At 41.9% G+C, this 222130-nt stretch overlaps 3 protein-coding genes and 1 pseudogene across 7 annotated transcripts; 2 read left to right on the top strand and 2 right to left on the bottom strand.

Annotated features, from left to right (window-relative positions):
• Positions 1–2038: 2038 nt before the first annotated feature.
• ATM (ATM serine/threonine kinase) lies at positions 2039–126172 on the bottom strand. Of its 5 annotated transcripts, none has more exons than XM_046017361.1 (65): positions 126079–126172; positions 125411–125580; positions 123980–124093; positions 121555–121652; positions 121360–121472; positions 119789–119934; positions 116067–116231; positions 104349–104514; positions 103442–103680; positions 101464–101627; positions 100565–100734; positions 98654–99025; positions 97426–97620; positions 96332–96427; positions 94609–94834; positions 92923–93048; positions 91851–91976; positions 90844–90933; positions 88804–88975; positions 87815–88014; positions 86054–86136; positions 85802–85957; positions 84600–84675; positions 84338–84468; positions 81697–81817; positions 74188–74361; positions 72510–72679; positions 71403–71649; positions 63081–63196; positions 62125–62251; positions 61274–61473; positions 54790–54964; positions 54080–54244; positions 53124–53256; positions 51705–51800; positions 49598–49769; positions 48177–48330; positions 46994–47170; positions 44536–44713; positions 41580–41667; positions 39492–39647; positions 35729–35816; positions 34041–34129; positions 33842–33944; positions 33216–33364; positions 31776–31880; positions 29951–30070; positions 28699–28933; positions 28086–28253; positions 27176–27289; positions 26275–26492; positions 25593–25800; positions 24541–24654; positions 24028–24186; positions 23479–23617; positions 22407–22489; positions 21066–21206; positions 20222–20338; positions 16913–17062; positions 14712–14877; positions 12962–13048; positions 9807–9921; positions 9081–9144; positions 3844–3980; positions 2039–3747 (listed from the first exon to the last, which is right to left on the bottom strand). In XM_046017361.1, exons 4-65 carry the CDS (start codon positions 121624–121626, stop codon positions 3564–3566), a joined length of 9186 nt encoding a protein of 3061 aa, XP_045873317.1. In that variant the 5' UTR covers positions 121627–121652; positions 123980–124093; positions 125411–125580; positions 126079–126172; the 3' UTR covers positions 2039–3563. The 5 variants fall into 5 exon arrangements, with proteins under 5 accessions (XP_045873317.1, XP_045873316.1, XP_045873319.1 ...); XM_046017360.1 differs by having other exon boundaries at positions 125994–126114; XM_046017363.1 differs by lacking the exon at positions 126079–126172 and adding an exon at positions 125686–125827 and having other exon boundaries at positions 48189–48330.
• Positions 15699–15847, top strand: LOC123950089 (annotated as a pseudogene).
• Positions 126173–126403: 231 nt separating the features above from the next.
• LOC123949524 (protein NPAT) lies at positions 126404–178551 on the top strand. The gene is made up of 18 exons (XM_046017042.1): positions 126404–126545; positions 144896–145014; positions 149259–149319; positions 150805–150877; positions 153789–153829; positions 154887–155150; positions 156031–156112; positions 157751–157838; positions 158368–158459; positions 158544–158631; positions 165106–165202; positions 165836–165964; positions 168417–170081; positions 171172–171287; positions 171363–171471; positions 174377–174437; positions 174603–175740; positions 176943–178551. Exons 1-18 carry the CDS (start codon positions 126509–126511, stop codon positions 177018–177020), a joined length of 4338 nt encoding a protein of 1445 aa, XP_045872998.1. The 5' UTR covers positions 126404–126508; the 3' UTR covers positions 177021–178551.
• Positions 178552–189049: 10498 nt separating this feature from the next.
• ACAT1 (acetyl-CoA acetyltransferase 1) lies at positions 189050–215180 on the bottom strand. The gene is made up of 12 exons (XM_046015680.1): positions 215040–215180; positions 205326–205373; positions 203575–203692; positions 203118–203213; positions 202791–202891; positions 196075–196218; positions 195507–195657; positions 194610–194705; positions 193224–193337; positions 192245–192309; positions 191020–191177; positions 189050–190662 (listed from the first exon to the last, which is right to left on the bottom strand). The coding sequence occupies exons 1-12, from the start codon at positions 215109–215111 to the stop codon at positions 190542–190544; spliced, it is 1284 nt and encodes a 427-aa protein (XP_045871636.1). The 5' UTR covers positions 215112–215180; the 3' UTR covers positions 189050–190541.
• Positions 215181–222130: the final 6950 nt, after the last annotated feature.

A 222130-nucleotide genomic window follows, 5' to 3' on the forward strand; every position in this document is an offset into this window, starting at 1 on the left:
ACAGCCACATTCATAGCATTATTCATAATAGCCGAAAGGGGAAAGCAGTGCACATGTCCGCTGACGGATAAATGGGTAAAAGTAACGGTGGTGTACACGTACAATGGGACATTCAGTCTTGAAAAAGGAAGGAAATTCTGACATACATGAATGAAACTTAAGGTCATCATGTTCATGAAATAAGCCAGTCACAAAAACACAAATATGGTATGATTTTACTCATAGGAGGTAGCTAGGGACAGAAATTAGAATGGTGGTTGCCAAGGGCCACCCAGAGGGGCGATATACTGGGGAGCTGTGGACTGGTCGTGCGGTTTCAGTTGTGCAGGGGGGAAGGGCACAGGAGACGAGCTGCACGACACCGAATGCACTTAGCACTACTGAGCGGTACACTTAGGAAATAATAAGGCTGGTCAAGTTATACGTATTTACCAGTTAAAAAACAGTGAGCCACACGTTATTTGTAGACCAGCAGTGAACACACACTTACCACATGGCAAGAGCCAAGGAGAATCATGACCATTTCTCTCCTACGCGTTTCTGTCCCAGTTTGGAAACACTGACCTTCACTTTCAATACTGTGTGTCCGTGCTTCGTGCTCTCACCATGCCAGTGACAACACAAAATCCCTTCAGACACGTGACGTGTCTTCTGTGAGGGTGTGGAGCCAGGAAGCAAAATCACCCCCGAGAAACACCGCTTCGGAACCACAGACGGTGCCCGTCCTGCCGCGTAGAGCTCTTCTGCCCGCTGTACCTTACGGGCAAGTTACGGAAGTTTTTAGGAAATACTTTTCAGTGTATAAGATTGTCACCTCCTCACCAAATTCTGAATCTAAATTTTATAAAAATCTGACTCAATGGTATTTCTGCAAGATTCATTTTTACAGAAATGAGAGCCTGAAACTCTGAAGGACTGAATCTATGTAAAAAATGAAAAGTATTATGGAATGTTTACTTCACATTTAGAACATCAGGACCTTTGTGGCGGGCATATCCCAGAAGGTATCTTTCAGACTTTGGAAATGTCAACTAGATCCCTCTCTGGGCCCAAACAAGGAATCTTTATTTGCCTTTTTGTGATGGGGTAGGTAAGAAAGACCAGCAGGCGAGTTCGATGAGACGCAGCCCACCAGGCTGGTTGTGGGTAGCAGCTTCGCAGCTGGCACGGGACTGGAAGTGGTGGGTCTGCCCCAAAACGCAAACTCTTTTAAGGATCGACTGCTCCTGCCTTGCTCACCGCTGGCTCCCTGGGAACCAGCCTGGGCCGGGCACACAGAACACTCAAACTTCCGAATCAAATAAATGAGTCTTAGCACATATTTTCTTTTACAATTATTTATTCAAAAACAGGGAATAGTGTAACCAGATTCTGGTGACAGTGTAGTAAAGAAATACAATCAATGGTACTAAAATAAATCTACAGAAAATACATAATTTCATTAAAGTGCAAACAAAATATTTGAAATGGCACGTTTTTCTATATTTTAAGTCCGTTTACTTTCTTACTTTTTTAAAGAACTGCCTATTGCAAATAAGAAATCCAGACTTTTTTCTCTCTGCTTTGACTTCCTTTATACCATATTTAAATCGTCAGCATTTCTAAGTGCCTATATTTTAAATGTGTACTGGAAGGAGACACCATGCGGTGGTATGACCAGCAGAGAGAGATGTCAGGGCGAGGATCTCCCTTAACCCAGACAACACTGTTCTTGGTCTACGATGTATCAGCCGATCCGGGAGCTGCTTTACTTGGTTCGCACTGAACTGACTGATGACGCCTAGATTCTTTTCCTGATTACACGTGTACCTTCAGTGTACTATATTCTGCTCTTGGACAAGTTACTTACTTCTCTAACCTTCACTTCCTCCAGCTGCAAGCTGGAATAACTTCACTAACGTGCTGCGATATGCTACAGAGAAGGTATGGGAGGCACCCAGCCTACAACACATTGTATAATTAATACTTTAAAAAACTATCCATTTCTAGACTGTGTTCTTGTCAAAATCTTTAATTCTATCACCTGTGATTAGCTATTCCTCCTAGATCTGTTATCTGCAAATTTGGCCAACTTTTCAAAACTATTATTAAGATTATTGGAAATAGGACAGGAAACTTACAGCATAGCTCCAGGCTGATGAGAAGATTAATGTTACAGAACTGCGTACATCAACTAACAAGCAGCTACAAATTCATATACCTGTATTGTCATCTAACTAGTAATTTCTTATTCCATCTACAAAGATTTCAAGGCTTTCTTCAAGACTTTGTTTATTACAATCCCTGATTTACTCCAGTAATAAAACTTCCTGCACATACCAAATCTTCATTTAGGCAGTGTACAAGAAAAAGATATACCAGGATAGGTTTATAATTTGAAATGCAAAATAATAATTTTAGGAAGAGTTCTCCAGAAAACTTCTCTGGAATGAATTCTTCTTAACCCAGGTCACTCAAGATGTCCACAGAGAAAGCCCTGCTAAAGCTCATCCTCCAAAATTACAAAATACATGGATAAACATTCCACCAAATACAAGACTGGACAGATACAAACAATAGGAATTTGATATAATGTAAAGCTCTTAAAGAGAAAAGCAATTTTTTAAAAAGATTTTATTTCTCTCTTAAGAGAGAAACCATGAGCGGGGGGGAGAGGGAGGAGCCCAATGTGGGGCTTGATCCCAGGATCCCAGGACCATGACCTGAACCGAAGGCAGAGGCTTACCCAACTGAGCCATGCAGGCAGGCACCCTGAAATGAAAAATCATCTTTGAAAAAAGAAACATGTGAACAGTCTAAAAAGATTATACCCAGCTGACGAGAGAATTCATAAACTAGAAGAGATACAAAATCAGAGAGAAAGCACAGAAGGGTTTAAAAGACAGAATAGAAAAAGAAGACCCAATATCCATTTTTACGAAGAGAAACCATACTATGTCTTCGTAATGTAACAGCTTCATCATTCAGTAACAATGGGGGATCTTCCAACTGAAAATCCAGACCTATTTCTTAAGTACTAACTTGCTTTCAACATTGTCTATTTTTAATGTGGCTTTAGCATGAAATATAGATGGTTACAATTTTAAAGTTTTTCTTCCTTTTATAAATTAGTATCAAATAATTTATCATTCGTATACAATACCTGGAAAACAAGTGTTAATTAAAAGCTACCTCAACGCAGCAGTTTCTGTATCCGAACTCACACTCGAGCACACACTGTCCGTGATGCTCTGCCCTCGGCTGCTTCCGTTTTCGGCTGAAGCCTCTGTCCGGGTGTCCTGAGAACAATACGAGCACGGACTGGAGAAGAAAAAGCAAACGCCTCGCCTAGAAGTGCGGCAGGAATGCCACTTATCTCGAAGATTTCAGAGAGAAGAGCTTCCTTGAGACTTTCAAGTCCTCTCTATGTGACTGAGTCAAGTATTGAACAGTTTTTTAAAAACAGGGTAAATAGTTCACTTGATTAAATATTAATACCTATTCAAAGTCTGCTGGTTGGGTTAAAAATGAAAGCCACAGTATAATGTGGAAAGACTGAGCGGAAGGGAAATTCATATGCTGGATCACACCCAAGCTTTCCATCCCGGGAAGAGGCGGCTGAGATTCTTGGGGTCCATGGCTTGCTGGATGAGCAGGTTCACCTGGCCGCCGACACTGAGCACCGTTCCTTCCTCCACGCCTTTCAGTTTCTCTTGCAGTCTCATCAGGACGCGTTCTGCTACTTTGTTGAAACTCTGGTCAGTGTCACTAAGGACAAACACACAGGTTGTGGTGAGGTGAGACAGGCCAAGGGCCTTGGGGACAGGAAGGACAGCAGGGCCTCGTTGGTAACAGACGGCTCACCTGAGATTGCGTTTGCATTCCTGGTCCTCTCCAGCGGGAGTGGACTGCAGCTCCGTGTCGTCCTCCGGCCTCTGCTGCAAATACAGAGCCTTCAGCGGGTTCATGGTCCAGTCAAACAGGGGGTCGTAGAGGAGAACCTAGACAGAATGTATCAGAAGACCGGTGTGCTTTCCAATGACAGAGACAGAGGAACCAGTGTGATAAGAAATCACGGGCTAGTCCATTGGGAGGTGACTGGGGGGATGGGGATGACCCAGTGAGGTACTCTGTTTCCTTGTGGAGGACACTGGGCTAGCATAATGCTCTGGGATACTTCTCCCTTTCCGAATCCATTCCCCTCCTTGAGTGGGGGTGGTCACGTCCCCTGAGCTCAGTTTCCTGACTAGTCTATTAAAAAGAGCTAAGGACTAGTCCTTTCCTTCTCTCCTCCTCTTCACCACTAGGGCCCTGCGCAAGGGTATCCCTCTGCACGCTGTCTCTCCCGCAGGAAGGCTGTGCAACTGAGAGCGCGGCTGTGGGAGCCGGACAGCACCAGCAAGCCTAGGCCATCTTCAGCCATCGTTTTACCAGTAATAAAGCTAACATTTTGATTCCTATTCTTAAGGCTTTTTCTTCTTCTCTCAATGAGTTCTAAATTCCACTGGTGAAAACAAAGGGTATACTCTATTGAAAGCTCCTCCCAACCCAAGGTCCCTTTTGTGGGTGACCCTGGTCTGGCTCTCTCAACTCTAAAGCCATGTCCCACAGTAACCCTGGAACTTAGGCACAAAGTGCATATATTCGAAGGCAGATTTTGGTACTGCTGATGCAGGACACGTCCTAGAATGAAACATGGTCCCAGCCGATGGAAGTACTGAAGAAACCCAAAAAGGGCAGCAGCACAAAGTGGAACATCTGTGCACCTGCAGATTTCTGCACAGTGACTTTGTGTCCTGCGACTTTACTGAATTCATTTATCAGCTCTACTAGTTTTTGGTAGAATCTTTTGGGTTTTCTGTTTTTGGTATCATGTCATCTGCAAACAGTGAAAGTTTACTTCTTCCTTACAAAGTTGGATGCTTTTCTTTCTGTTGTCTGACTGCTGTGGCTAGGACTTCCAGGACTATGTTGAATACAAGTGGTGAGAGCGGGCAGCCTTGTCTAGTTCCTGACCGTAGAGGGAAAGCTCTGTTCCTCCCTACTGAGGATGATGTTTGCTGCGGGTTTTTCCTATCTGGCCTTTATTATCTTGGGTCTGTTCCCTCTAAACCTACTTTGCTGAGGAATTTCATCATGAATGGATGTTGTACTCTGTCAAATGCTTTTTTCTGTGCCTACTGAAATCATAATGGGATTTTTATCCTTTCTCTTATCAACGTATCACTTTGATTGATTTGCAATACTGAACCACTCTTGCATACCAGGAATCAATCCCACTTGGCCACATGGGGAATGATTTTTTTTTTTTTAAAGATTTTTATTTATTTATTTGACACACAGAGATCACAGGTAAGCAGAGAGGCAGGCAGAGAGAGAGAGAGGAGGAAGCAGGCTTCCTTGCTGAGCAGAGAGTCCGATGCGGGGCTCGATCCCAGGACCCTGAGATCATGACCTGAGCCGAAGGCAGTGGCTTAACCCACTGAGCCACCCAGGCGCCCCGGGAATGATTTTTTTAATGTAATGCTGGATTCAGTTGGCTAATATTCTGTTGAAGGTTTCTGCCTCTATGTTCATCTGGGATATTGGCCTGTAGTTCTCTTTTTTTAGGTTGTGTTCATCAAGTTTTGGTGTCAGAGTGATACTGGCCTCATACAATAACTCTGGAAGTTTTCCTTTCTTTCCTATTTTTTGAAATAGTTCAAGAACAGGTATTAATTCTTTTTTACATGTTTGGGAGAATTCCCTTGAGAAGCCATCTGGTCCTGGAGTTTTATTTGAATCAGTCATCAAAAACTCCCAACAATTTCTTGCTGGTAATTGGCCAAATTTTTTTCTTCTTCCTGCTTCAGTTTTGGTAGGTGCTTCTAGGAATTTACCCATTTCTTCCAGGTTGTCTAATTTGTTGGCATAGTTTTCGTAATATTCTTATAACTGTGTTTCTGGGTTGTTATTTCTCCTCTTTTATTTGTGATTTTGAGTCCTTTCTCTTTTTTCTTTTGATGAGTCTTGCTAGAGGTTTTTCCATTTTGTTGATCTTTTCAAGGAACCGGCTCCTGGTTTCACTTATCTTTTTTATTTTTTTAAGCTTCTATTTCATGTATTTCTGCTCTACTTTTAATTATTTCTTTCTTTCTACTGGTATGGGTTTTGTTTGTACTTTTTCTAACTCTTTTAGGTGTTAAGGTTAGGTTGTTTGGGATTTTTCTTGCTTCTTGAGGTAGGCCTGTATTGCTATAAGCGTCCCTCTGAGAAATGCTTTTGCTGATCACAAGATTTTGTACCATTGTGTTTTCATGTACTTTTTGATTTCTTTGATTTTTCTGGTTAACCCATTCATTGTTTAGTAGCATGTTACGTAATCTCCACATATTTATGGCCTTTCCAGATTTTTTCTTGCGGTTGACTTTCAGTTTCTTGGCATTGTGGTCAGAAAAGAAGCATGGTATAACCTCACTTTTTAAAAATTTGTTGAGACTTGTTTTATGGCCTAATATGTGATCTGTTCTGGAGAATGTTCCATGTGACTTAAAAATAATGTGGATTCTACTATTTTAGGGTGGAATGTTCTGAATATATCTGTTAAGTCCATCTGGTCTAGCTGGTCATTTAAAGCCACTGTTTCCTTGTTGATCTTGTTTCAAAGGCTGGTCCATGAATGTAAGAGGGGTGTTAAAATCCCCTGCTATTATTGTATTACTATTGATTAGTTCCTTTATGTTTCTTATTAACTGTCTTATTTATTTGGTTACTCCCATATTGGGTGCATAAATATTTACAATTTTGTATCTCTTCATGCTGGACTGTCCCCTTTATTATCATCATTATTTTTAGAAGATTTTATTTATTTGAGACACAGAGAGCACAAATGGAGAGGAGGACCAGAGGGAGAGGGAGAAGCAGACTCCCCACTAAGCAGGGAGCCCGATACAGGGCTCATTTCCAGGACCCTGAGATCATGACCTGAGCTGAAGGCAGATGCTTAACTGACTGAGCCACCCAGGCGCCCCCTGTGCCCTTTACTATTATACCATGTTATTCTTTGTCTGTTTTTACAGTCTTTGTTTTAAAGTCTATTTTTTCCAATATAAATATTGCTACTTCCCCTTTCTTTTGACATTCATTAGCATGAAGATGGTTGTCCATCCCCTCACTTTGAATCTGCAGGTGTCTTTAGGTCTGGAGTTAGTCTCTTGTAGGCAGCATATATGGATAGGTCTTTTTGTTTTGTTTTTTTTTATCCATTCTGTCATCCTGTGTCTTTTGATTGGAACTTTTAGTCTATTCACATTCAAAGTAATTACTAATAGATATTTATTGCCATTTTATTTACTTGTTTTTGTAGTTTTTCTCTGATCCTTTTCTGTCTCTCTTTCATGGTTGTTAGTTTAATGATATGCTTGGATTCCTTTCTTACTTTCTGCATGTCTGTTACTGGTTTTTGATTTGTGGTTACCGTTAGGTTTGTGTGTGACGTCTTCTGCCTAGAGCAGTCTATATGAAGTTGATGATGGCTTAGATTTGAACCCATAGGGAGGTACATTTTATTAATCAAATAATGAAAAGGAATGGAGGCCTCTAGGACTACAAAGAGCCTAGATGGCCATCTTGGGTTTCAGTAGAGAAACAACACAAATTATTTCAAACCCTAGGGGTTCTGTTAGGAGTCATATTTGTAAATTTGGAATTCAAGTAAGAACGCGAGTACTTCAAAAAATGATTTTAGTCTTACTATCAAAACAGAAGCTGAATGAAAACAATGAAGGACTACAGACTGATGAAGCTAGCAGGGTCCTTATCGCCGGCACTAACATTTTTGGCTGACTACTACTTCGCTGCAGGGGCTGTCCTGCATGTGACAGGATGGTTAGCAGCATCCCTGGCCTCCACCCAGTGGATATCAATAGCTTTTAAAAAAACACAAATGTCCCTGCCCTACCCCTGGGGTACGTTTGAATATGGTCAGCGTGTGTATTTGTTAAGAGCTGTGCAGGTGATACCCGCCGAGCACCAGGGGTTAGAGGATAAGGGCTGAGGCTGTAAGTGAGGGAGGCCGGCCCGTGCTCCGCCGCCCACGTTTCCTTGTGCAGGAAACACCTGATCTCTTGCCCCACACACCAGCGTGGTGAGTCATCGCTTTAAGGGACAGAATTCTCTCTGGGGTAGAGCTAATACCATTAAGCACTGGAAATCTACATCACTTCCTTTTCTTTCTTTCTGACCAACAGAAGGCAGTGATTACACATTCTGAACCTGGGTTGGGGTAAAGGCGATACAATTTACTGATTTCTCTCAAAAACCCAATGGAAACCATTCTGAGAGCAAGTCGTGCCACAGGAGAGAGTGAAGATGTCAAAATGCTGGTTTATGAATTAGAGATGAGTTACGATGCTGTAACATGCCCCCAAACCTGGAAGGGCTGGAGGCATTTCTAAACCACTCCTTCCTGATGTGCACGCCCCACTCCCTCCTGCCGCCCAGCGTCATCCCACATGAACATGAAGCACCGATCCTCAACTCGGTGACATCCTAACAAGATACACAGTCTAACAGCAGAGAAATAAAGATTTCAGGGTGGCTGGGTGGTTCAGTCAGTAAGGCAGCTGCCTTTGGCTCAGGCTGTGATCCTGAGGTCCTGGGATCGAGCCCCGCATTGGGCTCTCTGCTCACTGGGGAGCCTGCTTCTCTGTCTCCCTCTGACCCTCCTCCCTCCTTGTGCTTGCTCTTTCTCAAATAAGCTAAAAAAAAAATTTTTTTTTATTGGGCTCTCTGCTCACTGGGGAGCCTGCTTCTCTGTCTCCCTCTGGCCCTCCTCCCTCCTTGTGCTTGCTCTTTCTCAAATAAGCTAAAAAAAAAATTTTTTTTTAAGATTTTATTTATTTGATGGAAAGAGAGATCACAAGTAGGCAGAGAAGCAGGCAGAGAGAGGGGGAAGCAGGCTCCCTGCTGAGCAGAGAGCCCCATGCGGGGCTCGATCCCAGGACCCTGAGACCATGACCTGAGCCGAAGGCAAAGGCTCAACCCACTGAGCCACCCAGGCGCCCCAGTAGGTTAAAAATTTTTAAAAGATTTAAAATATTCAAGATTTCCTTTTACTTTACCTCCACAATGGTCAGCAGGGTTTCCTGAGAGCTTCTCATGACCTCCATGGTTTTCTCGCAGCATCTACAAACACATTACAAATATGGATCACACACCAGTGTTTCCAACATCTCTTCATCCTTGTTATTTGTGTATACTGAGCCGAGACTGTTCTTGTTAGTGATTCCCAAGTTACTATCAAAGAGCACGATATTGGGCAGACTGAGTTTTCAGTAAATGTTTTTGAAAGGAATGTAATTATCTATGTGAATGTAAGCTAAGCTTTATAAGAATAACACACGGTACTACTATGAAACATGGCTTTTGGTCACTGACCACTGTTAGTTCACGCTGACTAGAATCTCCTCTAGTAAAAGCTGAGCACATGGACCAATCCTGGGAAAAGACAGGGACTTACGAAGTGCATTCAGCAGGAACTGAGTCATCATACGCTCCTCTAGCCGAGCTTATCTGCCCAGCAGTGGGCGCCCAAGGAGCTCTGAGCAGTGGACAGAGGCATGAACAGTAGAGGCAAGCTGTTTCCAGAGCGGGCGAGGAAGGACAGCTCTGTATGGGATGCAGGGTGAGGTCCCAGATGGCCTGAGGAAGGGCAAACTAGCACCGTCTTTCCCCGGGGTTTTCCTTACTGCCAGTCAGGCACTGACTTAGCAGCGAACCCTAGAATCTATAGAAATCAATAATCCAAATAATGCTGACATGAAATACCATCTGCTTTAGACACTTACCTTCTAAAGACTCCTTCAACACCAGTAATGCCCATCCCGTCCACAATATCTCTGGTGAGTCTGAAAGGAACCGTTTCAGGAGTCGGGAGGATCTTCCCCTGCTCAAAAGCAACCCCTAAAGTAAATAGTAGAGCACGGTCAGGTTCCGGAGCAAACCGACTGCCCTCCCTTGGGGCCTTCGAGCTGCGCAGAGGCCCCAGATCACCTGCCTGCGACTGTGCACAGGACCAGAACTCACGGGGGGTTTTTCTGTTTCTGCTGGGCCACTGTTAAGCACCTCAAATTTAAAAAGCATAACTACTTCTAGACAAGAGAAGTTCTAGATTAAAGGGTGATTTCTTAAAATGAAATGTGATGAAGATTTAAAATGCAAAATATGCCTATAATCTTAATTTCTATATATTTAAGTATACCCGCATATTAGGTATAAAAATTTTTATTAAATGAAACTTTTTATTCTGAGATAACTATAGATTGATACCCATTCATAAGATACTATATGCAAAATAGAAAATTCCCCATATACCTTTTATTCATTTTTCCCCAATCTTGCAAAAGCACGCAGTACAGTATCAAAGCCAGGACACAGACAACTGAGCCAGTCAAGGTGCAGAATATTCCCATCACCACCAAGATCCCTCACACTCGCCCACGTCCCTCCCACCTGCTCTGTGCCTCCAGCGGTCACTACTCTTGTGACTTCGTATGACTGAATTCATTCTAGGGCAAACCATGTTAATAGACGTGATCTCTAATGCAATGGAACTCAGTCTCTCAGCAGTGACTTCTCTGTATTACAGAACTCGTAACTTCCTCATACCACACCTTCTTTGAAATCTTAAATTCCACATTCTAACTGAAATCTCTTCTACCCCCTTATTAACGACTGAGCCACCCAGGGCCCCGAAAGACTCTTTAAGTGTCTGCCTTCGGCTCAGGTCATGATCCCAGGGTCCTGGGCTCAAGCCCCACATAGGGCTCTCTGCTCTGCAGGGAGCCTGCTTCTCCCTCTCCCACTCCCCCCGCTTGTGTTCCCTCTCTCGCTGTGCCTCTGTCAAATAAATAAGAAAAAAAATCTTAAAAAGAGTCTTTAAACTCAGTGAGATTTCTAGTCTGTCAGCCTTCCTTCCTTCCCTAGTCCATTCACTGCTGCCTCACACCTCGAGCTACAACGGAGATGCCAGGGAGGCTAGAAGAACACGCGTGAAGACACTACTCGCTCCACAGCAAATGCAGGGTCCTTGCGGTAGGCGAGCGCCCCGTGGACCGATCAGCGTGTCAGCTCTGTTCCCCGTCTCCACTCAGCTCTTGGTCTCGCCTCCGTAGGGCCGGTTTGCCCTGTACCGTTCTTACAAAGCCAATTACCATCCCTCGGACGTTCAGCCAGCAAGCATGCTTTCATCTTCTCAATTAAAACAGTAAATGTTATTTCCCTCCGATTCTTTCCCCTCTGGCTCAAGACTTTCCTCCTCTCAGGAGAAGAGCTGCTGTGCCTCCCGTGTAAAGCCAACTGTACCCCATATGCTGGAGGACTTCTCTCGCTATTTCAGGATCTCTGTCTCTCTCCTCCAGCTTATCAATACAGAACATGTTCACTCCACTCTCATCTTAAAAAAGCAAATGAACCACAAAAAAACCCTCAAAACCTAAAAAAAAAAAAAAAAAAAGGCTGAAGCATGTCTCGCTCATCTCTACAGCGAATGCCTCTCCCATCCTTCTAAACCTCGTGCGGACAGCTGCACGTTCCTCGTGCACATCCTGACTCCTGCTCAGTCCTCCCCTTTCCGCAATCTCACTCTTCCTTTCCATCCAACTTACCTCCTCAGCCGGGAGCACTGATGAACTGTTCCACTGAAAGGCTTGTTTTCAGTGCTCACCTTACCTGACCTGTAGTCTGAGCACTTCTTCCCTCCTGAAAACTTCCCACCCCGCCTTCCAAGATACCCCTGCCTTCTCGTTCCTGTGACTTGTTAGTTACTCCTCCATTTTTCTGACGCAGGCTTTTCAAAGCTGGCATTCCTAGGTTTCTGTCCTCAGTCCTCTTTATCAAGGCTGATAAGATCAGAACCTCCTCCAGACCAGTGACCTCAAATGACATCTACTGGCAGAAGGTTCTCAGCTCTATCATTACGCTCAACCCCTTTGCTCTCTCTATGTATTAAACGCCCATTACACATGGAAGTCCTATTAATACCTAAAAACAGAGCACCTGAGTGGCTCAGTGGGTTAAGCCTCTGCCTTCGGCTCAGGTCATGATCTCAGGGTCCTGGGATCGAGCCCCGCATCGGGCTCTCTGCACAGCGGGGGAGCCTGCTTCTTCCCCTTCTCTTTCTGCCTGCCTCTCTGCCTACTTGTGATCTCTGTCAAATAAATAAAATCTTAAAAAATTTAAATGTTATTTAAAAAAAAAAAACCTAAAAACAAGATGCAGAAGTGAACTCACTGCTTTCTCCTTCACAAAACCTGCCGCGTTCCTTCACTAGAAACGTCAGTTATCCTGGCGTCCCTTTGCCCACCGTTGCCAACATCTAATGTCCCCGCTGCAGGTTACAGCAAGAACGCGCCCCAGCCCAGCTCCTGACCTCCACAGCTTTCGTCCTCATCCTCATCCTCTATTGTCTCAACTACGATGCTAGCCCCGAACATGTCTTGGCACTCCCAGTATTGCTCCCCAAAGTATTTCTCCAGGAATTAAACAGCATCATGTCCTCCTTCAGTAAATCTTCATTGACTTCCCCCTGCTTCACAGGTTAAAGTTGAAACCCTGAGCCTGGCTTTTTACAATCTAATACCAAGCTACCCCTCAGCTACTCAACTCCCCGCAAACTGCACTCCGGCCGTCTCTGACGCCTCACTGCTCCTACGGGTCACATCCCCATGAGTCCCGTTTCGGATGTTCTCTCTCCTGTCTGGATTATCTTTCCTTTCTTCGAAGACCTGGCTTATACGTCACCTGTTGTAATAAGTTCCACTCATTATCTCAACAGAGTTAGCTATTCCCTCCAGCATGTGTTCATGCGTTTGTTTTTTTAAAACATTTATTACTTTGGTCTGTCTCCCTCACACTTGTAGCATCCTGGGGGCAAATATCATTTCCTATGACTAAATATTTAATAAACAGAATAAAGATGCATTTCTGATCTTCTGTTACTCACCCAAATCTATATGTACAAGTTCTGCAGACTGCTCATTGATCAAGATATTCTGTACGTGTCGATCACCAAGTCCAAGTATGTAACCAACTGGGAAAAAAGAAACCAACTTGAAATCACTGGGATCATCTATTTCTAGAACACATCCATTGATCATTTCTACTGATACCACTGACAACATGACTTTTAAGTCGTGTAGGCTTTTGGCCTGCTTCAAGCAGAATATGCACGTAACTTGCCACTTTAAGTCACATCTTTTTTTTTTTTTTTTTTTTTTTTTAAAGATTTATTTATTTGACAGATAGAGATTACAAGTAGGCAGAGAGGCAGGCAGAGAGAGAGAGGAGGAAGCAGGCTCCCAGCCAAGCAGAGAGCCCGATGCGGGGCTCGATCCCAGGACCCTGGGATCATGACCTGAGCTGAAGGCAGAGGCTTTAACCCGCTGAGCCACCCAGGCGCCCCTAAGTCACATCTTATTAGCTGGTTTCGTTACCCATTATTTAGCAAGGGATGACTACCGTGCGCCTGGCTAGCGCTGTCATGAACAAACTTCTTGTTTACAAACTGAATCAGCTGAATCAGATCAGTGATTCTCACTGTGGACCAGAAGAGGGTTCTGTAATGACTTAGAACTTGGTCAGTACATACCTAACCATGGCCCTGTCTTCCTGGGCCCCGCCTAAATGATAGAGGGATGGTCTTTATCAGTTATTAGTTAAAAATTAATAGATTAGAAGATACCTGATATTCAACATTAGTTTTCATACTCTAGACTTTTGCTAACTGCTCTGTCTAGCAATGCCAGTCTCTTACTAATTAAAAAAGGGCCAAAATATGTAGTGTGCACTGTGTATCTGCATATATATCATGATTTCTAATCCAAACATAAAATTCTATTAAATAGATTCAGTATGGTTTCGCTTATTTGTGGAGCATAAGGAGTAACATAGAGAACATTGGGAGAAGGGAAGGAAAAGTGAATTGGGGGACATTAGAAGGGGAGATGAAGCATGAGAGACTGTGGACTCTGAGGAACTGAGGGTTTTGGAAGGGAAGGGGTTGGAAGGTTGGGGGAGCCTGGTGGTGGAAGTATTATGGAGGTCACGGATTGCATGGAGCACTGGGTGTGGTGCATAAACAATGAATTCTGGAACACTGAAAAGTAATTAAAAAAATAATAAAAAATAACAGATTCGGTCATTTAGTGATAACAGAATTCTGTGCAAAAGAACAACAGTTGGGGCGCCTGGGTGGCTCAGTGGGTTAAGCCGCTGCCTTCGGCTCAGGTCATGATCTCAGGGTCCTGGGATCGAGTTCCGCATCGGGCTCTCTGCTCGGCAGGGAGCCTGCTTCCCTCTCTCTCTCTGCCTGCCTCTCTGCCTACTTGTGATCTCTGCCTGTCAAATAAATAAATTAAAAAAAAAAAAACCAATAGTTAAAGGAGGTAAGTTAAATATAGTTATCATGGGTTTTATTATTTCCCAAAGGCGATCTCAGAAAATAATCTATTGAGGGAAGATTTAAAATACACCACATTCACTACTGAACAAAGAGCCAGACTTTTCTCTCCCTGGAGTAGGAGAATTTTTTCCTGCAGGAGCTCGGAAGGGTGAGTTACAAGCCGAGGACCGGGATGAAGGAGAAGCAGGACGGCGGAAAGATGAGGGCGGCCTGGCTGACAAGCTCCCTGAGCGCCGTCACCCCGTGACTGAGAAAGTGACTGAGAAAGCGGCGCGGCGGCCGGGATGTTTACCGATAGAGGAAGTGGCCACGCTGCGAGTGTAAGCCAGTCGCTTCTCGAACCAAACTGCGGGGTCGAGGAATTTTTCCATGCAGAAGTAACGGAAAACCGGCTGAAATTTTTGGCAGACGTCCATGAACGTTTTATATTTCTCTTCAAAAGACTTCTTTTGTACATCCTTTAAAAGAGCAAATACAAAATTTTCTCAGTATTGCGTTTAACTACTTTAACGTCCACGAGAGGTTCTAGATTGAAAATAGTTCCACGGATGCGGAGGCAACAAAGAGATGAACAAGGTGGTGTCTACCCAGCAGCTAGCAGTCCGGTCAGGGACTGAGACACGGTATAAACCCTTCAGGGCTCAAGGGTGAATCTTCCTGGGAGGAGACACACCAACGGGGACTGTTGTTTGTTTGAATACAGTTCGAGTTGGCATGATTCTGTTATCTACGTGGAAGCAAACACAGAACAGGGAGAACCGGCTCCAGACCTCCAGATGGTCTGAGGTCACAGAGAACCAGAATGGGTGACGCGCCTCAGATCTGTCCTCCGGCGTCTCCTCAGCAGAGCCTGCGGATCCACCTCAGGGGGCCGTGGTCCCACGGCCCCAGCTGCGTCTCCGGCCGAGCTGTCTTCATGACGCTCCGGCCTGCCCTGCCTCTCCCTCTGCCCACTCAGCATCCTCACCCGGGTCACTGACATCTTCCCCTTCTCCTCGGCGAACCTCAGCCACTTCTCTCTTCTACCCCGTAGGCCCCCTCCATCCAGCCCATCACCCAAGCACTGGGCACCACTGATTACTTTTTCCCCAACATTTCCCCAACTTGTAATCAGTAACCAAATCCCATGGGCCCTGCCTCCCTAATGTTTCTGTATGCAGCCCTTACTCCCCGTTCCTGCGGCTGTTCGTCTGCATGCACCGCCGTGTCATGCCTCTAGTCGGCTTCTCAAAAAGGTAGCCCGCAGGGCTGAGAATTCTTTCTCTAAAATGCAAATCTGAGCTTTGCGCAGTGGCAGTATCGTAGCCAATGAGGTTTATCCGAGGCGCGATTATTGCTAATTAAAATGCAAATCTGGTATTACCGTCCTTCTCGAGGGTTCTCTGCTGCTTTCAAGATAAAGTACCAAGTTCTTAGCATTTCATGAAGCAACCCTTCGTTTGACTAAAAACTACTACTTTAGTCTCACTGATCTCCTCAAAACTTGGCCTCAGCTGTCTGCCTGTCCAGGCCTCCTTCCCTTTGCCTGCGCATGCCTTCTGCTTAGAACACCCACTCAGTCAGTCATCTCGGCTCAAAGCTACTCCCCTACAAAGCTTTCCGAATCTGACTCCACTCCTGCCCGTCACCAGCAGAACGAAGCACTTCCTCCCGGGGCCTGCATGGTGCCCGGGACCGCCTTCCACTACGACGTGACGGCACTCTGCCACCCAGTGAAAAAATTACGTATCACGGGGCGCCTGGGTGGCTCAGGGGTTAAGCCTCTGCCTTCAGCTCAGGTCATGATCCCAGGGTCCTGGGATCGAGCCCCGCATCGGGCTCTCTGCTTGGCTGGGAGCCTGCTTCCTCCTCTCTCTCTCTCTGCCTACTTGTGATCTCTGTCTGTCAAATAAATAAATCTTTCAAAAAAAAAAAAATTACGTATCACAAGGCACAGTAAAGGGAAAAGTAATGCATTTTAGGGTTGGACAGACAAGATTCAAATCCTTGCTCCACCATTAGCTCCTTGACCTAGGCAAGTCAAATTTCCGAACTTCCTCTCATTTTAAAACGGGGTAAGTACGGTGATGATGAGTGTGCGCAGTGTCCAGAGAAGGGACGCGTCCTGTCCATAATGTGACAGACCGATGAACGTCAGGCCACGAGGCTAGTGTGATGTGACCAATGTCTTAAAAGATCTATCAGTTTTATGTAAAAATTATCTGTTTTTTGGGTTTAGTTAGTGTTTTGTTAAGAATCCGCTTACCCCACACTGGAAGCAAACTAGCATTCCACCAGGTGCTCCATCTCTCATCAGACAAGGGCTGGCACTTTACAGAGCTCACAAACCTTCCTGTGCCCTCACACACACTTCGTGCTGGCGGCTGGCCTTCTCCCTTAGGATCACCGCCCGACGCCAGGGAGACACCGTGTGCTCTGACGCGTGAGAGCCGTCCACTACGGCGCATCGGGCACACAGCCTCGCACTTGTTTCTCCTCGCGAGGGTCACTCACCATCATTTTCTTCTGGCAGTGAATGGCGCTCAGGTCCTTTGGCCTGTATCTCTTATGAGCACCGTTCTCATTGTTGACAAGGAACTCGCCGATGGGGACGGTCCCCGTGCACCACTCGAGAACGCCGCTTCGCTGGGACAGCGGAACCACCTGCATCACAGAGAAGATGGCTTCTGAGTATGGGAAGGGTCCCGAAGAGCAGGTGACCGCCACTCAACTACCAGTCCGTGGAAAACAGGTCTTTCGGGTGTATTCCCGATTCTGTATCCAGAGGAGACAGAACTCCTTGGAGGTAAGCAATGGAAAATACACTCGAGCTCCAAAAACCAGATGTTCTAGCCTGCGGCTGATACTCCTAGTCCCCGTGACTCCGAGAAGTTGGTCCTGTTGACTAGGTCTTTCAGCAGCATCTGTGACTGAGTTACAGTTCATGCCATTTAGCACAGCAACTACCTGCTTTCCTCATACTTTTTCTTTTTTTTAAGATTTTGTTTTATTTATTTGTCAGATTCCGAGCACAAGCTGGGGGAGAGGCAGAGGGAGAAGCAGGCTCCCCACTGAGCAGGGAACCCGGTGCGGGACTCGATCCCAGGACCCTGGGATTGTCACCCGAGCTGAAGGCAGATGCTTAATCGACTGAGCCACCCGGGTGCCCCTCATACTCTTTATATCAAACAATTAGAAGAATTTCACTTTGGAAAATACTGAATATAACCTTAATACTAACATACTTTGAGGGCGCCTGGGTGGCTGAGTGGGTTCAAGTCTCTGCCTTCGGCTCGGGTCATGATCTCAGGGTCCTGGGATGGAGCCCTGCATCGGGCTCTCTGCTCAGCGGACAGCCTGCTTCCTCCTCTCTCTCTGCCTGCCTCTCTGCCTACTTGTGCTCTCCGTCAAATAAATAAATAAGATCTTTAAAAAAAATACTAATATACTTTGATAATTAAAAGTATACGTATTTTTGCTTTAGAGTCTTATTAGCTACACGAAGAGGAAATATATTCCTGAACATAAAATTAGCAATTTTACCAGAAAGATACAAAACTATGACATATATAAACAAACACCCTTTTACCCACTAAACAGCTTTATGAAATCTAAGATTTTCTCACATTTGCTGCAATGAGATGAAGCTCCCGTGCATACCCCTCCCTGGTCTCCTGCCCTTCCCCACCAGCAAGAGGGCTGCTAACTTGCTTATCGTTCATGTTCATGTATTTTTTGGTATATTTTTATTTCAAAGCAATATATACAGAGATAGTTCTAAGCTTTAAATAAAAGAGTAATGTACTCCATGAAGGCTTCTGCAATTTGTTTCTTACCCACTACTTTACCCTTAGCTGCGTCAGTACCTATAACCCTAGATCATTTGCTTCAGCAACCACAGGCCTCTAAGAACACCACCACGTGGGCACAGATGCACACCGGAATGAACACCTGGGTCACAGGGGATATGCGTCTCCTGTTTCGTTAACCAGTTATCGCCAAAGAACTACCCGAAGTGGTTGTGCCTGTCTCTACACCCAGTACCGTGCTGATCTGAGAGGCAGGCAACAGTATCTCACTGTGGCTTTGATTTCTATTTTCAGATGCCCAGTAAGGCTGAGTCAAATTCAGTATTTTCTTCCTGAGCTGTCTGTATTCTACACCCATTCTCCTATGAACATGCTGGCCTTTCTGCAACTGGCTGGTGACAGCTATTTATACATCCCGTACTGTTATTAATCCCTTACTGTTATTAATATTATAACAATCCTTTGTTACTATCATTAAAGTCATTCTTCTTAGTTGGCCACTTGGCTTTACAGAATCTTTAATCCTATCAATTTTTTATTTTAACATACTCATACCTGCTGACCTGTCTGGTGTCTTAACGCCTTTCATTAATATATTAACTGTGTTTGTGGGGAGTCTGTTACGTGTTTAACAGAACAAAAGAGGCATTTTAAAGAGTGACAGAGAGGCAGGGTCAGAGAAAGTCTCTGAGGAGGTGACACGGAGAGGAACCTGAATGCAGTACAGGAGGGAGGACAGGGTCTGAGGGACGAGCATTCCAGGCCGAGGGAAGTAGGAAAGCCCTGATGTGACCCCAAACCGGCAGATCTCAGCCACAGCAGGCAGAGCAGCCGCGCCGAGGGGAGAAGACGGAGCCGGCGCAGGCAGGGAGGCAGAGAGGAGGGTGCGGGGAGCAGCAGATGAAGTTGCAAAGAGACGAGCAAAGGCCAAGCCCTGCATTCGGGGGTAAGTGAACTCATCTGGAGTTCAGAACAGGAAATGGACAGATTTATTCTGTCTCACTCTTTTAAATGGATCATCCCAGCTGCTGTGAGTAAAGGAGCTTTGGCGGGGCCAGAGAAGGGGATGGCGAGACTCGACAGAGGAGGCGTGACTGCAGGGCGCGAACGGCAGAGGCGGGAACAGGGACTCGGGGGGGAAGCAGGCTGGTAAGGACTGGCTAGTGGAACAGGTGTGAGATCTAAGGCGGAGAGAGAGAAGGAGAGAGAAGGAGAGAAAGGGAGAGAGGAGTTTAAAATGATGCTGATATTTCTACACGATATGTAGCTCTTTTAGGAGTGATGACAGTACTGTGGTTCTGCTTTGTTTTTTAAAAAACATGTTCTATAACTGCACACTGAAATAAATGTTTACGGATGAAATGACAGGACATTTTGTTTCAACATAATATTGAAGGGAAGGAAGTAGGTGGGAGTAGAATGAAACAAATTATCCTGAGCTGATCACGACTGAAACCGGGTGCTAGTACAAGGGAGTTCATTACATTATTCTGTGTACCTTTATATTATGTATGTTTGAAACTTCCAGTAGTAATAAAAAGGAGAAAACAAGACTGCCTCCTGACTTTGGACCGAGCGAATGGGTGAAGGCCGTGCCATTCGCTGGTCTGTGAAGAGCGGTCATTTTGGGGACGCAGGTATTCACTGAAGTTCTACTTTAAACTTGCTGAGCCTGAGAGAGCTCTTAGACCTCTGCAGAGGCCACTCATCTTGTCAGGAACCAGCCCTTCCAAATGCTGCATGTGACCTGACAAAAGACTTCTTTATCAACTAACTTAAGGGAAAAGCAGGGCTTCATGACCATCACGGAAGACGGCCAAAGGCAAAAGGACCGAGACTCCCGAGCTACCAGCCACAATGTGTATTTCTCCAGTGACCACACCACGGAGACCTTGCGTAGCCCACAAAGTGTAAAATGTTTACTCTCAACAGAAAACACTGGCTGAGCCCTTGTCTGGGTAATGGCATTCTTTTCTAGCCTCTTGATGAAGGGGCAGCAGCGGGAAGCGGTCACCTTGTATGTGCAGATGGTCAGTTTCCTCTTCCGGGTCTCAGTGTTCCTCTGCAGTAACGTGTTACACATCTGGAAAACCTGCTGCATGACCGCATCCTGTCTCAGGTCGTCACGGCCCTTCAGAGTAATCAGAGCACGAACAACTGGGCACAGTCCATTTTATGATCAAATCACACAGAGAGTCAACCGAGGACAACGAGAGGGCGCTCAGAAATCTACGTGAGCACCCGTCCTCCTCTTCACAGTCTCTTAAATGACCAAGACCTATTGCTGGTCTTTCATTTAGAGTAAGCTGTAACACTAGGGAGGCAGGCCAGTTTAGAAAAACGTTCCCCCTCGCTGCTTCTGGAATTAGGCTACCTGGGACTCCTCCACTGGAGGGCATAAGCCACTGTCCCCCTCCACGACCTCCCAGCATGGCCCGGAGAACTTGGGAGCAGAGGGAGGGAGGAATGCCGGCCCCTTCCGGATAGATTTACTAGCTGCTGGCGCAGTGCCACACTCAGCATCCCTTCAACTTGAACTCTTCAAGAAAAGAAGCAAGTCACCTAAACGGTTTTTCCATAACAAGCAGGCGGACTGTTAACCTCATCATATCTGTACATGTCCGAAGTGTTCTCTTACTTCAGTCAGCTGTTATAATGCTGACCGTCCAGAGACACATGAAATGTAGGAAAAGCAATCTGCTTCTAGAAAATAATGTTTATTTATATCGTGTAAGTTTTACTCACTTGCAATTTTTGAGAAGAAAAATAAGGACGCAAAGCAGGAGGTAAATGTCAACTGCAGTTCTGACTTTTGTCACTACGCTGCTAAGGACCGCACAACTGGAGGGGAGTCTCACCTTGACGAGCTGTCTCCTTTCCTTGCCATCGGAGCCCAGACAGTCTATTATTTTAGGTAAATTTAAACCTCCTGCTAAACGAAATTCTGCTTTAAATGACTTTATAGTCACCAGATTTCTGTATTCTCCGGTGGGGTCCACCTAATGAAGCATATAAATGAAAGAACAGGTCAGGTACACTATGTGCTTTTAAAGGAGAATGAATTATAAATGACAATTTAAATATGAAACAGAGGAATGAACGACAACATGCTGTGGGTTAAGAGCTCAAGTGGTAATCTGCTTCCCGTTCAAATGAAAGAAACAGAATTCACACCGGAAGGGTTGGGAAGTCACACAAGTCACCTCTCTAGCCATCTCTCACTAACCCTGGGGCGCACAGTGTTACAAGAGTGTTGCCAAAAAGCTACTGAAGATTCAACCTGCTCTCAGGTCTCACGGCGGACTTTGTCAAGGTTAAGTCCTCTGAGAAACAGTAAATGTCGCACAACAACATAGTAAGGTAAATTTTTAGGGAACTGTGGAGAGTGGTATTCTAGGTTGAAATGCTGCTAACTGAGGCATTTTCAGGACATACTCAGCTACCTACCTTTCAAATCAAATAACTACATCTACTAAGAATATAGTCAAATGATCCTTTAAAAAATCTTTTAAGTTTTTAATTCCAGTTGATCAGTTATTATTGTTAGTTTCAGGTGCACAAGATACGGATTCAGCACTTGCATACGTCACCCGGTGTGCATGAGACAAGTGCCCTCCTTCATCCCCATCTCCCCCGCCCCGCCCCCCTTGGGTCACCATCCATGTGTTCTCTGTAGCTAACAGTCCGTTACTAAACTATCATCTCTGGTATTACATACATCACTGCCAACTTGGTATTTCTAGCAACACAAGATCAGCACAAGGTAGTTGAAGTATCATGCGTATTACAGTTGATTTAATACTGTAACGTGTATTCTATTACTTAATAGCATAATACATGATAGTCAATACATTCTAACACAGAGACTTTTTAAAATATAAAGCATTTAGGGACTTTCTTGCTAAGTTAAAAATTAATCTTGGCAAAAGCACATAGAACATTTTCTTGTTTTGGCCACTGAAAGGAACAGTCTATAAACCTTCTTCAAAAGGAAGATGGAAGGTGTAAAACTGAAGGCAAAAGAAAAGAAAGCAGGAGAACCCTTTGAGTATTTTCAGGCTTAGGTAAAGGGAGTCTGTAAAGCAACTATAGGATGAAACATCGAAGTCCCAATCTTAACCACTTTGATGTCAAATAGTTAACCTAATGGAGAAGAATTTAGTTCAATAAAAAAATCAAGACAGTTAATAGTAATTTACCTTAATTTCCATAGTTGGAACAACAACGTCTTCTAAATTCTTCAGTTTAGTAATGGGTTGGTCTGCTGGGATATTTATGCCTTCTGTATTTAAAATAAAGAGGTCTTGGTGACAAAAGGCACTGAGGAACAGCTCTGAAGGTAAAGCAGAAGAATTCAGCAGATGCCACAGACCCTAACCTGTGGCTAATTTGCGGTTCAGGCCCTGATCCAGAAATGAAGACCTAGGGCTTGGGACACGATGTAGTTTGGGCCAGCGCAGGACAACAGCTGACATGGCTTACACGTGCCTGTGCAGGTACCCGGCATTAGTAATTAGGCCAGAAGCCAGCTGAGCGCCTTAAGACCATTACAGCACAGCCTTCCCGACACACGGGTAATGTGCTCCCACCACATTACTTCAAGTGTAACCGAAGGATGTGATGGTTCATATGCTTTGTTTGCTTAGAGGACTACTATGAGAATTCTCAGTATGAAGAACTTAAATGCGAAGACCTGACTCTGAACAGAAAAGGGAATACAGTTGTTAAAATGTGGGGAGAGAAACTTGAATGTATACACATCACCAAGAATCACAGCAATTTATAATTTTTTGAACAGAGACAGGAAGAAGAGTGACAGATTACACACAAGGCATTCTAACGCTTATGGAGGAAACGGTAAAGGCTTCTCGTTTTTAAGCCCTAGGGCACCGTGAGAAACAACATTTTAAGAAACCTCTGACCCTGAAAACTGTCAGTTATTCAGTTATTTTAACGGATTTGCGTCTACGCAATTAATTCTCTGTGACAAGTATTTGTACTGGGAGATAACCTGGAGCAATCAAATAATTCAGTACAGTCACATATTACCAGGTAACAGAAGATATTAAATGGTTAGGGACTAGGGGTTGCTGAAGCTACTGGATAAAAATTCAGCTTTGGACAATGTGGGAACTGTAATCATAAGGCCCTTCATGTCTGTAAGGAACGTTATGTAGGTAAATTAGAGAGATTACATATTAGGCTCGGTTCTTAGTATACCGTCCAGAGAAAACCATAGCCAAAGCAGCTGTCATTCTTTCAAATACCTACTTCTCTGAGTCTTCCACTGAGCGGCATCTAAGTTTGCTAATATGATGTAAGCATCACAGAGCGCCTCAACGCTTCTGACCATCTGAGGTCTCCTACTTCGGATAGTGTGTATTATTCTGTTTGCAGCCTCGGTTCGATCCTATTTGGAAAAGAAAAAACAAAAAAACATTACAGAAAGAAATACCCAACACTTAAATTTTTCCGTTATAACAAAAGGAGAAGCAGATTTTATGCACTGAACACTGGAAAGACTACAGTCGCTCAGAAACAGAAGAGTCATCTTGTGAATGAAATACATCAAAGGTGGAATAATATCAACAGTAAAGGAGTTGGGTATATTTTGAAATTATTTTTTCTTTGCTCAATGCTGTGAGGAAAAAAAGTACTGGTGTCTATACACCCGGAGAATATTCAGGAATTCTGAGCCAGTGTTAGGGGGCACAATAACAAACTGAATACGGCCAGAGAATCCCTGAGACTTAAGAAAGGAGAGCTGTGGGAAGGTATAACACTGCAATTCCAAAAGGTATATATGTTTAATCCAAATACCTCGTCGAGTGGAGAGCTTTGTTTAGGTGCATTTTTAATTATTCTGTTCCTTCTTGCTGCCTCTGGTTTGGTCAAAAATTCATCCTTGTTTGCATTTGCTAAGGCCAATATAATAAACAAAGTATGATGGGGGTGATCCATTGAAATTCGAGAGATAAGCTGTCAAAAAACAAAGGACTTTAGATTTATGCAACCAATCAATCAAACAAAAATAGAAAATCCGTAACATTTTTCCTTTTGTTCAGCATTACAGATATGTACTTTTCCACCAGATGCCACCGTGGGTAGTGTGTGTGTATGTGTGAGACAGAGGAATGGGGAGAAATGACAGAGAAACGGAGTAACTTAACGTGGAGTGAGATGAGACAAAAGGGAATTTTTATTCCTGCCCTTTTACAGCAAAATAAATACGAATGACTAGAATCTTTTTGTATTTTCGTATCCTAGAGTGGAACAGTAATATATAAAATATGAAAGAAAAGCAGCTGTGTTTTGATTTTCAGGTTTACTTACATTATTGAGGACTTCGTGAAATCCAAGCCCCCCCATCATTTTGGTCCCCATTCTAGCAGCCAACTGGTACATAAGAGGCAAAAATTTGTATGATGGAATCTTCATTCCATCGGTCTACCATTAAAAAAAAAAAAAAGGAAAAAAAGCCTTAAGAAACATGCATTTAAAAAAGTCTTCATCTAAGCAAGTACATTTTTCTAAAATAATGCTACTAGCACAATCATCTTCTTGTTGTTAATAAAACTTCACTAATTACATTTTTTCCCTGGACATTCATCTTAGTCTTCCTGATGGGTATTCTAGATTGATTCACTGGTAAGACACAATATTTGATCCTAAATTAAATTGTATTCAGAACTAGAACACTTGCAGTGGTTTCATTCCAGTGACTCTAAGGAAGAGAAATGTGGATCTGAGGGCTGTTGTGATCTTGACTACAGAGAAGTCGGTGTGTAAAACAATGGAGGAACTTGTGCCCTGTAAGCTAAAACTACAGGATTTAATGAGCACTAGCAGCAGAGATCACTTGTATCTACTAAGAGTCTTATCATTCTTTTCATCCAGGAGAAACATTTTACTTGTAAGCTTCAAGTTGGTTGCCAATGTAGATCTGGTAAGCATAACTTTAATATTAGGTATCCTCAATAAAATCTAAAGTTTTTACATGAAAACTTATGAAATACTACTGCCTTAATGTCTTCCTTAAACTTTATTTTTCAATTACAAAAGTAATTCACTTAAAAAAATCTCAGAAAAGATAAAGCAGGGAAAACCTGCCTGTGGTCACATCATCTTTAACTGCCTTCCAGATCTCCCAGTCTGGCATCCTGGCACTTCCCAGCAGTAGCTGAGAAGGAATAGACAAAGAATGAACCAGATGCTCTCGTCTCTGCAGAAACCTGCATCACTGGAGCTCAACGAGTACCTACGAGTAGAGCACCAAACCAAATACCAGGGATACGAAGAATATACGAAATCTCTGACACTGGTGGGCTTATGTCTAAGCTTGTGAAACACAGGCTAGAATACTGGGTTTAAAAAAGAAGACTTGCCTTCATCATGCCATTGACTTCAGAAACTCCGGAATTTTCAAGCCAGAGAGAACAAAGACGGAATATCCACATATCATGTCCTTCTCCACTCAGTAAGCAACTGATGTAATTTTCAACTGCTTTACACAGGAAGCGTTTACGGTCCTCTTTCAGGGCACGGAGTGCGCACTCATCCAGCTCCAGCTCCCGCTGGACCTTTACTGTGTATCTTACATTGGATAATTAAAAGAAAACACAAAACCCATCAAATGGTACAGAACTACAAAGTCATACATGAAATACAACACAAATGAACAGTCAGGTATCCATCCCCGGAGAAAAATCAAAATTCTAAAACTACTAAGGGAACAAACTTACTTTTAATATCCAGAAGTAAGTCTGTGCAATTCAAAAGCCATTCTAGGCAACTGGGGACAAATGGACCCTACCTGAGACGCCTACTTAACTCCCTTCTCTACTTTCCCTATCGTATACCAGACAAAGGCAGGTCTGAAGAAGGGTTTGACGATTTTGGAAGAGACAGCTCTTCTGTATTTAAATTGAACACCTATCTCTTTGTAGCTATGATACCAACAAAACAAAAAGCCCTATACTCTACAATGTCTAGAATCACAGACCAAGAAATTCATGCTCTCGTTCTGTACATCTATCTTATCACTTTCACTGGTGGACATCTCATTACCTGTTGGTCTGGATTTTATGTTCCCTAAGAAGGCCCACTTCCTCTTTGGCCCTTTTCAGAAGAGCCTGCTTGTTTTCAAACTCTGATGATTTCATGTAGTTTTCAATTCTCTGGTACTGAGTATCCGAGAACCGTGCCAATGAGAGAAATGCTTTCATCTTTCCATTTCTAAGCTCATCACTGCTTTCTCCATCGTAATTTCTAGCAACTTCCACTGCCTTGAAGAAAACACAATTCATTTATATTATAGAGATACTAAATGTATCTAAAGACTCAAATCAAAGAAATACTGCACTAAATTCAATTTATATATATGCATATATATGCATTTATATTTATTTATATATATGCATATATATATATATATATATGGATAAGCTAAAATATATGGAGTACATTATTTTAAATTTTCAAATAGCCTTGATGGTGCAGAAATAATAGCCAAACAGCTAATATTTTAAAGAACTGTACAAAAACACAGGGCTCCATTAAATTTAAAGACAGTCATATAATGATTTCCATGCTACACTAGCTATTTCCAAAATTAATTAAAAGAAAGGAATTAAGGAGCAATTCAGGAAGGCTGAAAGGGGATAGACTACAGAAGTGCAAGTCCTACTCGGAGGGCAGCTGAGATTACAAAGGAATAAAGACAGCCGTGGATATTCCTTAACCAGCTCTTTTGTAGACAAATGAGAAATGACCAGAAACAGCTGGCTGGGAGTAGCGGGAGGTGGGGGCAGAGGGAAGACAGCCAGTGTCCTTTTTTAGCACTGTACTTCATTCTGCTTTAAAAATTGCAGAGAGCTACACAGCTATATATCCAAAAAATGAAGGCCTTGATGAAAAGATCAAGTGTATTCATACTGAACAGCTCTCCAGGGCTGCTAGGAAAGCTTACCTTCTCTAGGTAGGTCTGCATGATGACCGCAGGGTTTTCCAGGCAAGTTTCCGCTAACCAGGTGCCGCAAACCCTCAGACATTCTGCATATATAAGTCTTAGGTCGGGATCATTCTGTATACAGAAAGCAAAATCTTAAAATGCAATTCACCAGCACAATATACAAAAATATCTTCCATGTAGGTGAAAAAGCAGGATAAAAATATTTTTCCTCATCTGCTTTCACCATACAATGATTTTAACAATGACAAATTGGTCAGTTTTATAAAATAATCTTCTCCTACTATTATTATTGCTACTACTGAAACAACTCACAATTACCGAACACTTGTATACACCAGGCACTCTACAAAGGCTATGTTTCATTTCCAGAGTTTCAAGGCTCAGGATCCCTGTGAAATGAGTCCTGTCATTGTCCTAATCCGCTGAGTGCAACACCACCAGTGAGGGAGAGCTCCGGAAGCTAATGAGTTTTCAGTAGCCAGTAGTAGGAAATTATCAGCCATTGTATTTCCCCAGCAGGTGGACTGACAATCATTCCAACTTGCTCCTCTTTCAACTTCTGTTCTCATGCATTTCCTCTCCTGTTCGTTTCAAACTTAATAGTAGCTCTTTCATGTTTGTTTCCTACGCACCCTTCTCCAATTCCACATAAAGTTAAAAATAAATAAAAAAGGCTTAACATTGGGATAAATCAAATGAATCTACCACCAGATGGACTGGCAGAATTCCTGAAAATATTAAAAACTCGAGTATTTTCTAGGTTGCTTTTACAAATACAAATTTTCCAGGCCCTTTTTACAGTTTCTTGTTCATGGACCAGTAACGTCACAGTGGATTTAGTAAAAATATTTTAAAGCACAGTCACTCTTTTCTAACAGGAATTCATTCAGCCAATAAAAAAGTGAACCTCTGCACAGCTGGCGTCCAGCTTCTTGATCATCTGCTTGAGAATACTCAGGGCAAGACTCTGCTCCTTTTTTGCCCAAAATACTTGCGCCTCCTCCAGCTGCCACTCAGAGACGCCACAACGAGCTGGATTATATTGTTTAATTTGAAATATTGCCCTTTCAGGGAGCTGAAATGAAAAGAACAGACAAGAATTCTTGCTTTTACTATTACTACTACGAGCATGAGTAATGATCAGGAGAGCGGTAACCACCACTCACTGACGACCATCTGTCAGGACCGGCTCAAGCTCATCTCCACCTGCTCCAGCCCCACGTCAGCTTGTTTTTCTCTTACGTACATATAAACATACAAACGTGTACATACATATATGTGTGCATACGCACACTATATACAATCAATGAGCTGTTATCGATGTAGTAAGCTAATCTTATCATCTTAGAACCAGGAAACAGGCACAGAGAAGGTCTGATGCCAAAATGGGAAATTATGCTAAACAGTATTTTTATGGTAATCTGTTTCTCAATGACATTTCCGTTTTACTTGTGCTTTCTATTTTCTGTCTCAAAAGGAAAGGTCATGGGGTGAGATGACATGGTTTTGAATCCTATTACCTGAGTGTTCTTGACAGTTCGGGCTAGTATGGAGAATTCTACAAGGTGCTTGGTGAGAATATCCCTGAAACAGTCTCTCTGGGAATTCTCCATTTCCTTTTCCATGAGGATCTCCAAGATGACTGTGCGGAGAGCCATGATGGGCTCCTGAAAACTGAAGTCACTGTCTTTGAGGAGCTGGGAGTGTTTCCGCCACTTAGTGTACACTTCGGGGGGTTGCCTATCCGTGCGTGAGCTGCAAGCACAGTCAGAATTCATGTAAGCAAGAGAAAGGAAGAAAACAAAATCCCTACTGTTAAGTACACTAGAAATTCAAAATGGTTCAAAAGGACTGAAGTTTAGAAAGCTCCAAAAGCATCAGCTCTCTGATGGTCAGCATGGGGGCTACAGATGATGAACATTTCTAAGGATTTTCTTAGAAATACTCTTCAACCTCAGAAAAGGCAGCACTTCTAAGTATATATTCTTCTGAAAAGAGAAGACATTCATCAGGCCTGTCACACAGAACTCCTACATCCCAGTCCTGCTTCAGCACTCCCTGTGGCAAAAGCAGACATGTCAGCAAGGAAGCGAAGTGAACTCATTAATTTCTACTGTGCCCAGCTATGCACAGGGGATGACTCTATGCATAATTATAGTTGTTAAAGAAATCACAATTCAGAGAGAGAAATGCTGGCACCTGGCAAACATTATTTATTAAAGAAGAGAAAATGCATACTGTACGACTAGTTTACATGAAAAGTCCACATGAAGCAGTACTGTCCAATCCTTCAGGACCCCTGCACTGACAGGAATCAAGAGGAAGCAGGGACAGGAAGAAGACGACAAGGGGAGGACTAGGAAATGAAAGCGGCTTTCGGAAGCTTCTAGGACAGCATGGCAGAGGACAGCTAGAACGACACTGATCCAACACAGGGCTACAACAGAATGGCGCACCATGCACTCTGGCCAAAACAAAACAACAACAAAAAAAAACGAGGAAAAAAACAACTTTATGTGGGGTACAAGAGGGCAAGAGCTGTGAAGAAGAAAGCACAATGATGCTAAATTTCAAAAACCTGTATTTTTACAGTAAATATTTTTCAAAATGCTTCTTTTAATAAGAACACAGCTCATGAGGCTCACTGACTTATATCGTGATAAAAGAAACAAACCTACTGACAGCCTCTTTCCTTGTTTTGTGAGTCACTGCAGAGAGAAAACAGCAGAGCTGCACTTGAGGGTTCGTTATGAAGTCGTCCAAACCACTTACCTGGAGAACAGCTCCCCAATGTTCTCGAGCTCGCCGATGGCCTGCAGCCTGCTGAGTGTGGGGTAGAGGGAGTACACAGACTCAAGGCCCCCCTTGCACAGCTCTTCCACTTCTTTCACCCTGGAAGGAGAAAACACAAGACACATGGGACACTAAGAGATTTTCAGAAAGATGGAAGCTCATATCTGCTCGTAAAGAGTTCTTAGTGGCTCTGCTGGTGCCCAGATGCTCCTGACATTCACAAGTACCACCAGCACAATGCGGGGGGCACAGAGTCATCGCTCAGACCAAGAGATCACCCCGGATCTCCCACTCCTGGCTGCTAACCCAGGCCATGTTACTGGGTTCCTATGTTTTTTCCACTTTCAGAATTATTTTGAACTTAGAGAACATGTACAGAAAGAGCCTAACGAAATGACTAGCACATAATAAGCACTGAAATGGTAGGAAATATTTCTGTAGTAAAATACAGGATTTTATAGGTCACTAACTACTGTTAAATAAAAACCAGTGTATTACGTGTGTTTAGTCTGTTAAGTACCTTCTTGGGCATGATTTCATCTGTGCCTCGTAACAAGCCCAAGTATCGGTAAGTCCTGACCGCGAATCACTACTTTACAGAAAGAACACTATGCTAAGAGGTAAATGCCACACAGCTACTAGAGGAGACAACATTAAAACTATCAGGACTGGGGCGCCTGGGTGGCTCAGTGGGTTAAAGCCTCTGCCTTTAGCTCAGGTCATGATCCCAGGGTCCTGGGATCGAGTCCCGCATCGGGCTCTCTGCTTGGCGGGGAGCCTGCTTCTCTCTCCTCTCTCTCTCTCTGCCTGCCTCTCTCCCTACTTGAGATCTCTGTCTGTCAAATAAATAAATAATCTTAAAAAATAAAAAAATTAAAAAAATAAAACTATCAGGACAGAGAGGTCCAGGAAGCAGACAGAGAGGTGGGAATCGACAAGACATTCTTGAGGGGTCTGCATAAAGAGCTGACCTGGTCCTAAAGGGAATTTTAATTTTTTAAAGGAAAGAACAGATCTGAACCACATGAACAAATAAAAGGTATTATATATATATATAAAAAAATAATGTAACAACTGATTTTTTAAGTACCTAACCTATAAGCATATGCTGCTACATCTAAAACCAAAAAAAAAAAGGTCAATTAGCACTATATATCTATTTGACAAATAAGTATAAAAGAAATCTCTAATATAAAACATTTGAAACACAGAGAACACCTTTGTAAGATACGGAAGACAACTATTAGGATAGGTACACCCAGAGTTCCTATAAAAACCTTCTTGCAGGGGCGCCTGGGTGGCTCAGTGGTTTAAGCCGCTGCCTTCGGCTCAGGTCATGATCTCAGGGTCCTGGGATCGAGTCCCACGTCGGGCTCTCTGCACTGAAGGGAGCCTGCTTCCCTCTCACTCTCTCTGCCTGCCTCTCTGCCTACTTGTGATCTCTCTCTGTCAAAATTAATAAATAAAATCTTTAAAAAAAAAAAAAAAAAAACCTTCTTGCAGAAGAGAGAACACATCTGAGTGCTTATTTCTCACACTTACGGGAGCTAAGAAGTTGTTAGTCACAGGATTTCGCCTCCCCTTTCTGCACTGCTCGAGGGTCAGTGCTGACTGGCACAATTTATTACCCAGGGAATTTGGGTTCCGAGAGGAGTATGAGAATGACAAAAAACAATCAGACCAAAGCCACCAAGTCCTTTATCCCTTCACCAGTGCAAATCCTCATACTGAAATTATTCATCAAGTTTTCAGAAAAGAAGCCATGACATTAAATGTTAAAATGCAGTAACTCATTTTGTAATACCTGGCATATCTGAGACTTTCGTAAAATGTGGAGAATTCTCTATCTCTCAGAGACTGCAGAGCATTGTACAGTGATTCGTGGTAACTGGGTCCTTCTAGTCCTTTGCTGTGAGATAATTAAAACATAAAAGGAAAAAAATGTAATTATAAACAAAGAATCCTAAAATATACATGTATAAATAGTTCACTTTATAAAAATCTGACAACTAAGATTAAGACTTCACTTAAAAAAATGCATTTCTAGGAATTTTGGCAAGAAATACAAAGAATTTTGTAGCTCATTTCAATTATTCAAGCAGAAAAGCGGAATTTCTCAGCTGTTTTGGCTGGTTCTAACTATGCTACATCCATTCTCATGCACTGACTCCGTGAACACCGACTGTGTGCCAGGCGCTTGGCACCAAGTTCCAGAGGCAAGGGATGTGTAAGTGGACAAGTCACATAGGGTCGTCATACTCATGGAGTTCATGCTGTGGTCTGGAGAAGATGGACAATAAATGAAAAAATATTGGACAGTGACGAGGGACGTGTGGTTGACGGGTGGTCAGCGCAGGTGTGAGATGTGGCCTTGTTAAACAAGAATCTGAATGACAAGACACCATACACGTGGGACAGGGGGAAAAACAAGATGCTCGTAAGGCCCCGAGGCAGGAGCAGCTTGGCCAGCAGCAAGCACCTGGAGAAAGCCGACACGCGCGAAATGCGCTGGCCACGGGAAGAACAGTCTGTGGTGGTTTCCCGAGGGGAGCGAGAATACGCTCCGCCAGTAAAAGGCTGTAAAAAGATGAAAATGTTTCTCTAACTTTACAGCAATCTGAGAGTTTGAAAGTGGAAAAGCACCTCAGCTAATGAAATTTTTTTCAATGAAGGCAATTCAACATATAATTCATATGATCTCATTTTGGGGGCATTTATGTCACCATAAAACTTTTTCGATAAAAGTGAAATCTTTTATTGAATTCGGTGTTTGGTTTCCAGTTGGAAAAACCAGTGCTATCATGCTGCAGGTTATCAACAGCATCTTCCCTGCTCCTGGGTGAGCAGTTTTTATAGAAGGAAACATTTTATCAGTACAGGTAAGCAGTCTTCTGGGAACCATCCAGCCCGCAGAAGCGCCGGCTAACCCAAGAGTCTGCACCGGGGTGTGGGAAGGGAAAGGACAGTAGTTTTCTTTGGATGGACAGACAGAAACTCTCACGAGAAATACGTTTTCGATTTCTATTTCCAAGCATCTATCTCCGGCGGGGAGTGGAGTGCCCTAGGAAGAGGCTGAAATCCACTGCCCGGACAGTCTCTGCTCCCTGCTGTGCTACCGGAGCCACGCAGGCATGTCCACAGCCTGTAAAGCACACAACCCCCGGGACACTGAGAGTGACACGAGCAACGGCTCGCCGCACACAGCTCGAGAAAGCGCAGCACACGGCACCCGAGCTGCTCTCACCCGACGGCGAGGCCGTGGTCCCACTGCATGTTCCTCCACGCCGCCTGGTAGTGGAGTTCCTGGAGCTCCGCGCACCACTCCTTAGTCTCACAATCGAGGCCTTTCAAATAGACGGAAAGAATATGGCAGAGTCCCAAATTCTGCAAGGCCTGAGCAGGAGAGTATTAAAAAAAAGAAGAAAGAAAAGCTCAGTACTCAAAGGCAACAGAACTAGAGAAACAACAAATAGCAAAAACGAAAAGTAGCTTTCACAGCACATCAGTGAAAATCCCGCAATCCTGATTAGTAGGTTCCCCCCGAGGCGCAGAGGGCGCTCCCAAGCCTCGGCCCTGTGACAGAAGAACGGCTACGGGTCGTCAGCCAGTGGCGCAGGTGACCCAGACAGGCTTCATGTGCGCAATGGGCCCCACGAGGCAATGTCTTCTGCTGTCAGCTGGCAAGACCATGATCAGCAAATCCACACTCTCCCTGAGGTCAGTGACCTGCCGGATTCAGCCGCGAGTCCCGCGGGGTTTTCAGCCGGTGCCCGCCGAGCAGGGAGGTTCTGGGCTCTCGTGCATCTGCTCGGACTAAAGGCAGCTCGACACGAGGCGGGCAGTGCTGCTCCGGGGCAGGCAGCAGCTCACCTGAATTATCCCCGCCTGGCGGGTTGAGGAGGAGATGGCCGTCTCAAGGTCATAGGTCACCAGGGCCTTCCCCCACATTGCTTCATGCTCGTATGTGCGTAGTCTGCAACGAGATTTGCAAAATCCCTTTGAGTTCCACGTGCCCTGAAGTCCCTCACAGACGGAGTGACAACAGCATAATCTAGAAACGTGCAGTTACCTAGTGAGGGGCTGCAAGACTTTCCCTCCGCCGCAGCCGTACAGGCTATCGGGCTCTCCTATACTTCTGTAGATCTCTAAGAGCAGATCCTAAAAACAAGGCAGCAACAAACACGGGAGAAGGAAAAACGTCACTTTATGAATTTGCAAAGAGGAACTTTTACCATTACCAACATGTATCTCCCAACTCTAAATGTTATGTTACAAAAGTAAAAGGCAGTGATACTGAAATATAAAGTTTTTTGTTTATATAAAGTTTTTTGTTTTTTTTTTTAAGATTTTATTTATTTACTTGAGAGAGAGAGAGAGAGAGAGTGTGTGAGAGGGCAGAAGGTCAGAGGGAGAAGCAGACTCTCCATGGAGCTGGAGCCCGATGTGGGACTGGATCCTGGGACTCCGGGATCATGACCTGAGCCGAAGGCAGTCGCTTAACCAACTCAGCCACCCAGGCACCCCTGAAATATAAACTTTTGAACCAGCAACACAACAAACTGATCCCAAAGAACAGAATGACTGACTCCCTGAACACAACTGCTCACAGTTTCATGAACTGAAAAAGAAATCAATCCCAATCTACCAGGTTTTTGAGGCATACAAAAATAATCATAAAACAAAAACAAATGGGGTGCCTGGTTGGCTTAGTCAGAGGAGCATGCGACTCTTGATCTCAGGGTCGTGAGTTTGAGCCCCACAATGGGTGTAGAGATTACTCAAAAATAAAATCTTAAAACAGAACTGTTATATGCAGTCCTTGTCAAAATACTACAGCATTTTTCACAGAGCTAGAACAATCCTAAAACTTGTATGGATCCACAAAAGACCCCAAATTTTAAAAAAATGAAAACAAAACCAAATAATCCTATCAACTGCTAAAACTGTGCAGGGGATAATGATGTCTGAAAAGTCTGACTCTTAAAAACTTGAATGTAGTAAAAATAAAGGTCACGAATTTTTCTCTGAAAAACAAAAACCTTAAAGTTGCATCATGTTAAAATTGGTAAAATGTGGTATGGATAAAAAAGTGGCTTACTGACTCAAATCTTTGTTGTTAAGTTGGCACAAAACAAAAAAAATCTCAGTAAAATAAAAATGAGAAGAGGAAACAATAAAAAACTGGGTGCCTGGGTGGCTCACTTAAGCATGCAACTCTTGGTCTCAGCTCAGGTCTTGATCACAGTGTTATGAGTTAAGAAAAAGAAAACGAGAGAAAAATGAAAGAGCTAGAAATTTTTGCACAGAAAACCAGCCAAGCACTTTAAGTGCCTCATGCTTGCTCTGGGAAATACTTACTACATACAAATTCATTGACACTGGTCTAACTCTACACTTCTAATTAAACTCTACACTTCTAATTAAACTGTTGATATTCATGAACATGAAATTGAGCCCTTGCTGTTGTTCATTCAGTACCGAAGCCCTGTACACAACCTGACGCACAGAAAACTCAGTAAAAACTCAGTAAAAGAGGGTAAGACTATAAAAAAGCAAAAAGGGAAAAGAGAAGGGAGAATGGGATGAGCCCGTAGAGAGAGCAGAGAGTTCCTTCAAACCAGGAACTTACGCACATGACACTCAGTCCAAAAAGTAACATCCATTTAAAATCAAATGACATCTATAATCTCTGTAACAAAATAATTATCCAAAATATAAAATAAATAGTATCGCAAACACGGTCTCTATAATATTTACCTGTAAACGTATTCCAGTTTCTTCTTTACTTTTTTCACTCAAACTAGAAATAGCTGTACTCTGGCTTGCTTCTTCAAACGTAAGACTTCTGTTTGTAACAAGAGCACTTCTTTTAATGAGAATATACTACTTTGAAGCTTATTAATATAGACAGCATAGACTTGGATGGGAAAAATAAACCAAGGTCATAGATAAAACATAGTGAAACATTTACACTTTAAAATTCTATATAACTTACACCTAGAGTGGAAAAAAAATTGTGAGCATTAATATTTTGAAGGAGAATCAAATTTTAATGACAGTCTGATATACGGGGAGGCCAGATGCCAAAATGCACTTACTTACAGAGCCTGGCCTGCTTAAAAAGATGATCCCCACTTCCTAAATGTTCTATCAGTGGTTTTACCTGCAGTTCAACCTCATTAATAACCACTGGCACACAAATTAACACCACAATGAGACACTTCTTACCACCTAATCAACTGGCAAAAATTAAGAAGTCTGATAATACTAGGTGTTGAGAAAGAAGGGATCGCCCTACCCCTAAGATTATAAAACTAAGCAACAGGATGAAAACCTGGATTTGTGGAGTCCAAGGCCTGAGCTGTAAACCATGCATTTATATATAAGACTCTCAGTTCCATAAGTGATTTCAACTCAGAAATCATGCCACCCCTGAACTGCTGACGACAAGAATAATCCAAATATAAATAAATCTTGTAAGTGGTAGTAACTCTAGTGTTCCTGTTCGGCCCCTTCCTTAAATGTTGGGCGCCTGGTGGCTCAGTGGTTTAAGCCGTTGCCTTCGGCTCAGGTCATGATCTCAGGGTCCTGGGATGGAGTCCCACATCGGGCTCTCTGCTCGGCAGGGAGCCTGTTTCCCTCTCACTCTCTCTGCCTGCCTCTGCCTACTTATGATCTCTCTCTGTCAATAAATAAATAAAATCTTAAAAAAAAAAAAATTAAATGTAAGGCTTTCTACTCACCTCCTCCCCCCTGAACTACAGTTCCGAGAAGGATGCAAATTGGTATAACGACATTAAAAATAATTTGGCATTATGTTTACAAGGCTGAAATTCTGCATACCCGGCAACCCAGTAATTTCACACTGAGATGCAGACCACTAACCGGGGAACCAACAAACCGTGCTGTGTCCTCGAGAGGAACCTGAAGCGGCAGTGACGAATGAACCACAGCCACACACCCATAAAGCTCACAAAAATAATGAGCAGAAAAACAAGTTGTAGAAAAGTCCACATATAATTCATCATAAAGCTCAAAAATGAGGAAAACGGAAGTATATTTATAGGTTCGTACTCATCTGACAAAAACAGCATCTGTAAAAACGAGGAACACAGAGTCCCTGGAGGGGCACAGAGCGCCGAGGGGCGGCAGCGCACTGACAACCCCCGACCTTTCCATCCAGACACTACGCAGTTTCTTCACTGGCTAGTCATGGAGAGAAAGTTAGTTTTCAGAGGAGAAATCTGGAAAGTGGGGAGACAGTCCTGCAGGTGACGACTTGGTCAGCCCAAGGCTGTAACCCTCCCCGGCAGTCAACGCCCCACTGGACCAGGAACACCGAAACCACTGAGGCCAGGAGCTAAGGCCTCTGCTCTAGATCGGAACGAGGGAGTTTTGGATTTCTCTCTGAAATAACTACAGACACTAACTTGGAAATTTCATTTGTGCTCAAGAGCAAGTTAACAAATCCAACTGCAGGGCACCTCTGTGAGTCACTGCAGAAAACTAGCCTTCCCTGCCCTCCGTCAAGCTCGTCTCTGTCTGCTCTCCCTTTGCCATCGGCACCTGGCGGGAAAAAGTCAAAACCAAACTGGTAAAGCAGACAGCAAGCCTTATGTGTCAAGGACTCGTTCCTAAAGTTAACCAAAATAGGGGCGCCTGGGTGGCTCAGTGGGTTAGGCCTCTGCCTTCTGCTCAGGTCATGATCTCAGGGTCCTGGGATCAAGCCCCAAGTCAGGCTCTCTGCTCAGCAGGGAGCCTGCTTCCCCCTCTCTCTCTGCTGCCTCTCTGCCTGCTTGTGATCTCTCTCTGTCAAATAAATAAATAAATAGATAAAATCTTTAAAGTTAACCAAAATAAAAATCCAGGCCCTCCTGCTTATTATTAAATAAGCAATTTTGCAAAAATGTGTCAAATTCTATACAATCACCTACTTACCAATTCAGGTGATTTTATTTACACCCATCAAAGAGTTCAGTTATTCCCTCCTGATTAGTAAGAAATACTCTGTGAAAGCAGGATACTGAAACATGTTCAGATCAGAATTCCAATGCAGACCCTGACTCAGATTTTAAGTCTCTAAAAATAAGCAATAACCGATTTCACGTACTCATTACACTTCGAGAACAGAATTATCTTCACACAGAGTCTACAATGATGGTGAACACATTAATCACATGTTACACACAGTATCTACATATCGATTTTTGTTTTCAGCTGAAAAATAGAAATTAAATACCAAGCCAGAGAGTTAAGAAATCAGTGCAAGCACACTGAGGTTTGGAGTAGGATCTGAATTCTGGCTCCTGGTTTTCCACAGTCTAAGACCCACAGTACTTCCAGCCTAAGACAGCCCGAAGCAGACTGTAAGTCGCAAGCATGAGAAATGCAGCAACGTTGTACATCTTCGCTTTTTCCATTCTGTAATATGAATGGTTCTGGGGGTGGAAAACGAGACTGACAACAAAATGAACACTAGGCCACATCAGATGAATAAATCCGAGGAGGGCTGCTGGGATCATACAGTGCGTGTTTTCCACTCTTTACCCTTGCTGGTTTTCCTTTTCCACGAGGATCTAGGAAACACCTATTTGACTCTTAGAAGAGTTCTAACTCAGAGGAAAAGCTAATTAAATCAGTAGAAATCCAGGTAGATAGCAAAGTAATCAAAGTAATTTAGAAACAGAAAGAAATCCATTACTTTATAATCAGCAAGTAAAATGGATTTTGAATAAGCTGGGGTATTAGTGGTAAAATTAATTTCATTGAAATCGGGGAATCACTCAATCATGTGAAAACTGTCTGTGATAACTTGTATTAAGTTCCCAATGCCACCTGCTGTGGGGAATACACAAAGACGTAACTGTGGTCTCTGTCCCCCAGGAGCTTGCTATCTGGAGCATTTCTACAAGTCTTATCTAATAAACACCCCTTTTATTTCTTTTTTTTTTTTTTTTAAAGATTTTATTTATTTATCTGACAGGGAGATCACAAGCAGACAGAGAGGCAGGCAGAGAGAGAGAGAGGAGGAAGCAGGTTCCCCACCAAGCAGAGAGCCTGATATGGGGCTCAATCCCAGGACCCTGGGATCAGGACCAGAGCTGAAGGCAGAGGCTTTAACCCACTGAGCCACCCAGGCGCCCCACCCCTTTTCTTTCTTTTAAAATGTTATCATTTCACTTTAAAAGACAGACAACTTCGGGGCGCCTGGGTGGCTCAGTGGGTTAAAGCCTCTGCCTTCGGCTCAGGTCATGATTCCAGGGTCCTGGGATCGAGCCCCGCATCGGGCTCTCTGCTCCGCAGGGAGACTGCTTCCTCCTCTCTCTCTGCCTGCCTCTCTGCCTAGTTGTGATTTCTCTCTGTCAAATAAATAAAAAATAAAAAAAAATAAAAAAAAAAAAGACAGACAACTTCTAAGATGTCTTTTAAATGGAGAAGCGAGAACAAAACAAACTATATTTACGTTGACCAAAACCATGTCAACACCAATTTAAAAAACCAAAGGTCTGAATCCCATTACCTTCTGTCCTGGTCTTCCATGCTTTTCTTATCTGCATAGATTTCTGCGTAGAGCAGTGCTGTGAAGTGAGCAGCACAAGACTGAGCGACCTTGGCAACCTCTAGATAATTCAACTCCAGCCAGAAGGCATCATCGAAAACTGTTCCTAAGGAGGGTCTAAAGAAAAATGTAACATGCGGTCAGGTCCCTTTCTTCACCTTCACCATCAAGAGAAAAGCATGCTCGTCTAGAATACAGTGCAATCGAGCTCTGGTGGAAAAAGAAAATGACGCTCAAATCACCGGAACCCGCCCGCACGCCCCCCCCCAACATACAGCTGTCCCACTCTCAGCATGAAGAGCCCAAACTCTGACCCCTCGTGGAGCACCAGCCATGAAGGTGACGGGTCATCAGATCATATAGATGTGGGGTTCAGTTCACGCTCCATCCACAGACCACAGGCTAAGCACGGGCCGCCCAGCAGAGCGAGCAACACCTACACACAGCTTTTCTAGTGCGCACCCGGATGCAAGGACTGTTTCTGCTAAGACACAACCATGTGTTTCTCCTAGTGCAGTTCATTGCCTAAGTTACCAAACCACCATCTTCCGTGCTAACAGCAGGTCAGGGCCGGAAGGGACCAGAGTTAACACTTCTTCCAAAACCATCATGACACATGAGAGGCGACAGGGAGTGGCTAAGGGCACTGGTCGTGGAGGGGGCACAGCCTGGTTAAAATCCAGCCGGACCCTCCACCGCAAGCTGTAGCATCTGCAGCAACCTCACTTCCTGAGCCTCAGTTTCCTCAGGTGTAAAGCCCGGGGACAGCACATCATCAACAGTCGCTGCAGCGACTCAACGATGCTCACAGGCTGACGCGTCAGGCGCTGGCACTAAACTACAGCTACCGGGAACCTGCATTTCGGAGATCGCACAGCTCCTAAGTCCCGGCCCTGGACTTGAACTCGGGCCTTTGCACGCTTAGTTCTATTCACATTCTCTCCAGCTCTTCCTCGAGGCCTATTCAGAACGAGAACTGAAGTCGAACAACTTCTATGCTCTCTGGGGCCTGCCCAGGGCAAGACCATTCCACCTCGAAGAGAATTCCACACCGGACGATTCCAAGGTGAGAGGCCTCCCCACACCGAGGAAAGAGGGGCTCCAGCTGCAGTTAAAGCTCTTTCCCGGCTTTCTCAGAAGATGGTCTGGTACAGGACAAGAAAATGAATCAGTAACTTTCTAACTGGCAGCCAAGACGCTGAAAGACCCAGCGCTTCTAGGAGCGGAGAAGGACGGAAGAGGGGGACAGATGTAAAGGCGTGCGGGGATTTTTCCGTTTCCTTCTGCCTCTCCTTCCCACGCTTTGTCAACCACTGCCACCAGCCGGCCTGCACACCACAAGCCACCAATTCCTACCTCCCCAGTTACCGGCCTCCTACACGGTTTCCTCGCAACTCTGGTCAACTCAGGAGCAGTACGGATCAACCTGACCGTGATCTCTGGCAACCCCTGCACTCACTTTTATTTGTTTATTTATTTTTTTAAAGATTTATTTATTTATTTATTTGACAGACAGAGATCACAAATAGGCAGAGAGGCAGGCAGAGAGAGAGAGGAGGAAGCAGGCTCCTCAGGAAACAGAGAGCCCGATGCGGGGCTCGATCCCAGGACACTGGGACCATGACCTGAGCCAAAGGCAGGGGCTTTAATCCACTGAGCCACCCAGGCGCCCCTCCTGCACTCACTTTTAAAACTCTCATAAGGACTAACAGGAACAAGATATTGTACGATAGAACCATTTATCACCATTAAGAAAATAGACACCACCATAGCACAGAATACAGAACCACGCATTTTGAGGCCCGTGATTCACAGTAAAGAAACTTTATCTTATCCAGTTCCTGATATTGTCTTAGCCAAAGTGTCACCCTGAATATGGATTATTTCAGGAAGATCCAAGCATCACACAAATTAAATACGGCGCCTTACAGCAGCAGCACCTAAAATAATCATGGTAAAATTCAACCAGCAAAATTTAAAATTTAATTTTAAAACCAAAATTAACAGTGCTAAATCCCCAAACTCAAGCAGCAATATTGACTTCGTTACCTCTTCTGTCTCCTCATGTAGTCCACAACGGCAAGCATTGTCCTCTGTGACTTTTTATCCACACAGCATCGGAACAGGTGCTCGGGCTCTGAAAGGGAAAGAGCACTCCCCTTAGTCCCGGACAGACCTGCTTACGCACGCTCCTCCCTCGTGCTTCTGGTAGGACGTGCACAACCTGGCACAAAACTGGTTCTTAATAAATATGAATGAAGAAGCAGAATTTAATGGCATTTCTTGTTTTTTGAAACAAACTACTATGCTTAGGGGCATCCAGGTGGCTCAGTCGGTGAAGAGCCTTCCTTCGGCTCAGGTCATGATCCCAGGATCCTGGGATCGAGCCCCGCGTCCAGCGACCTGGTCCTTGGGAAGCCCGCTTCTCCCTCTCCTTTTGCCCCTCCCCTGCTCATGCTCTATCTCTCTCTCCCTAATAAATAAAATCTTAAAAAAACAAATAAAAACGACTGTGCTTAGTAAAACTGAGAAATTATATTTGCACTGGGTGCTCGGGATACAATCCTGAACACGACAGGCTACTGCTGTGCACACCGAACTCATGACCACACAGTATGCTGAGTGCTAGCACCGGGCAGGGGGACGGCACGGAGAGGCCTATCGAAAGGAACCTGATCTGAAAAGAAGAAGTTTCACGGGGACAGTGGTGTCTGACAGAAGAGTGACAGTGTTCCAGGCACCATCGCACTCCTGAGACGGCCAACAAGAATTCACTGAAACAGTACCACCTTGCCGAACCCCACAGCTGGAAGGCAGTGAGGACACTGGGCCGAGTGAGAAACAGACACATTCTTTACCACAGAGAAGTGGCAAGATCTGGCCACCAGATGGACATGGGAGAGAGGTTCTCGGGCTTGGGCAACTGAGTGCCATTCACGGAAGACATGAGAGAAGTAGGCCAAGGGAAGGGGATGAAGAGGGTAAGTTTACTTTGAGAAGTGAGTCTGGGATGCACAGCAGACATTCAAGGGAAGGCAGGAAATGGACAGACATCACAAAAGATAAATCATTTAATCTGACAGCAATCGGGATCTACCTTCCTTTTAAACCACAGAATTTCACATATGAAATTTAAATGTTCTTTTACGGCCATATAGATACGGCACTTTACGTAGAGGTAAAATAAAACAGGCTATTTTTACCTATGAATGGTGACAGCATAAATATGTATGTATATATGGTAAGCATGAAAAAAAGTCTTGGCCATGTTCATAATGAGCTGCCAGGTCATCGGAGGCAGTGACTGATTATATTAGTTTAGTAATAAAAATTGTTTTTAATATGACTTTAATATTATCTTAATATTTATAGTTTAAATGCTTACTGGTAATTGAGCTACTTACACCTTATTTCCCAAATTGAAGACAGGAGATATAGTTTAGTTTGCAAAAATCTCTATGAGAATTTTTATTTCATGAATTTCATTTTGATAATCTAAAGAAAATTCCCATAAGCAAACTGCAGATCATTTACAAGACCAACTTGAAATCTACCAAAACACAGAAGGAGCTTCCATGGTCTATGTTTAAAATTGTATTATTTCACCGAGGAGATGAGTAAGTGCTGTCAATGGAGAAGAACTCGTAAAACACAGAACAGAGCAAACTGAGGTCGACCGGACACCACGGTCATGTCAAGCAGAGGTTTCAGCAGTCCAGAAAGGAAGACTGGGAGAATCATGTGGTCACAACCTACGCCAAACTGACAGAACCACAGTCGAGACTGGGGAAGAGCAAGTCAGCTGCAGGGAAACACACAAATCAACATCTGTCCGAGAAGTGTACTGGTCTCACGTGCACTAAGTGAATCTGTACCTGGTTTCATGTGTGCACATAAAATACGTTACTAACACATATGAAAGACAATAAGTTAACATTCTAGATTTGGGAATTTTTTCCCTTTATTTAATTTTAGGTTGAAAAACGGACCCACAGCGAGCCCTCCAGTACGCACGGATGTATTATACATACGCACGACACACTATTTCTGCTGCTTACGGCAGTTCTCCTGCTGTAAGTTCCTACTGTGGGAAATACTTATTATGAAGCATAAAAAGAAATTCAGTTATGTAAGTGAACAAGTATAATTTATTTTGTTTTTTTCTCAGGGAGGGTTGTTTTGTTTTGGGACTTTTTTGTTGTTGTTGCTATTGTTTAAAAAAAAATCGAAGGGGGGCGCCTGGGTGGCTCAGTGGGTTAAAGCCTCTGCCTTCGGCTCAGGTCATGATCTCAGGGTCCTGGGATCGAGCCCTGCATCGGGCTCTCTGCTCAAGCGGGGAGCCTGCTTCCTCCTCTCTCTCTCTGCCTGCCTCTCTGCCTACTTGTGATCTCTGTCTGTCAAATAAATGAATAAAAATCTTTAAAAAAAAGATTAAAAAAAAAATCGAAGGGAGTACCAAATATTAATCACAGTGATCCTAGATCATAGGATTACAGGCAACTGAATTTTTAAATTTATGCTAATTTCTCTATTATTTTCCACAACAAATATTCTGTGATACAAAGGGTTATTTTAAAAAGAGGAGATGGTGAGATCTTTACCATAAAATTTCAACCTATCTTCTGGTACAGGACCCAGAATATTTGCTTGCATTTATTTGTCTGCTTTTCCCACTGCGAGGATGCAGGCTGTCTTCTTCGTGTCTGGGGTGCCAGTGCCGAGCACAGGGCCTGACACACACGGAGCGCTCCGTGAGCCACTCCACTGTCAGTAGCCAAAGTTCCCTGGTGACCAATTCTGCTTCCAGTGCTAACCCGGGTGCTGTACACGCACGGTCTCACGGCAAGCAGACCACTGCTTTCATCCCCATGCTCCAGATGATGAGAAAAGAAACACTCAGAGGTTACAGAATGAAGCCAATAGAGCCTCCTGAAGGGAGTCAAACAAAACCTTTCTCTAGAACTGAGAAGTTAACAGTATAAATGCTGGAAATTTAGCCGAATACCTGAATCCAAATTTGCAGGGGTCGTGGATCGGCTCGTCGGTGAGGAGTGTCTGAAACAGTTTGTGAAAAATCCCTGAACATGTGCAGAAAGCAGATTCCTCCACGATTCATCTGTATCTTGGAGTAAAATATCATGAATCAAGTATGGAAGCACCGTCTGACAAAAGTCCGTTTTCACCTGGAACATACAAACACGTGGCGTCAACAGTCTGCGTGAAAATAATCTATTTCGCTCAACATTTTCATTCCGTTACTGGCATCTCAGACTTAAAAGAAAAATCATAGACAAATCTGTCATGAACTCAATGTATCTCTAAAACACACACAAAATGCATGTACCAGGCAGGGCTCAAGAAAAATCAGAGTAACCTACAGTGTCGATGTGAAACAAATGTATTCATTCCACGACAACCGTCCGTTGCCAATCTGGGTCATACGCACATAATGAAACAGGATGATGCTTACAAATGAAATTATTGCATCATGATGCAAATAAAATTTCAGAGTTGGAAAGTGTTACTAATAACAGCTTTCTAATTTGATATAAAGGAAAACGGGGAATCAGAGTTTAAGAGAAAAGCTGACAATCTGATTTTTGTACATTTTCTACACTCAGTGAAAAGCTACCACAGGCATGTTCAAGTGCTTATTATTTTAATAAACTCCAATTTGAGTATACAGTTTGGGTACTTATCTGTGATACACTCCTAAGTTTAGAAAAGCACGGTAAGCCTTGTGGTACATTAAAATAGTACACAACCTTATCTTCATCACGGTACTCTCTTCATGTATTCATCACATACCACACTCACAGGACAGACGACAGACTACCAAATGCACACTTTCTTTGTAAAATAAAGACAAATAAAAACGGCATTTCAGGAATAAAGAACCGGAGGAATCTGGAATTGGGGTGGTGTATACGCATATCTGGAGCATTTTACCTTGCGGCGCGAAGTCAGAACCTTAGAAAAAGCCCTTGGCCATGTTCAGCAGCGGGAAGCGCGCTGTGTGCGTGTCGAGGCTATCACCCAGCAGACTCGGTGCAAGGACAGCGCAGTAACTCGGGGCGTGATAATTCACTCACCGCTGGCACTTAGACGGCTTTTTCAACTGCTTTCACCGAAGGTACTTTATCAAAATACTCTCCACTATCAGTTTTGGTTTCTTATCTCAAGTTTTTACTTGAATTCTAATTAGTTAACATACATGGTCGAATTGGTTTCAGGAGTGGAATTCAGTGATTCATCGCTTACATACAACAGAGGGCGCATCACAAGTGCCCTCAAGCCCTCCTTAATGCCCATCCCCCGACTAGCCCATCCCCCACTCACCCCCTATCAACCTTCTGTCTGTTCTCTGCCGCAAACGGTCTCTTACGGTTTGTTTCCCTCTCTTTCTTTTCCCTCCTTCCCCTACATTCATCTGTTTTGTTTCTTAAGTTCCACAAATGAGTGAAATCATATGGTATTTATCTTTCCCTGACTGGCTTATATCGCTCAGCATCATACCCTCCAGTTGCATCCACGCCATGGTCTATCAGTTAGTTACTTTTAAATGGCAGATGTTTGAACTAGTCAGACATTTTGTTTTCGAACTATCACTGAATCCTGCGTGATGGGACCATATAAATTACATTAGCATTAAAATCTTGAAGAATCATGATATTACACTGCTTTGGATGGCATACTTGATAAAAGCATGTAAATTTTGTGTCTGATTTGGCATAGGCCTTTACTCTATTGAAACAAACTGTATTAGACCTTCAAAAATAAAAAAGCAGGAGCGCCTGGGTGGTACAGTAAGGTAAGCATCCAACCCTTGGTTTTGGCTCAGGTCGTGAGCTCGGGTCATGAGCTGGAACCCCGCGTCAGGTTCCACACTTATCATGACATCTGCGTGGAATTCTTTCTCTAGAGTGGGAAGGGTGAGAAAGAGAGTGCCTGCTCATTCTAATAAACAAATAAATCTTAAAAAAAAAATTAAATAAAAATAAAAAGGCAATGTTAACTGCTACCCTCTTTTCCTTACTCAAGAAAGTATACTAGGGAAAGTAAATGACAACAACCTTAAAAAAAAAACAAATTAAGAAAAAGCAGACTTTTGGTTACTATAAGTAATTTATAATCATCAGTATTGTAACTACTGCCAGTAACAAACGATGCAAGGCACCCTTTAGAGCTCATCTGGTACGTAGCTTCGCCACAGGTGAGCCCGACCACACAGAGCTCCCGATACACGAAGATGCCCTGACAGATTCCCAACCGCTGAGCTCAGGTGATGCTTCCTGGAGATGACGTGCAAGACCCCCACACTCTTTTTAGAAAAAGAGGCCACAAATACGGACTCGGAAGCCAAATGGAATGGCACAACCAAAGGAAACTACGAAGAGAAGGCTCAAATACAAAATGCACAGGTAGAAAGGGATTAAGGGATTAAGACTCATTAATCTTCTTACTTCACACATTGGCTTTAATAATTGAAGAATTTCACTTTTTGTGCCTCCACTATCCAAAAAAGCACAAGTCAGCCTTTTAATCCAAACGTCATGGTTTTCACTTTGAGGAATCCACAGGCTCATATCATCCAGGCCTTCTAAAGGATTTTCTTTGTCTAGTCGGGGCACTTCCAAAAACTAGAAAGAAAACAGTCAAAACATGTGAATACAGAAATTAGAAATATACTTTCTCTTTCCCATGCAGAACAAATATCTAGGTATAAATCTGTTTTTAAACCAAACTAAAAATAGTTAAAAATAATTCTGGAGGCAATGGATAACTCTTAAAATTAAAATGCATTTATGTTTATACAGAAGGCCAAGTGGTATGATAAAGAATTACTGGTCTACGCAGCAGGATACTTGAGATCTACTCGCAGCTCACTAATAGCATAAGACACACATCACAAACTCTCTGCCTCACTGGTCTCATGGACAAAACCGCTCCAAGTCTACCACAAAGAACTGACTTAAAAATGTTAAAACTACAGTGTTTTACAGATTATATTACTGGTTTTATTAACAGTTTATATTACCAGTAATTTCACTAAGACCAATATTATGATATATTAAAAAGACTATTACTGCAATGGGTAAATGTCCCCAAGTTAATTTGGTGAAAATTCTACTGTTTATCTCCCAATAGCTTTAGGAAAAGAAACTATTAAAGAGGAATACTTAGACTAAAAGAGAAGCGAGAGTTCTTAAATATCCTTCAGAGTCCTTCGAGTCAAACGTGGTTATGATATTAAAGTGGAAAAAGGGAGAATCTACAGGTCATCTTATATTTCACTAGGCAGCTGTGATACTTTAACTTCCTACAGAAATATACACTTGCTTGTTGCACAATACCTACAAACCACACCAGCATCAATGGATTTCTTGGCATCAGTGGAAGGGTTTTCTATTCCTAAGACGAAAGGCCTACCATTAAGAACACCTCCTATCCCCCAAATCGGTCGTAAGCTGACCTTTCTATCTCAACTTTTCCACACTGCTATAATTAAAAAGACAAATCCCCTGGATTCAAATACAGATGGAATTACTTCTACAAAAAGTTAAATGTTAGTATAATATTATTTAAGCTACTTGATATTCATAAACCACAGCAAAGAGAACTGTTTGGCATTCAATAAACACTTATTATTTGAGAGACCTTTTTTTTGGATGTTCTAAAAGGCTGTAGATAGATCAGCATGGGATCAGGTGTCATCTTGTAAATCTCCCAGAAACTATGTCCAGTCTTTGTAGCTAAAATGCTTTTCAAACAGGTAACAGCAGCTGATCGCACTTTGACACTGAAAAACATATAATTCAGATGCTTACTAAGTATATCAACTACTGATGAATGTGAAACCACCTCAAAAAAAATTTCAAATCTAAAATTTTAAATTTTACAGGTGGACCCTTGAAAGAGTTAGGAGCACTAATCTCCACACAGTCAAAATGTGTATTTAAATCCTAACTCCCCCAAACTTAACCACTAATACCCTGCTGTTGACAGGAAGACATACAGATAACACAGTCAATTAACATAGATTTATATATGTGTTACATACTGTACTTTTACAACAAAATACTCTAGAGAAAAGAAAATGTTTTGAAGAATCTAAGGGAGAGAAGACACATTTATATACTATACTGTATTTATCAGAAAAAGTCCATATAAGTGGACTCAGGCAGTTGAAACCTGTGTCATTCAACTATGAAGTGTAAAGGTCAATGCGTCAGGCAGTTTTTACTTAGGAAATCTGACATCTCTAAATAAAAAGTCAAGGGGCAAACTGGGTGGCTCAGTTGGTTAAGCATCTGTCTTCAGTTCAGGTCATGATCTGAAGGTCCCGGGATCGAGCCTCATGTCAGGCTCCCTGCTCAATGGGGAGTCTGCTTCTCCCTCTCCCTGCTCCTCCCCGCTTGTGTTCTCTCCCTCCCAAATAAAATCTTAAAAACAAAAACAAAAAACTCGGTAATTAAAATTCCACAGCAACAATGCCAAAATTATCAAAAATTTTTACTGTTCTTTCAGTAAACCTGAGTTATTAATCACTGCAGGGAGGGAGGGTGCCAAAGGAATAAAAGCAGAAGCAATCTCACAGCACCAAACAGAAACGAGGATAGAATCTGCTGCACTTTTATTTGAATAAACAATTAAAATGAGCAAAAGAAAACTCTGATTACCTTAAGATTTCTGGAGTTATGATGCTTCCTCTCTAGGACTTATTTTAAAAGGATCAAAATATTCTCAATGAGAGTAGTGCCTTTGATTTTGACAAGTGCCCAAAACATCTGCTTTTGCAATTCTCCTATTTGTAATGTTCTGTATCGAACCACCTGGCATTTTCTGATTGTTTGTCCAGACTACTGTCACTAGAATTCAACATGGACCTTGTCTGGTATGCTCATCCGTGAAGCCGGTGCCTGGCACATAGTAGAGCTTCAGGGATTATGGCAACTTGAAGGAGAATGCTTTGGTTTCAGGAGATGTTAATTTCGGAAAAGTATCAATCTTCCTGAATGTCAGATGAAGTAGATGCGAGCAGATATACAGGGTCATGCCATACTCACCAATCTTCTACGAGCGTGTTGTTCAGGTAGGTCAGCGTTATGAAGGTCCACTGAAGTTCTTTATCTACAAATAACTCGGGGGCCTTGGTAGAAGATGTATCTCTACCATGCTGTATAGCTATCGTGGAGAAATCGACAGGACCCACTTCTCCCAGGCAGCTCCCGACAGCCTCTAGATTTAGAAATTCCTTTTCAGTACAGTTGTCGCTAAAAGATCTCCCAAAAAAACAAGTTTTCTAATTTCAAAAATACCATGTTTCGTCACCCTTCAAGATTTAAGTGGTTTCTGAAAGACTCTGTATAGATTAAAGAAGCTACTATATATTGTAGCATTTTCTTTATATATCCATGCAGCCAAAGATATTTTCCCCTATAAAATTAGTAACAGAATACAGATAGTAAGGATGAAAGTCTAAAGACAGCTACTGTATGAACTCATCGACAGACTTTAAAGGTGTTAAAACATTTTTGAGGTATTTATACATAAAGTACATAAATCTTAAATACTCAGTTAAGTGAAAATTCACACACACATTTTTTTCCGCCTGTGTTGTCACTACCCAGATGAAGACAGAGCAGTTCCTGCCAGAGAACACCCTGATGCTCTTTCCCAGCTGTGAGGGAATTTAATTAAAATACACTCACAAATTTTTTGATAGCTCTCCTTTCAAAAGGCGGAGCCCTAGTTCCTCACCCCGAGTGTGGGGTGTACTTGGTGACTCACTTCTGACAAACAGCGTACTAGGCTTTCACTTCCTTGATTGAACTTATCCCCAAGCACTGGATTCTCTTAGATGCTATTATAAACAGAATTATAAATGCAATGAAATTTTCTTTCTAGATTGTTCACTGAGGGTGTACAGAAACACAACTGCATTTTGTGTGTGGACCCTATATCCTGCCATTGTGTCAAATTCATTTATTAGCTTTATTACAGTAGGTTTCTTGTAGATTCTCTGGGATTTTCTAGATATAGCATCATGTCATCTGTGACTACAGAAAGTTTTCTTTCTTTCTTTCCATTCTGGATGCTTTTTCTTTTCTTCTTGTTCCACTGCTCTGGCTAGAACCTCCAGGACGGTGTAGACAGCACTGCTGAAAGCAGGCAACCTGTCTCCTTCCTGACCTAGGGGTGAAAGCTTTTGGTCTCTCACCACTAAGAATGACGAACAACCATCCTAAAATTTTATGCTACACGGGAAAGTCGCTCCGGGCTCATGGAGCAAATCAGGTCTGTCCCTAGAAACAGTTCAACTACAGATAAACATGTGAATTCCTTATTCAGAGGAAACTTCCAGGGTGCTGGTAAGGCTGGTTTCGAGTTTCTCGGTCTGGGTGCTAGATGCACAGGCACTTTCTGCCTGTGACAACTTCCAAGGTACATACTGCTGTCTGCATACTCTTCTGTATGTAAAGTCGCTTTCAGTAAAAAAACTTAAAAATACAGAAGTGCTCCAGTTATTAGGCTCCCACTGAGAAGACAAGAAAGACTCCACTGGAAGAAGTAGAATCTGTGAAGGACCTTTTACTCCTCCATTTTTCTTATTTGAAGCAACGTTGTCATGACAACGTCCAGGTGACTTCATCCAGTGATCACCAAGTCCAAACACCTCTTCTAGGTGGGATGTGCGGTGGCTATTTACCTGACACTAGGACACCCCCCAAATCGTGGTAGGAAAGGGCCCGGATGTGGTTTTCCTATCTGCGTTTAATTCACCTGGCCCTCCAAATGCTCATTCTTACTCTGCCCTATAAAAAAGATCCGTAAGTACTGGTCAGTTTTATTTACAAAGTATATCAGAAGTCAATTTATTTACAACCTAATACTACAAATACTTATTTGTGACTTCTTCTAAATATTTATAAGATTTTTTAAGCGAACAGGGATGCACATGTGTAAATCACTAATTTTCACTTTCTGCAAATGTTTAAGGAAGGAAAACAGAAAAGAAGGGCTGCTTAGGGACACTTCAGCTAAACAGAAATACAACTCAGCTAGCACCTCACGGTGCCCTATTATCCCAAATTGAAAAACTTTTACTGAATTTGAAAACAGAGATGACAACTCCAACATAAAAACTCACACTCATATAGCCAAAGGGTTTACCTAAAACCTCCCTTTCCCCAGTGTGGTTCACGGCCATCCGGCATAACTGCAACAAGCTGACAATGAGCTTCACCATGATGCCCTCCTGCGGGTTATCTAGGAGCAGTTTAGAAAAAAATGGTTTCAACTACAATGGAGAAAACACTTTTCCTTACAATACATTTATAGATTAAGTTATCTGACTTGAAAACTTTCATAAAGGTTTTTAAAAAACAAGGTTTTAAAACACGAGCTGGTCAAAAAACATAATGTGAATGTGTGTGGGCTTCCTTGTAAAACAGGACCACGGAACAGTGACAGCAAAGCACTATCCGGCAGACAGAGAAAGAGAAGCTGCGCCAATCAGCCAATACCTTAGCAAAATCACTAAGAGTAAGAAATACGAAAATCATTCAACATTAACCGACAAGAAACCTGGAAGCACACTTTGGTCTGTAACCCCCAGACTGAGTCTAGACCAGCAATGTCCAATGGAACTTTCCACAATGGTAGAAACGTTCTATAACGTGCAGTGTCCAACAACAGCCAGGAGCGCCATTACTCCTGAGAACCTGACATGTGCTAGCACGGTAATGAAACTCAATTTTAAATTTTACTGAACTTTAATTCACTGAAATTTAAATATCTAAAAACAGCTAGTGGTAGTTTTGGACAAGACAGGTCTGAAGCAATGAATTACCCAAACACATAAAAACAAAACAAAGAGCTGATCATCTTTTACACGCACGCACGCATCTCAGAACAAATGCACTATAAACTCTGAGCTCATATGATCCAGACCAAAATTAGTTTTTAAAACTACTGGGGGGAAAAAAAACCACCATGGAAATAGGAAATTAATGGGTAAAAGATGAAAATCAAAACATAATAAAGTTTCCCCTAAGTACAATACTAAAATAACCTAAACTCAAATCAAAGTAACATAAAAATGAATGTTTTCTTAAGAAAAAAAAATAACATATACAAATATGTGTGTATATAGAAAAGCACACACACACGTACACATCCACGTTATACATACCCACATACCTAGCAGACTCAGAGTGGGATACGTTTCTTTTATCTAAACAAGTTGGAGCAATATGCACAGATTCCCCATATGCCTGGCCCTAAGGAATTCAAATGTTTCTTTCAGGCGCTAGGGAAGTGGTTAAAAATGTTTCAAGCAGCAGAGTTAACAGATCCTGTCTGGATTTAGAGAAACCATTCTGGCAGAGGTGTAGCGGATGGATAAAATGGGGTTAATTCAAGGTGAGGAGATCACTCACAATCTTTTTCTCATCATGGAGATGAGAAATGATGAACTACATGATGAGAGTCTAAGGTCAGCCCATGCCAATTAAACAAAGAGTAAGAATTTATAAAAGACTCTCTCCAAAAGAAAGACGTACAAATAACCCACGTCATTAACGTCAGTACCCTGAGATGCTCTCATGAGGTCCACCATCTGGTCCTTGTGCTGAGCTAGCTGTCTGCGGAGATCCTTGAGTCCTTCCAGCCTTGTCAAAGGAAGTGCATCGTAAACACTCACGGAGAGAAAATGATTTATTTCCTAAAACAGAAAATTAGTTAAAAATGTAATGTGCTTTTTGGACATGGATGAAGTCTATCAAGTAAAACTCAGAGAAAAAAATTAGTACGTGTCTTTTACAGACACTGATTCATATCACTATTAATACCACATGAGGCAGAAATAAATGCCTTCTTCCACTGCAAATCTGCCAACGTTATAGTCACTTAAATTGTAACGGGCTCTCTCATGATAACACACTTAAGATTTTAAGATTGTAATAGCATCCTTCAAAGGAAAAGCTTATATTTCTACTTATTTAGTACTTATTTAGTACTATAACTCTAGCTTTATATCTTGTACATTTAACTATATTGTCATATTGATACATAATCAAATATAGCATACGGTATTAAACTTATAACATTTATACCAAAAATTACACACGAACATAATTTTCAAGTTTATAAAGATTAAAGTAAGATTAAAACTGGAAAAACCCCTTAAAAAGTCAAATATCATCTCTAATTCAAACATTAAGTTGTCCCTCAAAGGATCAGATGGTAATTTTAAGATACTAATGGATTAGATGCATATGAAAATCAAGCATATTTTAGATCAGATTCCTTCATTATTTAATTTCAGATCTTAACCAAGAAACCTTGATAGTTATAATTTTACTGCAATACAGGAGGATATATTAAGATTCAGCTTTTTATTTGTTGAAAGGGAGGCAAATCTTGTGTTATTTTTTCAAACACAATTTTTAAAAAAGATTCAGTTTTTTACTTTTAGAGAACTGGAAGTTTTCAAAAAGTACTGCTCTCTACCCTAACACAAAATAGTAAGATGATGGAATAATTACCTCCAAAAGTGAAAAGGGTCCTTTACTGTATTTAATTTTCTGCTGCGTAATGCGCAAATCCTTAAAGACATCGTGGTCAGGGAAAGGATCTAGAAGTTTAATTGTCATATAGAGGTTTTCATTATCCTTGTTATCTATCACTAAGTATTTCAACAAGTCCAATACCTAAACATAATTTAAAGAAGAAAAAAATCAAAATGGAAAAATGGTTTAATTATATTTTAAAGTAAAACAACCAAACCTACTGTATTAAATAATAACTCTACTGACCCAGCTAAGAATGTTCTAATCACTTCTACAGTGCCACCTGTGACCGTCCCTGTGCTTTCAAAAGACTGAGCAAGTGTGTAAGGTGCTGCTACAGGATGGGACAGAAAAGTGCCAGTATCACTGGAACATTCTGTAGACGTAATACCTCCTGCACCATCACGGTGATGTCGACTGCTGTCCCTGGTTGTTGCTACCTCTACATTTCAACCGAAGAGACAGAAACTCCTAGATTATTTGTGAGATCAAAATTACTAAGTGCTCTGTAATTAAAGGATTATAAATATTAATTCACTGAAAATGTTTTTCTAACCATTTTTCCAAGAATATTTTCACTGAAATGACTAATTACACCGAGTAAACATAAAACATTCAGCTCCGGTCAAGAACACTCTGTACCAAGGTTATTTCACGTATCTCACGAAGAGGATCTGGGGCAGTACCTGTTCCTGCACCTCCATGTGACCATCCACAAGGGGGATGAGTGTACCAACAATCACGTGAAGATGATTTTCTAGAGCATCCTTACAGGAAGTGACTGCCGTGTGGCAAACCCGGCTTAGCAGGTCACAGCACAGGGAGAAGCTCCGTAACGACACATCCATGAAACGAGAAGGCCTGACACAGGGAGAAAAGTAGTGAATTCTAGGAAACGACTTGAACATAAGCTCATAGAGAAGTCATTTTTCTTCAGCAGCTCGAATTCTGAAGTGGCTGGACATAAAAGTCACTTTTGTATCTAATTCTTTTTTTTTTTTTTTAAAGATTTTATTTTATTTATTTGACAGAGATCACAAGCAGGCAGAGAAGCAAGCAGAGAGAGGGGGGAAATGGGCTCCCCGCTGAGCAGAGAGCCCAACGACACAGGGCTCGATCCCAGGACCCTGAGATCAGGACTGGAGCCGAAGGCAGAGGCTTAACCCACTGATCCACCCAGGCGCCCCTGTATCTAATTCTTAATAAAGTTTAAAAGCCAAAAAGAAAAGTGACATCAGCAACATGACGGGGTAGATAGCTCCCACCTTCCCTCCTAACAGAGATGTTGAAAAACAGAACTCTGTAGAACATTCCAAGGTTTACAGCAATCAAGCAAATGCTAAATTAAAAAGGGCGCAGGGGGGGGCAACTTAAAAACTGTAGGAAAACTGTGGTGTTTTACTTGTCTTTGCCCCATTACTCCCTCCAAAGCTTGGCAGTTGCCATGAAACCTATGGTCCCCATTCCCAATGTGGGGTCCTGGCTCTTTGCTCTGGAGGGAGCATAGCTGACCATATCTGCAAATTATTGTATACATCTGTTCTAAACCAGTCTGGGAGCTACCAACCTGACTAACATAAGGGGCTGAGCTCTGATTTGTCTAACTTGGATCTCTCCAGGCTGAAAAAGCCATGAGCATTGCTTGAAAACACCACAAAACTCACCAAATACCCACAGCTGTGAGGACCAAAAAGTTACTGCTGAGACATACAACAGACTGCCTAAAGTCTAGGATGAAAAGCTGGAAAGACAATCTCCTTGTGAAATTAGAGCATTCAAAATCACACATATATCTGGGATATTTAGAAAGCCACACACATGCCCAGGGTAAGATACTTGCCCCAAAATCCCCTCAAAAGACCATAAGCTTTCACTCTGGGCTAATCCCTATGTTCAGTGCAAACCTGCCTAAGTGTTGAAGGAGAGTCCTAACACAGAGCCAGTCTGCAAAAATTAGGAAAGATTCTCATTCTCTCTTTCACCCACTCACTCCTGGCATTCAAGGAAATCTCCGTCGAAATACTCCCTGCATGCAAATTAAGGACCAGTCGTCAGCAGCCACACGTGGCAAGGAACACAGTCCCTGCACAAACAGTGGAGCACACTCATCAAACCAATGGGCCACCATAGCCCTCAATGATTAAAAAGAAGTCAAACCGTGGGGAAGGGGAAAATCTGATCTTCCCAGCTACATAATAAAAGTAAAATATGCAGTTTTCCGGACAAAACAGAGAGCCCAGAAATAAATCCATGCTTATATGGTCCAATTATCTATGACAAAGGAGACAAGACTACACAACAGAGAAAAGACAGTCAACTAATGATGCTGGGAGATGTGGACAGCCACATGGCAACAACGAAACTAAACCACTGCCTTACCACATATACAAAAATAAACTCAAAATGCATTAAACCTTAATGTGAAACCTGAAACCACAGAATTCCTAGAAGAAAACAAAGACAGTAATTCCTTTGATAGCAACCAAAGAAACATTTTTCTAGATATGCCTCCTCGGGCAAGGGAAAAGCAAAACCCCCCCCAAAACAAAACAAACAAACAAAATACACACATACACGCACACACACACACAATCACTGGGACTACATCAAAATAAAAAGCTTTCCCACAGCAAAGGAAACCATCAACAAAACAACTAGGCAAGATATATCTTCAAATGACATATGTGACAAGGGTTAATATCCAAAATATATAAAGAATTTACACAACCCAACGATTAAAAAAGTAATCTAAGAAATGGGCAGAGTACTTGAATAGACATTTTTCCCAAACAAATGCCCCAAAGACACATGAAAAGGTGAGAAGATGCCCCAAATCACTCATCATCAGAGAAATGCAAATCAAAACCACAGTGAGATATCCCCTCACTCCATTAGAATGGCTAGTATCAAAAAGACAAGCAAGAGCAGGTGTTGGCCAGGATGTGGAGAAAGGGGAACCCTCGTGCACCGCTGGTGCGAATGCAAGCTGGTGCAGCCACTGTGAAGAACGGTCTGGAGGGTCCTCAAAAAAAATTAAAAATAGAATAACCATATGACCCAGTAAGTCCATTATTGGGTATTTACCCAAAGATGATGCAAACAATTCAAAATGATATGTAAATCCCTATGTTTACAGCAGCATTTTTTAGAGTGGCCATGGTATGGAAGCAGCCCACATGTCCATCGATGGATGAACATGTAAACAAGATACACACACACACACACACAGTAGACTATTATTCAGCTATCAAAAAACAATGAGATCATGCTATTTGCAAAAACACGGATGAACCAAGAGGGTATTCTGCTAAGTGAAATAAGTGAAAGACAAATACCACGTGATTTCACTCATATGTGCAATGTGAGAAACAGAACAAACGAAAAGACAAACTCTGAACCACAAAGAACTGATGCCTGCCAAGGGGAAGTGGGTGGGGGGATGGGAGAAATAGATAAAGGATTAAGAGGATGCTTATATTGATGAGTGATGTATAAAACTGCCAAATTATTACATTATATACTTGAAACCAATGTAACAAATTTTTAATTCAGGAAATTTTTAAGGTAAAAAAATCCATTATTTCAACAAAAATCACACTGCATACAAAGAAACAGGAAAGTAGGAAAGGATGGCCCATTTAAAGAAATAAGATATACTGGCTGACACAGTTCCTGAGGAAGCTCAGAGAGTGGAATTACCAGACAAAGACTTCAAACACCTGTTTTAAATATGCTAAAAGAGCTTAGAGACAAATGAAAACAGAAGCACAGCATACCCAAATTTATGGAATGAAGCAAAGGCACCTCTGAGAGGAAAATACATAGCAGTAACCACCTACATTATAAAAGAAGACCAGCGGGGTGGTAGGGAGACTAGAAAAACACTACCAAACACATACTTAAAAATTAATAGCAGTCTCTCGAACTCTTCCATGAAACAAAATAGTAGGGAACACTTCCTAACTCATTCTAGGAGGCCAGAAATTCTCTAATACCAAAGAAAATAAATATACCATTAATTCTTAATGTCCCCTAGGAATATAGATTTAGGGGGTGCCTGGGTGGCTCGGTTGGTTAAGTATCTGCCTTCAGCTCAGGTCATGATCCCAGGCTTCTAAGATCGAGGCCCACATCCGGGCTCCCTACGTAGTGGGGAACCTACTTCCTCTCCCCTTCTGCAGCTCCTTGTACTTCTGTGTGCACTCTCTTTCTGCCAAATAAATAACGTCTTAAAAAAAAAAGAAAAGGAATACAGATTTAAAACTCTTCAAAAAAATACAAGCAAGCTGAAAGTAAGAGCTTATTAAAAGTATTATATACCATGAGCAAGTAGGATGTATCCCGGGAACACAAGAGTGACCTAACAGAAGAAAATCAATCCATGTAATACACCACACATCAATAAAATGAAGGAAAATACATGATCATTTCAATAAACACAGCAAAGGCGCTTGACAAAACTCAATCTCCTTTCCCAATAAAAATAGGCAGAAAGACATGGATAGGAACTTATCCAACACAATAAAGGTAATTTATGAAAAACCCACAGGCCAGCATAATCAATGTTGAGAGAATGGAAGCTTTCCCACTAAAATCAGGAACAAGATAAGGATGCCCACTTCATCCCTGCTATTCAATACTGTATTGAACTTCTAGCCAAAGTAATTAGACAAGAAGTAAAAGGCATCAAAGTCAGAAAAAAAGTAAAACTATATTCATAGATGACATGATTCTATACACATATAAATTCCCAAAGAATCCACAATAAATCTATTAGTATCAAATAAATTAGCAAAATTCCAAGTCATGAGATCAGCAAACAAAAATCAGTTTTGGTTTTGTACATCAGCAATAACAATCTAAAATGGAAACTAAGAAAGCCATTTCATTTAGAATACCATTTGAAAGAATTAAACACCTGGGAATAAATTTGACCAAAAATACAAAACTCTTGTACACTGAAAACTGTAAAGTAAGGATAAAAGAAATTAGACAAGTCCAAATAAATGGAAAGACATCCCATGTTCATGCATGAGAAGACAAATTGTTGAGATATCAATACTATCTAAATGATCACATATTCAATGCAGTTTCACTCAAAATTCCAATAATCTTTTGTGCATAAATGGAAAAGCTGGTCATTAAATTCATAGGAGAATTGCAAGGTACCCCAAATAGCCAAAAACAATCTTGAAAAAGAAGAACAAAGTTGGACGAAACCCACTTCCAGATTTCAAAACTTAGTAGGAAGCCATAGTAATCAAAATTGTGTGTTACTGGCATAAGGGCAAACCAAGGGTACAGAATTGAGAATCCATAGATAAATCCACACATCAATGGCCAAATGATTTTTGACATGTTCATTCAACAGGGAAAAGAAAAAATGACAAGTTCATTCAACAGGGAAAAAATAGTCTCATCAACAAATGGTACTAGAACAACTAGATCTCAAGAATGAAGCTGAACCCCTACTTCACACCATATGTAAAAATTAAAATGGATCAACAATGTAAATACAAGAGCTAAAACTAGAAAACTTAGAATAAAACATAGTGGTAGATCTTCATGAACTTGGATGTGACAATGGATTCTTAGAAAATCAAAAGCTTGAGAAACAAACAAAAAAGAACCCAGATAAATCAGACTCCATCAAAATTAAAAATTTGGGGGGCATGTGGGTGGCTCAGTGGGTTAAGCCTCTGCCTTTGGCTCAGGTCACGGTCTCAGGGTCCTGGGATTGAGCCCCACATCGGGCTCACTGCTCAGCAGGGAGCCTGCTTCCCCCTCTCTCTCTGCCTGCTTCTCTGTCTCTTTGTGACCTTCCTCTCTATCAAATAAATAAATATTTTTAAAAAATTAAAAATTTTTGTGCATCAAAAGAAATTATCAGGGAAGTGAAAAGACAATGCACAGAATGGGATAAACTACTTGCAAATCATATATGCTAATTCACTATCCAGACTATATTTGCAAATCATATAGTAAGAGCTAGATAAGGATTTTAAGAAACATATGACAAAACAAAACGGAAAACGATATTCTTTGTCTGCTCTGAAGAATTCACATTTGAAGGCAATGCTATGTACTAATCAGAAAACAAATAATAGAAACATCATCAAAATTAATTCAAAAGAATAAAGATGCTTAAACTGAACATATACCCAAAATCTACATTAACTGTGATACTGTGATTTATAGTAAGAAAGATAGATTTGCTCTTCATCCCTGCTTCCAGCACAAAGCTCCTAAAACTCCAGGAACACCAGTGATGAGGGCAAGAAGAGCGTCTCTAACTTCTGAAAGCATCTAGGTCACCTGAGGATGGGGGCTGGTTGCCTGGAAAACGAACTTTGTGATCAGAGGGTTGGAATTCTCAGTCCCACTCCCCTGATCTCTGTGGAGGGGACTGGGATGGAGTCTGGGTCAATATCCACGGGCCAGTGCTGTAATCCATCATGTCTCTGTCACAAGGCCTCCATAAAAACCCACAAGGACCAGCTTCAGGAGCTTCCAGATCAGTGAACACATGCAGAAGTGGGGAGAGCGGTGCCCCTGGAGAGCGCAGGGAAGCTCAACCCCTTCCCCGATACATCTCTTCCATTTGGCTGTGCCTGAGCCATACCCTTTTATAATAAACTGGTAATTCGGTCAGTAAACAGGTTTCCTGAGTTCTAAGAATTTTCTGAGTTTAGCAAATGAATCAGACTCAAGGAAGAGGGTCACTGGAACCTTCAGCGTAGAGCTGGCTGGTCAGAAGCACAGCCGGTATCTGAAAGGAAGGAGGGGCAGGCAGTCTCTCAGGGCTCTCACACTAACCAACCATTAGGAGCTGAAATGTAGGACACCCAGCTCGTGTCTGGAGGGTTCCTTGCATGTGCGTGTGAGAAACACCATTCTCCCTACACATAGGAATTGGGGACCAGAAGTGCTACAGTGACAAATGTATATCAAGTCACTCAAAATTCGTTTATTTTAAAATGTTGAAAACCCTTAGAGTACTTAATATTTCTAGAGTCGGAGGGATAGATAACATAATTTTTTAAAAATATTGGGTATATATATTAAAAAGCAAAATTAAGGAAGCAATACTCCCGCTTCTACCTCTTGAAACTAAAATTTCAATTAAGGTAGACAAAACAACTTATATATTGGTCTAAATATATTATGTACCTTTTGTTGATATAATGAATCAAAGTATAGATAACATCTCGAAGAACAAAGGCCCAAGCTCCTCCTAAGGCACTTTTAATATCTTTCAGTAATAAAGTAACAAACAGGTGATATATTTTAAGAATTCTGTGCTTTTTATAAACATTATTTGTCTCAGCAGCTTGCTCACAAATGGCTAGAAGAATTTTCTGATAGGAATCCTAGAAAATAAAGACACAATTGATAAAAAACTTATCTAATCATGTATACTCAACTATTATAAATATATTTTCTATTCAAAATAATAAATTACAGAATTTTCTTTTGGTTTGATATTGAAGGCAAATACCACATTAAGAAATAGTACCTTAAACTGTTGTCAATTTACCTAGTTTTCAGAGAGCAAACGGTACTTTTCAAAAATATAGACTCCCTAAGTCAATGTATGACTAAAGTATTCTGAAATTCACGCTTCATATACAACATATTTCAATTAATACTGACAAGTAAAATACCAAGATATAAACTTTAAATCAAGAACACTCATTTACTGGGACGCCTGGGTGGTTCAGTCAGTTAAGCTGCTGCCTTCGGCTCAGGTCATGATCCCAGGGTCCTGGGATCGAGTCCTACATCGGGCTCCTTGCTGAGCAGGGAGCCTGCTTCTCTCTCTGACTCTGCCTGCCACAATGCCTGCTTGCTCTCTCTCTCTCTGATATAAATAAATAAAATCTTTAAAAAAAAAAAAAAACACTCATTTACTTCAGACAAGTTTTCTCTTTATTTTTCTTTTAAGATGTACTTACACAGATTTTCTAGTTGAAAAAGAAGGAATTCTCTTATCAGTTATTATAATAGTAATGTATACTTACGGGGCTTTTGGAAAGAATTTCTAAAATGCTTTTCAGCTTGGTTTTATGGCAATTGCTGATATAGGCAAATGTTGCTTTAATCACATGTGATGGAAAATGAGGTGGATTAGGCGCAGGATCCAAATCCCTACGAGTTATAGGGGAGAAAAACAGTCATCATTTTCAGAACAAAATTATTAAAAAAAAAAAAAAAAAAAAAGATTCTGTTGAAATTTCAGAAACCAGGGAAGTTTCAGAAAGAAAACTGAGATTATAACAACCCCAGGTTCTAAAATTATTTTCCTACTGAAACACCAGGCTTTTACTAAAATCACAAATGACTTATCACATTCTATATCTTATCAGTCAGAATATCCTAATACCTTTACCCTCCATGACTTAATTTTAAATGATTTAGGAAATCTTTAATGAAGTTAATGGCAGTTCTACGCATGAGCCTTGGTATCACTTTAGCTCTGAACTAAAGCTCCATGCTACTGCTGTAACCATACTAATATTGTAAGACTGGCCATCAGACATTTTTTATATGAAATGAAATTATAAAGTGAAATCACTTTGGTAGATACTACTACATTTTCGTACAGCTAGCACAGTAAGGCACACAGTGAGTACAGGGTGCTCTCAAGCAGCTTACACAGGAAACAAGGTACGTGCCTAAAAACTGAGAGAGACATCTGAAGGCGTCAACCCATCAACTTCCGAAAGAAATTCTAAAACTGGGGCACCTGGGTGGCTCAGTGGGTTAAAGTCTCTGCCTTCAGCTGGGGTCATGATCTCAGGGTCCTGGGATCGAGCCCCACATCGGGTTCTCTGCTCAGCGGGGACCCTGCTTCCTCCTCTCTCTCTGCCTGCCTCTCTGCCTACTTGTGATCTCTCTCTGCCAAATAAATAAATAAAATCTTTAAAAAAGAAATTCTGAAACTGCAGCCAACTCTCTAAGTTCAAAATACCCATACCCTGAAAAGTCACAGAGGTCCGTGCTCTGGCTGGCACCGGAAGTCGCCGGTTCGTGTAACGTCATCAGTAACTCCACCACAATCTCTGGTAAATTACTAAGGAATAAATGATCAATCTGTAAGGATACAAAATTAAAATAACATTTAAGTTTTCACGTCTGTGACCTTTTAAGACCAGTTTGAGGGACTAATGTTACTGCATCACTTCCAAAATTAATCCAGGACTAAAAAAGGAAATAAATAACCAAAGACCTAAGATGTGCAAGACATACAGCTAACTCCTCCTGTATGCAACCAGTCTGCAGCCCAAGAGGAAGTAAGGAATTCATACCCAACAAGACTCCCTTAATCTGACTCTTGTTTAATTTTAAGAATCAGGGGTGCTGGGGTGGCTCAGTTGGTTAAGCCTCTGCCTTCAGCTCAGGTCATGATCTCAGGGTCCTGGGATCAAGCCCCACATTGGGCTCCCAGCTAAACAAGGAGCCTGCTTCGCCCTCTCTCTGCTGCTCCCCCTGCTTGCGCTCTCTCTCACTCATTCTCTCACTTTTTCTCTCAAATAAAATAAGAGATAATTTTAAAGAATCATTTTAACTGACTAAGGCTTCAGGTGTAGCACTGAATTCCTCAACCTAGTGATTTTCCTGCCAACCAAATTCCCCACTGACCTACACTGCTTCTCAAACTGCATTTTACCCTTGATTTACTCGGAAAATCCACCTTACTTTGGAATGATTGACTAGTAAGAATTCCTAGTGCCTTCCCTGCATGACTTCTCCCGAGATTTCTACTTGGCTGATATCCCCAATTCTGAGGCTAGCTTCTCCCCACATCCCCCGTCAACAAGAGTAAATGAAAATCTCCAGGACAGAAGCAGGCTCGTCATCGATCCACCTCCTATTACCCCCGGCCTCACAGATGGCATAAATTCAGTAGAAAGAATGGGTGTGCAGCACTACACCTCACCCAAATGAACGATGATCGTGGAGACTTAAAGGTGGATTTGCTAGCTCTGCAAGTAAGGAATCACAGTGCTCAAGACTAAAAGGTAAATGGCTGATTCACTGGGTGCACAAGGAGATGAGGAGATGTGAAAACGTGCTGCTTCACAACAGAAATGGTTTAAAACGGGACAAGATAGAATGGAATGTAAAGATCCTAGCCTTTCCCTCTGGCTCATGCATCACTCAGGCCCTCCTTTCCAAGGCTACAGCCCTTTTAAGAACGCAGCCTCGCTTCAAAGCATGTCTGGGATAACGAAGGACAAACTGGCTGCCTTGGTTTCATAACGGAGGAGGAAATGTTAGCGAACTTCCTTACACACAGAATGGCAAGTGGCTTCATGAGTTTTGTACCATTCTACAATGAACAAGACCCGTAATGTTTAGCTAAGGGACATACAAATTACGCAGGTGTCTAGGTACAGCCCACCAATGTTGTTAACTATTAATAACTCAGGCTTTTGTCAACTGACAAATTTTAGAGGCTCAGAGACTAATAATAGTCGTACCAACATTTATGCACAGAAGAAAGACTCTAGAAGATTGATTCGGACAAAGTGTATATTAGAGAACCAAAGAAAAAGCAAACTTTCAACAACTTAATGCCAACTGGAACTGAGTAACAATAATTTAAGTCTTTAACCAAGTTTCAAGTTTGCCTCTCTGCATTAACACTGATGTTTCAATTGTAAGGGCCTATTAGCAAGAGGCTTTCATTAAACTGTCCCTAACTCCCCTTCCCCCAAGGGATTTACTTGGAGACAAGTCCAGGAAACCAGCCTCAGGTAACAAAGCTCAAATACAGGAGTGGGTCAGGCCAGGTGGAGACATCCTATCAGTGAGGGGATGCATACTGTCTCCTTGGTTACCAAGGAATATGGGCCCCGCCTTTTGGGGGCCAATACCAACCAAGGTGATAGGTTGGGTCCAATATCAACTGGTCACCTAGCCTAACTGTGGAGTTTCCTATGTGTGTTACAATCTATTGGGCACCTGTGTGTGGCCAGGCCCTACCGCATAGCCTTTGCCCTTAAAAACTAGTCTGTGAACAGAGAAAGGTCGCCCGCCTCTTGTAAGAAGTGCGTTCCTGAACGTTAGGTTAGATTCTTGATGCTTGGCGCGAAATAAAGCTTTGCTTGACCTTCGCTTTCCTTTAATCACGGACCCATTATGGGGGCATAACACAATCAGACCTCAGTGTAATTATTTTCCCCTCCTTGACTTACTCGGATTCTGCAAATTGCTATCTTTTAGTTTGAATACATTTATTTTTTAAACATTTTATTTTTAAAGATTTTATTTCTTTATTTGCCAGACAGAGAAAGAGAGCACGCACAAGCAGGGGGAGCAGCAGGCAAAGGGAGAAGCAGGCTCCCCGCTGACCAGGGAGCCTAACGTAGGACTCATTCCCAGGACGCTGGGATCATGACCTGACCGAAGGCAGACACTCAACCAACTGAGCCACACAGAGGTCCCTAGTTTGAGTACATTTAAAAAAAGTAGTAAGATTATGCCTGCTTAGAAGCAGGGAGATGGCTGGGAGGGGTAAAAGCAGGGTCTTTCATAAATTCCATAACCTATGAAGCACCAACATTCTGTTCCAACTGTCTTTTGGGAAAGGAGCTCATTTGCCTCCGCACTGACTTAGATCTAGCTCCGACTGGCAGTGGTCCACCAAGGCGAGTGAGAAACTCCATGTTCCATTTCTTGGTTCAATACAGTAACTGGGCAAACAAAAAAACTCTCTTCAAGTTTAGCCAATTGTAATTTTAACATTAGCCAACCTTGGTGAGTCATCCTTGTTTACATAAAAGAAAAAAACCCTTAAGAATAACCAATCTTCTCCTACTTTAAAAAAAAGTTTATGTGTTTTAAGTTCCCTCAAATAATTCTGGATATATCTAAATTACTACGAAACAAACAGAAGTTGTCATAGATTCTTTTTACTTGATTCCATCTTTTATCAACTAATGAGTATTCGCTACATACTAAGTAGCCAGGATACACCAGCAAAACAGAAAAAAGTAAAAAAATCCTACCTTCAAAGTACTTATAGCAGAGTAGACAAACAATGAACATGATTTTTAAGTATATCACATAAGGTCAGTCTCATGGGAAAAAGCAAGAGTGGGGTATGGGACCTTGAGATCATACTTCTTGAAAAGAGGAACACTTCCTACATGCTGTTCCGTACTGGCTGAAATTTAACATCCGGTTTGCATTTATTTATTACCGCCAATTAAAATAAATTTTACGGAGAACAAACTGAGTGACTTTCAAACGGACACAGGTAGAATATATCCGGTATTTAGGCTAATTTAAGTTTGTTGGTTTCATTAAGATAGACATGTTTTTAGAGTTATCAACATTAAATATGAACTTTTTTAAAATCTAGGTTTGTTAAAGGTCAAATAAGCTCATATTAACTCTGCTGTAATTTTTTAGCAAAAGGATGACTTAAAATGATGATTAATTTTCTGTCTCTAAAGTTTCCTGGGTTATCGTTAAGACAGTCTTTGGTAACCTAAGGCTTTAAACGGCACTTAATTCATTGGACATTTAGGTCTTTGTCAAATGAAGTAAGATAGTAAAGCACTGATTACTGAGGTAGGTTTGTGTTTTTGGCTTCTTACTGCAGAGAAACGAAGAACATTTGAGTGTTTGAAAACATGCTTTGTGTTTAATTCATAAATCTGCCATCTAAAGAATTCCAGCGCGACATTCACAACTGGATTCTAATGTAGTTTTCACTGGGGACCAAGGTTTCAAAAAGTTAAAATTCTTCAAAGTGTAATTAAGACTAATGGAAATAAGGAGGAAAACTCTGAATCAAAAAGCTGTAAAAGGTTTATGAGGGGAAATTTTTGGAAAAGAATTTTATATGTGCTGGACTAAAGTTGAAACGAATGGATATTAAAAGTATATTGGGGGGCACCTGGGTGGCTCAGTGGTTAAAGCCTCTGCCTTCAGCTCGGGTCGTGATCTTGGGGTCCTGAGATCGAGCCCCGCATCGGGCTCTCTGCTTGGCGGGGAGTCTGCTTCCCCCTCTCTCTCTGCCTGTTTCTCTGCCTACTTGTGATCTTTGTCAAATAAATAAATAAAATCTTTAAAAAAAAAAAAAGTATATTGGTATGACATTTTGCTTTTCTCTCTGTTCAGAGACAGTTTTCAATTGCTGATTTGCACCTGACAAGAAAATGTAAACAAAGGTTTTTTTTCTTTTGTCTGCCCAGAGAACCGATTTCTACCTTTTCTCTTTATCAAGTCTTTGGTCACTTCCTTAAAGCTTCTAAATATTAAAGGAGCTAAATTACACTAACAACTATATAACCCTACATATTTGTCATCTTGGTTAAATAAATAATTATGTTTTAAGCTTTGTAATGATTGTAATCCACTATTCAGGCATGTGTTTTTTAACTTTCTAAGGTTTTTTTAACAAACTTCTCGGGATTTAAATTGTAAATAAAGTCTCTGACTCATTAGGCCTTTGTATTTGGTATGGTAAGTTTCTCTGGAAGCACTGCCAAACAAACTACGACAAGCCTTTGGTTATGTCTGGGTAAATACTAAAACTATTCTAGAGAACATATGTAATTCCTGAAGTTTTAGTATGTTAAACATACATTCAATATGTTTTAATAAGTTTTAATATGTTAGTGTTATGTTTCACACAAATAACCAGATGTCCTTGCCAGCTACACTGTAACCTCTCATCAGATCCTTAACCATGTCCAATTTGGAGTCTTTTCTCATTTATAGTCATTCTATTGTGACACGTTTCATCTTTAAAGAGATTCATAAAAAGGGCTTTTGCCAAAACAGGTTTTTTGATATCTTTAAGATCTTAGAACTAAAATTGGTAGCATTTCCAGAACTAACTAAAAAGCTGCATTCAAACTAAACAAGGCTTAGTAATATGGATGGTTTTTGTAATGCTTGTTTGAAACATTGCTGGTTCCTGGACGCCTGGGTGCCTCAGTGGGTAAGCGGCTGCCCTCAGCTCAGGTCATAATCAGCAGGAGTCGGCTTCTCCCTCTCTCCCACCCCACTATGCGTGCACCTGTGCGTGCTCACTGTCTCTCTCTCTCTCTCTCAAATACATAAATTCTTTAAAGAAACAACAAGAGAAACATTGCTGGTTCTCTACTGTTTACTCTACCAGACTGAAGAAACTTTCCCTTAAGATATCTACAACTTACAGAAATGTGACATTTATTTGTGAAGAAACTGAAGCATTCAACTTTTCTTTCTACCTGAACCCTCTGAATCTCAGAAACTCTCAGTGAGCTTTCTTTCTTACAGAGCAATCACAGTCATTTGCACAAGTTCAAGAAGAATCTATTCTCCTCACAACAAAACACCACGGAAATTCTAGCTCTTTTACCACAGCTTTGACTGGAATGCCATATTTCAGAGACATGTACAGACTCAGATATGACCATAAAGCTTTAAGGAACCAAGGTTGGCTTTTTGAAGCATGAAGTTAACAAAGCCCGTTGGAAGGGTTGGCCTGATCCCTTGTTTACAGAGTTCCCAGCAGCCTGACCAGGGGAGTAAAGAATGTCACTCCTGGCACGAGCAAGAACCTCAGGAAGCCTTGGGAACCTTGAGAAGAGGAATTCGCCCAAACCTATAGGTATCGCAGGCACGTCTGATGGCAAGCACTTTGCCTGGCTTCTGGCCTACAGAGGCTAACAAAAGTTCAGTCGAGACTCCTTATAAAAAGTTCCAGGAAAGCAGATTCTAAAACATCTATATATCTATCCCTACTCTTGCTTATGTAAATTACTAGGACAATTTTGTTGAAACGGGACTTAACAATCGAATTGGTCTTCATTTGGCTATCTCTGATTAAAAATGAAGTTTGTGGGGCGCCTGGGTGGCTCAGTGGGTTAAGCCGCTGCCTTCGACTCAGGTCATGATCTCAGGGCCCTGGGATCGAGTCCCGCATCGGGCTCTCTGCTTGGCAGGGAGCCTGCTTTCCCCTCTCTCTCTGCCTACCTCTCTGTCTACTTGTGATCTCTCTCTGTCAAATAAATAAATAAAATCTTAAAAAAAAAAAAAAGAAGGTTGTTATAGAGGAAAAAGTGTTTTCAACAACATATCTTTGTAGGTATTAGATTTAAAGCATGCGGAACTCGACACTGGGTTTATAATTTGCTCTACCCATTAAACTGTATTTTTTCTTTTGCTTCTATAAAGGTGCCTCTTATTAATTACATAATTGCTTACAAAATGAAATTGCCTGCTATGCCATTAAGGCCTTAAATAACTATCAAAACAGCACTAAGATCTTTTCACCGCTGCAGAAGGTGAAACAAGTACTAGCATAAAAACAGAATGTGGTGTTATGTATTCCGGATGCCACCAAAATCTAACAGGATCGAGCAAAATTAACACTTTAAATGATCTCTCTTTCCTTTAGTGATTGGTTAAAGCTCCAGGACAGCAAGACAATTACGGCCAGCTATCAAAGGTCTTTTTTTGTTCAGGCTTCTCTTTCTCATAATAATATTAACCTTATTTTGTTGCCATTGCCGGCGCCAAGACTCCTTCCCTGCCATAACTTCCAGCTGACAAGACAATCCTTTCTGCTCAAGGAGGTTCAGCTACATGTTGTCTACCTTGGATTAGCTGTCTCTGCCTTTGGTAACTCTGACATATAAATTCCCCACTTGAGGCATCTGGGTGGCTCAGTTAGTTACGCATCGGGCTCTTGACATCTCAAGAGAGTCACGATCTCAGGGCTGTGAGATCGAGCCCCACATCGGACTCTTTACTCAGCAGGGTGTCTACTTGAGATTCTCTTTCTTCCTCTGTCCCTCCCCACCTGACGAATGTCGGCCACGGGTAGGGACATCTCTACGCTCTCATTCAGCAGGAAGAAGTTATAAAAGATAAGACCTTCCACCCTCAGCAATCCCAAAGATTTTAAAGATTTTATTCATTTATTTGACAGAGAGAGAGAGATCACAAGTAGGCAGAGAGGCAGGCAGAGAGAGAGGAGGAAGCAGGCTCCCTGCGGAGCAGAGAGCCCGATGCGGGGCTCGATCCCAGGACCCTGAGATCATGACCTGAGCCGAAGGCAGCGGCTTAATCCACTGAGCCACCCAGGTGCCCCCCAAAGATTTTAAGGGTCAAAACTATTCAGGGGGAAATGATGTGGGAAACAAAGACAGAAGGAAATACAGATAAAACTAAATTTCCTGTAGCCCAATGGCAAATACTTGAGATACACAGTTTAAAATTCCTCCAAGAAACTCCCAACTGTCTTATCATTAGTGCCTCACTAAAAGGAAAACAACCTTAACTTGACAAGAGCCAGGCCTCCCCCATCCTGCCAGTCTTCTTTAGCATATGAAAAATCCTTTTGGAACTTCACTTTGTCTTTACTTCCCTCAACCCCAAGTATGTAAGTCACTTGCTCCTCACAATCCCAGGCCAGCAGCTCTTCTGGCCCCAGGGTCCTGTCTCCATGCTTTAATAAAACCACTGTTTTGCAAACCCAGCTCCCTAAAATTAATTAAGAAATTTTTTAAAAAGAAAAATCAATAAAAATATTCCAAAGGTTTTTTTAAAAATTTCTGATTAAAAATATTTCATTTAAAAAGCCAATCAAGAGCGCCTGTGTGGCTCAGTGGGTTAAGCCTCTGCCTTCGGCTCAGGTCATGATCTCAGGGTCCTGGGATTGAGTCCCACATCTGGCTCTCTGGTGGGCGGGGAGCCTGCTTCTCCCTCTCTCTCTGCCTGCCTCTCTGCCTGCTTGTGATTTCTCTATCAAATAAATAAATAAAATCTTTAAAAAAAAAAAAGCCAATCAAGGGGTGACTGGGTGGCTCAGTGGGTTAAAGCCTTTGGCTCAGGTCAGGATCCCAGAGTCCTGGGATGGAGCCCGCATCAGGCTTTCCGCTCAACGGGGAGCCTGCTTCCTCCTCTCTCTCTCTCTGCCTACTTGTGATCTCTGCAAATAAATAAAATCTTTAAAAAAAAAAAAAGTCAATCAAAAGAAGCAATAAATAAATAAGTAAACAGATTTTTAAAAAAGCAAATAAAAATATTCACATATTGCCTATCCTAGACAGGAATTACTACATATTAAATTTTACCGCATAAATGATGAAAAGTGTTAAAACTGTGAAGTCATATCTCCAACGAATTAGGTTATGATAAGGACCGGGAGCCTGGCTGACTCAGTCCGCAGAACATATGACACGGATCTAGGGATCAGGAGTTAAAGCCCCATGTTGGACCTGGAGCCTAAGAAAGAAAGGAAGGAAGGAAGGAAAAATTAGAGGATTAGTAGGTAAAAGGGAAGCCATACCTGTTTTCCTAGGACGTTTTCATCTTTAAGGGTATCATAGACTTTGGCAGCGGTCTCTCTCTGCTGTGCCATCCCACTGTCTCCTAGACCTTCGTAGGCAAAGTAAGGAAGAATATTTACAAGAATCTTGGGAAAGCAATGGGCTAGAAGACTTTTCCAATCCTCTTCAATCTGATTAGCAATGGACTTAACCTCATCAAAACGACTTCTAATCACCAGATGTGGGATCAAAACCTTGTAACATGATCTGAAAATATAAAATTTTAAAGAATATGTTATATATGACCTCTGTCAAATTTTGTAACATAGCTCTTAAAATAAAAAAATCCTTTACTTAGTAACCATGCGAGCTCCACCTTATTTAGATCACTAAGCATTCTTACTCTAATTCTATAAATGGAGAAATGAAGTTAAATAAATTCTAAATAATCAAATACAAGAAACAGATCTCAGACTATACCACCCTAATTCTATGATCAAAAAAACTGTGAGCTACATTTCTTTTGCATAACCGACTGATGCAAAATTATTTCATTTATGTAAAACGAAATGTGAAAGAAATTTACAAATTCAAACTATTAATGTAAATACTGTTATTGCCAAAATGAAAGAACAGCCGCTGAATAATTATGAACTATTTTCCCATCATCCTGATACCTAAACATTATTTAGTTGTTCCAAACCTCTTCATTTTCAAAATTTTCTTAAGAGTTAAAAATTAGCAAAATAAGTATTTTTACATTAAACTTTAAATCTAATAAAAATAATGACAAAATGGTCCATAGCCAAGCAACAGCAAGGAGAAACAATTTATCTTTGATTTGTCATAGGGAAGATTATCAAACACTGAAGCTGAAAGAACTCGTCATTGGCACAGCTAGGACCAGACCCTAAGTCTAGTGATTCTCTTCCATACACGTCAATTCGAACAAGTAGCCCTGCCTCTCCTACTACGCAGCCTCCCAGCTCCGTGTGTGTGCGTGTGCGCGTGGAGGGGTGCGTGGGTGTAGGAACGTGCGTGTGTGTAAGGTGGGGGGAAGGGGCTGCCAAACATTTCCATCTAATTTTAAAACAAACATATTTTATATGTGCCATAGGTGGACCTACCTATAGAAATCCTCAACATTTGTGTAATTTAGTAAAATAAAAGGGAAAGAATATAAACTATGTTCAGTATCTTGAAGATTTAGCCATTCCAAAACCAGATAATCCAAATGAGAAGCCATGAAGTCTTCCAAACGTCTGTATCCAAATGTTTCAGAAACTTTCTCTAAAACCTGCACAGATCAGAAAAAAGTCAATGCTTTAAGAAAACAATGAAAAGTAAATCACTTGAATCTTTTATTTATAGTATTACTTTGAAGCAATCATTCAAGCATTCTATAGCCTGACCTCATCTAGGAGATGGGGATAATAACAGTGCCTGGACTTCAGGGAGACTAAATGAGAAACATGTATTATATTTAATGTAATTAGCACTGAGCATAGCACACGGCAACCACTTAGTACATGTTAAATGAATAAAAATGGAAAAATATATTGCTACGTTCAACCTTTCATTATATTTCAAAGGAAGGTCTAAAGGAAAACAATAGTTCTTCTCAGTCCTAGATCTAAATGAGAAAAATCCAACCACTATAATCCACTTATAATATCAGGAAGTGGAGGGGCGCCCGGGTGGCTCAGTCGGTTAAGTGTCTGACTCTTGATTTGGGCTCAGGTCATGATCTCAGAGTTATGAGATGGAGCCTATGTTAGGCTCTGCACTCACGGTGGGGGGGGGGGCGGGCGGGGAGGGGGGTTTTCCTTGGGATTCTCTTCTCCCTCTCCTTCTACTCCTCCCCTGCTCCCTAAGATAAGTAAATCTTAAAAAAATAATAATTAGGTAGTGTAGCAGTATACTTAAAAAAAAAACAAAACTTTTTGTTTCAATACTGAGAGGTGAGAGATTAGCTTGTGTGAGACTGATGACCTACAGGTTGGCCTACTAGCCAGTTCCATGGAAATCAGGCCACTGATCTATCACTGGTTCATCACACGAACATCTACAATAGAAAGATCTGGAACTTCCCAAACCATGAACTCTGGGGTGCTAGACTAGGGCAGAGGCAAGCAGTCTACAATACCGTGCTGGTGCAACTACACGACTGAACACAAGTGCTCCTTCCCTAGTCGCGCACCTTAGGGGTTTCCCCACTCCCTGATCTGAATTCTGGCCCTGCTAGATCCCAAGGTTGTAACCCAGAATCTATCAGGCAAAATACCTGCTACTATTCTTTTTCTCCATGTGTTTTCCTCAGTAAAAGCAATTCCAGAGGGCATGGTCTGGAAGAGATGTCGTTCATCCCTGCTAGTTCAATGAATACTTTGTGAAATACTTAACAGAAAAAATGATACTGCTTCCAAATAAACATACACTATTTAAAGAGTTAACTACTTTCCAATATTCCCAATCTAAAAAATAAAACCGTCTCCAAGTGTTTAACAAGTGCCACTTTAAAGTAAGCTTTAACTTTTTAAATGATTTAAAAGTCACACAAGGGGGCGCCTGGGTGGCTCAGTGGATTAAGCCGCTGCCTTCGGCTCAGGTCATGATCTCAGGGTCCTGGGATCGAGCCCCGCATCGGGCTCTCTGCTCTGCGGGGAGCCTGTTTCCTCCTCTCTCTCTGCCTGCCTCTCTGCCTACTTGTGATCTCTCTCTCTGTCAAATAAATAAATAAAATCTTTAAAAAAAAAAAAAAAAGTCACACAAGGAGGAGAATAAAAAATATTCATCTACATGTACCTTTTTAACGAGGTGAGGTTCTAATCCGTTTTCTTTCACAGACTTGCATAGTGCAAACAAAGCCTGTTTTTCACAGACCGGGCTACAGCATAAAATCACAGCTATCGTCATCAGTAAAACAGATTTTCTGTTATAGATCTCATCCAAAAGTTCACAGTTCTCAGCTCTGTGGGACTTGAAAAGAATTTCAAAAATAATAATATAATGTAAATATATAAACACTGCAAATAAGCCTATCAGTCTAAAATCTATTCACCCATTATAACATTTAATGAGCAGCCACTGACCACTGTTAAATCTCACAGCGATGGAGTCAAAGCCAGAGATCTGAGAAAATATCAAAGTTGCTGTAGAGGAATAGCAGTTTTTGATAAGATCTTAAGGAAAGAATTCACAAGCGTTACAATGAAGTATAAAGCCGTAAAGAAAAACAAGAAAGAACCTGCAAGAAGGACAACCTGATAGTTATCAGAGGGGAGGTGGGAAGATGGGTTAATGAACTGTGGAAGGAGCCGAGATGCCCTTCAACAGACGAATGGATAAAGGAGATGTGGTCCACATACACAATGGATTATCACTCAGCCATCAGAAAGTATGAATACCCAACTTTTGTATCAACATGGACGGGACTGGAGAAGATTATGCTGAGTGAAATAAATCAAGCAGAAAAAGGTAATTATCATATGGTTTCACTTATTTGTGGAACATAAGGAATAGCATGGAGGACATTAGGAGAAGGAAGGGAAAATGAAGGAGGGGAAATCAGATGAACCATGAGAGACTATGGACTCTAGGAAACAAACCGAGGGTTTTAGAGAGGAGAAGGGTGGGGGGATGGGCTAGCCCGGTGGCGGGTATTAAGGAGGGCACAGACTGCACGGAGCACTGGGTGTTATATGCAAACAATGAATCATGGAACACTACATCAAAAACTAATGATGTACTGTATGGTGACTAACATAACATTAAAAAAAAAAGAATATGAAAATAGGACAGAAGAAGAAGGTTATGGGTACTAAGGAGGGCACTTGTAATGGTGAGTACCAGGGGATATAAGAGAGTGCTGAGTCACCGTACTGAACACCTGAAACTAATGTAACACTGTACGTTAACTGGAATTAAAACAACTTAAATGAAGAAAAAAATTGCAAGGTGAGAATGATTAAGCTCCTTTTCCATGACCAAGTATATATCCTAAGATGCTTTCATTATCTTTATTATTTGATAGGTCTTTATACTTTAAAAAATACTGTCACATGTATTGTCAAAAGTGAAAATAAAATCCTAGACAACTAGGCAGCTAGACAAAAGAATACATGCTTCTAACTTAATAACCTATCATTATAATATCCCAATAGACGTGAACATTTTTTTTTAACTAGCTATAATTGATATAAGTTCCTCAGGGGGCCTGGCTGGCTCAGTTGGTGGAGCATGGGATTCTTGATCTCGGGGTTGTGGGTTCAAGCCCCACATCGGGTACAGAGATGACTTAAAAATAAAACCTTTAAGGACACCTGGGTGGCTCAGTGGGTTAAAGCCTCTGCCTTCGGCTCAGGTCATGATCCCAGGGTCGTGGGATCGAGCCTCACATCAGGCTCTCTGCTCAGCGGGGAGCCTGCTTCCTCCTCTCTCTGCCTACTTGTGATCTCTGTCAAATAAATAAATTCTTTAAAAAAAAATTTTTTTTTAAATAAATAAAACCTTTAAAAAGAAAAAAAAAGTTTCTCTTCACAGTTTGAAAACTCTTGCTACTCATGGACCCTACTTCTGTTTTCCTGGACAATGAAAACAGGAGCCAGATTCCTTTACTCAATGGCCATCACTGGCAGACTGCTAGGAGTCCCCCACTACATCAGCTCCTCCACCGGCTTAAGAGAAACACATTCACAGACTCTCTCACATACTAGTTAAAAATCTGCTTTTACTCAGAACCAAACCCAAGAAGCTCGCTGTCCTCTATAATGTACAGAGGACCCCGGATTCAGGACAATATGCTTCTATCAATGATGTCTAGGACAGAATTTGCTTCTTCTGATACTATTACAATGCAGATTCATAGAGTGCTCTCAAGACGTAAAACTTCTTAGGACTTTTTACAAATGAATTTCTATCAGGTCAATATTTTCCCTTTTTGCCCAAGACAGGCTAATCTTAAAATGTATGATATACATCTCTATTAAGTTTTTTATTAATCACATTTTTTTCAATCTATTCAAACTTTTTTTAAAAAATTCCTTCTTTCGGGGCGCCTGGGTGGCTCAGTGGATTAAGCCACTGCCTTCGGCTCAGGTCATGATCTCAGGGTCCTGGGATCGAGCCCCGCATCGGGCTCTCTGCTCCGCGGGGAGCCTGCTTCCTCCTCTCTCTCTGCCTGCCTCTCTGCCTATTTGTGATCTCTCTCTCTCTGTCAAATAAATAAATAAAATCTAAAAAAAAAAAAAAAAAAAAAAAATTTTTTTTTTTTTATAAAAAAATTCCTTCTTTCATGCAACTGTCCCTTTCAGTTTCATGCTATCATCAATTAGATAGTATTTAGTTAACTGTCTCACATAATTTTTAAGAATATACCAAGGCATAAATAAATATTCTTTTTTTTTAAGATTTTATTTCTTCATTTTGAGAGAGAGCAAGAGAGCACAAGTGAGAAGGAGAGGGAAAAGCAGCCTCCCTGCTGAGCAGAGAGCCTGTGTGGGGCTCAATCCCAGGACTTCGAGATCATGACCTGAGCCGAAGGCAGACGCTTAACCAACTGAGCCACCCAGGTGCCCGAATAAGTAAATAATTTCTAATATTCAGGCAACTACACCACTAAAGAGAAATATCATTCTAAGGGTGTTTGGGTGGCTCAGCTGGTTGAGCATCCCACTCATAGTTTAGGCTCAGGTCATGACCTCACAGATGTGAGATCAAGCTCCAACTCAACTTGTACTCAGGGAGGTGTCTTCATGGGATTCTCCCTCTCCCCCCAATCACCCACTCCCGCTCGTGCATGTGGGCACACACTCTCTCTCAAATAAATAAAAATCTTTTAAAAAAATATTCAAAGAAATATGGAAATCATAAGGTTCACTAAAAAAGACCAACATAACTTGATCTTCCCTATTAGAACACTTTTTAAAATCTACTTTGTCCTACCACTCCCTATTCTCCAAATTAGCCTCTAATCAGATCTTATAAAAAAAGCTATTTTAAGAAGACTGAAGTCATATCAAACTTTTCCAACCACAGAAGTATAATATAAATTACCAAAAAAAAGACAATAACACAAACACACAGAAGCTAAACAACATGCTACTGAAGTACCAATGGGTGAGTGAAGAAATCAAAGAGGAAATTAATATATAGAAACAAAAATGGAAACACGGTAATTCAAAATCTTTGGGACATAGCAAAAGCAGTTCTAAGACGGAAGTGTATAGCATACCTCAAGAAAACAACAAAAGTCTCAAATAAGCAACCTAACTTTACACCAAATGAAACTGGAAAAAGAACAAAGGGCAAAATTGGTAGAAGGAAGGAAATAAGAAAGATTAGAGAGGAAACGAATAAAAGATTAAAAAAAAACAAAACAAAAAAAATAGAAAAGACCTATGAAACCAAGGGCTGGTTCTTTGAAAATAACAACAAAATTGATAAATCTTTATTTAGTCAGACTCATCAAGGGAAAAAAAAAAGAACACTCAAAATCAGAAATGAAAGAGGAAAGTAACAACCAACACCACAGAAAGACAAAGGATTATAGGAGAATACTATGAGAAATTATATGGCAACAAATTGGACAACCTAGAACAAATGGATCAATTTCTAGAAACATACAATCCCAAAAATGATTCAGGAAGAAACATAATTTTTGGACAGGTTGCTAGTAAGGAAACTGAATCAGTAATCAAAAAACTGCCAATAGGACACCTGGGTGGCTCAGTTGGTTAAGCGTCTGCCTTTGGCTCAGATCATGATCCCAGGGTACTCGGATCGAGTACCGCATCGGGCACATTGCTCAGCGGGGAGCCTGCTTCTCTCTGCCTCTGCCTGCCACTTTACCTGCTTGTGCTCTCTCTGACAAATAAATAAAAAAATTTTTTAAAAAAGAACAAAAACAAAAAAACAGGCCAATATCCCAGAAGAACACAGATGCAAAAATCCTCAACAAAATAACACCAACATGAATTCAATAAGACATCAAAAAAGACCATTCACTGAAATCAAGGGGATTTATTCCAGGAATACAAGGATGATTCAATATTCACAAATCAATCAATATCATATGTCATATTAACAAGAGGAAGAGTAAGAATCATATGGTCTCCTCAACAGAGGCAAAAAAACATCTGACAAAATTCAACATCCTTCATGATAAACCCTCTAAACAAAGAAAATTCTGAAGGAACAAACCTCCACATAATGAAGGCCATCTACGAAAAACCCCCAGCTAAGATTATATTCAATGGTAAATAAAAGAGAACATTTCCTCTAAGATCAGGAACAAGTAAAGGATGTCTATTCTTTTTTTTTTTTTTTTAAGATTTTATTTATTTATTTGACAGAGAGAGATCACAAGTAGGCAGAGAGGCAAGCAGAGAGAGTGAGAGGGAAGCAGGCTCCCTGCCGAGCAGAGAGCCCGATGCGGGACTCGATCCCAGGACCCTGAGATCATGACCTGAGCCGAAGGCAGTGGCCTAAACCACTGAGCCACCCAGGATGTCTATTCTTGACATTTTTATTCAATATACACAGTTCTGGAGTATTCTGGAGTTCTGGAATATTCAATATTCACAGTACTGGAAGTCCTAGCTGCAGCCATCAGACAAGAAGTAAGAGGCATCCAAATTGCTATGGAGAAAATGAAACCGTTACTAGTTACAGACGACATGATACTACACGTAGAAAATCCTAACGATTCCATCTAAAAACTATTAGAACTCATAAATGAATTCAGCATACTGTTGCAGGATACAAAATTTATACACAGAAATCTGTTACACTCTTTTTTAAAGATTTTATTTATTTGACACACACACCCAGCACAAGCAGAGGGAGCAGAAGGCAGAGATAGAAGCAAACTCCCCGCTGAGCAGGGAGCCCAATGTGGGGCAACGATCCCAGGACCCTAAGATCACGACCTGAGCCGAAGGCAGCCCTAACAAAATGAGCCACCCAGGCGCCCCTCTGTTACACTTTTATACACTAATAACGAAGTAGCAGCAAGAGAAATTAAGAAAACAATGCTATTCTCTATTATACCAAAAAGAATAAAAAACTGAGGAGCAAGTTTAACCAAGGAGGACAAAGACCTACACTCTGATGAAAGAAACTGAAGATGGCACAAAGCAATGGAAATATGTATCATGCCTCAGATCAGAAGAGTATTGTTAAAAATGGCCATCCTATTCAAAGCAATCTACAGATTTAATGCAATTCCTATGAAAATACCAATAGCATTTTTCACAGAAAGAGAATAAATGACCTTATAAAATTTGTATAGGGCCAGAAAAGACCCCAAGTAGCCAAAGCCGTCTTGAAAAAGAACAAAACTGGAGGTATCACAATCCCAGGTTTCAAATACACTACACAGCTACAGTAATCGAAACAGCATGAACTGGCATCCAAGAAAGACGCAGAGATCAATGGAACAGAAAAAAGAGGCCAAAAGTAAACCCACACTTACATGGTCAATTAGCGTACCACAAAGAAAGCAAGAATATACAATGGAAAACAAACAGTATTCCATAAATGGTGCTGGGAAAACTGGACAGCTACCTGCCAAAAAATAAAGCTGGACCACTTTCTTATACCACATATAAAAATAAACTCAAAACGGATGTTAGAACTAAACGAGAGAGGGGCGCCTGGGTGGCTCAGTCAGTTAACCATCTGCCTTCAGCTCAGGTCATGATCCCAGGGTCCTGGAAGGGAGTCCGCGTCAGCTCCCTCGTTACCAGGGAGTCTGCTTCTCCTTTTCCCTCTGCCACTTCCCCTGCTTATGTTTTCTCTCTCTAATAAATAAATAAAATCTTAAAAAAAAAAAAAATCTAAATGTGAGACCTGAAATCATAAAATTCCTTAAAGAAAACACAGGCAGTAACCCTTGGACAATGACCTTAGCAACATTTTTCTGAATGTGTCTATTAAGGCAAAGAAAACTAGAGCAAAAGTAAACCACTGGGACTCCACCAAAATGAAAAGCTTTTGCACACAAAGGAAACCATTAACAAAACTAAGAGGCAACCTACTGAATGAAAGAAGATACTGGCAAATGATACATCTGATAAGGAGTTAACAACCAAAATATTTATTGTAAAACAACTTCTACAACTCCACACAAAAACAATCCAATTAAAGAATGGGCAGAGGACCTAAACGGACGTTCTTCCAAAAACATACAGATGGCCAACAGACACATCATCATCAGTGAAATGCAGACCAAAATCAGAGTAAGCTATCACCACCTGACAGCTCTCAGAATGGCTGGTACGAGGAAGACAAGAAATAACAGGTGCTGGGAGGACGTGGGAGAAAGGCAAGCCTCATGCACTGCTGGTGGGCATGCAAGCCAGGGCAATTACTATGCAACACAGTGTAGAGGTTCCTCCAAAAACTGAAAATGGGAATCCCTTATGACCCAAAAATTTCACTACTGGGACCTTAGTGAAGAAAGAAAAACATGAATTTGAAAGAGATATGCACTCCTATGCAATATTTATAAAATCCCAGTGATGGTCATAACCCAAGTGTCCACTGACAAATGAACAGATAAATTGTGGTAGGTGGGTGGGCATGTGTGCGGGTGTGTGTGTGAGAGATGAAGTATCACTCAGCCATTGGGGGGAAAAAAAAGAGAGATCCTGACATCAGCAACAACATGAACGGATCTAGAGGGTATAATACTAAGTGAAATAAGTAAAAAAAAAAAAAAAAAAGACAAACACCATATGATTTTGCTTAATGTGGAATCTACAAAACAAACAAAAAATCAGACTCTTAAACACAGAGAACTGGTGGTTGTCAGAGGGCAGGTGGGTGGGGGGATGGGTGAAATAGAGACTGGAGACGAACAGGTACAAACTTCCATCTATAAAATAAGTAAGTCACGGAAATGAAAAACAGCACAGAGAATATACCCAATAATACTGTGATGATGCTATATGCTGACTATACTTATGATGGGCACTAGTGATTTACAGAATTACTATGTTACACACCTGAAACTAATACAACATTGTAGGTTAGCCCTACTTCAATTAAAAAAATTTTTTTTAATAAAATAAGAAAGCCATTTGTACTCCCATAAAAATCCAGTAAATTTTGTTTTTCCCACAAAAAAATAGCACTATAAGTTGAACCAAAAGAAATCGCCATTATTGGATCAATTCTAACCAATTTCAATTAAGTCACACAGTTGTTTTAGTAAGCTGGCGGATGCACACTGTGCTAGGCCACAGGGTAAAGTAACAGACAACATATTTATAAAAGTATATGGTAAGAGCACTTATGCATTGCTAAGATTACCACTTCTCTCATTCCTTCCAAAGCTTTCAAGTACGCATTTTCAAAAGCTGTTTGCTGAAGCTTCAAAGGAAGTGCTTTCAATAATGTGGACGAGCCTCTGTGTTTCATATCCTGGAATAATCTTTAAAAAAAAAAAAAGCAAAAAGTGAAATAATTTTTTACCATTAACATTATTTTCTAAAGCATATCATGGGACACAAATAAATCACATTGTGAGATATAACAGTATACTGGGCCTTCTTTGTAAACACCTATGAAATCTAAACCCATTTGAACAGGTTTATTAGCTTGAGGCACCTGGGTGGCTTAGTGGGTTAAGCCTCTGCCTTCGGCTCAGGTCATCATCTCAGGGTCCTAGGATAGAGCCCCACATCATCGGGCTCTCTGCTCAGCAAGGAGCCTGCTTTCCCCCTCTCTCTGCCTGCCTCTCTGCGGGCTTGTGATTGCTCTGTCAAATAAATAAATAAAATCTTAAAAAAAAAATCTTTTAGCTTATTGCCCAAATTTGAACAGTCCTGAACTAAAACCAGCCCATAAAGAAAAATTATCCTCTGATCAAACACCAAGCCTAAGGCTCCTGTCCCCAAGCTCTAATTTTAAAAAGTGATCTTATCCTGGGGTGCCTGGGTGACTCAGTTGGTTAAATGTCCAACTCTTGATCTCAGCTCAGGTCTTGATCTCAGATCTTGCAAGTCCCATGCTGGGGTCCATGCCCAGTATGGAGCCTACTTTAAAAAAAAAAAAAAAAAAGTGATTTTATCCTGCAAAGTGGATAGCTTTATGCCTTGATGATCTATTTAATTTCTTCATGTGATGGAAAAAAGCTGATCAGTGCTCTCTGCATAACATCCTATCATATTTAAGAACAGTTCTGTTCAATTTTATCCCTTCTGCTTTTTTAGTAACCAAAGCCTTTACACTTTTTTTTTTAAAGATCTTATTTATTTATTTGACAGAGAGAAAGAGATCACAAGCAGGCAGAGCAGCAAGCAGAGGGAGAGGGAAAGAGAGAGGCAGGCTCCCCACCGAGCAAGGAGCCCAATGAAGGACCTGATCCCAAGACTCTGGGATCATGAGCAGAGCCAAAGGCAGCTGCTTAACGGACTGAGCCACCCAGGCGTCCACTTTTACATTTTTTGGTGTTCCTCTGATTCCTTCAGTTCCTCTAACATCTCTTAAAATAGCCCAATATTAAATATCAACAATAACAACAACAACAACAAAAAAAACACAAAAGCCAAAAATATCCCAATAGATGTTATATTCATGCCATTCTTGAATATATACATTTTAAAAATCTTCCAAGAGGTTTTCCAAAGCCACACTGCACTGTTGTATTACATTTAACTTGTGGTTCTCCACACCCCCAGACCTTTAGCTTCTGTGTTTATCTTCCGTCTTTTAAGGACTGAAGTAAAGCTCACATTCATGAGCAACCCTTACAATGCAAGACCTGAAAAGCATCCCATACCTGAGGGATTAGACACAATTCTAATTTGTGAAAACACTGCTGTCAGCGTACTCAAACTGTACACACATTAGGTCTAACTAACATGTACAGTTACGTGCCTGCTGGGGTAATTTCTTTATAGTAAGCATTAATTATTGATCACTTACATCCAAATAGTAGTTACCCAAATGATTTTCGGTTTTGGTGACTTTGAAGCATAACTTAAGTTCCTTTTTCAAACATTCATTTATTTTATAAATTACTGAACACCTACCACGTTATTATTGTTTTTGGTGCTGAGTATACAGCAATGAACAAAACAGACAAAAAAACCAACGCCTTCTAGCAACTTCCATTTATGCTAGATGCGTTGTATTTAAAATATAACATCTCATTCTTTTTTTTTTTTTTAAGATTTTATTTATTTATTTGACAGAGAGAGAGATCACAAGTAGGCAGAGAGGCAGGCAGAGAGGGGGAAGGAGGCTCCCCACTGAGCAGAGAGCCCGATACGGGGCTCGGTTCCAGGACTCTGAGATTATGACCCGAGCCGAAGGCAGAGGCTTAACCCACTGAGCCACCCAGCTGCCCCTAAAATATAACATTTCAAGTGGTCATACATGCTACTGAGAAAAATAAAGGAGAGAGGTACTTTACTTATAAGGAGCCTAAGATGGGAAAGGCAGAGATAGGTCAGAATTGAGACCCTGAAAATCACCTGGACCACCTGAGAAACATGCAGTCCTGGGAAATTAACACTGCTTCTGCAAGGGCTCGAACATCAAACAGGTCTCTATGACTGGGCTACTCCAGTGCCTAACTGTACGTTCACTCACATGAATTTGACTGAAATTAGCACACGGTGAAACGTGCTCATTTTACAAACTCCTGTAAAATCACAGCCCTATCCAAACAGTCCATCCATCCTGCAAGTGAGAGCGGACACGCCTCATTCCTCTCCACCACTTACTGTCTGGATGGCAACAAGCCAAGTTACCTTCTCTCTCGAAGCCTCTTTTCATTTACAAACTGCAGGCAGTAAGGGTGTCCAGGGGATGGGACTGGCAGAATTTAAGGGAAAGCGTCACTGGCAAGCGGACAGTGTATTCTCAGCAAACGCAGGCTTCTTCCTGGCTATACGACCCTGCCACCAGCAGCGTCCCAGAACTGTAGGAAGAAAGGCCCCATTACCTGTTGACGGACTCGGCAGCCAACATGCTAACTTGATGATGACGATCAGCGAGAAAATGTGGAAATACTTCATTTACAGGGAAGTCTTTTCCCATTACATTAAGAACAGCCCACTTTGAGTATGGATCGGTCTAAGGGAAAAGAACAAATGTTGTCAAATACAAGATACTAAGAGAAAAATCACCCGCTGACAAAAAGAAACAAAGGCTACTTTAGAAATTTCAATGGAGACCTTACTAATAATTAACATAGACTAACTCACCTCAAGCAAAGTTTTAAGGCACTTTACTAGTGCCACTCTTACAGAGAATGTGCATTTCCCCTCCTTTGCTAGGTGCCTGAAATAAAGTAAGTGTTTCAAGGTCAAATACTTATTCCAGTAAAAGCACAGTGTTAAAAAAAATAATAATAAATCATTGGGTATTACACTTTTTCTAACTTCTAATTGTTCTTATTCTTCCAAAATCTCTTTCCATACTAAATTTAATTCTCATCATGTGGCATATACCAGTCAATATTCTTAACTTTCATAAAAGAAGTTAGCTTGAACATGAGTTCATTTCAGGGGCGCCTGGTGGCTCAGTCAGTTAAGTGTCTGCCTCCAGCTCAGGTCATCCTGGGGTGGCACCTGTGTTGGGCTCCCCGCTCAACGGGGAGTCTCTTTCTCCCTTTCCTCCCTGCCCATGCTCTCTTTTGCTCATTCTGGCAAATAAATAAATAAAATCTAAAAAAAAAAAAAAAAAATTTTCATTTTAATGTATATTATTTGTTTTATATGATTATGCCTCCTCTAGGGGCTATCATACTTCAGTAAACCATATTATAAACTTGCTTTAAAAGGAAAACATTTGTGTGCTCACTTCGGCAGCACATATACTAAAAAAAAAAAAGGAAAACATTTGTAAAGTTCTGTGTTGTTTTTTTTTAAGTTTTTTTTATTTATTTGACAGAGAGAGAGATCACAAGTGGGCAGAAAGGCAGGCAGACAGAGAGGAGGAAGCAGGCTCCCCACTGAGCAGGGGACCTGGTGGGGGTCTCAATCCCAGGACCTTGAGATCATGACCTGAACGGAAGGCAGAGGCTTAACCCAGTGAGCCACCCAGGCGCCCCTGTAAAGTTCTGTTCTTATATCAAAGATTTTAAAACCATATTCTATATCAATTCAGAAGGCCTTATCGATCCGGTAGGTCTGAGGGTTCTAAATTACACATATGCGCCCCTGTCAGTATCATCAGGTTACGTGACTACACGCACAAAACACCCAGAGAGTGACACGGCCAATGTGTTCACTAATTCTTCAAGCAGCTAAGGAGGGAGACAGAAGCTACATTCTACTATTGTCAAAGGTTGTATATAGTTACATTCAACATTAGCCTAAGTCACTAAGGTAGAAACACAAAGTTGGCAATTGTATCCAGATTAGCAAAAGAGAATTAAGAACTCCGCACACTGCTCCGTACCTACCAGAATGCTCCAATCACTGTTAGCAACTGCCCTTGAGCATCCCTTGTGTTTTCAGCGTCCATATCGCCCTGATACAGGTTCCTCACTACGGGAATGACGTGGTTTAAGACTGTTTTACAAACATCCTGGTCACGGCGATAGAAAGAACACACGTTGCTGCAGTGGAGAAAGTTTACCTTTGTGAGTGTAACAGAACACACCAGTTCATTTATAAATTTAAAGTGAACATAATACATGGTTTTAATTTCTTACGAGAGTGGTTTTAGAAGTTCAACAACCTCTTCCATTGGCAAAGGATATTCTTCTCCAGGAAGCTCCTTTAAAAGCAGTAGATACTAAGATAATTGAAAGGGGGGAAAATTATTTTTTTTCATAAATCATTTGCTTAAGTGTATATGTAACCATAAATTCATCAACACATGCACACATACACACCTGCACACAAAAAAAAGACCAGTGAATTTCTAAAGGAGGCAAGATGGTAAAAAAAAAAAAAAAAAAGTCTGAAGTTAAACAGAGCTGGATTCAAATGCCAGCACTACAGCCTGTTACTCATGTGGTTAAAAAACTGGCCAGGGCTGGAGACTTGACTAGTTTGTCAGGGTCAAAACCAGGGAATCAAATAGGGCTCAACCAAGCACCTTTGCTGGGCCTGGAGGATCAACCAGCTTGTTCATCTCCGCGGGAACATGACAAGGGATTCGACCAGGGACTTAACCCACGTGACTGAAGAAGTTCTAATCAACCCCTGGCGTGTTTCCCAGGGCTGAGGAAACAGAGGCACATCTGCCAAGTTGCTCGGCCTGGGGACGTGCCCGTGGACTCGCCCAGCACACCCAGTGAGCCAGAGGCTCTCCCTCAAAGTTCACTGGTGCTGGGGCGAAGGAGACGATGGCCTACATGGTCGGGGTAAAAGTTACATAAAAGAATTCTGAGTAGAAAAGTAACTATACTGAAAAAAAAAGAAAAAAAAAAAAAGAAAAGTAACTATACTGAAGGTAAGTGGGAAGCCAGCTCTCCTACTGTTGGAAAATGGAGCTACAAATATGGAAAGAGAAGAAAATAAATTCTACAATGTTGGACTGGAGCTGGAAGTTTCATCTCTCAGTAGACAGAGAGACTGATGGAAGTAGGGCAGGAGAGGGACTCCTCTTCTGACATTCTCACCAAAACCTAAATCTAAATCTAATTACAGGAAACAGACAAACCTAAAGTGAGGGCTCCTACAGAGCAAGTGGTTGTACTATTTAAAAATACGAAGGTCAGAAAAGAGAAGGAGAAACTAAGGAAGTGCTCCAGGTTCGAAGAGACTGAATAGACTTTACAGCTAATCACAATGCTACAATGTTAGTTTCCCAATTAGACTGTGCTTATGTAGGGGAGGACACTGTCTTTAGCACACACATTGAAGAATAAGGGGCATCACTTCAGCAAATTAATCTCAAAATGGTTCAGAAGACGTACGTGTGTGTTTGTGTGTCTGAGAGAGAGAGAGAGAGAGAGAGGGAGCATGCATACACACAGAAAGAGAAAACGAAAAGGCAAATTTGGCAAAATGTTAACTGTGCAAGTGCATGAAGGGAAGAGGCGAATTCCCATAGAACTGTAACTTTACTATCACTTTGAAATTATATCAAAAAATGTTTAAAGTGTGTATTAACAAACTGGATTTTTTTTTTTAAATTGTAAAGAAACCAAATACTTACAGCAAAAACAAAACTTTAAAGCAAATAAACTAAACAGAGTTCAACTACAAGGTTATGTATTATTTTTACATCAGAGTCTGTGTTTCTTAGCCTGCTTTAAAATAGCTTATAATAACTATTTATGCCTGAAGATAATAAATCTATCCACAGTCCATGTAAGTTTTAACGTTTAAGGATCCACTTAAAATTTTTTCACAGTACGTTACAGAAAAAGTGTATTTCATAACTAGCATCAGACTCATTACATGTTACATGTATCCAGCAACAAAAGAGAGAATGGAGGAAGTGTCACTTTCCCTTAACTCACCATCCGTAGGTGGAGAGATTTAGAAGGGTCTAGCATGCTAGTGTCGACTAACATCAACAATTTCCTCCGAATGTCGGCCGCTCTAAATGACACCGTTCCGGTCTGAGCAGTAGTTGCACACACACACAAGAACTTGAGCATGTCTAAAAAAAGTAGATCTGGCTTTGACAGATGTTCTTCAGCTAAAGGATTCATGGCCCCTGAAAATAAAAAGCACTTATTAAAACTAAGAGAGGGATACAGCAAACACAGATATTGAACATTAGCTCAAATATCCTCCTGCCTATGGGGGGAAAAAAAAGAGAAAAGTATATGGAAAGCAAAATTGTAATGAAATAGATTACACACTAACAGCTTCAAAATTCTTCATGGAAAGTTACCCTAGGATTCTGTCATCCAGAAATAATCTATGAGAAAATCTACACAGACAAATTCATTGCAATATTGGTAATTAGAGAAAATTGGTAATTAGAGGCAATGTTAATTAATTAGGCAATATCGGTAATTAGAGAAAAAGGAATCTAAATTTCTGACAAGAAAAAATGGTCAACTGAATTATAATATATACGTTAATTGGAATATTATGAAGCCATTAAAAAGGATAATTATCAATACAAATAGCTTTATAAAAAATGCTTATAACTGCTGAATGAGGTATAAGAAAGTATTTGAACACTGATGCTGAGTATAATGGGAAAAGGTTAAGAGTGATGGCTGTACGGGTCTTTTCACTCTCCTGCTTTCTGTTTTCCAAATAACCCATCACATAGTTCTATTTCTTTAGTAAATAGTTTAAATTCCTCTCATGAAGAAGAAAACAGTAAAATTCAATTAATAATTAGAGCAATCAATACACAGAAGGGAACAAACCTAACAGACTATGTCAGGGAAAATAAAATGAGCATAAAGTTGGTATGTACGAGGCCTTCTGCACTGCCCAATCCACCCAAAGAGGTAAAAGAAGTCCCAAGCAGTCCAAATGTATTCACCGAAGGTACTCTGGCTGTCTCCAGACACACCCGCGTCACTAGTGCCGCCAGCAGCGGAGTCACTGAACAGATTCATAGACGACTGGTCCTCTACCTCCATCAGATTCTCATCAGGATCGTCCTCCATGGATTCTACTTCTCCCAAGTCCAGAGGCTTTCTGATAAAGGACGCCTTCAAAGAAGGAAAAGAAAAACATTCGATTGGCTTCTTTCAGAAGTATGATGTAGTTAAAATTCATCTATTCAAAAAAAAAAAAATAAAAAAAAATAAAATAAAAAAAAAATTCATCTATTCAAACAATTCAGATTCAGGTGTATGAACACTGCAGTATTTCTATTAAGTGCCCAACAATGAAAAATGGATAAACTATAATATGTCTATGTAATAATACTATGCAAACTTCTAAGATAATTTTTTCCAGTTTTATGTAAGAAAGAGAAAGGGAGAAGGAGAGAGTACGCTGGAGCAGGCGGAGAGGCAGGGAGAGGATGCTCCAGCAGACTCCCTGCTGGGCGTGCCAGGAACCTGCGATCACAACCTGAGTCAAAACCAACAGCTGGCTGCTTAACCAAATGAGCCACCTAGGAGCCCCTAAATAATTTCCTATATTAACATTTTAATTCCCAAAATTGATGAGCATATGGGGAGAAGTATAAATTGGTATGACTATTTTGGAGGAAAGTGACAATATCCATCAAAAAGTAAAATTCAGGCGCCTGGGTGGCTCAGTGGGTTAAGCCTCTGCCTTCAGCTCAGGTCATGGTCCCAGGGTCCTGGGATCGAATCCCACATCGGGCTCTCTGCTTGGCAGGGAGCTTGCTTCCTCCTCTCTCTCTCTCTCTCCCTGCCTACTTGTGATCTCTCTCTGTCAAATAAATAAATAAAATCTTATTAAAAAAAAAAGTAAAATTCACATACCTTTTCTTTTTATTAAAGATTTTATTTATTTATTTGCCAGAGAGAGAGAGAGAGCGAGCACACAGGCAGGCAGAGTGGCGGCAGAGGGAGAAGCAGGCTCCCCGCCAAGCAAGGGGCCCGATGTGGGACTCAATCCCAGGACGCTTGGACCATGACCTGAGCCGAAAAATTCCACTGCTAGAATTTATTATACACTCTTCATATGCACAAATACAAATAGACAAAAGTACAAGAATCTTTACTGCAAAAACCCTCGCAATAACAAAAAAAATAGAAACCACTTCCAATCTTAAAGTCAGATGGGCTAAAAATACAAATATACTATTCCCAATAATGAAATACGATGATACGATTAAAAAAAGGTAAAGACAATGGCAGCATGCAGCAACATGGAAAAATGACCAAGATTTACTATTTAGTGAAAAGAACCAAGTTACAGAATATTTTTCACTTAACATATATTTGAGTGTCTACTGCATATGCCAGGCACTGTTTCAGACAAAAGAGTACATGTAGCTTAAGCCTATTTGTATGGGGAAAAAAAATACCATGATGAAATTATGTTGCTGATCTGGTAAAATTGTGTTTTTTTTTTAATTTTTATCAGAAGAACACAAGAGAGTTTACAAGCTGGGGTGCGGGAGGGGGCTGGAGGAGGAGCAGAGAGAGAGAGAATCTTAAGCAGGTGCCACACGCAGAACAGAGCCCGACACTGGGTTCCATCTCACAACGCTGACATCATGAACTGAGCTGGAACCAAGAGTCAGATGCTCAATGACTAAGCCACCCAGGGGTCCCTTTTGTTTTTATTTTTAAGGACAGATGATTATTTTGAATTTTGCTACAATGTTAGACAGAAGTAAGTATGAGCCTGGATGATTAGTTTCTAATCATTCAATCTATTTTCATTACTGAGAAATTAAAAGCTCAGCGGTATGCAACATACTGACATTAAGAAGCAAACAGTATGTTCCTCCCTAAAACCAAGTTAACTTTAATTTCCATATTTAAAAAAATATATAAGATGCCACGTTTTGTGAGATGCATCCCTACCGAAGAGAGGTATCTATGAAAAAGATCTCAGAATCAAGGAAGTAGGGTGGTAAAACAAACATACTCACCAAACTTCTACAAATATCTGCAATATCATTCATGAGCTTTGATGTCAACAATCGTAGGAAAAATCTAGATGCAATTTTATTTGGGCTGGGCTGTAATTAAGACAAAAAAAACAAGGCAAACAAAACAATAGAAAGTTATCTTTGGCAGGTAATATTTTCTCTATCTTAAATGAAATATAGGTTTTTTTTTACACTGGAAATTCTCTATCATAAGAAGCATAAATGAACAGTTTACCATTAGGGCTAAGATATAAACTGCATTAATAACACTAACCACTTTTTTTAAAATAATAACTATAGTCCATTAAACTGTGTATAAAAATTAAAGTAAAATACCAACTAGTGACCCTGAACATAAGTAATAATTGTAAGTTAGAGTTCATTCTTCCATGTCTCTCCTTTCCCATTTACAAAAAACAAAAACAAAAACAAAAAAAACACAAAAAATACTTTTTTTTGAGGAAAAAAAAAAAACACATTACAAAATCAAGAGTATATGCTGGTAATACCATTATACAGCCATGCAGTTAGAATCAGCTTTGAAAAATGTTTTTTCCAGCGATAACAAACGTTCTGGGCTGACTCAGCTACACCTGAGGCTTGTTCTCAATCAAAACGAAGATTCAGCGGAGTGGTACTTTCTACCGAGTGGTACAGAAGACTGCCTGGGCAGAAGAGAGTAATGGCTTATGCACATCACACAGCCAGCAGTCAACAAGTTTTTATGAAATGAATAATAATGTGGGCAATAAAAGAATCGCCCATGTAGGTGTGCATAAAAGCGGCAAAATAACCTCCTAAACCTTCCTGAAATGCTGAACTTATTCCATGAGAAACTCAGATGAGCTGTGCTTCTTTATTCCGTCAGTCGCTACTTCTATTTAGCACTCACTCTAACTTTCAATCAGTGTATAAACTTAAGAATGGACCCAAAAACCCATTACACCACCAACCAACCCACCAGTTACCAACCTCCCAGACTGACCGGTCACGTGAGCACATCGTACCTTGGTACAGTTGCACAAAGAACCAGTACAGAGAGTCATCATATTCCTCAGGGAGGCAACCCTGGATTCCTCGTAGGTCTTATTTTTGAACAGAGTGATACTTTCTCCTGCACACTGCATTAGAGACTATTAATGAAAGAAGGAAAAATCCAAACTCCAGTTAAAATTACAGTTTTGTGATTGCTTTTTAAACTTTTACTTAAGAAGTAAAATTAAGAGATTCTAAAAGTTGTATTTGGTTGGGACGCCTAGGCACCTGAGCCTGCTAAGTGTCTGCCTTCAGCTCATGATCCTGAGGTCCTGAGATTGAGTCCTGCATCAGGCTCCTTGCTTAGTGGAAAGCCTGCTTCCCCCTCTGCTCCTCCCCTTCCCTTATTCTTCTTTCTCTCTGGCTGACAAATAAATAAAATCTTAAAAAAAAAAAAAAGCGATATTTGGTTATATAATGTAATTAAAAATCATGGTAGCAATTTTTAAAAATTATCTTACAGCCTGTTATCCCTACCAATCATACCACTGACTGAAGAGTACTCAAAGATGAAAGTTTCACACTTAGAGCCTACCGATATAAAACTCAACGATTCTTTAAAACAATCGATCACAGGGAAAAAAATTTTTTTTAAACATTTTATCTATTTATTTGAGAGTGAGAGAGAGAGAGCATAAGCAGGGAGAGGGATAGAGGAAGAGGGAGAAGCAGACTCTCTGCTGAGCAAGGAGCCCAACTCGTGAGTTGACCCCAGGACCTGGAGATCAAGACCTGAGCCAAAGGCAGATGCCCAACCGACTGAGCCACCCAGGCATCCCACAGGAAAAACTTTTTAAAGTGCCCATAAAAATCAGTATTTTTGTTAATAAGATTAAATTTAATGTGATATGATTTCAATTATTCTATTTATAGCTGGCTTACAGTAACTGCAAGTGTTAAGGACAGTATCATTTCTCTCAGGTGGCATAAATGAACGAGCTAACCTATATAAAAATTTTCTTTTTCCAAGCAAGTATACCAATTCTCCCAGGAATATATTTCATTCAAATTTATCCCAGACTTGACTAGAATAAATTTTCATACCTTGGCTTTCTGGAACAGTTCTGATCTATATGCTTCCTCTTCAGCTACTACTCCCATGTAACAGTAGCAGCCAAGAACACCCACCAGAAGACTCGAACACCGGATAAGCGTTTCTGCATTTGTAGTCTTATAGTAAAACAAAAAATTTTAAAAATACTCATTTCATAAATAATTGAGTAGTGCATGATTATCTTTTGTTAAGAACAAATATACGTACCTATTAAGAAATAAGTTTAGCTAATGGAGTTCATAGTGGCATGATTCTGATTATCTCTATGAACATCTGAGAGACCTCTGCAGAGTGGTAACTAGGATTCTCAGGAAAAAGAGAAGTATTTCCTAATGGCCAGATTAAGTAACTGTCTCCTCCTAAAGTGGCACAGAGGACCACACACATAAGCCCTTAACATTTGAGGTAGGAGAGGAAAGAAGAAAAAAATGGTAGACAGATAAAAGTCTCTAACTCTTAGAACACGGGCAGAAATCAGATTCATATAAAGACATATTCAAATGACATTCTGACCTTCTGAAGGGTAAGAACCTTGACTTATTCAGCTTTTTAGATTCAGAAACCAGCACAAATTTTTCCAAGTAGATACCACATAGCCAATTTTATAAAATTATTTACAAATTTCTAATAGCTACATAGAAAAGATGTTCAGACTGCTTTGGTCCTATCCAGTAGGAAATGGCATTTTAGGGGAAAACACAGAAGACTGTATTATAAAATGGTTACAACTGTGATCCGGGAGCATGCCAGTAACTAAGGATGAGGTATTCTGTCTCTTCTCTTGTTCTTTGGGTCATCATCTTTGGCTACTGAATTCACTCCATTGAGTAACTTGCAGATTTTATTTTAGTCAACAAATATTTCATCATTTACCATATTATAAGGCTTTGTGGAAGACACAAAGATTAATAAAAATATATATGCCCTTTAACGAGCTTAAAGCATGGTTTGAGACATTTGTGTATAAAACATACAAATAACCACAGTACAGGGAAGATGTTAAATCTCATTTTAAAAAGAAATAAGTACTATGAAAATTAACAGATCAATTACCATGGCTTAGATTATTTAAGAACGGTTTTAGCAGGATTTTGACACATGGATGAATTGAACATACAGAAATAAGCAGAAAGACACTTACTTCATGTCAAAAGAAATGAGAGTTTTGGCAAGAGAACAGCACAAAGAGAATGTGTGATCTTAAGAAGGCAAAGGAAATGATTTATGAGAAATTACTAGTGACCTCTAAAATAGGGGTGGCTGCCAGTTCCTCTATTACATTTTATTAATCGCTTCACGTGTTCCCCAAATCGATCAGATAAGTTTAAATGATGTCCTTTACTATTATTCTAACATCTCCCTCCTCTGTACGGAGACGTTTCTTTCTCATCATCGACTCCCTATGCTCAAAACCATTATTACTCTCCACTAACATACACAAGGAATTCTACTTATTCACTGTCTACTAGAATTCCCAGTACCAAAGAAACACAAATTATTCTTCTTGGGTTTTCCTTCTTTCATGCTAGATTTTCCCTATTTGTACGCATGTATGGTCACTTTGTTTTTTTAATCAAACCTCTCATTATCCTTAGGGCCTTCCCACCCATTTCTCCTTCCTAACCATCCACCAAAGTTGAGTCAAAGACAGGCCTTAGTTCTTCTGAAGATCTCACCTCAGACGAGTAGTCATTTAAAAGCTGTTCTGATAATCCCAGGAGATAGCGATCCAGTGACTCCTTGAGGTTTTGGTGGACAGAAAAGGCTATGGTGGCCTGGTGCTTTTCTACAGCACATTCTTTCACAATGGTTAAAAAATCCATCTTGTCAAAAGTTGTTTGAAGAAATAGTTCTTCAGCTTCTGAGAATGAAGGCTCTTCTTGATCTTTTTGGTGTTGTTCACTTCAAGAAAGTAAGATCTTAAATTTATTACTGGATGACCAACTGCTTCACCTCCATACAGCAGCAATATGTTACAAACGAACATGTTAATTTTGTGTCTCTGTTATTCACACACTGCTTATACAGAGTTCACGGATTACCTTTTAAATGCTTCTCTTCTTGGAATTGAGACCTACCCACACCAGATTTCATTATGCAGTAGCAAATTTTATTAATAGGTGGATGAAAATATACAGGTCACAATCTCCAGGCAAGTTCAGAAAGTATTAAGAAAGAAAACATTAATAACACCAAGCACAAACACTAAGATAAACATTATCTGAAAATGTTTTCCTTTTTGCCTGTTGATTTCTCCGAAATGAAGGAGTTTTTCATCCTCTCCCCTCTCCAGGGAGATTAGGAATCTTCATGCCAGTGAGTCATTTTCAGCCACAATGATAAACACAGGTCTCTTGAATCAATCAACTAAAATGAGATCTTGAGATTTATTTTTACTTTTCCTATCCTCCATTACCATTAGTTTTTTTTTTTTAAGATTTTGTTTATTTTTATTTATTTGACAGAGAGAGATCACAGGTAGGCAGAGAGGCAGGCAGAGAGAGTGAGAGGGAAGCAGGCTCCCTGCCGAGCAGAGAGCCCAATGCGGGGCTCGATCCCTGAGATCATGACCTGAGCCGAAGGCAGTGGCTTAAACCACTGAGCCACCCAGGCGCCCCTACCATTAGTTTTAAAGCTAACAGATTTTACTGGACATACAAAAATGGATCACATCTTTAAAGAATTCATTGCTAACCTTCCATCACCATCATTACCTTCCAATGGCAAATGTCACAAGCTCTGTTACAGAGAATGAAAAGACAATCAACTGGATCAAAAATCACAGCTACAGATTACTGTCACTGAATTTAAAAAAGCTTTTCTCTAATAGTCCAAATAGGCTAATAGTTATGATGTTTTTTTAAATTGATCAACTTAGGGGCGCCTGGGTGGCTCAGTTAAGTGTCTGCCTTTGGCTCAGGTCATGATCCCAGGGTCCTAGGCTCAAGCCCTACATCAGCCTCCCTGCCTCAGCAGGAAGCATGCTTCTCCCTCTCCCACTCCCCCTGCTTGTGTTCTCTCTCTCATTCTGTCAAATAAATAAATAAAATCTTTAAGAAAATAAAAAATAGGGGCGCCTGGGTGGCTCAGTGGTTTAAGCCGCTGCCTTCGGCTCAGGTCGTGATCTCAGGGTCCTGGGATCGAGTCCCGCATCAGGCTCTCTGCTCGGCAGGGAGCCTGCTTCCCTCTCACTCTCTCTGCCTGCCTCTCTGCCTACTTGTGATCTCTCTCTCTCTGTCAAATAAATAAATAAAATCTTAAAAAAAAAAAAGAAAAGAAAAAATAAATCGATCAATTATTTCCTAATTTTTGAGATGTGGCTACTACCCTGCTTAAATTATTACCTTTGTTATTAAAGCCATAACTTAAAACAACACAGAACTCTATTAGGTAACATACCATTCTGGCACTCTTTGGAGAAAATTCATTGCAGCTTTACAATTTTTCATAGTGAGACTCACAAGAATTTTCTCTACTGCAAGATGAGGAAAATTACTACAAAGGAAAAAAAAAAATCTTCACTTAGAAGACCAAAAGCCATGTAAAGCATTCTTCAAACTTACACATCATGTCTGGCTGTAAATCTTGACCTCTAAAACCTGGATCCAACATTAAAATTTCTTTCATCTGTACTGAATTTTTTAACATCTAAAACAAGAATTAAGAAGCAGACACTTTATGTCACTATCACTTTCAATACTATCGGGCAGCAGGCTTGTCCAATTTTTAAAAATCATTTCTAACATAAGTAAGTTAGAAATTAAAGCAAAAGCACTAGGATCCGGGGCGCCTGGCTGGCTCAGTGATTGAGCATCTGCCTTCTGTTCGGGTCGTGACCCCAGGGTCCTGAGAGCAAGCCCTGCATCAGGCCCCCTGCTCAGAGGGAAGCCTGCTTCTCACTCTCTCACTCCCCCTCTTGTGTTCCCTCTCTCATTGTCACACTCTGTCAAACAAATAAATAAATAAATAATCTTAAAAAAAAAAAAAAAAGGAAAAGAAAAGCACTAGGATCCTAAGTCCTTCCGTCCCGCCTACCAGCTGTGGAAAGGTTACAAGGACCAGCTGCTCCCCCCTCCTGGTGTTTAAGCCTCATTCTGTCTCTAGAGTCCTCCCCCCATTAACTGAACACCTGTCACCGAGAATATACTCTCATTATGATTCCAGGATACGTCTGCATCAGAGATATGTTCAGACGAAACCAGTCACAGAAAATCACAAAGAACACATAAGTGCTCCAAGAATTGTAAGTCCTATTATTCAGGCACATCCCCCTTATTCTCACCGTCTCAGCGGAGATAAGAACAAAGTGAAAGATCTCTGAGAAACAGAGATCCGAGCAGAGAGACACAGTGTAAAAACAAAGGGCCTGTTAGCATCTGGAGTTAGCTCTGAGAAATGCTGCATTTCCACTGCAAAGAACAAGCCACCTCCATTCAGATAATGGCGTGTACGTTAGGACACAAACAGCAGCAGCACGCTAACGAGGTCATTACCTGTGAAGAACCGGCGGCAGCTCTGTCCTGTCTTCCAAGTCATCCTCTAACTGGTAGAGTAAGAGCCATCTCATTATCAGTTCCTTTAAAGAACAACTTCTATTTACTTCACATATACTCTGCTCCACTCCCGTTTTTACAGTTTCTGGAACCACACAGATGGTCATCACCAGAGTCAGGCAGCAGACCGCAGGACTACAACAAAGCAAAGGACGGCTGCTGTTAAAAATCAGCTCTTTCCTTTTCTCAATCCTAGAAGTTCTGTATTTTCTCTAACACAGCTGCTGTGAGCCGACGATTTGCCACAGGCGGCGTCACGAGAATAACCAAAGGTAGACTGAGTGTGACAGAAGACCGACAACATGGTTGACACCCTGGAGGGACAGAACGGGAGAGTCAAGGAGGGGAGAGAATCACTGCAGGAGGAGACTCCGTCCATGTTATTCCGGCAGGAAAACCAGCAATGCATCCATTTTAAGCATCAGCAGCTCACTTCCAACTTCGCTCCCTCAAGGACAACTTGAATCTCTTGGACATCCAAAGTCCCACTGTGAGTAAAGCTTTCAGCCTGAGGCTTCCGCTCTTCTGTGTGAGTTTTCAAGATATGCTTCCTGACTACCTACAAGTCCCTTAGAAGGATTCGAATTTCTAGTTCAACAGCAGATGAGTTTCTGGATTCAGTGTCCCTGTGTCACCGCAGGTCGTTAACTCCAAGCTCTGCACTCATTCCAAATTTGTTAACCATCCTCTTTGCTAAAAAAATAAGCTCTTTCAGGTAGAAAGACCTTGTCTACCGTATTTACCACCGAGCTGCTCCTAACACTTAAGACGATGCCCGACACGTCTAAGTGCAGAGGGAACTTCTACTGACTAAATGAACACAAAAAATTGTGAGAAGTCCGATTACATTTGAGAAGAACTATCTCTTATCATAACTGCCTGTTGCACTACTAAAAAAAAATTACAGATACTGAACAGTATGTACTTAATATGCAATTAAAGATAAAAGAAATTAAAACACCTAATTCTTTAAAATTGGCCTCGGTGAACTCTCTACACTTGAAACTACATTTACATTTCTTTACTTATTAAAGACTCCTTGGACAAACAACGAACACATCTAAACTCAAATTTAATATATTGTTAACTCAAGTTAAAAACTTTAAAACCGCAACGAAAAAATATGTATATCTATATATACATCTCTTACAATACATAGTCAACTTACCGTGACGGTCTGCAGGCTGACCCAGTAAATAACTTCCAGAATTCTCTATCAACCTCAATTAAACTGCCTTGAATTATGGCTCCAAGTAAACCAAAGTTTTCAGCTTGTATCTGCTCAGAACTTATACCACGAAAGGTAAGAGACCAAATTTTAATCCAGAATTTCAACAAATCTGACTTCTGCGAGCCTTCTAGGTTTGATTTCTTGCCTTGACACAATGCAACTTCCATAAGGCACCGTAACACATACGGCGTGCGCTCCCCATGTCGATGTTGAGGTAGAAGCTGGTACAGTATCATCAGTAATGGCGACAACTCATAGTTAGGTAAACTTGAAGGATATTTTGCTATTAACTGGGTTGTAATCTGTAACCTAGATAAAGTAAGAGGATAATTGAAATAAAAATTATTCAATTCCATGAACAAACTAAAAGAAAACAAATATATGGACACAGCACTCTTAATAATGTCCTAAAGTATCACCATCATTATTTTCCACACTGCTCTCAAAATAAAACTGGCTGTTAACATTTCTTTGTCCCTGCTTCTGAAAGTGTCAGGAAGAATGACAACTTTCTGGCTAGGCAGGTGAGTTGTCTTATTTCCCTTATACAAAAACTTTGAGGAATAACGAACTTAGGGGCACCTGGCTGGCTCGGTTGGTAGAACATGTGACTCCTGATCTCAGAATGATAAGTTCAAGCCCCACACTGGGCATGGAGCCTACTTAAAAACAAGACTAAACTAAGTTAGAATTTTCTACTTGTAGCTGTCACATCCATCCTTGCTCTTCAGCCACCAGTAAGATTCCTCCAAAACAAGAAAACAAACAAAAAAACCAAATAACTGCTTTTCCTAGACATTCAGTTAATTCAGTAAATATCTGCTATGAGTTTTCTAGAATGTGAACTTTCTAGAAGGCTCCCGAAGAGGAGCTTTACCTTATTGATCTGTGAATCCCTACCTAATGCTTGGCACACAGCATGTATTCAATAACTAACCCCACGTAAAAGAAACATGAACTTAGGGCACCTGGGTGGCTCAGTGGGTTAAGCCTCTGCCTTTGGCTCAGGTCATGATCTCAGGGCCCTGGGATCGAGTCCCGCATCGGGCTCTCTGCTTGGCAGGGAGCCTGCTTCCTCCTCTCTCTCTGCCTGCCTCTCTGCCTACTTGTGATCTCTCTCCGTCAAATAAATAAATAAAATCTTAAAAAAAAAAAAAGAAACATGAACTTAAGCAACAGGTATCTAAATCAAGATGCTTCCCCCTCACGACTCAGTTTATTTAAATACGACATCAACACAGAAAAGTCAAGGCACAGATCACACGAGTTTGACTGTCATCTACAAACTTCTGACTGTCCCTAGGCAAGCTGCTTAGCCTTTCCCACTTTTATTTTCTTTTTGGTAAAGCAAACAGGCTGAGCTGGACATATTCTAAAGATTCCTACCAGACCTAATATTGTGTGATATCATAGAACTCCACAATTCATTTAATCATTTGAATAACTGTGTATACTATACACAGCAAATTCTTTAAAAAAGGCAACCTTTTACTATGGCATGAGGTCCAAATTATTCTGTGATTTCTGAATGCCATCTTTAATTTCTTCATGCTGAAATCTCTGTGTGGAGACACACAGCTCAGTGCATTCCATGCCTGCTGGGCAGCCATCCTCCCATCTTCTTCCCTGTGAAGGCGAGCTGCTTCGGAGAGGCGGCCCTCTGGCCCAGGCTCCAGCATGAGCCTCTGTGGTTGATCGCCAGAGGTCCTGGCAAGCACCTTCCCCTTCACCAGGGACTGGTTTCAGAGTGGACAATGGACCTAGTTATGGCCAGGCCGTTCTACGGGAGGGCTTACAAGAAAAATGAGACTAAAATGACACTAGAAAGAGAAAACAGTAACATTTTACCAAGGCACAAGATCAAAATCACTCTGTGACTTCTGAAGATGATCTTTTATTACTTCCCAGCCTAATTCTATTTTCTTCTTTTTGCAAGGCACACTGTAATCATTACATTCTCTTTGGGTTGTAGTGTAAGACTGAGAAATCTCCAAAGATCGAGTATCTTCATTAAAAATCTGTAAGATAACAAAAAGAAAAGTTTTTTTCTTTATATACAGATTGTTTTCTAATACTTTGAGGGAAAAAAAAATTCCTCCTCAAATGAAGACACAGGGAAGTCACAGAGCAAGAGTAATAAATTAAATACATACATGTAACACAGTAACAAATATTTTGCATGATTGTAGTAGCTCTCTCGAAAACAGATATTACCAAGTAAGTTATTAGTTCTAGTTCCCAGAAACATTTGTACCAAGACATCTAAAAGTAAAGCAAAAATCTGTTTTCAATGGGATTAAATTTAAAATTTTTGATTAAAAAAAAAGGGATTATGGGATGCCTGGGTGACTCAGTCCATTAAGCATCTGCCTTCGGGTCAGGTCATGATCCCAGGGTCCTGGGATGGAGTCCTGCATCAGGATCCTTGCTCAGTGAGGAGTCTGCTTCTCCCTCTGCCCCCTGCTCCCCCTGCTTGTGTGCGCACCTGCTCTCTCTCTCTCTCGGACAAATATATAAAATCTTAAATTTAAAAAAAAAAATGAAAAAAGTTCATCACTAGTTTTCATTACGTTCCTATGTGTAAAATAATTACTAAATCAGAACAGCAATTCCAAATTCGGAGTTTTGAAAGAACAGTTACATATACAAAGTAATTTTACAAGGCTTTTTATCAGAACACACGTTTAAAAAACCCAATAAAAGGGAAACTAATGGAAAACTTCAAAATGTGACAAGATCTACTATACCTGGTGACAAATATCTGCCATCAACTCAATCAAATTTTCCTTGACAGCAACGTTACGAGAGCCTGAAGAATACTTCCCTCTGCTTCCTATATGACTTATCTCATTAATTAGCAGATCATATAAGTTACACAGGATACTCTTCCATTTACTTGACTCATAAGCACCTGTAATTCAAAATATTAAAAATACAGTTTACATCCACACTCCATTTGCACTGCCAACTCCCACAGAACCATTCAGCTGTTAAGGTGGAAACCAGTCCAGCCATCCATTCTGTACTAGGGCCTCTTCAGACAATATCGTGGCAGGCCCGACACCGTAACACGCTCTGGCTCACACTCAGCTCTTGGTTGTAAAATTCTTCTATATTCTCATCTTTCTCTAATCAGCTCCATCAAAATCCCAATCAAAACTTAATTTCTTCTCAAAAAAAAAACCAAACTTAATTTCTTCTCTTCCCTGAGGCAAATACAATTAATATGTCCCATCATTTGTATAAGGACCAAGTTCTCTGCATGTCATTAAGAGAAAAATGTTACTAGTTCCTTTAGTGTACAAATGACATGTAGCCCAGACTTCTCCTCATTCTAGTTGTCTGTCCCTAAACGCATTCCAGTATACTTATGTCCCTCTTGAAATGGCGACTCCACAAAATCTGGTGGGCAGGATACGCCCATTGTGATCTGACCAGTGTGGGTAACAAAGGAGCTATTACTTCCCACAGCGAACCATAAAATCTATTAGTATAGCCTAAAACCACATGAGTGTTTCTAGCAGACTCATCATCCTGCCAACTTCCAACTCATCCTAAATACACAGCTAACCAAAACCCTAAACATCTCCGGATAAGACTGATCTTTATCCTGTGTGAAAGAGGAAACCCTAAGAAAATCCACCATTCTTTGACTTAGCAGTGGTTTCATGGCCAACAAATACATCTAACTTCACAAAGGTAAAGAGCCCATTAAACATAGACAGTGACTTCTGAAAAAAAAAAAAAAAATTGGCTCTCACAGTTTTCCACCACTTTAGCTATTTCTCAGTGGAGCTTGATTTCCTAACAAGGGCCTACACTGGCCATGATGAATTTGTCCAAAGGCTAGTGCAGGCACAAAGCTAAACACAGTAAGAGCCTGAGGGAAGCCACTCAGTTCCAGTTCCACCCAATAAAATTCCTGTCCACTGACTGAAGCTACACATCTAAGATTTTTTAAGATTATTTTTAGTTGAGGTATAACTGACATAACATAATTTTGGAGGTACAACATAATTATTTGGTATCTGTACACACTGTGAAATGATCACAATACCTTACGTAGTTAACATACCTTATGTAGTTACAAAAAAAGTTTTTTCCTTGTGATGAGTACTTTTAAGAGCTACTCTCTCAGCCACTTTCAAATACGCACTATCTGTTATCAAGCAACACTCTCTTGGTGAGAGACAGATGGAATGGTATCAAAGGAGGAGAAGTCATTCATTTCTGGTTTCCCAGCAAACGGCGGCCTGGACTGAGTGTGAGGTTTAAGGCAGTATGGACACATCTTTCTGAGGAACTGATTCATCGCTCTGCTCGCAGTCCACATTGATCTCTTTTACCTTCTAATAAGAGCAGTTATGTAGACACAGAAGACCCTGTCTTCTCCAAACTCATTCACACTCCAGTCTGTGTCATCCCTTCTGGCACCTAATTACTGCCACGTCAACAGCTGCTAGAGGAACAGCGTCTCCCATTCGTCTGTGTTCCTCACAATACTTACGAATGTACTAAACACATGGTAAGGCAGGACAGGATTTGTTATCACAGCTTCAAATTCTAAAAAAAAAAGTGTGAGAAGCACCTTCAAGACTAATAACATTAACCAAATACAACAATCCAGAGGAAGGTCATAACCTCCTACGAAATAGAAAATTTCATACTTAAGCCTCTATGTTTTTTAATGAAGAAGCAAATTCAAAACAGCAAAAACTTTTATACCTTTTTCTTGAGTTTTCGCTCCCTTTGGATGATGCATATATATTTGCAGTTGAAATAATTCAATCATTACTTCTTTTAAGGAATCATTCAGTCTATGTTGAGTCCAAATGTAAAGCAAGGTAGGAAGAATTTCATCTCCTAATTGACACACTCGAATTCGAAAGTTAACAGCCAGTGTCTTGAGGAAGATAACAAATGCTGCTAAGATGTGATTCAGACCCGCAGAGCTCTTTTCCTGTCTGCCACAGAAAATAAACAGACTCAGCTTGGTGTAACAGGGCAGAGAAATGAAAACTGAAGGCAGTTATGAAGTTGCATGCTGAAAAGAAAAAAAAATCTCATCTTCAAGTAACAGTAGCCTTAGTTCCAGAACTAGTCAGAAAAAAATATCTGAGCAACAGAACAAACAAAACAGCTCTTCTTTGGTGCTGAGCCATCCTTCCTACTCGCTCCCTGCTGCTGAAACACTGTGCAAAATGATACGAAACTGATTTCTAACACCGCCATGTATACAGCGTTTCACATGACACGCTGGGTAATGTCACACAAATGTCAGATACTGACACTTCCAAAGTCTGTTCCTATTTTATTTTTTCTTAGTACATCTATCTTCAAAAAATGGAGGAAATGAAACTACTTAAGAGGACATTTAGCTTTTCCTGTCCCTAGATAAGCAACACTGATCTTCCACTTACGAACATGGTTTTCATGTTCCATCTGCCTTTGGATACACAGGAAGCGTACAGCTGACACTTTCTTTGGGAATCCACTAATTCTACTATAATGGGCCAGTTTTGTTTTGTTTTTTCAGTTGGTAACATTTTTAGTTACTGGAGCTAAAACACTGTCTTACAGGAAAATCAAATGGGTTTTCAATACAAAGCAAAACAAAAAGAGATTAGATTACCTTGCATGCTGAATAGCTTTGGAAAAGAAATCCAAAAATTTGGAATTTAATCCATCAGTCTGCGAACAGCATCCTTTGGTCACAGCATGAATTATTCTAGCCACTAAAACTCTATTAATGTCTTGCGCAGGTTTAAGGTACAGACTAAAGTACACAGAGAACAATTCTTTAAAAAAAAAACAAAACATTAGTTATTAAAAAGAAAACTATCAAAGCATTTAACTTAAAGGTCTTGATTTATTTTAAATTTCAATATTCCAGGCCAGCTGGGTGGCTCAGTCAGTTAGGCATCCAACTCTTGGCTTCAGCTGAGGTCATGATCTTGGGGTCCTCAGATTAAGCCCCCACACAGGGTTTGCACGCAGCGAGGAGTCTGCTTGAGGTTCTCTCTCCCCCGTCTCCTCTGCCCACCTGCTCGCTAAGTAAAGAAATCTTTTTAAATAAATAAATTTCAATAATCCCATATAGAGAAAAAGATTTAAAATTATGCTAATTTAATTTTCTATTTTTATTTTTTAAGATTTTATTTATTTGTCAGAGAGGGAAAGACAGAGAGAGCACAAGCAGGCAAAGTGGCAGGCAGAGGCAGAGAAGCAGGCTCCCTGCTGAGCAGAGAGCCCAATGGGGGACTCGATTCCAGGACCCTGGGATCACGACCTGAGCCGAAGGCAGCCGCTTAACCGACAGAGCCACCCAGGTGCCCCTTAATTTACATTTAATATGGCAAAAGTATCACATCCATATCTGACTTTATTTTACGTAAAATGCCTTCAAGAGAGGAACAACTTTTGGCCAGAGAGTATTGCGTAGCCAGCCCTCAGACAAGCTGCTTGACTTCTATCTGTGTCCCTTCCTTTAGGTCTAACAGAGCCTGGGACAGTGCACAGGCCACTGCTTTGTCTTGAGGCGGTCTGATTAATAACGAGTGTAAAATGTATCAAGAATGCTGTCATGGGGCTGAGATTTTACTCTACTTGTAAGCTAAGGGATCACAATGCCAGTTTCAGGGATGCTGGCAGAAGACAAACTATTCCCAACCGAGTACCTTCCTTTCGCATAAATTCCTCAATCCCCAAGGCAACATGAAAAGGGACAGGTGACACACGTGCAAACAGTGAGAGAACCCTCGAGCTTTCTGCAACACACAGGCAGCAAGCAAACCTGTCCTTGGCTCTGAGGAAGCCCTCATCTCTGTCACCATCTCCACCTTCCAAGGTTCACTATACCCACATACTTAAAAAAACAGTCAGGAATAAAGCAGTCAGGGTTGCTTGTAAGTATGCAGAAACGGTGAGATGTGCTGAGAATCGTCTCCCAGAACCAGGAAAACCAAAGCTGCTAATGCAGGATTTGCTCCTCATATGAATAAAAAGAGAGTCCTTGGCTGGTAAAATGAGTGAGAGTAATACCTATTGTATTTTCCTTTTTAATTGTATGTATCACATAATTCCACAGAGATCATTTAAAATCAGATTTCAAACACAAAAGAGTAAGGATAATATAAATACTTCAAACATTATTGTAAAGAAAATGATTGTTCAAACGATTCCTATCAGAGCTGACATTAATTTATACAACTCTGCATCAGTGCTTCCCAAATTTCTGTCATTACAATACCTAAATGGTTAAAAACTGTGAGTTAATGCGTAGAAATGTGGAAACAAGAAAACAGGAGCTGGAGGGGGACGACCTGGATGGCTCAGTCGGTGAGGCATCTGACTTCAGCTCAGGTTATGATCTCAGGATCCTGGGATTGAGGCCTGCGTCAGGCTCTGCTCTGTGGGACATCTGCTTGCCCCCCCACCCCCGTCTTCTGGCTCCGCCACCCCCACTAGTGTGCACACACACACGAACACGCTCTCTCTCTAGTAAATGAATAAAACCTTAAAAAAAAAAAGAAAAAAAGAAGAGAAAACAGGAGTGGTTAGCTTGATCATTTCCCTTTCTTTAAATTTTTTTTAAAAGATTTTATTTATTTATTTGACAGAGATCAGAAGTAGGCAGAGAGGCAGGCGGGGGAGCAGGCTCCCTGCTGAGCAGAGCCCTAAGCAGGGCTTGATCCCAAGACCCTGAGATCATGACCTGAGCCGAAGGCAGAGGCTTTAACCCACTGAGCCACCCAGGCGCCCCCGATCACTTCCCTCTTATTACCTGATAGGAGCAGAGACGTGAAATGAGAATGCCAACTATCTTCGATTAAAGCTCAAGCTTTAGGCCAAGTGATCCCAACTCTCACAGAATCCCACATACTATCCTAGTAATTGGTTTAAAAACTGGCCTAAGACATTCAGTGAAAGTTGCAGAAGCATAGAGGTTCAACTAATTCAAAAAATAAGAAAAGACTGTAGGACATGATTGCAGGTGTGTTCATTTCCTCCATGAGCTCAACAAGAAAAAAGCTCAAAGGACAGACAGTGAAGGAACATGATAATAAAAAGAGCCTCCAGAATTAATAAAACTCAACTAACTGTAGATTCTTTGGGACTTTATACATAGACAATCATGCTACCTGCAAACAGGAACAGTTTCCTTTCTTCTTTCCAACCTGGATGTCTTTCCTTTCTACTCCTGGCCGAGCTGCCCTGGCTAGAAACTGCAGTACAGTGCTGAACAGGAGTGGTGAGAGCAGACGTCCTTGTCCTGTTCCCAACTTCTTTTATGAAAGGTTTTAAATCATGGGTTCAATTTCTTTAATAGCTACAGAACTATTCAATTACCTATTTCATATCGGGTGAGTTCTGACAAGGAGTGGTTCTAAGCAGCTGGCCCGTGTAAATTCAGCCATCAAGTTGACATGCACAGGGTTGTTCAAGGTGTGCTCTTAATACTCTTCTAATGCCTGTAGGATGGCAATTATATTCATTTCCTCCCTAGTCTCAGCAATTTGTGTCCTTAGTCACTTTTACCAGCAGTTCTAGATTTCACTGATACTTTCAAAGTATCAGCTTTGTTTCATTAAAGGTTCTGTTTTTCTGTTTTCAATTTCAGTGATTTCTGCTCTTCAGCTTGCTTCAAAGTTTTTGGTTTTGTTTTTCTAATTTCTTGAGATGGAAACTAAGATTACTGATTTGATATTTTTCCCTCTTTTGTAACGCAGGCAGTTAATGCTATAAATTACCCTCTCAACTAACTTCAGCTGCATTCTACAATTTTTGATATGTTGTATTTTTTCATTTTCATCCAGTTCCAAGCTTACTCTGACTTCCTTTGAGACTTTTTCTTTGACCCATGAACTGAGACTTTCACAAAAGTACTACGAAGGACAAAGAACACTGTGGTAGAAATAAAAAGAAGAACAAATTTAGGAAGGGCAATCCAGAAAATGGCAGTGAAATTTAGGAAGGGCAATCAGAAAATGGCAAGACCTGCAGGGGGAGAAGAAAGCAGCCACACAAAGGGGAGCCTCTGCCAAGAAAAGGACAAATGCCACAAGGGGAGAAAGGCCTTGTACTCTCAAAATAAAGAGGGCGTGAGATGATCCACAGCGGTGTCAGAAGGAAATACTAGAACCCTTATTTTTTAAATTAAAATTAATTACAAATAAAAATCAACCTTTAGGGGTTGGCCTGAGTGGCTTTGTCAGTTGAGCCTCTGCCTTGGTTCATTTCAGGTCATGATCTTGGGTTCTTGGGATGGAACCCTGCACTGGGCTCCCTGCTCAGCCCAGGGTCTGTTTCTCCCTTCCTCTCTGCCCCTCCCCGCCTTGTGAACATAAGCGTGTAAGCATGCTCACGCGTGCACTTTCTCTCTCTCAGTCTCTCTCTCATAAATAAATCTTTTTTAAAAAAATCAAGCTGGGAATCATGGGTGGCTCAATGGGTTAAAGCCTCTGCCTTTGGCTCAGGTCATGATCCCAGGGTCCTGGGATCGAGCCCCACATCGGGCTCTCTGCTCAGCAGGGAGCCTGCCTCCTCCTCTCTCTCTGCCTGCCTCTCTGCCTACTTGTGATCTCTGTCAAATAAATAAAATCTTTAAAAAAAAAATCAAGCTTTACTGATATTTAATATAGAAATCAACAATGGCCAGTTTGGAAGATACCTTTGGCAGCTTCTTACCAAACTAAACATACTGTTACCATATAATTGATTCAGCAATCACACTTCTTGTTATTTACCCAAATGAGCTAAAAATTTTATCTGCACATGGATGTGTACAGCAGCTTTATTCATAATTGCCAAAATTAGAAAGCAATCAAGACATCCTTCAGTAAGTGAGTGGATAATCAAACTGTGGTACATGCAATGAAATATTATTTGGTGCTAAAAAGAAATCAGCTATCAGGTCACAAAAAAAACATGGAGGAACCATAAACGCAGATTACCAAGCAAAAGAAGCCCACATGGGAAGACTACATACTGTGTGATGACAACTAAACGACATTCTGCAAAAGGCAGAATTAGAGACTGTAAAAGGATCACCGGTTGCTAGGGATCAGTAGGAGGGGAAGGATGAACAGGCAGCACACAGAGGACTTCCAGGGCAGTGACACTACTCTAGTTGATGCTATAATGGTGAATACATGTTGTACATTTGTCAAAATCTACAGAACGTACCACACCAGACTGATCCTAACGTAAACCCTGAGCTTCGGGTGAGATGAGCTGTCGGCGCAGGTTCGCTGCCTGAAACAAATGTGCCACTTTGGGGCAGGATGTTGACAGCAGAAGCAGCTATGCATGTGTGACGGGCGGTTTATGGGAACTCCCTACTTCCTGCTCAATTCTGCTATGAATCTGAAATTGCTCTAAAAAGATAAAGTCTGGTTTTAAGAAAATGTCTGGAAACCACCGGGTTTGAGAATCTGAATAAAAGCCACTGGAGCTAGAACACAGACACACGCAGGATGGGTGTGGCTCGTACTTACAGCCTCATACACAAGCAGAAGCAGAATTACCCAGTGCTTCCAAGGCCTAGAAAAGGAGTCCCTATTTTATCCTAGTGGTACAGGAAAGACACTGAAGGCTTGCAGTATTTCTTCCTTCTTACCTTATTAGGAAAATATCTTCCTTCTTGGGACAATCCTGGGGCTTACTTTGGAAACACTTATTCTCAGAAAACACAGAGGGGCTCAGTGTGTTTAGCTGGGTGGCTCAGCTAATTAAGCATCCGACTCTTGATTTCAGCTCAGGTCACAATCTCAGGATGGTAGGATTGAGCCCTGTGTCAGGTTCCACACTGTGTGGGGAGCCTGCCCGGGATTCTCTCTCCCTCTCCCTTTGCTCCCCAATCCCCCACCCCATTCCTGTGCACAACTGCTCTAAAAAATAATAATAATAATAATTAATTTTTTTAAAAAAAGTCCATTTTCTTGTGTATTCAACCACTGTTTCTCCATGGACTCCTTCCCATTTCGCTTACATATACCTTCCCTGTACAACCAAAGCTTCTGAAAGTGCTGTATTTGCTAATCCTTTTCCTCACTTGTCACTCAGGTTTCACATTAGTCTTACAGAACTGAACACCATCAACCAACAGGCTCTAACTGCCATGTCTAGAATAATTCACCCAACAACAGCAAATACACATTTTTTTTCAAATGGATGTGGAGTACTCACCAAGTCAGACCTTATCCTGGGTCATAGAAGAAATTATAACAATTGTCAAAAACTTAGATGATAAAAAGTATGTTCTCTGACCATAATATATTTGGACTGAAAACTATAAAAGGGAAAACAAAATAGGAAATTACCCAAACAACTGGAAATTAAATTACACACTTCCGAATAATCCAGAATTTAAGAACTGTCAAGGAAAACTAGGACATATTTTAAACTGAAGAAAAATGAAAATACAACATTGTCTAAATGTGTGAGATACAACAAAGCAGTTTAGAGAAAAACGTATTGTATTAAATGCACATATGAGGGAAGAAGCTCTCAAATCAATGACCTAAGCTTCAATCTTAAGAAACTAGAGAACAAATTAAACTCAAAATAAACAGAAGAAAAGAACAAATAATAAGATGAGAAATCAACAATGAAAGAGGCAATACCACTGGAGCTTACATACATTAAAAGGATAAAAAGGCAATAACATCTGAGAACTTTATACTCCTACATCAACAGCTTAGCTAAAATGCACTAATTCTTTTTTTTTTTTAAGATTTTATTTATTTGACAGAGATCACAAGTAGGCAAAGAGGCAGGCGGGGCGGTGGGGGAGCAGGCTCCCTACTGAGCAGGGAGCCCGATGTGGGGCTCCATCCCAGGACCCCAAGATCACGACCTGAGCTGAAGGCAGAGGCCTAGCCCACTGAGCCACCCAGGTGGGTACTAGTACAAATTCTTAACCAAATTACCAAAGCTAAATGAAAAAGGAATAAAGTAAATATTCCTGTATCTATTAAAGAAACTGAATTCATAGCTAAAAACCTTCAACAACTAAAACAAATTCATCTAGTAATATGTAAAAAGGATATACATCATGCCCTAGTATAGTATATCCCAGGAACACAAGGTTGACTTAACCTATGAAAAATTCATCAGTGTAGGGGCACCTGGATGCCTCAGTCAGTTTAAGCATCTGCCTTTGGATCAGGGCATGATCCCGGGGTCCTGGGATCGAGCCCCATCTCAGGCTCCCAGGTCAGCAGGGAGTCTGATTCCGCCTCTCCCTGCTGCTCATGCTCTGTGTCTCTCTCAAATAAATTTTTTTTAAAAAATCTTAAAAAAAAAAAAAAAAAGAAAAATTCATCAGTGTAATTCATCCTATCAAGAAACTAAAGAGGGGCGCCTGGGTGGCTCAGTGGGTTAAAGCCTCTGCCTTCGGCTCAGGTCATGATCCCAGCGTCCTGGGATCGAGCCCCACATCGGGCTCTCTGCTCTGCCGGGAGCCTGCTTCCTCCTCTCTCTCTGCCTGCCTCTCTGCCTAGTTGTGATTTCTCTCTGTCAAATAAATAAAATATTTAAAAAAAAAAAAAAAGAAACTAAAGAAATATCATAGGATTATCTCAACAGATGAAGAAAGAAATTTAACAAAATTCAATATCCACTCATGATAAAAACTATGAGCAGGGGCGCCTGGGTGGCTCAGTGGGTTAAAGCCTCTGCCTTCGGCTCAGGTCATGATCCCAGGGTCCTGGGATCGAGACCCACATCGGGCTCTCTGCTTTGCGGGGAGCCTGCTTCCTCTTCTCTCTCTGCCTGCCTCTCCGCCTAGTTGTGATTTCTGTCAAATAAATAAAATATTAAAAAAAAAAAAACAACTATGAGCAACTAGAAATTGAACGGAAAGTTGTCAACCCATACTGAGAGCTAGTATTATGCTTAATGGCTAAACAATGAATGCTTCCCCCTAAAACCAAGAACAGAACAAGGTGAGTTCTCACTACTCCTATTCAAAATTATACTGGAGGAAAAACTACAAAACGCCTAGAAGAAAACATGGAGGAAAAGTTTTATGATACTAGATTTGTCAATGATCTCTTGGAAATGACACCAAAGGCAAAGGCAACCAAAAAATACATAGATTACTTGTACTCATCAAAATAAAACTTTTGCATGCCTGAGTGGCTCAGTCAGTTAAGTGTCTGCCTTCAGCTCAGCTCATGATCCTGGGGTCCTGGGACCAGTCCTGCACTGGGCTCCCTGCTCAGCAAGGAGTTTGCTTCTCCTTCTGCCCTCCTTTTGCTCTCTCTCAAATAAATAAATCAAATCTTTAAAAAAAAAAGATTTAAAAAAATAAAATAAAATTTTTATATATCAAAGGACACAAACATCAGGTTAAAGGCAACCCATGGAATGCAAGAGAATGCAAACCATTTATCTGATAAGGTGTTAATATACAGAAATTACAAGGAACTCCTACATTTCAACCATGATGAAATAACCCAATTAAAAACTGGGCAAAAGGGGCGCCTGGGTGGCTCAGTGGGTTGAAGCCTCTTCCTTCAGCTCACATCATGATCTCAGTCCTGGGATCCAGCTCTGCATCGGGCTCTCTGCTAAGCGGGGAGCCTGCTTCCCCCCTCTCTCTGCCTGCCTCTCTGCCTACTTGTGATCTTTCTCTGTGTGTCAAATAAATAAGTAAAATCTTAAAAAAAAAGAAACTGGGCAAAAGATGTGAATACTTTCCAAAAGATGATACACAAATGGCCAATTAGCATACGAAAAGCTCAACATCCCTAGTCATTACTGAAACACAAATCAAAACCCCAATGAGATACCACTTCACACATACTCGCATCAGGATGGCTGATACCAACACAAGAATAAGAGTAAGTGTTGGTAAGAACTCGGGAGAAACTGAACACCTGTATTTGCTGCTCCATCTGTAAAACAGGTAAAGGGACGCAGACCTTGTAGAAAACAGTTTGTTGGTCCTCAACACATTGAACAAAGAATTAGCCTATAATGCAGCGATTCCACCTCTGCATAAATACCCAAAAGAACTGAAAGAAAGGACGCAAAAAGCTATTTGAACACTCCAGTTCATAACAGCATTCATTATTCATAACACCCAAAAGGTAGAAACCACTCAAGTATCCAATGACAGAGGAATGTCCAAATGCAGTACATGCAACGCCGTCTTAGAAAGGAAGTAGACCCCGAGACGTGCCACCCCGTGGATGAACACTGAAGACACGGGGGAAATGAGCACAGTAACACATTCACAGAAGGACAAAGGCATTTTTTTTTTTTTTTTTTACAATCCTTCCTCCACAGTAAGGTAATGTTATTAAATATTAAATCATAAACGTACAACAGCTTCTTAACTCTACACACGCACATTCACAGAAGGACAAAGACTGTTAACGACTTCCCTCAGTAGAGGCAGCTGGAGGAGTCAAACTCACAGATACAGAAAGCAGAACGCTTGTCAAGGGCTGTGGGAGGGGAAGGGGGGGTATTGTTTATTGAAGACACATTTCAGTTTGGGTGATGGTTGCACAACAATGTGGACACAATGCCACTGCACTCTATACTTAGAAAGGGTTAAAATGGTAAATTTTATGTGATGTACATTTCACCATTTAAACAAATCATACTGAATATCCCTGCCAATATAATACAGCAGAAAAAAATAGGTGAAAGTCACATGGCTCACAAATGAGGGGGAAAAATGCAGATAATATATGACTATCTAAAGAGAACATCCCATGGAAGCTACAACAGAGCTCCTAGATTTAATAAGTGATTTTAGCAAGGTCCCAGAACACAACATTAATGACACAAAAACCACCTGTATGATAGCAATGAATACGGAAACTGAAATTTTTTAAACTACACAACTTACAAGCTACTACAATGTAAATCTAATAAAAACACATAAATTCTGTATGCTAAGAATCATAAAACACTGATTTCTTTAAGTAAAAAACAAAAAACTAAACAAATAAAGAAAGGTATCATGTTCACACACTGGCAGACTCCATGTGGTCACAAAGTCTGCTCTTCCTGTCTTGCATGGAGGTTCTGTGATGGGTCCTGCGTGATCAACCACCCCGACCTGCAGGCAGCTGAAGAATGTTGCTGGTGAGACTTGTGCTGCATAAGTAAGTAACTTGGGAGCGGGCCTCCAGGTCAGAAGTGGCCTTTCTGGTCTGGACACCAAGAGCTATAAATTTTGCATTCCATGCCCTCCAGCTCCAGGCTGGGCTGTTCCCCCACCCCCAGTGGAATCCGGGAGGGGAGGCAAAATCACCCAGACCAGGCTCCTTGAATATGTAAAGACATGATGATACCAGAGTGTGACTACCTCCAAACTGCCGCACAAACAAATGTCTAACTCCAAACCTTGTCTCTGCCCTACTGCACTATACCGCCCTTACGGGGTATAGTCTCCCCAATGGGGAGGATGATCCATCCAGGCCTTGCAATCAAGACTCCAGCTGGGGCTTCTCCAGCTGACGGGGCTGGATGCTGTACGTACACAATTTGATGTAACTCTGTCTTATTCTCCCTTATTGCTTACTACTGCCCTCATCCATGCGTAGATTTTCCTTTTCTTCTATTAGATTTTTATAATATCAATGAAGTGTTTTTATCCTTCAAAACTGAGAGTATGGCTGCTGTGAATCTTTCCTTCAGGACACTTTCTTAATCGTTCAATACATTCATGCAATCCCCAACAAAATTTGGGGTGCCTGGGTGACTTGGTGGGTTAAAACTTCTGCTTTCGGCTCGGGTCATGATCCCAGAGTCCTGGGATCCAGCCCCACCAAAATTTCAGCAGAGTTTTCTGTAGGAATCAATAAGCTAATCCCAACTTGATATGAAAATGCTGGCTTGGCCTCAGGGCATCTTCTCATCTCACTCCAAACTCTCCCTCTAGACTATCTTATCTCTAACTGTGGGTTCCATCAACACCTCTACCAAAGATATATTCTGAACATAAACTTTTTTCTTGAGTATAGCCCTCACTGGAGAGTGAAGTTTGAGAAAAGGGAGCTAACTAGAAAAATAATTCAACCAAAGGGCCAAATTATGAGAGATGACAGTAATTGCTCAAAAATAAAAAAGAGGATTTCAGAGAACAGGTCAGACACAGTAAGGAGACTACAGCAAGGATTCTCTTTGTTTCAGTGAGACCCGTGGTTAGAAGTACTAATCTAAAATATGCAAACCTCCTGAATACTTAGGATGGACCATGTCATGAGACCTGTCAGAGTGTCCTGGATATCACTAACCTATTCTCTTACACTTGTTGTGAGGATCAAGTTTGGGACACAGCCCCTCCCTCACACTTGGAAAAAGAACAAAGGCCTGAGATGACACCTCAGAAATTAACGCTCAAAGCTAAAAAGGCTTTCATTCACATGGGAACAGCAGAATATACTGCAGGACACTGATTAGGTCACAGTTTTACCATCCATACGTGTCTTTTTTTTATATGAGAAACTGACAACAAACAATACAGACAAATGTCTTTTCATTTAATTAGCAAAATTTGTCTTAAATACTTTCCATGAAAAACACAGAGTTTCTAGATTTTCAGTAGTGGTTGTATTAGATGACTTAGACATTGGCTTAGAGTCACTTCATTAAAGCCAAACCCCATTGTCACCCACGGAACCCACTCAGAGAAAGGCTCTACCTCTGAAATCCATGAACTCAAATGTTTGTCTCTGACCATAACCTTCCTGCCTTTTTGGTCTCTCAGAACTTTTCACCCAGAAATCAAAAACACTAGATTCCTCTAGTGTTCCACTAGATTCCTCCCCCACTCTACTTATGTTGCAGTCCCTGGGCCCTATAGATCCTTTTTACTGTTTTTTACCTTACAAGTGACCTGCTAAAAGCCTAATCCAATGCATGCTTTTGTGTTTTAGCATTTCTACCACACTTAAAATGTCATACCCCTTCCAACCTGAAACTCTGCTGCTTTCACTTTCATGACACCTCTCCCTCTTGGTTTTCTTCTTTTTCTTTTAATCATGGTGAGGTTTAGGTGTCACTGATCTGAGAACTCACTGCGCCCAAACATATCTATGTTACAATGCACTGTAATTTTTGGTTCACTCGATTTTTCCGCCACTGGCCTATGAAGGACTCGAGGACAGGGATGGCTTCTTTCAACTGTGACATTCCAGTTCTCACAGAGACAATCACTTGGGAAGTTCATAATAAAGAAAACTAAGGGCTGGATTCTGTAAGTATTTAATTTTACTAAGATACCGTTAAACCGCAAGGTCACTTGGGGGATAAAGATTCTGACTGACTTTTGGTGACATTTCATTTCACAGAAAAAAATTTACAAATAACAAACTTCAAAACATACCTAGCCACTGTTGCTGAGATATTTCACACCAGTATTTCCTCACTGAGAGAATGTCCTTGAGCAGAATGTTGCTACAATCTGCTCCATAAACGGCACCGTTAGATGAATCTTTCACTGTATCCATGATATAATTCAAGAGTTCTTGACATTTCAGTCTGGGTGCTCCTATTGAAAAATAAATGAATAAAAACATATAAATCTTAAGAAACAAAGGAACACTTGGAATTGCAGCTATATGAGTAATTCCGTATGGGACCTTACTATGGACTAATCTCTTTCTCATAGAGCAGGAATTAGCAGACTGGGGCCTGGAGCAAAATGCACCCAGCTGCCTGTTTTGGGAAATAAAATGTTCCTGGGTCACAGCCATGCCCGTTCATTTACATACTGTCTAAGGCTACTTTCATGCTACAACAGCAGAGCTGACTGACACAGAAACTATACAGCCTGCAAAGTCAAAAACATGGACTGGTCACTTTACAAAAGAAGTTTGCTGATCCCTATAGGAATATACAGCAAAAACAATCATCCACCCCATCCTTAATAAATTCACAGTTTATGGCACTAGACCTAAAATGATCCAGTTTCTCGGTACCTTTTACAAAGAATAAACTCATTAGAATAACCAAAGATTGTAAGAAGGATGGGGCGCCTGGGTGGCTTAGTCACTTAAGCACCTGCTTTTGGCTCAGGTCATGATCCTGGGGTCCTGCTCAGCAGGGAGCCTGCTTGACCCTCTCCCTTTGCCGCCCACCCCCAATCTATGCACTCTTTCTCACAAATAAATAATCAATCTTAAAAAAAAAAGAAAGAAAGATTGTAAGGAGAATATTGGGCTTTGAAAACCAAATTACTTTCATATTGTACAAAAGCAATTGTGGCATATAAATATGTAAGGCTCTAATATTTCCAGTTTTATTTATCAGAGATCCTAAAATTAAGAGTCCTAAATATTAGAGGTCCTAAAATTAAGGATTTATTTATTTATTTGACAGACAGAGAGAGATCACAAGTAGGCAGAGCGGCAGGCAGAGGGGGAGGGGGAAGCAGGCTCCCAGGTGAGCAGCGAGCCCGATGCGGGGCTTGATCCCAGGATCCTGAGATCATGACCTGAGCCCAAGGCAGAGGCTTAACCCACTGAGCCACCCAAGCACCCCGACCTCCCAAAAATTCAGTATAAATGGGTATATTTTTTAATGCAACAAAAGGACATTTAAAAACTGTTTTTTATTTTCAGCAAATCACATCGATGTCGCAGCTAATATTTTACTATATTTCAATATTAACACTTAAAATGGCATATAACTTTTCTGTTATAAGCTATAAACAGACCACAAGTCATATATATATCTGATTATATTCTAGTATAGCACTTTCTTATCAAACTACAGTAAATAAATACTGACACAACTGTTTATCATTTTTACTTGTTTATACCACACTCTCAGGCACTGAACCAGTGACGAAATGCATGATCACATGTTCCTCTGCTGTGACACCCTGCGACCCCCTCCCTCTTACAGTCCTCGTAACCATCTCTTAGCTGTAACACCTACTATATGATAACATCCCTAAGGAATTAATCTCTATATGGCAACACAGCCTGGTTACTGTCCTAAATAATATTTGCTTAGTAAAAATTTATTAACTACATAATTAATGTCAGGATGAAATCATATTTCCCTGTGGCCTTAATCTCAACAAATTTCCTTCCTCCGCCAAATTTGAAAGGTTTCAAGAATTACACTGAAGTTCTTTTCTCAGGAAACCCACCTCCAAAGGACAACCAAGTTGATTAAGGAGAATTTAAGGACCTTCATAAAACCTCGCATTTTATGAAGCTGGGCTATCCTCTAGGCCCCATCTACGTAGCGTGCAGAGCAGACAAACGCCTACATAAAATGAATGAATGGTAGCTGCTTATTGCTCCCTTCCCCACTCTCGTTTTCGAATCTCTGCCTCTTTCATAAGACCTTGAATACCAACGCTAGGTCTGGACATGTGTTTCAATTCCCATCAACTCCACAACTCTTTGAAAAACACGAAGTGAGAAGACATGATAGTAACGCTCTGGTTTTGTTCGGAGAATAAAGATGCTTAACTTACAAAGTCAAACTAGAAAGAAAAGGAAGCCTCAAATTAAAAACACAAACTTTCAACCATTTAAATAACCTTACTCTGATAATTTCATCTACTTATTCCTGTAACCCAACACAGTGATACTTTCACACATTTTCCAAGTGTATTTTCCAATACTGTTAATTTTGTGATTGAGGGTTTTTTCCACCGTAAAGCAAAATTATACCCTGCAAACTTTTCTAGTGGGCAACAAATGGTCCTGAATATCTTTCTCTCAATTACTCTATAAGTACAAATTAAAATAGGTTAACCCAATGTTAGCAGCCAAGAGAACAAATTTTAATAAATGCAGGGCTATCATTCAGGGCAAAAGCAGGTGCACAGTATTTCTGTGTAGCTTTCCTCTGTCTGTGCTGGAGTCCTTGACATAGGCTTGCCACTATCCACACAAACTGCCACCTCAGAGCTGGAAAACTGAACTTCTGCTAAACCACTGCTTTTAAGACTTAAATCTCATACCACCATTCCGAGACAGCATTCACGAACCATCTATATCCTTCTACTTAATAATGTTTACTGACACTGGGCTTTTCTGATTCTTTTTATCTTATTAAGTCTTTCACTTCAATGCCAGTATAGTTACCATACGGTGTTATAGTACTCTCGGGGGCCCAAAATAGTCATTCAATGGCTTTTCTGATTCCCAAACTAAACCTGGAATCACACAGCCACATCTTTGTGTGTGAAAAGTAACAAAGTCTGAGCCCAAGGGTCTCTAAGCAAACATTTCTACTTCTAGCTTTCAGCATTGTAAGAAGCCCTTTCCTTACACAGGCCTCCTGCTATCCGGCACTTTGGGTCAAAAATATCAACTCTTTAAGACAACCACGGCCCCCATTCAAAGTGGGAAATACATGGCTCATGAGGAGCAAAAAACCACTGGGCATTTTTTAATTTAATCAATACTGGGCACAGTGGGTTCTGATTGCCAAGAAAGCTAATGTAATCTCAAAATGAATTAATAAAAGTACAGAATAAAAGATATACAAGTCCTGCTCCACTCTGTACCAATCAGAATATGTCTATGATTAAGTCCTACACCTTGAGATATAATTAAACTGAAGAAAATTCAGAAGAGAGTGACACAAAAACTAGGGTCAAATGAGCTGAACAAAGTACATCTGTTTAGGTTAGAGACAACGACTCAAAGGAAATGTCAAAGCTAACTTCGAGTATCTCAAAAGATATCATTCTGAAAAGATTTATCAGGATTTTTCTGTATTATCTCAAAAGGCAGAAGCAGTAACAAAGGGAGACAGGTTTCACCACTATTAAGGCTATTCAAAGATAGGGGGAAAAAGCCTAAAAGGTATGTTCAATCATTAGGGCTACCTAAGTGCTAGGAACAAATAGAGGGGATCCAAGAAGAATGGGCAGTTGGAATAGTAATTTTTAATCCTTCCAACCTGGAGACTATCACTCCATGCTTGCATAAATTCCTCCAAATATTTGAACCGATATTAAAAACCACTACATGTACCACAAATTAGAGTTAGCACTAAACGTTTACCTCACCATATTCCGATCAAACTCATGCAAGTGACCTTTTAAACCAGCTATTTATAATAAATAACAGTACTTACTTTTATTTGCACATTTGATGAAATACTTGACCAAACTACTGATTTCTTGCATCTTTTTCTGCCTAGTGGCTTGTGTTGAGGCTGATACACTTGGTTTCGCTGTTCTCAGACATTCTGTTTCTTTCTGAACATATTTCTGTAAAAATCTTGAAGAAAACAAAGTGGAATTTCAGAATTATTAAATTCAGAATTCAGAATTATTAAATGCCTGAACTATTACAACAGTATGAAAAAGTCTTTACGCCATCACAAAGAGAATCTCTGAAGCCACCACACTGCCATCAATGTACCAGTCATAAATAATGATTTTCTCTTTCAAGGCACAATACCAATTTAAAGTCTGTTCCGCAAAGTTCTAACCTGTAACCTCCATGATTTTCTGTTGCTTTACTGCTTGTTTTCTCATTTTACTATTAAAAGCTTACAATGCTACTGAGCTCTCAGTTCTCTCTTGTTATTTTGTACACCACCCAAACCTTTCCCAGGTAGGTGGCAATGTTTCTAGCTTTTGAATGAAGTCTGCCTGGAAGATATTCATGATTTGTTGGAAGTGCCAGGCGCCTACTGGACCTACCTGATTTGCTTATGCAAAATAATACTCATCTTTAGGTAGGAACCATTTTTGTGGTATTTGAAATGAACTAAGTAACCAGAGAAAAGAAGCATGCAATTTTTTTATGCTATCTGCACTGAAATCTTAAGTCCATCTAGTACCAAGTAAGTGGTAAAAATAGAAGTTCTAAACACTTAAGAACAAGTAAATATACTTTCCCCTTGGCTGAAAATGTTATTTCGAGCTTCCCACTATTCTACATTAGTTTAAAATATTTTATTCATTTTTTCCTAAGTTTTACAACCTATTTCTAGTTACAAATGGACTTCAGAGTTGAAAATTATGTCTCAATTTAAAAAGGCATCAATTCTGTTTGGCACTCCAGTCCAGCAATCAATTGTCTTTCCAAAGCCTGATGTTTTTAATTGCATTCCTATAGAAATTATCCTGTAATTGTTTTCTTAATTACAATTTAATATGTAGCAGTTATTCAGAGGAATATTTAAAGGTGTAAATAAAGCCTCCTTCTAAAATAAAGTCTTAAATGAACTAATACGAAAGGAATCCTCTCTAATCTTGAGTGAGATCTAAGAACTTTCATGGAACAAATGGCTTAAAAACTTTAACTTTTTCTATAGGAACATCCCTTAAAAATCACGTTTCAGAAAAATTTTAAGCACCAACTTTACATGCAAGACACAACAGTATACAGAAAGCAAAGATAAGTAAGACCTACTGACACAAAAATATCACAACAAATAAGAATGAAAGAGGAGGGGCGCCTGGGTGGCTCAGTGGGTTAAAGCCTCTGCCTTCAGCTCAGGTCATGATCCTGGGGTCCTGGGATAGAGCCCCACATCCGGCTCTCTACTCACCAGGGAGCCTGCTTCCCCCTCTCTCTCTGCCTGCCTCTGACTACTTGTGATCTCTGTCTGTCAAATAAATAAATAAAATCTTAAAAAAAAAAAAATGAATGAAAGAGGAAAATAAAGACAGTAAAAAAATTGGAATGGAGTACCGAAAAACAGCATCCCAATTCAAGTATTTGCTCTGTTTGGAATCTGAATGTCGATCTAAATGTTGAACAGTTTCAGGATCCCGAATCAGGCGCTTAAATTTCTCAACTTCTTTCTGAAAATGAAAAAGAACACAGCAATGGGTTGCCAATCACACACTAACTTCAAGAAAAGATTAAATTTCAGTAATTTACTACCCTTCGTTCTGTAGCTCTATCATGTTCTAGTTGACGGCAGCAAATAAGCAGATCATTAAGTACTAAACTCATGGTTCAGAATTTCAGAAAGCACATCACTGTAAAAAAAAGAAAAACACATAAATGCAAAATTATTTCAGACTGTGGTATTAATAGTCAGGTCAGACTGTACAATTAGAGGCATACTGTAACCATAAAATTATTTTTCTTAATGTTTCCACCTTCAAATGAGATTTTCTTAGAATATATCAAAACAAAGCTTCAAAATGCAAATGGGTACTAGTTTGCAATAGCAGGACAAAAACGGGAAACACATAAATTTACTTTTCCGAGACCCTTTCTAAGAAACATGATAATTCAATTAAAATGTAGAAGACCAAGAGAAGACAGCCTGGTTAAGAATAAGGAAAAGAGGGGCACCTGGGTGGCTCAGTCATTAAGCCTCTGCCTTCTGCTCAGGTCATGGTCCAAGGGTCCTAAGATCGAACCCCACATTGGGCTCCCTGCTCAGCCTGCTTCTCCCTCTCCCTCTACTGCTCCCACTGCTTGTGTTCCCTCTCTGTCTCTCTTACTCTCACTCTGTCAAATAAATAAGTAAAACCTTTAAAAAAAAAAAAAGGGAATAAGGAAAAGAAAGGGATGCCTGGGGTCTCAGTCAGCGAAGTACGGCTGACTTTTGTTTTCAGCTCGGGCATGAACTAGACGTGGTGAGACCAAGCCTCTGCGATGACCAGCTCAGGACTCAGCATAGAGTCTATTTCTGATTCTATCTCTCTCCTTCCTTCTCCCCAACCTCCACCTGGAGTGCATGCACACTCTCTCTAAAATAAATTCAAAAATTAAAAAAAAGAAAAGGAAAAGGGGATTTAAGGATCTAACAGCTGACTGGTCTGTTTTTAAGGATGACCAGCTGATTTAAGGATTGACCAGCTGCACTATTTAACTCTTAACTATTTAACTCTTACATGGAGTAACAAGATACATCATTTACTGAACCAAAGCTGGAATTGCTTATGCTTTGGAATTGCTATACAGGAGGTTATCAGAGCTAGTAAGCCTTGCCTAGGACTAAGTCTCAGCTGGCTTTACAGTTCTCATTTAAAACATAAAAATTCAAGTGCAATTATGCTCCTGTTTCAAAAGGGAATTAAATACTACAGTGCCAAAAATCAACTACACTTTACTGTGCCTTAATGCCATTGCTGTAGCCTACCTCCTTTTAGGTTTTCTGACATAATTAAACCTTCCTTTGATAACCTTTCAAAAAAAGACCTAAGAAAAGCATTTTGTGTCATTACTTCTGACTCTTCTTACAAGAAAGCTTCATTTTTGTTAGACCATAAGTGTTTACAAAAAACTTTTTTTGTCCTTGACATATCTCAAGAGGAAAAAGGAGAGTCCTTCTCCCATCCGTTCATATAAACTCCACTCATTTTTTTTTTTTTTAAAGATTTTATTTATTTATTTGACAGATAGAGATCACAAGTAGGGAGAGACGCAGGCATAGAGAGAGAGAGAGACAGGAGGAAGCAGGCTCCCCGCCAAGCAGAGAGCCCGATGCGGGGCTCGATCCCAGGACGCTGGGATCATGACCTGAGCGAAAGGCAGAGGCTTAACTCACTGAGCCACCCAGGCGCCCCAAACTCCACTCATTCTTTAAAGACCAAGTATGTTTCGGGACGCCTGGGTGGCTCAGTTGGTTAAGCGGCTGCCTTCGGCTCAGGTCATGATCCTAGCATCCTGGGATCGAGTCCCATATCGGGCTCCTTGCTCGGCAGGGAGCCTGCTTCTCCCTCTGCCTACCTCTCTGCCTACTTGTGATCTTTCTCTCTCTGTCTCTCTCTCTCTCTGACAAATAAATAAATAAAAATCTTTAAAAAAAGACCAAGTATGTTTCTTTGCTGTTGTTTCAGTCTTAAAATTGAAACTGAAAAACCATGTCCAATCTTCTTACAAAGGAAGAAATCCCTCCTATAAAAGTATTTAAACACTCTCCTTAAACACTCTCGAGAGCACACTACCTAAGAAGCCGATCTATTTCGTCGGTAGGTAGCTCTAATTTGCTTCTTCATTTTTACTCATTGGCTGTTGTGACTCTTTTATCCCTGTTACAACCTCCTTTACTCTGCTGTACATTAAAGGTTGTTATTTACCCGAGTTTGTCATTTGATTATAAACTTCTTGAGGAAAAGAGTTATTATTTTTATTTTCCATTCCTGCTTATCTAGGACTCTTTCCCCTTCATACTCAATCGTGGTTTAAAACCCTCTTGATTGAGTCAGTAAGGAAAATAAAACTGGGATCGTAACCAACAAAAACACCTTAACAAGATCCATATCCAAAGAACCATAAACGTAGCCATGTTCATTCCTAAGTATACTGAAGATGTTATTTATAATATCATAAAAAATGCAAGTTTACTGACCATGTGACACTTCCAGGAAGATGCAGCCCTAAACTACTTTTTTTTTCTTTAAGCTGTGGTTTTTTTATTCTTCTCCTTCTGTGTTCCTCTCTTCCGTTTCTCAAAGATTGATTACTTTGAAGAAAACAAAACAGTTCAGTCAGGAAACGTTCTTTCACTGATCCATGCAACAATATTTACAGGGCCACTACCTGTTTGAGGTACTGTGTTAGGGGTAGCCAGACACAATGAATTAAACAGACACAAATCCTTCCCTTGTGGAGTCATAACTGGTGGGGGAGAGTGACAATAAACAAGTACAGTGAAAAATCAATGCCTAATTCCAAAGTATAATATATGACTCAAAGGAGGCAAAAATACAGTAACAATGGAGAAGATCACTTTTGATAAGCTTCCAGGGAACCTCTCAGCAGAGGTTACAACAAAGCCAAGACCTGAACTGGCGCCAATCACAGAAAGAGCGAGAGGACCAATATTTCAGGGAAGGAGACTGGTACCACCCAAAGATCCTAAGATGAAAAAAATGCATGGTGTGTTGGAGAAATTGAAAGAAAACCGAAGGAACTGAAGAGCAGTCAGCTAGAGTAAGAGAGTCAACAGATAAGGCTGAATTCAATGAATACATTAACCCAGAATTAAGCCCCTCTACCAACATGCTCCTCAAACCATGCATACTTCCTGAACAACAGTGTCTGAAGTGGCAAGTCCGACCTTCCTTTTTAGATCTCAATCAAGCTGATTCCTTTGCAGAATTTGACAACGATGCCTACATCGCATCTTCCTGGAATTCTGCCGGTGGCATGCCATTCTCTTCTGGTGTAATACTGTGGGCTCTTTTGTGAGATTGTGCTAGTTCAAATCCTGCCCCTGCCCCTTACAGGCTGTATAACTTTGGACACATTAGCTAATCTCTCTAAAGCTCAATCTGTCACCAATAAAACGAAAAACAATACTACCTCCCTCAAAGTTACTGTTAAAGATTCACATACGGATTAAACACAGTACCTGGAACACAACAAGTGCTCAATAAATATCACAAATTACCATTCTTCCCTTCCTTTGCTTCCTAAGTCTCTCTTCAGATGGTTCCTCTACCATTCACACCTGCGAGACTATCTCTATCTCCCTACTTCCCACCCAAGGTTCTCCCAGTGTGATCTCATCCATCCCTCAGAACTCAACCTGCTGAAAATGCCCACATCTATTTCATTCAACGCCAGACCTCACTCCTGAGCTCCTGAAACCTCCTCCCAAGCTTTGTGTCTTTACACGCACTTCCCTGTCTGTCTGGAAGGCTCCCACCATCTTCCTCCGGGGACAACTGAACAACTCGAGGTCTCCTCTCACAGAACCTCCTTAGCTCCTCTACCATCACGCGGTTCTCCCTCAATCATCACCCTGAGCTCTAAGAGTCCCCTTACTTCTCGGTACCTGACAAAAACAGCAGCGAACGCTCTTGTAGGGCTCACCACCGGCAAGGATTATCACAAGGGAGACAGGACAGCGCGGTCACCCACATGTCTGCCAAAATGCCAAGTCCAGCAACGAAATTCCACCACGTCACTCTAGTTTAAGCTTCAGCAGATGCTCGCGGTTTAAAACTAATCGAGAAAAGGGGGGCAAACATTGTTAGTCAAGTCGTCTAGGTACACCTGGACCGTCCGGTGGCAGAGGAAAGGGGAGGGGCGGGAGCGTGCTACCAGCACCTGGAGGAAGGTTCGAGGCTAAATCCGCGAGGGCCTCGGAAGAGAGGGCGGGAGGGAGTGCAGCGAGCAGGGAAGGTCCGCCCCAGAGCAGCGGGTGAGACCGGCTGTCGCGGGCCTGGCACAGAGCGGCTCGGACACCCCAGCAGTCCCCGACGCAGAAGCCGCTGCCCGCTCTTCACGCTCCCCCTAACGGTGCACTCGCACCGCCAAAGTGGAATTTCCGACAGCAGCGGCAGCTGCAGCCTCGGTCCCGGCTCCACTCGCCTCCCCACAGCAGCCCGTGTGGCTCCGGCCAGGTGGACACCCACTATTCCCGCTTCCGGTTCAAACGCGGCGAGAACACGCAGCCTGAGTCCCCCGAGGAAACAGTCGGGGTCAACCGGGAGCGGGTACCATCTGCTCATGCGCGCCGACCCCCGCACGCTTTGCGCTCCGTGCGCTCGCTCGCCTCAAAACATTCCGCGCGTCTGAACAAACACGCCTGCGCGTTGCCCGCCAATGGTGTGCGACCTTGAGCTCGCCGCCAGCTCCCTGGCTCTTGCAGCGGCACCTGCATCCCACCTCCTCGCCGCCTTCAGCTCCACCCCTCCGCATAGGAGGACGGAAGTGACGACAAATCCGACGGGAACCGAGGCGGGTTTTATTTCGGCGCCTTTCTTTCTCCGGCGGAAGCGATTGGCGGACGCGAGGCGAAAGAGGCGGGACAAATTGCCGCGGGTTCAGTGCCGCCACTGGAACCGGGAGATGCGGCGCAGGGGTTGTCGCTGTGTTGGCTTTTACCTGAACCTTGTCTCCTGTGGCGGTTCCTGCTGCAGCTTCGGTCATGTTGTTACCCTCGGACATAGCGCGGCTGGTACTGGGTAAGCGCGGTCGCGGAAGGGACGGGTAGTGGACCCGGCTGAGCGGGACGGAGCGACCTCTGGGGCCAAAGGTTCTCCCTGGGGTGGGGAAGCTCTGGGGCTCTGCCTCCTCGCCTGCAGGTCGAGACCTGCGGCGGTTCCCCTTGAGCCGGGCGCTCGGGCAGCGTAAGCCTCTTTGTGTGCGGATGCTGAGCTCCCCGGAGACTGCGTGGCGAGGGGAGGGCTGGGGAGAAGCGCTGGGCGGAACACCTGAGGCCCGGGTTCGGAGGGGGAGCCAGGCCTGCACGCCTCGTTGGGACCCCTGGAAGGAGACTTGTCAGAGCTGGGACCCGATTAGGGAACACGAGGATGTCCCCGAGCCATCCGTTCTCGTAGAGAGATCTTCGCGATGCCCTTCTCGCCCCTCCAACGGCGAATTTGGGGGCGGACGGGGGTGATCTTCCCCGGCCATTCCTCGCTCTCCCTCCCCGCAGTGAGTGGTCCAGCGTGGGGCGTCTGAAATGCCAGCTGCATGTTGTAAAAGAGCAATTCCTCGTCTTTCCACCGGCCACAAATTTCACGGAGGAAAATGCCTTCCAGTTGAACGTGGGCTAGTGCTCCTGGTTCGTTTTTCCTCCATTTGAGGACTGTTGGTGTCAAGGGCCTGTTGTCGGGGCGTATTGTCTGTGAGGGGAAACGGGTTGTGTGTCCCCGGGAAAAATCCAGAGGGTCATGCTGCTGGGAGCAAGAGCCCTAGGAAACTCGGACCCCGAGCCAGCAAAGGTTTGCAGACCTCCTACGCGACAGCCCTGGAAGTAAATGGTAAACATCTCTGATGAAACTTCCCGTAGTGTCCGCAGTAATTACTGTCGTTACCCTATTGTTAGAAAAATCCCGTTTGTCTTAATTTTTTAAATACTCAGCGCTGTGCGGAAAACTGGCCTTTGTGCTCGGGGCTTTTGGTGAGCACATTTTGCAGGAAACAGGAGCAGGTAACGGTTGTACGGCCCCGTTTGGGGAGAAACTAATGACTTAGTTTTAATTAATAGTTTGTTAATGTGTGGTTAATCATCTGCACGCTTTATCAGAACTGAATTATCAATAGTTAACTTCATCTGTCTCTGTGAGAAAAAGCTGACTGTCTTGTAATTGTTAAGTTTACTAGGATTATATGGAAACCAATTTAAAGTAGATTTTGACACTGTTCAAGATAACATTGGCGTACTTTATTTTTTCCTCCAGGCATATAGTTTAAGGATTTTTGAGTTTTAGCAATTTGGTAATCCACTCCAGTTTCAGTAAGGATAGTCTTTTTTTTTTTTTTTTTTAAGATTTTATTTATTTATCTGACAGAGAGAGATCACAAGTAGACAGAGAGGCAGGTAGAGAGAGAGGAGGAAGCAGGCTCCCTGCAGAGCAGAGAGCCCGATGCGGGGCTCGATCCCAGGACCCTGAGATCATGACCTGAGCCGAAGGCAGCGTCTTAATCCACTGAGCCACCCAGGCGCCCCAAGGATAGTCTTTAACAAAGATAGTCTTTAACAGGGTTTGTCACCCTAGCCCTATTGACATTTGGGGCTGGGTAATTATTTATTGTGGGGAGCTGTCCTGGGCATTGTGAGATGTTTAGCAGCATCCTTGACATCTATGGATTAAATGCCAATAAGACCCCACTCCCACCCCTGCCCACATAGGACAGTATAAGAACTGTCTCCAGATACTGCCCCTATATTTTCTGGAGGGAAAATCATCCCCAGTCAAGAACAACTGATCTTCAAGCAATATGGTTTTCTACCTGGAATAATTCACACCAAATGGTATTCTCCACAAAGCAGCTGCTCTGCTTGACTCCTGCTTTTTTTAATGGATAAAAATTCCAAATTCATTTTCTTACCCTAAAAATTCTTTGTCATTCACATTCCATTTTAATTGCCACCAATCCTACTTAATATACCCCCCCATCCCTTCTTTGGGTTCTGTCATAGCTTCTGATATAGTTGTGCTATTGATTTTGCTGTTAAAAAAAAAAATCTGCCTAAAGCATTCATACTGAATGTATTCTAAAGGAAAATATTGTGTAGTTATCAAAATTTCAAGTTATGCAAAAGAATATCTGATCCAAAAAAAGAACCTCCCCACACTCATTCTTCCTCAGTATTATGTGTGGAAGCTCATATCAGCACACAGATCTGTAATTCCAAAACTAAGAGGCTTAGAATTGTAACAATTTCATTTATTTTGTCATGATTCTTCTTTCAGTACCCCTCCTTGTCTTCACCTCTTCGCGTTGACTCCTTGTAATGTTTTTTTTTTTTAAAGATTTTATTTATTTATTTGACAGACAGAAACCACAAGCAGGCAGAGAGGCAGGCAGAGAGAGAGGAAGGGAAGCAGGCTCCCTGCTAAGCAGAGAGCCCGATGCGAGGCTCGATCCCAGGACCCTGAGACCATGACCTGAGCCGAAGGCAGCGGCTTAACCCACTGAGCCACCCAGGCGCCCCCTTGTAATGTTCTTTAAAGAAATCTCTGGGTGCTTAGTATTCTCTAAGAATAGAGAAGTAGTTCCTCTTAGAGTTCACATAATTAGGTTTCTTTACCCTCAGGCATGTGCTCCTCCCACACCTGCAAACCCCAGAATGCTTTGCCTAGACCTCACCACACATTCTACCTAATGCTCTATGTCACCCTTTTACAAATGAGATTCTGCAACATACCATGCTGACTTGAACCTCACTACATGTAACCAGGCCTTGGTCCTCAGCTACATCCAGCCGTTGTCTCTCTTCTGTAAATATTGTACAGGCCAAAATAAATCAAAGTGTTGCTTATTACACTTGGGACTCCACTTCGGTTTTCTCTGTGTGTTGTGGAATTGATCCTGCCTGCTTCTCCTGCTTGATCTCAACTTTTCAGTATCTGCCCTGTGCTCCAGGCATACCAACTACTCGGAGTTTCTCCAGATAAAACCCAGTCTCTGGAACCTTCTCTAGCAGGTGTAACTATTAGTGTCTCCTTAAGTGCTTCAGCAGCATTGTACTTCACTTTTTGTGAAATCCTTATCCTGTGTTACCGTTGCTTGTTTACTTATTTTTGTGAAATATACATGACATAAATATATGCAACATTTTAGCCATTTTTTTTAAAGATTTTATTTATTTGTCAGAGATCACAAGTAGACAGGCAGGCAGACAGAGGAAGGAAAGTAGGCTCCCTGCTGAGCAGAGAACCCCATGCGGGGCTCGATTCCAGGACCCTGGGATCATGACCTGAGCCGAAGGCAGAGGCTTTAACCCACTGAGCCACCCAGGCGCCCCCTTTTTAGCCATTTTTAAGTGTACAGTTCATGGCATTAAGTACATTCACATCTTTCTGTAACCATCACCATCATCTACCTGTAGAACTTCATCTTCCCAAACTGAAATTTAACTTCTGATCTCCGTTTTCTTGATCTGGGATTAATAAGACAGGCTTTGAAAGTCCTTGGAAGCCCCCAGAACTGTAAAGGTTTATGTCAGTTGGGGCATTTTGATGAGTGAAGGGGCCAGAACATTTCTTGGATTTCTAAATAGGTTCTGAGTCAGAACCCATTCAGGAAAATTGAAACCAATCTGAGTATTTGACATGGAGGGATATAATGAGGGAATGGGTTACACTGGTGATAGAAAAACTAAGACCAGCAGCTTATATGCGCCTGCTCAGAGTAACAACAGCAGGAAGCCACTGTGATAATCAGGAGGACTAAGAGAAATGAAGCAGTCCGGAGGCTGGGTTCTTCCTCTGGAAAATGAAAGGTGAGCTTTTCTGGTGAGGGAGCAGTAGTCACAGAGGAGAATCTACTAAGGCCAAGAGGGAATGGGGGGAAAACTACATGGCTTCTGTCAGCTGCCCTCCATCCTCCCACCAGTGTTTCCCATTGTGTGAACACAGCCAGAAGCCAGCTGACATGGAGCCTAGGAAACATTGCCTGAGTGGGGTCAGGTTTCCCATCACACAGCTCAGAGCAAGAGAGAGCGGGAAGAAGTGATTTGAAGACTAACAGAATCAGAATTGACACACCTGAAAGGTCAAGAGCCACTGATACTCTTGACCTTTATGTACCTAGGATGTTACAAACATTTAGTAAATATCTACAGAATTGCGGCTGTGATAACATTTCTTTTTTGCCTACAATGTCATTAGATTGTGACTCTGTTTTCTCTTATCCAGATTATGTTTATTATTTACTCATACAAATGTCATTGATGACATTTACAGCTTTTTTGGATCCTTACCCATTCTGCCTTATCAGAGGTATCTCCAGCTGTGCTCCGTCACATATATTATGCTTTCTCCAAACAGGGCACATTCCCCAAACATGTTCTCCATGTATGCTTTTCATTGGCTTTTTTGGGATTCCCCAGCCATCCTTCAAAACTCAACGCTTCTTTGTAACATTCATCATTTTCCCCAAATTGGTAATACTTTCTCAAGCCCCTCTCCTCCCCTGAAATAAGTGCTATTGTCTTACCACCTTTGCTTTGTATTGCAGTTACTTGCCTATGTATCTTCCAGGTCCATTTAGGTAACTTCTTTATAGACAGAAACTTTGTTATTTGTGGATCTAGTAATATAAGGCACTGCAGGTTTAGTCTTCCCAAGAATTGCTTACATTTTTAAATAATTAAAAGCTTCTGGGAAATTATAACATGTAAAGGAGGTATTTTCAGGTAGGGGGATTTGATATCTCTTGCTTTCTTCATCAGTCACCTCTCTCTTGAGCTTTCCCGCTCCATAAATAGGAAGAAGAGAAGGCAGACTCTTGGCATCTCAGTTCCTAAAATTTGAATACTCTAGATGTAGTTAGGGTTTTATCTTTCCTTCTCTTTTCCAGTTATATTTCCCCTTCAGTCTATTTAACTTGCTTCTCATTTCTACCTCCACTGAAAAGCAGACAGAGGACAATATTAAAAAAAAAAAAAAAAAAAAAGGAAACTTGGGCATGCTTTCTTACCTATTTGTACATCTTACTAAGTTTACACAAAGGATAGTTATTTTATTCTAAAGATGTTTTTAGGAGAAAAAAATGATCACTAACGTTAATTGAAGAGTAATTGTATTCTAGTAAGAGATCATTGCTCCCTGTTTTGTATTTTCATTGTAACATTTAAAATTTGGAATAATTCAGACCTAAAACCTCCCCCTGTTATTGTAATCAATTCTCTGATAATGGATTACAATCAAGTATTTAAGAATGATAAATAAGATTTTTACAAGTAAAGAAGTGACTATATATATATAGTTAATATTGAAGTACTCAATAATTTACAGCATTGTTTTGGAACTTGTAAGACAAAAGTAAAACAAATTACATCAAGTCTAATCTAAAATAGGAACTCTAGGGGCACTTGGGTGCTTCAGTCAGTTAAACATCTGACTCTTGATCTCAGCTCAGGTCTTGATCTCAGAGTTGTGAGTTCGAGCTGCGCATTGGGCTCCATGTTGGGCACGGAGCGTGCTTAAGAAATAAATTATAAAAAAGAGGGCACCTGGGTGGAACAGTCATTTACACATCTGACCCTTGGTTTTGACCCAGGTCATGATTTCTGGGTCAAGAGATCGAGCCCCATGTGGAGCTCTACACGGACTTTTCTGGAGATTATATACCCTTCTCCCTCTGCCCACCCACCCCCGCTCTTGCTCTGTCAAATAAATCTTTAAAAAATAATAAAATGGGAACGCTAGATTGCCCAAAATTACGCATGGTTTTTTTGTTTTGGTTTTTTTTTTTTTTTTTTGCTTTTTTAAAAAATTTGTATATGTGTGTGTTAAAGAATTTATCTTTAATTTGTATGCCCAGTGTGGGACTCCATCTTAAAACCTCCAATCAAGAGTTTCACACTCTACCGACTGAGCCAGCCAGGTGCCCCTGAAGAATTGGTTTTTTTCATCTAAAGCAGTCATCAACGTGGATGGTATTCTAATTCACCATCCAAATCAATTAGTCTAGAATAATTCACCCCACCTTCAGGACCACTTGGGCTGTGTAATTTCAGAATGCTGTGGGGATTTGGAGTTTTCTCCTTTTCATGTAACCACCTGTAGATCCTGGAAAAACCATTTAATGTCTTCTGTTTCCTCTTCTGCAAATTGAGAAAGCCTAAGGTTCATCTCAGATCTAAATTTTGTGATTCCTGAATAAATCTGCTTGCAGAGGCACTTGTTAATGTCTCTAGGAGGGCTCCCAGTGCCCTGCAGCCCAGCAAGAGAATGAAGCTCACATACTGAAGGGCCACCTAATGACTTAATGGGCTTTGATGTGGGCGGCTAGGTTTTAATTTTCTCCTAGAGCACAGTCCCTGGGGGTAGAGCGTACTTTATATATAGCAATCACATGAGCAATTTCGGTTGCTAGAGGGTATCTCATTTAGAAATAAGGTTTAAGTCATGTTCCTCTGATACTTCTTACCATCAGAACAAAATAAAAGCCCTGAAAGTAATGTTTATACTTGGGTTTAATCTATTGCAGTGTCAGAAGTATCTAAGAATTAAGCATCTGTAAATATTTAAAACAGTGAAGTCACAAATACTAATTCTAATAATCTCTGTTAAGTTTGAGTAGAAGCCGGAAGGAACTAGCAAAGTCCCTAGGAACACTTTGAATATAAACTTAATCCTATGGTCATGTCTAATAGAAGAGTTGGGGGAAATGCGTAAGTTGTCTATACAAGCACATAATCAGCTCTACCCTTGGAAAATGGATCATACGGAGAATGCTGAAGTCTTTTTCCTCTCATAACGTGATGCTGCAGAATAAAATAAGCCATTCTGCCTGAATTTCCAGGATTTAGCTACCCACACCCCTGCACACATGCATCATAGCTTTACAAACTGCTCTTTCTGTGATTATAGATCAAAGATACTAAATCTTTTTTTCACTTCTTTCTTAATCTTCTCTTAATCTATCCAGAAAAGTAGCAGTTGCTCGCTCTATGATAAGATGGTGGAAACCAAGGTCCAAGAGGTTACGTATGTGCTGTAAACTGCTTTTCCTTCAAATGCCAAGGAATACTGAAGGAAGACAGTCCTTGATCATTGATTTTTATTCATTTGTTCATTTTCCCATTCATTTATTCTTTTGTCCATTTATTCAAGAACTTGTTTTTAACATACCCTACTCTAAGGAAAGCTTATTAAATCCATCTCACCCACCCCTCTTTTTTTTTTTTTTTGCTCTATTTTATTGTGTGTATATATTTTATTCATGTATTCACCACTTGATGGATGTTTGGTTTGGGTTTTATATAACTTATATAAACTTATAAAATGTTTACAACCTTGCTTATTAGTTTTTGTGTGGACACGTTTCATTTCATTTGAGTAAATACTGAGAAGTAGGATTGCTAAATTAGGTTTAAATCTACTATCTCGGGGTGCCTGTCTGGTTCAATTGGTAGAGTATGGGACTCCTGATCTTGGGTTCATGAGTTCAGGCCCCTCGTTGGGCATAGGCTTAATTTAAAAAAAAAAAAAAGTTGAAAAAAATGAATTTACTATCTCGCCATTTGTTTTCTATTTGTCCCTTTTGTTTCTTGCTCTTTTTTTCCTGCATTCTTCTGGATTATTTTTAGTATTTCATTTTGTCTCCACTATTGGTTTATTAACTTTAGCTCTTTGTATTATTTTTCTCAAAGTAAAGCAAAACAGATCAAGCCTAATCTAAAATGGGATCTCTAGATTGCCCACAGTTGGGCATGTTTTTTAAGAGCAGGAGATAAATACTTAGATATTACTATTTTAAGATGCACTATAATTTTTAAACACTTTATAGAAGTAATCCAGCTTTTAACAAAACCTTTTCTCAAGTGTGTACTCAAGTACAATATCTTACAATAAATTGTAAACTGCCTGATGTGTGATAATCCTAGGCCACGGTAGCTAGCACTAATGACCATATCTCTTCTGAGAAAGGCTAATTCTGTCTACATTCTGTCTAGAGCAGTTTCTCAACCTTATTTTATTATTACATCCTTAAGGAGTATTTTAGGATTTGCGGGCACCTGGGTGGTTCAGTTGAGCGGCTGCCTTCGACTCAGGTCATGATCCCAGCGTCCTGGGATCGAGTCCCACATCAGACTTCTTGCTCCACAGGGAGCCTGCTTCTCCCTCTGCCTGCCTCTCTGCCTCCCTGTACTCTGTCTCTCTGACAAATAAATAAATAAAATCTTAAAAAAGTATTTTAGGATTTTCCCCCCGATCTCCCATCCGATACTTTAATATCACAAATACACTGTTCATATATTGCATATACATCTGTGATTTATGCATTAAAAGGGTGATCTTTTCTTTGTTTCCTTACCTCTTCTGTACCAAATTCATCCCTTTAGTTCTGTGTTATTTTTGAGAATGTTTGGTCTAGAGAAAAACAAATCCACATTAGGAATTTGATTTCACACCACCACCTGTTAGAAGTCTCAAGTGGTTATGAATACATCTGGGGTGCTTAGTCCTTTTGAAACTCTCCCATGAAACAAAATTGTTTATCTTCAGTTTAAATTTTGAAACCTATAAAAAGCTCCAGCTGCCCTGCTTCCGAAGTGACTCCAATGGTTCATATACATTATAAATTTCTGTATTGGTGAAATCCTAGTAGCAGCTGACTTATTCCAAATAATGTAACTGTTACAAAGTAAACCATCCATAAAAATGATTTTTCAGTCAGCTGTAGAATTATAATTGTTTAAATTGGGTTATTTGTGAAAAATAAGGGAAAATAGCAATCTATCTTTGATCTAATTTCATATTTGAGATGATGTCACATCATCAGTGATGGGGATACTGGAGTAATAGTATATGAGATAAAAGGTATATTATGGTTTCTAAATGTCTTCCCCTATTCCAAAGGACAGTATCTTTGGTTTTTTATTTGTATATTTGTTTCTCTCTGTAGCATTAGTGAGCAAGCTGTTGGAAAACAGATTCATGAACTATAAGTAGAAAGTGGTGAGTTGGTTCCCAGATCCCAGCTAGGGTATTTCCTAAAATGGAATGACAGTTTTCTTGCCCTTTCATTTTACAGTATTCATATATAATGACTTCATGGGCTCTCTAAGTATTTTTTTGACGTGAAGGACCTGGTTAAAGATACAGTTCCAGGTGAAAAAGAGTAGAACCATATAATTTTAAAGACAAGAGACCTAAATAATTGCTTTAGTAGTTAAATACTGGAGTATTATATCAGCCTTAAGCTAAGTCTACTACAAACTTAGGTATAAGGGAATCTAGTATCTGGTAAGAGGAGTAGAGCACATACTGAGAGGATGTAAAAAAAAAAAAATCTCTGAGGGAGTGGTAGTTAATCCTAGACCTGAGGAATGAGTTGGCATTAGCTAGGCTAAGATAATAAGCAGCCGAAGCAATGGGAATGGAGTATACGAAGGTCTTGATATCAGAGCATACGTGAATTTGCAGAACGAAAAGACCAGTTAGTCTGGGAGAGACGGAATGGTATGATAAAAGGCTAGAAAAGAAATTAGGATGCAAAACAGGTAGAACTTCGTATAACATGTGAAGAATTTAGGATTGCATTTTTTCATTGAGATGCAATTCACATCTCACAAGATGTAAAATTCACTGATTTTCACTATCTTTACACAATAGGCAGTATATTCAGTGTTTTGCAACCATCACCACCGTGTTAATTCCAGAACATTTCCATCATCCTCCGAAGAAACCCCAGACCTGTTAATAGTCATTCCCATTTGCCCCCTTTGCCCAAATTCTGGCAACTGCTAATTTACTTTTTGTTTCTGTGGATTCCCTATTCTGGACATTACATGTAAATGGAATTCTACAATTTGTGGCCTTCTGATCTGACTTCTAAAAATTTGTTGGCAAGATTCATACATGTTGTACCAAGTTGAAGTAGTTACTTCCTTTTCATGGCTTAATAATGTTCCACTATATGGACAGTCCACATTTTGTCCATTCATTGATGGACATTTGGGTTGTTTCCACTTTTTTGGCTATTAAGAAAAATGCTATGGGGGCGCCTGGGTGGCTCAGTGGGTTAAACCTCTGCCTTCGGCTCAGGTCATGGTCCCAGGGTCCTGGGATCAAGCCCCGCATCGGGCTCTCCGGTCAGCGGGGAGCCTGCTTCCTCGCTGTTCTGCTTCCTTGTGATCTCTCTCTCTCTCTCTCTGTCAAATAAATAAAAATTAAAAAAAGAAAAATTCTATGAACATTTCATGTACAGTCTGGTTTGGACATACTGTTTCAATTCTGTTAGATATGTACCTAAGAGTAGCATCACTTGGTCATGTGGTAATTCTATATTTAATATTTCTGAGAACTTCCCAAGTGATTTTTGGATGATTTTGCACCAATTTATATTCCTTTCAGCAACGTATGAGATTTCCAGTATCTTCAGATCTTTGCCAGTACTATCTTAATACTGATTATCCTAGTATGAATTGATACATTTCATTGTGGTTTTGATGTTATATCTTCGTATTTACCAAAGAAGTTGAGCCTCTTCTTAAATGCTTATTGATTTGTTCTTTATGTATTCTGGATTCTGGCTCCTTATCAGATAGATGACTTGGGAATATTTTCTTCCATTTTGTCCATCGTCTTTTTTTTTTTAAGATTTTGTTTAGTTGAGAGAGAGAGACTGAAACAATGACAGAGATACGGGCAAAGAGTATGAGCAGGGAGGAGAGGGAGAAGCAGGAGAAGCAAGCTCCTGATACAGGGCATTGAGGTGAAGGCATGAGCTGAAGGCAGATGCCTAACTGACTGAGCCACCCAGGCACCTTCCCATCAGTCTTTTCACTTCCTACATACTATCCTTGAAAGCACAAATGTTTTTACTTTTGATGAACTTCAATTTATCTAATTTTTCTTTGGTTGCTTGTTCTTCAGATGTCCTAAGAAACCATTACCTAATCCTACATAAACAGATGTACACCCATGTTTTGTTCTAAGACTTCAAGAGTTTTTGCCCCTACCTTTGTACATTTAATCTATTTTTACTTAATTTTTATATTTGGTATGAGGTGTGATTTCATTATTTTGGTCCAGCGTCATTGTTTTGCATGTGGGTGTCTAGTTCTCCCAGCACCAGTTGTTGAAAAGACTAATATTTCCCCCATTGAGCTGATTTGGCCTGTTTTTGAAAATCCATCGACTGTAAACGTCTGGAATGTTAATTGTGTCCCATTGATCGATACGTCTGTCCTTTATGCTAGTACCGCCTTACCTGGTTCCCATTGCTTTGTAGGATGTTTTGAAGTGGGTAGGTGTAAGATTTCATTTTCAAGATTGTTTTAACTACTCTGGGTGCCTTGTTATTCCCTGTGATTGTTAGGATCAGTTAATCTCTGCACAAAAGGCATCTAAGATTTTGATAGGAATTGTGTCAAATCTAATATTGACATCTGAATAACATTAACTCTTCTAATACATAATCGAGAGAGGTCTGTCCATTTATTTAGTCGTCTTTAATATCTTTTTTTTTTAATATCTTTTAGTAATATTTCTAGGTTTTAGTAGGATCATACACTCCTTTTGTTAAACTTACCTAAACATTCTTTTTGATGCTGTTGTAAAATGAAATTGGTTTTTTAAATTTCATTTTTGGATTGTTCATTGCAAGTATATAGAGATGCAGCTGATTTTTGCAAAGTCCTCTCATATCCTGAAGCCTTACTGAAATCATTTATTGACTTTAATAGTTTTTCTGTGTGTACATGGATTCCTTAGAATTTTCTATTTAGGGTTTCATGTTATCTGCAAATGAGAACATTGGGTTTTTTTTTTGGTTGTTTGTTTGTTTGTTTTTCCATTCCAGTGTGGATGCTTTTTACTTTAGTTTCTTTCCTAATTGCCCAAACTAGAACTTCTAGTAGAGTGTTGCATAGAAATTGTAAGAGCAGGCATGGTCTTGTCCCTGATCCTGTGGGCAAAGCTTTGACTCTTAAACCTTGGAATATTATGTTAGCTGTGAGATTTTCATAAATGCCTTTATCAGGTTGAAGAAATTCCCTTATAGTCCTCATATTTTTATCATGAAAAGGTGGATTTTGTGAGGTGATTTTTTTTTTCTACGTGTGTTGAGACAATAAGGGTTTTGTTTTTTATTCTGCTAATACAATGTATTGGGGCAAGTTTACTCAGTTCACGGAGTGTATTAATGATTTATTTTTGTTTTAGTGAACCAGTCTTGAATTTCTGCCACAGTTGCACTTGGTCATGGTGTATTACCATTTTCAAATGTTAATAGATTTAGTTTGTTAGTATTTTGTTGAAAAGTACTACATCTGCTTTTTCATAAGGGATATTGGTTTATAGTTTTCTTGCAATGTCTTTGGTTTTAGTAGCAGATTATTACTAGTATCAGCGATTGAAATGAGATGGCTTCTTTCTCTTTTTTTTTTTTTTTTTTTTTTTTTTAAGAGTTGGTGAAACTTCTTTCAACATTTGATAGAATTCACCACTAAGGCCATTTGATCCTAGGCCTTTCTTTATGAAAAGAGTATTTATTACAGCTCAATCTGTACTTGTTTTAAGTCTATTCAGAGTTTCTGTATATTCTTGAGTTGGTTTAGTTAATGTCTAAGAAATATTTGTTTCACCTGAGCTTTCTGAATTGTTGGCACACAACTGTTTATAGTATCCTTTTATAATGTAATTTACTTCTGTAAGGTTGATAGTAATGTCCCCTCTCTCATTTCTAACTTCGGAATTCGAGTCTTTTTTTTTTTTCTTGGTCAGCCTCTCTAAAGATTTGTCGATTTCTGTTGATCTTTTCAGAGAATCAATTTTTTGTTTCATAGACATTTCTCTATATTTTAATTCTCTCATTTCTCTTCTCTTACCTTTTTTCTTCCTTCTGCTTTCTTTTGGGTTTAATTTGCCCTTGTAGTTTTATAAAATGGAAGGATGGGTTTGAGATCTTTCATCTTTGAAATAAATGTATTTACAACATAAATATACCACTAAGCACTTCTGTAGCTGCATCCTGTATGTTTTAGTATGCGTGTTTTTGTTTATCTCAAAATATTTTATACTTTTGTTTTCTTCTTTCACCCTTTGACTTTTTTTAGGAGAGTGTTGTTTAATTTCCTCATATTTGTGAATTTCTTATTATGGGATTTTTTTAAAGATTGTACTTATTTATTTATTTGTCAGGATGAAAGAGACAGAGAGGGAACACAAGCAGGGGGAGTGGGAGAGGGAGAAGCAAGCTTCCCACTGAGCAGGGAGCCAGGTGAGGGACCCGTCCCAGGATTCTGGGATCATAACCCACGCCGGAGGCTGACACTTAACGACTGAGCCACCCAAGCGCCCCCTTATTACTGATTTCTAATTTTAGTCTTTAGTGGTCAGAGAGCATACTCTATATAATTTGTCTTTTTTCATATATTGAGGCTTTATGTCCTAATGTGTGGTTCATCCTGGAGGATGTCCATGTGCAGTTAAGAAGAATGTGTATTCTCTTGTTGGGTGGAGTACACTATTCATGTCTGTTAGGTCTGGTTGGTTTAGTGTTCAAGCCTTCTGTTTACTTATTGAGCTCTCTAGTCTGTTATTGAAAGTAGGGTTGAAGTCTGTAACTTTTTTTTGTGTGTGTGTGGGAGTAAGAGGATTTTATTTATTTATTTGACAGAGAGGTCACAAGTAGGCAGAGAGGTAGGCAGAGAGAGAGGGAGAAACAGGCTCCCCACTGAACAGAGAGCCCGATCCGGGGCTCCATCCCAGGACCCTGAGATCATGACCTGAGCCGAAGGCAGAGGCTTAAACCACTGAGCCACCCAGGTGCCCTGAAGTCTGTAACTTTTATTGGTGAATTGTCTAGTCCTTATTCCACTTCTATTAATTTCAGCTTCATATTTTTTGGAACCTTGGTTTTACATGCATATGTGCTTGTAATTGTTACCTTTTTGATTGATTGAATGTTTTATCATTATCTTTATCTCTGCTAACAATATTTATCTTAATTTTTCTGATACTGGTATTGCCTCTCCAGTTCCTAATTAGTTACTATGTGAATGGTACATCTTTTTCCATCCTTTTATTTTCAAACTATTTGTGTGTTTGAATGTAAATTGTGTTAAGAGCATGTACTTGAGTCATATTTTTTATTCATTCTGTAAGTTTGTAATTTTTTATTGTTTAAACCATTGTTTAATGTAATTACTGATAAGGATTTTGTCTGCCATTCTGTTGCTTGTAGTCTATATATGTATTTTATGTTTACTTGTTCTGTTACTCTTCTATTACTGCCTTTTTTGTGTTAAATCCAATTTGTTTCCTTTTTTTTTTCTTTAATTTTTAATTTAGAGAGCACATGCTTGTGAGCAGAGAGGGGGCAGAGGGAGAGAGAGAACCCGAAAGCAGACTCCCCACTGAGCCCAGAGCCCTGTGTGGAGCTCTATCCCAGGCTCCCAAGATCATGATCTTAGCCAAAAATAAGAGTTGAACATTTAACCAACTGATCCATCCAGGTGCCCCCCACAACTATTGTTTCCTTTATATTTTTTATTTTTGAGTTATTTTTTTAGTGGTTGCTTGGAGGTTACAAGTAACTTAAAACAATCTTGTTTGGATTAATACCAGCTTAATTTAAATAGTATATAAAAACTTTGCTCCTGTATAACTCTGTTCTCTTCTCCCTTCTTTTTACTTTTAAGGACATATAAATTATATCTTCATTCATTATATGATTACCAACCCAGATTTATACTTAACTATTATATACAGTTGTCATTTAAAGCAGAGGGGAGTTACGAAAAGTAACTTAACACTGTTCATGTTTACCTATACAGTTACTTTTTTTAGTGTCTTTTTTTAACATGGATTTGTTTCACTGTCTAGTGTCCTTTGATTTTAATTTAAAGAACTCCCTTTAGTATTTCTTAAAGGGCAAGTCAGCTAGCAACAATGTCTCTGGGTTTTGTTTCATTTTGTATTTTTAATGTAAGAATAGTTTAATGTCTCCATTTTGAAGGGGTTTTGTTGTTCTTGGTTGACTTTTTGTTGTTGTTAGCACTTTGCCTCATCTCCCTGCCTGTGGCCTCCATGGTTTCTAATGAGAAAAAAGCTGTTAATCTTACTGAGGATCACTTGTAATGCCATGCTCTCTGCTTTGCAAATTCTCTTTGTATTTTCAGCAGTTTCATTATGAGGTGTCTAGGTATGGATCTCTTTCAGTGTATCCTACTTGGAATTTATTGAACTTCCTGGATAAATAAATTAATGTCTTTTCTAAAGTTTTGGATGTTCATTATTTGGACATTATTTCTTCAAATATTCCTTCTGCCTTTTTCTGTCTCTTTTCTCGGACTTTGATTATGCTTATGTCAGCATAACTGATGGTGTTCCACACGTCTCAAGTGTGTTAACTTTTTCTGATACTGTTGTTTTTATTCCTTATGCTGGATAATCTCATTGGATCTGTGTTCAGGTTCACTAATACTTTCATCTGCCTCCTCACATCTGCTTTTGAGTCCATCTCTAGGGAATTTGTCATTTTAGTTGTTTTACTTTTCAACTCTAGAATCTCTACTTGTTTTTTTTTTTTGTAAAATTTCTGTTTTTCTTCTTTTTGATGAAACGTTGCTCTCACAGCTTTCTTTAGGTATTTAGAAATAGTTTTCTTTAGTCCTCTGAGCTTACTTAAAACAGCTGATTTTGGGGATGCCTGGGTGGCTCAGTCAGTTAAGCAGGGAGCCTACTTCTCCCTCTGCCTGCTGCTCTCCCTGTTTGTGCTCACTCACTCTCTCTCTCTCTCTCTCTGGCAAACAAATAAAATATTTTTTTTTTAAAAAAGCTGATTTTGGGGACACCCAGGTGAGGCAGGGTTAAGCATCTGACTCTTGGTTTCCCCTCAGGTGGTGATCTCAGAGGTTGAGCCCAGCTTCAGGCTCTGCACTCAGTGCAGTGTGCGCTAATGTTTCTCTCCCTCCCTCCCTCCCTTCCTTCCTTTTTCTCTCCTTTTTCTCTCCTCTTTCTTTTTCTTTCTCTTCCTCTCTTTCTCTTCTTTTTTCTTTTAAATAAATCTTTAAAATATGAAGTAACTGATTTTTAAAGTTTTAACTCTTGGCTTCCTTAGGGATGATTTTTATTGACTGCTTTTATTTTTGCCCTGTATATGAAACATACTTCGTTTCTCTGCATATCTCAGAATTTTTTGCTGGAAATTAAACATTTTAAGTGATACAATGTGACAACTCTTATAATAAGATTCTCCTGCCTCCCCCATGTTTGTTAGGGCTCTTTACTGTTGTTTTAGCAGTTGCTGTGAACTGCTGCCTGAACTAAGTCTGTTGAGTCTATATTCTTTGAGTTTATATTCTATGATTGGACATTATTTTTTTGTTTCTTGTTTTTTAAGATTTTATTTGTTTGACAGAAAGCACAAGCAGGGGGACCAACAGAGGGAGAGGGAGAAACAGGCTCCCCACTAGCAGGAAGCCACATTTGGTGCTGGATCCCAGGACCCTGGGATCATGACTTGAGCCAAAGGCAGACGCTTAACCGCCTGAGCCCTCCAGCAGCCCCCAGTTATTTTTTTTTAATTGCTTGGCGTCCCTAAGTCTCCCACTGTTTGCTCAAGGGCTGTGCGTATGTTGGGGCATGCTTCACCACTCAGCTAAGCAGTTGACAACTCTGCCTTAGCCTTACTTCCTGCTCACTCAGAGCCGTATTGGTCAGCCAGAGGTGAGGGCTTAGGGTCCTGTCAGATCTCTTCTGAGTATGTACACTGCTTGCACACATCCTTCTAATAGCCGGTGAGTATATCCTAGCTTTTCAGAGTCTGCTGTGGACTGCTCCTGCCTCAGCTATGTGTGTTCAGCTTTTTTGTCCTGCTCTTCATCACAGGCAGCTGTAGTAGTAAGCAAATTCCTACTGGTAGTTTTCAGCAAACATCTTAAAGAAGTTTCTTTGTACTGGGTAAATTCTGATTCAGTCCAAAGACAAGCCATGCAAGTAGAGGTTTTCCGATAATTTTCCCACAGATCAAATTATGACAGTATCTGGGAATGGGAATGGGTCTTTGAAAAAATTCCAGCCCTCTCTGATCTTCTGTTTTTCTCAAATGCTTCTAAAACTTTGGTTATTTTCTGAGTTCTGTAAAAGTTTTTCTTTTTTAAATAATTTGTGCCAGTGTTCTCATTGCTTTTATGGAGGAGAGGATTTTTAGAATTCCTTATATTGTCATTCCAGCTGAAGCTGCGCAGAATTTAGAAATTAAAACTGAGTGCTATGGGAAATGGTTGAAGGGCTTTACACAAGGGAGTAATTTCACCAGATTTGATCCACAGGTCAAGGCAAGTGTGATGCTTTACACATGAGGCACCTTAATCCTGGAAGATATGTGGATTTTTTTTTTTTTTTGCCCCAAATTACAGTGTTTATTTTAATCAAATAGAATAAGAACCTGGCCTCCCAATACCCTGTCCAGTGTTCTTGCTGTACTATGCTGCTGTTTTAAGTTGTGGATTTAGGTAAACACCAATAATGCTAAGAAACAAAAGAGCAAGGATAGGCTGCTAATCAAGACAAACGAAGCATTCATGTATGTGCAGGTACCACGCGCTGATGAATAAGATTGTTCCGTAAATGTCAGTTCGATGTAAATGCTCAAGTTTTATTGAAATAGTGTTTTGATTTCTAAAGGCGAGTGCCTTTCTTTCCTTTCCTTCAAAGCAGGTCTTTTGTTCATTTTTCTCTTAAACCATTAGGCAAATAAGTTAAATGAACAAGTAAATAGCAACTTTGGGAGAATATAGTTTTGTGATTATCCAGTAACTTTTATAACTGTCTGCCAGCCTGGTCAGTATGGAGGTTATGGGGTAGAAGAACATTGATCATTTCTTTATTAGTTTTCCTGTTACTTACCATTACTTAGAGATTCGCTTGCAAGCATTACTGTGCATTAATTTACTTGATCAAATACCGCATGTTTTAGTTTAGCTAGAGCTTTTTCCATCAAACAACCGTGTGGTCTATGAAGACTACTTTGTCCTGGGGCGCCTGGGTGGCTCGGTGGGTTGGGCCTCTGCCTTCGGCTCGGGTCATGGTTCCGGGGTCCTGGGATCGAGCCCCGCGTCTGGCTCTCTGCTCGGCGGGGACCCTGCTTCCCCGCTTTCTCTGCCTGCCTCTCTGCCTATTGTGATCTTTTTCTCTGTGTCAAATAAATAAAATCTTTAAAAAAAAAAAAAAAAAAACTGCTTTGTCCTGCAGCACAAACTAGTGGCACTGAGCAAGGCTGCAGAAATCCAGCACATTCCACCTGAGGTTCCATTTCTGATATGAAACTGCATTTCTGCGGCCTTTTGGTGAAAGTACAGAAATTACTGGAATTACCTGACCTTCTGTTTCTCATTTAGGTTACTTACAACAGGAAAACCTCACTTCTACCTGCCAGACTTTTATTTTGGAAAGTTCAAATTTAAAAGAATATGCGGAACATTGTACGGATGAAGGTTTTATCCCAGCCTGCTTACTGGTGAGTGCTTTGTTCCTTAAGGAAATATTTCCTCGTTGACCAATGTGAGACACTATAAACACCAGTCCTAACATCACCTCATTGGTACTATCAAAATTGGAAGAGATTTGATCGTATTCGTGCGTGGCTGGAAAGACCTAAAGAAGGCAGCTCTTCTTTGCACACATTTATGCCAAAACTTGGCTTCTCCGAATCAGTTTCAGAATGACCCTCTTGGGGCGCCTGGGTGGCTCAGTCAGTCAAACATCTACTTTGGCTCAGGTTGCGATTTCAGGGTTCTGGGATAGAGCCCCCACGTCAGGCTCCCTGCTCAGTGGGGAGCCTGCTTCCCCTTCTACCATTTCCCCCACTTGTGTTCTCTGGTGCATGCATGCTGTCTGTCAAAACAATAAATAAAACCTTCAATACTCTCATTTCTTTTCTTTTTTAAGGTGTTATTTATTTGTTTGACAAGGAGAGACAGCATAAGCAGGGGGAACAGGAGAGGGCGAAGCAGGGGAGAGCCCAATATGGGGCTCGATCCCAGGACACCGGGTTCATGACCTGAGCCAAAGGCAGACGCCTAACCAGTTGAGCCACCCAGGAGCCCCAGCACTCTCAGTTCTAATTAGTTCCACTATTGCTTGTCTTGGGGCTCATTTGTTTCCTGTGGGCTATTGACTAAATATTTGTGTCCCTCCAAAATTCATGTTGAAACCCTAGCCACTGATGATGTTATACCACTGTGATGGTATTGAGAGGTGGGGCCTTTGAAAATTAAGTAGGTTTAGATTAGGTCATGAGGTTGGGCCCCTTGTGATGTTGTTATTGCCTTTACAAGAATTGGAAGAGAGGGATCTTTCTCCTTGAAGAGACAGAGAGAGGGGATCCTGTGTGAGCGAGCACACCGCAAGAAGGGAAATGTCTAGAAGCCAGGAAGTTGGCCCTCACCAGGAACCAGATTGGCCAGCACCTCGATTTGGGACTCACCAGCCTCCAGAATAAGAAATGCCTGCTCTGTGCACCTGCTCTGTGGTATCTTGTAGCAACCCATCTTTTTCCTATGTCTGTTTGCTTACTTTAGATAAATAAAAAACAAGTGTTTTGATATCTTATTGTCCCCTTTTTAGAATATCACTAGACCAACAGAGCATCATTTGGAATATAATGGACATATTTTGGAGCTACATTATTTGACATAGTGTTTTGTTAATTTATTTTGAACATGTGTCCTTAGATTCATTTCAGTTGTCACAGACAACCTGCTTATCTATGGAGGAAACCTGAACAAAACCTACAAAACTGCTGAAGAATATTAAACAGACTGTGTTCATTTAAGATGTCAGTTCTCCCCATTTTGATATATATATCCATTAGTCAGAATCTCCACAAGCATTTTTGTAGATAGCAACAAGCTGTAATTCTAAATTTTATGCGGAAAATCAAAGGAACTAAAATAGCCCAACTAATTTTTTAAAAAGGGTAGTTTGGAAGACTCCTATTACTTGATTGTAAGACTTAAAATCTCTGGTGATCATGGGGCGCCTGGGTGTATCAGTCGTTAAGCATCTGCCTTTGGCTCAGGTCATGGTTCCAGGGTCCTGGGATCAAGCCCCGCATCAGGCTCCCTGCTTAGTGGGAAGCCTGCTTCTTGTGTTCCTTCTCCCACTTGTGTTCCCTCTCTCACAGTCTCTCTCTCTTTCTCTCTATCTCTCTCTGTCAAATAAATAATCTTTAAAAAAACAAAAACCTCTGGTAATGAAGATTGAGTGGCATTAGAGGAAGGTGAGGCACTTAGATCAGCGGAACAGAACAGATCCCAATGTAGACATACACAAAACTAATTTTGACCAAAGTGCAAAGGCCATTCACTGGAGTAAGACTGATTTTATCAGCAAGTGGAAATAGAACAAATAGACATCCAGATTCAAAAAAAGGTCCTCTACACATACTGCATACAAAGATTAACCAAAGTAAAGATAGACCAGAGGTTCAATGTAGAACTATAAGATTTTTTGGAGAAAACACAAGAGAAAATTTGTGTAAACTTGGGTTTGGTGATGAGTTTTAGATGTGACACCAAAAGCACTGACAATAGAAGGATAAATTGGTAAATTAGACTTTGTAGAAATTTAAAAATTTTGCTCTACAGTAGACTGTTCCAAGAATGACAAGCCACAGGCTAGAAGAAAATATTTACATTATCATATATGTGATAAAGGATTTATACCCAGAATATCTTTTTAAAAACTGCTACATTTTTTTTTTTTTTAAATTTTTAATGGGCAAGGAATCTGAAGATGGCAATAAGCTTATGGGAAAAAACTTCCACAAAAAAGAAAAAATGCTCCAAATCATTTGTTACTGGAATAAATACAAATGAATACTCTAAGAAGATACCAATATATATCTATTAGAATGGCTAATTTAAACACAATTTTAAAAACTGTCGGATATTTGGCAGTAACTCACAGTCATGGCTGATGAGAATGTAAAACCGTACCACCACTTTGGAAAACAGATTGATAATTATTTATAAAGGTAAACGTATATTCCCCATGTGACCCAGCACTCATTCACCCAGGTGAATTGAAAAATATGTTCACATAAAAACCTGCACACTAATGTTCATCTGTGATGGTCAAAAACCAAAAAAAAACCACACTGTCCTTCAACCAGTAAGTGGGTAAACTATGGTACAGCCATAGAATCAAATACTACTAAGCGATAGAAAACAACACTGTTGATTCACACAACAGCATGAATGAATCTTAAACAAATTCCTCTGAGTTCCTCTAAATTAGCCATTTTCAGCAAATAAGTGAAACTTATTGTGTATAACTGGAGCCAGGACTCTGGGAGAAAGAAGATAAAGATAAGCCTAAGAACAAAACCCGTGGTATTGAATCATAGTCATATTGTAGTTAATCGTAGAGATACCACTATGACACTATATTTGGTATTTGTACAAATCTATATATAAATATAGTAAGTACAATCTATATATTTGTACAAATCTATACAGAGACATAGGCATGTTTGCTTATATGGATGAACATGTCTGTGGGGGTGTGTAGCTCTTTCTGCTGTGAGGGCCAGCCGCAGTGGCCCCCGGGAGCTACATGCACACCCAGCCCCTGTGTCTTCTCCCGGTTCTGGAGGCTGGGAAGTCTGAGATCAAAATGCCATTCAGTTCCTGGTGATGACTGTCTTCCTGGCTTATTAGATGGCCACTTTCTGCACTGTGTCCTGACCTGAATTTTGAAAGACACAATACCATTCATTCACAAATTATTATTAGCTACTACAAATAAGGCAAGGTATAATGACCAAGTTAGCATTAAGCAAATCCCTAGACATTTCAGGCTTTAGTTAAGAAACAACAAAGTAGAAATCTTCAGGAAAGAAAAGGAAACTGGTCACCTGTCCTATGGTGGACATTGTCTTAGACATGTTTCATCTATCCTTACTTATTCTTCACAACAAATGACTCTGCGAATTAAGAATTAACCTGTCCACCTTTATGTGTGAAAGTAAGCCTTCCAGATTCTTATGATCTCAGATTCAAGGTCATAAAAACCTGCACTTCAGTAGTAGGAGAAACAGGAAATGAGTTTCAGACAGGATGGGGGTGAAATAGGAAGGTGCGATCCTTGAGAACTCTTACACTCAGCAATTTTTTTCACTTTGTTTTTGGCAGGTTCATATGGCTTTCAGGATAGGGAGGGCAAATTAGGAGTGGGTCCTTATTGCTTTTAAAGAGTTGTATGGGGGCGCCTGGGTGGCTCAGTTGTTAAGCATCTGCCCTCGGCTCAGGTCATGATCCCAGGGTCCTGGGATGGAGCCGTGTATTGAGCTCCCTGCTGGGCGGAGGCCTTCTTCTTCCTCTCCCATTCCCTCTGCTTGTGATCCCTCTCTTGCTTTCCTCTGTCAAATAAATACTTTTTTAAAAAAGATTTTAAAAAATTAAGAGCTATGTGACTGTATCCCTATCCCGCAGCTGAAAATTGCTTTTCTGCCTTTGGATTATGTTAGCTAATGAAACATAGTCATAGTGTCCTATTCACGCAGGCAAGATTCTTTGTGGATTTCATGCAATCCCTAAGTTAAGTGACTCTTCATTTTTGATAACATGTGCTTACCTTAATCTTTTCTTCATCGAAAAATCCAGATCTTTTATAACTTTATACAGTGAAGTGTTTCATGGTGAGAAATTGTGAGTAGTATTGCACAATTTTTGTAATGCTTGATCTTTTTCTTTTCAGTCCTTGTTTGGAAAAAACTTGACAACAATTCTGAATGAATATGTAGCCATGAAAGCAAAAGGTAAGAACTGAGGGTCAGGGATTCTTTTTCATTTTATACAGCATTTCTCTAATTGTTTTAATTAGAAATAACTTTTAAAGGCTATTAATGCTTCTTAATAGCCTAAAGAAAGCTTGTCTTAGTTATGATATAAGTTTTGCTGGGAAATATTTAATTAGTTTGCATTTATATTGATTGATAAGTGTGTGGCAAAAATCTGAATGCTAACAAATATAACAAAGTAATTTTCTTAAAAAATAAAATTCCTAAGTCTAGATGTCTAAACTGGTGAACAGGCATTGCTGTGTGTTACAGAATTTCAAGCCAAAATTTTAATTTTAAGGTCTTGGTAGTCTAAATCTCGACACAGGAACCAGTCATAAAATTCTGGTTTATAGTAACCAAAATATAAAATAATACTTGCCTAAGTTAATGTTTTAGGAAAAAAGTTAAAATTATTTTAATACTGATAAATTTTATAATTGACGACATTAAAAAAAGAACCATAAAAGAATAACACTGAAAAAAAGGAAAGATGCTTATCTATTTATTGAGTTTTTGTCTCTAGACAGCTTTGTGCTAGACGCATTCCTTAGTTTTACTTCAGTCCTTAAAATAACCCAGTTACAGGTTGATTATTAAGATCATTTTTAAGTATCAGAAAACAGAATTGGAGAAGCCATATAACTTTTCCAAGATCACAACAATAAAAAGAATATGCTACTGGAATACAAAGGTTTAGTCCCATTTTTATGTTGGGTAGCTTTCTCTGGTTTGGGTTTTTTCAAAGGTATATGGTAAGGATTTTAAATATCCTAGAAGTTTCCTATCACTGTGGGCTTTTAGAGCATATCCTAAAAAAATGAATCCATTCCCAGGAATTTTACCTGTAACTCCTAAGAATAGTAACTGGTGGGGCTTTTATTAAGTGGTTGCCGAGCAGTCCCAGTGATGTGCACATAAGCGGTTGTAGAAAAATAATTTCCATAGTCAAAGGAGTTTGCATAACCATTATGGTATTTATTACAAATCAGATTGTTACCTTTCAAATATAACATGATGTCAAATAGAACATATTTAGGGTAGTTGGTCTTTTTGGGGGGGCACCTGACCGGCACAGTTGGTGGAGCATGCAGTGCTCGACGTCAGGGATGTGAGACCGAACCCCATGTTGGATGTAGAGATTACTTAAAAATCATTAAAAAAAAAAAGTTTGTCTTTTTTTTTTTAAATACAAAGACAGTATAAAGTTAATCTATAAAAGCTTTAGAGGCTTTACAAATTTCCATTTCCCCTCATATTGCATCCGATACTCAATGGCTTAAGAAAAGAAGGCAATCTCATTTATAGCTTTGCAGGTTATATTACAAAAGAGGCTTACTTCTTACTTTCCAACATGTCAACAGCTGAAAGAAAAGTTTGTTTTCTTTGTTCATTTTGTGTCTACATTAAGGGGTGAATTTTCTTCAACTGTTTTTATTAAGACACTTTTCTTCTTATATCTAGAAACATCAAATGATGTCCCAGCAATTATGTCATCTCTATGGAAGAAGTTAGACCATACACTTTCTCAGATCAGGTAATAAAAAGCCTGTATAGGAAGCTTATCAGAACATGCATGAATTTGGAATGCAAACACATGTGAAGCTATTTAGGTTTAAATCTTATGGCCCCACACAGTGCATTTCTGTGATACTGATCTAATTTTAAATTTACCCTAGAGATTATTGATATTCACTTGGTTTTTATTGGAATAATTTGACATAAAATGCCTACTTGAATAAAATGTTTAGAAATCAGGACATTGAGGTACGCCTGGATGACACAGTTGGTTAAGCGGCTGCCTTCAGCTCAGGTCATGATGCCAGGGTCCTGGGATCAAGTCCCACATCAGGCTGCTTACTGCTTGCTACTACCCCTGTTTGTACTCCCACTCCCCACTCTCTCGTTCTCTCCAGCAAATAAATCTTTTTAAAGGGAGGGAGGGGCACCTGGGTGGCTCAGTGAGTTAAGCTTCTGCCTTCAGTTCAGGTCATGATCTTAGGGTCCTCGGATTGAGCCCCATATGGGGCTCTCTGCTTAGCAGGGACCCCGCTTCCCCTTTTCTCTCTCTGCCTGCCTCTCTGCCTGCTTGTGATCTCTGTCAAATAAATAAATAAATAAATAAATAATCTGGGGAAAAAAAAGAAAGAAAGAAAAAGAAATTGAGATTTACAGATGTTTAATGACATTTCCAGTTTCCCATAGCAAGTTAGAGGCAGATCCCTGGCTAGAATACAAATCTAATGCCAGTCTTGGGTGAATTCCCTCACATAGTTTCATCTTCATTACTCATGCAAAGAACTGATGTGTTGGATTCATGCCTCATTGGTTCATGCCCTATAAAGAAACAAGCTTGAATAATAATGCTACTTCTTGAATCTTTAATTCTGAATTTCCTCAGGGTAGCAGTGCCCACCGGTTACCTAGGTCATGGCCTTGGAATGCCAGTTTTGGCATCCTTGGATGCCAGTCCTTACTGGTATCAGTTATAACATCTCTTATTTAGCTTTAGAATCTAGTATAAAAACTGGAATTTTCTACCCTTTCTCCCAGAGCTACCAGTGAAGACCTGACATAAATTCAGCAGGGTCTCGGGACACTGGATGGCTCAGTCGGTTGAGCATCCGGCCCTTAGTTTCAGCTCACGTTGTGAGATCAAGCCCCACTCAGGGCTCTGTACTCAGCAGGGAATCTGCTTGGAACTATCCCTGTGTGCCTCCTGCTCTTGTTCCCTTTCTCTCTGTAAAATAAATCTTTTTTTTTTTTTTTTTACACAAAAACTCAGCAGGGGGCTCAATTTCCTTTCTCAGTTTAAACTGCTAAAATGACTCCAAATGCTTTCTGTCCAACTTCGTACCACATCTTACTTGATAGTCTTACCTTTTTCCCCCCTTTTCAACTCATTTCTTCCCTTTCAAATAATCTTCAAAAACATTGATACTTTGGGGCACCTGGTTGGCTCTGTCAGTTAAGCATCCAGCTTTTGATTTCTGCTCAGGTTATGATCTCAAGGTCAGGGGTTTGGGCTCCTGCCTCAACAGGGAGATGTTGAGATTCTCTCCCTTCTGCCTCTCCCCCTGCTCACAGTCTTTCTCTCTAAATAAATAAATAAATTTTTTAAAAAAAATTTAAGAAAGACATTCAGGGGCACCTGGATGGCTCAGTGGGTTAAAGCCTCTGCCTTCCGCTCAGGTCATAATCCCAGGGTCCTGGGATCGAGCCCCGCATCGGGCTCTCTGCTCAGCAGGGAAACTGCTTCCCCCTCTCTCTCTGCCTGCCACTCTGCCTACTTGTGATCTCTCTCCCTATCAAGTAAATAAAATTTTTTAAAAAAGTGTTCCTAAAAAAGACATTCAAAATTTAATTAATACCTGTAAATATTTATAAGTTACTGAGATATCTTATTGACAAGATACTACATAAAAATAAAAGGCTCTTAGCGAGTTATTCTCCAGGTTGGTTGGTGCTTATTAAAAATGCTTATTCAGGGGCACCTGGGTGGCTTAGTCGGTTAAGCATCTGCCTTTGGCTCAGGTCATGATCTCAGGGTCCTGGGATCAAGCCCCACGTCAAGTGCACTCTGCTCAGCGAGGAGTCTGCTTTTCTTCTTTCTTTCTCTCTCTCAAATAAAAAATCTTCTCTTTAGGGGCGCCTGGGTGGCTCAGTGGGTTAGGCCGCTGCCTTCGGCTCAGGTCATGATCTCAGGATCCTGGGATGGAGCCCCGCGTCAGGCTCTCTGTTCAGCGGGAGCCTGCTTCCTTTCCTCTCTGTCTCTGCCTGCCTCTCTGCCTACTAGTGATCTCTGTCAAATAAATAAATAAATAAATTTTTAAAAAATCTTCTCTTTAAAAAAATGCTTAATCAGTTTGGTAAGTTTTGTTGTTCCTGTTGGTAGAGACTCAACAGATTTCCCAGGAAGATATCTGTGATTGGGTAACCATTATAAAGGGAAAATCACCTTATATTGTGAGTTATATGTTTGCTTTTCTCTCTTATTAGAGGCTGGATAGAATAGTTTTATAGTAACAAATTTAATAAATTAACTTTGGGATTTTAAAGTATTTATAGAGTCCTATGTGAAATCAGAATTTCCCGGGAAGATATCTCTAGCGGTATAAGTAATTGTAAAATTTTATACATAGCTTTCTTAAATATATATTTACTTCCTAAAGTCAAGTCAAATCTTTAATGGATGTCAGAGTTCTCTAATGCATACTGCACTGAATAGAAGCTTCATGGTGAAATTCAGATGTGCGTGAGTGCTTACATGCCACTTCTAAAGCAAGTAAGATTTGGTCACCCCTCAAAAAAAATAAGCTTGTCTTTTTTGTCCGAGAGAGATCTATTACCTTTTAGTTCAGTTTATTCAGGTGTGACTGTTACTAAATTAGAGTATGTCTTGGCAGCAGAAATTTTTTAATGTCTAACTGTTTTGTTTTATTTGTTAGGAGCATGCAAAGTTCCCCAGGGTTTGTTGCTAATCAGAGAGGTTGGTATTCAACTTTAAACTATAAATAATGTTCAGAATTACTTCAAACTTAAACTGTCAGATGGACATTTTCATTAACAGTACATGGCGGGGGGGCACCTGGGTGGCTCAGTGGGTTAAACCTCTGCCTTCGGCTCAGGTCATTGATCTCAGGGTCCTGGGATGGAGCCCTGCATGGGGCTTTCTGCCAGAGGGGAGCCTGCCTCCCCCTTTCTCTCTCTACCTGCCTCTCTGCCTACTTGTGATCTCTCTCTCTCTCGCTCAAATTAAAAAAAAAAAAAAAAAACTTTAAAAAAAAATAAAAAGCAGTACATTTGTGCTAAGTATCTATTTTGTTTAAACTACTGCTCTTCTAAGTATAGTTATCATAAAAGGAAGTATTTTCATTTATTGCAGAAATAAGCATTTGAAATACTCCCTATTTTTTCTCATTGGCTCTCATTTATTCACATCTTCTTAATTCTCACTTCATAGGTTTGTTTCTTAATTTGTACAAGTATTATCAGTATGAATTATTGCAGAAGAGATACACTCGTAGATTTATAAAGTTTGTGTGTACAGATGACTCTCAAACCACAGTGCTTTGAACGGTGTGGGTCTAGTTATTCACCTGTTTTTTTTGTAAATACAGTACAGGAGTGTAATTATTTTCCCTTCGTATGATTTTCTTACTAACATTTTGTTTTCTCTACATTGCTTTATTGTAAGAACACAATATAATATACCAAATATGTGTTAGTCAGCTGTTGGTTATTGGCACAGCTCCTGTTCAACAGTAGACTGTTAGGTTTCAGGGGAGTCCTAAGTTGGATTCTCAAGTGTACAGAGTCGGTGCTCCTAACCCCTGTGCTGTACACGGGGCAGCTGTACTCACTTCAGTTTGTTTCACAGGAAATTACGTAATTTTATCATAAACTTAGTTGATGCTTTTAAGGGTTTGTTTCTTTTTTTCCAGTCTGTAGATTTCACATGTTAAATAGTAGGAGTATTACATAGACTTGTTGAAATCGCCCAGATTACTCCGACAGTTAACTTTTTAAATGCTCATGTGTTTCAGTTCGAACAAGAAGTGGAATTGCAGAAATCAAACGGCAGAGAAGGCTTGCGGCTCAAGCAGCTCCCGTGAATTCAGAGTTGCTGACTTTAGCGTATCTTTCAGGACAGTGCGCTACTACTCCTCCCCCGCCGCCTCCTCCCCCGCCTCCTCCTCCTCCTCCTCCCGCAGCTGTGCAGGTCATCCGGCCAGCTGGCCAGATCGCAGCGCCTTTGAGGTCCAATTTTCTAGTGGTCAACCATTCACAGTCACAAGACACAGCTGCCAGTAAGTTTAAACTTTCTTCTCTGAAATTTTGTTTTTACTCAGATCATATGAATAGATGATATGCTGCACTTCTATACTCATTTTATAAATTATAGGGAAAAAAAAGACGAGCCTGAAAGTAGAACACACTTTGGGTAGGTTTGCCTTAAAGTAAGCATATTACCGTGCTTAATGAGACATTTTAATCTAGGATTCTTATTTCTCTTCTAACCGCAAGGTAGAAAAGACTCTTGTTCTATTTGATTTTAAAGGAATACACAGTACATCTGACCTCCGTATCTTTGTTCATGCCGGTCTGTTCTGTAGTGGGGAATGTTCCTGCAGTACGCCCCCATCTCTGCATGCTGCAAATCCCTCCTATTTCTGTGAATCTGAGAGCTGGCATGAACTTAGACACAAGCGGTGTATCTTGATTGTTCTATACTTGAAACTAGTGAAAACGCATGACAGAAAGGAGCAAAAGCTAGTTAGTAACAGCGTTGGGATAAAAATTCAGGTGCCAGCTCTCGCACTTCTTAGACCAGTCTTCTTTCTCTTCTGTGCAGCTAAACAGTTACATCCTTCCTCACTTGCATCTTTCCTCCAGCCTCTGGGTAAAAGCACTTAACATACACACACTGTGGTGTACGCGTAGCAGTTCTTCTGTCCTTCCACGTTATTTTTTGTTGAGACTGTCCTGTACTTGCACTGTATACATCTTGAAGTCATAGTGTATTTTACTCATCTTGTTTTACAGTGCCTTGCACAGAGTAAAGCATTCAGTACATGCTGCGTTTAATATAAAATAATAGTCATTTTGTAATGCTGCTTATTCCATTAATTCACACTTAGAAAACTGTTCTGTGTCCTTGACTTAATGCTTTGTTTTCTTGAAATACAGCTGGAGAGGCTTTAAATGTCATTCCTGGTCCTCAGGAAAAGAAAACTCAGACCACAGTCATGTCTCCGGCTAGACGCAAAAGGTAAATGCATTTTGAAAGGACGAGTTTCTGATAACCACTAAAATTAAAGAATTGTACCATCAGGTTTACGTTATGAATACAGTAACAAGAATGGATTCAGTTCCTCGGGCTGTTTATATTATATCCATTCTTAAATGCATTTTTTTTTTCGCATTTTAACTTCCCTGAAATCGGGTTGTATCTTCTAATCAATGGCTATTACTCTTTCATTGGAAGTGGTTTTTTTGTAATAGTAGATAAAAATACGTCTTAAAATTGGTAGTATCTCAGATTTTTTTAAATCATTGTTATTTTTTAAATAAATAGGAATAATACTAGCATTTCCACAAACATATTTCAAGTCTTAAAGTCAGAAATTTTTTCAGGGAGTCTTAGAGAGTAGAGTTCTTTCTGTGTTTAACCTATGTGTCTCTGTTTGAAGGGTATTTCAGAAAAGATAGATAACAGTTTTTAAATACTTTTTCTGATTTCTTAACTGCCATGCCATGGATATTTTTGTTAGCGTTTTTATAATTGGTTGTCTCTCATTTAAGGCTGCCTCAGCCTTCTTTATTGTTTCAATAATGAAACAACTATAACAGTATCTAACATTTATAAAAACCTTGGCTTTTTTATAAAGTCTATACACAGGGGCGCCTGGGTAGCTTAGTTGATTAAGTGTCCAACTCTTGATTTTAGCTCAGGTAGTAATTTCAGCGTCATGAGATCAAGACCCATGTTGGGCTCTGCTGGGTTTGAAGCCTGCTTATGATTCTCTCTGCTAAGGAAAATAAATCAATCAGAGAAAGATAATTTTCATATGATCTCAGTCTTATGTTGGGTTTAAGAAACAAAACAGGATCATAGGGGAAGGGAGGGAATAATAAAACAAGATGAAATCAGAGACTGAGACAAACCATAAGAGACTCTTAATCCTAGGAAACAAACTGAGGGTTGCTAGAGGGAAGGTGGCTGGGGAGAGGGGGTGACTGGGTGACGGGCATCAAGGAGAGCACGTGATGTAAGGAGCACTGGGTGTTAAGACTGAGTCACCGAACTCTACATCTGAAACTAATAATACATGATATGTTAATTAATTGAATTTAAATTTTTAAAAATTGCCAAGAAAGATATTAACAATTATAGTAAACTGCCCCCCCAAAAAAAATCTCTCTCCTCTCTCTGCCTCTTTCAGTTTCAAAAAATATTTTTTTAAATAGTTTTTACACATACTTCATTTTATTCAATTCCTTCATAAACCCAATAATGCAGTTGATCTTACCCTGTTATAAAGTAGGTCAAATAGTCAGAACTGAGCTTCCTGCTCAGCGAGGCGTCTGCTTCTCCCTTTCCCTCTACCTGCTGCTCCCCCTGCTTGTGGTCTCTCTCTCTCTCAAATAAATACATAAAATCTTTAAAAAAAACAAAAACACTTACCTTGCTACAGACCACATAGTAAGTGGTGAAGCTGGACTTCAGATTCATTTCTTGTTGATACGAGCGTAGAATGGTTTTCTATGCTAGCCAAAGCTTTGTTGTTACCCCAAAGAGGGAAAATACCTGTTCTTCCATGATCTTGAGATTTCTATCTAGATAAGCAGTTATCATTGAGTCTGTTTCTCCTACTATTTAAAAGACAAGCTCTAAAATGTGTTTCAGTGAATCTCAGAGGAAAAGTAACACTTTATCTGGGCCTCATTCAACGATAAGGAATTTCCAGGATCCAAATGCATTTGCAGTAGAAAAAGTAAGTGACCTTACCAAGCTTTGCAGTCTGAGATATTCCTGAGTTTTAAAATATTGATATTTACGTCTGCGTATGTGTGTCTGTGTGTAGCATTTGTGTGTTACAGTACTTCTGTAAAACTGCAGGGTAATTGCCTTGGGATAGAGAGTAGTAAAATGTATGAGGAGACAGTCCGTTTAGAATAGGTAGCACGTGCAGACGTACAAGTAAGAAGGAGTGTTGTGTTTAGGGACCTGTAAACACATTGTGGATACTGGATTATGCAACATAATAGGGCATTTTACTAGCGTCAGATTTTTAAAAACCCTGTATGAAAAGTTCGGGTTTGGAGCTGTGTCTTGTAATCAGTGAAGCAAGAGTTGGTGAAGGATCTGTGAAAACACCTGTGAAGTGTAGTATTCGAGCATTAATACAAAGGAAGCCACCCACCGTAACTTCGGAGTTTCCACCTAGATTTGTTAAAACTAGCTAGCGTCCATTCACTGGAAGCTCTCCCCTGTTCTTTTACTAATATTGATTTTCTTTTCAGCAAATGGTTATTGAAAATGCACGAGAAAAAATTCTAAGTAACAAATCTCTTCAAGAAAAGCTCGCAGAAAACATTAATAAATTTTTGACTAGGTAAGCTATGTGTGTGTTGATGATGCCTAATTGTTTTCACCTAATTTTGAGAGACTGGTAAAAATTTTTCTTTCTGTATTACAGTGACAACAATATTGCACAAATGCCCAAGCAAACAGAGAGTAACCCTGCGGAACCAGAGACTTCAATCGATGAACTCCTGGGACTCCAGGTATAGGTTAGGGGGCATGTGTGTAGTGCATATACTCGTAGTTAAAACTGATGGTATTTTGGTTTCATTTCAAAACCATTGCTAAGAAGCACCTGCCTGGCTCAGTCAGTATAGCATGAGACTCTTGATCTTGGGGCTATAAGTTCGAGCTCCATGTTGGGTATAGAGATTACTTAAAAAAATAATAATAAAATCTTGACCCAAAAAAAAATTGCCAACAGATGTGTGAAATTATTTAAGATAAGAATTTTAGATGGAGATTTCCTTCATTACCCAAATATAAATGTAATCTGTTCTTGAAAATGTATTAGTGAATTTTCCAATAATCAGTATAAATTATATTATTTCAATGGTAAAAATAATAAGACATCTCTTACCCATCTACTATCACTAATTCTTCCATTTACCAGTAAAACACTTTACTTTAGCCATACAACAATCAGTCACGGGTATCTAAGTATTTAATACTTAAAGATTCATGAGTGGGGGATATGTTTATGGGAAGCTAGCAGCAATACGGTACAACATAAGTATAAATTGCATTTCTTTTACATTGCTACAGACTGTATAATAATGTGAGGAAACGATGAAATTAAATGTTAAAGCTATATAATGAATCCAAGTAAAATGAACAAGACACTTTAAAAAAGAAAGGTTACTAACTAAATGAATAAATTGTGTGAAGTTTACTGCCAAGAGAAGGAAGATGGGACTACGGTCACTGTTGCTATTCAGCGACAGTGAAGATGGAAGAGCGTCAGCTGGTAAAGGAAGACTTTAACCATTTATCTTTAATATTTGTCCATGTGTCTAAAAACAAGATTTGTTCGTGTGCACATAACCTTCCTCAAGAGCAGCTGAGTTTGTGACGGCGACACATCCTTTGACTCGGACTCCTGGACGGTGTGACGCATTCTTGCTGCCACGCCCACCAGGTGAATTCCCTGTAGCAGGTTTGCTTTCAGGTGAATTCTAGGTAAAACCACTGAATTTTTTTTTTTAATTTTTTATTTTTTGGTCTATTCCTTCAGAATACTTAAAATTTTTTTTTGCTAGCTTTTCCCACAGTGAAGTTCAGTAGATTTAACAAAATATGACAAACTTTTTAAAGCGACTTTAAATTATCTACCAGTACTTCTTTTTAAAAACTTCTCCTGTCTTAATGTTTAACAGGTGAATACACCCTATTCCGAATTTTTATAGTCTTTAATTGCTTGTTTATATTTTCTCCACAAACATCAGATACTTCCCATAATCAAGGCACTGTGTTAAATACTATGAAAGAGAGAAGACACAACCCTCTGCTTTCGCTTTCTAGTATTTCACATTTGGGAAAAGTTAAAAATTCAGATTTAAATAACTTTTTAAAAGAACAGCAAAACAAATTGCCCCACTGAAGAGTAAAAACATCAGATTCACTGAGAAGTAGTAAGCCAGTTGTATAAATAGGTGAGGTGGAATTTTAAAAATATTTACAAGTCTTTGCGACCTTGGAGTAGGTAACATTTCTTAAGCTACACAAATCACTGTTTTTTTTAAAAAAAAAAAGCTTCCTTAAAACTTAAAATACTTGCTTGTTAAAATCATGATTAACAAAAAGTTAAAAGTCAAACCACCAACAACTTGGAGAAAATATTCATAATACATGTATCTCACAAAAAATTTTTACCCAAAGTACAGAAAGAGCTCGCAGAAATCAATAATAAAAAGCTAAGCCACCCATTTTAATAAAAGGGTAAAAGACTGGACCAGACAAAAGAAGATAGAAGAATGATCACCAAGCCCATGAAAAAATGTTATTTGTCATTTGGGAATTGAAAGTTAAGAATGCAGTGAGATACCATTTCACATTCACTATAGTGACTGAAAGTTAACAATCTGACAATACCAGATGTTGACAAGGATATGAAACAACTGGAACCCTGAAAAATTGCTGATAGGAAGTTATGAAATGGTACACCTGTTCTGAAAACTGATAATTAACAAAGTTATGTGTACACCTGTACACTTTCCTTACGACCTGGCAATTACTAGGTTTTTACCCAAAAGAAATATATATGTTCACATATATTTATAAAAAAGTCACCTACAAGAATATTTGTAACAGCATTGTTCCTAATGGACATCCCGAATTAGTGTTTGTCTATCAACAAAAAAGGAATAAACAAATTTTGGCAGTCACAGAATACTGGTGAGCAATGCAAAGAACCAAGCAACTAATACACATAACAACATGGTTGAACCGCAAACATATGTTGATCAAAGACAGACTGAAAAAGAATGTGTTCATATAGTGTGCCTCCGTTTGTATAACATTCTAAAACAGGCAACACAAATGTATGCTGATAGAAATCAGAAATTGTTGACTGAGTGAGGTGAGGGTAGTGATTTGCCAAAGGATGGATTCTCTAAAAAAAAAAAAAAAAACCTGGGGGGATGGTGTGTGTAGATGTGTGATTTTTTTTTTTTTTTCTTTTTTTGGATGTGTGATTTTCTTGGGCGATGGAAATGTTATACTTTTTTTTTTTTTTTTTTTTAAGATTTTATTTTTAAGTAACCTCTACACCCACCAAAGGGCTCGAACTCAACCCTGAAATCAAGAGTAGCACACTTCCACCAACTGAGACAGCCAGGTGCCCCATTTCACACTGTTTATTACAGTGGTGGTTACACAGTCCTTAAAATTGCTATGGACTTGGGGCACCTGGGTGGCTCAGTGGGTTAAGCCTCTGCCTTGGGCTCAGGTCATGATGCCAGGGTCTTGGGATCAAGCCCCACATCGGGCTCCCTGCTCAGTGGGGAGCCTGCTCCCCACCACTACCCCCCACGTAATTGTGATCTCTGTCTAAATAAAATCTTTTTAAAAAATTGCTGTGGACTTAAGATGTGTGCATTTTATTTTATGTAAGTTATACCTTGATTTTTAAAAATATTTAGAAGATTGATGTGCATTTACCTTTGGAACATTGATTTCAGGGTTCTTTTGATCCTAATTTTTAAAGTTGAGAATAAAGCGACTTACTAGAAAAGTACATTTTGTCAACATTAACTTTTTTTTTTTTTAAGATTTTATTTGACAGACAGTGAGAGAGAGAACACAAGCAGGGGGAGTGAGAGAGGAAGAGACAGGCTTCCCACTGAGCAAGGAGTCCAATGCAGGACTCCATCCAGGACCCTGGGATCAGGACCTGAGCCAAAGGCAGATGCTTAATGACTGAGCTACTCAGGCGCCCAACATTAACTTTTATAAGACTGTGTCCACCATTTCATAATTTGGTAACATTATTTGGTAACATCCCGACGTTATTTACATTACTGTAAATTTTTACCTTTCTGGATATAGAAATAGTAGTTCAGGCTCCCAGACGGCTCCCATAATCAAAATGAACTGGCTCTTTAACTTCAAACAACTTTTTTCTTCTCATTTTATGGGCATTTTTATAAAACCTCCCAAGTTGTTATCACTTCATGAAAGTTCCACTTTAACTCTTTGCTCCATATGAGTTTCCTGTCTCGTGGGACTCAAATGTATGCCTTGCCAGTCTTGAATACAGCATTGTGGGATGTTTTATAAATAACTAAAATTGAGAATTGTAAATCTCCCAACTATTAGAACAAGAGTAAATGAAGACCCTAGCCAGAAAGTACTGTAACTTCTATGAAATCTAATATTTTAGCTGAAAAGATTTACTACTTCTGCTTTTTATTCCATATTTTTTTTGTATCTTTTTAAACTTCTTTCTTCATGTAAAATTGATGGAAATGGATTGAACATTTTCACTGAGCTACATGACTGGCTTACTACAAGCTTTCGCTCAGAATCTGTCATCCTTGTGTGAAGTAGCGATACAATCTGCCCCCACTTTTTACAGGAAACACAGCTGGTGGTTGTGTTTTACCCTGATAGCTGGTTAAACTTGAGAAATTTCAGCACATTTTTACAGACTGCCCTTGGGTAGGGCGCACCTTTTACCCCTTGGTTGCACACTAGGGTTGTTTGTTTGTTTGGGGAAGTTTTTGGTTTTCGAGTGGGGGGGGGTCTGGTTTTGGTTTTGCTGTTTAAGACTTTATTTATTTATTTGACAGCAAGAAAGGGAATACAGGCAGGGGGAGTGGGAGAGGGAAAAGCAGGCTTCCTGCTGAGCAGGGAGCCAGACAGGGGGCTCAATCCCAAGGACCCTGGGATCATGACCTGAGCTGAAGTCAGACGCTTAACAACTGAGTCACCCAGGCACCCCTGTTTTGTTTTTGAGAGAGAAAGCAAGTAAGCCAGTCAGGGCAGGGGAGCAGGGAGCAGAAGGAAAGAGAATCCCAAGCAGGCTCCATGCTCAGTGCAGAGCCTGATGTAGGGCTTAATCCCACAACCTCAAGATCAGCACCTGAGCTGAAATCAGGAGTCGGATACTCAAATCAGCTGAGCCACCCAGGCGTCCCTGACTGGTGGTTTTAGAGCATGTTCACTTTCATTCTGTTTAAATCCTGTTGACTTCCCAAAAAAGTTGCAATGTCCAGTAAACGTGGAGATATATTCAGCTCAGTAATAAATACAAATTAAAAGAACAGATTACTTTTATTTAATAGGCCGATGATGCTTAAAAATTGATATTACCCATTATTGGTAAGAGCTTGCACATTGTTACACAGAACAGGAATTCTTAGCAATTTCTGTGGAAGACGACTTGGTAGCAGTTCTCAAAATTTTAAATATGTATATCCTCTGACTCTTTATCAGTGGATTCAGTAATTGCACTAGTAAGAATTCGCCACAAAAAAAAAAAATAACTGATCCCTGGATAAAGATTTTCACTGTGGTATTATCTAATGTCCAGCATTGGGAACTGATTAAATGTGGCATAGTTAGCAAACAAAAAGCCTGTTTCAGAGGGGTTCATATTTTTTTAAAAACCCACAAGAATAAAGAAGAGGACAGGGAAAAAAAAAAAAAACTCTTAAAGTCAGAATTGACAAGGGGTCATTGACTTTGGAGATCCAGTATTCTAAGCCAGTAAGGGCAAAGCTGAGAAAGAAAAAATTTACAACATAGAAATCCCAAAAGACTCAGTACCAGTAGCTCTGAGAGCAGATGTAGAGACAGCTACAAGCAGGAGATAGGGTGCAAAATTGAGGCAGTCGTAGTTAACCTCTAAATCTTGTCTGCGTTTTACGCTGTCTCCACAAACACTGTTGTCAGTCATACACTCGCCCAGCAAAATGTCACTCGATCGAAAGGAAAAAACTAAAAATACAGATGGTCCTGCAAGATAATTATACTGTGTAAATGGCAATTAACAAGCTCCCTCCATTGGCAAAGAGTTTGCAGGTAGCTTTTGACATGCCACTTTTAAATGTGAACAGACTAGGGGCACCCAGACGGCTCAGTTGGTGAAGCGTCTGCCTTTGGCTCAGGTCATTATCCCAGGGTCCTAGGATTGAGCCTTGTGTCTAGCTTCTCCCCTTGCCTGCCACTCCCCCTGCTTGTGCCCCTTTGAGCGCACGCTCGCTCTCTCTCACAAATAAATAAGCAAAATATTTAAAGATTAAGAGACCAAAGCAGATAGATAACAGGGGCGAGATTTATATAGAGGTCACCCAAGCTAACAGGAAAATAGGCCAGGTTTGTAGTTATCAGAGACAGGACATTGAGGTGTAGGATATTGGATGAAGGTGGTCAAAAACAGAGACTTCTAGCTAAAAGTTAAATAAGTACTGGGCTGTAATGTACAGCATGATGACCAGTTAACACTGCTGTATGGTATATTTGAAAACTGTTAATAGGGTAGGTTCTGAGAGTTCTCACAAGGAAAAAAAAAAAATTCTTGTTTTTGTAGCTGCATGAGATGATGGTGTTCACTAAACTGATTGTGGTCGTCATTTCTCAGCATATGTAGGTCACGGCATCACACTGCACACTGTAAACTTAGTGCTGGATGTCAATTTAAAAAAAATTTGTCGTGCAACTTTACTTAAGTTGTACATACACACATAACTATACTTCTGTGTTCATTTTATTTTAATTTTGGGGAATATATCCACCAAAGCAGTTAACTCTAGGAAGTGGAATTAGGGAACATTCACTTTCTACTTTCTAGTGTTGTTTTTTTTTTGTTTTTTTTTTTTTTTTTAAAGATTTTATTTATTTATTTGACAGAGAGAGATCACAAGTAGGCAGAGAGGCAAGCAGAGAGAGTGAGAGGGAAGCAGGCTCCCTGCCGAGCAGAGAGGCCGATGCGGGACTCGATCCCAGGACCCTGAGATCATGACCTGAGCCGAAGGCAGTGGCCCAAACCACTGAGCCACCCAGGCGCCCCTCTAGTGTTGTTTTTATTTGTTTCAAAGGACCCTAGTGTTACAATGAGAAGAAATTTTCATGGCAGGACATAATTCATAAAAACTGAAAGCTGTCATATGCCCTTTTGGTATTTTGCCAGTGTTACACTACATACTAATTCAATCAGGACCACTCTTTTTTGGCAGAGTGAAATCCATATGTCTGAGGAAGCAATACAGGATATCCTGGAACAAACAGAGTCCGATCCAGCATTTCAAGCGCTCTTCGACCTCTTTGATTATGGTAAGTAGACCATCCCAGGGCAGTTAGAAGAAAAAAGTTCCAATTTCTTTGACCCTTAACCAGACTAAAGCAACATTCCCAGAGCATCTGAAAAAAAGTCCTATTTTCATCAAAGCAAACACAGGGCTATGAAAGTGGGGTGGGAGTTATTTTTTCCATAAACTTCAGCTGTAAAAAAGGGGAACCTTTTGTATTTTTTGTGGGCATTATTGCCAGTCAACACAAATAGGTTGATGTCAACTACTACACATACATTGCACTAAACACGATTGGATAATACTAAAAGAATACAAGAAATTGGCATTGCCCTCAATTTTATGATCTTGTGCGGTGGTTCTCTTAAGTGTAGTCTCCAAACCAGCATATAACATCATCTGAGAACATGTTAAAAAGGCAAGTTCGTGGATTCTCCAGGTGATTCTCATATAGGCTGAAGTTTAAGAACCTCTGGTCTGTTGGAAAAATCTTTGTTTTTGCCAATGATATACAAGCCAGCATGTTAAAAACATCCAGAAGACCATAATTTTAACATAAAATTTAACATTTGCCTAATCGCCATTATGCTGTATTAACTGATGCTTATTTTTATTTTGATCATTTAACTAATTTTTTTCCCTGTTCCCTTTTTAACAGGTAAATCAAAGAATAATAAAAATATATCACAAGGCATTTCCAGTCAGCATCTGGAAACCAATCCCAGCATAGTCTTAGCAGATGAAACTAATCTAGCAGTTAAAGGTTCTTTTGATACAGAACAATCTGGTAAGAATTTGGTCTTGTTAATATGTTCTATCTAAATCCTAATATCAGTCTCAAAATTTCAAAGGCAGAAAATGCTTGAAAGTTGTTCAAATTGCCACATAAAGTTTGTTTTTTGTTTTTTTTAAGATTTTATTTGAGAGCGTGAAAGGGAATGAGAGCGTGAGCAGGGGGAGTGGGAGAGGGAGAAGCAGACTACCGACTGAGCAGGGAGCCCGATGCGGGGCTCCATCCTGGGACTCTGGAATCGTGGCCTGAGCCAAAGGCAGACACTTAACCAACTGAGCTACCCAAGCACCACTGTTTTTTATTTTGTGTTGTTTTAAGTTTTTTCTTTTCATTAAAGAAAAAATTCCAAGCCTTTGAGCAATTTGAATAAAGGGTGAATTTAGTACTCATTCTTCAGTGATGCAATAGGTTCTGGATATCCACAATTTAGTATTAATAGTGTGGTCCAGTTTCACAGAAATCTAAAACATTAAACATAATTTTGGGGGGGCATAAATTCAGATCCCTTCTTTGTATGGTTGGTGTGCAGTGTTAATACTCAGCCTGGTGAGCAAGTTCAGCTGACTGCTCAGCATCTGTATCACTTGTGCCAAGGAAACTATACACGGTAGTGATAGTCTTTTTCTTTTTTTTTTTTTTTTTTTAAGATTTATTTATTTGACAGATAGAGATCACAAGTAGGCAGAGAGGCAGGCAGAGAGAGGAGGAAGCAGGCTCCCAGCTAAGCAGAGAGCCCGATGCGGGGCTCGATCCCAGCACCCTGGGATCATGACCTGAGCCGAAGGCAGAGGCTCTAACCCGCTGAGCCACCCAGGCGCCCCGGTAGTGATAGTCTTATTATTCAGTCCTATTCCTATTCCTATTGTCTACTAAGTCAGTTTTTTACATTTCTGCCTCCAGTACCAATGGGGCACATAAATGACCCACAGTAACTACGTACTGACTGAGGGAAGGCGGTGAATGGGACCATCTTACCTCCTTTACATCTTACCTCCATTACAGTTACTTTAATTTTGTAAAATCTAACACTTACAGAGAAGTGCACAATAAAGATATGTGTATCTCACTGAATTATAGCCAAATACCCTATATAACCATCTCCCAAATCAAAAAACAGAACACTGCCGGCAGGATGAAAACCTCGCTTCATCTCCCTTCCCAACACTAAACCCTCCATCTCTTTTTCTCAAAGATACCATTGTCCTTGTGTCTCTCACATGCTGAACCCTGTGCCTTTTTAGTATCAGCTTCATCAGTTCTGTTAACAAGTTGTGTCAAAATCTGTTCTGCTCTGTCTTCTTAAATGCCTCCAACTGCCAAGAAAACCTGATGGCTTCCAAGTTTCACATAATATCTCAGACTACATCCCATTTTGAATTCTCTGCCTACACTGAAGCCCAGTCCTCTAATTCTTAAACTGGATTACGGCGTTATTTTGCGTGGAAGCTCATGCTTCACTTAAGCGCTGTGCTATGCACAGAATGAAACTCAAAATCTCATTCTTTCGAAGTCTTACCACTTCACTGAAACTGACGTGGCCTGGATACAATTTCTCCCCATCTCCCCACAGTAGGATTACCAGGGTCGCATTAACAGAATCGTAGGTGACAGCCATTTTGACAGACTTTTTTCCTCTGTTTTTCATATTGTTATTGTTAATTTCTCTGTCCTACACTGTGATGCTCTATGACACAGCATGTCAGTGCTATGTTGCTTCCTAAAACGTCCTTTCTTCCTATTCCAGTGATCACAGCTCTTTTTTCTTTTTCAAGATCTCCTCTCATAATAGCGCCTTTATAACAGTCACATCGGTTAGGCACAAAGAGGTACCTTTCACTCCTGTACTATTACAGTTTTTACATGTTTTATCATCTCTTTCTGTGTCTGCTTCCCTTACGAGGCTGATCTCCCCAAAGGCAGAGACTAGGTCATTCATCTTTATATCCCAGCCCTAATCATGTGGTTGATGATTTTTAATAACTGTGTGTGTTAAAGACTGCAAATAGGATGTGATAATATCAAATGTTGATCATACAAAATGTGCTTGGCCCATTTCACCTTGAAGAATATATCGGATAAAGTAAGGTCAATAAACATGGTACAAGCTGAAAAGTCAGCTATTTCAAAAAAAAACCAACTCTACATGTGGGGCCAGTTTTTTACCTACTAGTAAGCATTAAATGTTCTTAAACCTATATACTTTTTCCTTAGCATCATTTGTTTTCTAAGAGGTTTAAAAAACAGTTTGGCCTTTGTTTAAAAACGCATCAGTAAGTTTAAAAAAAAATAAGTTTTTTGATGCTCGGAAAATGTGAGATGCAGCTTTTCCAACTTCTGCTTACCAGTGTATCAAAGATGAGTTACTTCCTTGTCAGAACAGGAGCAAACGGGACTCCGTCAGAAAGGAGTACTTACTCACCATCTCCACCATCCTTCTGTCTTGCAGGTGATCAGTCTGGACCGCCCCCATTTTGCACGTCCTACCAAAGCGAAGACCCCTCTGCCGCTCTGAAGAGCAGCGGCCACACCGAGCTCCGCCAGGAAGCCCAGGAGCACTTCCCGCAGACGGGCTCTGGCGTCCAGAAGAAGGCGTTTAAGACGCTCGTACCTAATGGACAGAAGTGTAACCTTGATATTACCTTTGAGTCTGTGCCTCATTTGAATGACTTTAACCAAAGAGTAAACGCGGACGCTGAATGCAGTCAGCGCTGTGCCGATTTCTACGCGCATCCGCTGCCCACTGACGCCGCCGTGGCGATGGAGGTCGGGAAGAATGTCCTGTTGGCGGACGCGCCGCGTGAGCCTCCCCCGCAGCCTGATGCGTCCGCTCTGCCTGTGACGTCATTCGTTTCCCTCGGCGCTGAGGCTCACTCTGAAAACTTAATGCTCTCCGGGAAGAGTTCTCAGCTTTTATCCCAAAATATCCCATTAACTGGAAAGACATCTAAAACAAGTCAGTTTTGTGAAAACTCTAACACAGCAAGACTTAAAACTAATCTCCCTGGTTCTAAGTCACCAGACCCTAGAGAAATGCACCAGAATAAAACTGAGATCCACGGTGTCTTGCCAGGTGCATCACAACGTGCAGACTGCCAAGACAGTTCTTCCCTTCAAAGTAAAATACTACCTGTGTCCGTTGAAAGTTCCGGTTTAAAGGTATCCGAGCAATTAGACATTCGTCTGGAAGATTCAGTGTCTTCAGTGAAACAGCCATCTGAGGAATCATCGGCCCCTGAGTTAAATCATACAGAAAAACGTGAAACTCAGCCCTCCAAGTCTGAGAAAGTCGCTGTCCAGTCACAGGAGCGTTCATCTTTAAAAGAAGGTGGAGATAGTATTTTTCTCACTTTGGGCGACGGTGGTAGCTGTGGGGAGGTCGCACTCATTGCTCCAGAAGGTAATGCTGTGGAAGGGAAACAGCCTCTTCCTTCAGAACCTCTGTGTTCTTCAGTGGGAGATTGTCACCCTGAGTCCCAAAATACTAGTGACAAGCCTGCTGTGGACAATTCAGCAGACGTAGATGCATCAAATATCGTCTCTCTCAAAATTATCATCAGTGACGATCCATTTGTTTCCTCGGATACTGAACTGAACAGTGCTGTTTCTAGTATCAGCGGGGAGAACTTGCCGACGATAATCCTGTCCTCTCCTGCCAAGTCTCCTGCCAAAAACGCAGAGTTAGTTAAATGCTTGTCTTCGGAAGAAACTGCAGGCGCTGTCCCGTCTGCTGAAAGACTAGCGGATTCCGCACCAGTGGAGCAGAGCCTTTTGGCCCTCAAGCCGGAGGACTCTGCCGGAATCGGCGCTCAGAATGAGGGCAGCGTTGCCTTTTCGTCCACCATCACACCGTGTGTGTCCAAGGACGGTGGGTACATACAGTTGATGCCGGCTACGAGCACGACGTTTGGCAATTCAAATAACATTCTCATAGCTACCTGTGTGACTGATCCAACTGCCTTAGGAACAACTGTAAGTCAGTCTAACGTGGTGGTGTTGCCTGGAAATTCTGCTCCTGTGACTGCTCCGCCTCCCCTGCCCCAGTTACAGACGCCCCCGAGGTCCAACAGTGTGTTCGCTGTCAACCAGACTGTGTCACCCAGCTTCTCACAAGGTAACTTGAAGAACACATTGAAGTTCACTGCTCTGGAATGGGGTGTAATTTCTCTTAGGTGTGCATTTATTGACTAGGAGGAATTAAATCATGGATGGATAGTGGAGAAAAGACTGGAATTTGTGATTATGCCCCCTGTTTTCTCTCCCTAATTAATTCAGTCATGCCTTCTTTTGTATCTACTGTAAGTTAGGGAATCCTTGGTTTCCGGGTCTTGGAAGATGGAGCTGATGGCACCTTCATCTGCTTCTCCTTCCATGTTGGCTCCTAAGCTCCTTTCCCCCCCTTTTTTTTGTATTGTAGGCATATAATAAAATCTGAATAAATGCACACGAGTAGAAAGCCTGATGGGTCTGTTTGGAGTGCTGTTTAAAGTGATATAAAAGAGGGGCAGAATGAGTAGAGACTGTGGGACTTCAGCGGACGCTCAGAGAAAAGAAGTCGGGGTTGGGGTGAAGGGAGGGAGTTGTCAAGTGTAGGTGTGGTTGAGAGACTGAAATGGGTGTTCCTGAAAGTGAGCTCCACCCGACGGGAGCAGGGAATGAATATACCGAAGAGTTTGATTTCGGGGACAAGGATAAAGTAGGAGAGCCACGGACTGTCGTGTTGACTTCTGAGGACCAGATAAGCATTGTCATTTCCCCTCTTGGTTTTGACTCTTGGTGAATTTCTCTGGACCCTTTCTGACCAGTACCACTGAGGTGACAGGTTCGCATTCTGAGCCAGTCTTGGGCCGTTAACATTCAGTTGAGACCCTAATTTTGTGGTACGATTCAAACTTGAAACCGTCACCATCACATTTCTAATCAGTTTCACTGTTGTATCTGGAAGAATCAACATAGAACGGTGGGCCCCTGACTGTGACGTCGAACGCTCAGACTGTTTACCTTGACCAAATACAGTAAGATTACTTTAATATTCAGATTAACTTTTTCTTAATTTGTTAGCCTTGCTCTTGTTCCTAAAGTTTTTTAAGGACAGTAGATTCTAAGGTAAGGGGATTATAATTTTAGGAATTTATTTAAATAAATTAGTAGTTACTTTGGAGTCTCTGGTTTGAGAGAGAATCTTATTGAGAATTTTTTTTAAGGATCTGCCATCATAATTGCTTCTCCTGTCCAACCTGTACTCCAAGGAATGGTGGGAATGATCCCTGTATCGGTGGTTGGACAGAATGGAAATACCTTTTCTGCTCCTCCTCAGCAGGTAAGATTTCTGAACTGAAAATGGTGCAGTGATGCTTTTCAAACGTAGTATCATTCATGGCTGCTTCTCTTCTAGCTCCTTCATATGCCTTTGGCAGCACCCGTATGCAGTAGAAGTATCCCTCAAATGCCCATCCCTCCAAAATCACAGAAGACTCAGGGACTAAGGAACAAGCCTTGTACAGGTACATTTTTAAGTTCATTAAGTTCATTAATGTCTGTATACTCATTTGTTTCCGGCAGCACCACAGTATTTTTCTGAATACCTGTTTCGTTCCTAACAGGTGCTTTCTAACCTTTGTTTCAAGCTTTTTTTGCCTTTTTTAGTAATCTAAGCTAAAAGGCAAATGGAGCAAAAAAGAGTTCAGAAAGAGACCATGTACTTATGAGAACTTGAATGTGGTGGGTATAGCATCAGAAGTCACAGAGGACAGGAAGGATCGTTTAATAAATTTATTGACTATTATATATTTATAAGGAAAAAATTAGATACCTTCCTCATACCATACACAAAGGTGAACTCCAAGATGATTAAGGACATAAAAGTATAAAGCAATACAATATAGTATAAATAAATAATAAATTATAAATACAATACAGTAAAAGAAATGCAAGAGAATTGGTGACATAAGGATAAAAGGATTGCTTTAGAAAAAATGAAAAAAATACAAAATTACGTGTGGAAAAAGTTAAGAGCATAACTGCTCCAGGGGCTCCTGGGTGGCTCAGTGGGTCTCTCAGAGCCTCTGCCTTCGGCTCAGGTCATGATCCCCAGGTCCCGGGATGGAGCCCCGCATTGGGCTCTCTGCTGTGCAGGGAGCCTGCTTCCATCTCTCTCTCTCTCTCTGCCTGCTTCTCTGCCTATTTACGATGTTTGTCTGTCAAATAAATAAATAAAATCTTCTAAAAAAAATTTTTTTTTTAAAAAGCACGACTGCTCCAAAATTAAAGGTTTCTGTTCAACAAAAGACACCGCTTATGAAATAACAGCAGATCTTCATTGAGAGGTCGCATCAGACTTCTGCCTCCGACTTCTCCATCTTCGTGGATGACAAAATGCCCACGTTGTCAACCGATCACCCCCCTAGCCCTCAGCATTCTTGGATACTTTCCAGTTCTGAGTCTTGATCTTCATGTCACCTAACCTCTCCTATAGCTTCACCTTGAAATACTTCCCTTCTTACTAGCCCTGCGTGGTTGTAAAGGCCGTAACCTATCTCCGAATACTCCTGATTCCCGTACAGTGACTCTTCAGCCAGTGAAGGCTTCTCTTCGCCTTGAACCTCTGTCTCCCTCCTGGATTCCCTTCCTTCCCCGACCAGGCAAGACCCACAACCCGCCACCTGACCCGCTCTTCCCAAGACTCTGAAACACCTTCAGCTGCGCATTCTTCAGTAGAAGGTGCCTTCCGGCCCCAGATCTGTCCAGACCTCACCCTCTGCCTTTGTACCTGGGCCTCAGCATTGCTTTAGAAGTGAGGCTGTTCACCACCCTTTAAAACTGTCTCACTGTCACTGCCACTGAGCAGTCATTTCTGGTGTCTTCCTGTCTGTCTTTCCCTTTCCCCCTTCAGACTCTTCCGCACTCCCACAGCCCTTCTCTTACCTATGCGGTCCCCCCTCCTCCCTCTGGGCCAGTGATCGTCTCTCCCACCGGAGCAGTAAGTAGTGAGCTCCATTTTCTCACATCACTCCCACGTGGTGTGTCCTTGTTCTGCTTCCTCCTGTTCCTGTCTATCCTGCAGGACTAATGCTCTCATTCCTTCTCCGGTTCATGCCTGCATCTTCTGTCTTCTCTGTAGCCTGTGTTTGTCTTGTTTGGATCCTTCTGTCTCTGTGTAGTTCCTGGGGCTTGTCTCACCTGCCAGCCCTCCATCCTCACCTTCTCCCATCTCCCATTCTTTCTTCATCCACATTACTGTCTTTTCTCATGTTTCCACTAAAACTGTTGAAACTGAGATCATCAGAGGCTCTGGATGTTTTCCGTTCTGACCTTACCTCCCTCTGGCAGTTGACATAGTGGTGGTTTCTGGACCTGCCACTGAGCTACTGAACTCCTGCCTTCGTGACTCTGCCCAACTCCAGACCTTCAAATTCTACACGTCTCAGTCCCACCTCTTCCTCAAAGACCTCCTCAGCCTGCTTCTCTCCCCCTTGGTTAATGTTCCCATTCAGTCCTCCTTGATGCTTCCTACCTGTGTAAATGCCTATGGCTGTCTCCAAGGCCTTCACCTCTTACCCCGGAACATTTGCAGCTACCTGAGGAGGAGTTTGGACGGCGGTTTTCTTTCTTCTCTCATCCGTCTTCTGCGCTCCTGCCGGAGTGACTTTCTTTTTTTTTTTTTTTTTAATATTTTATTTATTTAACAGAGAGAAATCACAACTAGGCAGAGAGGCAGGCAGAGAGAGAGGAGGAAGCAGGCTCCCTGCGGAGCAGAGAGCCTGACGTGGGGCTCGATCCCAGGACCCTGAGATCATGACCTGAGCCGAAGGCAGTGGCTTAATCCACTGAGCCACCCAGGTGCCCCCGGAGTGACTTTCTAAAGCATAAGTCTATTTTGCCTCTCCCCTATTTAAAAGTCTTAAGGGCGCTCTCTGAAACTTTTTGCATAATGCGCAAGGTCCTTCACAATCTCGCCTGTGCCTTCCTCTCCAGCTTGGTATCTTGCTGCTCTCCCATAGAAATTCTTAAGTCGCTAGAAATTAAAATACAGCTATTAAAACTCCAGAGCTGGTGTTTTTCCTGATGTAGGCATGCAGACATGACGATCAGATGGGCACGATTTCAAAATAGGCATAATATATTACTTTCTTTAGCTTTCTGGACCTAAAAAGCGGGGAGCCTGCTTCTCCTTCTCCTGCTCCCCCTACTTGTGCTCTCTCTCTCTCTCAAATAAGTAAAATCTTAAAAAGTAATAATTAGAAGTTGCTTTTTAAGCCCAGCAGGTGAGAGTACTTTGTACATTAGTGGTCATTTAAAATTTTTCTCATGATGTGTGTGATACTTGGCTTGTTCCATTTTCATTCAGAGTAATGTACCCTTTTTCTTGCAAGTGCTTTTCTTTTCTAATTATTTCATTTGTAATTCCAGGAAAGCAGGTAAATAATTTGGTGGATTCATCTAGTCATTTAGTTGGATGTCATGCACAAAGGTAAGCATAAAAGTAGTTTTCATCATGGATTCTTTGACTGCTTAGTTTAAAAACCAACAGGATGTCTTTATGTTGCCAAAAAATATTTACTTACGCATTTGCAGAACTAAAGCGTCTGACAAGGATTTCTTTATGTTGCTTAAAATGTATTTCTTTATTTTGCAGAACTGAAGTGTCTGACAAGAATATGGCCACAGATCTTGGGAAACAATTGGAAGAAATCACGGTTCCCTTCTCATTAGAGAGCATAGTTCCAACTAGCAAACCATTGGAGAGCCACAGACGTGTGCTGTGTTTCGACAGCATCACTTCTCCTGTGGCAACTACACAGGGCACGAACCATAAGGTGGTGTCCCAAAACAAAGAAAGGAATGACATTTCATTTCCTAATCTTGAGTCACCCCTTGTGTCCTCCACCTTAAAACCCCCTTCTAATAATGCTCTCAAAAGAGAGAGAGAAAGGCCTCCTTTGCCTAAGATTTTATCCAAATCAGAAACTGCCAATAGCCGGCATACCGCCATAAAAGAAACCCAGTTAGAAAAGAAAGCTTCACCAACAGAAATTGTACTTGAATCTTTCCATAAAGCAACAGCTAATAAGGAGAATGAATTATGCAGTGATGTTGAAAGGCAGAAAAATCCAGAAACTTCAAAACTGTCAAATGGACAGCAAAATGGGGCTTTACGGAACGAGAAAACCATAGCTTCACTGCAAGAACTAACCAAAAAACAAGGCACATCCTCAAATAGTAAAAATGCCATTTCAGTAGGGGCACCTGTGAAGGATCCAAAACAAGAACAGACTAAATGTGCCAGTTCTGTGATGAACGCCCTGAGCAAACCTACCACAGACGTGTTGCCGGATGGCCAGTGGCCCAGCCCTGTAGCGAGGCTCCCCGAGAGTTCTGATGGGCCTGGGCCCCGGACGCCTGGCGCAGGGGCGGGGGACAGACCTAAAGAGGAACCGAGAGATGGTATCAAGGTCCCCTCTAGTAGCACAGCCAAGGTGATGGTCCCCCCTGTCACCCCAGACCTGCCTGCCTGCAGCCCTGCCAGCGAGACCGGGAGCGAGAACAGTGTCAGCATGGCTGCGCACACGCTCATGATCCTCTCCAGAGCGGCCATCTCCAGGACCGCCTCGACAACTCCTCTCAAAGACAACACCCAGCAGTTCCGAGCCTCTTCCAGGAGCACCACAAAAAAGCGGAAAATGGAGGAATTAGATGAACATGAGCGAACCTCTCGGGCTTCCAGTAAAAGTCTTGCAAACTCATCACTCCCAATGAAAAAGAAGAAAATTAAGGCAAGTTTGAAAGTCTTAATTTCAAAACCACACCTTTGCCCTTCCTTCAGTGCTCACATTAGAGATCTCAGCATTTTTGCCGCAGCTACCTGACCGGACACTCCGGTCAAGACGGCTTTGAGTCCTGACTGACAAAATGTATTCTGTAGCATTGTGTCTCAGCCGGTGTGGTACGCAGAATTTGTCTAGGGGAAATGAAGCGCTTGCAAAACAATTGCTAAGGCATTGCCTTGGGGAAAGCAGGTTTTTGTTTCTGTCCTGGTAGGACCCAAGTGTTTTGGGAGAATGACATAAGCCATGAAAGATTGGGAAGCCACTGCTGTGTGTGGAATTACCACGTAAAAAACAACTTTGCAACTCCTACCTTTTGGGGTTTTTCAATGTCCTGCCATCTCTTCCATTGGCTCTTAGAGACGTTAATATGTTGGAGCAGTGTAAAAGCTACATTTACCTGTTTTTTCTCTTTGAGCGTGGCTATCTGTAGGAAGACAGTGCAGGGATCGCTTTGAAAACCAAAACCCATTTTTCCTAAACCTATTTAGCCACTTAGTAAGTGAACTGAATAAAAAGAAAGGTGTTTAACATGTCTTATGGCAAGTCCAGTATCCGGGAAAGATCTGTGGCTTTGATGCCATGCAAGCCTGGGCTTGAACCCCACATCTCCTGCTTACTGCTTCTGTGGTCGTGGTTAAGCCCAGAGCCTCTGGGGCTCAGCTGCATCGCTTGACCTGAGGCTGGACGGAGTAAACGTAGTGTTCCTAAGACGTCTGGGGCCGGAACGGTACCTGTTACTTGTAGTGAGGAAAGCTTCTGAGACTTACTATGGTTTGGTGAGAATGACACCCTCATAGAAAGCATGGCCTATCTTGTCTCAGCATTCACAAACTCTGAATTTGTTTAATGTGTTTTGCCCTAAACTAATGTTAAAATACCACTGAAGTATAATTTATTAACTTTGGATTTATAAAATGTGTTGCTACTTCTCTGTATAATTAAAATTCCAATGAACTAAAAATTTTAGCGAAATTTTAGTAGTTATAGGAAGAACATGATACGAGGTTCTAAGTAAAAGTTTTTTGGCCTTGTTTGAGTTCAATATGTTAACTTAGGTTTATTTTTTCTTTTTTTTTTCTTTTCTTTCTTTTCTTTTTTTATTTCTTTTCCTTCCCCCCCCCCTTTTTTTTTTTTTTTTTTTTTGACAGAAAAAGAAGCTACCCAGTTCATTTCCAGCTGGAATGGATGTGGACAAATTTTTGTTATCATTGCATTATGATGAGTAAATATTCTGAACATAAAAGAAAAGTAGCTGTTTAAAACTCATATCCCTTAAACTATGAGTGTAGGGAATGAGATACTGACAGAACCTAAAGCATGACCTGCACTTTCCTTGTACGGAAATTTCACTTTATGTCTGAATCATGCTGTTTCTGAAGCAGCTTCCTAGTTTGTAAATAGATTAACCTGGTATATTTTTTATTTTGGAAAAAGACATTTGCAGAAATGTAAGTAAAGCCAATCTGCAAAACTGTATAGCTCTGACAATTATGTATTGTAAATATTGTATAAATCTTGTTGAAATAGAGGTTAAATCAATCTAGTGTTCTTACATTGTGTTTTTTGACTTCTTGTGATCCCTGAGGCTTTTTCGTCTGGAGTAGTTTCTCATTTGTGTGTGGGGGGAAAAATGATGCTTTTCTTGATAAAATTGCCTTCAGTAACTGTCCTACAAGACACGTAAAGACAGCCACAGAGCAGTACAAAGATGATGACAACCGCAGTTGATGGTGGAGCGGTCAGAAATGAACAATTTGGGTTTTCCCAGAGTGAATATTACCCCCTCTTATAATTGCAGTAAAGATTATATTCCTGAAATTTCACACTTTAACATGTTTCTCCTGGTCATTCTGGTCTCTTTGTTTTAAAGAGAATTTTGTAAACCATTTTTAAGTGTTCTGATCTTTTGTTTATAACTTTTAAGATCTTTTACAGAACGTTAAATGTTTAGACTGTTGAGCCATACAAAGTTCATGTAGTAGTTGAGATGTCTTGGTATGTATATACTTTTTCCCATATCCTGGGGATTTGAAGAATTGCACTAATTCCTAGAACTTAGTACATAACAATGACCAGTGCACGTTTAATTTAAATCTTGTATTCTATGTTAATGCTTGTGCGGAGGATTATCTTCTGGTATCCTTTTAGAAAGCCATGTCCATCAAAAGATGTAAAAAGAGAAATCATAGTTTTATATTTTAATTTAGTTTCTCCTAAAATGGGCTGGGCTAAGTAACTATATCTGTACTTAGATACAGTGCACTGTCTCTGTGCCCCCTAAGAGGCTGTAAAGAGTTACTCTCAAAAAGTCCTTAAGGAGAATGAAAGAGGTGCCTTCTCTGTATCAGACTCACACACATCAGTCAAGTTGAAAAACTGGTTTAAACCTTTAAATGAGAACAGAAATTATCATTAATATCTGACCGATTGTGCCTAGATTAAAGTATATTCTCTTAAGTGCTTTCTGTTTGGTTAAATATCAGTATATCAAGGATTTTTTTCTACAGGTGTATATGTTGTTAAAGGGTCGTTTCCCTCAGCCTTTTTTTATACTGGGCCTTTAAAAAACTTAAATCCATCCTACTCCTGTTTCTCAGTGTGGAAATCACGTCGTAATTGCTGAACCTTACTGCAGAAATATGTCTTGTTAAAAATTTCTGTGATCTGGCAGTGGTCTATGCCTAAGGAACTACATATCATACACGTAATGTTTATTTAACTCAACTTGATACTGTACTACAGTTAGGTTTGAATAAATATTTTCATTAACTGCAAAAGTTTGAATTACTTTATATTGGCATATACACACATCCACTTAATGACCCAGATTGAGACTAGCACATTATCAGGACCCTAGAATCCCCTCCTACTTCCTTTAGTAACCGCTGCCTCCCAGGGCAGTGATTATCCTGACTTCTACCACAGTTTCCGCTTTTTTTTTTTTTTTTTAACAGTATGACTGTATTCGTGCAGAATAATCTTCTATAACTGTTTGGCTCCACATTGCAAGATCCACCCATGTATGTCACTCGGCTCTCCTCTTCCATGCTGTGTGTTTTTCTGTGGTGTTTATCCATTGTGTCATACCACAGCTAACCCATTTTATAACCGACGGACAATTCTTTTCAGTTTGGGGCTATTCGAAATAGAATGGTGAATATACTTGTACATTTTGGGGGTGAATGTGTTACACTTCTCAGTTGGATATATATTCAGTAGGGTTGCTGGCTCTAAGGGTTGTAGATCTTCAACCCTGTTCAGATTTTTCCATCATCCAGAGTGGTTTTTCTCACACCTGCTGCTCTCAGCAGTGGAAGGAGGTTCCGTCTGTTCTCCATCGTAGTCAGTACTTGGTATTTTCATTTTCGCCGTTGGCACCGTCATGCAGTTTACTGTAGTTCTTCCTGATAGAACTGAACACCGTTCCATATGCGTTTGGCCGTTTAGAGGCCGGGTCTCCTTTTGTGGAGTATCTGTTTGTTTATTTTGGCCATTTTTTGTCCGGAGTCGCCTGCCTTTTTTCTTGCTGACATGTATCTGTTCTTTCTGTCTTCTAGATACAAGTCCTATTTCAGAGGGCTGTCTGATGTCTGGATGTCTTACCACGTTTTTCTTCCAGCAGTTCTGTTGTTCAGCCTTTTGTATTTTGATGGATCATCCAGTTAACCCGGCACCATTCTTGGAAAGACTTTCCCAAATTCACTGCGCTGTTAGCATTGTCATGAGCTGAAAAACTGTGTGTGAGTTTGCTTCCGGACACGGTCTGTTCCAGTGGTCGGCTTTTTTTTTTTTTAACTGAAGTATAATAACACACAGTGTTATGTTAGTTTCAGGCATACGGCCTACCGGTTCAACAGTTCTAACACGGGACTTGGTGCTCAGCACAAGAAGGGTAGTCACCGTCTGCGAGCAGATGACGTTCTTAAAGGACCGTTAAGCGTATTCCCTCTGCTATACTCCTCATCTCCATGACTTGCCTATTTTATAACTGGAAGTTTGTTCCATCGATCCTCATTTTAAAGATGTGCCAGCAACACACCATGTTAATGACTGCAGGATATCTGTTTTAGGTTTTATTTTATAATTGAGCCACTTACTGAGTGAGCTCTGTTAGAGCTAATGGTTTCCCTGATGCTTCGTTTTTATTTACTAAGTATGTATCCTCTCTGAATAATTTTCTAATTTCATTTCTTCTTACTGTGGTGATGAGCACTTCAAGTACAACAAATAATGATCAAAGTGGGCTTCCATGTCTTAGTCCTCATTTTAATGAGAATGTTAAGTACAGTGTTGCATTTTGTTTGTAGTGTTTGAAGAATTTGCATGAGGAATATCTGTTCAACTTAATTAGGTGCTCTTCTAACATCAGTTAAAATATTTTTATTAAATCCATGAATTTTGTTTTTATATTAATAATTCTAATATTGTGTGCTTTGCAATCTTACTGATGTCTGAGTATAACTAATTTGATTTGTCAACATTTATTTAAATGTTTACTTCTAATGAAATTGGTTTCAAGCTTATGCCAGGTTTTTTGTTTTTTGTTTTTCATTGAATTTGGAACTTACCATCTCTTTCTAGTTTATCTGAATACTGGAATAGTAAATATAGTGCTTGTTTGAGGATTCACTTGATGGTTAAGACAAGGCATGCAGAGCATTTAGGTCGATGTCTGGAACATACGCATTTTCACAGCTAGATCCCTGTGCCGGTTTTTTTATTTCCATATTCTGCGGCAGATTGTTTAGAATGGTAACTGACTATTCCTGAAACAAAATCACCATGAAATCATCGAAGCCGACAGGCTTTTTCTGCAGTAGTTTAGGTGTTTTTTTTCCTCAAAATTTCTTCTAGGCTGATTGATCCAGTCAGACTTTGAGCTTTTTTCTGAATTACATATATTTTTTCCCCTAAATCTTGGTTGTTCTCTTTAGAAACTAATTTTCTGACAAGATCACCTGTTACATTTAACAATTTTGTACTTTTCTGATTGACTGATTTGTCATTTATTCTTAATGTTTGCTCTTTTCCTCAGAGTTCTTTTTCATGTTTAATTTTTTAAATTGAATGGTTTTTTTCCTTTTACACGTGATCTTAGCCAAAAGGCTGAGAAGCAGTGGCTTTTTTTCCTTTTAAAACTATGTAAGCATTTGGGGTGCCTGAATTGCTCAGTGGGTTAAGCCTCTGCCTTCGGCTCAGGTCATGATCTCAGGGTCCCGGGATCGAGTCCCGCATCGGGCTCTCTGCTCGGTAGGGAGCCTGCTTCCCCATCTCTCTACTTGTGATCTCTCTCTCTCTGTCAAATAAATAAATAAAATCTTAAAACAACACTAAGCATTTAAGGCAATGAATTTAGTTCTGATTTCATCTTTAAAACATCAAAATTTGGAAGATGAGGTAAGTACTTGCGTTTTCTTGTTTTATTTTTTTGTATGTTTAACTTAATTACTTCGAATAAAGTAGCATGCTAATTTTCAACTTATTTTTTGCTTAAAATTTGTTTTTATCATTCTTATAAAAAGATCAGTTGATATTTCTGTAAATCTTGTTATGGAGGCTTAAAAAACATTCTGTTTATAAAGATACTAGGTTTGATACTTAATTTTACATTATCCTATCTAACACTTCTGTCATGAAGCTCTACTTGCCCATTATTACCCTCTTGGCCATAGTTTCTGCTTCAGTTGTTTTGGTATCTTGCTCAGGGCGTAATCTCTAACTATCATAACTGCATTTTTTTTCAGCTTTCTTGAGTTAAAATAGATGACTAGAGTTGTTAAGATAACTGAAGTGGACATCACGAGTGGATCTACTGTAGGTCGTGGAAGGATCCCTCCCGTCAAGTTAAGAACCATCCAGCACCTCACGTATTCCTCTTGACTGTGTGTGGGATGTGTGAGTTCTCTCAGCATGTTGTAATTCTGTAATACAGTGTTACCAACTGTATTCACCACGTGATACATTAGACCCTCGAACTTCATCTTGAGCTGAAATTTTGTTTTATAAAGCTCCCTCTTTGCAGTCCACCGCCACTCCCCAGGCCCCAGCGCCCAGCAACTACTTCTCTATTTCTAAGAGTTTCACTTTTTTTTTTTTTAAAGATTCCATATATAAGTGATACCATGCAATATTTGTCTTTCTCTGGTTTATATCACTAAGTGTAATGCACTCAGGATCCATCCGTGTTACTGCAAATGCAGAATGTCTGTCTTTCTCATGGCTGAACGACCCTCCGTTGCATACGGGTAGTGCCGTCATTAGCCTGGTCACTCGCTGACTGCCGCTCAGGCGTCCCCGTGTCTTAGCTGCTGTGGGTCATGCTGCTGGGGAACCTGCAGCAACATGGAAGCACACGTGTCTTTTCCCTGTATGCTTTTCATTCCCTTGGGGTGTACAGACACACGTACACACATGTATTCGTGTGTCCACAAGTAGGTGGGCTGGAGCATATTTTTTCTGATTTTCCTTCTTGAATTTTTAAGGAACCTCCATGCTGTTTTCCGTAATGACGGCACCAGTTTACATTCCCAGCCACCGTGCGCGAGGTTCTCTTCTCCACATCTTTGCCAATGCTTTCGTCTCTGATGACGGCCATTGTAATGGGTGCGAGGGGGTTTGTCGTCGTTCTCATTTGCATTTCTCGGATGACTACTGACATTGAGTAACCTTTTCATGGACCTGTAGGTCATTTATAGATCTTCCTTGGAAAAATGTCTTTTCTTATCCTCTGCCCAATTTTCAGTTCAATTGTTTTTTGCTGTTGAGTTCTATGAGGTTTTTTTTACATTAACCACTTATCAGGTAGACAATTTGTAAATATTCTTCCTGATTCCATACATTGTCTTTTCTTTTCACTGATGGTTTCTTTGGCTGTGCACAAGATTTTTAGTTTGATAAAATCAGGCTCATTTATTTGCTTTTGACTTTGGTATCAGATTCAAAAAAACCATTGCCAAGGTCCGTGTCCAGAAGGTCACTTCCTATGCATTCTTCTAGAGCTTTATGGTTTCAGATCTTAGTCCATTTTGAGTTAATTTTTGTGTATGGTGTAAGATAGGGGTCTGTGTACCTGTCCAGTTTTCCCAATACCATTTGGTATTTTATATTTTTGGCTCCTTTGCCCTAAATTAATTGCTTATGTGTTGCATAGATTTATTTCTAGGCCCTCCGTTCTATTGATATGTGTGTCTGTTTTATACCAGTATTGTACTGTTGTGATCACTATAGCTTTGTTTGAAGTCAGGAAGTGTGTTTCCTCCAGCTTTGCTATTCCCATCAAAATCGCTTTAGCTATTTAGGTTCTTTTGTAGTTCTATACAAATTTTAGGATTGTTTATTCTATTGCCATGAAAAATGCCACTGGAAATTTGATAAGGATAGCACTGACTCTATAGAGTAGTATGGACATTTAAATATTATTAATTCTTCCAGTCCATCAGCATGGGATGCCTTTCCATTTGATTCTTCTTTAGTTTCTTCCATAAAATCTTACTTGTATCAGTGTGCAGATCTTTCCCCTTCCTGACCACATTTATTACTAGATACTTTATTCTTTTTTGACAAAATTATAAATGGGGTTATTAATGTCTCTGTTATTAGAATGTTAGTGTATATAAATGCAGCTGACTTTTGTATACTTATCTTACGTTCTATAACTTTACCAAATTCATTTATTAGTTTTAACATTTTTTTTCAAGTCTTTATGGTGTTCTGTATATCATATCATGATAAGTAAGTAGGGGCAGTTTTACTTCATGATTTGGATGCTTTTTATTTCTTTTACTTGCCTAATTCTCTGGCTAGGACTTCCAGTTAATTGTTGAAAGGGGGCATTGTTGTCTCGTTCTGGATCTTAGGGGGAGAACTTTCAGCTTTACAACTATTATTCAAAGTATGTTAGCTGTGGACTTGTCATGGATGACCTTCATTTTGTTGAGGTACATTGTTTCTGTATCCAGTATGTAGGGAGTTTTCATCATGAATAGATTTTCAATTTTGTCAAATGCTTTTTCTCCCAACTATAGAGATGATCCTAGGAATTTTACATTTTCTTAAATTATGTATCACATTAATGTGCTATAGAATTTTGTTGCTAATATGTTGTTCAGGCTTTTTTTTTTTTTTTAAGATTTTATTTATTTATTTGACAGACACAGGGAGAGCATGAACACAAGCAGGGGGAGTAAGAGAGAGAAAGCAGATTCCCTGCTGACCGAGGAGCCTGATGCGGGACCGATCCCAGGAAACTGTGATCATGGCCTGAGCTGAAGGCAGACACTTAACCAACTGAGCCACCCAGGTGCCCCTTGTTCAGGCTTTTTGCAGCTGTGTTCGTCAAGGATGGTAGCTGGTAATTTTTCTTTCTTATAGTGTCTTCGTCCAGTTTTGGTATCAGGGTTATGCTGTCCTCATAAAATGATTTTGGAAGTGTACCATCTTCTTCCTTTTTTTTCTTTTCCAGTTTTTTTTTTTTTTTTTTTTTTTTTTAATTTATTTGAGAGAGAGCACTAGCGAGAGTGAGGACCAACAAGTGAGCGTTAGAGGGAAAGGGAGAAGCAGATTCCCTGCTAAGCAGGGAGCCCAACGTGAGGCTCGACCCCGGGACCCTGGGATCATCACCTGAAAGCAGCCACTTAACCGACTGAGCCACCCAGGCGCCCCCCTCTTCTTCTTTTTAGATATTTGACGGAATTAACCAGTGAAGCTGTCTGGTCCTAGACATCATTGTGTGAGGGTTTTGACGACTGATTCAGTGTCCTTACTGTTAATTGGTTTGTTCAGATACACTGTTTCTTCATGATTCCATTTTGGTAGGTTGTATGTTTCTGGAAATTTATCCATTTCTCCTAGGTTTTCCAGTATGTCAGTAACTCATTGTAGTCTCTTATTATCTGTGTATTTGTGTGCTATTCGTGTAATGTCTCCTCCTTCATTTATACTTTTATTTTCTGGAGTTCTCTTTTTTTTTTTTTAATTTTATTTATTTATTTGACAGAGAGAGATCACAAGTAGACAGAGAGGCAGGCAGAGAGAGAGGGAAGCAGGCTCCCTGCTGAGCAGAGAGAGAGCCCGATGCGGGACTCGATCCCAGGACCCTGAGATCATGCCCTGAGCTGAAGGCAGCGGCTTAACCCACTGAGCCACCCAGGCGCCCCAAGGAGTTCTCTTATTTTTATTCTGATTTTAGTATATGTGCTGCCAAAGCAAATTCTCTTATTTTCTTGGTAAGTGTAGCTAATGGTTTTTCTGGTTTTGCCTTTAAAAAAAAAGTCAGCTCTTAACTCTCTTGGTCCTTACTATTGTCATTTTAGTCTCCATTTCTTTCCACTCTGATCTTTATTATTTCCTTCTTTTACTAACATGGGGCTTGGTTTGTTCTTCCTTTTCTAGTTCCTCGAGGTATAGTTGATGTGTTTATTTGAGATTGCTTGAGATCTTTCTTGATGTGTAATGTGAACACTTACCACTGGGGACCACCCTATTAGAATTGCTTTTGGGGCGCCGGGGTGGCTCAGTGGGTTAAAGACTCTGCCTTCGGCTCAGGTCATTGTCCCAGGGTCCTGGGGCCGAGCCCCGCATCGGTCTCTCTGCTCAGTAGGGAGCCTGCTTCCTCCTCTCTCTCTGTCTGTCCCTCTGCCTACTTGTGATCTCTGTCAAATAAATAAAAATCTTTGAAAAAAAAATTGCTTTTGCTGCATCCCATAAGTTCTGGTATGTCGTACGTCCATTTTCATTTGTGTCCACATTTTTTTTAAGATTCTTTTGTAAGTAATCTGTACACAACATGGGGCTCAAACTCAACAACCTGGAAATCCATTGTTGCGTGCTCTGCTGGTGGAGCCGGCCAGGCACCCGCGTCAGGACTTGGTGTATTTCTCTTTCAATTTCTTTGACCCATTGATTACCAGTGGCATGTTTTGAACCACCATGTGTCTGAATTTTCTAGTTTTTCCTTCATAATTGACTTCTAGTTGTGTACCACTGTTAGAAAAAATCGCTGGATATGATTTCAGTCACCTTAAACTTAGATTTCTTTTGTGGCCTCACCTGTCGTATGTCTTGGCTGGTGTTCCAGATGCTCCTGAGATGAACGTGTGTTCTGGGGTCGGATGGGATGTTCTAGAAATATCTAAGTCCATCCGATCCGACATGTCACTCGAGTCCAATGTTCCCTTACTGGTCTTCTGTCTAGACCGCCTGCACATTGTGAAGTGGGACACTGAAGCCCCTACGGTTGTGTTCTGCTCCTGTTAGGTGTGTATCTATTTCAAGTGGTCTAACCCCTTGTTGAATTATATCTTAAACAGCTTTTGTCTTAAAGTCTCTTTTGTCCCATGAAAATACAGCTGCCCTGCTTTCTTTGGCCTCCGTACACGGAATGTCTTTTTCCAACACTTCCCTTCTAGTCTGTGTGTCCTTGAAGCTGAAGTGAGCCTCTGGCAGGCAGTCGAGACTTTATTTCTCCATTCAGCTACTCTGTGTCTTGTGACTGGAGAATTTAGTTCATTTGTATTTAAAGGTATTATTTATAGGTATGGCCATTTTGTGAATTGTTCTCTGGCTATTTTGTAATTCTTTTGTTTCCCTCTGGATCTCTTGCTCTGTTCCTTTGTGATTTGATCATTTTTGCTGGTTTGCATCCTTGGTTTCCTGTCTCTTTATCTTTCATGTATCTACTGAAGGTTTGTGGTTACCATGAGACTTATAGAAGATATTTATAACAATCTGCTTTAAGCTAGAACCGCTAACTTCAAACACATATAAAAACTACACTTTACACTCCCCCACCACACTGGGTTTGATGCCACAATTTAGGTATATTTTTACCTTGAACATCCATTAAAAATTTTTGTAGTTGAACTTTTTAATATTCTTGTATTTTGTAAGTGATGTGCCCACCACCATTATAACATTAGAGTGTTCTGAATTTGACCATGTATTTGTCTTTACCAGGGACCCAACTTTTAAATGTCTCCTTGTTACTAATTAGCATCCTTCCCTTTCAGGTTGAAGAAGTCCCTTTAACATTTCTTGTAAGAGTGACCCGAGTGATGATGAATTCCTTCAGCTCTTGCTTGTCTGGAAAACTCTCATTCAAATCTGAAGAACAACTTTGCTGGATAAAGTGCTGGTTGGCCTTTTTTTTTCTTTCAGCATTTGGAATGTATCCTGCCCCTTTCTTCAGGCCTGTGGACTTCGCTGAAAACGCTGCACTAGTCTCAAAGGGTTTCCCTTGTAGGTAATGCATTTTTTTCTCTTGCTGCTTCTAAGATTCTCTCCTTTGCTTTAGCTTTTGACAATTTAATTATAATGTCTCAACGTGGGGCTGTTGTGGATTCATCTTTTTTGGAACCCCCTGGGCTCCCCAGATCTGGATTTCTGTTTGTTTCCCTAAGTTACGGAAGTGTTCAGCCATTATTTCTTGAGTACGGGCTCTGTCCCTCTCTGTCTTCCCCGTCCGGGGCTGCAAGTGATGCAGGTTTGTCCACTTGATGTCGTCGTGTAAGTGCTGTAAGTCCCTTCACCTGTTTCCTCTTCGGGTCGCGTGAGACTCACCGTCCTCATCTCTCGGGTCCTTTCTTCCCCGCGGTGCAATCTGACTCCTTAAGTTTTCAGTTCAGCTACTGAATTCTTCAGCTCTGATTTCTCTTTGGCACTTTTCTATTTTCTCTTTTTTTGAAATTTTTACCTTGTTTGCATATTGTTCTCCCAACCCAGTGAGCATCTTTATGGCGTTGTCAGATAAATCATTTCTGTCTGTTTCATTAAGGTCTGGTTAAGTTTGGTCTTGTTCTTTTGTTTAGAAAAAAAAAAAATCCCTCTGTTTCTTCATTTTCCTCAACTCTCTTAGGTGGTTTCTACCTACTGACCTTGTGCGGGAGACGAACTCCTCAGCCAGCCTGGCCAGAGGTCTTGATTGTCTCTCAGTCTTCTGTGGTGGCCTCTGCTGCCTTGTTGGTTTTCGGTGGCTCCCAGGGCTTGAGGGTGTGACGAGGCACGAGTATGCCGGAGGTGAGGACTGCGGTGAACACCTAACCATGGGCAGGACGTGGGGCAGCAGCTGCGAAGGTATGTAGTTAGGCCTTTCCCGCGGGGGGAGGCCAACGACAGACCTTGTGGCCAGCAGCCTCTGGGCTGGAGCGGGGCGGGGTTGCTCCTGCACCCGCTAATGATGGCTTCTTTGCTATAGTTCCTTGTAGTCCAGGAGAGCAAGCCCTGCTGCCTGTCAAAGCCGGGTGAGGCGGGGACCCGGACGTGCGAGCAAACTGCTTCCCGGAAGGTGCTTGTGGTTTGTCAGAGTTCAAGTGTGTCAGAGGTGGATCTGCCGGCTCCCTGGTCTGCAGGGGGGGAGCACAGCCCATGCCTAGATCCGTGCTCAACCCTCGTCTTCAGAAACACTACCGTTTTTTTCCTCTTTTGCCTTCATGTTCTCTACTTTATTTTGAACGATCTTTCCTTTTTTATTTTTTAAGTTTTTTTTTTTTTTTTAGATTTTATTTATACATTTGACGGACAGAGATCACAAGCAGGCAGAGAGGCAGCCAGAGAGAGAGAGAGAGGAGGAAGCAGGCTCCCTGCCAAGCAGAGAGTCCGATGCGGGGCTCGATCCCAGGACCCTGGGATCATGACCTGAGCGAAAGGCAGAGGCTTTAATCCACTGAGCCACCCAGGCGCCCCAAGATTTTATTTATTTAACAGACAGGGACCACAAGTAGGCAGAGAGGAGGAAGCAGTTTCCCTGCTGAGCAGAGAGCCCGATGCGGAGCTCCATCCCAGGACCCTGAGATCATGACCCGAGCCGAAGGCAGAGGCTTAACCCACTGAGCCACCCAGGCGCCCCTGAATGATCTTTTCTTTTTCTTTTTTTTTTTTTTAAGATTTTATTCATTTATTTGACAGAGAGAGAGATCACAAGTAGGCAGAGAGGCAGGCAGAGAGAGAGGAGGAAGCAGGCTCCCTGCGGAGCAGAGAGCCCGATGCGGGGCTCGATCCCAGGACCCTGAGATCATGACCTGAGCCGAAGGCAGCGGCTTAATCCACTGAGCCACCCAGGCGCCCCTGATCTTTTCTTTATGTAAGAGTTCTTGTCCTGTTTCTGCCTTGACTGCCAGTAATTTGCTATGTATACCAATCTTCTCTTTTCACTTCATAATGGGAGTTTTCAGCTTTTATCTTCTATAGTAATGTATTGTAGAACTTATTTTACATTCTACTGGCATTTGTCTTTAGTTGCAAATATATATATATATATATATTTTAACCCTAATTTTACTACATTCCCCTCCTCCCTAGCCAGTCCTTTTAAATTTAAAAATTAAGAAAATTAAAAAAATTTTACATTCTTGAATTCTCAATTTTGATTCTTTCCATGTGCTGGTAATAAATTCTGTCATTTTTGGAGGAAATACTAGAGCGTATTTATAAGCTCTTGCATGCCTGAAGATTCCTAGTTCTATTAAAAATACACAGATGTTGGTCATTTGTCTTCTAGTATTTAAAAAAAGGACTGAGGCTACCCATTTTTCCACCTAGATGTTCTGGAATCTTACTAGGATTCTGTTAATTAATTTTGCTAATGAGATAAGGTCTCCAGAGTCTTACTATTATAATTAATCCTTGGATGTGCCAATTTGTGTTTTCAAATACCATTTACTCATTAGTTGTCTGTTTTTCTCTTCCTTTCCCAGAACTGTCAGCTTTCCCATGTCACTGACAGTGCGATGCAGTGTTAATTGTGCTTGTCTCCTCTGAAGTATTCCACTAGGTCTTGGGTTTTCTTTCCTTCCTTTGTCTTACCCCCTCCTGTCAGAGTCAGGGTGGGCTCAGGCTTACAGAGCACAGCTGCAACGGGACTGATTGGACTGGACCAGCTCTGCTCCTGACCTCACAGGCCCCCAGACCTCACAGTTGCCCTAGTCCGTGCCTCAGTGTCCTTTTGTGCACACAAGAGGAAATGACCGTACCCACTTTCTTGAGTTCTTGTGAGGATCAAAGGACTTAGTACATAATCAGCCACAAGTATTAGCTGTGATTACTGTAATTTTTTTTAAGTTATCCCTCTGAATCTGAGTATTTTTGTCCTTACATTGTCTTTTTGTTCCTTCTCAGGTACGGACTCCCAAGAATTATCTGCCAAGAGATTGTGTATACATGACCCTTTCTGCCCCTTTGCTCTCCCATCACTGTGCGTATCACCTGGGAAAGGAGCTTCCCTTCCTGGAACCACTGCGGAGGTGGGTGCACTTTGCTGCTGTAGTAATCCGGAGGCCAAACCCCAGCATTTCCCCCCCCAAATCCTGCATGCTAATATTGTGAGAAATTGTCCCCCCAGACCTGAGCACATGGATCTATTCTGTTTCCAGCAATACTGTTCTCACCTTCAGGAATCTGATAAACCTCAGTCAGCTGTACGTGACGTTCACTGAACTCTGACCAGCCTCAGAATGGAAATGATTTGTTCTGTAAAACGGAAACATCTACTTCTAAGTTACTAATAAGTGCACACGGGTATCACAGTACAGCTTTCTAACAACTATTTTGAACTAAAGATTACAAAAGACTTAAAGCAGAAGAAAACATTTATTTATAATTTCAAAAGGTTTGAGGACTGATCTTGTTACGTATTATAAAAATGTTAGGAAAAAAACAGAAAATGAAACAGATGGGAGGATAGAACCCGACCCCAGGTAGTGAGTCATACTGATTTCAGCAGACCTTTCTGTAGGGTTGTTTTAGACACGAGCTGCCTACAGCTTCTGGATCAGCAGGGCAGACGCCCCTCCTCCTCCATTGCAGATACTGGCAAGACCATACTCTCCTTGCTTCAGGGCATGAACCATATGAACGACAATCCTGGCTCCAGACATCCTAGGCAGAAGAAAGCATTTGTGTACTTTCATAAATCACAGAATGCCTGATCAAAACAGTGCCAAGTTCACTTGAAAAGCCTGTTAGAGAACTTAACTCCTTTTCTTAAAGTGGGAGACATGTTTCAAGAACTATTACAGCTTTTTTAAAGCCCAAGCATAGATTTTAATCTTAAGACACTATTCGTTCTCAGGCAGCAGATGCTATCAGAGATGGTGTTTACCCTTCGAAGGACAGATGGGAAGGAAACCAGTTTGACCAGGAGTAACAGGATTTAGCATGAAGTGGTTAAGATTCAGACAAAGCTACAAGGCCATTATGAAGCCATTAGCCTAGACAGACTCGTCTTTCACCTACCCGATGGGATGTCCCAGAGAAACCGCTCCTCCGTCGATGTTCACTTTGTGCGGATCGAGGTCCAGCATTTTAATGTTTGCCAGCACAACCAAACTGAAGGCTTCATTCACTTCCCACATCGTAATATCCTCTTTCTTCAGGCCTGCATCTTTAAGAACCTAAAATTATTTTAACGATAGATTTACAGTCAAAACTTATTTTCATTGTTTTCTTGGAATTCTGCAATCTGGGTTTCTAGTTCCCCGTGATGCAAGAGATATTTAAATACGGAGTTTCTTGGTGTTCAGGAGGAAGAGCCTTTTCATTTCGGATTTTAATGTCTCCCTGCACTGTGAGCAAAGAATTCTGTTCGCATTATTTATTATTTGCAGCAATAGGAAGAACTAGATTTTCTTGAACAGTCTATGGCTACCTGAAAAGAACATGTATTCTCTATTTGGGGGTTCTAACTTGATAATCTTAAAATCTACTTTACTACTTTGATCAGTTGTAGATTCTTTATCTGTCAAATGAGAGAGGTCCGTTAGTTTCTGCTGTTAGTACGCTTTTCTCTGCATTTCCTAGTTTCTCCTGTATAAAACCTGCTGTGGGGTTATATGAGCGCAGACATTCTTAGCTGTTGTATCCTCACTGCAAATTATCTCAAGTCTTTAATTCTGACTAGTCAGCTATGCAGGAAGCTGTTCTAAAATTCTGCTATTGTCTTTTTTTTTTTTTAAGATTTTATTTATTTATTTGACAGAGATCACAAGCAGGCAGAGAGAGGAGGAAGCAGGCTCCCCGCTGAGCGGAGAGCCCGATGTGGGGCTCGATCCCAGGACCCTGAGACCATGACCTGAGCTGAAGGCAGAGGTTTAACCCACTGAGCCACCCAGGTATCCTGTTGTCCTTTTATTTAAAAATTGTGAGCAATAATAAAAGTAACTGGGAACTCTGCCCCCACTGTCCTGGGCACTGTTATTCTCTGCCTCTCTGAGCTCTGCCACCCCGTCGTCTCTGATCCTCTCTTCCCGTATGCCTCACTGATTTCCGCTCACGGTGGTGCTGTCAGAAGTCCCCTCCCCGGGTGAGGCCTCTCCTTCCAAAAGGGAGTATTTGCTGGAATCTTCCGGGCTCCTTCAGCACCGTCTCTTCCTGTGACCCCTTAGAGACAGTGACCGCTTAGAGTATATAGGCTTAGAAGCCGGCACGATGCAGTAATGACTGCCCCGCACTGGGTTCTCACCTTCGGTACAGCATACGCAGGCGCAACTGGAAAATCGATGGGTTCGACAGCAGCATCGGCAAATGCTTTAAAAAAAAAAAAATCATTAAAATCTTTTTTACAAGTGACATCTGTCACGTATCATGTGCAGAACCGCAAGCTTCCTAACCCCAATCATACATGTAGTTGTTCCTGTTCTAAGATTCTCGGCTTTATAAAATGAGATCCATCATCTGGGCTGCTGATTTTCCGAGCAGGGGGCTGGGGGATTGGCCTCCAGGGACACTGGCATTAGCTAGACATGCTGTACATGCTGCAGTGGGTAGAAGGCCCCTTCCTGCGGCATCCGGGAGGCAGAGGCGACCACGTGTCCTCCAGTGAGCAGCGCAGCCTCCGGAAAAGGAATTACTGGTTGCAGAATATCACAAGTGCTAAGGTTAGGAAACTGCGCTCCCAACTAAAAATGAGGGGGTTCATAAGGCACCTGACTTGGTTTTGGCTCAGGTCACCATCCGAAGGTAGTGGGACCGCCTGGGTTCCGTGCTCAGCAGGGAGTCTGCTGGTCCCTGTCCCGCTGCTCCTCCCCTTTCTCTAACAGATAAAATCTTCTAAAAAAACAAGGTAACAAAATGGTATTTGTTAAACTTGCTCACAAGGTGGATTTTACAGCTAAAAATGTTTAAGGAGATGGAGGGTGTGGCAGCCACATGGATAAATGCCAAAACGGCTCGACTTCTAACTTCATAGTCTTTTTATTCGAGGTGGTTACCGCTCCCCTGCGTGCCAGGAGCATGTACCTTCTACCCCCGCTCAGCAGACAGGCTAGGAAGACCTCTGATGCTTGCTCTTCTACAGAATGATAATAAATATTGAAGGAGATTCTCACTCAAAATACGAGTGACTTGCACACCGAACCCCCCGCAGAGAGAAGGAGCTGACCTCAACACGGAAACTCCGCTTCAGGAAGCTTCCAGGGGGTCAGGAAGAAAACATGTGCTACCTGCTACTCTGGCCAGCGGCCTGACGTTGAGCCTCCGCGCCGCGTCCGCAGTCATGAGCAGCAGGGCAGCCGCGCCGTCGTTGAGCGTGCTCGCGTTGGCGGCTGTGACTGTGCCTGAAAGCAGCGGTGAGCGTGAGGCCACGACACTTCACACCACGTTCGTTTGGCTCAACTAACTGAACCCCTGCAGGCACCCCGGGGGCTCGGGGTGCGTAGAAATGACCAGTATGCGTGGAGACCCACACCTGGCTGTTTCTGGCTGGTTTTCTACTACTTTGTTCACAGCTCGCTCAGCAACACCTGCAGGACAGCAGGAGGTAAGTGCTGGCTTACAAGGCTGCCAAGGTAAGGACCAACTCGTTGATTTTTCTTCACAGAGTCTAACTTTGCTTATCCACATTAGAGCAGATACTGTGTCAAAACACGTACTTCTTGGGGCGCCTGGGTGGCTCAGTGGGTCAAACCTCTGCCTTCGGCTCAGGTCATGATCCCAGGGTCCTGGGATCGAGCCCCGCATCGGGCTCTCTACTCAGCAGGGAGCCTGTTTCCCCCTCTCTCTTTGCCTGCCTCTCTGCCTACTTGTGATCTGTCAAATAAATAAATAAAATTTAAAAAATAGTTTTTAAAAACCACATCCTTCTCTACAACACTTGAAATGTCAAGAATACTAAAATAACTGAACTGGATGTTTTCAATTTTACACTATGTAAACTATATCAGGTAAGCTTTTATAAAAATTGTGACCGAGACCCTCTAGTAGATTGCAGCTAAAACTATACAAATATACTTTTGCAATATAAATTTTACATGGTGCTTTTAAAAAGACTGATCCATCCCTGTAGTTGGTATTAAAAAATTCAAATCAGGAAAGGCAGAAAAAGTAACGTTAGCATCTAATCACCAATAGATCTGCCCATTTTAAAGGCAGAATGGACCACACCTCAGATTTCAAAAGCATTAATTGAGACACTTGAATCCTGTTGCTGGTAGATTTCGACAGTTCCTTACTGAGGACCGACTACAAGTCAGGCCCGAGGAAGAAACCACGAACGACGCCGCTGCCAACTTCAGCCTCAATCGTACAGGGACTGAACACATAAACACATTTCATTACAGAATAAACTTTCAAAATGAATTAAATACGAAAAACTGAATTCTATACTCATTCTATAGTCTTCCCTAGGATTTCTATATTGAAGGTATTAACAAAATGTTTAATATTTTTTAGATAAATTTATTAATTTCACGTTATTTAGCATTTTCAATATGTCAGGCTCACATCTAAATGATTTCTAGAATTACTTAACTAAAATCCATAGGCAGTTCCAAGAGTAGAGGTGGTATATTAACTCCACTTTTTGCCATGGTGCATTTCTTCATACTAACCATTTTCTTTCTGGAAAACTGTCTTCAGCTTTGGGACTTTGCTCAAGTCAACCCGTTTATATTCTTCATCTTCTTTCACCAGGACATCTGGTTTACCTGCAGTGCAAGTCTCAACAGCAGTCAGGACAACAACGCGGCCCCTCCGTAAGACACAGCACATGTCCCTCCCACCCCGCGCCTGCACACCTTGCACCACCCCAAGTCAACCCTACTCAAGAATCCACCACCTACCCTCTCTGTTAGGGACTCGAAGAGTTTATTAAGTAGTTTAACATTTTAAATCCTTGATGGCCACATCCCATTCTCTTCTCTCGCCCTTTTTAGATCACAGGTCCCAGTCACGTTCCTGACTCCAGGGCTGGACAAGCTTAGTGATTCCACCATCCTGACCTCGTCATTTCTCCGTGGAAATGGAACCTAAACCAGTTTAATGAGTCTTCATGCTGAGTCCCTGCTGGAGTGGATGGGGAGACCTGCCTGCCCGGTGATGGACAGCCTCCAGATGGGACTCAGAGATGGAGACGGACAAAAAGACGCAGCTGCCAGAGCTGCTGCCGTGCGGCCTTCAGTCCTGGGAGGTGCCCCCCCCCCCCCCACCCCCCCCACCGAACCTGCCTCCTCACCTCAAAGGCTAATAAACCGTCTGTCACTGATACTAGAAAATTTCTAATAAATATATTTCTCAAATTGGGAACCTTATTCTTAGTGGTATTTGTAGCTGAGCTGGAGGCAGATATGAAACTGGGTGGAATTACATTGTAACCTGAGGGCATTTCCCTCTGTTAACCATAAGCAAAAGTATCTCTGTCCTCAGGTGAACAAAGATAAAAATGTACTAATCTAAAACAATTTTTTAGCAAGCTATAGAAAACCGATGTTGGAACATCACCCCTCTACCTTTTACTGTAACTGTGACAGGGATAACTTCATTTCCAAATTTTCCTGCTTCCCACGCTGCTTTACTCCTGCTGTAGGAGTTAATCGCATACATGTCCTGTTCCTCTCGTGCAATGTTCATCTTCTTCGCGGTGTTCTCAGCACAGTTCCCCTGATAAAAGATGAATTCTTAAAAAAAAATTCGCTTTGCATAACTTATAAAATATCTATTAACTTGCATAAGATAAAACGGTGGTTAGCCATTAAACATAGTTTTTTAAAATACACTCTTTCTGTACTCGGTCATTTTTCACTCACGTCTCATCTTTAAATAAAAATACTTCCCAAAGGTAAATTAAATAGCTACAGAATCTATACTCAGAAGTCAGAACACTCCCTATTCCAGTGTGGGCCAGCGGATTCAACACCCGAGTCAAACTGATACGGGGAGCTAAGAAATGTGTTTCTGAAATGAACAGCTAAAATCAACATTGATGGAGCCTGCCCTTCAGTTTCTGAATCGGCATATCTTTAAACATCAAGCAGTCCTGTGTACTAGCTGGGATTTCTCCAAAAAACCAAGCATTACCATATGGATCTTATTGTAGACGTCCGTCAGCCCATCTTTCACAATCAAATCTTCCAGCTTGACCCCACCGTACGGCGTGGCTCCTCTGCTCATGACGTAGGGAACGTTGGACATGCTCTCCATCCCGCCGGCCACCATCACATCCTGCTCAGCAGCGAAAACAACGTCAACTCCAACAGTACCTACAGCCGCGGACGCACACCACACAGCCACCACCGACATGCTTCCGTGGGCCTGGCTGGGCTGCTACACAGCGGGCGCGGAGGCACCCTCTCGGAGCCAGATGAAAAGAAATGGTCTAAAATGTCAGGATATTTAAGAACTCGGTATCCTAATAAAGCAACTCTTCCCCATAAGCAGTTTGAGGACATGCCCGTTGCATACCCTATAATGGACAGGAGAGCCTGGGTACTGGAGAAAGGGCTTCACTAGAATCACAAGAATCATAAGGACTGTGCAAGAGAGCACACAACCGACAAAATCATGGCCGACGCATGGTAGTACGACTCCCCTGTGCCTCTCCTCTACAAGATGCGGCATGTGCTCACCCCTGTAAGTTGCTGACCAGCTGGCGTGCTGCATGCATGGGGAGGGACTGGAGAGTTACAGAGTATTAGGATACTGTGCCAAAAGAGTTTCCAGCGGTGGTGGTAAAATGATGTGAAACAGTGAGTTACTGTTTAGGAGGAAATCCAAGAGTGGTGCTCTGATGGGCCCGGAGATCTGAGATGTCAGACAAGTGGAGACGGCAACCCAAGGAAAGACCTCAGCAGGAGAAATAGGAGCTGTGCCCCAGAAATAAGACACCCAGTTTGGCCAGGGTGTAGATTAGCTGAAGACCGAGTCAAAGAAAGCCCTGGAAAGGTAAGTTGGCTCGAGCATATGCCAGCGTTAGCATTTCCCACGTGGCCGTTAGAGACTGGCATAAGCACCGGATTCTACAGTTAGTGGAGGTGTAAGCGACCGCGCTGAATGTGTCATGCCAGGGCTGGTAGTAAATGTGTGCTTTACTGGTAGTCCTGTCCCTCATTCCAGTTTTTGAGAAGTGGCTTCCTTCTGCCTCTCTTCCCTTCAACCATCCCCCGATCTGGAGATTTGATACCACCTGAAAAGACAAGGTGTTACTACTCCTGGTTTTGGGGTAAAGTTGCTTACAGCGAAGGAGAAGCTAAAATAAACTGCCTGTACATGAAACGGCCAGAACTTGGCAAACAGTGGTCCCTGGCTTCCAGCGTAGCAGAAAGGGCAAGGTAAAGCTCAGCAGGCAGTGGTTCGAGGGTTTTCTGAAGGCAACCGGCCCTAGGCCGCTTCACTTTGCTGTTTTCAGTTTGTCTGTATGAAAAATATGGCTCAATACTTCCCAAGCACCTGCCTTACAAGTGAGGCAATGTTTACACTGCTTGAGCAAATGTCCAGCTGCTTGGGCAAAAGCTGCTGGTCCACACAGGACGTCTGACGACTGTAGGGGCCAAGGAGACAGTGGAAGGATGTGGGGAAACCCCCAGTGCCCACCCCCAGGGTTTTCACCTCCTTAATAACCTGTTCACAGTCCTGCTTGTCTTTGGCCGACTGCAGCAGAGTCATTCAGTTGAAAGTACAGTCAGGAACATGTACCGATGATACTTTATGCAGAAAACCCAAAATTCCATCCCAAAGTAATAGAGCTCATACTGCAATTCAGTAATGTGGCAGACGACAGAATCAATGCACAGAAATCAGTTGGTTTTTTATACACCAACAGTGAAACTGTAGAAAGAGAAATTAGAGCGTTGATTCCATTTACAATAGCACCAAAAACCGTAAGACACCTGGGAATAAACCTAACCAAAGAGGTAAAGGATCTGTACTCGAGGAACTACAGAACACTCATGAAGGAAACTGAAGAAGACACAAAAAGATGGAAGACAATTCCATGCTCACGGATTGGAAGAAAACATTGGTAAAACGTCTGTGCTGCCTAGAGCAATCTGTACTTTCAATGCCATCCTGATTAAAAAAAAAAAAAATGCTGATAGTATTTTTAAGATTTTCTTTTATTTTATATGACAGAGATCACAAGTAGGCAGAGAGGCAGGCAGAGAGAGAGAGGAGGAAGCAGGCTCCCTGCCCAGCAGAGAGCCCGATGTGGGGCTCGATCCCAGGACCCTGGGATCGCGACCTGAGGTGAAGACAGAGGCTTTAACCCACTAATCCACCCAGGCGCCCTACTATCAGCATTTTTCAAAGTGCTGGAACAGTCCTAAAATTTGTACGGAACCAGAAAAAACCCTGAATCACCAAGGAAATGTCTAAAAAGAAAAAAGCTGGGAGCATCACGTTGCCTGATTTCAAGCTTTATTTACTACAAAGCTGTGATCACCACGACAGCATGGTACTGGCATAAAAACAGACACACAGGGCGCCTGGGTGGCTCAGTGGTTAAAGCCTCTGCCTTCGGCTCAGGTCATGATCCCAGAGTCCTGGGATCGAGTCCCGCATCGGGCTCTCTGCTCTCCAGGGAGCCTGCTTCCTCCTCTCTCTCTGCCTGCCTCTCTGCTTACTTGTGATCTCTGTCTGTCAAACAAATAAAATCTTTAAAAAAAAAAAAAAAAAAAACAGACACACAGACCAGTGGAACAGAATAGAGAGCCCAGATATGGACCTTCAACTCTATGGTCAATTCATCTTCAACAAAGCAGGAAAAAATATCCAATGGAAAAAGACAGTCTCTTCAATAAATGGTGCTGGGAGAATTGGACAGCTATGTGTAGAAGAATGAAACTGGACCATAAACTCTAAATGGATGAAAGACCTCAATGTAAGACGGGAATCCATCAGAATCCTAGAGGAGAACATAGGCAGTAACCTCTTCAACATCGGCCACAGCAGCGTCTTTCAAGACAGGTCTCCAAAGGCAAAGGAAACAAAAGCAAAAATGAAATTTTGGACTTCGTCAAGATCAAAAGCTTCTGCACAGCAAAGGAAACAGTCAACAAAACAAGGAGACAACTCATGGAATGGGAGAAGATATTTGCAAATGACACTATAGATAAAGGGCTGATATCCAGGATCTATAAAGAACTCCTCAAACTCAATACTCAAAAAACAGATAATCATGTCAAAAAATGGGAAGACATGAACAGACACTTCTCCAAAGAAGGCATACAAATGACTAACAGACACATGAAAAAATGCTCATCATCACTAGCCATCATGGAGATTCAAATCAAAACCACATTGAGACACCACCTCACACCAGTCAGAATGGCCAAAATCAACAAGACAGTACAGCATGTGTCGGAGAGGATGTGGAGAAAGGGGAACCCTCTTACACCGTTGTTGGGAATGCAAGTCTGTGCAGCCACTTTGGAAAAGTGTGGGAGTTCCTCCAAAAATTAAAAAGAGAGCTACCCTTGGGGCACCTGGGTGGCTCAGTAGGTTAAAGCCTCTGCCTTCGGCTCAGGTCATGATCTCAGGGTCCTGGGATCGAGCCCCGCATCAGGCTCTCTGCTCAGCAGGGAGCCTGCTTCCCTTCCTCTCTGCCTGCCTCTCTGTCTACTTGTGATCTCTGTCTGTCAAATAAATAAAAAAAAAAAAAAAAAGGAGAGAGAGCTACCCTACGACCCTGCAATTGCACTACTGGGTATTTACCCCAAAGATACAGATGTAGTGAAAAGAAGGGCCACGGGTACCCCAGTGTTCAGATCAGCAGTGTCCACAACAGCCACACTGTGGAAAGGGCCGAGATGTCCTTCAACAGATGAATGGATAAAGATGGTGTGGTCCATATATACAATGGAGTTATTACTCAGCCATCAGAAAGGATAAATACCCAACTTTTGCATCAACCTGTATGGGACTGGAGGGACTTATACTGAGTGAAATCAGAGAAAGTCAATTATATGGTTTCACTTACTTATGGAACATAAGGAATGGCATGGAGGACATTAGGAGAAGGAGGGGGAAAATGAAGGGAGGGAAATCGGAGGGGGAGCTGAACCATGAGAGACTGTGGACTCGGAGAAACAAACTGAGGGTTTGGGTGAACCTGGTGATGGGTATTGAGGAGGGCACGGACTGCATGGAGCACTGGGGGTTATATGCAAACAATGAATCCTGGGACCCTGCATCAAGAACTAATGTACTGTATGGTGGCTAACATAACATTAAAAAAAAAATCAGGAAAAATAAAAAAAAAAAGAATCAGGTATCCTAAGACTCCCAGGATCCTTTGCCACACTCAACACTGCTCTAAAAGATGACAGCTATTCACAGAAATAATCCTACTTCTCTCCTGATCGGCTCTTCCCAGATGGCTGTGGTAACTCTCCATGTGACCACGTGCCATGCCTCGCTACCTCCACCCCGGCGGCGTGGACTTGCGCCCAGGTCACTTGGGCTAGAATGAAAGGCTCCTTGGCCCTTCTCCCGGAAGGCCTCTCTCCCCCTTTCTGTCCGCTCACCCGCACCTGCCGCGAGGCCTTCACAGACCTCGTGCTCGCTCACAGCCCCCTGCGCACCCTGCCCCGCCACCAATGCGGGAAACACCCCGATCAGGACACCGGCCCGTCTGGCACGAGCTGCCCGTCCTTCTGTTCGTTCCTTCTGTTCGTTCCCCGGTTCCTGGGTAGGCGGTGATTAGCGCCACGGCCCTGCCCTGGATAGCTGCACTCCCAGGTCCGTCTTCACCGAACACGGCTCCTTTCAGGGCCAGAGACCTTGTCACATCTATCAGTGAGTATTCATCCACTAACCGGTTAGTACAAACCAACAGAAGAAGCTTGTTTGCATATAAGGGCTGTTCTAAAATAGTTTAATATAAAACATCAATGGAAGCATGACAGCCAAGTTATTTTCTCACAGCCTTTAACCAGGAATAAAGACAACCACAAGTTCCAGACCAAAGAAAGCTAAATATTTTGCCGGTTTTGAAATCAAGAGATTCTCAGTTACTTCTCATGTAAGTGCTACTCAGTTACTCTAAAATACTGAATATTCCCAGAGGGTGATGGCAACAGTAAGTGACAGAAAATAAAGTATCAATTATTCTTCAACACAAAACAAAAAATGGCCACTTTCCAAAATATTTCAAAATACTTTGATAGTTAAAAATATTCATTCCTAGTATTCCTGTAAGTCAGGTAACTGTACACACGCAGAAATACCAGCCGGAAGCGTCTCCAGGTAGCACAAACAGCATTTGCTAGAGAATCACCGTAAATCCACCGAGACAAAACTTTCCTTCTCAAACAGTTCCCAGCATGGAAACAATCTCCTCCGACTTCCACTCGCTGCTGTAACCAAGGCCTAGGAACACCCCGTGCTGGCGTCACTCTCTGCACAAAGGAGTTGCCAACGTTTGCAAAGTGTGCAACTGGTACCACTTTCACGGAAAGCATTTGAAAATATCCTCTGGAAATCTTCTGACTCAAATTCTCCCCTTAGTAATTCTTCCTAGGGACCAATTTGTACGTGACGAGACTGTTAACATTCTGTCCACCGGCGTCCGGTGAGTGTCCCTGAGCCGGCGCTCAGCTCGTGGGGCGGGAGGAGGGGGTCACGCCTGTCTGGCTCCAGACTCTCACCTCTGTTCTCACCTCTACACGGAACCCCCTCAGAGCTGCTGTTCAAGGGCCGAGATGCAGTGACCAAGACACACGCGTACAGGCACGCGTGGCGCCATCGTCTAAGAAACAGTGACGAAAGGGAGACAACCTGGATGTCCAGTCCACAAGGGCCCAGAAAATACGCTTTCGTTACTGAGGTCAGGAGAACACGAGCACGTGCTCCCAGAGAAAGATCTCGCAGGCATTCCGTGGGGTACAGAGTTTAAGCAACTTGCCCAGAGTCTCTCTGCTCCGAGTGGCAGAACACACAAGACAGTGGCAGAGAACAAAGACCTCCTCGCTTTACGCGCTTCATTTCCGGGAAATGGTTTACAGTGACGCGGCAGACCCGGCCGCGAGGGGGCGCCCCAGCCCCTCTCCCTCTCTGCCCTGTAACTGGAAACACAGCCAGGGAGGGTAAGTCAGCCGCACACCCTTGGGTGAGCCGTCGTCCGCACGCACCCTCGGAGGCCCTCCTGGGTCACACCCGAGACCCCAAGAGGCCAGAAGGCACTGAGGCGACGAAGACCCCTGCTGCCCCGTCTCAACCATGCAACCTTGCCGGCCAGTCTCAACCTCATCCTCTTCCCACGCTGAAGGAAGGGCTCGAAGGCCCAGCTCGGTTCCACCGACCGGGGCCTGGGCTCCTCACGCCGCAGCACAGGTGCTGAGCCGCCACTCCCGCTGGACCTCAGGTGAAGACAAGCAGCCAGCGACGCCAGCGGAGAGCGCGGTGTGACAAGTGAGCAGGGACACTGTGACTACTGATCGGGCCTCGGTTCTGGGCTCTGCCAGTGACTGGATCCCCGGGCCGGCACCTTCTTCTCCTCCACGATGCAAACCCTTCCTACTCCGGCAAATAAAATCTTTCATGTTGAGTCCCCCAGAATCTCAGAAAAAGACCAAGTAAAGGGTCACCTGACGACCCAAACCTCTTCACTGAAAGCTCATTCGGACCCCAGACCCTCGAGCTACCACCTGCACGCCCTTCGGATGGACCAGGCCGATCCAGACCCTCACGAGCCTCGGAGGAGGAGTCCCACTTCTAAAGCACAAATGTGCTGCGGTTTCCAGTGTCTCGGAACACCGCCTGTTATTTGGTTATAAAATGCAAACGAAGGCGCTTCTTACCTGGTGTCCACACATGAGATTCTGCGAGGCCATCATGATGGCTTTCATGCCCGAGGCACACACTTTGTTCACAGTGGTGCATGGAGTGGAAATCGGTAAGCCTGAAACCAACACAAACAGATCGTCCTTGTGAAAAGCGCAGATACCCTTCCCACACACCTGCAGAACTTAAATTAACACAACAGGGCACGTGAACCTCTAACCCCCCCAAGGCATCCCTCCTGCCGATTTTAACCGGATTATATGATGCATTTAACAATGACCCAGCCTCCACTCGGCGCTCCGGAACAGCTGACGACCCATCAAAGCAGACACGACTCCCAGTACCTGCACCCAGGGCTGCCTGCCTTGTTGGCGCTTGTCCTTCACCCCCTTGCAGAACGTTTCCCATGTACACCTCCTTCACTTCTTCTTTTGGAATCCCTGTTTTTACAAAAACAAAACGCATTTCCATATTTTAGTCAATTTAGTGGTTACCTAATCAGTTTCACCATAGTCTACAGCAGGACGGTTTCTTCCTCTTCTCGGCTGAGTTTCATCCTACATGTAGTACAAGGATTTCCTTACAAGGGAATTTAGAAAGGAGGGCATGGAGTACTTCTAAGTGTTATGTATACAGCAAGTGCAAAATAAGTGTTTGCCCCGTTGAAGCACCGCTCCCCTCTACACAAAAAGCAAAGCAAGTGGGGCGCCTGGCCAGCTCCGTCGGGAGAGCATGTTCGAGCCCCTTGGGCAGCAGAGCTCACTTGAAAAAACCACCCAAAAGAGCACAGTGGTGACTGACCTGCCTTCTCGATGGCTCCCTGAATTGCAATGGAACCAAGCCTGGTGGCCGGCAGGGAGGCGAGGCTGCCCAGAAAGGATCCAATAGGGGTTCTGGCAGCACTCACTATGACCACTTCCTGGCAAGACAGGAGATGGTAAAAATGATGACATTTAAATATTTTATCCAAACCATCTTTCATGAAATGAACACAACTCAATACACAAGAGACCCCCAACCTGACCCATGCGGGATCCGTTCTAAGATGCCCAGGGGATGCCCGGACCTGCAGACAGAACTGAGGCCTGGACGGTGTCCGCTCCAGCCTGCCCAGCCACCATCCCATGAGGCCCCGTGAGAGGGGAGCCAGAGCAGCCCCGCAAACACAGATACGGCACCAGTAACCAGGTACGGGCATAACAGCTCCGTGACTGTGTCCCTCAGTGTCTCTGTGGATTATACGCCTCCTTGTGATGACAACGCGAGAGGATAAAATGCCTCCGTGCCAAGACGACAGAAGTGAGTGACACGGGCACTGGGCCACTAACCTTCTGAGGCATTCAGGAGGAGACTCATCTCCTTCCAGACCAAGGCAGACCACAGCCAAGTGGAACCATGGATGAGGGTGACCATTTTATTATCTAGAACACAGACTTCCTTTTTTTTTTTTCCCCCAGATTTTATCGGAGATAGAACACAAGCAGGGAGAAGGACAGAGGGAGAGGGAGAAGCAGGTTTCCTGCTGATCAGGGAGCCTGATGTGGGGCTCAATCCCAGGACCCTGAGATCATGACCGGAGCAGAAGGCAGACACTTGTGACTGAGCCACCCAGGCACCCCTAGACACGCTTTATGAATGACTACTTACTCAATAAAGATTGAAATAATCTAAGTATCTGAATAGCAGTAAGACTAATCAGTTCACTGAGGATGCTTTATGATTACAGATCTAACAGAAAACCTGAGACAAGTCAAGTCTAAAATAAGCACAGATCCTTCCCAGTTGTCCACAGGAGGCTGGAAACCAGAAGAATAACTTTCACAGCTACTCCTCAGTGAAAATTTAAGAAACGATCACTTTGCCCGTGTTTATTGCAAAATCAAGAACCCTAACCAACAGCTTCCTCCTGAAGGCTGTTCTGGGCTCGGAATCCAGACCTGCGTGCGATGTGGGGCTTAACTTCCTAAATGATTAATAAGAACGGTAATAAGAAATTGAAGAAAACGTAGATAAAAGTTATCTTAAACACTGTCAAACTCTATTTTAACAATTCCCTCCTTACACTTGCCTTCCACAGTCTCTGACCAAGCTTGGGGACAGTCAGAGGCTGCGGAGATCTGGACAGAAAGCCATCGCTCTGTCACCTGAGGAACCCGTCAGACACGGGACCCCTCGGAAAGTACCACTATGATCAGACGGTGGTCCTCCCGGTCTAATCCCCAGCCTGGTTCAGTCCCTTTCTTCCAGGATCTTCCATGTGTCCCTCACAATACAAGGGTCCCCGAGAGTAAGAAGGAACCCCGCACGGTTTCAGAGAGAAGGTGGTTCCATGGGAGACAGGGAAGCAGCGGCTGCGGAGCAGGGCCCTAGACCCATCTCTCGGCCAGGACCTGGGCATCTAGCACAGGATTTCAGTACTTAGCTATTCCCAGCCCCCACAGCAGCCCAAGATGACCCCACATATATGCAAATATAAGAATATGCATTCTTTATTGACTATATTTCCCTTTAAATTCTTGAAATTTTAAAGCATAATTTAAGTTTATACTTACATTCAAAGTGGGTTTTGAAACGTAACTTCGCTCCATGTATCTTATTTCCTGTAATATAAATATTTGTAAAATTATAATGTAAAAAACTTTAATCTACATCATTTTATACTTCTCAGTGGTGGGGTTCTGGTGAGTTCTTTCTGCTTCCTTATATTTTTATTTCCATGTTCTACACAGCATGTATCATTTATAATCAGAACAAATTTACTTCTTTACACTATTTCGATTAGCTGTTCATTGCAACTGTTTTAACATATTTTTTAAAGACTTTTTGTTGTTGTTTTTTTATTTGACAGACCGAGATCACAAGTAGGCAGAGAGGCAGGCAGAGAGAGGGATAAGCAGGCTCCCTGCTGAGCAGAGAGCCCAATGCAAGGCTGGATCCCAAGACCCTGAGACCATGACCCAAGCCAAAGGCAGAGGCTTTAACCCACTGAGCCACCCAGGTGCCCTGCAATTGTTTTAACTTCTGATACCTTTATAAATTTTAAATCTATAAGCCTTTAAGTATAAGGTTTAGTTTTAAGTTAAATCTTCTAAATTAATTTTTTTTCTAAACTAATTTCAGTACCACATGAAAATGTCATTTTTCAAAAAAAAAATTTATTTAACTTAAACTTGCTATTATTTCCTTCATCCACTTCTAACAAATGGATCTGATTTATCTGAAGCAAACACACCTCATACAGATATGGTCTATCTTGCCAAATAAGTTCTTTTTTTTTTTAAGATTTTATTTATTTATTTGACAGACAGAGATCACAAGTAGGCAGGGAGGCAGGCAGAGAGAGAGGGGGGAAGCAGGCTCCCCACGAAGCAGAGAGCCTGATGTGGGGCTCAATTCCAGGACCCTGGGATCATGACCTGAGCCGAAGGCAGAGGCTTTAACCCACTGAGCCACCCAGGTGCCCCCAAATAACTTATTTCTTAAGAAAGAAGTGAGTAAGTATCTTCTCCCTACATGTCCATTCTTACCACACCACTTTTAGTAACAAATGCCAACAAGAACAAGCAGAGAAAATCCAAGTCACAGTTCAGAGACCCAACTGATCTAAAACTGGACAGTGCAGGGCAAAGAACAAAGGATAAATTTTTTATCCTCTGGAGTCAGAAAGCATAATAAATATTCAAACATGACACATATTTAGACCCTAATCTTGTTGATAGCTGTAAATGGCCAATCATATCTCAGAGCAATAAGCAAGCCTACAAACATCTAAAAGCTAGCCTGATAAAGCAAATAACCAATTAAAGCTTTCAATTTATAACAGAGCACAAAAGAAAGGAGATGTGACCAAGAGTGGCTCTAAGCAGAGAGAACCACTAAAACCACAAGGCATCCTCTCAACACTGATGCATAATGCTTTCGGATGAGAACAGATACATCGGCAGCTTCGAGATAGAGGGTGTTACCGGGTCATAGAAGAGAATCTAAGAAAATCCTTCTTCCAATATTAAGATGACAGAGTAAGTCAGCTTTATGTAGAAAGTTCATATAAACAAGTTTTCTATAAGAAATAACCTAATTTAATCCTGGTTTTATTCAAAATCATAATCATTACAAAATTCAGTGCAGGCCCTCTTCTTTTTTTAAAGATTTTATTTATTTATTTGACAGAGAGACAGGTTACAAGGAGACAGAGAGGCAGGCAGAGAGAGGGGGAAGCAGGCTCCCTGCTAAGCAGAGAGCCCGATGTGGGGCTCCATCCCAGAACCCTGAGATCATGACCTGCCTGAGGTGAAGGCAGAGACTTATCCCACTGAGCCACCCAGGCACCCCAGTGCAGTCCCTCTCACGAAGAGACAGCTTTTCAGTCTTCATGAGCGAGAGGACAGACTCGCCTCTCACCACCCCGCTCCTCGCTTGAGATCACGGACATTACAGGAGGCATCATCGGAAATCTGGAATCCACGAAACGGGCCCTACACTCCAGCAGCGTGACAATCTTATGAAAGGAGAAATGTTAAAATCACCCATACACAGGGGCGCCTGGGTGGTTCAGTGGGTTAAGCCTCTGCCTTCGGCTCAGGTCATGATCTCAGGGTCCTGGGATCGAGCCCCACATCGGGCTCTCTGCTCCGCAGGGAGACTGCTTCCTCCTCTCTCTCTGCCTGCCTCTCTGCCTACTTGTGACCTCTCTCTGTCAAATAAATAAAATATTTTTTTTTAAAAAATCACCCGTACACAGCCCACTGTCCAAAGACAGCTCAGTGAAAAACCAGAGAGGCTGATGAACAAGCCACCCCAGCTTCCACAGAGAAGGCTCCTGGGTGTCGTGCAGGGTCTCCAAATACGCAGTGCCACTGAACTGCTTCGGAAATGTATACATTCATTGCTCCCATCATCCAATGTAAACACGACACATGTCACCAACGTGCTGTCACTTTCCAAATGACGTGTTTGTGCAGACCTTGAAAGAAATGTATCTGCCATCTCCGCCTGTGTCTCGGAAAGCTGCGTCATGACGTCATTAAGTCAGGTGCACGCTTTCCCCGCCGGGAGTCGCCCACGGACACGGATGCCAGGGGGCAGCACACATGTCCCCTTGGCAGCCGACAGCCGCGCCCGCCCGCCGGGCAGGAAGGCACCCTTCACAGGTCAGCGAATCTGGGGTGCTGCCGAAGGATTCCAGCCTGTCACCTGGGATCCAGCTTTGAATTAAAGGTTCCCACTTGTACTCCCCAGTATTTGGAAAGTGATCTACTTTTGGTGGAAATCGAATGTATCATCCTTTGTGGGCCGTATCCAAGCAGCGGATTTTTTACAAGTCCCCACTGGTGGCACACATGCCAGTCCCTGCCTCTCCGACCATGTGGCTTCCTCAAAGGGGAGCGAAGAGACACTCAGGCCTCCGAGTCCCCTGCCATCGTGCCCCCGATGCCGACAAGCAGACAGGACGGGAAAGGGGAGGGCCTTGATGGGGACCTGGACGGTGGATGACCGCGGGCTCGGGATCAGCCTATCACAGGGGCCGCAGCCAGCCGGCACCACCGCCAACCACGGCCATGACTGCACAAAGAACAGCCAGGAGCCAGCAGAGAAGCAACAGAACGGACCAAAATACTCGGGGAAAGAAGGGAGAGGAGCCGGGCACATGACAAGGGACAAAATACGATTCCTCGGTGGGCAACCTCCCCGTCCAGGCATCCACAACGGCAGCACCTACCCCACGGCCTCGGGTGCCCCGCGAGGCTTCTGGGCCCGGACGCCCACTGGCCTGAGCGAGTCCGCAACAGGACACGGCTCCTCGCCACCGAAGCCACTTCTCCGGGCACAGCAGCCACCGGCAGCCAAAGGTGCCCTGGCCTGTCCGGCCGGCCCCACCACCTGCCCTTCCGCGGGGCCACATCTGCACGTCTCCCCCTACTCCGTTCACCCCTGTACTCCCGGATTGTTCCAGAAGCACACACAGACTCTGCTTCCTCCTACCCGAACACACGTTCTCCCCGAGCTGTCCCCTCACTCCCCGGCCCCCAGGGATAGGAGTTCCCCACCCAGTGACACAGGGCTCACCTCCCCGCGGCTGACCCCTGCCCAAGCAGATGCTGGGTGTCTGCGCTCGCTGGGCCGGAGGTTCCCTCCGTCCCTGCCACCTCTCTCCCCCTCTGTTTCCCCGGCTCCTGAACCGGCATCTCCGCCCTGAGCACCTGCCCACGGTCATCTCCAGCCTCCACCTCTCCGCTGACCTCCCGACTCACACAGTCCCAGGGCCCAGGGACGCCTTCCACAGACCGTCCCACTCAGCACACCCCATTTCCCCAGGAAACCAGCTTCTTCCCAGGGCGTCCCCGCCTCAGAGCATCACACCACCATTTACCCAGTGCCTGCACCCCAGTCCTTGCACTCGCCCTTCGTCCTGCCCTCGAACCCACGTACTCCATCACGGACACTGCCAACTCTGGGTCCAAAACACAGCTCACCTCCTCCCCGGGCTTTGTCTCCACCACCGCCCCCGAGTCCCATTGCCTCTCTCGCTGGAGTCACAGGCACCCAACTCACCTCCCATCACCCCGGACTTCTGCCCGCGGTCCAGTCGGTTTTAAACACATCAACGAGATCTCATCGCTGCCCTGGTTCATCCTTCCACAGCTTTCCATCGCTCCCAGAATGACATCCAAACCCTGCCCGTCATTCTGCAGGGACACAGTCCCTCCGTTCTTCCCAGGCTCGCTTCGCTCTTGCCCTGTGCCAGCCGCCCAGACTGTGCTTTGTCCTCAACCTGCCCCACCACCCAGAGCCGCCACTAACAGCCCATCCCCTGCTCCCCATGCGAGCCGGTATCCACTCTCAATGTCTCAGCGCTGAGGACACTTTCCCACAGTGCTCCTCCCCGGCCACCCAATGGAAGTCGGCCTCCCCCGCTGACAGTGTGTCCTCGGTAACAGGCATGGGACGAACACAACCAGCAGAAAGAGTGTCATCTGCAGCCCAGGGCCACTCAGCCGCACCCCCAGCCCTGGAAATCTTACCTGCCTGAGCCAGGCCGGGGTAGGCCTGGCGGCCTCTGCTTCCACAACACCCAGGGCATGCTCACTTTTTCCAGAACACACAATTCTGTGGCCCCTCGATGACCTGTCTCTACACTACACTGTGAGTTCTGAGAACAGATGTTATTTACTCTCTCCCCATGACCGCGGTAGACACCAAACAAATATTTGAGCAAAATCCGAAGCTTACAGCAAGTGTGAGAAACAACAGTGCAGGCAGGAAGTACATGCTGAGCTACCGAGCGAGGGGGTGAGGGCCTATGCTACCTGCTATGTGGAGGGGTCACAAAAGGGCTCCTGGGGAGGCCCCTGGGGCAGAGACGTGAGTCATCCAGAGAAGCCCTGGGGAGACCTAGGAAAGGAGCACTTGTCACTGGGAAGGTGGAGGACCAAGGCCTTGAACTATGAACACGCTTGGCACAGGAGAGGGCGAGGACGTGGAGCAGGACCACGGGGCCAGGTTCAAGCTCCCGGGCGGCGGCGAGGGATCTGGGAATCTGGACTATGTCAGGTGCAACCAGCCACTCGCATTTACAGGTAAGGAAACGAAGGCACAGTCAGGTCCCGCAACTTGGCGGGAGTCACACAGCCAGGAAGGGGGAGAGCCGGTATTTCAAATCTAAGCGGTCTGACTCTATTCACAGATACGTGTATATGTATCTATATTGAGATATGTACATTTATATGTGTAACAGACACAATGTACATTATACATAGGAGTTTCTTAAAAAAAAAAATAATAAAACTTAGGAAGCTGAGGCCAGTACTTTCCAAAGTACTGCACTATCTTTCAGGAACTAATGATTTGCCTATGATATGCTTTCCTGATCAAGTATGTCAACAGGAACACTAACGTTTCTTTAGTCCACTACAGAAACAGGTAGAACCACAGAAGACAGGCAAATTAACAGAGAACATCTACAAGCCAAAATATCTGTAAACATGAGCCAAGTGAGTTAGAAATTGAGCCATAATCAATGAAAATATTTTGAAAAAACTGATGAAGTCATTTTTGGACCTTTTCAACTTCTTAGTATACAGAGCTTAGCAGTTAGTACCTAAAATACCTTGTGTTTATACCTACTATTGTCTGTGTAAGGAAAGCAAAATTCGGGACGCCTGGGTGGCTCAGTTGGTTAAGAAGCTGCCTTTGGCTCGGGTCGTGATCCTGGCGTCCTGGGATCGAGTCCCACATCGGGCTCCTTGCTCGGCAGGGAGCCTGCTTCTCCCTCTGCCTCTGCCTGCCTCTCTGTCTGCCTGTGCTCGCTCTCTCTTTGACAAATAAATAAATAAATAATCTTAAAAAAAAAAAAAAAAAGGGAAAGCAAAATTCCCTTACATAAAACAGTAATACCTCAAATCTGTTTTTTCTTTTTTTTTTTTTCTTTAGGAAAGAGAGAGCACAGGGGATGGAGGGGAGTGGCAGACAGAGAACCCCAAGCAGGCTCCACACCCAGCAAGAAGCCAACATGGGGCTCCATCCCATAACCCATGAGATCATGACCTGAGTGAAAACCAAGAGTCAGACGCTTAACTGACTGAGCCACCCATACCCCCCATCAAATCTGTATTTCTTAAGTTCTTTATAAAGCTCTCCAAGTATTAAAGAGTTTTGCTAATTTCAATCAACAATTCTCATTTAGGTATTTCATTTATATAATTCCCTTCTTTAAATCCTCCCTAACCCCTTTGTTATATTAAATTTTTATAGCACTAAGTGGTCTGCTACGGGTTGAATTATGCCTCCCAACCCTGCCAAAAAAGAAGAGAAGTCCTAATGCCCAGTACTTTAGGATGTAATTTTATTTATAAATTTTGGTCTCTACAGAAGTAATCAAGTCAAATGAGGTCATCAGGGTGGCCCTAATCCAGTATAACTGATGGCCTCATAAAAAGAGAAAATCTGGGGGCAGGTGGATGGCTCAGTGGGCTAAAGCCTCTGCCTTCGGCTCAGGTCATGATCTCAGGGTCCTGGGATCGAGTCCCACATCGGGCTCTCTGCTCGGCGGGGAGGTTTCTTCCCCCACCCCTCTGCCTCTCTGCCTACTTGTGACTTCTGTCAAATAAATAAATAAAATCTTTTTTTTTAAATAGATCTTTTTTTTTTTTTTTTTAAGATTTTATTTGACAGACAGAGATCACAAGTAGGAGAGGCAGGCAGAGAGAGGGGGGGAGGCAAGCTCCCCGCCAAGCAGAGAGCCTGATGCAGGGCTCGATCCCAGGACCCTGAGATCATGACCCGAGCCAAAGGCAGAGGCTTTAACCCACTGAGCCACCCAGGTGCCCTGATAAATCTTTAAAAAAAAAAAGAGAGAGAAAATTTTAACCACACAGAAAGACAAGCACAGAAGATGAAGAGAAGATGGGGGAAGACGGCCATGTGCCGATGGAGGGTAGGAATGACAGATCTATAAGCCAAGGGCCTCCAAAGATTGCCAGAAAACTACCAGAAACAAGGATGAGGCAAGGGGGGGATTTCCCTACAGGATTCAGAGGGAGTGGGGTCCTGCCAACACCGTAATTTCAGATTTCCCGGCCGCCAGAACGCTTTCCGTTGTAAGCTGCCCAACCGCTGGGATTCTGTCACAGCAGCCCAAGGACATATCGCACCCTCCTTGTTGAAAATCTCACCTCCCTCGGCTTTCAGATGACACTACATTCCCCTGCTTTTCTTCCATAACGCTATCCTCTCTTCACTCACCTTGGCAGGTTCTGCTTGCCCGGCCTGTCCTGAAACATCATGTCTCCCAAAGGCCCCATGCTGAGCCCTGCCCACTTCTCCCTCTACACCCGCTCTCGGTGAGCCCCTCGACGACCATGGACGCCACTGTCATCTGCAGCTGGTGACTCCCAAATCTCCACTTCCTCCAGTTCTCTTAGTCATCACACCGGCAACTCCAAATTCAATCCAAAACACAATTCATCACTTTCTTTCTCCTGCCACATCTGTTCCTCTGAAAACCACTACTATCCACCTAAATGGCAGGCCAAGGCTCCCAAATTATACCTAACATCTTCTCACTAAGCTCCTCTTAGCCAGTCAGTCATTCAGGTCAACAGGTTCCACCTCCAGGTCGTCTCTGGAGTCCGCCCCTCGGCTGTTCACTACCACCTCAGATCGCTGGCACTCGCCACCACACTCTGTTCTTTTTGTCCTGTGTGAGAGGAAAGGCGGAGTGAAACAAGTCAAGCAGAAAGAGTCAATTACCATATGGTTTCACTTGTGGAGCATAAGGAATAACACGGAGGACATTGGGAGAAGGAAAGGAAAAGTGAATTGGGGGAAATCAGAGAGGGAGACGAACCATGAGAGACTGCAGAGAAGAAATGTACAGGTGACAGAAAAGCTGAAAACAGGAGGCAGGCAGTAGAGATTAGCACCGGGAAGGCATCAGCACACAGAGGGCCCTCTGACAGACACTGTGATGCGCACACCCGCGAGCGTCAGCCCCACAGCTATACAGACAGGGGTGGAGGGAAAGGAACTGGGAGCAAACAGGCTGAGGACTGGCACAACCCAAGACATTTTTTTAAAGTCTGAATATTAAAACAAACAATAACTTGGGGTCAAAACAGAGAAGTCTGAAGGCGTATCAAACGCAGTAAAGATCAAGAGGATGAAAAAAGAAATACACCCCACCCAAAAAAAGCACTGGCATTCTTCAAATGAGGGGCACAGAACTCTACCGCCAGAGGCTTAAAGAGAAAGGGGATATACTTAAAAAAAAAAAAAAAAAAAAAGTCGTTACAGTTGGAAAGGCAACAAGCTCCTATATATTAGTCCATTACTCTGCTGACCCTAAGGGAGACTTTGTATCTGAAGGAAAAGGTGAAAGCCAGTGTGATGGGTGAAGGTCAAGTTCCATTCAACAAACTGACACTAAATATGGAAAATCCTGCTACAACAGGTTTCCAGTAAACCACACTTATTTCAAATTATCACCAATACTGATTCCAAAATTTCAATAAAATGAGCACCATAAATCATATGCTAAAACCTACAGCTCTTCCCATCAGCAACATGAGTTTGAGCCTAAGTTCTTAATTAAACTGTAAATTAAGAGGGTTCTGCAATCGTTTTTGGTTTTTTGGGAGGACCTAGTTCACCTAATTCACCTGGTCAACACCGGTTGAAACCCAGGTTAACCTACTTACACTTTCCTGACTTCCCAAACCATTGCATGAAATAACGAGAACTGATCCGGGTATATGTCCCAGTTCCGCTCTGCGCTACCTTAGACGGGGAAGGAAAGAGAAAAGAACCCCACTTTGTGGAAACCCACTCCTCCTGACTTTCCCCCCGATCACTGTGACTCTTCCACGTCCTCCTGGCCACTCCCGTCGAGTTCTACATTTATGCTCTCACAGATCTGTCTGCGGCCGCTACCTCCCATCTCCTGCCAGCACGCAGCTCAAGTTACTTCAGGCCGAAACCATGCCCCCCCCCCAACACCCCGGCACCTCAATCCTGCGTGACCTCGGCTATGACTGATCCCAAAACACCAACGGTCTCCACCGACTTGGGTCAGATTCTCTTACCACGTGGGTGGATTTCAAAGCGTCCGACCCGAAGCCACCTGGCAAAGGCAGCCTCGCCGGCCACGCCCTCAGTCCTCCACGACTCCCAGGTTTCGCAAATCTAAGACGCAGGCTCCCTTGTTTTGAGGCTCTCGGGAGGACCGGCTCCCTTTCAGGGCCGTGACTCCCGCGTTCCCTAAACACAGCAAGCGGGAGCGGAGCACGCCGGGGGACGCCCTCAGGGCGCAGCACCGAGTACACCCCGCTCCTCGTGCGCGGAGGAGCTCTGATTCTCCCCCGCGAGTGTCGGGCCGCATCAGAGCGGGGCATCTTCCCTCCGCGGGCCTCACGCCCGCAGGCCTGCCGATGCCCTTCTGCACGGGCACTAGCACGACGTGAACGAAATCCCGGAGAAGGCGGACGGCCCGGACTGCCGGCCAGGCAGGCCCCGCGCTGGGCCCTTCCGGCTGCCGAGGTCCATGCCCCGTGCCACCCACACGCATGTGAGCAGCGGGGCGCGGCGGAGGCCCCGAGAACGCCGGGCACGCACAGGTGCCGGGGAGCGGCGCGCGTGTGCGCGTGCGCGGCTCAGATGGGCTTCCGCGCGCGGGGCCCGCGGCCTACCCCCCGGACTCCCAGCGCCGCGAGCGGGGACCCTCCCAGCCAGGGGTGCCGGCGCGCCGCGACCGGGGCCAAGCCCCCCCTCACCCGCAGCGGCTTCTGGAGCAGTGGACCGCGCCCCCGGGCGCTACAGCGCAGAAGGGCCGCCAACACAGCCATGATCGCCGGGCGTCTAGACCAACTCAGCAGGTCGAGACGCCAACGCCCGCAGCCAAATCCCTGCGCCGCTGCCCCGCCCTCTCCAATAGCGGCCACGGACGGCGGCGGCGTGCGTGGCTATTGGCCGGCAGGAGGGGGCGGGGCGGGGCCTCTGCGGACCCGCTTGGCCTGAGCCGCGGCGGTCTGGCCGGCACCTGACAGGCCGCCAGTCCCTTTTCCCCCTTCTGACCTTGTCGTGTCGGTGGTGCAGGGGTCACCCGGGCGTTTAACGCTCACGGAGCTGCCTTCTCCCACTCAGACCCACCCGGCTTCTTCACATGTTACTGCGCAATCCAGTTAGCTTTTTGCTTGTTTTTAAAGATGTTATTTATTTGGGGCGCCTGGGTGGTTCAGTGGGTTAAGCCTCTGCCTTTCGCTCAAGGTCATGATCCCAGGCTCCTGGGATCGAGCCCCGCGTCGGGCTCTTTGCTTGGCGGGGAGCCTGCTTCCTCCTCTCTCTCTCTGCCTGCCTCTCTCCCTACTTGTGATCTCTATCTGTCAAATAAATAAGATCTTAAAAAAAAAAAAAAAAAAAGATGTTATTTATTTGAGAGAGAGAGTGTGTGCTCGCGCGCGCGCACACACACACACACACACACACACACACACACGAGGGGCAAGGGGCAGAGGCACACGGAGAAGCAGGCTCCCCGCTGAGCAGGGAGCCCCAGGAGGGACTCAGTGGGGGACCCGGGGATCATGACCTGAGCCCAAGGCAGACACTTAACAGTGGGAACTGCCCAGGAGCCCCCCCAATGAGCTTTTAATTTATGATGAGATAACGTTTGCAACTCTGTCTCAGGAAGAGGAGGAATAGAATACATGTTAATAGCTACCTTTACTGAGCAATTAATAAGAATTTTTAAAGTAAGTTTACTTATTTCTCTTTTAAGTAATAGCTATGCCCAACATGGGGGCTCCAACTCAGACACAGAGATCAAGAGCTGCACTCCTGGGTGACTCGGTGGGTTAAGGGTCTGGCTTCTGCTCAGGTCTTGATCCCAGGGTCCTGGGATAGAGTCCTGCATGGGTGCCCTCCCTCCTGCTCGGCTGGGAGCCTCTTCTCCTTCTGACCCTCCCCCTCCACCTGCTTCTGGTCTCTCTGCCAAACACAACCACCACAAAAGAGTTGCATGCACCACCTACTAAGCTAGCCAGGTGCCCATACAATAAGAATCCTATGAAACTTGAGGCTTCTGGGTGGCTCAGTGGGTTAAGGGTAGGACTCTTGATTTCAGCTCAGGTCATGATCTCTGGGTGGTAAGATCAAGCCCAGAGAGTAGGGACTCTGCTTGGGATTCTCTCTCCCTTCCCCTCTCCCTCCCCAACGCATGCTCTCTCCTTCTCTAAAATAAATAAATGAATCTTTTAAAAAAAATGTATATTTAATCTTCACAGAAACTCCATGAATCACATGCTATTATTATCCACCTCGTAACTAAGGAGCTAACTGAAGTACGAAGAGGGTACCTTTTTTGTCACAGTAGCACACAAAGTGTCGTGGAGCTGAGGTCAGAACTGATTATGTCTACACAGCATCGCTTTCCTGTTCCTTTTCCCAGAGAACCCCGTGATTATTGTCCTCACATTTTGGGAACCCAATACTTAACCTTGAATCTTCATCTGGGACAGCAAATCTTTGTGTCTCTAACATTTTCTTTTATTGTCATATAGAAGATACAAAGAGTGGGGCGCCTAAGTGACTCAGTAGGTGAAGCGTCTTCCTTCTGCTCAGGTCAGGATCTCAGGGTCATGCGATCGAGCCCCATATCGGGCTCCCCGCTCAGCAAGGGAATCTGTTTCTCCCTCTGCCTCTGTCCCTCCCCCAGCTCGTGGGCACACACACACACACACACACACTCTCTCTCTCTCTCTCTCTCTCAAATAAATAAAACTTTTTTAAAAAGAAGATACAAGGAGTGACAGCATACAACTTACCCAAGCCCATATTTTTCCTAAAGTATAATTCCCACCCTTCATTATCTTTTGTTTGAAATTATGTGGGTTTTTTTTTAAGATTTTATTTATTTATTTGACAGAGAGAGAGATCACAAGTAGGCAGAGAGGCAGGTAGAGAGACAGGAGGAAGCAGGCTCCCTGCTGAGCAGAGAGCCCCATGCGGGGGCTCGACCCCAGGACCCTGAGATCATGACCTGAGCTGAAGGCAGAGGCTTAACCTGCTGAGCCACCCAGGCGCCCTGTTTGAAATGATGTTTTGTGGGCTGCTGAGGGAGATCGTATTTTTCAAAGATGGCCACACCTGTAGTTAGCCCACCCAACAAGCTCTTCTTGCCACGTGCCTGATACTTACTCCAGAGGTGGGGTTTGTGTTATCTCCCCCGGAATCAGAACAGACTGCGTGGACCAGGGCAGTATGGCAGAAATGAGGCTGCGTGATTTCCCAGGCTAGGTCCAGGCCAAAATATGGATAAAAAGCCTTGAAATGATTCCAGTCCCCAGCGTTCAACCCTTCTAGTTGAAAGTCCAGACATTATGGAGCAGAGATAAGCCTTCCCTTCTGTGCCCTGAATTCATGATCCACAGAACAAGTGAAAGAAATTAAATGGCTGTTTTTGTATTTAAACCACTATTTTGGGGTTGGGTTTTGTTCTTTTTTTTTTTTTTTTAAAGCAAAGCAGTAAATAAACACAACACCCCATCTTTAACTTCTTGGGCACCCCAGTTGCCCCTTAAAGTAATGTTTGATTCCTTCACCTACCAGGGCCTCTATATCCAAGGTCACCAAGTTCTACCTCCTTCCTTTGACTATCACACTCAATGCCTTCTCTCTCGCTAAGCCTCCTCCAGGCCAAGCACAGGCCTCTCCATAGCTCTTGCTTCAACAGCTACTGAAAGAAAATCATTACAGTATGTACCCATGCTTAAGCTCTGTGTATGTGTGTGTGAGGCCCAAGATATATATACCAATATGAGATATATACATATATATATACATATATATATCTTAAAAATTGATTTATTCGAGAGAGAACATGAGCAGGAAAGACAGAGGGAGAGAACCTCGAGCAGACTGAACTGAGCACAGAGTCCAATGCAGCTCAGTCTCACGACCCTGAGCTGAAGACCTGACCTGAAACCAAGAGTTGGTCGTTCAACCAACTTTGCCGCCCATATGCCCCCAATATGTCACAGATTTAGAGCAAACAATCTTACTGACCCCTACTTACCACTCTGTACTTGTAGACAGTCCACTTCAAAATGCAGGCCAAGAAGCAAGGCAGCAGCTACCTGACACGGCATAAGCACACCGTGAAATGTTTAACACTCAGCGAACACAGTAGAAGCGAAGGTCAACAAAGGTCAGATTGTAGCTATAAAACAGAAGTGGGATTAATAAGTGGGGTGGGGAGGGAAGCAGCAGAGAATTTGATCAAGGCTGCTGACCTGTGAGACTGAGTTCATTCCTAAGTGCAGCAAGTGTGTGACTCTTGATAAAATGCTCAAGAACCAGCCGGAAAGACACATTGCACTTGGCAGGGAGAGCCTGGGCTAGGGCCAGTCTGGGGCGTCCACATGGAGACGATGGTGAGAGCTAGGGAAGTCGATGAAGAGGAGGGAGTCCAGAAGAAAGTCTGGGGCGTGCAGGCAGAGGATGAGCAGGGAAGGAGATGGACAGAGGGAAGAGAGGGACGTGTGAGACAAGCGGGAATGGCATCTTTAATACCAGGGGTAGAAACGAGTTAACTGGGTTCAACCCAGTTCAAGACACAAGTGCGGTGTGTGGAACTAAGGAAACAAAACAAACGAGCGAAGGGAGCAAACAAAGAGGCAAACCAAGAGCCAGACTTAACTGGGAGAACACACTGGCGGGCACCAGAGGGGAGAGGCGTGTGGGGGAGGGGGAAGCAGGTGATGGGGACAAAGGGCGGTGCCTGTCGTGATGAGCACTACGTATGGAAGTGTTGAATCACTGCATTTCACACCTGAAAATACTACACTGTATGTCAACTAACTGGAATGTAAATAAAAGCTTTAAAAAAAAGTTGCAGGGGCACCTGGGTGGCTCAGTGGGTTAAAGCCTCTGCCTTTGGCTCAGGTCATGATCCCAGGACCCCATGATGCCAGAGAGCCCACCTCAGGCTCTCTGCTCAGCGGGGAGCCTGCTTCCTCCACTCTCTCTTCCTGCCTCTCTGCCTACTTGTGATCTCTCTGTCAAATAAATAAATAAATAATCTTTAAAAAAAAAGTTGCAAATGCTGTAAGGAGATCAAGAGAGAGGAAGATCGAAGATGCACCTTTGATTAAGCAACAGGGAGGTTGCGGATGACCTTGGCAAGAGAACCAGTGGGGCATAAGGCAGCGAGTACGACATGGAAGAACCGGAGGCGGACAGTGGATGACACGGTCGAGGTGTTCAGAAGAAAACAGAAAGAAGACACTAAGGTCACAGAGCCAGCAAGGTAGGGGAGGAATTCTTTTAAGGATGGCAGACCCTTGAATACGTCTGTTTGTGGGGGGGTCGAGGCGTTCAAACTTTGCACGCATCAGCCTTACCTGGAGGGCCGGTTGAAATTCAAATTGCTGGCTGCTACCTGTAGACTTTCTGCAGCCAAGGTCTTGGGGTCAAGCTCGAGGATGTGCTTTTCCAAGTTCTCAAGGGATAACGCTGCTGGTCTGTGGACCGAAGCGGTGATAACCACGGCTGTAGGCCAAGGAAGAAGTAATCAGAAAGATGTTGAGAAGGCAGAAGGGATACAGAGGTCTTTGGAGCAAAACGCAGGAGGCAGGAACTGAGTTTCAGTAAGACAGTGAAATAGCTGTCCTTGAGTAAGGAGCCAGGGAGCTCCTCCCTGGGACAGGCAGGCAGGTGAAGACGGGCACTGTCAGAGCGACAGCCTAGACGTGGGGGAAGGCCAGTTCCGAAAGTTCATGTGTGAAGGCCCCGTTTCCTCTGCTGTTTTCTCAGAGCAAGGTCACCTGCTGAGAAGGGAGAAGGTGAAGTACACATGTAGCAGGCAGAGGAAAAGGGCCGAGGGAAGGTATCCCCAACCCCGAAGGCCACCCTTCGTCATGGGCACAGTACATGTTGTCTCGAGGGCGAGGGCTGATTTCCCAACCTGGCTCCGTGCAAAGATTATTTACATTATGAATTTGCCCTTTCCAGTTGGATTTTTTCCACGTTGAGGAGAATGAGTTCTTTATACATTTTGCTCATTACCTGCATGTTGGATGCATCGTTTACACGTGCTTCCCCCGTTCACTAGGTTGTCTGTCCGGCCTGTGGACGGCTTCCTGTGCTTCATTGCGGCGTCTCACTTCACGATTTCAGGGCTCACATTTCGGTCTCCAACTGCTTCGTTTGTGCATGGGGCAGAAAGTGGTCCAGTTTGGGGGCGCCTGGGGGACGCAGTCAGCTGAGAATCTGACTTGATTTCAGCTCAGGGTCACGATCTCAGGGTCATGGGATCGAGCCCTGCATGGGCTCTGTGCTCAGCAGGGAGTCTGCTGGGGATTCTTGCTCTCCCTCTGCTCCTCCCCAGCTCTGAAGTAAGCAAATAAATCTTAAAAAAAAAAAAAAGTGGTCCAGTTTAGCCAACACCATTTATTGAAAAGACTTCCCCTCCCCCATCGCGTATTCTTACCCCCCTTGTCACAGATGAATTGAAGGTACGGGCATAGGCCTCTTTCTGGGCTCTTTATCCTGTTCCATCGATTCATGAGTCTAAGCTTGTGCCAGGACCATACTCTTCGCACACCACTCTTTGGTGTCCCATTTGCAGGGCATGGACAGACAGGATTTACATGGTTCTTAAAGGGCCCTAGGGTTTCCGGGAGTGGCGCGTGAGCACTGGCTTCAACTCAGCCACCAGCTGCCTGAACCACCTCCTAAGTCAGCCCGTCCTTTGAAGCTTTGAGGCACGGACTTCTGCTTTCTCGCTGTCGCGGTCCTGGATGGCACCTTCGTCCAGGAGGAGGCCGGGTCATCCACACTGAAAATCTGATAAGCGGAACCACCTTTGTTAATTCTTTTTTTTTTTTTTTTTAAGGAGGTGGCATTATTTTTTTTTTTAAATTTTATTTATTTATTTAACAGACAGAGATCACAAGTAGGCAGAGAGGCAGGCAGAGAGAGGGGCGGAAGCAGGCTCCTTGCCGCGCAGAGAGCCCGATGCGGGGCTCGATCCCAGGACCCTGAGATCATGACCTGAGCGGAAGGCAGAGGCTTTAACCCACTGAGCCACCCAGGGCCCCACCTTTGTTAATTCTTCTGGAGAACTTGCTGCAGCTCAAACGTCGACACTCATTGCTGTACCTCGCACTTGACCTCTGCAGCTTCTTCTTTCTACTTTCACAAAATTGAAGAGCTACAGCCTTGCCCTGGGCCAGGCTTTGGCTTCCAGGAGTTATGGCTGGTTTGATCTTCTATTCTAGAACTTTCTGTGTATCAGCAGTATGGCTGTTGGGCTTTCTTACCCTTCCTATGTTCACGGGAGGAGCTCTTTTGATTTCCTACAAGAACTTTTGTCTTTGTTCCTAACTTTTGTTCCTGTAAGAACTTCGTTTTGTTCATAACTTGGCTGTTCGGCCCAAGAGGCCTAGCTTTTGGCCTGTCTCCATTTCCACACGCCCTCCTCACCAAGCTTAATCACTCTTAGCTTCCAGTCTAAAGTGAAAGATGTGTGACTCTTTCATTTGAACACCTAGATGCCACTGTAGGGTTAACTGGTCCTGGTACTGTTGTGTCAGGAAGGGAGGCCTGAAGAGAGGGTGTGGGGAAACAGTCAGTTGGCGGGAGTCCGAACACAAATGACAAGTATCTGTTCAGTTTGCCAACCCTACGTGGGTGCACTTTGCGGTACGTGAAACCATTACAAATGTAGCATCAAAGATCACTGATCACCATAACAAATATAACGAAGTTTTCAAATATTGCAAAAATCACCAAAATGTGATTCAGACACAAAGAGAACAAAAGCTGTGGGAAAATGAAGCTGAGTTGTCACAAACCTTCAATTTGT

Source organism: Meles meles, chromosome 8 (assembly GCF_922984935.1).
Source record: "Meles meles chromosome 8, mMelMel3.1 paternal haplotype, whole genome shotgun sequence".
Classification (NCBI taxonomy): Eukaryota; Metazoa; Chordata; class Mammalia; order Carnivora; family Mustelidae; genus Meles; species Meles meles.

Coding starts and splice junctions, on each gene's coding strand:
- ATM (XM_046017361.1), bottom strand. CDS start 121,626: ATGAGTTTAGTACTTAATGATCTGCTTATTTGCTGCCGTCAACTAGAA. Junction 116,232..119,788: donor CATCAAATGTGCAAATAAAA/GTAAGTACTGTT, acceptor ATTTTTCAATAG/GAGCACCCAGACTGAAATGT. Junction 33,365..33,841: donor GCCAGGCGGGGATAATTCAG/GTGAGCTGCTGC, acceptor TCTCCTGCTCAG/GCCTTGCAGAATTTGGGACT.
- LOC123949524 (XM_046017042.1), top strand. CDS start 126,509: ATGTTGTTACCCTCGGACATAGCGCGGCTGGTACTGG. Junction 149,320..150,804: donor TGTAGCCATGAAAGCAAAAG/GTAAGAACTGAG, acceptor TCTTATATCTAG/AAACATCAAATGATGTCCCA. Junction 157,839..158,367: donor ATGCATTTGCAGTAGAAAAA/GTAAGTGACCTT, acceptor TTTTCTTTTCAG/CAAATGGTTATTGAAAATGC.
- ACAT1 (XM_046015680.1), bottom strand. CDS start 215,111: ATGGCTGTGTTGGCGGCCCTTCTGCGCTGTAGCGCCCGGGGGCGCGGT. Junction 205,374..215,039: donor TGCTCCAGAAGCCGCTGCGG/GTGAGGGGGGGC, acceptor TTTATATTACAG/GAAATAAGATACATGGAGCG. Junction 192,310..193,223: donor GCCGCTGGCCAGAGTAGCAG/GTAGCACATGTT, acceptor TTTTTTTTAAAG/CATTTGCCGATGCTGCTGTC.